The sequence below is a fragment of the Tiliqua scincoides genome, chromosome 10, assembly GCF_035046505.1.
Source record: "Tiliqua scincoides isolate rTilSci1 chromosome 10, rTilSci1.hap2, whole genome shotgun sequence".
Taxonomy (NCBI): domain Eukaryota; kingdom Metazoa; phylum Chordata; class Lepidosauria; order Squamata; family Scincidae; genus Tiliqua; species Tiliqua scincoides.
In genome coordinates, this window is record NC_089830.1 from 494,318 (window position 1) to 775,156 (window position 280,839).

Below are 280,839 nucleotides of genomic sequence, written 5' to 3' on the forward strand. Positions count from 1 at the left end.
CTCCAAACTTGTGAGACCTTAAAATATCTGTCCTCTGTACACAGGCTAAAGACCCTGAATGGCTGAGGCTCTGATGAAATGTAGCCATGTATATAATATGCTAACATGTATTAGCTAAGAAAATTATTAAATACCACTCTATAATATGGGGAGGGGGAAGATTGTTGATGTACTTTACAGGGAGCGTAAAGTACATGCCACACTGAGCTCTCCACCTTACAAAGAAGTGGAACAAGTGCAAAAGAATTGGAAAATCTGCTGGACTTTATGAAAGTGTAAAAGGATGAACACACCGGACCCATTCACTTTAACTATTATTTCACAAAGGCGAACAGTAGTACTGAGCATGTGACAATGAAAAGCCCCCCCTACAGTTTGTCCCATTGTCGGTCTAATGCTTCTGCTAAATGCCACATGTGCCTTCCAGGGATATGTGCCTTCCAGTACACAGGTTGTGTGTGCTTGCACGTCTCACACGGCGGCAACACTTTTTGAAGGTTGGGAAGCTCTGCCTCACCTACCTCCCCACCCTCTGCACGTCCCGGGTGCCCTCAGTTGGAGTGAGGGGCCACCATCACAAGGCAGATTTCATGTCCTATGTCTGAGACTAAGAAAGCAGAGGCGAAAAGTGTAGGCCTGGCATGCTGGAATATGGGTGCATTCCAGTTTCCTGTTGGTTTCAGCAGAACCTTATTTTGATCCACCCGAGTGCCAGCGGGGAGGTGCGCAGGCATCAGCCCCTTCCTGAAGGCCAGAGGTGCAGAACGTGGAGCTTCACCGCGCAGCCCCAGAGGCGACAGGTGTGACACCGACAGCCGTGCCAGCAAAACGCTGCTGGGTGCGCCTCCGAAGAGGGTTTCTTTTCGCCTGCGGACTTGGCGGGCGCAGCTGGAGAAGACCAGACTTTTTGGGCAGGGGCTCCGCGTTCAAAAGGGCACACCTGGCAGGGCTGCGGGAAAAGACCCTCATCCAGCACCCTGGCAAACCGCCAACACGGCCGCCTGGCCTCGGCCTAGATCCGCCACGTGCTGCCGGTGGGTCCCGGTGGCCACTCTCTGGGCCTGCAGGGACGCACCAGCGGTGCGGGCGGCCTACTCGACGAGGCCGGGCTCGGCTCCGGCGCCGCTGGGCCAGCAGCGCTTCCAGAGCCCGGCTGGCTGCCCGGCCTGTGGCCAGGAGCACTGCCGGAGGGGCCCAGGCAGGGCAGGTTCTGCAGGGCGCCTCGCTGTGGCGTGCGCGGCCCAGAAGGGCTCCGGGGGGAGCGGGAGCGGCCTCTGCCGGCGGCGGAGCTCCGCCGCGCCCCGCCCCGCCTCGCCGCCCCTCCAGCGACGCCACCGCCAGACGGCGCGCGGCCGCCCCTCCCCCACTCCGCTCCCCCGGTGGGCGGGGCGGGCGCGTCACGCCGCCTCCCTCCAGAGCGGCGCCAGGGGGCGCCAGAGAGCGGCTGCAGGCCGCGCCTCGAGCCTCGCCCTTCGACGGGAGGGGGCGGGGCGGGGCGGGGCGCTGGGGCCTCTGAGGCGCCTCCCCGCGCCCGGGAAGCCGCGCGGCGCAGTGCGCGGGAGCCCTCGGCCGAGGCGCTGCCCCCCCCGGCGTCCCGGGCGCGGGTGAAGGCGCGGAGGCCGCCCGAGGGAAAGCGGTTCCGGCCGCAGTGCGGGGCGGGGCTCCGGCGCGCGCGGCTCCGCCCCCTCCGCTCGCCTCGGCCCAGGGAGACCCGCGAAGCAGCTCCGCCCGGCCTCCGAGGCTCTTCGGGAAGCGCTGCTCCCTGCGAGGCGCGTCCCCGGGAAGGGAGTCGGCTCCCTCGACGGGCCGCATCGCCTGCTCCGTGGCTGAGGAGCTCGCAGTGCGCGGCCTCCGTGACCCCACGCCGAGCACCGCCCTGTGCGGCTCCGGAAGGCGGGCGCGGCCTGGCCGGGGGCGCAGCGCACTGAGCGGCCTGCGGGGCCACCGCCCCCCACAGCCTCCGTCCTGCACCCTCGCGCTCTGCACCCTCCGGCCGTGCCGGCCTCGCGCCGCTTTCCCCGCCGTCCACCCGCCCAGGCTCCCAGAACCTGCCTCTTCTCCCCAGGCGCGCACCCGCCTGCATGCAGAGACCCGCGGCCGGCCTCGTGGGGCAGGCCGCTCGCTCCCTCTGCGGGAGACAAGCGGGGCCTGCCTGCACCGGGTGCCCACGCGCGGCCCTCGGGGAGTCCCTGTCTCCACTGAGCCTCTGGCCCTCCGGAGACTTGCTGCAGCCCATCTGGCGCCAGGGCTGTGGGAGGAGGGCTCCCCCCCTGCAGCAGCAAAGGAAAGGCCGGCCTCGCCTTGTGCAAGGCCTCGAGCTACTGCAAGGCCTGCGTTCGTTCATACAAGTTCCATCTCCAGTATATTCATTTATGTAAACGTACTCAAATTTTAAATGTAAATTTTGGCATTTTCCTCCAGCCAGAAAAGATTTTCCTCCAGCCCCCGACACAGTGTCAGAGAGTCAATGTCGCCCTCCTGCCAAAAACTTTGGACACCCCTGCACTAGACCAAAGGAGAGATGCAATATTTTTATTAATAATAATAGAGGTCCTGAGGCTGCTGGAGGCCCTGCAAAGGGTACATGTGTATAAACACTTGCCAGACTAGAAATGGAGTTTAAGGACTGCTCCCCCAGACCTTTGCTGTCACCTCAGGGAACCCAGAAGGCTGAGCTAGAGACCCAGATGTGCAGCTAGAGTCTTCCAGGCCAGACAAAAGGCTGAACCTGAGTTCACATCTCTGGCACACCAATTACTAGAGAAATGGGAAAATGTGACATCTTAATGTGGGGGTATAAAGATTACCTCACCCCACAGGTTAGCATTCCAGCTAATGATTTCTGCAAGAAGTACTAGGCAAGGGTGCTTGCAAAGTTGTTGGTTTTTTAAATGTTTGAACAATTTTTTGTGACCCATCAAAAATTGACTCATGACCCACTGGTGGGTCCCCCAACCCGCAGTTTGGGAAGCACTGGCTTATATTTTGGTTATGTCAATTACCAGGCATCAGCAAGTCTTCCATTTTATTTAACATATGTTTTTGTGTTTGTTTAAATAGGCTTTGGTGTGTATCGCTCCTAAAATACACAGTTATGGTCCCTTCAGAAAAGTTAAATCTTTGTATGTAATCATCTTTGTAATTTCTTCTGGATTGCAAAATGTCTGTTCAACCCCTTTGGTTTTGAAATAATGAGTCGGTTTAGAAATAGCAAATGGTTTTTTGTTTCTTAATGCGCACGCATTATATTTTAATTATTTTTTTCTCCACATCTATCTGGAAGTATAGAAGAAGAGTATTTCACCACTCATTAAAATCATATTTGAATGAATGAAATCCTTGCAGGTTATGCCTGTGTAGCCAGAGAATGTTTAACCAGTTTTCTTTTCTCTCAACAAACCTAACATCACCTAGTAATGCTGAAGCAAGAGGCTCCAATCATGGCTCCATCAGGGCTCATGTATACAAGTAAATGCCACCAGGGTGATTTTTTTTCCACTGGTTATTAAACACTCCTTATAAACATGCACACTAATATAATCCTGTATTAGAATACAACTAATTGCAATCCTAATCATGTCTGCTCAGAAGTAAGTCTCACTGAGTCCAATGGACTTACTCCCAGGTAAGTGGGTGTGTAGTACTGCAGTCAAAATAAGTTGAAATGGTGAACAAGATACACTATTACCCCTGCAATTCTTTTTACATTGATGTTTGCCTGAGTTCCCAGACTCTGAACATCTCCAAGGCCAGTGAGACAAAAGTGAGGTGTGTTGTGGGATACATGCATAATGTATCATTTTTGGGTGTAACCACTACAGCCTTCAGTTCATTACCCACTTGATGTGTGTGGGAGGGAGCATGTGTGTTACGCAGACATCCCTTACTAATGTGTCCTCTGTGATCCATATATCTGTGTGTTTTCCTCCAACTCACCTGTACAGAGTGAAAGTATGTCAGCATAAGGGGATATGTTGTTAGGAAAGAACCGATCCTTCCCAGAATCCTCCAGCTACTTTTGTTAGGGAGTTACATAAGAACAGCCCCACTGGATCAGGCCATAGGCCCATCTAGTCCAGCTTCCTGTATCTCACAGTGGCCCACCAAACGCCCCAGGGAGCACACCAGATAACAAGAGACCTGCATCCTGATGCCCTCCCTTGCATCTGACATAGCCCATTTCTAAAACCAGGAGGTTGCACATACACATCATGGCTTGTAACCCACAATGGATTTTTCCTCCAGAAACTTGTCCAATCACCTTTTAACGGCGTCTAGGGTAGACGCCAGCACCACATCCTATGGCAAGGAGTTCCACAGACCGACCACATGCTGAGTAAAGAAATATTTTCTTTTGTCTGTCCTAACCCGCTCAACACTCAATTTTAGTGGATGTCCCCTGGTTCTGGTATTATGTGAGAGTGTAAAGAGCATCTCCCTATCCGCTCTGTCCATCCCCTGCATAATTTTGTATGTCTCAATCATGTCCCCCCTCGGGCGTCTCTTTTCTAGGCTGAAGAGGCCCAAACGCGGTAGCCTTTCCTCATAAGGAAGGTGCCCCAGCCCCGTAATCATCTTAGTCGCTCTCTTTTGCACCTTTTCCATTTCCACTATGTCTTTTTTGAGATGCGGCAACCAGAACTGGACACAATACTCCAGGTGTGACCTTAACATCGATTTGTACAACGGCATTATAATACTAGCCGTTTTGTTCTCAATACCCTTCCTAATGATCCCAAGCATAGAATTGGCCTTCTTCACTGCTGCCGCACATTGGGTCGACACTTTCATCGACCTGTCCACCACCACCCCAAGATCTCTCTCCTGATCTGTCACAGACAGCTCAGAACCCATCAGCCTCTATCTAAAGTTTTGATTTTTTGCCCCAATATGCATGACTTTACACTTACTGACACTGAAGCGCATCTGCCATTTTGCTGCCCATTCTGCCAGTTTGGAGAGATCCTTCTGGAGCTCCTCACAAACACTTCTGATCTTTACCACTCGGAAAAGTTTGGTGTCATCTGCAAACTTAGCCACTTCACTGCTCACCCCTGTCTCCAGGTCATTTATGAAGAGGTTGAAAAGCACTGGTCCCAGGACAGATCCTTGGGGCACACCGCTTTTCACCTCTCTCCATTGTGAAAATTGCCCATTGACACCCACTCTCTGCTTCCTGGCCTCCAACCAGTTCTCAATCCATGAGAGGACCTGTCCTCTAATTCCCTGACTGTGGAGTTTTTTCAGTAGCCTTTGGGGAGGGACCGTGTCAAATCCACGGGTTCTCCCAAATCCACATGCCTACTGACCTTTTCAAAGAATTCTATAAGGTTCGTGAGGCAAGACTTACCCTTACAGAAGCCATGCTGACTCTCCCTCAGCAAGGCCTGTTCATCTATGTGTTTTGAGATCCTATCTTTGATGAGGCATTCCACCATCTTACCCGGTATGGATGTTAGGCTGTCCGGCCTATAGTTTCCCGGGTCCCCCCCTCTTTCCCTTTTTAAAAATAGGCGTGACATTTGCTATCCTCCAATCTTCTGGCACCATGGCCGTTTTGAGGGACAAGTTGCATACCTTAGTCAAGAGATCAGCAACTTCATTCTTCAATTCCTTAATAACTCTAGGGTGGATGCCATCAGGGCCCGGTGACTTATTGATCTTTAATTTATCAATGAGGTCTGAAACATCTTCTCTTTTAACCTCTGACTTAACTCCTCGGTCAGGAGGGGCCGTTCGGGCAGCGGTATCTGCCCGAGGTCTTCTGCCGTGAAGACAGATGCAAAGAACTCATTTAATTTCTCTGCCATCTCTAAGTCTCCTTTTAGCTCCCCTTTCCCTCCCTCACCATCCAGAGGGCCAACCGCTTCTCTGGCGGGTTTCCTGCTTCTAACATATTTGAAGAAGCTTTTATTATTCCCCTTAATGTTGCTGGCCATGCGTTCCTCATAGTCTCGCTTGGCCTCCCATATCACCTTCTTACATTTCTTTTGCCACAGTTTATGTTCCTTTTTATTCTCCTCATTAGGGCAAGACTTCCATTTACGGAAGGAAGATTCCTTGCCCTTCACAGCCTCTCTAACTTGGCTGGTTAGCCATGCGGGCACTCTCCTGGATTTAGTGGAACCCTTCTTTCTTTGCGGTATACACCTCTGCTGGGCCTCTATTACTGTTGTTTTAAGCAGCCTCCATGCACTCTGGAGAGAGTGGACTCTTTTTACCCTCCCTTTCAACCTCCTTCTAACCAGCCTCCTCATTTGGGGGAAGTCTGCCCATCGGAAGTCAAGGGTTTTTGTTAGAGATTTGCCTGGTATTCTTCCCCCAACGTGCATGTCAAAACGGATCGCAACATGATCACTGTTCCCCAATGGCTCAGTAACGTTTACATCTCTAACCAGGTCCTGCATACCGCACAATATTAAATCCAGAGTCACCTGCCCTCTGGTGGGCTCCGTGACTAGCTGCTCTAAGCCACAGTCATTTAGCACGTCAAGAAATCCGGTTTCCTTATCGTGACCAGAACACAGCACAGAGATCTATTTATTCATTTTAATATATTAATAAACACATTTTCATGGTTACATCTGCCAAAGAGAATACCCTTCCTCCAAAGCAACAGCTGTATGCATGCAGGATCTGATTAAAATCCATTATTTAAATTGCTTTGATGCAAATTAATTCACCCAGTACCAAACCAGTAATATGAAACATCATCACAAAGATCAAGGAAGACTGCAAAAATAATAGTATCATGTGTTTCTCTCAGTAAAATCCAGCCAGGTCACAAGAGGGCAAAGAAGCATAAAATGCACCAAGTGTGTAGTAGCTAGGCTGACCTGGCCCTCAGAATGCAAGCATGCTCAGCAAATTCCCTGTGTCAGACAGTACTTGGCAGGGCCAAGCAGTGAATCTGAGCCTAAACGATCCCCAAGGCATATTGCAAACTCTTCAAGCACCTAAAATTCAGTGTAACAGTGGTCACTGTGACTATTCTTTTCTCTGCGTATTTGCTTTTCTTTCTGTACAGTTGTATGAAGAAAATGAGCTAGTACTTATTCTGCACGGGCGTTTGGTCATTCATTTTGACAGCCATTTTTGCAGCTTCAGTTCCATTCAGGCCAAAATGCAAGTTTTGTCAAATCTGCACTAGTACCTTTTCTCCCACAGGGTCATATTTGACTGTTGAAGGACAGCACAGACCATGTGAGAGAGGCATCGAGAATGGAGACTGAGGGCCTTGATCAGGTGTGCAAAGAGCCTAAGCAGCCTCCTCAGACATGGCCAGGGAGGGGGTTAAATCACCCAACTTTCTCTTCCTATCTTCTCCTTCCAGGGATCACAGGCAGCCACCCTCACAGGGCAGATGCCTTCCCTTTCCTGAGCTCCTCATCAGCTGCTGCTGAATCTTTATATACAGACACCTCTGGTCACTCCACCCCTTCCTGCCCTTGCCCTGTAGTAAGTGTTGCTCCCTTCACAGGCCCTGATCCTGAAGGGAATCCGCCCTGCCTTGTCCTGCAAGTTTTGCTGGCAGGTCGCTGAGGATGAGTGACCACATTGTCAGCCTGTTATCTGGAAGGAGTGGTGCTGTTTGTGAGCCAGGTACTTCACAGTGAGTCTGAGGGTAGCTGCTGCATTTGGCACCAACTGCGTTAACCGGTTGGGCCTGCCCCAGCCGGACCAGCAGTGACTGTGTTGCTGTGCCAGGGGGATGTTGTGCCCAGGCCACCTGGCAATAGGCCCAGTCAGGCTGTGGCAAAGACCACCAACTGTCAGAGGCTCCATGGAACAGTGGTGAGGACACCCCCCCCCCCAGACAAAGGGAAAGCATTCAAGAACCAAGAGTTATTTATGAGGACAGCCATTCCCTGTCACGCAAGCCAGATTTAAGTATAAGGTGGCATATTGTCTCCAGCTATCAGTAACTGTCTTCCACTAATTTGTCTAATATTTTTAACCTTTAAAAATGCACAACATGGTTTGTGCATTTACTGACAAGATTCATTTCGTTAAAGCACAGGAGGGAATTGCCCTGCATCCTCCAGCAGAAAAAACCACCACATGGCTTTGTTACCACATCAAGTTTGTGCCAGTGTTCTCAACAGCCAGTATACATTTGCATGTATATATAGCCAAGAATACCACTTTTTTGCTGTCTTGCATCACCTCTTTCATTGCTGATTGTCCCTCACATGGACAGGTGAAGCCTTCATTTGCTGTTTCTAGACTGTATTCCTTTTTCTGAACTACACATTTTATATCAAAATATAAACCAGCACCTTATTAAATTCTCAATCCTTAAACCAAACAGTCTTTTGATTTCCTGTTTATTTCTTATGTTCCTTTAAATGCATCTGGTACTGAGTTTTGGAGTTTCCAAGTGAAATCTCTTAACCTCTGTCAGTTATTTCTGTAGGATTGCTTAGTATTAGACAGTACAATACAGGATTGGATCAAGACATCAGATCTAGTAAAAAAAAATCTCTAATTTGCCTCGGGGTTTACCCACACAATTAATGGGTGTGTGACTTACTTGTGTTTCAGCCTTGGTGCACAAAAATCTCACGTCCCATTCAAAACCATAGTGATATCCAAACAATGCAGGGGAGATACAATGGCCACTTTGCTATTGATCCCCTAAAAAAAGAATCAAGTAGATGCATGGTTCAGAGTCAGAAAGGCAAAATGTACAGCCCTGAATAAAATAAAAACAAAATGAAAGGGCATCACTGCAGAGAAAGGTGCTGCCATGCTAGTGCTTGCCATTTTTCAAAGGCAGCTGGATGAGTGCATTTGTGCCACAATAATACAAAATACAGTGCATTTGTACCACAATAAATAGTAATAATATTAATAAACTAAGCCTTTAAAGAATCAGTGAAGAAATGTTTGATGGCCCAATCCTATCCAACTTTCTAGAGCCGATGCAGCTGCGATGCAGCCCCAAGGTAAGGAATGACCATCGCTTTATCTTGAGGAGGACTCTGAGTACCCCCCAGTATGCAGCGCGCACCCTGTTGGCATGGCTGCATTAGTGCTAGAAAGCTGGATAGGATTTGGCCTCAAGTCTTAAAAAGACATTGTGTGAGAGTTGAACTACAGTTAAAAACCTATACACCCATTATACATATATGCACATCTTATATAATTCTGTCGGAGCTTAGAAAAATAAAACTTTCCTTTTCCTACTTTTTTCTTTAGTTTTGTCCTGATCGATTCTACTGGTTCTTAATTTGATTTGCTCTTATTTTTTGGTTTCTGCTTATGGTTCTTTACTACTTTTGCTTTCTGTTTGGAGTTCAGAGCTTTGTCTTTCACCCAGACACACACACACACACACACACACACTCTTGCTTTTGCTCCTCCACGTCCTGCTGATTTTTCAAAACAATAGTTGACCTGTCTCTTCCTAAGCTTACCTTCAGCTGAACACTGCTCCTATCCACTCCTCATCCCACAGGAGGATACAGTAATCCTTAGGCTTCAACCTACTGATGGACAGTCCATCCACTCCAAATGAATAAAAGCCCCCTTCTCCCTTTTTCATGGCAGGTTTCTGAAAATTTTCAGGGGTTAAATTCTATTTTAATTTTATATTTTTTTAAAGATTCAATACCCAGCCTTCCAATCCTGGCAAAAGAAACTCAAGTCAGGTTAAAGCACAACATAAACACCAATAATAACAAAACAAAATTAAACAATAAAAACCACCATATGGTAATAAAAGAAAAAGCAAGAAGGGGACAAATTAACCCAATGCAAGTCTAAACAAAGAAAGTCTTAACCCCCCCCCCCCCCCGAACTTAAATCAGGTATGAATTTACAGGGCCTAGCAGGGAAAGAAAAGGAAACCAGACGGGCATTGTGTTAATTGGGTGGGCTGGGGGTGCAACCACCTGGGGAATTGTATTTGGGGTTGGATCCTATGCACACTGACCTGGAAGCAAGACCTGCTCTAGACAAGAGGCTTAATGTGGGATAATTTATCTATTCATGTGAGGTGTGCAACGGTTTGTGAATGGAATCTGGAGCGGTCTCCTTGCCATTCCACATCAACGTGATTAATCATTGTGATTAAACTGTAGCATTACATTAATATTGTGTAGACCTGATCCAAGTCACATGCAATTAAGTGTACCTTATATCTGAGTAACCCCACATAGAAGGTTACATATCCTAGTCGAAGGTTTTCTTCTTCAAATACCTTGATGACTTCATTGCATGGAACACTGCCGTGGATGACAGAGTTTTAGTTTCATTTTCAAAGTATGCACGTTGGGGGAAGAATACTGGGCAAATCTCTCACAAAAACCCTTGACTTCCGACAGGCGGACTTCCCTCAAATGAGGAGGCTGGTTAGAAGGAGGTTGAAAGGGAAGGTAAAAAGAGTCCAATCTCTCCAGAGTGCATGGAGGCTGCTTAAAACAACAGTAATAGAGGCCCAGCAGAGGTGTATACCACAAAGAAAGACGGGTTCCACTAAATCCAGGAGGGTGCCCACATGGCTAACAAGCCAAGTTAGAGAGGTTGTAAAGGGCAAGGAAGCTTCCTTCCATAAATGGAAGTCTTCATAAATCATAAATGGAAGTCATAAATGAGGAGAATAAAAAGGAACATAAACTGTGGCAAAAGAAATGTGAGAAGGTAATACGGGAGGCCAAGCGAGACTGAGGAACGCATGGCCAGCAACATTAAGGGGAATAATAAAAGCTTCTTCAAATATGTTAGAAGCAGGAAACCCGCCAGAGAAGCGGTTGGCCCTCTGGATGGTGAGGGAGGGAAAGGGGAGCTAAAAGGAGACTTAGAGATGGCAGAGAAATTGAATGAGTTCTTTGCATCTGTCTTCATGGCAAAAGACATTGGGCAGATACCGCTGCCTGAACGGCCCCTCTTGACCAAGGAATTAAATCAGATAGAAGTTAAAAGAGAAGATGTTTCAGACCTCATTGATAAATTAAAGATCAATAAGTCACCGGGCCCTGATGGCATCCTCCCAAGAGTTATTAAGAAACTGAAGAATGAAGTTGCAGATCTCTTAACTAAAATATGCAACTTGTCCCTCAAAACAAATCAGAATGCCAGATGCAAGGGAGGGCACCAGGATGAGGTCTCTTGTTATCTGGTGTGCTCCCTGGGGCATTTGGTGGGCCGCTGTGAGATACAGGAAGCTGGACTAGATGGGCCTATGGCCTGATCCAGTGGGGCTGTTCTTATGTTCTTAACGGCCACAGTGCCAGAGGATTGGAGGATAGCAAATGTCACGCCGATCTTTAAAAAGGGAAAGGGGGGACCCGGGAAACTATAGGCCGGTCAGCCTAACATCCATACCGGGTAAGATGGTGGAATGCCTCATCAAAGATAGGATCTCAAAACACATAGACGAACAGGCCTTGCTGAGGGAGAGTCAGCATGGCTTCTGTAAGGGTAAGTCTTGCCTCACGAACCTTATAGAATTCTTTGAAAAGGTCAACAGGCATGTGGATGCGGGAGAACCCGTAGACCAGGGGTGCTCACACTTTTTTGGCTCGAGAGCTACTTTGAAACCCAGTAAGGCCCAGAGATCTACCAGAGTTTTTTTTTTACAATGTTCGCGCCATCATAACATATAACATTTATGTGTACAATGTATGTTGGTGTACCTTGAGCCCCACTGAGTATAACAGGACTTACTCCTGAGTAGACATGCCTAGGATTAGACTGTGAGGCTGCAATCCTAGCCACACTTACCTGGGAGTAAGCCCCATTGAGTACAATGGGCCTAACTCCCGGTGTTTCCTCCCAGAGGCACCTGAAGGGGGGGGTCGGCACTCCATGACCTACTCATTTTGCCTCGCGATCTACCGGTAGATCGCGATCCACCTATTGAGCACTCCTGCCGTAGACATTACATATCTGGACTTTCAGAAGGTGGTCAACACGGTCCCTCACCAAAGGCTACTGAAAAAACTCCACAGTCAGGGAATTAGAGGACAGGTCCTCTCGTGGACTGAGAGCTGGTTGGAGGCCAGGAAGCAGAGAGTGGGTGTCAATGGGCAATTTTCACAATGGAGAGAGGTGAAAAGCGGTGTGCCCCAAGGATCTGTCCTGGGACCGGTGCTTTTCAACCTCTTCATAAATGTCCTGGAGACAGGGTTGAGCAGTGAAGTGGCTAAGTTTGCAGACGACACCAAACTTTTCCGATGGGTGAAGACCAGAAGTGATTGTGAGGAGCTCCAGAAGGATCTCTCCAGACTGGCAGAATGGGCAGCAAAATGGCAGATGCGCTTCAATGTCAGTATGTGTAAGGTCATGCACATTGGGGCAAAAAATCAAAACTTCACATATAGGCTGATGGGTTCTGAGCTGTCTGTGACAGATCAGGAGAGAGATCTCGGGGTGGTGGTGGACAGGTCGATGAAAGTGTCGACCCAATGTGCGGCAGCAGCGAAGAAGGCCAATTCTATGCTTGGGATCATTAGAAAAGGTGTTGAAAACAAAACAGTTAATATTATAATGCTCTTGTACAAATCTATGGTAAGGCCACACCTGGAGTATTGCATCCAGTTCTGGTCACCACATCTCAAAAAGGACATAATGGAAATGGAAAAGGTGCAAAAGAGAGCGACTAAGATGATTACTGGGCTGGGGCACCTTCCTTATGAGGAAAGGCTACGGCGTTTGGGCCTCTTCAGCCTAGAAAAGAGACGCCTGAGGGGGGACATGATTGAGACATACAAAATTATGCAGGGGATGGACAGAGTGGATAGAGAGATGCTCTTTACACTCTCACATAACACCAGAACCAGGGGACATCCACTAAAATTGAGTGTTGGGAGAGTTAGGACAGACAAAAGAAAATATTTCTTAGCATGTGGTTGGTCTGTGGAACTCCTTGCCACAGGATATGGTGATGGCATCTGGCCTGGACACCTTTAAAAGGTGATTGGACAAGTTTCTGGAGGAAAAATCCATTGCGGGGTACAAGCCATGATGTGTATGTGCAACCTCCTGATTTTAGAAATAGGCTGTCAGATGCAAGGGAGGGCACCAGGATGAGGTCTCTTGTTATCTGGTGTGCTCCCTGGGGCATTTGGTGGGCCACTGTGAGATACAGGAAGCTGGACTAGATGGGCCTATGGCCTGATCCAGTGGGGCTGTTCTGATGTACCTTCCCAGTGTCTGTGCAATCATAATGTAGCCCCAAGGTAACATTCCCTTACCTCAAGGAGGCCTCTGTGACTGCCCCTCCACCACAGGATGCAGCACATGCCCCACTGGCATGGCTGCAGGAGTGCTAGGACGTTGGACAGGACTGGGCCTTAATTTTGATTAAGGTTGCCAGGCCTAACAGCCCAATCCTATGCATGTCTACTCAGAAGTAAGTCCCATTTGAGTCAATGGGGCTTACTCCCAGGAAAGTGTGGATAGGATTGGGCTGTAAGTCAGCATGTAAGCCACATACCTCACTTGTGCAGTAGTACAGGGAAAAGTCTGCCAGACCTAAGCTGGCATGTAGCTGTTCTGCTAGATTCCATATCCAAGCTCTGCCTGGAGAACCTATGTCCACTTTTAGCTAATTAGCTCCCTTTTTTACCCAACAATGACTCTAGTTTGCCTTGCAGTCTTGCTGGACCCCACCACCAGGATAGCTTGCCTGTGCAATCTGCAGAGGTCCTCTCTCCTGCCAGCAGCCTCCCATCACTACAGCAGCCCCTTGGTCCTCAGCAGGTCTTGTGCAAGGCAGCCACACACCAACCTCCAGTGTTTCCAAAGTCCATTCACACATCAGTCCCTCAGCAGCTCCACTAGGCCATTGGTTCCTCAGTCCATCAGTCCAGTCTCCAGTCTCACTTCATCAGGTGCTTTTATGCATGAGGGCCTATTGCCTTCAAGTGCTTGCAGCTGTGCAGCACACCCTCTGCTGGGTGCCCAGGCCTGACCCTTAAAGGGGCCACTGCTGACACTGCATCCTACTTCCTCGCCCAGATCTTCCGTGATTCCAGTACAGTAGTCCTCAGGCTTCCCTCATGCAGTAGGATAGGGAAAGAAAAACATAAAAATAAAAAGACGTACCAAGAGTGAAGGATGTTCTCCCAGAACAGGAGCTCTTGGGTAAGAAATTCCATATCCAGAAATTAAGCCTGATGTTACTGAGCAAATAACTGTGAAATTCTTTGACATATATAAAACTTTTCCATAGCAATGGGACCCTCAGGAATTTAAAATCCACTTAAAGTCTGGGAAAACAGAACAGTGTTTATTTACTGTTCAAAATCAATCAGACTTGATGTTAGGTGAACAGATACAAGGAGGAGTTTCCACAGCTGTGGTGCCACAACCGAGAAGTCCCCACAAAACGTTTGACCACCCAAAGCCAAACCATCAGTTATGGTCTTAGCACCTAAGCATGTTTTGATACCCGGGTCCTATGCATTTCAGAGCTCTAAAAAATTTGGAAATAAGGAACTATAAAATAAACTGAGATCAGTCCCACACTAATCATGGTTCGAGGCTGCTTGGATGATTCTCCAAACCACACTCTCAAACTTGTGGGGAAGGACTGTGAATGTGCTCCCCCCCCTAATCACTATGCCGTATCACTGTTGCATAATTGTACAGAGGTGGTGGTGGTTTATAACCAATTGCATGATCAGGCAACTGCAGGATGCTCGGTGAAATGGGGGAAAGGACTTTTGAGAGGGCAATTCAGAGTATTTCCCAAACCAGCTTTCATATGTTCAGGAATTATGATTCCAAATCCCAGTATCAGTGAACCTTTGTTTTCAGACACCTAAGTTTTCTCACAAGATCAAAATTTTGAATAGTCACAACCTATTTGTCATATTTATGTTATCTTGGTAACATGATGTACACATAAAACATTTTAATAATTTATCACAACCATGTAGTCAAATTCTGGGTGCATTTACCTAGAAGTATCTCAAGGCCCACTCCTCTCCAACTCTCTAGCACTGATGAAGCTGTGCGAATAGGGTGTGTGCTGCATTCTGTAGTGGGGGGACAATCACTGAGGCTTTCTCAAGGTAAGGGAACCTTTCTTTGCTTACCATGGGGCTGCATCAGCACTGGAAATTAGGATAGGATTGGGCCCTCAGTGATACAGCCCCTTCTTTGCATGCAGAACATTCCAGGTTCAGTCTTTGGCAACATCTCTAGGTAGGGTAGAAAAAACTCTGTCTGAAACCCTGGAAAGATCCCACCATCAGTCAGTGCTGACAGTCTTGAGCTAGATGGGCCCATTGTGGTCTGTCTCAGTACAGAACAGCTTCCTGTGTTCCAAAGTGCACGTTGGATTATAAGCCTTAGAAGACTTTCTGTTCTTGTTAAAATAAGATGATGTCAGGTCTAAGCAGTGTTTGTGGACAAACTGTGGGGTACAAAACAGATTCTAAAGCAGGCAGATATATAGTCAGATCAGGCAGAAGGGCAGATTCCACAAGATGGTGGGGTGGGAGAGCCAGTCTGAGTTGTCCAGACCAAGGGACCAAGCTAGAAGCAACACTTATACAGGGCCTGCTGGCCCCTTTTGGGCCCACAGGTCACCTGGCCTAGGTGGGTTAATGAACATCAACCCTCTTTCTGACGATTGCTGGGGACACTATTATTGGCAACCTTCAGTCTCGAAAGACTATGGTATCGCGCTCTGAAAGGTGGTTCTGGCACAGCGTCTAGTGTGGCTGAAAAGGCCAATCCGGGAGTGACAATCCCTTCCACACTGGGAGCAAGTGCAGTCTGTCCCTGGTCTGTCTCCCTGGCTATGGGCCTTCCTTCTTTGCCTCTTAGCCTCAGACTGTTGGCAAAGTGTCTCTTCAAACTGGGAAAGGCCATGCTGCACAGCCTGCCTCCAAGCGGGCCGCTCAGAGGCCAGGGTTTCCCACTTGTTGAGGTCCATCCCTAAGGCCTTCAGATCCCTCTTGCAGATGTCCTTGTATCGCAGCTGTGGTCTACCTGTAGGGCGCTTTCCTTGCACGAGTTCTCCATAGAGGAGATCCTTTGGGATCCGGCCATCATCCATTCTCACGACATGACCGAGCCAACGCAGGTGTCTCTGTTTCAGCAGTGAATACATGCTAGGGATTCCAGCACGTTCCAGGACTGTGTTGTTTGGAACTTTGTCCTGCCAGGTGATGCCGAGGATGCGTCGGAGGCAGCGCATGTGGAAAGCGCTCAGTTTCCTCTCCTGTTGTGAGCGAAGAGTCCATGACTCGCTGCAGTACAGAAGTGTACTCAGGACGCAAGCTCTGTAGACCTGGATCTTGGTATGTTCCGTCAGCTTCTTGTTGGACCAGACTCTCTTTGTGAGTCTGGAAACGTGGTAGCTGCTTTACCGATGCGCTTGTTTAGCTCGGTATCGAGAGAAAGAGTGTCGGAGATCGTTGAGCCAAGGTACACAAAGTCATGGACAACCTCCAGTTCATGCTCAGAGATTGTAATGCAGGGAGGTGAGTCCACATCCTGAACCATGACCTGTGTTTTCTTCAGGCTGATTGTCAGTCCAAAATCTTGGCAGGCCTTGCTAAAACGATCCATGAGCTGCTGGAGATCTTTGGCAGAGTGGGTAGTGACAGCTGCATCGTCGGCAAAGAGGAAGTCACGCAGACATTTCAGCTGGACTTTGGATTTTGCTCTCAGTCTGGAGAGGTTGAAGAGCTTTCCGTCTGATCTGGTCCGGAGATAGATGCCTTCTGTTGCAGTTCCAAAGGCCTGCTTCAGCAGGACAGCGAAGAAAATCCCAAACAAGGTTGGTGCAAGAACACAGCCCTGCTTCACTCTGCTTCGGATGTCAAAAGGGTCTGATGTGGAGCCATCGAAGACAACAGTGCCCTTCATGTCTTTGTGGAAAGATCTGATGATGCTGAGGAGCCTGGGTGGACATCCAATCTTGGGGAGAATCTTGAAGAGGCCGTCTCTGCTGACCAGGTCGAAAGCCTTTGTGAGATCTATGAAGGCTATAAAGAGTGGCTGTCGTTGTTCCCTGCATTTCTCCTGCAGTTGTCTAAGGGAGAATACCATATCAGTGGTGGACCTGTTGGCTCGGAATCCACACTGCGATTCTGGATAGACGCTCTCTGCAAGTACCTGGAGCCTCTTTAGTACAACTCGGGCAAACAGCTTTCCTACAACGCTAAGGAGAGAGATGCCGCGGTAGTTGTTGCAGTCACCCCTGTCACCTTTGTTCTTGTACAGCGTGATGATGTTTGCATCCCTCATGTCTTGAGGTACTCCACCTTCTCTCCAGCAGAGACAGAGGATTTCATGCAGCTCAGTGACGATGATCTCTTTGCAGCATTTTAGGACTTCAGCAGGGATGCTGTCTTTTCCAGGTTTCCTTACTGTCTGTCTTTTCCAGGTTTCCTTACACTACAGGGTAGCAAAGATTAAGGGCCCAATTCTATCCAATTTTCCAGTGCTGGTACAGTCGTGCCAATGGAGTATACACTGCATCCTGAGGTGAGAAGGTAGTCACAGAGGCCTCCTCAAGTTATGGGAACTGTTGTTCCCTTACCTTGGGGCTGCATTGTGGCTGCATTGGTGCTGGAAAGTTGGGTAGGATTGGGCCCTATGCCAATAAAGTCCTCTATCTGAGAGCTGCCCCACTGGTAAAGGGCATGGAGCCTTCACCTCAACCTGGTGCCTTAAAAACAGCGGTAAGCCGTTTTTGTCCAACATTGCATATACGCAACACATAACAAATGAGCAGAAATGGGCTAATTTAATTTAAACTTTAAATGGTTGGTTGGCAACCTTCGGTCTCGAAAGACTATGGTATAAGCCTACAGCACCCAGTATTCCCAGGCGGTCTCCCATCCAAGTACTAACCAGGCCTGACCCTGCTTAGCTTCCGAGATCGGGCATGTGCAGGGTAACAGAAACTTTAAATATCATTGAGTAATGATCCCACCACAGCTCAGATGAGCTACCCCATTGTTGCATCTCTCTTTTCCCCCAAGGTCTGTCTAAAATATCTTCAATTGCATTTGAACTAAATTGTTCAAAAGTGACTAAACTTACTGCTGTTCCATATATTCTTTGAAACCTCAAGGCTCTGGTTGCTTCCATACGAATTCTTTTTAATGCTGTGGAGGCATTGCTTTCTCATAATTAGCTGGAAGTGGAGTTGAAATGGAGGTTTCACAGAGCACTTAATATTCAAATAGTCCCCAACTTAAGAACGTCTAACTTGTGGACAGCTATGTTGGCACTTTCATGCAGGTGTGGTCTGTCTGGCCTTGTGCTTTTGCACATGTACAGTTGCACTGTGCTGTCTTCGGTTGGTTCTGACTTCCAGAGAAATGTCCAGAATAGAACCTGTATATAAGGTGGGATCTACATGTATTTATTTACAGTTTGACCGCTGTATTTGCGAGAGATCCATTCCTGAGTCCCCACGGATACTGAAACCTGTGGGTAAGTGAATCCACAGGTCAGGTTCAATAGCGCCTCTGGATGTTCTCCAGTTGTGTCCAGAGGTGCATGGCCTCTCTGGGCATCAGAAAGGCTTCTGAAGGTGTCAAAAAGGCACTTTTTGTAAAAACTTGTAAAAGCCCATTTGAAAATGGCTTTTGGTCAGCCTGCCTATGTAAATCGCCTTTTGTGAGCCAAATTTTGGGGCCAAGAGGCCCAAACAAGGAGGTTATGTACTGGACCCGTTTGACTGATGACTAGGCTTGGCAAGAACAATCACCAGAAAGACTCGAGGACAAAGGTTCTATCAAAGAAGAAAAGGATTTTATTAAGGTGTCAAAGAAAGGTAACAAAGCAAGAATCAAGGACTGAGGTCAAGGGAAGGGGGGCTAGCAACCTCGAGGCCTCCAGGCTGGAAACCCAAGTCTCAGTGGCCTCAGGGTACCGAGAGCAGAAGGAAAAAGAGAGTGGGTCTGGTGGAACTAACCCACAAGATGCTAGTGCCCTGGTTGGCATCACACTAGCCCAGTGCAAACACCTTCTTTTGACAGCAGGAGGCGAGAGCACTGACCACGCTTGCTGTGCCCTTTTATACTCTGGTCTCTTAGAATTTTCAACTGAATAGCCAATCAGGTCTTTTGCCACCTCCTGAGGTGGCACAAGTCTGAGGAGAGCGGAGCGGCTTCAAGCTGCTCCAAGCTCCCCAGGAATGGGGGTTGGGATCCGGCATAACTGCCAGCTGCCCCCAGAGCCGCCCACCGCCTGCCCTCCACCTGCCCCAGAATGCCTCCCATCTCCTCCCAGCCCACCCCAGAGCCTTGTGTCAGCCCAGCTCACAAGGCTCAGTGCCTCCGTCAGCGTGGAGGCTTATGTCAGCCTACGCAGGCCGGTGCACCTCTGCACGCTGGCCTAGCCAACTCATGAGGAGGCCCTCCTAGGCTGGCGCAAGGGACTTGCGCCAGCCTAAGTCATTCTTAGGATTGCGTTGTAAAGTCTTCAACCCTACTTTAATAAATAAATAAATTTGCATAAAGATTACAACTGATCTGTTTGTTTCTCCTTGAATTCAAGTTCTCCTTCCTACTTTTTAGTGCGAAACATGTTTACTCATAAGTAAATCTGCTGAGTTCAGTGTCGTTTACCACACATCCTAGTAAATATGTTTAGGATAGCAGCCTTGGTGTAATGAAGTAGGATTTCTCATCGTAGTAATACTCCATTCCTATTAACTCCTTGTCCATATTTTCGGTCTGCTTCATTTTGTTTGGAAAATGGCAGGGTAGAATATGTTTGGTGTAACCTTAATCCTGACCAGCATCTGGGCTCTGTTTTTAAAAGAAAGAAAGGGGGAAAAATGAAGCAGAGGCTTCTGTCTATGTAGAGGCATATCACAAGCAGAAAACATTTTAAGCTCCAAAATAAAATATGTGATAGTTATTCTGTAATCAAACAAATAATATATCTAGATTTGCATATTTTATTTATTTATTTAAAAGGATTTATGATTTGCCTTTCCAAATCCTAAGATGGCTAACAAAAAAATAAATTACAGTTCAGTAAATCATAAAATTCATGATAGTAAAATTCAAACAATAAAGTTCAAAATCATCAGTGCATAAACCCCATTGATCCCATAGTAGCACACAGCAAATTATAAAAGCAACAAGATAAACTATTAAAAACAAACATCCAAGGTAGCCACGCTAGAACAGCAGCATTAAAAACAAGGAATAAAAAAGCAGCTCCCCTTCCCAACTCCCTACCCCCCCTCAAAACACCCATTGAAATAAAAATGTCTTGAACCCCCATCAGCAACCTAAAATGCAATGGTTCTCATACCTTTCAGTACTGGAACCCACTTTTTAAAATGACAGTGTGTCGGGACCCACCGGAAGCGATGTCATTAACCTGGAAGTGATGCCATAGCCAGAAGTAACGTCATCAGTGTAGGCTTTAAACCAAGCCGCAATCAGCTAACGGTCCCATTGCACTGCAGGCTCATGCTATTATTTTGCATAGCTTGGAATTCAAACATTCCAGCTTGGAAGTCAAAGCAGAAGGCAGGCTTGGATCATTGGATGTATATCCATAAGAGAAAAATGTACAGGAAAACTAATTTTAAAGATTTTCTCTAAGTATAGAGCTGCAGTTAATTGATCATTTTCAGGTAAAAGGTACCAATGAAACTGTGATAGAGAATGAAAGTTCCTATTTCATGCTTCACAGGCTTTTCCTATCAAGTTTGCTACATTGCTTTTCAAAGTCCTCCCCAATGGTTACATCTTCAGTAAATATCACTGACTAAAGTAGTGAAGACAGCATCCTGGGATACTCAGACCTTTCCTGGCTGAGCTAAGAACAAGAAAGGCCCTGCTCCAAATTTTTCTTCTGCCATGAACTTACTAGGTGGCCTTTGCCACTTCTGCCTGATGTTGCATATACTCAACAGAGATCAAATGTGTACACCTGTGGGCTGGGGAGAACTGGGTTAAGAGAGCCCCCTTTGACTTACCCCCAGATCTTGCCATATGGGGATGAAAGTACTCTAAACACTTTTAAAGTTCTGTGCCCATCATTCCTTATTATGATTTCCAGGCTTATCAGTTCAGAATGCAATGAACACGCAGTTATTCTTTGTTTATTGCATGGCATTCAGCCATATTTTGCAAAGAAATGCTAATGTTTTCTTGCTGTGAAAATGCAGCACTTTCCTCACCAACCAAAGATCTAGTTCTCTAGTGATTAGCAATGCTGCCTGCAATGTGCTTGTGCAAGTGTTACAGGCGGTTTTGTATATAATATCCCTGCCAACACTGATGATGAGTGTAAGCGTTCCTCACCCATGCCACAGTGTGGCTGTAAAAACAGATAGCAAAAGCAGGATCTCGCAGGGATGCTGAAACAGACCAATCTGAAGTGAAAGTGTAGAGAAGCCCCTTGTCCTTTGCACCCAGTGCCAGGCTATTTTGCGCCCTTGGCAAGGCTAACTAGTGGCACTCCCCACATTTTTTTTTCTCATTAGACTTTATACATAATTATATTCCATAGGACTGCTGTGCTATCCTCTGGTAGGGAAAGGGGGCATTCTGAGACCCTTTGGGATTAGCCTCTCCCACTACCAGGAGGCAGGGTCAGTGAAATTGTAGTCTCCTTGGACAGGGCTTCCCACTTGCTCCAGACCGGCCCTGCCTCTATAGGACAAGGCCACGTTTTTGCCCAACAAAGTTTTGATAATGTCTGAAGGCCTTTTCTTCTCCTTCTAACCTTTGTTCTCCATACCCTCATCTGTTTCTTCTTATCTTTTCTGTTTCTGACCTCCTTCCCCCCTGCAGTCACTTAGGGCTTGGACCCCTCAAAGGAAACGTGGAACTCAGCCCACCTGGGACCGCAGCCCACCTGGGTCTCCTCAGACAGCAGTGGGCTGATTTTTTCGCATGTAAAGAGGGCTTTAATTCTTTAATTCCTTGTTGGTCCCAAGGCCAACAGGGAGCATCAGAAGCTTTGTTCCTGTGGCGCCGGGCAAGCTGGTTTCCTCTCAGCATGCCGTTTTGTGTGGCATCTTCAGCAGCGTTGCTGGGACGAGCCTCGTTCCTGAGGCGTCGGACAAGGGGTTTTCCTCTCAGCGCATGGCCATCTGTAAAAGGCCGCTGTGTGCTGCCTACAAGCTCTTTTTGTGCCAGAGCGCTTCTGAGGAGAGTGCCAGTGCCCAGCCGCCATTTTGTGTGGCATCTTCAGCAGCGGTGATGGGACGAGCCTCGTTCCTGAGGCGTCGAACAAGGGGTTTTCCTCTCAGCGCATGGCCATCTGTAAAAGGCCGCTGTGTGCTGCCTACAAGCTCTTTTTGTGCCAGAGCGCTTCTGAGGAGAGTGCCAGTGCCCAGCCGCCATTTTGTGTGGCATCTTCAGCAGCGGTGATGGGATGAACCTTGTTCCTGAGGCATCAGGCGAGCAGATTTCCTCTCAGCCTGCCGTGACCTGTAGAAGGTCTCTCTGTGCTGCCAACATATTTGCCCCAGAGCGCTTCTGAGGAGAGAACCGGTGCCCATCCGCCATTTTGTGTTGCATTTCCAGCAGCGGTACTGGGACCATCTCATTCCTGAGGCGTCAGGCAAGTGGGCTTCCTCTCAGCGCACCGCCACCTGCAAAAGACCACTGTGTTATGCTGACAGGTTTTCCTGCCAGAGCGCTTCTGAGGAGAGCACCGGTGCGCAGCCGCCATTTTGTGTGGCATCTTCAGCAGCAGTTCTGGGACAAGCCTTGCTCCTGAGGCGACAGGCAAGCGGGTTTCCTCTCAGTAGAGCGTCGCCTATAAAAGGCCTGCTGTTCTGCTGACAAGTCCTTGCACCAGAGCGCTTCTGAGGAGAGTGCTGCTGCCCTGCCGCCATTTTGTGCAGCATCTTCAGCAGCAGCGCCAGGACGAGTGGGCCTCCTCTGAGCACTGCTGTCCAGCCAGACACAGACGTAAGCCTGAGGAGGCCCCTTTGGCTTGCTCTGGGTGGAGAATAATGCCTGGAAGAGAGCAGCTGGGCGACCTCCGTGGTAGCAGGTAAGTGGGTCCGTTCGGGCCGCTCTGCTACTTCCTGTCGCTTCAATAAGTACCAGAGCCCACTGTTCGCTCCACCAGCAAGGGCTTCTAGGTGTGATTGGACGCTCATTAGAGCACGTTGCTTTGCAGTGGGCACCGAAAGACAGAGTTGGTCAAGCTCCGCTGCCTTGGGTCTCCCTGCTCCCTGAGAGGGCGCATGCCAAGCACCACCAGGCACACATCTCAAAGTCATGGTCTTCAGGCTCTGTCATTTCCAGTGCTGAGCCTAAGCAACAAGAGGGGCAGAACCAATTCTTCCCCCAAAGTCAAGCCCAGTTCACCTGCCAGGAGAAGGGACAAAAGGGTAAGTAAACAAAAGACAAAATACAAAGTCGTGAACCTCACTGGTAGTTCCAGTTCTCAGGTCGGTTCTGCATCACATTCCTCTTTGGAAGATTCTGAGGGAGTGCTGGATACGACCGACAGACTTTTCCAGCTGACCTTTTTCCTAAGCTGCTAGGAAAGGTGACAGAGGCGTCAACTTTTCCGAGGGGTGAAGACCAGAAGTGATTGTGAGGAGCGCCAGAAGGATCTCTCCAAACTGGCAGAATGGGCAGCAAAATGGCAGATGCGCTTCAATGTCAGTAAGTGTAAAGTCATGCACATTGGGGCAAAAAATCAAAACTTTAGATATAGGCTGATGGGTTCTGAGCTGTCTGTGACAGATCAGGAGAGAGATCTTGGGGTGGTGGTGGACAGGTCGATGAAAGTGTCGACCCAATGTGCGGCGGCAGTGAAGAAGGCCAATTCTGTGCTTGGGATCATTAGAAAAGGTATTGAGAACAAAATGGCTAATATTATAATGCCGTTGTACAAATCTATGGTAAGGCCACACCTGGAGTATTGTGTCCAGTTCTGGTCACCACATCTCAAAAAAGACATCGTGGAAATGGAAAAGGTGCAAAAGAGAGCGACTAAGATGATTACAGGGCTGGGGCACCTTCCCTATTAGAAGGAAAGGCTACGGCGTTTGGGCCTCTTCAGCCTAGAAAAGAGGTGCCTGAGGGGGGACATGATTGAGACATACAAAATTATGCAGGGGATGGACAGAGTGGATAGGGAGATGCTCTTTACACTCTCACATAATACCAGAACCAGGGGACATCCACTAAAATTGAGTGTTGGGAGAGTTACGACAAACAAAAGAAAATATTTCTTTACTCAGCGTGTGGTTGGTCTGTGGAACTCCTTGCCACAGGATGTGGTGATGGCGTCTGACCTGGACGCCTTTAAAAGGGGATTGGACAGGTTTCTGGAGGAAAAATCCATTACGGGTTACAAGCCATGATGTGTATGTGCAACCTCCTGATTTTAGAAATGGGCTATGTCAGATGCAGGGGAGGGCACCAGGATGAGGTCTCTTGATATCTGGTGTGCTCCCTGGGGCATTTGGTGGGCCGCTGTGAGATACAGGAAGCTGGACTAGATGGGCCTATGCCCTATGGCCTGATCCAGTGGGGCTGTTCTTATGTTCTTAACTACAGTTCCCAGGAGGCCTTGCAGGTCTCTTGTTATCTGGTGTGCTCCCTGGGGCATTTGGTGGGCCGCTGTGAGATACAGGAAGCTGGACTAGATGGGCCTATGGCCTGATCCAGTGGGGCTGTTCTTATGTTCTTAGAGGCCCTCAGACTGTCTTCAGAGTCAGGAAAGTTGCCTGATTCCTCTACTAATTGAACATCATTCTCTAGTCCAGTGGTTCTCAAACTTTTTAGCACTCAGACTCTCTTTTTAAAATGACAGTCTGTCCAGGACCCACTAGAAGTGATGCCATGGCCAGCAGTGACATCATCAAGCAAATTAAAATAAATAATTATAAATAATTAAAGTAAAACAAATAATTAAAAAAGGGGAAATGAGATGGGGAATCCTGCCCTGTTCCACCAAGTAAATTTGCTCTGTTAGGGCACAGTCCTAACCCACTTTCCAGCACCAACATATCCTACATAAGGCCAATGCAGCTCCAGAGGTAAGGTAAGAAACATTAGTCTTAGGGGGCCTCCATGAGTGCCCCCCAACTGTAGGATGCAACACACGTCCCATTGGCACAGCTATGCCAGTGCTGGAAAGTGGGTTGGGATTTGGGCCTAAGCTGCCTGCAATACCCATTAAGATTTTCAGCCCTACTCAGTACCCTTCAATTTAAGTTCTTCTATTTAAGGTCTTCAGTTTTAAGTTTTTATATTTAAATCAGTTCAGTGTGATTTGGGATGAAGTCAGTTTTAAATCCAACATGTTTTTTGTTTGGGCTAGATTGAGATTCAAAGCTTCGTTCTAAACAGCATTAAAACCCAAGAGTGATGAGAGTAAATGAGGCTCCATGGGGAGGGGGGGGGAGGAGTCTGGAACAGACAAGAACCTTTTCCAATAAAGCAATGGTTCCATCCCAAACTTATCAGCACTAGAACCCCCTGTTAATAATGACGCACTATCAGGACCCACCTAGCTTTACAAATCTAAAAAAGAAAAATAATTCACCTGACCAGCTCTAGCTTCTGTTTTTATCCTTTTTAGTGGTGGGGAGGCTGCCTTCTGGAGCACTTTTTGAGCTCCATCAGATTGAAACCATTCTGGTAGTCTTGCATTCCTCTTCACCAGACCTTCAACAGGAGCCAAGGCATGCTTGCTTACTCACATGAAAACATGAACTTGTAGCTTGGTTTCCCTTTCCATAGGGCTCAATACATTTGTCAAATTGGAGGGAGGGGCTGCATTCATCGGATTGGGACTATTCTGGTGGCATTGGATTCCTCATGGCCTGCCCTTTGCAGTGGACCAAGGCAAGTTCACCTACTCATGAGTAAGTGTGCGATGTGGCTTGGTTTCACTTTTCATAGGTCTCCATGCATTTTTCTTCTTAGCTGTCAGTTTCAGCGTCACTACCTACCAACAATCAGGTCATGACCCACCAAGTAGGTCGCGACCCATAGTTTGAGAAACACTGTTCTAAACTATTACTTCTGCAGGGTCCTGCAAAGCTGATAGTCATCCCCTTCCCTGATTCATTTCAACGGATTGTGGACACAGACTGGAGCAATCCAATTCAAGTGCACGTACAGATAGTGGGTAAGCTCTGTTCCCTCCCAGAGGGCATAATATCTTCTAAAGTGCCAGGTATAGATGTGCCTTTTGCAACTTTCTCTTCCATGGCTATCATTCCATCTGAGGGTGAAGGGGGCTGAATGACCTATGTGATAATAAGGTGGAGGTAGCGCTAAAAAAAAAAAAAGGAACTTTGAGCATATGACCTATGCCTTTAGGGCCTCAGCAGCAACATCTGTTATGTCAAGGGCAGCCCTCTTGGGGGTGGAAGAGGTAGCCACCTCATGTGCAGCCCTGCCCAGAGAAGTGAGAAAGGCCTTAAGTAAGATATCCCTAGCTGTGGCTTTCGCAGCTAATGCTTCCCTAGGCTTGGTTCAGTTCACCTTCAGAGCCATGGCCTCCAGCATAGTGGCTCGCCAAAACATTTGGATCCATCACTGGGATGTAGACTCTGTGTCTCAGAGCCGTTTGGTAGGGGTTCTCTTTGCTGGGTCAAAAGTATTTGGCCAGGCATTGGATTCTGTAGTAGTGGAAAATAAAGATAAATGAAAGGTCCTCCCAATGGCAAGGTGTGAGGGTCAAAAGAGTAAGCAATTCTTCTCCTTTTGGGAGCCTTGTGCCTTCTTTTTATCCCAGAGAACAGCCCAGACAGTGCTCTAAATGGAACAAGGTTCACTTTTCCCCTAAGAATAAGCAGGCTGCGGGGACCTCCTCAAACTCCTCATCAAAAGATTAGCGCAATGCCCAAGACCAGGCCTGTGGGAGACCACCAAAGGTGCTGGTCACACTGTTGGCTGGTCTCAGGCTATAGGGAATGTTTGTCCATCCTCACCTCAACAACATCCTTGGCAGGTCCCATTCAAAGCTGCAGGCCACCAGGGACATCCAACTAACCTTGTCATGTCTGCTTCAGCTGGGTTTTGTCATCAACACCCAGAAGACTGTTCTGATCCCAACACAGGCTTCAGAACACCTTGGCCTTCAGTTAGACACAGAAGTCTTCCAGATATCGCTCTTCATGGAGCAGCAAGACAAGCTCCGGAAAATGTTAGATGTGCTGCAAACAGTGGACCACCTAGATGTCATGATCTTAGCTGTGAGGTTTTTTCCCTAGATACCAGAAGTAGGAGCAGAAGGAGTCGATGCTCTGCAGACCCCCTGGCCAAGCAGCCTGCTCTATGCCTGTCCACCAGTGGGATTACTCCTGCTTGTACTCCACAGGATAAAGCAGCTTAGAGCTCAAAGCTCAACAGCTTTGACTGCACCCAGATGATCCAGTAGGCCATGGTTTGCACTGGCACTGTGCAAGAATAGGATTGGGCCGATAGTATCAAGAATTAGGTAGGATAGTTTTGCCATTCTCTCACTTTGCTAATGTGAGAATGTCCCTTGAGCGTGTGCAGAGTGCTTTATTTTTTACGAACTACAGGCAGTTCCTCAATACACTGGGATTAGGAAGGAGGGCTTGTAAGATAGTCTGACTTCAAACAGGCTTCAACCAAAGCACTCATCTTAATGAATTAGTACTGGTTCTCCTCAGTGTGTATTCGTTATTCACATAAGCAACTATTATCTTTCTACAGGTTGAACTTTTTTGATGTTGTGTTATTTGTGTGCATTTATATAGTCTTGCATATGAAAAACGTCTGCGCAATGAAATACAATCAGTGTTGTTTATGAGAACACAGTATGGGTTGGGCTTTTTCCTCATTGTCTTCTGTTCTGCTGTTTAAATGGATGTGTGCTTTAAAAGCAATGTTGAAGAAGGACGGATCAGGTATTGTTGGCAATAAGTGTTGGAGGAGAAAGAATGATGTGATACTATAACTTCTCTTATAATTTGTTAGTAGTTTAGTAGTTTCCACTCCCCACTGCTGAGTGGTAGGTCTTAGGGCACACAATCTCTCTCTGCCTTAGAACACCTCCCACACGCAACCCAAAATTGCCAACACAAAGCAGAAGGGACTTCTGATTGTGTCTAAGGAGATCTTCTGAGGAGGCTGGTGCGACCTCCAGAGGGCCTGGCCTGACTGCCAGGTAAGTTATTGCAGCACTGCAACCTTGGTCACCCACAGAGTTAAGTATCTGTGAATTTTGATATCCATCAGGGGGTTGTAGAACTGATCCTTTGCAGATTCTGAATGCCCACTGTATAGTATTTAAGCACAACCTCCATTACGTCTGTTCTTAGCTTTTTCTTCTCATTGATCTGAGTTTTGTCAAAAACAAAAACACATAAACAAATACCTTCATTCCAGAACTGTTGTGTTCTTTGAAATGCCTTGCTTGTACTATTGTCTGGCCCCCTCACTGCACACAAGCAGTCTATGAGTTCCTAAACCAGTGATTTTCAACCTTTTTTTGTCTCAAGGCACACTGACAAAGTACTAAAATGGTCAAGGCACACCATCAGTTTTTTGTCAATTGACAAGGCACACCATGCTGCTGGTGGGGGGCTCACATCCCCATTGGCCCTATTCACAAATGACCCTCCCCCAAACTCTCACAGCACATCTGCAGACCATTCATAAGAACATAAGAACAGCCCCACTGGATCAGGCCATAGGCCCATCTAGTCCAGCTTCCTGTATCTCACAGCGGCCCACCAAATGCCCCAGGGAGCACACCAGATAACAAGAGACCTCATCCTGGTGCCCTCCCCTACATCTGGCATTCTGACTTAACCCATTTCTAAAATCAGGAGGTTGCGCATACACATCATGGCTTGTACCCCATAATGGATTTTTCCTCCAGAAACTCGTCCAATCCCCTTTTAAAGGCGTCTAGGCTAGACGCCAGCACCACATCCTGTGGCAAGGAGTTCCACAGACCAACCACACGATGAGTAAAGAAATATTTTCTTTTGTCTGTCCTAACTCTCCCAACACTCAATTTTAGTGGATGTCCCCTGGTTCTGGTATTATGTGAGAGCGTAAAGAGCATCTCCCTATCCATCCCCTGCATAATTTTGTATGTCTCAATCATGTCCCCCCTCAGGCGTCTCTTTTCTAGGCTGAAGAGGCCCAAACGCCGTAGCCTTTCCTCATAAGGAAGGTGCCCCAGCCCCGTAATCATCTTAGTCGCTCTCTTTTGCACCTTTTCCATTTCCACTATGTCTTTTTTGAGATGCGGCAACCAGAACTGGACACAATACTCCAGGTGTGGCCTTACCATCGATTTGTACAACGGCATTATAATACTAGCTGTTTTGTTCTCAATACCCTTCCTAATGATCCCAAGCATAGAATTGGCCTTCTTCACTGCCGCCGCACATTGGGTCGACACTTTCATCGACCTGTCCACCACCACCCCAAGATCTCTCTCCTGATCTGTCACAGACAGCTCAGAACCCATCAGCCTATATCTAAAGTTTTGATTTTTTGCCCCAATGTGCATGACTTTACACTTACTGACATTGAAGCGCATCTGCCATTTTGCTGCCCATTCTGCCAGTCTGGAGAGATCCTTCTGGAGCTCCTCACAATCACTTCTGGTCTTCACCACTCGGAAAAGTTTGGTGTCGTCTGCAAACTTAGCCACTTCACTGCTCAACCCTGTCTCCAGGTCATTTATGAAGAGGTTGAAAAGCACCGGTCCCAGGACAGATCCTTGGGGCACACCGCTTTTCACCTCTCTCCATTGTGAAAATTGCCCATTGACACCCACTCTCTGCTTCCTGGCCTCCAACCAGTTCTCAATCCACGAGAGGACCTGTCCTCTAATTCCCTGACTGTGGAGTTTTTTCAGTAGCCTTTGGTGAGGGACAGTGTCAAACGCCTTCTGAAAGTCCAGATATATAATGTCCACGGGTTCTCCCGCATCCACATGCCTGTTGACCTTTTCAAAGAATTCTATAAGGTTCGTGAGGCAAGACTTACCCTTACAGAAGCCATGCTGACTCTCCCTCAGCAAGGCCTGTTCGTCTATGTGTTTTGAGATCCTATCTTTGATGAGGCATTCCACCATCTTACCCCGTATGGATGTTAGGCTGACCGGCCTATAGTTTCCCGGGTCCCTCCTCTTTCCCTTTTTAAAAATAGGCGTGACATTTGCTATCCTCCAATCTTCTGGCACCGTGGCAGTTTTGAGGGACAAGTTGCATACCTTAGTCAAGAGATCTGCAACTTCATTCTTTAATTCCTTAATAACCCTTGGGTGGATGCCATCAGGGCCCGGTGACTTATTGATCTTTAATTTATCAATTAGGTCTGAAACATCTTCTCTTTTAACCTCTATCTGACTTAACTCCTCGGTTAGGAGGGGCCGTTCGGGCAGCGGTATCTGCCCGAGGTCTTCTGCCGTGAAGACAGATGCAAAGAACTCATTTAATTTCTCTGCCATCTCTAAGTCTCCTTTTATCTCCCCTTTCCCTCCCTCACCATCCAGAGGGCCAACCGCTTCTCTGGCGGGTTTCCTGCTTCTAACATATTTGAAGAAGCTTTTATTATTCCCCTTAATGTTGCTGGCCATGCGTTCCTCATAGTCTCGCTTGGCCTCCCATATCACCTTCTTACATTTCTTTTGCCACAGTTTATGTTCCTTTTTATTCTCCTCATTAGGGCAAGACTTCCATTTACGGAAGGAAGCTTCCTTGCCCTTCACAGCCTCTCTAACTTGGCTGGTTAGCCATGCGGGCACCCTCCTGGATTTAGTGGAACCCTTCTTTCTTTGCGGTATACACCTCTGCTGGGCCTCTATTACTGTTGTTTTAAGCAGCCTCCATGCACTCTGGAGAGATTGGACTCTTTTTATCCTCCCTTTCAACCTCCTTCTAACCAGCCTCCTCATTTGAGGGAAGTCTGCCCGTCGGAAGTCAAGGGTTTTTGTTAGAGATTTGCCTGGTATTCTTCCCCCAGCGTGCACGTCAAAACGGATCGCAGCATGATCACTGTTCCCCAATGGCTCAGTAACGTTTACATCTCTAACCAGGTCCTGCGTACCGCACAAAATTAAATCCAGAGTCACCTGTCCTCTGGTGGGCTCCGTGACTAGCTGATCTAAGCCACAGTCATTTAGCACGTCAAGAAATCCGGTTTCCTTATCGTGACCATTCGCGGCACACCAGTGTGTCACGGCACAGTGGTTGAAAATGGCTGTCCTAAACAGTGGTTGTGTGAATAGGATTTCCATTCTGGTATAAAAGATAGGATGTCAGCAGTGGTGAGAAGAAACACCAATGGATTGAAAGCTAGAGGTCTTCTGCATAAAGGCCCTTGGAGCATGTATTTGTGGATGACGTTGTACCACTTTGTAAGAACTTGAACTGCAGGGGCAGCTGTACTTTGCAGAGGAAGTCATGGATCCCAAGAAGCTGTTTCAAGAGTCCAGGTGTAAAAAGAAACTTTTTATAGCATTGACAGATTTTTGAATGAGTACAGATAAGAGCCTGTTTATCTGGGAATTTTATATCCATGGAACTGGCTCAGCAAGGGTTCCCCAAACCTGTGTTAAGCCAGACTTGGCCTAGCACAGCTCCCATTGCCTCCAGAGGGTTTTCTGAAACTCACAGAGGCCTTGTGTCCTCCCCGGGCCCCAGAAAGGCATAAAACCATTACTTCCTGTCTCCCGAGGGAAACCAGAAGCAGAACTTTTTAGCGCTACAAGACCATTCTGAAGCTGCAGAGGCCGCAGGCAGATGCACCAGAAAGCCCACCGGAGGTGACTGGAGCACAGTTCTCAAGGTGAGGAGTCCCGTTAGGGAGAAGGGCGGGATAAAAATAAAGTTTTATTATTATTATTATTATTATTATTATTATTATTATTATTATTATTATTATTATTATTATTATTATTATTATTTGTTCCCTTGCCTTGGGGCTCCGTTGCAGCTGCATCAGCTCTGGAAGGTTGGATAGGATTGGGCCCTCAGTCAGCTATTAACTACATGGCTTCTTAAAATTCAAAGTACGGTATTTTGAATAACATTCAAATAACAAAATTATTCAAAAAAGTAATAATTTTGAATAAAATTCAAAACATACGTTTACATCTCATGTTGTTCTCATTGACTTTGCCATGAATGACAGAGTTGTCTCTTGTCTCCATCTCTAATTGGGGACCCCTGCTAATTGGGTAAGAGGCACTTTTTCAAGTGGGTGCTCCTTTTTTAGCAGGGGGAGAGTAACTGGCCCACCTCACCCCAGCACTGTCTGTTTTAGTGGCTGTCTGCTGGTATTCTTTTGCCTCTTTTTAGATTGTGAGCCCTTTTGGGACAGGGAGCCATTTAGTTATTTGATTTTTCTCTGTAAACCGCTTTGTGAACTTTTAGTTGAAAAGCGGTATATAAATACTGTTAATAATAATAATAATCATCATCATCATCATCATCATCATCTCATTGGCACCAGATGTAGGTGTTGAACTGCCACTCGCACACTTTTGCTTTTATGACATTATTCTCACAAAATAAACTTATTGAAAGACCCAGAGCTGACTTGCCTCTTCGGCATGACACCAGGCTGTTCCAGCTCCTTCAGTTCCTGCTCCCCCTCCGAGCCTCAGCAGATCAAGAATTATATTACAGGAACTGAATGTGCCACCAACTCCGTTCCGTCTGAATGTACTGAGATCCAGTCCATATATTGCAGTCCACGACTGGGGCTGGTAAAATAATAGATTTCCTTTACACAGACTTGAGTCCACTTTCTTGCCTTTAATATGCAGCCCAAAGTTTTGGAACTCCCTGTGAAATCGAAGTCAAATGTTAACTCAGGAGTTAGCAGCCTGCCGGGATCCTTCACTGGTTACATTTCCTCGGCTCAGGTCTTTAACTCTGAGGAATGAATCACACAGCTAAAATCCATGCCACTCCTTGAGCATTGCAGCTTATGCTCAGTAAATGGATAGCTACCTTGTGCCTTATGCTCAAACTCCACATTGGTTTTCACTGTAACGATTTCTCACCATGGCTCCCCCCTGCCATTGTGTCAGCGCTGGGAGTGGGGGAGAGGAGGAAGGCTGAGAGAGCCTGGTAGTGCTCCTTAGAAACAATGTCAGCACAATGTCAGCTGCTTTTGTCCAGCAGTGCTCAACGCGCTCAACACGGCCTGGGATTTATTCCAGCACTTTGCAAAGCGGTAATGAGCACACTGGCCAGGGATTCTGCTCTGTGCCTCAGACAGTGGGGAGAGGCTGTGTGAAGCAGAGAGTGATGCGTGTCAGGGGCATCCATTTCACATCAGGAATGTGCATATGCCCTTTTTCAACCACAAGGAAAGTTCACACAGCAGCATTCAGTAAACTGTGCAGTCCCCAAAGGCTGCACAGTCGGAAGAGAACGGCTGTTGGAAAACTCCATTCCACGTTTTGCAGCTCACTCTATTAATTATAAATAATAGATGGGTCTCCTGTTCTTGCTCCTGTGGTAGCTCAGAATGTTGTGTGCCTGCCTTGAAAAAACTAGTCGCCTTCTCTTTCCCCAGGATGCCTTCCCCACCCTGCCGCCTGCTCCTGCTCTCACCCTTGGAAGCACTTCTTGCTGAAATACTATCCTGTTCCTGAAACTAGTTCCATGCCATGTTTGCAGGCTGCTTAAGGGACCAGAGATAATGATAATGTGTGTGTGTATGTGTGCGCACATGCGTGTGCGCGCGCGCGCACACACACACTGCGTGAGAGAGAGTGTCCCAATCCTGTTTCCATGTCAACGATTCAGTCCACATTTGCCATCGCACAGTTGGCAGAACCTGTTTTATGAGAGGAACCCTCTTCCCCTCAAAGGCCCTGATCTGCACCAGGTTTCCCAAACAGCCGTTTGCTCTGGCTAATGGCAGGACCACTTTTCATGAAACTCCACTTAATAGGAGCCAGCCTGGTGGCGGTGGCCGCACTGCCATCTGGGAGACTTAAGTTAGTTGGACCACAGCATCCAGGCGCCTGGAGCTGGCAGGGCTGCACAGGCCATGTGCTCCTCGACTCAGAGAACAGAGGGGTGAAAAGGGCACCACGGTTCTTATGAACTGCCTTCTAACCAAGGCTCCCTATGGCTACCTGACAGCCCAATCCTCTGCATGTCTACTCAGAAGGAAGTCCCATTAGAGTCAATGGGGCTTACTCCCAGGAAAGTGTGGAGAGGGTTGGGCTGTGCAGCTCCTCACCTGCTAAGTTTTCCCACCCCAACTGTGAGCCACCTCACACCCCCACAGGGCTTTTTATTTATTTAATTGGCTAATATTCCACTCAGCCTCTGCAGAGCTCTGCAGTATCTGGCATTGAATGGGCCAAGTCAACATTTGGGAGTAACAGGAATAACTTTAGTATTAATCTTGGTAGGACAACTTCTTAGGAATTGGGCAAAGATTTGGATTGAAGAACATTATTTAATATGACTATTTATATTGTTGGTTTCCAAATCCATTCATTTGGGTTTAATAGAAAGCCCGAGTATTTCTTAAAAAGTTACTATACTTGGAAGGCCAAATATTTCCCAGATATATTTTGGCTTCTCCCATTCTGTCTGTTCCGTTCTTCATAGCTCAATCAGGAATACTGTACTCTCCTTAGTCTTCCTCTCTCAAGTATACACTCAAATATAAGGAAGATCTATAGCACAATCCTGTGCAGATTTACTCAGAAGTAAGCCCTAGTGAGTTAAACAGACAAGCACGTATAGGGATTGTAGCTCTGCTCTAGAATCCACCTGCTTATGGAACGATCTGTTTTACAAATGCATGGTGGATTCTTCAAACCATACACATCCCGCTTTATGATTCTGGAGACCCCATCGTATTGTGGAAATATTGACGTGTGAACCCAATAATGCACTGTGTTTTGATCATTCATTCTAAGACCTTGGAAGTTGAGTTTTCCACCATAGAACACACAGCCAATCCTCCCCCCCCCAGCAGTGCAGCTGTGCTAAAATGGCTACCACTGCATCCTGTGGTGGTGGTGAGTGGGGCAGTCCAGGAGGTTTCCTCTAGCTTAGGGAACAATTGTTCCCTTACCCAGGAGCAAATCTCCATGGTGCATTGGGAATGTCTACTCAGACCTGCACTAGCTAAATAGTTGGGGCAGGTCCACATGGACCCACACCATGGGATCAGGTCCAGGAAGGGGGTTAAGCTTTGGTGGCCACTGCTGTTGCTGAGCGTGCCCCTTCTTGAACCCAATCTGCCCATCCCTTGTCCCCTTCTTGGACCCAATCTGCCCATCCCTAACCCCATGACTGCCCTGTTCCATCCTCCCCCCCACCCTATCACTGCTTCATTTTACCCTCCTGTGCCCTGTTCTACTTCTGTTGGTTCAGGGCTGGTGGAACAAGCATGTGCAATGTTGCAAATGTGCTGTAAGGCACATTGCAACAGCATGGAGGCTTGTGACACTGGCAGAAAGGCCTGCACTGGCCAGCTGGAGCCAGTCGAATGCCTACACCTGCCAGAGCAGGTAGGCACTCAGCAGGCTGGCGGAGTGGGGGGGGGAAGGCAGAACAGAGACAGGGAGGGGGTGTAACATGGTGAGGGAGGGCAGTGAGTGGGCAGTTCAGGCCTGGAAGGGGGGGCAGGAACAGTGGTAGCGGCTACCACCATATCCTATCTCCCTTCCCAGGCCTGATTTCCCAACATGGAGCTGCTCAGACTTGCACCAGTGATTTTGCTACCGAAAGCCCTAGTCCCATAGGTGGCAGAGTCCCTAGGTGGCATATCCCATAGCCTCACAGCAGCCTCTGTTCCAGTGCTGATACAGTGGAGGCTGTTTCGGTACCAATGCATTACATGGGAATCTTGATAGGATTGTGTAGTAAGAATGTTTCACTGTTCTAATAAAGGATTCTGTTGCGTTTTCATAGATGGTATAGAACTTAATGTAGTTCGGTGCCTGATTTTAACTGGCACCTTTAGAGTCATGAGCACAAATGCTTGAACATGACCATCATTTTTGTTTTCTCATTCCACTTCAATAAAATACTCTTTTGTAAAGTCTGTCTTGCGTAGGAAAATGCCTTCTATGTCCAGGAGCTTGCAATGTAGTTTGTTGTTTAGGTATGCAGTAAGAATCATTACCTGTTGATCTTTGCTGAGTTACATTCCAGCTTTCTGTTTTAGACAAAACTCTCTATGGGATCTATTCTAACATGTCCAGTGTACTATGCATTTTTTCAATGTTTGTTCTAAATTTCAGTTTTGTATTTCTCTTGGTGTGAAATATGAAACATGTCATAAATGTAGCAGGAATCTTTTTGCTCTTCTGCTAAGTGCTCTAAAAGGTTCTCAACCAGTGGTACTTGTACCATTGGTGGTATTTGAGGAGGTACCAGTGATACATGCAGGACCCCCAGGACCCCACTGCCTGGCAGTGAGACCAGCAACGCAATATGACAAGCAGCAGTAGGAGGCTTGGCTTAGTGGGCAGATCTCCAGCATGCACTTTTCGCATGCTAGAAAAAGCCCTACCTCCCGCCCTCAGCCTCTTACTGGTGTTTGTTGCATCACATCTGGCCTCCCAATCTGGAAATAACTGGTAGTGACATCATTGCTAATTACTTCTGGTGGTACTTCCAAGAGGTGGACCATGCCAAATAGTACAGCAGGGGAAAAACATAGAGAAACCTGCTTTAAAATATCGTGTATTTATAAGTTTTATTATTTATTATATTTATACGCTGCTTTTCAGCCAGGATGGACTCTAAAAGCATCTCACAGCAATTTAAATCAGTCACAGAGATATCAGATATTAGAGATATATAGATCTCTTCTGAGTTTTGATTTATGCTTCCTATACTTCCGCCTGCTCAGCAGCCACTGCATAAGCCTAGAGTGTCTTGAATGTGCCCAAAAGCACATTTGCAACTACTCTAGTGCAAGATGTACTGGTGGAAAGCACTGGCCAGCTAGTGCTGCATCCCCATTGCTGGTCACTGGTGGAGGTGAGCATTAAGTTGCAGGGGGATGGGTGTGATGTGGGGTTCAGAGGGGTTTGGGGGTGGGGAGGTGGTGTTTCAGGTTTGGGAAGTGAGAAGGGATGGTGGAGCAGCCCTCTGCCACATTCTAACCCCAGTCCTGGACTTGAAAGACCTATGTAGGACTGCTTGAATTTTTGCCAGCAATCTAGCTGGTGCAGATCTGAGTAGCCCCACTGGGCAGGCTAGAGTAAGGGGGAAAACAATGACTTTTGTCTTCTAATTACTGGCTTAGTATCTGACCTCTCCATTATCTGCGTTTCAATAGGACTGCAACCTTTAATCAATTACTTTAATCAATTAAAAACCTTTTGATTGACTAAAAAAGCAACCCCTAATTAATCAGGGAACATGTATTAAACATAACAATCTCCAGCCTCCAATCTCACTTCCCATGCAGGATGTTGGAAGCAATATGGTGGGCATTGGCCACGACTACTGCCATATACACCAGGCCCAGGACTACATACATTCCTTAACAGTGTCGCATCAGGGAGGAAACTGACCTGCTACAGCAGCTCTTTGGTTTGTTGATTTGCTAACCATGAAGGAGTGTATAGGAGCTCAGTGACACAGCTGCAGGACTGTAGCTACTGCAGAAGTCAGTTTTGGTGTACACAGGACACTTTCCATTCTAGTGTGAGCATAAATACAATGATACTCATCTCCTGCAATGATTTTCTATATATGAAAGATTTTAGAGAGACTTAGGAGTATGTCTGGTTTTCCGTATTACTGTATCTACCTGCCAACAACCTGGGCAGGCAGGTAGACCTCAGCACTGCATTGGGAAGACTGGTAGACTTGGACTCCAAAGACTATTCCAGTTGGTGCCACTTTCCCCCTACCTGTTTTGCCCCCGTTGCCACCCCCATTCTGTTTCACCCCTCCCTCTTTGGGAAGGGGCCCAAAAGAAACTCTGTACCCTGATAAAATTCCTCTCCGAGGCCCTATGCTTCGTAGTGTGACATTCTTGAAGTCACTAAGAAAGCAAAAATAAATAATTCAGTTGGTTCAAATTTAGGGCACAAGAACATAAGAACATAAGAACAGCCTCACTGGATCAGGCCATAGGCCCATCTAGTCCAGCTTCCTGTATCTCACAGCTGCCCACCAAATGCCCCAGGGAGCACACCAGATAACAAGAGACCTCATCCTGGTGCCCTCCCCTGCATCTGGCATTCTGACTTAACCCATTTCTAAAATCAGGAGATTGCGCATACACATCATGGCTTGTACCCCATAATGGATTTTTCCTCCAGAAACTTGTCCAATCCCCTTTTAAAGGTGTCCAGGCTAGACGCCATCACCACATCCTGTGGCAAGGAGTTCCACATACCAACCACACGATGAGTAAAGAAATATTTTCTTTTGTCTGTTCTAACTCTCCCAACACTCAATTTTAGTGGATGTCCCCTGGTTCTGGTGTTATGTGAGAGTGTAAAGAGCATCTCCCTATCCACTCTGTCCATCCCCTGCATAATTTTGTATGTCTCAATCATGTCCCCCCTCAGGCGTCTCTTTTCTAGGCTGAAGAGGCCCAAACGCCATAGCCTTTCCTTCTAATAGGGAAGGTGCCCCAGCCCCGTAATCATCTTAGTCACTCTCTTTTGCACCTTTTCCATTTCCACTATGTCTTTTTTGAGATGCGGCGACCAGAACTGGACACAATACTCCAGGTGTGGCCTTACCATCGATTTGTACAACGGCATTATAATATTAGCTGTTTTGTTCTCAATACCCTTCCTAATGATCCCAAGCATAGAATTGGCCTTCTTCACTGCCGCTGCACATTGGGTCGACACTTTCATCGACCTGTCCACCACCACCCCCAGATCTCTCTCCCGATCTGTCACAGACAGCTCAGAACCCATCAGCCTATATCTAAAGTTTTGATTTTTTGCCCCACTGTGCATGATTTTACACTTACTGACATTTATGCGCATCTGCCATTTTGCTGCCCATTCTGCCAGTCTGGGGGAAGGCCAGGGGCCTCATCTTTCCCAACTTTCCAGCATTGATGCAGCTGCAATGCAGCCCCAAGGTAAAGGAAGAAATGTTCCTTTACCTTGAGGAGGCCTCCTCCACTGCAGGTTGCAGCATAGGCCCCATTGACACAGCTGCATCAGCACTGGAAAGTTGGATAGGATCGGGCCCTTGGGTAGAAAGACTTGTAGCTGCTAAATAAATGAGAGAAATTTGGGAATAGAGTAGATGTCGTGAAGCCTCAGTTATGGGATTGCAGGAACTTATGGGAATGAAAAATGGAATAAATGGAATTTTTCATTGGCATAGAGCACCACCAGGTAAAAGGGGACGTAGGCATGCCCTTTCAAGTTCCAGGAGATTATGTCCTAGTCCTGCTCAGGTTCTTAGCATTTGTGCAAAAACAACTTTCACTGGTGCCAGGCTTCATGGTAACGTTTTCTGATCTGTTGAATAAGAATACTTGGTTACAGTGCTGGGAGGCATAATGGGGGTGTGAAGTGGGTGGCAGTAGGGCAAGGGTCGGCAGATAAGGTCCCAGGAGGGGAGTGGGATCGGCAGTGGGTCCCCAGTATCATACTTTATCTGCAGGGAGGCGTATCCACGGATACTATATTCATGGATTCACTTATCTGTGGATTGGGTCAGGACCCCCCCCCCGGTGCGCGTCCCCTCCAGAGGTGAGGGGAGCAGAGCTCCCCCCGCCTCTGGACAGTCATCTGAGCACAGCAGAGGCCGCAGATGTCCAGGGCTTCCCGGGCCTCCCAATGCCTTATAAGGCATTAAAAACATCACTTCTGGTTTTACGGAGAAACCTGAAGTGTCTCGGTCTGAGCCAAGCAGAGGCTGAAGATGGACATCTGTGGTCTCTACTGGGCTTAGAAGACCCTCCAGAGGCGAGGGGAAGGTGTTTGCCCATATCCATGGTTTCACTTAACCGCAGGGGTTTCCAGAACAGAACCCCCTTGGATATGGAGGCACGCCTGTATTTATTAGGGTTGTGGCACAAAAAAGGTTGAAGACCATTGGAATAGATCCCAGCAATATGAAAATTTGGTGGCATATTTTATTTAATGAAATAATCAGACTGTACATAGTGGCCTTATAGGAGCACTGAAAGTGATGATTGTAGATCTCACTTGTGAAATCTTTGCCTGCCAATCAACTGATGAGATATGGAAATTAACTTTATGATGATGTGTGGTACATATTGACTGAAAAGCATCAATGACCATTGCTGAATGGCACTAAAACCCAGAGTTGCTGATAAAGTGTATTCATCACATGTCAAGTCTTTCCCAGGTTCTGTTGAAGATTTAGTAGAAGTGATGTTTTCATGACAGCAAAGTGTTTGTTCTTAAGATGTAATCCCTTTGCAGTAGTTCAGTAGTTGTGGAAGATCTAACTCAACTCTTTCAGGCTAATGATTTTTTTCTACAACAGTATTTGTTGACTGTTGGGAAAATGTGACCCCTTTCTGCCCAAGCTAGCAAATCTGTGGAATAGTTATGTACACATTGGCTAGTGTCTATGAAGTAATTGGTTAAGTGCAACAAAATTCCTACTCCCATCCCTGTGGATGTGATATTTTGTGATCTGAGTATAATATTTGAATTTGTCACTTCTATAGATGATGATCACTCCTGTGCTGTACCACTCAAGCATCACAGTGAGCCACCAGGCCCAGCACTGGCAGGAAGAAAATGTGCTGCCACTAGGGGTAAGTGCAACCACCAGGCTGCAGTGTGGCCTCAGGGGGCAGGATGAGGGAGGGGGGGCAGGGTGGGAGGGGAACAGGAGTGGCAGAGTTCCATGTTGAGCTGGAAAGCGTGACATGGAGTCTCTAAAGTCTGCTGGTGCAGACTTGAGAAGCCCCATTGCATGGCTTGGGGCTTTCCCCAGGGGAAGAGGATGAAAGTCCCCTTCCCCTGAGGAGATCTCTGGCTGCTTCCCAGTGCCTACTGGATACAATGGGCTGGATACAGTGGGCCACTTTGGTGCCACTGCTCCAGTGGGCATTGGGAGCTCAGGACTGGGCTGTGAGGCTACAATCCTATTCACTTTCCTGGGAGTCAGCCCTCTTGACTTTCTTCTGAGTAGACATGCAAAGGATTGGGCTGTGAGACTACTGTAATGTGACCAGAACATGTGAAATCCAGATTTAGGTGCATGTTTAGAGAAGACCTTGTTAGTATTGTGTCCTCTTCTGAACTACCAAAACTGAACCAATGAAGAAAAACTATTATCTACTTTAGACCCTAAAAAGGGACATGAAGAAATGTATGTGAGGAGGTATGTTTCACTGTTTTAATGTGAGTTTTTAATTGTGTTTTGAAGATCTTCCAGGGTCAATCATGGGATTTTTAAAAATTTTGATTGATTACATATATGAAAGATGTTGTACTCTGGGACCTCAAATGGCTTACTGTAGTTACTCCTCTGAAGGCAGACCTGGAGGAGGCCATTAGAAGAGTGGATTTGCAGAAAGCATTGTATTGGGGAGACTGGTGGATGGAGTCTGCTTTCATGTGAGCTTTTATTGCAGCCCCTGAAATGAGGAAGCGGTTTCGTCCCAGGCCATTCTGTCTAGTCACCCTGTTGTGCTGTGTGCTGGCCTTTTGTTGTACTGCACGCCCGCGCTTGGTCTGAGCCATGGGAATTATGTCCAACCAAAACACCTTGCTGTGTGTGCAGCTTGCTCCTGCTGTGTGCCCTGTATAACCTGGGTGGTGGAGTCAGTAGGCTTTTGAGTGCTGCCTCTGTGCCTGAGCTTCTGCGACTGCATGTTGTCTAAGCCGTGCACCCCACAGACCCTGGCAACATTGCAGGAGACTCTGGGCTCCTGTGCTGTTCTGAAGCTGCGCCCCAGAATTCCCTGTGGCCCCCGAACAGCTGTCTGAACAGGAAGTGGATTCACTTGCATGCGCCAACTGATGGTTGTAGGATGGCTCACTGGTAGAAGGCTGGACAGGCCCACAGTGCAGGGTATCCCTCGCAGTACAGCTGTGCCCCTTTGATTGAATTCAGAGGAACTCACCCCTTAGGAAGCCTGCTTGGACTGCAGGCTTCAGGAATCGCGTGACTCCTTGAAACAGTTGCATGAAATAAAGCAGCTGCCTGCCAGGGACCTGCCATGGGGGGAGGCAGGTGAGGCCCAGCGTCATGTCATGTGGTGGGGATGTGTGGTAGGTAGAGAGGCTTTGGTGAGGCAGAGCCTCCCCACCAGAGTCCTCTGCCCCACAACCCATGTGCGGAGCGGGACCCCAGACCCCCAGCACTCAGTGGTGCTTTCCAAAGGACTCCAGTGGGGAGGCTCTGCCTCCCCGGCCTCCCCACCCAGGGCACGTCCCTGCCTGCCAGGAATGGTGGTGATCCGAGGGCCGAGTGTGGCTGCCCTCCCAGGAGCCTGCCCGAAGTAGGGCACCCTGAACGGGCCGGGCCTCCTCCCAGCACGGGCCGCGCGCCCTTCACCTGCGGCTGCCGCCCGCCTCTGCTTCTCAGCAGCAGCAGCAGCCTCCTTTTGTGGCGGGGCGCGGACTGCGGCTCCGGCTCCGGCGATCCGGGCCGGGGCTTGCGGGCGCCCGCGCCGCGTAGCGCCGAGCTCCAGCCTGGCGGAGCCGACAGCGTCCCTGGCCCGGCAGCTCCTCCTTTGGCGGGGGAGGGGCGGGAGGGAGCTCCAGGCCGGCCCGGGCCGGATTCCAGTCCGGGTTTGGCAGGCTGCCGCGGCGCTGGGTAAAATGGCAGTGCTGAGCCTCGTGTCGGAGTGAGCAGGACTCGGCGGACGAGAGTCGGGAGCCAGCGCCGCCCGCGCCCGCGCCCCGCTCGGCCCGCCTCGCCCTCGGCCGCAGCCCGGCTCCGGAGGGGCCGCGCCCGCCCGCTCGCCCGCCCGCACCCCCTCCCCGCCTCCCGCACCGGGAGCCCCGTCCTGCCCGCCCGCCCGCCTGCCCCCTCCCCCTCGCTCCCTCCGCCTCCTCCCTTTCTCCGCCGGCTGCAACTGAGCGAGAGCGGAGCGGAGCGGAGGCCAGGCCCGCACACCCCCTCGCCGCCGCCGCCGCGCGCAGGAATGAGAGCCCCCGGTCCCGAGGAGCGCGCCGCCGCCTGAGCGCGCAGGAGGAGGCGGAGAGCAGCGGTGAGGCGAGGCGAGGCCTGGTGCCGGCCGGCCGGCCGGGCGGGCGAGGGAGTCGGGAGAGGCGGCGAGGAGGGCTGGCCGCGCGGGGAGGGCGCATCATGGCCGCGCAGGTGGCCCCCGCCGCCGGCAGCCTGGGCGCCCCGGCCCCAGCCGAGCTGAAGAAGGCGGAGGCGCAGCAGCAGCAGCAGCAGCGGGACGGTCCCTCGGAGGAGGCGGGGGGCGAGGCGGCGTCGGCGGAGCGCGCAGAGAAGCAGGCGGAGAGCGAAGGTCCCCCGGGGAAGGAGCTGCAGGACGGGGCCGAGAGCAACGGCGGGGGCGCGGGAGCCGAGCCCGACCTGAAGAGCCCCAACGGGAACCCGGGCCCCAGGCCCGTCGCCGCGCTGAACAATAACCTCGCGGAGCCGCCCGGCGGCGGCGGCGACGGGGTGGGGACGCCGCCGCAGCAGCAGCAGCAGCAACCGCCACCCCCCGCGCACCCGGCCGCCCTGGCCCCGCCAGCCTACGGCTTCGGGCCGCCCTACAGCCGAGGCGCGCAGGCTGCGGCGGTGGCCGCGGCCGCTGCCTTCCACCAACATGGCGGACAACAAAGCCCTGGCATGGCAGCGCTGCAGAGCGGGGGCCTGGAGCAGCCGTTCCCGGGGCCCGCGGGGGCCCTCTCGGCGGGGCCGCCCCCTCCCCAGAACTCGCACGGCGGCGGCGCGGGCAGCGGCGGCGGCGGGCCCGGCTCGGAGCACGGCTTCCCCAACCACCAGTACAACTCCTACTACCCGGCGGCCGGGCGCAGCGCCGGCGCCTACCCGCCGCCCCCCCAGGCCTACGCCCTGAGCTCCCCCCGGGGCAGCGCGCAGAGCCCCGCGCAGGCCGGCGCCGCCAAGCCCCCGGCCTCGGCCTTCCAGCAGCAGCAGCAGCGCTTCGGGGCCATGGGGCCGGCGGCGGCGGGGGGCGGCGGCGGCGCCACCCCGCAGCCCACCGCCACCCCCACCCTCAACCAGCTGCTCACCTCCCCCAGCTCGGCCAGGGGCTACCAGAGCTACGCGGGCGCCGACTACGCGGCCGGGCCGCAGGACGGGGGCGCGGCGGCGGCCAAGGCCCCGGCGGCGGACATGGCTGGCCAGTACGGCGCGGGCAGCGGCGGCCAGGGCTGGGCGGCGGCGGCGGCGGCCGGAGGAGGAGGCCCGCAGCGGAGCCACCACGCGCCCATGAGTCCCGGCAGCGGCGGCGGCGGCGCTGGAGGCGGGCAGCCGCTGGGCAGGACGCAGCAGGTACGGGGCGGGCGGCACAGTGCACGTGGGTCGGGGGCGAGGGCGCCCCGGCGGCGGGAGGGCGAGGGCCGGGCGGGCGGCTCGGGGCGGCGCGCGGTCTCCCTCCGGGCCGCGTTCCTGGGGAGCTGCCATTGTCTGCCTCTCCCTCCTCAGCCTCTAAAATGGCTGCCTCGCCGCCTTCCCTTCCTCCCTCCGCAGGCTCTTCCCGGCCCGGGCCGCCCCGCCGCTTCCCCAGCAAGGGTCCCGAGGGAGGGAGGGCTGGGGCGGCCCGGGTGGCCCCCTGCCGCCGGTTGGCCGAGGGAGGGGTCCCCGGCGGCAGGTGGCTGCCCCGGGTCGCCCCCGGCTGGCCCGAGCCCCTCTCCGGGGGGCTCCCGGGGCGAGGAGACGCCCCAGGCCGGGCTGGTCCGCGCCGGAGCCCCCTGCCCGGAGGAGGTGCCGCTCCACGCTCGGCGCAGATCGCTCTGGTTTGGGATTTGAATTATGGAGGTAAAATCCTCTGTCAGAGCAGGAGACAGTTGGTCTTAGGTTGACATCCCATCTGTGATCTGATTGGCTCCCATCTCCTGCTCCTGGCCATTTATAATTGCCTCTGATGTAATGGCACCGCCGTCCCGTGATGAGCGCATAAACTTTCACACTGGAGCATCCTGCTGCTTCTCAGGTGCCTGCCTGCGGAGGAAGGGCTGGCTGTGACCTTGAGGGCTGCGGGGCTTCTGTGGGTGGTTCATCCCAGTGCAGTCGCCGCGGGTGCTGCTCCTTCTCCCGAGCCAGCTGCTCTCCTGGTGTCCAAATTAGGCTTCTGATCCCAGCAGGAAGGGACTCTTTTCGGGCAAGGATGTGTGATGGGTGTGGAGGCCGGTGAGGCAGAGCCTCCCCACCAGAGACCTTTGAAAAGCGCCACTGACATGCAAGGCGCCAAGCACCCATGGCCCACAGCAGCGGCGCTTTTCAAAGGATTCTGGTGCGGAGGCTCTGCCTCACCTGCCTCCCCACCCAAGGCACATTCCTGTTTTTGTCTGTGCCTCCACTTAAATATTTGCTGCTGCAGCGCCAGAACTAGTCACAATGTGTCTGCTGCTTCCTGAAGACCTCATTTTTTATTCTAGGAAGACCTTTTCATAGAGGGGAAGATTTGAATCTCTTCTTTCAGTGTAGGAGCAGTGGCTTGAAAAGAAGACACACCTGCTGTACCACTGAGAGGATGGGAGTAGAACTGCCTGATGGGCACATGCTGAAAATGTACTGGGTCAGCAAATGCACTTAGTGTCTATGTCTGGTACACTTGGATGTATGAACTGGCTTCCATTACTCTGCGTCAGTCCTGTTACTTTTTCTCTTTGGCTCTGATGTTGTAGTGATTTTATTGGATTGAGAAGTGACTGATACCCTCTTGTGATCTCCCTGCCCATCTACTGGACAACTCCTGGTTGTGGGTTCTAGATCACGAGCTGTGATGCTCTCCTACTCCATGACTTGTGGAAGTCTTCTCAGTTTTGCCTTAAAAAAAGATTTGGTTTGTGTTTGTAGTAAGGTCTGCCTTGAGCAAGCTTTAACTTTTACAAAAATATGTACATATGCCCAATTTTTCCTTATATTTTCCGTTATGTGACTACTTCAGCTTATTGTTGTGGTTTGTGCCCCTGTAGAGTCACTAGAAGGTTCCAGGTCCCGGTTCCTTGGAGTCTGCAGTCTGAAACTTAACATGGGCAAAGGCTGAATTAGGTTTTTTATCATCTCCTTTGTGCAGGGGCACAGTGCCTTTGGGGACATGCTCCTTAAGGCTCTTTAGTGACTGGGGTCAGTTACTGTTTTTGTTCCTAGCCTATCTCACAAGATAAAGTGCTGTCCTGACCACCTTGTAGGAGGATAGGAGTATGTTCTACCTACACGCTTACTATTGAGTGTGTGCTCAGTGAGGGCTGTGGCTGCTTGACAAAGTGTACCTGAATGATGCATGTTGAGTTCATTTGTACTCCTAACACTGAAATCCGCTGAGGCCCTTGGTATCAGCAGAACAAGACCTATTTGCACTGAATTGGTTACTGTGACATTCAAACTCTTCCATCTCAAACTGATTGTGCCGATTTAATTTTCTTCATGTAATGCATGAATATGTGAAATTAAGATGACAAAGAATCTTGTAGTGCCTTAAAGATAAGCGAGCTTGCCTGAGTTGCAGTCCACTTCATCAGAGGCAATGCTTGAGGTGCTACAAGACTCTGGGTTTTGTGCACCAGACTGACATGGCTACCCCATGAAATTGTCAAAAGTACTTGAGCAGTGAGTGTATGTAGAAGTAAAGGTTGCTCTGTCTCGCAAGTGAAGTCCTTGTTCACATGTGTGATGACAGAGGAGAGGGATGCATCTCCAAACAGCATCGTCTTTCCAGCTCCTAAATTCAATCTAGAACTAGGGAATAGTTTCTGATGCCGTTCTGTGGATGGCTTTGAAAAGTTGTGCAAGTTTGTAAGGTTTGTGGTCAATGTTGGTCTGTGAAACCTTTATGCGGATCTGTGTTCCAGTGGTTAAGTGTCTGGGGTAAGCGATGGTGGTGGTGGGGAGAATGTGGGAACGATGGGGCAGAAATGAACTAGCAGATTCCTGTTTTCTTCTGAAACTCAGTTGCCTGTTTTGGTTTACTATTGCTGCATCTGATTTAGGGCCCAATGCTATCCAACCTTCCAGCACTGATGTAGTCCCACCATAAGGGAACATGTGTTCCCTTATTTTGAGGAGGCCTTTGTGACTGTCTGTCCACCACAGGATGCAGCAAGCTCCCCGTTGGCATGGCTGCGTTGGAGCTGGAAAGTTCACTTGTCTTGTCCCTTGAATGTAGATATCACAATACTTCACAGTTATGTGCTGAACTTCCCTGGAAATTAGAATAGATTGATTTTAACTTGACAAAACCTGAACCTGTAACCTGTTAAGCTGAATGAAGGCCACCCCATAGGCAGGTGATTTAGACTTTCTCATGAACAGGAGTATGCTGTGTGTGGGATGGGTGCCGGCACTCTGCATCATGACATTTCTGACCTGGAAATATCAAAGTGAGCAAGAAGTATCGAGTGGATATCTGAAGAGCTCCTGATCCATTCTGCGTGGTTGGCACAGGCTACAGGATTTCCTAAGAAACGGAAGAACTTGGGAAAGATTGCCTGGTGTGGAGTGTAACAGCCATAGACCCAGCCTAAACCACCTTCCCTTAAACCAGTGGTTCTCAAACTTTCAGTACCGGGACCCAATTTTTAGAATGAGAATCTGTCAGGATCCACTGTCAGAACCCACAGAAGTGACATTATCAAGTATGAAAATTTTTAACAATCCCATGCTACAATCCTATCCATACTTAACCAGGACTAAGCCCCATTGACTGTCATTGTTAAAAGCACATACATAGTAGCCCGTTAAAAGTACAGGTGTGTAACACTTCCCCAGATGCAGTCACATACCATGGTAGATTCAAGTCTAATATATTGAAATGAAAGGGGACCCACTTGAACTGGCTTGCGACCCACCTAGTGGGTTCCGACCCACAGTTTGAGAAACACTGCCTTAAACTACCTTTAAATGGAGGAGGACAAATTCTTATGATCCTGTCAAAGCTTCATCTAATTCAGTGTTTCTCAGACTGTAGGTCGGGACCCACTAGGTGGGTCGCAAGCCAATTTCAGGTGGGTCTCCATTCATTTCAATATTTTACTTTTAATATATTGGACTCGATGCCATCATGGTATGTGACTGTATTTGGGGAAATGTTACAGACCTGTACTTTTAACAAGCTACTATGTATATTCTTTTAATGAGAGTAAATGGGACTTACTCCTGGGTAAGTGTGGGTCGGATTACAGCCCAGGATTGCTAAAAATGCTCCTGCTTGATGATGTCACTTCCAGTCATGGCTTCATTTCCAGTAGGTTCTGACAGATTCGCATTCTAAAAAGAGGGTCCTGGTGCTAAACGTGTGAGAACCACTGATCTAATTAACAGAGTAGTTGGTCTTTTGGAAAATTATTTCAGAAATTTTTGGAAAACCTGATCTTGTCAAGCAAGTGTTTTTTTCTGTCGATCTTTTTGAACTGTTTTTAAAATGATACACTATCAAGAGAGACATTTTAGTCTCTGCCTTTAGATTCGGCTTTTGCCTCTAATAATGCTAGTCAGGTGTTAACTGTAGTGAACACACAACAAGTGTAGAATGGAAATGTCAGAATGTGGTTTTGGGGTGGAATTGTCATTGTTTCTGTGCTTTCAGTGAGCTGTGATACTTGGGAATAGGAACTGGTGTACTAACTGCTAGTCTTTTCCTTGTAGTTCTTCTTTTTCCCATTATTCATTATGTTGGGTTTTGGTCTTGTGCTGTGAGAAAGGTGGTATAAATATTTGATTTAGATAACTCAGGAGAGGCCTTGTGCGCCTATAACTTTCATAGTTTATGCACATAGTTTTAGAGAGTTGTGTTCCTCAGGTAGATTGTCTTAAGCCAGTCTAAGAGTTCAAAGACACTTCCTTGCATGCTTTTCTTATGGTAAAGAGCAGCCATGTGGGATCTTAATCTGAATTGTGACTGGGGGGGAAGATTCTTGTCCCCACTGTAGACCCACTTCAGATTTCTCCCTCCCTGGCATCTCCTGTTTGCCCCAGAAGGGAAGGTCCCCTAGGACTGTGGTGAGGGCTGAAGATTCAAGCCCCCTTTCCTCTTGTTTCCCATACTGGATTGGGCTGCTATTTATGGGTGTGTATTTAAAAAGCAGCATAGACACAGCAAACCTGTACTTCTCATTGCAGGTAGCTTGACCTTAGCGCATGAGGAGCTAGTCCTACTTTGCATTTGAAGAGTGCACATTCTTGAGCGTCTTTGTTTCCATTAGGTCTTATCTTGTAAAAATAAGATGCATGTTTTGTTTAAGTTGGGGTTTGGTGTATACCTGGTTGTGTAACTTAAACTTAACTTAAACTTATACACAACTAGTGTATAAAAATGGGAGGCCCTTAAGTGGAAATAGAAGAGAAACTGCACAATAGGAAAGTACTGGGAACTGGTGGTCTTGTGCCTCTAGGAATACTGCAACATGGTACGTTAGGAATTCCTGTTAATTCTGGGTTATGGTTTCCAATCTGGATGGAATGTAAGGAAAATTATTTGAAAATGCCCGCTGCAAAGATTAGGCCTTTTGGGTACTGGGTATTAGCTGTGAGAAATTTCTGGATATACAGGTTTCCCAGAATGCCCACAGATACCAAAATCTGCAGATGATTGAATCTGCAGATTTTGGGCCCTAAGACTTTCTGAACCCAACTGGAGCTGAGTCCAGAGGACTTTGTGGAAGGCCAAAAACTGCCACTGCTGGTTTTCAGCCTTCAGGAGGCCTCGGAAGATCTTCCAGACCCAACCAGAGCACAGCTTCAGTAGCCTCTGGAGGATACAGGCTGGACCTACCCACAGATGATCAAATCTGCATGTACTGAATCTGAGGGTAATGTGGGTTGCCTGTATTTAAAGTCCTAACAATGTATGCCAAATTGTCCAGAGCAACTTATTTTTGACCTTGAACTAATTGTTCAGTGTGGGATGATGGGAGGTTAGACATGCAATCCTCTCTCTGAACTTGGTTTGCAGTCCTGCCACATGACTCTGTGCAGATGTGGGCAATCCAGTCAGCATCTGGAGCAGTGGTTTTCAGTGTTTTTCTTCTCACGGTGCACTGACTTTGATGGTCTTTGCCTCTTTTAATGTCACTTGTGGCTTTCAGGAGACTCTTCCAGGTTCTGCAGCTTTGTTTTCAGGCAGAGGAACAGGGACAGACAACTTGTTGTTACAGACAGTTGCTCTAAAAACAGGGCTGTGAAACTTGGAAGAGTTTTTCAGCTATTTTCAACCACTGCACCAAACTCCCGTGGCACACTTGTGAACCTTTTGTGGCATACTGGTTGAAAATCGCTGATCTAGAGCTACACTGGAAACATAGGACCAATTTTCCTGAATCAGACCAAAGGTCCACCTAGTTTTGCATCCTTTTTTCACACTGAATGACAGGATGCCTCTGGGAAGCCCAGAAGTGTGAAGCAGATAGCCCTCTTTTACCCCCTGCTCCACTTCCCAGCAGCTGAAATTCAGGTGCACATATCCCAAACTTGGGGCAAGCATGTATCCATTGGTAGCCCTGTCCTTCATCAATTGACCTAATCCCTCTTAGAGCTATCCAGGCTAGTAGATTTAGTGCAGTGTTTCTCAGTGTTTGTCCCCCACCATGTCACTTCCCATGCTTCATCTATGTGAAGTACCACTATAAGTAACTGGCAATGACATCATTGGGAGACCAGATGTGATGCAACAAACACAGTACGAGGCTAGGGTGGACGGAAGGGCTTTTTTGAGTGCAGAAGAGCATGTTTTGGAGCTCTGCCTGCTAAGCTGATCCTCCTACCGCTGTTTATTGTGTCATGTTCCTGATCTTGCTGCCGGGCAGCAGGTGTCCAGGGGTTCCGCGTGTACCATCAGATACCACCTCAAGTACCACTGGTTGAGAAACACTGCATTAGTGCTTTGTAGCAAGGAGTTCCAAGTGTTGCTTTGTGAAGATGTACTTTGCTTGCTGACCTGTGTCTTTTCCCAGTCAGTTTCATGGTACCCTGAGAGAGGAAAAACTGTCTGTGCACAGCAGGGTGAAAATGAATGATCTTAGTGAGTCCGTCATGTTTTTCCCTCCTGCCTCTTTCTTTGTACCTGTTCCAGCTCTACAATATTTTTTAGATATGAAGACCAGAAACATATAGAGTATTCCAGGTGTAGCCACACTGTAGATGTAAAAATTACCCACTTCAGCCTCGAGGCCTCTCTCTTAGTTACCAGCAACTTGGGTGCCATCAGTGTGCACGTGAAATAGCAGTTCTTTTGTCCTCAAACCACATCTTCCATTTTGTTGCCCAGTCACCCAGTGCAGAGATTGTTTTTGGATTGTTCAGTCTCTTTTTGTTTTTACAACCCTGAATAATTTAGTGTTGCTCACAAAGTTGACCATAGTACCGCTCTCTTGAACTCCAGACAAGTGAGGAACAGGTTTAAAACACCAATCCTAGTACAGATCTTTAACGGCATCTGCTTCTTGTTTGTTCCCTCCATTGTGAATATGGTCTCCTTATTCCCATTTTGATTCCTGGTTTTACTTTTTTAACTAGTGTCTCCTTATTCAATCACTGCTAAGTTTCTTCTGTTTGGTAAGGTACTCTGTTGATTTCTGCTCGAAGGCCTAAGTGTACAGTGTCTTCCAGATCTCTGCACCCACAAGCTCAATGACAGCTGGGAAGGCCTCTTAACTGGTGTATGAGGCAAGCCTTCCCTCCTCAAAAGCCATGCTGCTTCTTTTTCAGCAATGCTTGTTCTTCTGTACATTACTTGAGTGATCTCTTTGTTTAATGCTTTCCACCAACTTACTTGGGAATAGGTGTTACTGAAGCGACCTGCAAGTTTCTGTACTGTTCCTTCCCCCCTTTAAGAACTGGTGTTGCATTGCTTGCTTTCTAGTCTAGTGCACAGTCTGATTTTTGCAGCCATTTTTCAAGTAATAGGTTGGGCATTTCACATTTGCATTCATTAAGAGCTGTTGGGCAAATGCCATTTGCACCTTAAGTTTTGATTTGTTGGCACTCCCTAGAACTTCATTTCTTGTTGCTTATATTCGGTTTAGTTCTTCAGTCTTTTTTTTTTTTTTTTTAGAAGATCAGGTCAGATACAAATATCTTGCCCTACATCATCTGCAGTGAAGACGCACAAAAGAATTCATTCAGCTTCTCTATCTCTCTGTGCCTCTTTGTCACACTTTGTTGTCTAGTGCAGCTGCCCCTGTGGCTGTTTTCTGCTTCTGATGTATTCGGTCTTAATATTTTTTTTAACAATATGCTCCTTGAATTTTTTCCCATGTTCCTTATTATCTTCAGGGGGGTTTTTTTGCCAGTTTGTTCTGCTTGTTGGGCAAGGCTTTAAATTTCCGGGGGGGGGGGATGGGGACGGGCGACTCTTTTGACTGTGCTGGTTAACTGCTGGCATCCTCTGAGACTAACTGGTACTCATATACTTGATGGCAGCCATTTTCAACCACTGTGCTGTGGCACATTGGTATGCCGTGAATGGTCTGCAGGTGTGCCATGGGAATTTGGGAAAGGGTCATTTATTAGTGGTGCCATTGGGGGAATGTGAGCCCCCCAACTGGCAGCATGGTGTGTCTTGTCAATGGTAAAAAACTGATAGTATCCCTTGACAATTTTAGCATCTCTTTAGCATGAGATGGAAAAGGTTATAAATCACTGTTCTATGGTATATGTTGGGCATTCTTTCTTCTTGATAAGTACTGTCACTATACAGATTTCCACTTATACATACTGTGCATATTAAGACCATCCCTCTTTATCCATATCAAAATTTTTGATATAAGGTCTGGGAATGGTGTGAGGAGTATCTTGCAGAGGCATGTCTACCTCCCTTTTTACCCAGTGGATCCTCTGTTTCTTTTCGGAAACAAAGAAGAGGAAAAACTTGCCTCGTGGGCCCAAGGAGGAGGTTGAATTGAATTTTGGATTCTCCCCCCCCCCAGTTGGACAGAGGTCCAGAAGTGCCCCCTTCAGGACCCTCAGAGAATGGAGTGTGGCCTCCTGAAAAGGCGGCCTCCTTTGCCTGATGGGTAATACGTCTTCACACTTTTAAAGCGTATGCATTACAGACTCTAAAAGAGTGAATCTGTGTTTGTGTGGAATTTCTACAATTACTGTGAACCTAAAGAAAGGAAGATGAACTACATTATGGGGAGAATGGAAATGCTCATGGAAAGTTAGAGAGTTGCTTGTAGTTTGCAACTAAAGCTTGAGGTGCTAAACCTCCTTATGTGAAGCTAGAACTTCTGAAACATTTTCATCATCTACTTTGACACTTTATTGATGCTGCATAATGTTATTGTTTGCTCTGTTTTTCTGTGTCCCAGTTTTTTTATTATGCTGTTAGGCATTTAGAATGCACTTGGAATGGTTTTGGAATGAGTTAGAATTTTTCCCATTGAAATTAACACAATAATTGTATTTGTTATGCAGAATTTCATGATAAGGGCTATTTTCAACAATGAATTAGGTACTTATAAAGAGGGAAAGGTGTAGCTGGATGTCTGTTGTGATTGTAAATAACCCCAAGCTTTCTGATGTGACTTGGCTCTCTGGCCTTTCCTTTTCGGTTTCTTTTTTATTAGTCTCCTCATCTCTGTGAAGTGTCCTTTTTTGAAGTCAAATGTGATTCTATGGAATTGTTTGTATTTTTTCACTTGCATATACAGTGGGCGCTTGTTCATGGGGATTCCGTTCCTGGAACCCCCATGGATACCGAAATCCATGAATGATCAAATCAGCAGACTAGGGCATCAAAAACTCTCTGAACGCAACCAGAGCTGTGCTGTGTGTGCTGTGCTGAATGCAACCTGGAGTGTGTTCTGAAGGCTGGGAGGCTGCATGCAGCTTCCCCAACTTGCAGAATGCCTGTTTTGGGCAAAACAACTCAACTTCCATTTTCTCAGGGCAAACTGGAAGTGACGTTTTTATGCCCTTATGAGGCATTCCAAGGCCAGGGGAAGCTATGCAGGGCCTTTATTTTTATTTTTTTTGCCCAAAACAGGCATTCTGAGGGTCAGGGAAGCCACATGTGGTCTCCTGGCCCTCAGAACACCCTCCAGACCTGACCGCAGCACAGCTCTGATTGCATTCGGAGGGTCCAGGTTGTGCCACCCTTTGAGTTCAGAACCCATCATTTGGTCATCATTCGTGGATGATCAAATTGCAGTTACAGAACCTGCAGATAAAAAAGACCTGCCTGTGTGTTCATTGGAACAGTATAAGGGTTGCTGTTCCCAGTCCATACAACTGCACCTACTGTTGTACTGGCCTCTGAATGCAGTTTAGGATTCAGCCCAGGGTTTCCTTCCCACTGGTTGACTCTGTGATTCTAAGGCACAGCCACCTGGGGCTTTGAAAAATGTGGTTTGGCGTGACCAGAATATGCATTTATTGTTTTGTTGTGTTTTCACATTTTTATACCACCCTTCTGCCAGGGAGCTCAGGGTGGTGTACATCAGTGGTTCTCACACAGTTAGCACCAGGACCCACTTTTTAGAATGAGAATCTGTCAGAACTCACTGGAAGTGATGTCATGACCAGAAGTGACATCATCAAGCAGGAACATTTTTAACAATCCTAGGCCTCAATCCTACCCACGCTTATGCAGGAGTAAGTCCCATTTACTATCATTGTTAAAAGAATAGACATAGTAGCTTGTTAAAAGTACAGGTCTGTAACGTTTCCCCAAATGCAGTCACATACCATGGGAGCATCAAGTCTAATATATTAAAAATAAAATATTGAAATGAATGGCGACCCACCTGAAATTGGCTTGCAACCCACCTAGTGGATCCTGACCCACAGTTTGAGAAACACTGGTGTACCTGGTTCCAGTAGTTTTCAAATTTTTTAGCACTGGTACCTACTTTTTAAATTTGTGTTCTGTTGGGACTCACCTAGATTTTCAACTAAATCTAGCTTTCCAGCTTCTCAATCCTCTGTTTTTATCCTTTTTACTATGGTGGGGGCAACCTTCTGGTACATTTATTGAGCTCCACTTTCACAGGCTTAGGAACTCTGGTGGCCTTGAGTTCCTCTCTGCCTTCCCTTCAAAATGGACTGCCTGAGTGTGGCTCAGTTTAGCTTTCCATAGGGCTCAATACACTTTCCTCTTCAGCAATCAGCTGGTCAGTTTTATGACCCACCAACAATCAGGTCGCAACCCTCTAGTGTAGCCCTTCTTAAACTTCTTCAGCTGGCTGCTCCCTTGACCTACTGGGCCATTGGCCATGACTTTCCACTAGGGCTGCAATCCTATACATTGTATAGGTTGATGGGCTTTTTGCGAGGATTCTGTGGCTTCCCTAACTGGTTTTTGCAGCTACTCAGGGAGCCATGGCTCAGTTTGGGAACCGCTGCACTAGTGGGTTGTGACCCTCAGTTTGGGAAATACTGACTTATTCAGTCAGTGGGAACTCTGGTGACCCTTGCATAATGTCAGAGTTTGTTTCTTTAGCTGCCTTCTTGATTCCCCCTCCCAAAGTCAAGATCCTTCTTTGCCTTTTGTTTAGTGGGTGATAGTGTGTCCCGGTGGTAAATTTACTTTTGGGAGGGCCCTGATATTATCCCTCACAGCAGTTAAGTGGAGGAGTCTGCCCCTTTACAGTTTTCTAGCTTGTTGGATTCTGACATGACTCTCCTTCCGCATGCCCTCCCTGCTGCCTCTGTAGTCTTGTATCTGGGCATAACCAAATCCCACTGGTTCTCTTCATTCTTCTGGATTGCTGTCATGCTTCTTCTTTTTCTGCTGTACAGTATCACAGTAAATCTGGACAGTTGCATCAAGGGTACATAAATGCAGAAAAATAATCTTGCGTGTATCACTTTCATTAGCATGTTGACTGCCAGTCCAGGACATGTTCAGAATCTCATAGTGCCGAGGTTATGAATTTGTTCACAGATAGAAAGTTGTGGTCTCTATTCTAAAATGTGCTTATATTTAAAGTAATGGAGATCATAATGTAATTGAACAACTTTTCAGCTGCCGTTTTTGAGTCTTGCTGTTGCTTTTGCATATATCTGCAGTCATGAGGGCCAGATGCTTTGTATTTGAGGGTTCATTTCTTGGAATCTGGAGAAGTGGCATGTTGCCTACCCCTGAACGAAACCTGGAAAGTCAAAGTTAGTCAAATAGGGGAGTGCTGTCCTGTAGGCACTGGATTAACTTCCCGAGGTAGGGCTGTCGCCTCCCTTTTTTTGCTCATTTATACAGCAGCTTTTATCGTAGCCGTGTTTTGCCAGGGCTGTTAATTGAGTTGTGTACTGAGGAGCCAAAGGGACTCTTGCTTTATGAGCCATTTCTGTTCAGAATCTCCTGCCAATTTTCTGGACTAATCTCTTTCCTCTATCAGTTTGTCTTTTAATTTTTTTTTTAAATTTTGTCCTCCCCTTAATGTTCGCTGGTAGTATTGATGCAGTTCATTCACAAATCGTTCGCTGTAAGGAGAGCCCTCTCTGGCACCAGAAGCCCTCAATGTGGCAGCTAAGAGGACCGGCTGACATGCTAAGCGGTTGTAGTTCAAATCAAAAGACGAATCTGGCTGCAGCTTTCGGGGCTTGCAGTCGTGAGTGAAGAGACCCCTGTCTGAAATAAAGTGTATTTCCTCAAGTTTTTTATTGGTGTTCAAAAACGCTAACCCCGAGGAGGACACCTGAAGTGAGAGGGCTGGTTTGGGTGATACTCTGATGTGTGGGTGGGGGAGGAGCATGGGTGCACATGTCTTCTTCCCTGCCCTGCATGTGCTGCTGTCGAAGACTCCTCCAAACTGCCCCTCTAGCATGTAGTTGAAAGGCTGCTTTGAAGTAAGCTTTAATCTGCATGTAGAGGGGCAGTTCAGATTAACCTCCCCCATACATTTAGGTGACGGTGTGGCAGAAGCATGTGCCCATAATGCTCCCCACAGATGCAATATGTCTTCCTCACACTTTGTGCACTATGTGCTGATTAGAGTATTGTCCAAACTGGCCAAGAGTTGACCCTAGTGACCTCTTCAAGTTCTATTACCGAAATCACTCACTGTAGCATTCTGAGTGCAGTTACAGGTGTCCTTGTTGTGCACAGTGGCGCTGGCACTTTCGCACAGGCACAATAGCACCGGGCCGGCAAGAGCTGCATGTTCTGAGTTACGGACGGATCTCTGGAACTGAACTGGTACATATGTAGGGGGTGGGGGCCCGATCCTGTGGAGCCATTGCACTGCTGGAATACACGTTATAGCTGAGCAGTGTGCTTTATGGCGGTTACAAAATGTGACCTGCAGTTCTGTGCAGCCAGGTCACATCCCACAGCCTCTAGAGAAGCTTTGGTGTAGGGGGTGAGAGGAATGGGGAGGGGAGGAACAGGGCGGAGAGAGGATTGTCCGGACCAGGAAGTAGGCAGTGTTGGCAGTAGCAGCTCTGCTGATATCCGATCCTCTTTCCCAGTGTCAGTCCACCTATCTAGGTCCCCTTGGACTTGTGCCGGCAAATTTTCTGGCACAGGTTGAAGTAGAGCCAGTAGTTCAGCAAAGGCTTACCCTGGGGCCAGGGAACAAATGTTCCTTACCTCAAAGTGTCTGTCAGGTCTAGGTGAGGGAGAATAGCAATGAGTAAAACTACAAAAGGAGCTTCAGGCTGAACCTTTTAATAATTTGGATTTGAAACCCATGGATTTGACTGGGTCCACCTAAACCCTCCAAACCTGTGCTGTGCTCCAGTCAAGTCTGGAGTATGCCCTGAGGGTTCGGTTTGGGCAAAAAAATGACTTCCAGTTTTTATGCTCTTATAAGGCATTCTGAGGCCCCGGGAAGCACCCGGCATGAGTAGCTATGGGGTAGCAAGCTTTCTGAAAGGTTATTGGTATGACTGAGTAAAAAATATCCTGTGCCACCCTTGTAAAATTCCTCTCTCCCCCCCACGCCCCAAACTGTAATGACTCAAAGAGGCTTTGAGATGGGAAGTTATTCCTGTGTGAGGGACTGAAATTACTCTTGAGTTCAGTTGGACCAGACTGACACACAGATACTCAAATGGGACCACAAATCTGACCCTCTCACTGTTGTGCTCTGACAGATGCACTTCCTCAAGGATCCTCCCAGTTTATTCCTTGGCCTTGGGCTTGCAGTCTTGTTTCATGTGGAGCAACAGCAGGCATTGTGCTTTCATAGTTTTTCTTTATATGCTGCTTTTATGTACAGAGTAACCTACCACCATGCAAGAATAAGTCACAAGAACATAATAAAACAGGAAAATCAACATGAAACAAAAGAGCAGTAGAGTCCTTTTAATGCAAAGAAGTAATTTACACAATGGCTTTGCTGTTTTGGAAGAAATTGTTTTATTCTGAGTCTAAAACTGATCTGAGTTGGTGCTAAGCAGGGGTGTTGAACATAAGGCTTATGGGCCAGATACAACCCTCAGAAGCTCTTTATCTGGCTGTTGGGCTCTCCCAGCACCACCACTGGCTGCTCTCAGCTGCTGAGCTGTTCTGAGGTGTCACTGCTAAAAAGTCAGCCCACATGATAAATGGGCTCTCCCATATCTTGAAAATATCAAGATTTGCATATTTTCTCTTGTCATGTGTTCTTAAGTAAGAAAAATTGCTTATTTCTGGTCATGATCTGCTTAATGACATCACTTCCTGCTTTGTGATATCACTTCTGGCCCTTAGTAGGCGCCACAAATGGTATCCAGCCTGCTGTATGAAATGAGTTTGACACCCCTGTGCTAAATGAACCTCTCTGGGAAGTGTCTTCCTAACAGGCATTGCTGCAAAAGAGGACCTGCAAAAGAGGACCCTTGCTCCTTCTACCATTCCTTCCCCTCTGAAGATGATTGTGGGCAGGTGCAATGGGAAGAGGTGTTCCATTTTAGATACCAGTGTCCTAAGCAGAATAGAACTTGACTGGATAAGACCAGAACTTTGAGTTGTAAGCAGAAGTGCACCAAGAACCAAGAGGGGCTCCATGTGGCTAGATGGTTTTAAAATGGTACAAATGCATCTGTGTTTTGGTTTAAAACAGCGGTTTTCAAACTCTCTAGGAGAGTTTGAACCACAGTAAGTTCTTTCGGGGACAGGGGGGAGGCAGCGACACAATCCCCAGGATCGCGTCACTAAGGATCACGTCACCAGGGGGCTGCAGGGACTGGGATGCACTCACCAGTCCCTGCAGCACCCGGTTGGGGGTGCAGGGAGCCCTGCGCGACCTTCTGCAGGGCTCCCCTCTGCTTCAAAAGTGAAAGTGGAGCGATTGCACTCCACTTCTGCAAAACCGGAAGTGGAGCGTGATCACTGAGCTTTCACTTTTTAAACTGCTGGAAGTCTGGCAGACACTTGTGCAGGGCTCCTCACACCCCCAACCGGGTGCTGCAGGGACTGGTGCGTGCATCCCACTTCCTGCAGCCCCCTTAGTGATGCAATCCTGGGGATTGCGTCGCTGCCTCCCCACTGCCCCCAGCCCTTAAGGGGAAAGTGGCCAGGGCTCTCTGGCTGGGGTGTCGCGATGCCCCAGTTTGAACATTCCTGGTTTAAAACATTTCTCTCCCACTCTTCCAAAGCCAGATATCCAAATTCAAGGTGGCTTACAAAAAATAATGGTCATAAAAATGATAGCAGCAGTAAATCGGAACAACAAGGCAATCTGCAGCAAGCTGAGACCCAGTGGAGGAAGAAGAAAATTGGCTGGACAAAACAGAGCGCTTTTCCCTCCCCTCCAAAATACGAGCAGGTTCAGCAGTTCCACCTGTACCCAGTAAGGGCCCAGTGACACAGATCATTGGCCTGTTGAGTCTTCTGCGTTGGAGGCAGAGCTGCATTCCGCTTTGATGGGAGTAGTGGTGCTGGGGGATTAATCCTGCCTCTTGCAGTTGTTACCCTCTCAACCCCTCTCCTCCCATCTCTGAGCCCCTGTGTTCCACTGGGGAAAACCTAGTTCCATGCTGAGAAAAGGCTTCTGGCACAGCTACACTATTGCGTTTGTGACAAGCCCGACTGTTTTCTCTGATCTTGGATGAGATCGGGGGAAGTTCTTCGGGATAAACGTGGAACTGTTTGGCAGAAGGCTCTCTGACCCATGGGGATTAAGAGAAGAAAAAAGACCATCTTGTGGCCTCCCAGGTTTTCATCTGTGGCACGTGAGGGAGAGGTGACCCAGAAAAGGCGTGCCTGTGGACCTGGCTGGATTGACCACCGCTTGGCTCCTCCCTTTCCGCAGTGGCCATTAGTACCTGTATATCTGGTTGTGCAATTCCAGTGTGAAGAAGTTGGTATTTGAATTTTTTCCTTTTGTATGAAGATTTTAGATTGTAATTCATTGCGTTAGTTTGTATGTTACCTCAAGCACTTTGGCAGAAAGGTGGGGTATAGAAGTAGCTAGTACACCAATTATGGATCACTGGGAGAGGGGAAGTATGGCTATTCCAGGTTAAAATGGAGTTGGAAGGCATCTTTGCGTGACCAAAGGAGGATGAGAAGCTGTTTCAAAATAAAACTCTTCCCTCCACCGATTAATGCTGTAAATGGCCTAAGGTAGAGATTCCCAAACTTTCCTGGGTCACGCACCCACGCAGCTCACCTGGGTGCTACCATCTGGAATCTAGGAAAATCTTGTGTTATACAAGATGGTGGCACCCAAATCTTTTGAGATTTCATGAGATCAAAAATAGTGGCACCCAGAAGAACATGTAGGTGGGGCTACCAGCGGCATCCCACAGTGTCCCTGTGAGCGATGCCCTGAGGCATTGTGACGCATACTTTGGGAACCCCCGGCCTAAGGGGAGTAAAGATATGGAAACCAAGCAGCTTGCCTGGCAGTTGTGTAAACTGAAGAAGTAGAGATCAGTAGAAGTTGTGGTATGGGAAAGAAGCCTCACAGTTCATAATGCTCCATGAAATTAGTGGAGTTCATTCTGTTGGTGCCCCATCCCCCCCCCACGACCAAACTCTCAGCAGTGCATTTGAAGCTCCCGGATAGTCTCCTGGCCAGACTCAAACTGCTTGCTTCTGTGAGGCTACTGCATCCTGTACCCCAGACGGCACTCTGGGTGGCCCTTCACTTATGCAGTGTTGACTTCTGTCTAGCCATCTGCTTGGTTCTGACTGATTGCAGAATCAGGTTGAAACTTTTAAATGCTTTGTACATGGGTTGTGGGGCAACAGCAGAGAGAGCCAAGGTATTTTGGGCAGGCTTGCAGTGCAGTCTTAATCGCGTGACTTTGGAGTCCCCGTGGGTTCAGTGATCTTGCTTCCACCAGTGTTTTTGGATGGCAGCCTGAGTTGCATCACTCTCTTCCCATTTGCTTTTAGGAAAGTTCAACCAAACCTAACCTTAGTGTTATCAAGCTGAATTTGTAGAGAGAATTTGGTTAGTGGCTCTGACTGTGGGAACTTACTCTGGAATAGTAGAGAGCGCGTGCTTGTGTGTGAATGTGTGCAGAATTTTCATTTTTACCTACACCTACATAAAGGGAAACTGGCAATCCAGAAGTGTTGACTTGCCCCTGGTGGCAGTGCAAGTATGTACAATGGCTGAGAATAGAGGCTGGGCCTTTGGCTCCTATACCTGAACTCCAGGTCATGCCTCTGCCTCCTCCTGCTGCTCTGTGTTTAGAGTGCCCAGACTTGTCTTTTGAGGTAAGCAGAAGGGAGGACTAGGCACCAGCGACGCTGGAGCAGGAAGAACCGCTTCTCTTGAGATTAATGCAGTGCTTGCTTCCAAGAGGTGTGGTGAGCTGCCCGTGTTCTCTCCTTAGGTACGGGTTGGGAGTCATAGTTTTCCATGCATCTGGGCTTGCAGGTCTCGGGCATTGCTCAGCAGTTGAATGATGTGTCTCTAGAAATGAAAGCCTTGCTTCGAGAGAGGGACTGAGTCAAGTTGCCTACAGTGAAATACAAAACGGGCAGCATATTGGTATGAATAATAAACTCCCCACCTCCTAGCACAGCGATTTTCCATTTTTGTCATCTCATGGCACACTGACAAGCAGTGGCAGACCCAGGGTGGGCAGGGGGTGCAAACGCCCCAAGCACCAGAAATTTAGGCGCCAGGAGGGGTGGCACCATGACGCCACCCCCTGCCACCGGCTTTTAAGGCAGTCGGGAACTGCACCTAGAGTGGCTGTGCTCCTGCAGTCATTCTCAGTGCAGTTCCCAGCTGTGTCTGAGGGCTATCTGCCTGCTCTTTAAAGAAAGGGGAGGGGAGAAGGGTGGCCTTCAGGATGGCCAAGAAGCTAGCCTGGTCGGAAGCAGTACATGTCTCCTCCGAATTCAGAGGAGGTGCCTGTTGCTTAAAGCTCCAAAGGAGCTATTTGTGCTGCCGGAGCTGCTCAGAAAGTGAGCAGTCTCCTGGGCGCTTTCCAGTTGCATGAAAAAGCTCTGCTGGAGTCTTGCATGCCACTAGAAGTGGCGCAAATGACTCCTTCAGAGTCTGAGATGCCTCCCCACTTCCCCCTTTCTTTCAAAGGGGGAAGGGAGGAGGCGGTGCACTGGAGGTAATTACGGGTATGATGACATCACTGCAGTTACTTCTGGTCGGGGCTGGTGGTGGGCAGGATGGTGGCCCCTGGTGGGAAAACTGCCAGGACCGCCACTGCTGACAAGGTGGTAAAATTGTCGAGGCACACCATCAGTTTTTTGAGGGCACACTATGTAGCTGATGGGGGGGGGGGGTTCACAAACCCCAATTGCCTTATTTGTGAATGACCCTCTCTCAAACTCCTGTGGCACACCTGTGGACCATTCATGGCACACTAATGTGCCGCGGCACACTGGTTGAAAATTTATGTCTGAGCATTTTAAGAAGGTATTTGACTCAAGCTGTATGACTGATATTTACCCTTTTAATGGCCGTGCACGTTGGAGCCCCAATTCCCCCAGGCAGGGAGCTGAAGACACACATGCTAAGACCTGCCTTCTTGGAACTGAATTGGAGCCCTGTGATGCTCTTTGGATCAGTGTGGTTTGAGGGCCCAATCCTAACTTTTCAGTACTGCTGCAGCCACAATGCAGTCCCGAGGTAAAGGAACAAACATTCCCTTACTTTGAGCAAGCCTCCGTGACTGCTTCCCTACTGTGAGATGCAGCACACGCCCCATTGATGCAGCTGCATCAGTGCTAGAAAGTTGGGTAGGATTGGGCCCTGAGCACGTTGCAGGCATCCTGCTCTGTAAATTTTGATGACTCGTGATGTGAAGGTTCTAACCAGTGCTCAGAAGAGCCAAAGTACTAGTGAAATCTAATTAGCCAGGAAGTTTTACAGTTGGTAATCTATATAGAGTTTGGTGCTATGAATGTTAGTGAGATGAGTCTCTTGTCAGTATTGGGTGGACCCTATCCTCCGTCCTATCCATCCTAACCTTGGATGTTCAGTGATCTCCGAGTTGGATGCTGTCTCTTAATCGCTTCAGTGTGTTGGGATATTTGGCAGTATTGCTCCTTGCCTCATTTGAGCCTGGCATCCTTATCTTTGTAGAGATTACCTGAGTTTCAAGGAACTTTTTAAGTTTCTTAAAACACTGAGGGCCCAATCCTATTCAACTTTCCAGCGCTGATGCAGCCCTGAGGTAAGGGAACATGTGTTCCCTTTCCTTGAAGAAACCTCCATGACTGCCCCCCCCCCACTACAGGATGCAGCACATTCCCTGTTGGTACAGCTGCATCAGTGCTGGAAAGTTGGATAGGATTGGACCCTGGGGATTACATTCAAAGAAAGTTAGTCATGATTAAGTTGTCTTGTTGGTTTCGGTGGTGCTTAATCATGATTAATTTTCTGTGACTGCTGTTTTGATCCTTCTCAGAGATCCCTGGAGTGGAAGAAATGAACAGGAGTTGAAAAATGTTCTGTATGACTATTAGGGAGTGAGTAACTTGAAGATGCTTCAGAATTTCCACGTGGTGAAAGTAGACCAGTCTCTTTCCTCTCAGGGTGGACTGTGTTTAAATCTAGGTGACTTGTATTCTCAAGAGAAGATAGGCTTGTATTGAGATTCCCATCAGAACTTCAGATACTTGGTTACCAGAAGTGCAGGTTGATTGATAGAAACATCAAAACATGGTGCTTTACAAATAAGTAGAATCTGCATGCCTCATAAAAGTGCACTGTTTAATATATGGAATTTATTGAATCAAAGTAGTGTTGCCTTACAGAAACTAGAGAGATTGCTTAAGTTTTCTTCATGATTTGCGTCAAACTACGTAAACCAGAACACCCAGTTTTTTCTTGCAAAGCATGGATTTCTGTTGGAATCTCTGTGTTCGTGCTAAAGTAACACACTGTGCAAGATGGTTTGTTTTTGGATGAAGGCTCAGTTTTGAGTCTGCTTGCTTGGCTTTGATTTGTGCCTCTCCTTTGTTTCTCATATTCAGTCTGTTGCCAAATTTGGTGGTTCTCCCTTCACAGTATTGCAAGCCCTCCCTCTCTGTCCCCTTGACAAAAATGCCAGTTTATGCTGTGGTTGTCACTTGCAACCTTCTCCTTGCTGATCTTACCTTGGCTCATCCTGATCCTCTCACCAGAATCCAACACTGCTGTTAAAATCTTTCATCTTGCTTGTTGATGATGCCACATCTGTAAATAAATACCAGGAAGTAAATCTCACTGTTTTCAGCAGAGTTTAGTTGCAAGTAGATATGCTAAGATTGGGTGCAGGTACCTCAAACTTTCTGAAGAGGTGCTGCTTACTGGTAGAACAGGGTTTCCTTCTAGGAACACACATTACTCCTTGGGGGAGTCAGCATTCATATTTGCTAGACCCATAAATATTCATATTTTGACAACTGAGCTAATTGTAGAGCTTGGGCAGAGGGAGCTCTAATAGATAACGATCACAAGCTCAGTGGAGTATCCCAGGGAGATTCAGAATGGCCTTTCCTGTATCTAGTAGCAGGACCTCTGTTTCAGTAATACGTTGACCCCACTATTTGAAGGCATTGAGTATATGTTGTGTCATGTTGTAATGCTTCACCTAAAAGGGCAAATGTTTGCTCGCCACTGACTTGGTGTGGAATGGAAATAACTTGTAAAGTGTTTGTCTGAGGCATTTGGCAGTAGACTGTAGAAAACCAAGGCAGAACACATCCTCTGCATGCCTGCGCTCGCACATTACACTAGCTGGAAGTCCTAGTTGCAGGTATTTTGGGCTTTGTTCTTGCTAATGCAGGCTGAGTTCAGTGGCATCTCTTTAAATACCAGCACTTTGAGAAATGAGCTTTGTGGGCAAGAGTCTCCATCAGATGAACGAAGTGCTGGAGATACCCACAACACAAGAGCCATTTGGTTGAAGCCTTTAAGTGCCCAGGGCAACTAGGCACTAAAGACACCCAGCACTGTAACTGAAAAAATTTGCTGCCTTCCTAACTACTTGGTCAAGTTGCATGGCAGAAAGTTCAAGCCATATGCAGTGATTCCTTCCTGCATAGTTGTTTTGTGCAATATGAATGATGGTTGACAAATGTAAGCCTGAAGGACTAACTTTAAGATAAATTTTAACTGGGTGTAAATACACTTGGTAGCCCATTTAAGCCATTTCTTTCCAACGTTGCATATACGCAACAGGGATCAATGTGTACACCTGTGGGCTGGGCAGAAATGGGTTAGCAGTGGTCTTTCATGATTTACTGTAGAATTCCTTGGAGGCTTGTCTTTCCTTAGACTATGCTGACTGTGGTGCTTCTAAGTTGGTCAGTGGTGAATATTTCTACAGATCTCAAGGTGTTGAGTAACTGGTGTCTGGAGGACTTGGTGAACCGCCTGAAGTTTGCAATTCTATGCACACTTACCTGGGAGTGTGTCCCACTGAACTCGGGCTTGTTTTCGAGTAGGCATGCCTAAGACCACATTGCAAGAGCTGCAGAGTGCTTTAAAGTGTCTCTCTGTATTGCCCTTACAACTGATACATGACTTGCTGTTTTCCTTCTAAGGATGAGTTCATAACTATGTGGCCCTTGATCTGGGGTGCATGTGAGAGATGCAGGTTCTTGGCTCTTTGACTGGGACATGCTGGTGCAGGCAGCAGTTTAAGGCCTATTTCAGAAAGCTCACAATTTGCCTGGTGATTCCCATAGGGAATCAGTTTCCCCAAAGCTCTTGTGTAGTTGGTGCCTGTGCAACACGGTGTCTCTCTGGCAGTAACCTAGGATGAGCATGAGATCACCACCTCCTCTTTCAACACAGCTGGGTGCTGGGAAGTACCACTGATTACTTGCAAGCATCAGTCTTGACTTCTGCCTCTTTGGTTCGAGTGTGCTTGATTACTTGGTGCTTAGATAAGATTTGATTTTTTTTTTTTTAAATTCTCAAGTTGAAAAGATTCCTCGGTTCAGACCTGCTGAATCAGCTCTAGGAAAGTTCAGGTTTTGTAGAGGCTGACTGTGACTGTTCTAGTTCTTCAGAGCTGTGAAAACCAGTTGCTGCTTTTTGGATGACTGACATAATTGTGTGTGTGGAATATAACTATAAAGCATGTATGCTGAAGTTGCCTTGAGGTTTAATGTACATGAAATTCAGGCATAGTGTCGAGGCTGGATAGAAAGGTTTTTTCCCCCTTCTGATAACACTAGAATCGAGTTATCTTGTGAAACTGTTTGGGGGGGGGGGGAGAATACAGGCCAGGCAAAAGGAGGTGATACTTTGCTCAGCACATCATTAGGGTATGGAATTTATAACCGCAAGATATCGCAGTGGCCACTAACAGTGGCTTGAGGAGGAGAGAGTGGTCTGTGGCTACTGTCAGGGTGGCTGTGCACTCCCCTCCAGGTTCGGCAGCAATCTGCCTCTTGAGGGCTGTTGCAGGGAGCAGGTATTCCTTTGTCTCTTGCTGTATGTTCGTCAGAGTCAGATGGTGGCCATTGTGGGAGCAGGATGCCAGACTAGATGGGTCCCCTTTGGCCTGATCTAGCAGGGCTTCTCTTGCATTCCAACTCAAGAGGAACCCTGAAGGATCAGACCAAAGATCCACCTATGCTCCTAGAAAACTCTGTTGCTTTCCAATAAGTAGCACTGCAAGGCCCGCTGCCTGTGAATCAGAAGTTCCCACGTAGCCATCTCTGTCAGCCTGATTGTTGTGGAGCTCCAGGCACTTGGTCTAATCCTCTTTGTGAAGTCATCCAAGTTAGTGATCATTGCTGCATCTCATAGTGATGGACTGTGTAAAGTGCATGTTGTTGGATGTACTTTTCTGCGCCTGACTTTTGCAGAAAAGGATTTTCCTTTCTTTCTTGTCTCATGCATGGCTTCATAAATCTCTAGCATGTTCCTTTTGTCTCCCTCACCAGCTTAGTTGCCTTTTTTCTTAAATCCCAAATACTGTCCATTCCTTGTAGAGACAGTACTTCAACTCTCTCCAGTCGGATGGTGGGAAATAAATAAAAATGTTAGTGCTCTGGTCGCATCTCTCAAAGAAAATAATGGTTCAAACCAAACATAGCTGGGAATTGCCTCATAGAGCTCACAGTTAGGGGTACTTTCTAAGATGGTCCGGATGTGAGCGCAACCATCTGTAATAGCAGTGGGCTGGTCAGGCAGGGTAAGTACTGTCCAAATCATGAACTTAAATCTATGCAAGAGCTGGAGCAGGAGTTAGGAACTGAACTCAGGGGTTGGTGTAAATTTGAACGGAGGGCCTACAGTTCCTAACTCCTGATCCAGCTCTTGCACAGATTTAAATTTCTCTTCCGAAGTGTTCCTGCTCTACTTGTTCTTAAGCTGCTGGAATGCTTGGAGGATTGGCTGTTCCTCCTCTCCCGCCAGCACTGGTGTAATAGGAATTTCAAGATCTGTGCATCTGCAGCAAGGAATCTCTTCAGGGTCTTTTCCTGCTGAACGACTCCTGGTGTTGCTAGTGCTGCTTTTGTAAGTTGTCCAATTAATCCATCGGAGCTGCCACACAGGTGGCTGGGGCAGGTTTCTTGCCACAGGTGCAAGCCTTTGCTGCAGTGTGCTGGTTTGGAGGACATGGAGGTGGAGGTCTTCCCCTCTGTCCTTGCCAGTCACTGTGAGAATTTGTCTCATGTGGCGCTTTCCAAGAGTAGCATATCCTGAGCTGTGAGAGATTGGAGTTGAAGCAGCTCTGAGTTGACTCCACTTGACATCCTTGCAGGCCAGTTGGAGAGTTTCGGTTCTGGAGCTGGTGGTGGTATGCTACCAAAAATCCCAAAGCACGAATTTTGGGTTGTCTCCTGTAAATAGTGAGGACTGCAGCAAGACAGCCTTTCCATTCCAAGGCTTTTGATCGATTCCTCTCCCAACACGTGTCCTAGCTAAACTGCTGGTGGTGGTGGTGATGTCGCATCTAGATGGGCTCCCCACCTCGATTGTTCTCAGTCAGCCAAGCCTTGTAACTGCTGCCTGAGGAGGTGGGGTCTCTCCCTTGCTGGCTGAATAGCAGTGACTTAAGAGTTACTGGTATTGCTTGATTCACTGTGTTGGATGGTAGTCTGAGCAGCCGGGGTGGGGGTGGGAGCAGGATACACCTGACAATGCTGGGTCCTTGCCTGCTCTCTTAGGAGTATGCAGATTGAAGGGCTGCAATGAATATGTGACCTGTGCAGAGATCAGAAGAAAATGAGCTTGAAAGTGTCTGTTTCAAATGCTTGCTCTAAGGTAGGAGGGGAAAGATGTCTTTTAGTTGTGATGCTGGCAAGTCTGCCAGAGTCTCTCCCGGTTCCACACTATGAAAACAAGCCTTGCCCCTGAAGCTGTTGCCCTCCATTGGCTTCTCGCTCTTACTGAAACCTCATCCTCTTTCCCCTCTGCCCCCTTCCTGTCATTCTTCTTGCCTCCAAACTGAGAGGGCTTCTACTTTTACACACATTTCCCCCAAAACCATAGTGAAAATGTTGATCCAACCAAGTGCCCAATCCTTGCTTGTCCACCCTTCCACTGTACCGCAATCACCTATGCTCGTTTTGAGTGTTACGAGTCCTCTCTGCGCTATATTGTCTCCCTTGCTCCTTTTCCACCTTCACATCAGGCCTCAGTGCTTAATTCGGCACCTTTACAATCTCTTCCTTGGTGATCTGAAGCAGTTTGTTGTAGGAGCGTCTCTCTTGAATTGCCATCTGCCATTTCTCTGATCTCCCCCTTTTTTGTCTTTCATCTTTTGGACTGAGTCTCAGTTGCTGCCCTAGATCTCCAAGAACTGCTTGTCTCTGGCCATCGCACCTGTTGTGTGCTCACACTTATCTTCCCCCTGTTCTGTGACCCACGGTCAAGGCTGCAACTTTCTTAGAAAATTGTCTTGTACTTTCATCTGATACTTGTGTGACTAAGCCCTGCCCCTGCCTTTGGCTTCCGCCTGTTCCTCAGCCTCTTGCCCTGCTCATCTGCTGGAGGCCTCTCAAAGGAATGGCCAGCCAGGTCCCTCAGTTAGATATGCTCTTTTTCTGGCCAGGGAACCAGCTACATTACTGTGATCCTTGGGCAGTGTACTAGTCCTTGGCGCTTGTTAGAGGTGATGTGCTTAAAGGCCCCTCCATGCCTACCTCTTTCCTCCTAGAGTGATTAAATTGAAGCTGCAAGCTGCATCCTCTCTTTTTCCTGATCTACTTTGCATTTTTGCATTTGAAGAACTGATGTAGGTGCATATCCATTGGCTGCATGGGATGGTGCTCTTGGAACTTGAGGCCAAGGTGAAGGGTTAGGTGATAGTGAAGGAAGATGTGATAGTAGGGTTAGGGTTGTGCCCTGTGAGTGGTGAGTTGCCATACTGCTTTCCAGTTCTGAGACCTGGTGGATGTTCAACTGTAGCTATTTGAAGGGCCCTCTTTTCATAGTGGTATATCTAGATAGCCATCCCAGACTAGTTTAAATTCTTCAGACAAGGCAAGGCAATCCTGTTTGCTCCGTCAGCTGGCTGGAAGGGTATAGGTCAAACTCAGGTCTTTGTTGCTTACTTCCTTTCTTATTCTTGTTTTATGTAAACTCTTGTTGTGTTATATACAACCCAGGTTAGATAGTAACCAAGCTGCTGTGTGTAATGAATGAGAGTCTCTTGCTACCAGTAAACAAATACTGGCTCTGGCAAATACATTGGTGTGATGAGACTACGAGTACTAGCACCTGTCAAGGAATACATTTGCAGTCAGTTACTTTCATTTCTCAGTGTGGGCAACCTTGCTTCTCTGTTCATGTTCTTCCAGAAGAGGAAACCAGTGAAGGAAAAGCACCCTCAGTGCCTTCTTTGCCATCAGAACTATCTTTGAGTTTAGTTTCTTGGTTTAACTGAATCCTCTCTTGAATGTAGATTGAGGGCCCAGTCCTACCCAGCTTTCCAACTCCGGTGTAGCCACAATGCATCCCCTTGGTAAGAGAACACATCTTCCCATACTTTGAGAAGGCCCCAGTGACTGATCTCCACCACAGGGTGCAGTGCACACCCCATTGGCACAACTACACTAGCACAGGAAAATTGGATAGGATTGGGCCCTAATACAGGTATTTGTAAAAGCCACAAATAGCATGTACCATTTTGGAAGAAGCATTCCCTTCGGTGGGGGGGGGGGATGTCTATTCTAAGGTGGTATCTTCTGCAATATGTGCCCAGACCACTTAAAAATTGCATGTTCCTTATGTTTATGGAGGACCCTCTGCATCCATGGATTCCATATCCATGGATTTAACCATCTGTGGATACAGACAATCCACATTGGTGCCTATGGAGGCTCCCCTCAGTTACTCACCTGGAACTTCTGGGGGGCTCTCCTGAATTGCACCAGGCCAGTGACCCTCTCTATTGGCCTCAGAATGGCCTGCAGAAGCCTCCAGAAGATACTTCCAGTTTTCGGAGGCAACTTCTGGTTTGCCAGCTCTTCCCAGCAGTCACTTGTTTTGCATTCATAACCTACACGCAGTGTGGTAGACTGATGGTGTTTGGGAGCCTTGACACAACCACGGTGGGAAGAACACTCCCCCGTCCCCAGACTTTTCAGTATAGCACAGTTTTGGGCTTGGGGAGACCTGCTACCAAGCATACCAAGGCATGCTTGGATGAGCTAATTGTTGTGTCCCTGAAGGAGTTGGAAGAGGCTGTTGTGGCCCCTTTAACCCAGAGTGCCTTGTCAGTTGTGCCTGGACAATAGAATGCAAAACACGGCTTGAATAAATCCAACACTTGAGCAAAAATTTTCAAAATAACAGCTTTATTAGAAGCACATTCTCTTAATATTTATAAACACAGTTTATTGATTTATTTTACTGTGTTCATCAATATTCTTGGTGATATTTCAGCCAGTAAGTTGAAGTCTTGAAACCCGTGGTGCCAAGAGCAAGCATGTAACAGCTTTTTGTGTAGAGGCCATCATCTTATATTCTCCTATTTTCATATAAAGTCTGGCAAAGTGAACCTGAAAGGTGTCTGTGTCATTGCTCAGGGAACCCAGATCAGAGCCTGCAGCAGTAGCTCGTAGCGCAGGGTAGATGGCACTTTTCTAAAGAGCAGTCTGATCTCTTTCTTTCATCTGTTCCCCAGTCCCATCTGGGTTCAGCAGTGGGGAGCTGATGGAGGCGGCATCTGTGCATTTGCCAAGCTGTATGACATTTGTGTGATGGTGGTGGTGAGCGCTTACCCCTGCTTGGTGGCTTCCAGGTCCCAGGGGCTGAGCTGTCCCTGTCCCCAACCGGCTTGAGTGTGGCAGTCTCTGGTAGCAGCTGCTGTGGTTTCTCCCCGAACTGCATCTTGAGGCGGCCTTGCTGTCTTTGTACAGGAGCCCAGACGCCAGACAATAGTTTGCGCTTTCCAGGCCATGTGGGGAGTCACGTGACCTGGGGCTGTTTGCTGCTGGGGGTCCTTCCCCATCTGTTCGCTCTGCTCTTTATGGGTTATTGGGCGCAGGTCCAGCTCCTCCGGCCACCTGATCTGCAATTCCGAGCGCTGACCTTCCTGGCAGGGGTGGTGTGGCTTTGCTTGTATGCAGATGAGCGGTGCATGCGTTTCACTCAAAGGCCTGCAGAGGAAAAGGCGCTTCCTGTGTTGAACTCTCAGTGGGTGGTTCCTGGCTTGGCTGTGAAGGGCCTGTGTGGGGCTGGGGCCTGTGAACTGAGAGCGCTGGCTGGGCAAGGGATTACAGTGCAGGCCCCCCTTCCCTTTCCACCTCCTCAGGCTGCAACGTCATCACAACACAACCACTCGTGCTCTCATAGTGTTGGTGTCATTCATTCAGTGCCAAGATTGCTTTAAAAAATTCCCTTGGCCCCAGTTCAAACAGGAGTACAGCTGGGATGTGTTAGATTTTAGGCAGTCTGCCCTCAATTTGAGATGAGTTATAAATAGCTGCGCTGACTTCCTTAACTAGCACACTCTGAGGTAAAATGCAGGTTAATTACTGTGGGAATCAATTAGGGCTCCTCTCTGTTAAAGAGCCAGCAAGGCTCCTTCCTTTGCTGTAATAAATCGGATGACAAATCTGGTCAGGAATAAATTCCAGACCTAAGGTGAGGTTTTCACTTTCTCTGTCAGCCGACGGAAGGGATTCTGCTGCCACTGCCTGAACACACGGTTGCTCTCCAGGGTTCTTGTCCTTGTCCAGCGTGACATACAGATTTGCACAATAAGTTAGCCAATACTTGTCTGAAATGGGAACCACAACACGGATGCAGCAGGCTTCTTCTGGAAATGGGGAGGCCTGTGAGCCGCAGTGCTGTGACTTCTTGGTGTCGTTTCTGTGGCCAGAATGTGTGTTCCTTAGGGTTCCTCTAAAACGTTCCTCTAAAACACTTAGGCCTGAGTGCAAAGCTTGCATTTTGCAGGTGACTTTTGTCATTGCTTTTGGTAGACCTGCTTGTCTTGGACCTCAGCAGCATCACTGTGGATGAAACCTTGGTACAGGCTTTGTCCTATTTGGCCAGGTGAGCTTAGCAACTGTCTTCAGAATACCCACTGAAAATCAAGAAGTGCGTATACCAGAGTTGTAATCTGTAAAATGACAAGTTGCACCTGCTGAAATTCCCTCTTTTGCACCATTGTTAAGGTCCAGGAGCCGTAAAGTTGAAAGGTTGGCCACCCCTGGTGCAGAGGAACTCTAAAGAAAATGGCTTTGTGGTGGTCTGATAGGTTTTGGAAGGTGCTGTGAAAGTGCTGGCAATCCTGATGTGTTCATTTCTCTAAGCAAGTTGTAAGCAGGGGGTCGGGGTTCTGGTGATCAGGGAGCAGTGCTCTCCTCTGTTATGTGTGTCTGTGAAAGGGCATTCAGCTTCTGAAGTGCAATTGTGGTAAATCTACTCCCGTGGTTTCCTTTTGAAAGGTTTTCCCCAGTATCAAGCTAGAAAAGAGGCTTCAGTTCTTCTGCAGCCACGGGTTTGCCTTATTTTTTGGGAAGTGTCCTTGCAAATGAGCTTGTATTTCTCCCCCCTCCATCATTTTTATAATAACTGAGGCATCTAGAGTCAATTCTCTGGCAGCTGCTCGTCATTTCAGCGTATAGCGATTGCATTTTCAAATTTAGAAGTAATTACCCTATATTCTAAAATGTGCAACTGCCAATGCAATTGGATGATGGGCAGTAATAGAAGATTTGGTGAAGGGGCAACCCACTTTGTGCATGATTGTCTTGAGCATTTTTATTTGGGGTCTTTTAGGTCCCAGTTCCTGTTCTCATTCAGGACCACTGAATTTGCATCATCAGCTTCAATTTCTCTGCTTGGTATACAGTACTTAAAAACCATTTAGGCTGATTTTTAGACTTTCGCCACAACTTGCTGGTATATGTGTATTCCATATTAATAGTGCCTGCAAGTATCTCTTTAGGTTACACGACAAGATGTGTTGGCCAAGGGCTGCCCCGAACCTCATTAATATGTATTGTAAGCCCCTTGGGGCAGATGCTTGTCTGTTTTCTGAGAAAGCCTGACATCAGTGGCATTATTTATATAATGCCAGCATTTTGCTCGCTGCTTAACTGACCAAGCATTAGGTTTTCATCTGAATTATGTTTTCCTGCCTGCTTATACCCCAGTTTGAGAGAGCTAATGTGTGTTGATCTGTTGCACCAGAAGCTACACAGAGCAGTCTTAGAACAAACCTTGTTTCTAAGTTCAGGGATCTCAAAGGCAAATTACCTTTTAATTAAATAGAAAAGCTGTTCTGTTTGTCTTTGATAAGCTGCTGTGTGCATTAGTGAACTGTAACCCCAGTACTGTTCTTGAAAACTATGGAATGCTTAGGCTGCAATCCTACACACACTTTCTTGGAAGTAAGCCCCGTTAAACACAGTGGAACTTACCACTGAGGAGACATGCTTAGGATTTAACTTGTAGACATGTGGATACTAGAAAATCTGAGATGGAAACTTTGTGACTCATAGGAAAACCGCCTTGTTAGCCGCCTTGGGTGCCTTTCGGGGAGAAAGGCAGAATACAAATCTAATAAATAAATAAATAAATAAATAGAGTTGAACGGGAAAGTTTCCCTGGAAGTCTGGCGAAGGGGCAGCTTCAGTGTCCGCAGTGACTAGATGGTGGTGGTGGTGCCCCTTTCCCCCTGTAGCTCTCTTGAGAGTGTTGCACTGTAGGTTTATAAACACTGGGATGATAAAGTTGCACTCTTTCCTTGTGGCTCTGCTGGATTTGCGGTCCTGGGAGTTTGTAACCTTTCAGGTGCTAAAAAGGGGAAAATACATCCTGCCTTTTGTTTAAAAGAATGAAATATTAAAGCCTGAACGTTTAGCCACATTTTGGTCCTAGAGCAGCTTCCCCTAGAGGAGCACTGTCTCTCCCCCCCCCCCCAGCACAAAGGTGATTTCTGCTCTGAGTCCTCTGCCTCGAATGAGGCACTCTCCTTCTGCCACTCCCATTGACTGGCAGCTCCTTGGATGGGAAAGTGGCTTGAGCCTCCTCCCCGTGGGTTTTGTTTTGCATTTTACTGTTGAGCTAGTACTTCGCGAGTGTGTTGTTTGAGTATTTTATGGAGCAATTGTACATTTTTTTTGACATATGTTGCACTCTTGTTTCATAGCCATCCAGCCCGATGGATCAGATGGGGAAGATGAGACCTCAGCCTTATGGAGGAAGCAACCCCTACTCACAGCAACAGGGACCTCAGACGGGGCAGCAGCAGGGCCATGGATATCCCGGGCAACCGTATGGGCCACAGACACCTCAGAGATATCCCATGGGAGCGCTCAGCAGGGCACAGAGTGCCATGGGCACCGTTTCTTACGCACAGCAGGTAAAGAGAAGTTGGTAACCTCTGAAAGCTTTTGTGGACCTTGAAAGCCAGTTGCCATTTGTAGCTAAGTGGGCAGGGATGTGCGATGAAGTGGAGGCACTATGTCAAGAATGAAGTTGAGTGCTGCTGTGGTTCCTCCAGCAGTGGTGCGGTCGCTTCCACAGAACGACTTCTGCTTTGAAGGTATCTAAGGTCTGCCTGATGGTAATTGGTCAGCCCCATCCTGACTGTTGTTGTTGTCTGTCTCTCTGTCTCTCTCCCCCTCCCTTGTCTAGATTCCTCCATATGGGCAGCAGGGACCCGGTGGATATGGGCAGCAGAGCCAGGCTCCCTATTACAACCAGCAGAGCCCTCACCCCCCACAGCAGCAGCAGCAGCAGCAGCAGTCTTCGTACGCTCAGCAGCCCCCCTCTCAGACCCCCCACGCCCAGCCGCCTTATCAGCAACCACAGCAACAAACGCCACCTCAGTCCTCCCAGTCCCCCTACACCCAGCAGCAGCCTCAGGCGCCGCATCAGCAGCCTCCTTCCCCCTACCCCCAGCAGTCGGCCGCTGCCCAGCAGCACCCACAGAGTCAGCCTGCATACGCGCAGCAGCAGCAGGCTCAGTCCCCCTACCAGCAGCAGCAGCAGCAGCAGCAAGCTCAGCAGGCTGCCGCCTCGGCACTTTCGCAGCAGTCAGCGTCTTACCCTCAGCCGCAGTCGCAGCAGCAGTCGGCATATTCTCAGCAGCGCTTCCCGCCTCCGCAGGTAGGAGGGCGTCAGAGGGAGGGTTTGAACCAAGTAGTGCTGTCTTTCAGCTCTCTGCAGAGACACTGGCCGAGTGGACCCTGCCGAGAAGGGCAAGGGGGACAGGTGACCCGTCTGCCTGCACAACTGGGCACTAATACAGGGGGGGCCCCATATCTGTGGCTCGGGTCCTCTCTCATGCCCCCTCTGCTCCCCTCGCCTCCAGAGAGAAGTCTGAGCTCAGCAGAGGCTGAGGGTGTCTGTCCCTGGCATCTGTCAACTTCAGGCTGAGCTTTACAGCTCAAAACACGTGACTTCCGGTTTCTCTGTGAGCCCGGCAGAGGCCAGGGGCAAACGTCCTCGGCCTCTGCTGCTCTCAGACTCCTCTCTGGAGGTGAGGGCAGCCCCCCTGGACCACAAGGATGTATCTGCCGTTTCAGCTATCTGCAGGGGGTTCTGGAATTGACCCCTCCCCCCTGTGGACAAGGGGGCAGACTTGTATACTCAATTGGAGGGATGATAGGTAAAGACTAGACCCTGTAGTGTCTTAAGAGAAGGGAGGGAAATGAGAAGCACATTTGCCTTTGTCAAATGTAGAACTCTACTGAAGAAATGGAAGTTGGATGCTAGAGGTCTGATCCTGTCTTCCTCTGGAATTACCTTCCCACCCATATGTATGCATCTTTCGTCATCCCCCTTTGGCCCTGTACTGTTTCTGTATGGTGCAGCATTGAGACCAAAAAGCTGAGAGGGAAAGCTGAGCAGGACTGAGGGAGGCAATTCAGCCACTTGAGTATCTGCCGCGTTTCCAAGTTGCTGAAAGTGTCGAAGCATGCATGCGGGTCAGCCACACTGTGTGGCCAGCTGCAGCTCAGTAGCTCGACCTTTAGGCAGTTTTCAAACCTAAACTGCAGCAGTCGCAGCACAAGAAACCCAGGAAGTTGTGAAGGAACTTGTGTAGGATCATTGTTTCAAGGCATAAGTATGCTTTAATATGTGTTCAACAGAGATTTGAGTGCAAGATTCATTCCAAGCTGACACTTACTGGTAGTTGAAACTACAGCCGCCAATTGAGTAGAGCCAAATATATAGATAAAGCAGCTAATCACTTGTTAACGGTCATTTGCTGCAAGCCCTTTTGAAAATAAGTTTCTCCTTGGCAGGTTGTCCCCGTTTTCTTTTCATGGGTTTTGCTGTCTTACATTTCAGGAGTTATCGCAAGACTCCTTTGGGTCCCAAGCATCTTCTGCTGCCTCAATGACTTCCAGTAAAGGGCAAGAAGATGTGAATTTGAGTCTTCAGTCAAGACCCTCTAGCTTGCCGGTGAGTTGAGAAGTTTGGGATAAGATATTGAAAGTAAAGTTGGATACTCCATGTACCTATCTAGACCTGTGTATTTTCAGCCAGTAATATAAATGTCATTGGTGGTACTTCACAGTCTTGGTCCCCACTGGAAATGGAGTGGCTGCACAGCTGCCTTACTCTTCTAAAGCAGTATGATTTAGGGAAGGAGGGTGCAGAGTGGAGCCCTAAATGTGGGACAAGCCACTCGCTCAGTCACAGTTGCCCTCTCTGGTGGCAACAGTGCCAAAGGTGGTACGTACAATGAAAGGAGAGGTTGCAAAGCCCTGCTGTTGAGCCCGCAGAATTTGGGCATCCATGGGGAAAGAGAGTGCATTGTGTCCTGGATCCATTTCCTTCCAGATCAAGCCCTGTCTGTTCCTTTTACCCATCAGGCCCCAGGATTAAGTTTGCCTCTTGCAAGTTATATGTGGCGAGATTCCCTGACTCGCTCGTGCTTGTAATAAACTCTGTCAACCAAGATTTTATTTGAGTAGAACTTGCCACTGATTTTGACATATTCAGATGTTACTGAAATGAACCATTTGCTGAAGACAGCAAGGCTTTTCCTATTTCTAGAGATGAGGAGATTCATCACATTCGAACATTAATCAGATATACCTTTGAGCCCTTGGTGTTCTCCCCCATTTTTAGACCCTTCCCAAACTTGTTTTACTTTGACACAAGTTTTAAATGCATGGCGGCTGTGGGAGTCCTATAAATTTTTCTGTGGTGGTCCTAATTTGTGGGGCTATTTGGTATGCAGTAGCTGGTGATGTGATGGAACAAATGAACAGCTGCCTTTTGGTATCCTTTCCTATCTCTTGTTTGTCTTGTGAGTAGTAGGCTACTACAGTTAGTAGGCTAATAGTACATGTGGCTTTTCTCTGATGCTGAAAGGACAGCCTTTTTGTAGTTTGTGTGGGTAAGCTGCTAGTGGCACAGTCCTCTGCATGTTTTTTTGAAAGGGAGTCTTGTATTCAGTAGGGCCACCTTGCAGATCAGTTCCGGTGCCAAGCCTCCCCAAGTGACTGTCTCCTGCTGGCTCCAGGGAAATTGGACTGCTGACCTAGTAGTCGTTACTTCCACTTGAGACTGCTGAAGCATTCTTCAGTACAGCAAAGTGAGGCTTCCCAGGTTGCAGTTGCATGAGTAAAATGTTAAGGGGCTCAGTGTATGGTAAAAGCTGCATTTCCATATTTGCTTATAAGAGTATGAAGAGAGCAGGTCAACATGCAGCAGTTCAGTAAGAGCAGTTAATAATGCTCTTATAAGCATAAGCATATAATAAGCCAGGAGGTCTGGTCTGGGCAGGAGGTCTGGTCTAGAGGGTAGAGCCTCCGTTTGCCTGAAGATAACACCCGCAGGTCGCCAGTTCGAGGCCACCAGCACCGTGCGACCTTGAAGCAGCTGACAAGCTGAGCCGAGTTATTCCATCTGCTCTGAGCATGGGAGAATGGAGGCCAGAATGTTGCGACCAGATCAGAAAGAAACATCTGAATGTTGTGGTTTCTTGAAAGATAGAACCTTCTTTCAAATTGTAAAAATACCTACGGGGATTTAATTAGCCTGCCTATGTAAACTGCCTTGAATAAAGTCCGAGGAGAAATCTGAGGACCAAGAAAGGCAGTATAGAAATACCTGTGTTGTTGTTGTTATTAATAACAACAACAACAACAACAGAAGCGCAAACAAATGCAGTCTGGAAGTATTGCCACTTGCTGAAATGTAAACAACCCCTCTGTTCAGTGTCTCTTTGAGCCCTGCACTGACACCTTCTCAGACCTTTGTTGCAGAAAGTCTTAGTTTTTTTCCTGGCCTGAGCCATGTCCCTTCACAATTCTTGCATTCACTTTCAGTTGTCCAGACTTCAGGGCTTTTACTTTCTTTTACATAAACTTCATGTATATGCTAAAGGGGTTCTGGAGTGTCTGCAACAGCTCAGGAGTGAGATCTTAGGGTGCAGTTCCATCCCTAACATGGAATTGGCCTTCTTCACTGCCAGTGCACGTTGGGTCAACACTTTCATCGAGCTGAAAGTGTTAGCCCAATGTGCAGTGGCAGTGAAGAAGGCCAATTTCATGTTAGGGATCATTAAAAAGGGGATTGAGATTAAAACAGCTAATATTGTAATGCCACTGTACAAATCGATGGTACAGCTGCACCTGGAGTATTGTATTCAGTTCTGGTCACCACATCTTAAAAAGGACATAGTGAAAAGGTGCAGAAGAGAGCAACCGAAATGATTAATGGGTTGGAGCACCTTCCTTATGAGGAAAGACTACAGTGTTTGCGACTCTTCAGTCTAGAAAAGAGGCACCTGAGGGAGGACATGACTATGCAGGGGATGCGTAGAGTGGATAGAGGGATGCTCTTTTCCCTCTCGCACAACATCAGAACATCCACTAAAATTGAGGGTCATCCACTCATCCAAAACTAGGGGACATCCACTAAAATTGAGGGTCAGGAGAGTTAGAACAGACAAAGAAAATATTTCTTTACCCAGCATGTAAAGTCTGTGGAACTCTTTGCCACAAGACATGGTGATGGCTTCTGGCCTAGCTGCCTTTAAAAGGGGATTTGACATATTTCTTCATCACAGGTTACAAGCTATGATGGGTATGTATAGTCTGATATTAGCTGGTCGCTCATCATGAGAGCTGGGTAGGAATGTTTTTCTATCATCTGAATTGGCCATGGATGGCAGTTTTTTTTGTCTACCCCAGATTGGTGAGGGAGGGAAAGTGTGTTCAGTAGGTTTCATGTGTTAAAAATTGGTTACTTGTGTTTAATAAAGTGTCCCGTTAAACCCAAGTGCAGTCTGGTGTCTTCACTGGGGGTTGCAAGGGTAAATAGAATGCCAGATGCAAGGGACTGACAGAGAGATGCAAGTAGCTTGTGGCCTCATGCTCTCTGAGGCACCTGGTGGGCTACTGTGAGATACAGGAAGCTGGACTAGATGGGCCCTGAGCCTGATCCAGCAAGGTTTATGTTCTTTTGGTCAGTGGTTCCCAAGCTTACTGGTCCGTGGTACCTTTCACATGCACAGGTTTGTGCCATGCAGCTTCTTCCTGGCTTGCCAAGCTGAAATAGCGCGAGATCTTGCAAGAATAGCCCGGCAAACCAGGAAGAGGACATGCTGTGTCCCTTCAAGTGTGCTGTGGCACACACTTTGGAAACTTCTGCTTTGGGTTTTAATAAATGGTTCTGATCTGATCTAGGATGGCAACACAACAATGCCGTCTCCACAGATGCTTTCAGTCAGCGTCAGTGGTTGGAATTAGCTGTTCTTCAGCAGTGATTCTTGCTCTGGAGCAAAGTAAGATTCTTGAGATCTCTGAATCAGTTGTGCTTGTCTGCCCAATCTACCAAGCACCTCATTTAAGGAGGAGGCCTGCATCTGTGTAACAAGTCTTGGAAAAGTGGCAACCTTTAGATGTGCAAAATGTTTGTTCATCTGGGCTCAATGTGTGTATTTTGTCTGTCATGATGACTGCTCTGTCTTTTTGGAAGCTTAGACTAGTTCTACTACTTAATGGGTTCTGGACTGACTTGCCTGACTAAACCTGGCAGCCTCTTATGATTCTAACTCTGTAGTCTTCAGACCCCCAGAGACTCACACAAGACTCACTTTTGCCTGTTTTTTTCAAAGTGGCCAATGTGTTCCTTTTCTTAAAAGTACACCAAGACCACCGGTGTTCATGACATGACCTATATGTAGGTCATGGCCCACTAATTGAAGGTCCCTGCATTATGTTGACCACCTCATTTCCTGGGGCTGCCATTTAGCCCAGAAATTGTTTGTAATGGTCAGATCCACATTGATAGCGTTAATACAGGTCCAGCCCTTTTTATCTGTGAATTTGGGACCCATAGATTCAACTAACCACAGGTTCCAAACCCACAGTGGAGGGTCAGACCTGAGCTCCCATATGCAACTGGAGGTGTTCTCCATTTGCGTCCAAGAGCCTTTCTGAGACCAACAGAGGCAACCTTTGGACTGTAACCAGAGAATGTATCCTATCGCATCTGGAGATCCTGTGGACTGAACCAGCAGATTTACTTATTCGTACGTTTCATTATCCACAGGGGGTCCGGGAACAGACCTCTGCGGTCCAACAGTATGTGAAGAACCTTTCTTACTTTCCCTCCGTCCTCATTCACATCTTTCTGCTGGTATAAGTGGAGCCTGCAGCATTTTGGAGCTCTCTCCAGCTAGCCAGAAACAGCAGCTTTGTTGTACTGTTGAGCCTGAGGATGCAGAGGGGAAGACAGCACCCTTCTCCTTTCTCATTGAGGTCTTCTGCTGGGTGTTCTAATACTAGGAGATCAGCTGCTTTTTGCAATATTTATAACCACGTTTAGCTGGGAGGGAGGAAATGTTTCTGGAGAGTAAGAATGGATCCTTTTTCCTCCTCTAATGTCCCCAAATCATCAAGAAAAGGGGGAGAGGCCATATATTCCCAACCCCTCCCCTTCTAGTTGTGGCTAGGGCTTCCACCGGCCAATTCCCCCTCTCCTCTTCCACTCTCTTTAGAGCAATGTTCCAGCTTAAGGACCCAGAACATTATGTGGTTTGCAGGAGCATTTGGGGGAGAAGGGTGGAAAACTGCTGAATGATTAAGAAGTCACCTGTATATGAAGAAGCAGGTCACATTTGCACTCGCATGCCAAGGATAATCACCCTTTCTGAAAGAGAAGCTCAGATGGTCAAGACTGAAAGTGAAATGGGGCACCCAGAATTGAGAGTAGTGTGGGTCTCTCCCCCTCCCCCAGATTTAGACACCATCACAATGGGCATCTTAGGATTTCTGGAACTCAGGAGTGCATTTCCAATTCAGACTTCTTAAAAGCGAGTGTTTGGTGGTTGTTTGTGCCCTTGTCAAAGCAGCGTCCATCTAACTTCTAGTTGCAATTTTAGCCCATGAAATTGCTTTTAATGCTGCTTCCACCACATTTGGAAGTGAGCCTCTGCAACTGTGAATACCAGTGGCACAAAGTACTTGGGTGAGGTGACCTCTGCCACTGCCGCCAGCTCAAGGATGCACAGTGGTGAGAAGCCTGGCGGCCAGCAGGAGTATGGCTGATACTGTGCTGCAGTCTCTTGGTATCATGAAGAGGGTGTCCCAACTAAGTCAGCTTGCAAATAAGTCTAGAAATGTTCCTGACCTGCCTACCTGTGCGCATTTATGTTGACCATTTGTAACCCACTAGTGGCCTTAAAGGAAAGAAAATACCCTTTCCTTGTTCAGCTCTTCTGCCTGTCTGCTTCCCGGAGTTAATTCATATTTACCACAGATGTGCACACAAGCCCTACAGAAGGCAAGTTGTAAGAGTCTGGTCAGAGTATCAGGTTGTGAAAGACACAGAGAGAAGCATTTTTGGTGCCATCCCACCACCACCACCCCAACTGAGGTACTCCCTTTGCAGTGCTCTGAATTAAGCATGAGCACTTTTGGGGAAGCATTCCAAGTGGGTTTTTTAAAAAGCCATTTCTGCCCAGTGTTGCATATATGCAACAGGGACCAAATGCGTACCCCTGTGGGCCAGGCAAAAATGGGTTAAACTTTGGAGTTTGGTGAAGCTGGAAAAAGGTGGGTGAACATTAACGTAAGTTCTCTCCCTGTGTCCCCCCCATTACCATTGTTAATGGTTTCTGAGCCTTCAGAATGGGGAGTTAAATAGGCAGGGATAGATTGCACTTAAGCTACTTTTGCTGGAATTTGGCACACTGCAACACTTAGCTTTCAGTGCTTCAGGAGAACATAAAAAAAACCCCACTGGATCAGGCCAAAGGTCCATTTTGTCCAGCTTCCTGTGTCTCACAGTTGCCCACCAAGTGCTTCAGGGAGCACACAAGACAACAACCTGCATTCTGGTGCCCTCCTTTGCATCTGGCACTCCTAGGTAGTCTACTTCTAAAATCAGGAGGTTGCACGTACCTATCATGACTTGTAACCTGTGATGAACTTTTTCTCCAGAAATTTGTCTAATCCCCTCTTAAAGGCATCTAGGCGAGATGCCATCTCCGCATCCTATGGCAAGGAGTTCCACAGACTAATTACACGCTGGGTAAAAAAATATTTTCTTTTGTCCTCACTCTCCCAACACTCGGTTTTAGTGGATGTCCCCTGATTCTGGTGTTGTGTGAGAGAAAAGAGCACCTCTCTCTATAGGGTAAACCAACTTTGGAAGAAAATGCGCCTTGTTCCTTGCAGATGAGGCTCTGTGCCCTTTTTGCAAGCATTTCTACTATGACCATTCAGTGGGCCTGATTTGCTCATGATTTTCACCTAAGTCTTTCTAATGGGATGGCAGATCCTGCTCTGATAGCATAGTGCTGCCCAGATGGTGCTTGCCTAAAATTTGGACAAAACTATTGTCAGTACAGCTTTAGCAGCAGTGTAAAGAACCCATATTGGACAAGGGGACACAAGCTAAATGCTGAGGCACTTTTGAATTGGCTTTGGGGAGATTTGACATCAGCGATTCAAGACAGTTCTGGATTGAGACTGAAATTTGTTGTTAGAATTAATTTGGGTAAGGCAAAAAATTCCAATTTCCCACCTTTCTTGATGGGGTCTGAGCTGTTGGTGACAAATGAGCAAGGAGATCTTAGTCATGGTCAATGAAAGTTCAGGGAAAAGATTGACCTGACATGCCACAGTAGTGAAGGAAGCAAACTTCATGCTGGGGTCAGACGAAAGAGAGGAAGAAGAAGGTTTTTTAATATTGTTTTGCCTCTTTATAAATCTATGGAGTGGCCACACTTGAACTACTGTGTCTAGTTTTGCTCACCACACCTCAAGAAGAGCTTTTGCAGAGCTGGAAAGGCACTAAAGAGGGCAACTAATATGGTCAGAGGGCTGGTGCACCTTCTGTCTGAGGTAAGGATACAGAGCTATTTGGCTCCAAAAAAAGGCAGCTAGGGGAGATGTATAACAGTTTGCATGTTATGGAATGAGTGGGTAGAGGGAAGCTTTCTACCCTCTCATAATTCTAGAACCTGGAGTCATTCATGGAACCTGACCGACAGATGGTTTGAGGACAGACAAGTGGATGTACAGTCAGCCCACATCTTTTATGGACTGTACTTGCACAAATTCAGTCGTGTGTGCTTGGCAAACAAACAAACCAAATAAAAGAGAAAAGTACAATTTAAGTAGTGCAGGCAGTTCTTCCCACCGTTTCACTTAATAAATACATGCCCCAGAGTGAGCCCAAGATCAGAGAATGAAGCTGCTGTTCCCTCAGTTGGTCTCAGTTCCTGTCATAGGTTTTATAGATTATGTATTTTTTGGCTGTAAGGGATTAAGATAATTCTGAACATTCACTGTTTTGCTTTCGGTGCTTACTCTGGAATGTAACCCTCACGCAAGATGCAAGCTGACTGTACTAAAGCACGTAATTAGTCTGTGGAATTCTTTGCCACGAGATATGGTTATGGCCACTAGCTTGCATGGCTTTAAAGGAAGGTTAGATGACTTTGTGGCAGAGGAGAGTCCTCACAGTGGCTCCTGGTCGTGATGGCTGTGTGCTACCTCCAGAACTAGCAGGAAAGTATCCCTGAATTACCAATAGTGTGCCTCTCTGGAAGCAGCTGGTGGGCGCCTGAGGGGAAACAGGGTGCTGGCCAACACTGGCCTCCAGGCCGTTCTCGCAGGGCTCTTCTTGAGCGTGTTGGGCATATATTAAAATTTAAAACCTGTATCAGATTTCCTTTGTTTTATATGTTTTGGTTCTCGTTTAATATCTTCTTTTTTAATATCTTTAATATTCTCTTTGGCCTACTCAGTTACTGGTATTTATATCCCTAGTGAGTTTGGCCCTGGTAGTGGAGTGGGCTTTGCTTCCTGCAGGTGCCTGCAACCTTCTGGTTGCTCAGGTGCCACCCTTCCATCTCTCTTATGGGGTGCCTTTTCCAAGGGCTAGATTTGGCCCAAGGGTCCCGACACCAAACTCAAGAACATACCTTATTTTGCTGGTGGTGGTCAGTCTTCCAGACTTGGTTTTAACTCTTTTGGCTTGAGATACAATTTGGGAGCAATATATTAGTAATAGGGGACTGAGGGGCAAAAGAAAAATAGGGTCATGGCAGTGGTTCCCAAACTTTTTTTGGCAGCTCCCTTGACCTCCTGGGCCATTGGCCTTGGCTCCCCACTAGGGCTACAGTCCTATTATACATCATAAGGGTGGCAAGTTTTTTTGTAATGATTCCGTGGCTCCCCAGGCTGGTTTCTGCAGGGCTCTGAGGAGCCACAGCTCACAGTTTGGGAACAATTGGATCGTGCTGTTGCTTGAAAGGGAACCATTTTGCCACAGTTGAAAATGTGCTAGAAATGTTTTACAGTGTGATGTTGAGAGAAATGGTCTGAGATGGTTTGGTTATGGCAAGAGGCGCACAATGGTGTAGCACATCTGCCTGTGTTTTTGTGGCCTGATCTGTGGCTCCTCTCCTTCAAGGGATGGTCCCGCAGCTGATTGTCCTGATAAGTCACTTGGCTTTTATAGTAGAGCAGAATGTGAATGGCAGCCTGATGAATGCTTTGTGGGTATGCAGAAGGGTTGAAGGTCAAATACTATAACAGCAGACCACTTCTGAGTGAGCGCTGTCAGTGCATGAGGGGCAGATAGATCACTTCAGGAAACATACTTTGCAAAAATGGGAACATCCTGGTGGTGGCCACGTCTCAGTCATGATGTTTCACACAAGTCAAGAGCCTTGTTAATTTTTTCTCCAAGTTATTGAACTTGGTGGATTGTGTGCTTTTGGCTGTCAGGCAGCATTCCTTGGGAGTCAGAAAAAGCCTGGATTCCTGGAAAGGCTCCCAAGTGCATTCATTTCCTGCCCAGAAATGGGATGAGGTAAGGCAGGAGGACCAGACTCTGGGAGTTTGAGTAGTCTTCATGAGTAGCCCTGCGCAGAGCGTCTGACACTGGTGGCCTCACAGTTGTCTGTGTGATGCACGTGATGGGACGTGGGGCAAGTTGTGGCCTCTGAGGGCCTAACAGAAAACTAAAATGGAAGGAGAGCCCATTCCTATCTGCCGAGAGGACTAGAGTTCTCCTATTAGGCTTGGTCAGTCTGTCCATGAAGTGCCTTCCATAATTGTAACCCAACTTGCTCTCTGGTACTGTCGGAATTGGGAGCCGCACAGCATGCGTTCACCCCATCATGTCTGGAATGTGTTCTATGAGTGACTCACCTCTTCAGTGTTGCTGTGCAGATTTTATTCAATTTAATTCTGGAGCAGGAATGGAAGGGTGCATGGCCACTAAGCAGTGGGCAGGTGGGCCACCCCACTCCTTCTCTTTCTGCTCTTGATTAAGAAAGGGAAGCCAGGTAGGGAGGAGTTGTTCTTGATGGGTGGCCACAACTTTGCAGCAAAGGCCAAGCCAAAACTGTCAACCATCGGCAGTCTGATGACACCGTGACAGAATAAAAGTTAAGCTACTCCTGCACGAGGTTACCTTTGGCTTCACAGAACACTAGATTACCATCAAATTGGAGGTCTCTGGGCCTGTTACCCTGTTCCACACCTAATCCAAATGCACCTTGTCCCATGTGGAAAATATTCCAGAAAAAAGGCCAATGAATGTGTCAATACTGTAATACATAGGAAGGCCACTGGTCGCCTGTTCTGTACAGGTTTTTGATTGTGCTGGTAGCCTTGTAAGTTGCTGTGAGTAAATAATAAATTGGAAGCAGATGGTATTGCTGTACTTACAGATGGGGGCGGATTGTGACTGGCCTGCAGCTACACAGTCAGTTCTTAGCTTAGGTGAGAATGGAACCAGGCACTTCATGTTTGACTCGTTCTGACATTGTGTGGAGCAAGAAGCTAACCCATGGCGATGATTGTGTGCTTTTCTCTCCCATTATTTGAGGTGCTTATACGTTTTCAGTACAAGGATGATAGTTTGTTGAGATTAGGGCCAACTCTCTATTTACTGCACAGATGACTTCTGCTTTGCTAATGATTTTGATGCTTGAGGCTATTGGAAGAGTGAATGTGATTTCCCCAAACTACCAGTACCCTTTTAGTTAATGTCACGGAAACAAGTCTTAAATTTCATCTTAAACTTGATGAAAGTATCCTAGCAGACCAGCACAGTCTGTTCCCAAGGCATTGGAAGTATCTGCATTGGGACCCTTCTCCAGATGATCTGGTGGCTCTACCGGCCCGGAAGGCATAACAAAGTATACGAATGACTGGCAGGTTCAGCACTTGCCTACATTTCTGCGGATCAGGACCCTGAACTGAAGGCCGACTGCAAATTCTCACTGCCCTCTCAAGTTAGTTACACTCTAAAACACCTGTGCAACAGCAGTCTGACATGCCAAGATGTAGAGCTGCTGTGCTCCCTGGTATAAATTATGCAAGCCAGGCAATGTGTTCAAACAAATTAACAAAATGCTGGAACTTTTTGTAAGCCAGCAAATTCTGTGGAGGAGCAAAAAGCTGATACAGGGCCCTGGAGATCCGTTCCCAACCACTGTATTATTTCAGACTCCCTTCTAGCTTCTCCAGATGCCCCCAGTATTGCATTTTCAATCTGTGTGCTCTGCAAGTGTGACTGATACAGTGACCTCCTCAAGTTCAGTGTGACTGATTCAGTGCTCTTATCAAGTGGTCCTCAAACCAGAAATATTCCCCCCCCCAAAAAAAAACCTGGCAGAAATGCTAATTGAGAAAACTGGGTGCATCCCTAGCCATACAGGCCTAGAGCTTTCCTTTCTATGCGCAGCATGTCTCAAGAATCTGCTTCTGCAAGCAGTATTGCATCACATGCTCTGTATGTGTTTTCACGGCATCGGATTATGCACAACCCATCATACACTCCCAGCCTGATATTTATGAATTTTGGTTCACCAGCAGTGACTTCAATAGGTGACCTCCAGACTGACTAACCTGTAGATACAAAGAATAATTATGTTATCTGAACATAGTTCCATCCTGTCCCATTACCCCTCCAGCCCAGTGAACACTGATTGCTTGAACCCTATTTCTTGTGATTTGTACTAACCCTTTTAATGCAGTATGTTTCACTTTCCGTAGAAAGATTTATTTGGTGAAATTGTTTTGGTCCCAGTTTTCAGGCTTGCTGCTCTTCAAGGGAAGGTAATTCTTGAAGGCTAACAGGAAGAAAGTGCACACTGTATTGATGTGGGTTTTACTAAATGAAAACTGTGCAAATATGCTAGGTCAGACTTAAAAACAGACCTGCGTTCTATGAATTGGAGCTATCAGATTTTGCTGATGAAATTTCCTGACGTGGACTGAATGAGCCTGTATAATTGTGGTAGAGAGAGGCAGAACCCCAGAAATGTCAAGCTACATGGAAACTCAGAAGCTGAAATGTGAAATTTCTATATGTGCAGTTACATATACAGCTTATGGAATGGGATCCATTGGATAAACCTCGTATATAGTAGCGGGATGGGGTGATATTGGGGTGGCTTCATTTACTTATATTTTTGCTAAGCTTGGAGCCATTAATTCCAGTTCTGGAGCGCTTGCTCAGTGTGCTCTGTTGGAACCAGTTTGGACAATGCTCTTACTATCTGCCTGGCCCATGTAATAAGAAGTGCTCACCCTTGGCCAATGCCTTTTGTTTCACTGGCAAAAGTTTCTAATGGAAGGGGGTGTGGATGAACCCTACTTTAAAAGTAGGTTTAGCGCTCTCGCTCTGCGTGTGTGTGTGTGTGTGTGTGTGAGAGAGAGAGAGAGAGAGAGCGAGAGAGCTGTTGGATGACACCCCCCATAGGAATATTTCCCAGGAAGCAAGGAGATTGGCCAGGGGGAGCATGTGCCATGAATGTGCATGTCTTAATTTGTGAGGTCCAGTTAGGTTTCAGGAGATGTTGTCCAAACCAGCGCTTCATCTGTCTTAATTTGTGACCCGTTTTTGTCAATTCATGGTATGGAACCATGTCAAACAAAGAGTGAATTAACTGGAAATAAATATTTGTGTGCTGATTCTAATTTGCCTAAGCTTTGTGAAGATTGTCCCAGAGCCCCTTGTGCTGGAGATCCATATGGCATTTGAAGGATCAGTGGCTCCTAAATTGTTTGGGCAGAAAGGTTCTCGAAGTCTATCTTTTGAATAGCTTGGCTTATTTGCCTGTAGCAAGTAAGTGCAAAACACGGGCCAAGGCGTACCACTGCCTGTCTGCGTTTTGTTTTTATTTATCTGGCTCCCCAAACAATCTGTGTGTGTCTTTTCATTTCCCCTCCAGCAGGTCTCTTGCAGGGAATCTTCACGTCATCCCAGTGTCATGCTTCTTGGAACAGCTCTGCTATTTGTCCATGTGGCACTCCCCTGGCTCTCCCTTCTGAGCGAAGCAAGTCCGACCTGGTGCTTAGGAGGAAATTCCCCACCCCCCACTGCTGTGTCAGTCATGGCTGTTCTGAGCAGCCCGGAATGCTGTGCGCTCGCCTCTCGCTGGAAGAGCAGCCAATCAGCTCCTTCCTTGTAAATCATGCTGCTCTGAGCCTCCGATGCAGCCTGCCGCCCTGTGCTTCGTGCAGCAGATCGCGCTGTGCTCGATCCAGGGCCTGTTTCCTGTTTCTATTCTAGTCAGTGGTGGCTCAGCACTGCTTCCTGCCTGTGTACGTTACAGATTCCCCTGATGGGAGCTCTTGTTTTCTCAGGAGCAGTTTTGGTTAGAAAATTAACTGAAATATGAAGCCAGCTGCGACTTGGAAGGGAGCAGATTAGATGGCAGGCACGTGGCTCTAAACAGAACTGCTGTTTCTTTCTCAGTCTCCTTTGAACTCTGCTCTTGTGGGCTGGGCAGGCCCATATTCAATCCGAAAACAGCTAGAGGATCCCCATTCTGTTCTTGGGTTCCCAGGACTGGCAGTTTCTTAATCTTGTATAATCGCTGCATTGGAAGATCCAAAAACGGCATTGTTGCCTGTCTCATATAAATCACTGCCTCGTGATCAAAGATTTGCTAGAACACAAGAACAGCCAGGGCGAGAGGAGGAGAAATGCACAGATAGAACTTGGTTTTAAAATGGGCTTTAATATTTCCAAGGTAACTGAAGGAAGTTCTCATGTAACCAGCCAGGTTCATCTAGTTGCAATAATACTTACAGCAGTGCTTCTACTTAAACCATCTGTCTTGTGTCCAGCACATCGTCCACCGTTGAACACAAGCAGAAGCCGATTTTTCTGTTGAAGAATTGGGAAAATATATCAACCAGGTTTTGGATTTATTTTTAAAGTCTTAAAACTGATAAATCCCATTGGGTTTTGAGACCAGCTCTTGCCGCCTATGAGAAACTGCTCTGTATCTGCAGGAAGTTGAATTTGAGCCCACCTGCATGTCCTCAGAGTTTTGTTTTCTATTTGTAGTTTGCTTAGAGTTGCAGCTTTCACATAGTCATAATTTGACTAACTCCCCACCCTATGGAAGAACAGTATTCTGTTCAGTAACTGCCACCTCTTTGTTCCTGGGGTGTTCAGGGCACCGTAGATTGGCTCGCACTTGAAGGCGGACCTTTGCTGAGTGCTTTGAGGCCCTAGACGTTTACTAGTAATACTATTGAGTGTGACTGTTACAAAGACTGTTACCACAGACCCATGGTGCACAAAGTGAAATACAAAGGTCTGTATGACCAGGTATGTCTGGGGGCAGGCTGTACACTGTAGCGGCTGTGGCTTCATGTATGTTGAGGGTGATAGTATTCCTGCAGTGCCTCTGGGGAGCAGTTACCCTGAGCGCAGCAGCAGACCTTGGGTGTTGCATGTGGCCCACCTCTCAGGCATCCAGTGAATGGTCTTGCTCAAATAGCAGGCATCTGGTTGAATTAAAACTTGTAATGTTTGGACAATTGGATTCCAATCTGATATCTTGTGCAGCTTGGTCCAAATTGTGAGGGAAGAGTTCAGTGCATTAGAACTAAATATGTATACAGCTTGATTACCCCTTATCCAGACATCCAAAATCCAGACATTTTGGAGGCCATAATTTTTTAAAAACTTTGCCCGTGCCAGTCCGACAGCACCGCTACTCACCCAGCAGAGGAAGCCAGCAGGGCAGTGCATTGCAGACTACAGAAGGAGCACTTGAGAAGGGTCTAACCACAGTGTGAACACAAGGAGCACTTGTGAAGTATTCTCTGTAGTGTGAACACACTTGGGGTCCCATCCCCAAGATACATACTTTTGCAAATATTCCAAACCCAGACCACTTCCCATCCCAAGCAGTCTGGATAAGGGATACTCAACCTGTGTCATTTATGGAACTTTTCCATACTGACTTAGGCTGCAGTCGCATAGGCACTTTTCTGGGGAGTAGGCCCCACTGGACCCAAATGGAACTTCTAAGTAGACATGCAGAGGATTGTGCTGTTAGAATCCTAGAAAGACTTTCAGGGTCATCTAGTCCAGTCCCCTGCTTTAAGCAGGTAAGTTCTCTCTAGAGCAGCCTTTTTCAGCTCATGGCACATTGTGACAAGGCACTAAAATTGTCAAGGCACATTACCAGTTTTTTACTTACACTAAATTACTACATTACAATTTTTAATTAATACAATTAATACAATTAAATCATTACATGACGAAGGGCACAATCCTAACCAGCTCTACTCAGAAGTATGTCCTATTTTGTTCAGTGGGACTTACTCTCAGGAAAGCGTGGTTAGGATTGCAGCCAAAGACTCACAAGAAGTTTGGAGAGTATGAAGTCTGGAGTATATGTGATTCTGGAAAGGAGGAAAAATGTTGTTGTTAAAGTGTAATGCCAGAAAGTGCTGGCAGAGAGAGGTCAGACTGAGCACACAGTGGGGGGAGGGGCAATGAAGGCACATGATTGCAAGAAGTGCAGGATTCAGCTGGAGTGGGGGGGAAATGTGAGGAAAGTGATTGTGGACCTTTGAAAGGTGCAGAGGAGCGAAGGGAGGGACAGTAAGAGAGGTGCTGACTGCCATTATGAGATTTGGGGGGGATGTGCCTGTGGGAGGGAGCGAGGTGGGGAGAAGTGCCAATTGCCTGCTCCTGTATTTAAGAAAAAAGACTGCGACCAAAAACCCAATCCTAGGCAATATGTCTACTCAGAAGTAAGCCCCACTATAGTCAGTGGGGCTTACTCCCAGGTAAGTGTGGCTAGGATTGTGGCCCAACGCCCTTCCCCTAACAGGCGAAAGACAAGGCAGGGAGGGTGGCTTTGGGGAGCTGCAGGCAACTGGGGCTCCAGGACCCTTTTAGCCAGCCAGTTCTTGGGCTGGTGGCCTCAGCAAACTCGCTCACTTCCTACCTGCTTGCCTGCTCCTGCCTCCCTCCTTCTCACTCCAGACCTCTCTGCCTGGACTTGATACCCAGTCCTAGACGTGTCTACTCAGAAGTAAGCCCCATAATAGTCAACAGGGCTTACTCCCAGGTAAGTGTGGATAGGATTTTGGCACAAAGCCCTTCCTCTGATTGGTGAGAGACAAGGTGGGGAGGGTTGCCTTGGGCAGTTGCAGGCAACTGTGGCAGGAAAAGGACCCTTCGTCAGGCCAGCCAGTTCTTGGGCTGGTGGCCTCAGCAGACGCGCTCCCTTCCAACCTGCTTGCCTGCTCCTGCCTCCCTCCTTCTAACTCACTCTGCAGCCTTCTCTAGCTGCCCAATCAGCACGCGGGGCGGACTTGATACCCAATCCTAGGCGTGTCTACTCAGAAGTAAGCCCCATAATAGTCAATGGGACTTACTCCCAGGTAAATGAGGATCCTCTCATTTGTAGCCTTCCTCTTGCTCAGCAGCAGGAGATGCAAAGCAGCCGCAGCTGCTCCTTTTTTGCCAGCTGCAGCGTGAGGGTCAAAGCAGCCGCTTCTTCCCCCGCACGTGTGTGCGGCTGCTCCCTCCTTCCTTCCCTCCCTCCCTCCTCTGGCCCCACGGCACACCTGAGGCTGCCTCGTGGCACACCAGTGTACCACAGCACAGCGGTTGAAAACCACTGCTCCAGAGGTACCTGAGGAACCTCTGCTTGAAGACCTCCAGGATGGGAGGACCCACTTGTTCCCTAGGCAATTGAACCTGCATACGTCTGCCACTGTGTCAGATTCTAGGGGAGTGTATCTGGAGTGCATGATTCACATATGCTTCACTGTTGCCCTGTGTGAACCAGCAGTGTGCCTTAGAACATATGCTGCCCTTTCTCAGCAGCTGCATGTTGCATGGAAAGATACCTAGTAATGGATAACTTATCTTTCCATTGAATTTTGAGAGGTCAGTAATGGGAGACCTTGAGGAACCTCAGAACCATCCAAGAAAATACCCTCTGTTCTCTAGGGAGCAGTTTGAAGATTACTGTGTTCAAGCATTTGATCTTCAGCAGGGAGAGTTGGGAGCCCCAAGTGGGCTGTGTCACTTTTGCACACGTGTGAAGAGAAGAAGAAAGAGAGCAGGTGGTGGAAAAACAAAGAGGAGGGGAAATGGGAGCCATTGATAGTGGTGAAAGATCAAAGGTAGATGCTATGCTGCAGGTTGGAATTAAGATTGGTCCCTGGTCTGAAGTGCCTGTCAGCTGGTGCTCTTGAAGAGGCTCTCTTCCTTCAATGGGCATTCTCATTCACTAGAGAGACATGCCCTGGGACTGACTGGCTCTTGGAGCAAGGACTTTTGTGTAAAGTGGTTTTTCAGCAACTGAAGACTCGTGTGGAAGATGAGGAACTTGGTATGGACTTAACTCCATCTTCTGTGAAGACCTGCTGGCAGAATCTGACTGTCTTGTCCAGGAGTGAAAGATGCCCTTAAAATTTGGCATGGAAATTGTAAAAAGTGACATTACTTCACCTGAGTTCTGTGGATGTTAATTAGGTTGATGTATCATGACATGAGCTGCAGGCTGGTTAACACGGTCGCACCAAGTAGGGCAGCAGCTGCCTCTCAACCAAGCTTGCTTCATCAGGAGCCGGTGTTTAAATGCAAGGTTTTCAGGTGTGTAGCCAGAGAAGAGCCAGTCAGTACCAAGCGGAGAGGTGGGGTCCTCCAGGATCTGAGTGCATTTTTCTACTCCTCTGCATTCCTGGCGGACCATGTCACGAATCATCTTGAACACAATGGGCCCCAAGCATAGAGGAGGATCAATTTGACCAAGGCAGAATCTAAGAGAGACAGAACACTTCTCTCAGGGAATGTATCATGACCAGGAGGGCTGCATAAAGAAGGGCCTTCTGTTCTGTGCAGTGCCTGCTGTCATTCTCTGAGGTTGCGGGCAAACAATGGGTTGGTACTTTTGAATGTTTCCGGCTCTTAATCCTGTACAGTTCTGTGATCTGACTGAACCCCTTCCACTATGCGCATCATAGTATCCTAACCTCACTCGATGGGAACTCAGTCTCTCCCTGCATTAGCAGAGTTCTTGGGTACTAGCACGTGGAGGTAGGGACAGTGCAGGCCTTTCCTTTTCCTCTTCTCAGGGCAGTTTGCCAGCCACGGCTCCTTTTGCAGTTGGAAGGACCACAGGGTGGTGGAGGAAGAGAAACTGGACTTGAGGAAAGCGTGTCTGCTAGTGCCATGCGCCTACCCCAGTGTGTTGCACTACAAGGGGAATGGCTTCTTTTTGAGCCCAATTTCTGCTCCCTTTAAATTTTCATAGGGTCTAAATTATACCGTAGAAGTCAAATAAGAGCTGTAATATATATAAACAGTGGCAGAAGTCCAAGGCAACCACCGTGGAACTTTTTTGCAGGTCCCTGTCTGTTTTGAAAGAACTGCGAAGACAGCAATAGCTAGTGCCATAGCAACTGCACACACCCCAGTCGTTCTTTTTATTTATGATGTCTTTCTAACAAACCACTCAAGCTGGTCCTTTTTGAAATTGCCATAAAGTCATCCAGAACTCTGAGAAACAGCAGTGTGAAACACAGGGTCAGTCAAGCCTGGGGACCCCGCAAATGTTGTCTTTTCACCTGGTAGTGGAAACTACCCAAGCAGGGGAGCAGGGCTCACCAGGCGAGAGTTCTGTAGGGTGCTTCACACAACAGAGGAGTCTGTGCCCCAGGCCCTCTCTGTTCTGACTAGTGTAGAAGAGGGTGATGAAACAAGCACCTGTCAGATGACCTTGTGAAGGAGATGCTTATGGGCAAATACACACTTGTGAAGTGTGCAGACCCCTAAGTCACTAAGGGCATTGCTGTTAAAACCAGCACCTTGAGTTGGAAGCAAACAGCCCCCCCGCCCCCCGCCTACAGCGCATCTAGTCTGGGGAAGGAGCAATACAGTCGCATCCCTAAACACCTGTCGAAATTCAAACCACAAAGTCCTGTTCAGTTTGGATCTTGCAGACCACTTTCAGGGACACCCTGTTGTAGAGTATTGCAGCAATCAAGCAAAAGTGCCCTGCTGTGTAGCTAACAGAAGTGCCAGCCTGATCAGAGAGGAGGAGCTGTCTTCAGTGCCATCCGAAGGCATTCCTTGATGCATCGTGCTGGTTAGCAATGCTGTGTTGTGGATAAACCCCTGAAGTCTCACTTCCTCTTTCAGCGGGAGGGTGGCCTGATCCAGAACAGACAATGTCACCCCAAATACCCTTGTCATCTGACCAGCCCCATGTTAGGGGTTATGTAGTCTTACTTTGTTAGCGTTCATCTAGTTCAGAAACCTGTCCAAGCGCTTGTTAAGGAACGGACTGTCTCTCTTTCTGCTGCAAATGGATGTCAGTGGCGTCCTCCAAGCAGGGAGAGTCTTCCACAGTGGCACTGGGGACGTGATGGAACCTGCCTCTCCCTGTGAGGTGAAATCTTCAGGGCAAAGTAGCAGGTCCCCAGTATGCCTCTGGCACCATCTGGTTAGGCAGGAGCAGAACCACTAAGGCTCAGGGGCCCTAGCCACTCCCCACCCCGCTGCAGCTCGTCTAGCACAGCATTTCTCAGTGTTTGTCCCCTGCTGGACCCTTTGCATGGTCCGCCTCTTGGAAGTACCACCTGAAGTAACTGGCAATGATATCTCGCCATTTATTTTCAGGTTGGGAGGCCAGACACAACACCACAAACCCTGGGAAGAGGCTCAGGGCAGACAGGAGAGCTTTTTCAAGCATGTAAAATGCACACAGGAGCTCTACCCACCAAGTCAGGCCTCCTGTTGCTGCTTGTCACATTGTATTGCTGGTCTTGCTGCCAGGCGTCAGGAGCCTGAGGGTCCTTTATGTATCACTGCACACCACCCCAAGCACCACCGGTGGTACAAGTGCAACTGGCTGAGAAATGCTGGTCTACAAGGATTTGATGACGAACAGTGTTGAGCACTGCTGAAGGTACACTGATTAGATCAAGGGTGGGCAGATCAGGTCCCGGGAGGGAGGCGGGATTGGTGGTCAGTCCCCAGTCTCGTACTTTATCTATTTATTGGGGTTGTGGCACAAAAAAGGTTGAAGAGCACTGCATCAAATGGTTTTGTTATGTTCTAGTGCTATGTGCTTCTGCTGATTTCGCCATGGTGGCCATGATCTGAGTGGCCTTCTTTCCCTCTTCTCTGAACAATGGTCACCAAGATTGTAGGACTCGGGTGCAGCAGTCTTGCTCTCTGACCACCTCCTCTTTGGTGTTCAAGTCCAGTGGGCAGAGGGAGCTGGGAGGCCCCTTACATCCAAGCCCTAAGCCATTTCTCCTCTTATTCTTCACTGCCAGCATTGGTCTGGAATCCTGGTTTTCGGTACAGGAGGCAGCAAGCACAGGCGTTCTGTGGAGCCATCGAGGCAGGAGTGGTCGTTGCCTTGGATCCTGTGCATTTTGCAAGCAGCGCTTTGAGGGGCAGTGTTCCCCTGAGTCTTGCCCACCCTGGCCTTCCATTTGGCTTGACGTATATACTTGAAATGCGTTGCACTTGGAAGGCTGCTGCTCTTACCTGTTTTGTGAATGGTGGTGATGGGGAGCTGCTTAGAACCTCTCTGGAGATTGGGGGGGGTTGTATGTGCGTTCATGGAAAAACATTTTGGTGATCCTAGTTTTAAAATAACATGCGATTTTTGACACGTTGCTGACTTCTTCTGCGCTCCTGAATCCTCTTGGGAAAGAGAAGCGTGTGGTGGTTTCAGTTTGTACCAAAACGGCAGTGTTTGGTTTTCCCTGCAGCCTGACTGCACCAGGGGCGGTTTAAGAGCAAGGGAGGAGGCTAACTTTCTGTTGCTTGTGGCAGGTGGCCTGGAGGGTCAGCCATGCATGGTCTTTGAGCGGGCTTGGGAGAATGTTCTTAGGGTTCACCTGCCAGTTTCTTTTTCCTCTTCTCTCCTTGTGCCCCTGCTCAGCAAAACAAGGCGCTGCCCTGATTGAGTGTTGCTCTGCTGCTGTCTTGAGGAAATGACCTGCTTACTCTGGGGCAGGCAGTTGAGAAGCCTCAGGCAGGGTCCCTGTATCTGTCTCACCTTGCACTGGGCTTACCTGCAACTTTAGAAATGGGGGTGGTGCCTTCAATTGGAATGGTGCCAGGCTTCTGGGCTGTAGGTGAATCTAGGCGGTGGCTGGCTCGTTGAGGACCAGAACATACCCTGTATGGCTGAGCACATCAGAGGGAGGGGGTTGCGTCTGTGTTTTTTTCTCAGTCATCAGAGTGGGACCGAGCAAGAAGACTGGCATCTTCTGTGCTGATTGGTGGAGCTTGTTCAAGAGTCGTAATGTTGCTGACTGTATCAGTTGTAGCATCCCAAGGTGGAATGCACTGGTGAAGTGATGGTGAAAGAGCCTGGTGAGCTGTTGGGTTAGGTACTGGCAGGCAGGTAACTTGGACATGGATCAGAGACTTGATGGTGCAGCTGCCTGTGGGCTTGGTGGAAGGAGCAAGCAGCCTTTGGCCTCTTTCAGTCCCAAGGAAGCAAACCATGTTTGAGTTTGGGGGATGGAGGTGCTTGGTGCAGTAGACCCTGCGCCGGCCTCCATTCTTCCTGGCAGGCTGAGCCAGGACCTTAGTTCCTTGGTGGTGGGGGCTGGCGGCCCTTCTGCAAAGAAGAAGGCCAAGCCAGTCCTTCTGTAATGGCCAGACCATCCATACAGCTGGCAAGGCAGTCAGAAGCACCAAGAGTTTCCATCCTGGCTGCAACTGACACGCCCGACCTCGGACCTGTGTTTGCCAAATGGAGGGCCCCTTGGAAGGGATGAATGGGCAGCCCACTTATGCAGGGGAGAGCCCTACTGAGGCTTCCCCAGGCAGAGAGAAGGACGGCTCCCCTGCACGGTGGGTTTTTCTTCAGCGACATCTTGAGGCTTTTCCCTCTGCCTCTGTTCCCTGTCAAGGAGAGGGAAGGACGGGAGGCATAGCAGTGCCTGCTTGTGCTCAGAATGTGTCTTTAATAGGTATTTCTTTTGAAAGAAGGGTGGGGGGAGGAGGGGAGGGGGAGAGGAGGTGGTGGTGTTGAGCAGAATCCGTGGATGTGATTAACGTGCCTGCTGAGCAGGGCTGTGGGAGTGGAGTATCGACCTCTGAAAAATCAATGGCTGCTGCAGGAGGTAGTGCCGGCTCTTGTCCTCCCCCGTCCCCCCCCCCAAGGTCTTCAGGAGAGAGAGTGTGGCACAACCAGCAGCTCTTCTCCCTTCCCCTTCCTGTCCCCGGTTTCACCAAAACTGCGCGATTCCCTCTTCCCTCCCTTCTCCCTCCAATAACTTGCTGAGACGGGTTATTTTTTGCAATTAGAGTGAAATTTCTCATGTGACCTGCCAGGCTCCTCCTCCGCTGAGCCTGCTTTCCAAGCCCTTCTTTCCCTGCACTGCAGATATGGCAAGCAGCTTCTACCAGTTTTGTCTAAACCCTGACTGGAAGAAGGAGCTTTTGCTTCTTTTTTATAAGCAAGGAAAATCCTCTGCCTGAAGCAATCAATGGCAGGATATATACACAGTAGAGAGGCTGAATCTCCAAGGTGGGGGGGAGGGGGGCTCTCCCAAATTCAAACGCCTTAGTCGGAGTTCCTTGCTTCCCTTGTACACCTTTTTAAAAAAGGAATTAAGGGATGTATGCACATGCGTGCAAACTGTGTGTGTGGTGTATATATATATAATATTAAGAAAGACTAGTAGGGATTGTGTTCTTTCCCCTGAAATCCTTTTTGTTGCCTCCCCAAAAAGCTGCGTGCCCTTGCTTGCACACGGTCTTGTTCCCGATCAGGGTTGACAGAACTTCAGATTACTTTAACGTCACCTTTTGGGAAACTGAAAATGCGATTGTCAGTACTATACAAAGAGACTTGGGGAACTTTTGCAAAGAGATCCAGTACAGAGTGCAGGGAAAGTATAAATTAAGCCTTTGAGACGGGCATTTCGTGGTGTGGTTGTAGTAAGCGTCTTGTCCAGCCCAAGGGGATACTTGCAGTGTGGGGCCACCACCATTGTTCCCATTTGGAACCCTGCATAACTACAAGTGTGCATATTACTTTCATTAATATGGTATTGACACACTAAACTTGTTAGATGTGCTCCCTTGCCTTGATGTGAAGTTTCTGTACAGTGAGCCCTCAGTTTACCAGACTAATAAGCTTGTCTGTCAATGCTAAAAGCCTGCTGAATCTGGACACTCCTTCCTCCTACCTGAGAGAGCCCCCTTGGAGCTGCTGCTTCATGCTCCACCAGGGTGCTTTAGGAATGGAAGAACATCTCCATTCCTAGAGTGGCTGAAGAAGAAAAGTCTCTATTTCTAGAGCACCCAGGTCAAGTGGCAGTGAAATGTACCAGAGCCAAGGGATTCCTGGAAGGAAGGGAAGCTTGCTCTGAGCCCCTTCCAGTGTTTACCTGCCTTACAGAGTTCCCCCATCTGAAGTAAGGTGATATATTCACTGGACCTCTGTGAACAGCGGTCAGCAGTGTCATTTCTGAAGTCCATTGAATTAAGGTCTGTTTGAGGGATAAACAGGGTTCAGGGGTAGCCCTTGAGAATAATCTGGATACATGGGCTTGAAAAGGAACCTGGAAAAGCTCATGTAAGTGTCTTTCTCTGTTCTGCACCATCTCTCATAATTGAATGGGGTGTCCTCAGCCACAAAGACTGGAGATCTTAACTGGAGTTAGTGATAAAATTCTCAGCCCCATGGCACCCTGCCTGCACAAGTGGTTGTCTTTGAAAATGGAAAGGTGGATTATAAAGATAGCCCTTCCTAAATGCTTTTAGTTTTCCTGATTAAAGCTGTGGAAAGCTGTTTGCTTTGTTTTTATGAACTTCACAAAAGTTTGAAGAAGTCAGTTTGAAAAGACGGAATTTTGGATGTCACCTTCCAGCAGAAATCAGCACATTGGTTGTTTGTGCATGTTCTAAGAGCGCCTTTCCAGCATGTAGCAAAATGGCTTCTGTGGGGTCCTCTGGGAGGACCCATGTGCACTCGCACTGGTCTGAAAGAGTTGGATTCCTTGACTGCCTTCTGTGAAGCACAGGCAAGCACCAGAGGAGGAAAAAATACTTTTTGTTCATCTGGGTGTCTTGTGGTTGTAGTTCCTGAAAAGGTGGCTCTGGTGGCTGAAGCAGCAGTCCAGAGTGGGACTCTGTGTAGCCTGTATTTGCAAGCAAGACCTTGCCGTGTGTGAGAGTGAGACTTGCACTTTCTTTGCCGGCTGCACTAGAAATCCCAGTGTTGACTTCCCCTCCCTTTGGGGGGCTGTTTGATTCCAGACACGGTGTGAGGAGGTGGTGTTAGCGGTAGCAGTTTCCCTGTTTGCCAGCGGCACGAACAAACTCCTGCTGGCACAAGGCTGTATTGGGCAACCAGTCGCAGCTGGAACAGTTCTAGTTTCGGAGTCCCTGTGGGCTTCCGCTATCAGGTCACATCCCAAAATAACACTGGGCACTTTTTCAAGGGAAGAAAGGGAGGCTTTGGGGCTGCAGCCAGCCGGGAGTGTGAGATTTCTGTGCGAAAGACTTGGAATCCTGCCAACGTTTTTGATCTGCATGGCAGATGAGCAGTAAAATGCATAAAAAGCACATTGGAAACACGTGAGGAAATTCTCCAGACCAAGACGCTTCCTTCATGCTGGCAGGCTTGCTGCTGTTGATCTGCACCTTCTGTTTTCTCTTGCCTTATTGGCTGTATTCAGAGGAGGAGGGCAGAGCGCGGTGGTTAGCATGGATGCTGTGCATTTCTGGCCTGCTCTGTACAAAGAGACCCTCACTGGCTTAATCCCCTGGCATTTCAAATCTGGATCTTTTGAGGCACTTGGTGTTCAGCTTCATCGTCTTGCATGTGTGCCTTACTAGTTGTGGTGCACATTGACAGTTTGGTTTTGAACTGCTGTGTGACTTTTCTGCCTTAACCCATTTTTGCCCGACAGGTGTACGCATGTGGTCCCTGTATATGCAACGTTGGGCAGAAATGGTTTCAAGTACTTCCAGGGCTTCTACAGGTTAACACTTCCTAGCTTTAGTGATTGCAGCCCTTCCAACTTGAAAAGATGAACTTTAAGTCAATGGCATTGCAAAGATGCTTTATTAGAAATGTCCCTGAGACCCAAATTTGGGCAACAGGGCCCTGCTGGAGTATGTACTTGGTACCTATATTGTTGAAAACTGAGCATTATTCAGGTTTCCAATTTTTTGGCTGATTTCATGAGCCATACCTGTAGCATAACCATAACAGGGATCCTTGGACACGTGGGTACCACTCTGTGGAGGTACCCCGTGGTATGGGGTGACTGTAGGTCTGCCAGAGAAGCCTTGACAACGCCTACCACATGTTTAGTTGCAGTCAGCTTGAACCATTTCGTTCAGTGTCTAGTGGGCCCTCCTTATCCACGGATCTGAATATAAGTGGACGCCGAGCTCACGAGTGGAAGGCCTCGGAGAACCTCCTGGACATGATTGAAAGTGCCTTCCAGTTGCTTCTGGGAGGTCTTCTGAGGCACAGGGAGGTTGCACGCGTTCTAATCTCCGGTTCAGCTCCAGTCATCACTGCCTGACTGAGAGCAGCCTTAGGCACCCAAGGGCATAACCACAGCTTTAGAAAGTTCTTAATTGCTCAGAACAATCAATACAATAACTTTCTATCCTGGATGAGAAGGTTTTTGTCAATCCTCTTTCCAGAACTTGAAACATTGTCCCAACCCATGGAACCTTCTTATGGAAAAGGTGAATCCCACACAGCCAGCGTAACATTTTACCCCAGGTCCTCCTTAGCAGTGCCACTGCAGCTCTGCTCCCCTGCAGTTGAGGTTGAGGCAAAGGTGTCACCAGCAGAGCATGTCTCCTTTGTTCATACCCAGCTTTTATAGGGACAAGGGATCCGGCTGGGATTTGACACTGGCAATAATTTACCAGTTTGGCTTACTGCAAGACTGAAGTCCTGGCAGATCTTTTTAAATGTAGTTCAACCAAAAAAGGGGGGGAATAGGACAAGGATTGCAGAATGAGCCCAGAATACTGAAGCGTGTCGTAGAATTCTGGTCAACCTGTACACTGGTTTTGAAAAGAAAGATCCCAAAGAATCTAGGAAATTCACAGTTCTCATGTACAACTTTGGGAGCAATCCTAGAATGCACTTGGTCCAACACAAGTCCCTTGGCCCTGCCTGGAAGTGTTGCTAAAGTGCCGTAAAGCACTTTTGAGCCACTCCTTGGGGAGATAGCCTGGCACAGGGACACGTGCTGGCCTCCCCACACCGCCACGGGCCCCAGGAAGAAGGTGAGTTGCATCGACCAACACAGGGTTCTGGGGGCCATGAGGAGGGTGGGGAGGAGGTAGCGGTGAGGTGTTTTGGGGTGGGGGGATCATGGGGGGGAAGCTGGAGACAGGGCCAGAATCCACCGGTTATGCCGGATCCTGACCCTGTTCCCAGGCTGCCTAGAGCAGTCCCAGGCTGTTTTAATTTTCACCACCTCATCAGGTAGCCAGCTCGAATAGACCCATTGGGGCACACTGTAGCACAACACAGCCCAGTTGCCTTGGGCGGCACTGCTTTTGGCCCCACACTTGGCTGCATGCAGTGCTGAGCCGCTGGCCTGCCTATTTCCAGCGCAAGTTAGGATTGCGCTCTTTGTGTGTCGGTCAAGGCAGGCCATCACAACAGGCATAGTATATCACATTGAAAGACAAGTGGGGTTGTCATGGTGTGCTTTGCAGAAGGGCTCCTGGAGGACAAAGAACAGGCTAGAGCTATACAAGGGAGTGGTTGTTGCTGTGTGGCGGGAGGCAGAAACAGGGAGCTCTGCACAGGCCCCTGAGTGGGGGGGGTGACATCTTGCAGAACTGAGTATGTAGCATGTGAGGCTGTCAAACAAATGTTGTAACAGTCATAAGCAGGTTTGTAGGAGATCCTCAGTGGCCGTTAGGAAACGGGACCAGGCAGTGCTCCCTTATTCTTTGGATGTTTCAGGCCTCTGTCACTGTGAGGTGTGAGGCAGATATGGGAAGATGCTCTAGTTAGTCTGTGGCTTCCTTTCTGCATGTCTGACAGTCGACCAGATGTACAGAGATACAGGCTAAGAAGAACTGGTGATTGTTCCTTTGAAAGGAAGGGTATAAATGTTCCAAACAAATAAATGGATTTGCTCCCATGTAAGTCACACTGACAGTCATAGCTTCATTTAAAGAATGGTTTTAGTTTTGTTTTCAAAGTTCTCAGCTAGGGAAAAATGAGGCTGTTTTGTCACTTGCCAGCTGTTTGGGACCCTACTGAGAGCCCCAGGTCTCATTTCTGGTTCTTTAGAATCCTTTGGTGATGGCCTAAGGAAAGTGGATGGGTGTCTTCCCCTGGAATGGTTGACAGCAGTGCAGATTGGTCTAAATACTGGTGAGGAACAACGTGCTGTACTATGGAACTGTTAATCTTGAGACTGAATCAGAGGTTGCCTGTTAGTATACGGTAGTCTCTATCGGCAGAAGTGTGTTTGCAACCCAGGAGCAGATAATCAACTTTCTGTGCAGTACTGCTTTATCCGACATATAATTGTTTTGTGAAAATTCCTATTTTGATGTTTATGGCGAGAGCAAAACAACAAATTCAACAAGGAAGAAGTTTTTGTTCTTGATATATGGTGTGATAGACTTTTTCTTTTCCTTGCTATGACCGGCTTGTCTGTGTCTCTGTAGGATCTCTCTGGTTCAATAGATGACCTACCTATGGGTACCGAAGGAGCACTGAGTCCTGGCGTAAGCACATCAGGGATTTCCAGCAGCCAAGGGGAGCAGAGTAATCCTGCTCAGTCTCCCTTCTCTCCACATACCTCTCCTCACCTGCCAGGCATCCGAGGACCTTCCCCTTCACCTGTGGGATCTCCTGCTAGTGTTGCTCAGTCTCGATCTGGCCCACTCTCTCCTGCTGCAGTACCAGGTAGTAAAAATGTGCATACTGTATATGCAGATAACTCCTCCTTGGTTGACACTTGGGTGTCATTGTCCCCCATTTTGAGGGAGCCATTGAAGCCTGCTGGATTCCCCAGAGGCCAGTGACCTAGGTTCAGATCCTGTTTCTGTCATTTATTTTAGGGGTTCCCAAAGTGTGCGTCACAGCACACTCATAGGGGCACCGTGGTATGTCCCCGCTGGCCCCTCTTACCTTTTCCCCTGGGCACCGCCATCTTGGATCTCACGAAATCCCACAAGATCCAAGATGGTGGTGCCTGGCTGAACCGGGAAGAAGAGGCTGTGGGGCATTGTGACAGGTAAGTTTGGGAACCACTGACTCATTGGGTGGCCTTAGTTAGTTGCGGTTTTGCCAGTTGGTTGTAAATGGGCATAATAATGCCTTATGAATAAATGAGAATTTGTTGTTGTTTGTTGCCCTTGGGGATAAAACGGGCTATAAATCTAAACAGCAGTCCTCTTATCATTTTACTGCAGTACATGTCAATTTTCTTAGTTTCCTCAGTCGGGGGAGGGCAGGACATGCCAGATTCTTTATAGCTTGGAGTTGAACTTTCTTAATGGCTAATTCATTTCTCTTTGTGATGCAGGCAACCAGATGCCTCCTCGACCCCCCAGTGGTCAGTCAGACAGCATCTTGCATCCCTCCATGAATCAGTCAACTATTGCCCCAGACAGAGGTGTGTACACAATAAAACATATGCCACTTGGTGGGTGTTCTTGTATTAAAAGTATATGTGATGTACCAGGTCCTAAAGCCAGGTGTTCTGCTCTGATTTGATTCTGTCCAAGCATTACAAATCTGAGTAGAACATTGGGGCAGCTGTTGTCTGTCTCCAAATTATGCAAGGTGTAATCACCAGGGTGGGATCTGCTTCCTGTGAGCATTTTGTTTTCCTGCACTGACCTACCTCAGACTGTTGTGTACAGGTAGGCATGAAGATGTCTAGCAGTGCACTCAGGTTGCCTCTTAACATGAGCAGCTTTGTACAGTTGTCTGCCAGGCAGTTGCCTTTCTGTTGTTCACTGTGTATGAGATGAAACTGTTCGGGCAGAACACATCCAGTGCTTCCAAGAACACCCTTTGAGTATAGGTTACATTTCAAAACATTCTTAAGAAGCAGACAAGGACCTTCTCTCTGAAGTCAGGCTGAACTAGTGGGAGGAAGCAATGTACTTCTTACTTCTTGAATGTGTATATGCCACTTCAGCAAAAAAAGTTCAAAAGTGGTATAAGCAGCAAAGATGTATAGTGATGATTCCTTGCTCCAGAGCTGTTCATGATATAAAGCAGTGGTTCCCAAGCTGGGATATCCGTACCCCCGTGCTAGGATCTTTAGGGGAACTTGAGAAAGGTTGGTAGGGACTGTTGCATTCTCTCTCTGAATAGAAATAGAACTCTTCAAAGGTGCCTCTTGCTCAGTTAGCAGGACCCCGTATGAGGTCTGTCTCTAGCCTCTCTCTGCTCTAGCCGACCCCCTTCTGCTGTCACCATTCTCTGTGAAGACAGATGAATATACACAAAGTACCAAAGTTGGCCACAAATAACTCCTGATAATGACAGCCAGCAGATACAGTTGTGCTGTGCCAGTTTTCAGAGGGGTAGCATGTCGGAGTCATTGGATTTTGAAAGCTACTCCCATGGCTGGTACTGAATCAGGCACTGACCAAGGTCCAGCTCCCCTCAGTATCACCCAACACCTGCATGCACAGAGTGAAGGATTGTTGGGGGAGCACTGTTGGCAAGCAGAAGAAGGGAGTGTAGTGTTTGTTCCAGGGCATTTAGCAACCTGTGGGCTGCAACTGTGAACACTTTATTGAGAGTATCACTGAGATTTTTGTGTAGATGGGCTTGCACACACGTGTTATTTCTGATCATTACTTGCTTTCTAAATCCTATTGGTTGAAATGTCTTATTTCATTAGGTTACATACAGAGAAATCCACAGATGCCCCAGTATAATTCCCCTCAGCCTGGGTCCGCCTTATCTCCACGTCAGTCTTCTGGAGGACAGATGCATGCTGGAATGGGACCTTACCAGCAAAATTCTATGGGCAGCTACGGGCCTCAGGGTCAGTATGGGCCTCAAGGTGAGGGCATTCAGCGTCTGTAACTCTTGAGCCTTCTTATTTGCTAGAGCAACTGCTTAGAATGTGAAACCTTTGTCACCTGACCAGTGATTTTGCTGATGATTTCAGATTTTAACCTATCACTTGCTGGCAAAGTGGTGGGGGGATCCCAGAGTCACTGAAGCTGGAAAGGAGAGAACCCAGACTGCTTCAAAAAAAGAGAGAGAGAGAAAGAAGCTTCCAAAATGTATACAGAAGTGCAGTAGACCCTCTGTGTCCATGGGCAGGGGAATCCATTTCAGGATGTGGGTGTGCGCGCGCACACACACACACCCCGTGGGTACAGAATTTCACGAATAATGAACTCCAAGGGGGGGGTGCCATGTGGCACCACAATTACATTCAGCCTACAGGCTGCCCTCTGCCCTCTGGAAGTTGTGTGTGACCTCCTGGCCTACTCAGAAGCCTCCCAGGCACTCCTGGAAGGCACTTCCAGTTTTTCAGCAAACTGGATGTGCCTTTTGGGAACATTGGGAGGCCTTGTGTTGCATGGGGGGATTGCATATGACCTGCCTGTGCCTCAGAAGACTTCCTGGACACTCCTGGAAGGCACTTCTGGTCGTATACGGGAGGTCCTCTGAGGCTCTCTAGCTGTGGGCTTGGCGTCTGCGTACATTCAAATCTGCCCACTGCTTCTGTTAACCATCCTCTGGTTCCCACATCTCTAAGTGGGGCCTTGTGTCTTGTGCTGCTCAGTAGGCCTCTTCAGAGCCATTGGTTGCTGCCTTCTTGCCTGACTGGTGTGGCTAGTTTCAGTGACGAATAATTTTGTGTTTTATTGCTTCTGATTAACTCTGTCATTAGATTTCTGATGGACTGAGGAATGGAGAGAAGTAGTGCCTTGAGGGTGACATGAATTTGATTTTCAGTAGGGAGAATTCGTGTGTACCATATTGAATATTCGGATGCTCTGTTTGGGGACTCAAGATTCTTCTTCACCTCCCTGTCTAATGCGTATGATGAACTATGCTGACCATTCGCTCCTGTCTCTCCTCTGTAGGTGGTTATCCCAGGCAGCCCAACTACAATGCTATGCCCAATGCAAATTACCCCAGCCCGGGAATGGGAGGAAGCATGAATCCCATGGGAGCAGGGAGTCAGCTCCATGGGCAGACGGGCGTGCCACCATATCCTGGGCTTCCTCCGGGAAGAATGAGCCATGCCACCATGGGGAACAGGCCATATGGACCCAACATGGCAAACATGCCTCCCCAGGTGGGCACTGGGATGTGTCCTCCGCCAGGTGGCAGGAAAGCACAAGAAGCTGCCGCCGCCGCCATGCACGCTGCTGCCGTCAACTCGATTCAGAACAGGTAAGCAGTGGGAACCTGCAAACCCCCGGAGTTTGCTCTTTGAGACGTTGGCCCCTGAAGTGGGAGCCATCTCCTAATCTGGGGGCAAACTGATCTTGGCTCCTCCACTTGAAGACGTTGGCAGGCAGAAGTCCAGAGACTCTCTCTGCTTCCTGAGACGGCCACTTTGGTCGATGTTCTGTCAGTCCTCTAAGATGCGTTTGTCCCTTGAAAAATGCATGCAAAGCCAGGAACCCAAGACTGTGTGGACTGCAATGCTTCCTTTTGCTGCGGAACCTCTGTGCGGTTGCTCCTACTGCATGCTCAGTGCGCTCTTGACCCTGTGTTCGGAAGCTTGGGAAATGACGTGTGCCAATGGAAGACTCCTCAGGGCTTGAGGTCTCTGGCTGTCAAGAGCTGTGCCTGCCGCATGAGCCCAGATGTCAGCATCTCTTTTCAACCCACGTAATTGGATGGCACATCTGAGAGAGCAAGAAGTAAAGTCCGTCTTGGAGAAGAGTTTCTCTCAACTTTGTGTTTTCGGCAGAACATTGAGTGCCTAAACTTGCTTTTATTAGCATGCACAGTCAAGTGCTTGATATTAACTGAGATTTATTTGATCAAAGAGGCCCCTCTTCAAAGGATGTGCCTCTTATTAGTGGGGGGATGGGGACAATTGTACCTTTTCAGCCCAGCACAGCATCTTTTCTAGTGGCTGAATGCTAGTGTTTCTTCTTCATCCGTTTTGGGATTATGGGTCCTTTTAGGACAGGGAACCATTTATTGGGCTGTGACTCTGAACTGCTTTGTGAACTTTTTTGTGAAAAGCAATATATAATTGATAATAATAAAAGTTAGAGCAGTTTTGTTATTGTTCGTTTACAGGCCATCTGGTTACCCCAATATGAACCAAGGAGGAATGATGGGAACTGGGCCTCCCTATGGCCAAGGAATTAACAGCATGGCTGGCATGCTAAATCCACAAGGCCCCCCCTATCCAATGGGTGGGAATATGGCCAACAACTCTGCAGGTAAATCAAAGGGCACACAGCCCCCCACCCCTTCATTCTCCTTGGGTTTTGAGATGGAACACTGGAAAACATTGCCCTGTTGGTATCTGCTTCTCTAGGGATGGCTGCAAGCCCCGAGATGATGGGACTCGGAGATGTCAAGTTAACACCTGCAGCAAAGATGAATAATAAGGCAGATGGAACGCCCAAGTCGGAATCGAAGTCAAAGGTGAAAGCTCTTTGTTTCCGTAGATGCCAAAGGAAGAGATGCTAATGCACTAGTGCAGTGGCAGTACTGCAGCGGTTCTCAGACTTTTAGCACTGGGACCTACTTTTTAGAATGTGAATCTGTCAGCGCCCACTGGAATAGCATATACGTAGTAGCCCGTTAAATGTACAGATAAATAACATTTCCCCAGATGCAGTCACATACCATGGGAGCATCACGTCTAATGTATTAAAATATTGAAATGGATGGCGGCCCACCTGAAATTTGGTCACAACCCACCTGGTAGGTCCCGACTCACCGTTTGAGAAACAGCACTAGTGTTTAAATAATTGTGAGCCTGAATAGTCTTTCATATTTCTTCCATACTCCTTGTTTTACCACACCCACTGTTAATGTAGAAAATATTTTCTCCTTATAAAGAGCTGCACAGTCAGCTGTATTTATTACTCAGTGAGGTGTTCATATGCACTACTTAGAAATACAGCAACACTATTTTATGGGAAGCTTTGAGGTTGATGTGCTTTGAAATGGCATTTACATGTGGGATCCCAAAGTGGGGGTTCCCCATCTGGGCTAACCAAAAATTAAAAATAGTACAAAAAAAAGTGAACAGCAAAATAACTTTAAAAAAAAAAAAAAGGCAGCACAGGAGAGAAAAATATCCTTCATATCAGAGAGGCTGAAAATGACCAAGTGGGCCAGATGTCTCCCAAACAAAGATGTTGCAACTCAGATGGCAGAAAGCAAACTTTGGAGGGTGGGTCTGTTCATGATCTGGGCAGTGGGATGGAAATGGCCCTTTCCTTCTAAGCACCCTCACCTCAGATAAAGGAGCGTCTAGCTGACTGCAGGGCTGGCTGGCTGGTGGTGTTGGGCAGTTTCATGCAATTCTGACTATGCTGGGAACATTTTGGAGTCTGTAGCTGTGGACATTTTCCCTTATTACTTCCTTTAAGTTGTACATTTTGCTTGGCATTGGCCTCCAATAAACCAGCTGCTATACAGGTACACAAAGCAGTTCACTCCAAGGCACTCCAAGATGACACCTCTTACTTGGTTTCTGTAGAACAGGGGAGATTTCCTGTGAAAGTGAAAGTCTTCCTAGATGGAGACCTGTGTCCCAGTGGCGTGTCTTGCATGTTCCATCTGGACTTATGATGTGTAGAACAGCCAGGCATGTGCCAGCTTATTCAGAATTGGCTTTCAGAGGTGCACAGGAATCTCTGCAGTGAGGGGAGTCAGCTGAGTCCTCCCTGTGAGCGCTTTATAGTCTCCTCCAAGAAGACTGATCTCATTGTAGACCAAGATGCCATGTGGGGGGGGGGGCACCCAAGGACTTCTGCATCCTTTGAAGTTTGAATCCCAGGAATTGTGATCCTGGCCCCTTTGCCCCCTGGGGTCAGGACTTCAAAATGCCCCCAGGCCTGAAAACACCCGATTTTGGAGAACACCAGTAGAGGCCATCTTAGGGCCTCCCTGGCCCCCAGTAGGTCTTCTGAGGCCTTCAGAAGGCCTAAAAAGGTCACTTCCAGTTTTCACCAAAAACCAGAAGTGTGTACCTCCTTTCCTCTGGCTTGTCAAGTAGAGGAACCGAGAAGCGTTGAGTGGTTGTGTCTGATTCGTGAGCAGCACCAATTTCAATTAATCGATATACACCAGTCGAGAAGCACCAAAATAATCAAGAAGCACCAATTTCGATATACTTGCATGTAGCCTGTTCACTACGCAGGGCGTGACATGAGAGTCTTCCAATCTAATGGAAGTAAACGATTCAGGAAGTCTCAGTATTACCTGAGAGGTGTAGGTGGCCTCCTGTTTTTTGTTCTAATGTAGTAGACATTAGAATCAGAATCATGTTTGTTGCAGGTGCTGGGTGAGTCTGTGCCGAGGGACTTCTTATTTTAGCATTTCTGCTCTCTCCCCCCCCCTTTTGTAAAGGGAAACCCAATGGCAGTGACTAAGAAACAAAAACAAATTCCTCTTGTGGAGAGCAGGCAGAATCAGTTCCCCAGATGGTGCCCTTGGTGGTGATAGCAAAATAAGGGATCCCAGCTCCATTGGTCACTTGTCAAAGTATGTGGTAGCCAGGAGGTCCTAATTCTAGCGTTGTCGTGTTTTGTGTTACTGGTGAGTGTTTTATTAAAAGCAACACAGTAGAGGAATGGTGGAGCAGTTCACTGAAAGCAGATAGAAATCCTTCTCTGGTGGTGCTGCTGTGCTGGAGCCTCCTGGCCTTGGAGAACTCTGCTTCAGAGATATCTTCCCACTGCCCTTCCAGTTTCCTTGTCAGGTCTTTGGTCTGTGCTAGGCAAAAGAGGGCTGGCTTTCAGCCTTATTGCAGATCAGCTTGATCCCCTCAAGTTCCAGAATAGCCTTAGTCTGGCACCTCCAAATCCTTTTTGCCAGGAGACTGACAGGTAACCGTGAGATGGGTGGTGTCTTTTAAAGAGATGTTTTCTAGATGGTATTTAACTCCAGAGAAATTAGCAAAAATGTATTCTGGGTCATCAAATAAATGTTGGAAATGTAAAGATGCTGATGGAACTTTTTATCATATGTGGTGGACATGCGAAAAAGCAAAGAAATATTGGAAAATGATACATAAATTGTTGCAAGAGATATTGATTTGTGTATTACCATTCAAACCAGAAATATTCCTCCTAAATGTGACATCAGAAATTAAAGACCAATATAAGAATTATCTTACTGTACATATTGCCACAGAGGCAGGAATATTGTATGTGCAAAAGTGGAAATCTACAGATGTTCCAATTAGAGAAAATTTAATAGATAAAATTTATGAAATAGCAGAAATGGAAGTTTTAACAGAAAGAATGAAAGAGAGATTTAGGTAGAGTAAGAAGATATTGGAAGCCTTTTTATGACTGGATAGATAATTTTAGTTAAACAATATTAATTGTTTAGATAAATCCAAATTTTTATATTGATAAAATATGATGGCTTTTGTATTGATGACAATTTTTCTTTTCAGTCGTTTTGGTTGCTTTTTTTGGAACAATGTATGTTGTAAGCTATGGCCGATACCCTATGTGTAACCTGTGTAGTCCGAGTCCCATGTCTAACCCTTTTTCCCCACCTGTATCTGTAATAAATAAATAAAATAATAATTTTTAAAAAAAGATAATGGTGAGATGGAAAGACTGTGGTCAATATTTGCAGCATGCAGAAGCATGTTTACCTCCATTTTCTCTGTACCTAATGGCCAAACAGACATGACTTTGCCTTGAAGAACATATCTTCATCATCTCGTCTCCCTTTGGGAATGTTGGCTCAGACAGCTAAGTCCAATGGAAAATTGTTCCTCTTGGTCGCTGGGCTAAGTGGGCTTCCTTTAAAGAAGACGCTTTCTTTTGAAATAATTTCTTTGGAGCAGTTTGGCCTGAATGTCACTGGCTTTTCCTCTGCAGTACAATCTCCCTGGAGTCAGGAAGGTGCCTTACTGTTATCTGTTGTTCTAAAACTGTCAGCCATAGAGGTTCGATTTGCGGGATCTCAGGAGCCCATGAAGAGCACGATTACGGTGGATGGCCAACATTGTGCTTTGATCACAGAACTTGCTAAAGGAATCCTTGAGCAGTAAAGCAGCTGGAGCCTCTGGCTGGCCTGCAGCTATGAAGTTAGGTCTAGAATGGTCTTCCGCTGCCGCCAAGGAAAGTATCTGCCTTGTTTGGTGAACTGCCTTTGCTGGTGTGTGGGGAGGGGCATGTGACGAGTCGCTCTTTTCCCAAACCAGCCTCCTGCTTCTATTCCAAACTTACACAGTGAAGAGCCAGTTCTGTTCCTTGTGTGGGATGGTGCATCTCGCAGCTTGAAGGCTGAGCAGGCTCCATGTCTCACTCCTGCCATGACATTCTGCATATTGTTTCCTCCTTCCAAGAGGAGTTGACAGGATAAGGAGAGCATCATCTGGATGTCTGCCTTGCTGGGGTCTCTTGCATCTCGCAGCAGCAAGGCAGTTTCTCGCTCTGTGTTGGGCCCCCCCCACTCCCTCAGACCGGGGTCATTGGCAGGAGGTTCAGTGATATCTGTTTCTTCTCATATTCCAGCCGCATCCACTCTTTTGCCAAGACCTGCCGTCTTTCTGAACTCTCCACCCTACTTGAAGGACACACATCTTTTCCTTGACCTGTCTCTTGATTGCTGGGTGCAACTTCCACCTCTCTGGCCTGTTCTTACATTGCCTCTCACTTCTGTAGGTTCTGCCGTGCCTGCTAAACTCCTCCCTTCCCTTGCCAGCCAGTTCTTCCTCTTGTTGCAAGATGTTTTTTCTAGCCAGGTTCCCATTCAGGATGACTAATACAGCCAGATGTGTCAGTGAGATGAACTTTATTGATAGCTGACCTTCTCTTTCCTCCCATCATTGATCCTCTGCTCAGATCTCTGGGTTCTTCAGGTGTTGTTGCTCAAGCCTTGTGGTTTGCAGATTAGACTGGCACCCATTGTGGCAAGGCTTTGCTGCTGGGAGGAGCTGAGATAGTCCGTTCTCCAGAGCAAGTTGCTTGGAAAGATCCCTTTGTTGCTATAAGGACTGAGGTTTGTGAGATGTTAAAATGCCAGGGCCTGTTTCTGCATGACCATGGATGCAGTTTCTAGTATAGCTGGCTGCATTCGTGGGCATCTGCACCACTTCTCTCCGCCGTGTCTCTTGGTTCTCACGTTGCCGAAGATTATGCCTAGGCCCTTGGCTGCTTGCTCTTCTTGGTGCCTGCTTGGGATTAGGCAGAGCGTTTATTCAGATTGCTTGGTGGGTCTGGTGGTTGCCTGAAGAGCAACCTGATGTGCACTTGACCTCTCAGCCCTACCCGGCACAATTCACTGGCCGCGCCAGGCTCTTTTCTGCAAGGACGAAACGGCACTACGGCATTTTCCAAGTTCTCTGAAATTTTATTTCCATTTTGACTTTTAACACCTGCAAAGGTGGTGACTGAAATTATTTTTTCTTTCCTACTTCTTGTTGCATAATACCTGTAACCAACAGGTATCTAAACAATTATGCTTAATTATATGGCACTTTGCCCCGGAATAAGGGTTATTTATGTTAGGGCTGTTGCCTCAAATATATTGCCTTTTCATCTTCTTCATTTGTAATGCTGTATTGTTTGAATGTAGTCTCTAGGGTAGGGTTTTAGTTTAGATCTGTTTCCAATGTAGCTATGTAAGTTCAAGCTTATACATTTACAAACATTGTTTTCAAATGTATGCCAAGGAGACTTTATGCCATCTTTCTACCAAAAATGGTATTCATGGCAGCTGATGAAAATAACCAAAACGGCAAATCCACCAGTATGCCACATCATTAAGCAGGGCATAAAGCACCAATACAAACGGCATCCACACATTAAACCAGCAGAGTAAAAACAAATTCAGAACGTTTTTGGCAGCCATCAACTTCGCAGAAAACAAACTCAAAGCTCAACAGGAATGCAGTGGTACAACCACAATAATGAACACAAAACCAGTTCATTCTGAACAGCCAGAGTCTTGCTAGGTGCTTCAGTGAAGAGGACAGGCATGGCCTGGCAGTGCCAGGGAGTCTCCCTCAGAGTCTAAGAAAGTGCTTGTCCAGTAGCAGCCACATGCATGGAGGTCGGGGCACCCAGAGTGGGGCCTCCGATGACTCAGCCACCAAGCAAGCGCAGGGGGAGGTGAGCCTTGTAACATTGTGGCCCCAAACATTCTAGGGCTTCATAGATCAAAACCAGCATTGTGAATTGTGCCCAAAAACAAACATCCCAGCAACTCCCAGTATAAGTGTAGACATAATATGTTAGTAATCTGGCCCCGGCATCTGAACCAGCTGCAGTTTCTGAAAACTTTTCAGAAGCAGCTCCTGTACAGTAACCAAGACTGGCTACCCATGGAGGGAGCACCCTTTCTAGAAGATGATCCGATCTGTAAGGACTCTTTAAAACATCCCCATTTTATTTTCACAGAATTTTTTTAAACCTAAGTGGGGACTGTGTGTGTGTGTGTGTACACATTAGGCTAATGTAAGGTATTGCTGATATACCTTTATCAGGATAGTAAAATGTGGCCTCTCTCATGAGATGACCACAGAATATGTTCTCAAGCTGTGCTTAAAGACTAGAATTACTGTTCAAATTCTCTAGCCTGCCTTTTCCTCTCTTGCAGAAGTCCAGCTCTTCTACCACGACAAATGAGAAGATTACGAAGCTGTACGAGCTGGGTGGCGAGCCAGAAAGGAAGATGTGGGTAGATCGCTATTTGGCCTTCACGGAGGAGAAAGCCATGGGCATGACCAACCTTCCAGCTGTGGGCCGGAAACCGCTAGACCTTTATCGGCTCTACATCTCGGTGAAGGAGATAGGAGGACTAACACAGGTGAGCGAATAGCAGAAGGGAAAGCGGCTGAGTCAATCTCAGGTTGATGTATGCTCATTCCTTTTCTGTGGCCCACTTGAGATGACAGGCATACTGTTGTAGCTGTTTAAACAGGCTCATTTGTTCAGTACTAAATTTAATACAAATTTGTACATTGTACAAATCTATGGTAAGGCCACACCTGGAGTATTGTGTCCAGTTCTGGTCACCGCATCTCAGAAAAGACATAGTGGAAATGGAAAAGGTGCAAAAGAGAGCGACTAAGATGATTACTGGGCTGGGGCACCTTCCTTATGAGGAAAGGCTACGGCGTTTGGGCCTCTTCAGCCTAGAAAAGAGGCGCCTGAGGGGGGACATGATTGAGACATACAAAATTATGCAGGGGATGGACAGAGTGGATAGGGAGATGCTCTTTACACTCTCATATAACACCAGAACCAGGGGACATCCACTAAAATTGAGTGTTGGGAAAGTTAGAACAGACAAAAGAAAATATTTCTTTACTCAGCGTGTGGTTGGTCTATGGAACTCTTTGCCACAGGGTGTGGTGATGGCAACTGGCCTGGACTCCTTTAAAATGGGATTGGACAAGTTTCTGGAGGAAAAATCCATTGCGGGGTACAAGCCATGATGTGTATGCGCAACCTCCTGATTTTGGAAATGGGCTATGTCAGAATGCCAGATGCAAGGGAGGGCACCAGGATGAGGTCTCCTGTTATCTGGTGTGCTCCCTGGGGCATTTGGTGGGCCGCTGTGAGATACAGGAAGCTGGACTAGATGGGCCTATGGCCTGATCCAGTGGGGCTGTTCTTATGTTCTTAATACATAAATTTCAGTAGCTGAGAGAACCACCGTGAAAGGGTTCAGGCTGAATGTAGATGCTTCTGTTTGTAATGTTGTCAACCAAAATCCAGGTTGTTTCTATCCAGTTCAGCAAAACACTGCTATTTTTTATGCCTGTTTGCCTAACTCTTGCTATTCACGCCTGTGGCTTATTTTGAAGCTGTGAATGTTTTGCTTGCTTATCCCCTGACAAATTGGACATTACTTCTTTTCAGTCTGTTGGCAGAAAAGCGCTTGTGGAAAAAAAAAATACTCAGCCAGAGCTTGAGATGGGAAGCCTGTCATTTTGTGTCTCACCTTGCTGGGAGGAGGGATGTGACAAATTTGAAAGCTGGCCTTCTTCACTGTGCAGGTTAACAAAAACAAGAAGTGGCGTGAGTTAGCAACCAACCTCAATGTGGGCACTTCGAGCAGTGCGGCCAGCTCCCTGAAGAAGCAGTACATCCAGTGTCTCTATGCCTTTGAGTGCAAGATCGAGCGTGGCGAAGACCCTCCCCCAGACATCTTTGCAACCGATTCCAAGAAGTCGCAGCCCAAAATACAACCTCCATCTCCAGGTGAATAGACTTCTGAAATCCACGGGGGTCTCAGTTTGTCCCACAACTTGTCGATCAGTAGCGGGTACATCGCAGCCCTTATAAATGGTTCACGGATGCTCAACAGGACCCTGTGTGCTCCTGCCGTAAATTTAGAACTCTGGCAAAGTCAGATATATCTGAACAGGCATGTGTATAAAATGAATTGCTTTTTAAAATTTTCTTTATTAGTGAAGAGTGAAACAAAACAATAATACAGTTGTTGGAACAAAATATCAAATGTGAAAAAGGGAAAGGAAGAGTGTCCGTAAACTTACAGATTGACATAACCATATATAAGAAAGCATACATACATTTCTAAGAAGGGCATCCAAATATCCAAAAATGTATCCATATGCAGTTGTCTTCTATAAGCCATAAATTCAAACATCGGCAGAGTTAAAAGGTCCTCAGTCCATTAAAAAAATTGCTTTAATTCCTGTGTTTTGCGCACCACAGAATGGCATTTGTGAAAGCGTTAGAATATGGACAAGAGTTTGAAGCCATTTTTGACTATGTTGGGCAGCGTAGCGCTTAAAAGAAGAAAAGGGTGATGCTCTGGAAATTGGTTGCACACAGGTCCTAAATGTGGAGAAGGGTAGCCAGGACACCAGGTGCCTCTTGCTTTTGCGGTCAGCTTCAAGGCAGGAAGACTTCTTGCTGTGTGTGTCTAGATGCTGACATGCTGAGACTTTTGTAGGATGGTGATGGACAGACTTCCACAATTGCACCCTCACTGTGTAAAGAGAGGGGAGCATGGCGGTGGGGTGAAGGCTACTTAATGGAGGTGACTACAGTTAGGATTCAGCAAGCCAAGTTAACCAGAGCTGTGGGGTGGTGGGTTTGGTGCAATTTCTGGCAGATTCATCCCTGGGGGATCTGGTTTGAATTGAAGCCTCTGGTTTAGCTTCCGAAGACACTAACAAGACTTAGTTTTCAACATCTATAGTGTTTTTTTTTTACAAATTAGTATGCCATCCTTACATGGAAGTGGACAATGCAAGCCATACCCTTAGAATAGTGGGAAACCTTTTTCCAAGCATAAAGAATATATTGTCTGTGGTAGCCCTGTATCCTGTAATGTATCAGGAAAAGTCAGCCATGATATCCAATGGTCAGCAGAATGGGCAAAAAGTGGCCCGTGTGCCAGATGTTGGGTCTTACTTTTGCAACCTGCAGAGGTCTGTCTTTGGGTCCCTCAGATCCCATCATACTTCCACAAGTGGGAGCCATATCACTTATTCTCTCTTAGTAGGGTGGAATTCTGGGAGGTTTGAACTAGCTGCAGGTGGTGGGTGAATTGTCGCTCGAAACACTGTGTGTGCACTCGGTGTCCGTGGAGCAGAAAGGAAAGTGGCCTTGACCATTGGCTACATAGGCTGCCAGTCCTAGTGCCAGTGGTCTAGGGAGTCGCACATAGGAAGAGCCCTAAACCACAGGCTTGAATTAGAATAGCTTTGAAATTGGCGCTTGCCCAGAAGGACTCACTCCTGTGTGTTGTTCCTCCTCTCCTGCACGGATGTGCTTTGCTTTTTCTACATTTCTAATGGGGAAATACACTGTGCTGTCACCAAGTGTCTTTGGCTGGTGTTCATCAAGGCCAGTTTATAAGAATTCACACACACACACGCCCCGAGTTCTGCTGCTTCCTCAAGAATGGGCAGCTTGAGGAATCTTGCTGGTGGCTGCATTACTCTCTTGCCTCCCCCGTGACCCAGCTGCCTTGATTCTGGTTTTCTGAGCAGAAGAGAGATGTGACTAGTGCTGGTGTTCCAACGGGCACTGCCTTTTTCCTCACAGTCAGAAGGACTGGTGTGGGGGGAGGGGCATGGAAGGCTTGCAGCAGGGCTGGAGTGACTTTTGGCAAGAGTACGCCGCCATCCGAAAATGGGGGTGAAAGTTCTGTCTTTGGCTAGGTGAGGCAGTTGGGGCTTTGCAGGCGGAGCTCAAATGGCATTCTGTTGTGGCTGGATGAGGTGGGTAGAATTGAAGAAGCCTATTCCAGATTGAAAGTACTGGTGGCTCCTGCTGGGGCCAGAGTGGAAGGACATGCATTGAGGACTTGGGCCAGATACCACCAGTCCAGTACTGAGCCTAAACCAGCCTTTCCCAAAGTGTGTGTCACAAGCCCATGCAAGCTGGGTCATAGGCCAGGCCCTCCCACCTGCCATTAATGGCTCCAAATAGGAGCCATTTTGGACACATTGGGCAGCCCCAGAGGCTTTGACTGGGTCGTGCTTGGCTAGCAACCCACTCTGCTGGCCTCCAAAAGCCACTTCCAGTTTGCTTTAGGTTGGCCTAGATCTCCTGCTATGATCCTTCTCTTGAGAAAACTAGTGGATTTCATTCTGTTCCATCTCTACCATGTGAAACCTTTTCACATTGAAAACGCATGCTTTGCTTGTCTTACTGAGAGTGAATTGAGTAGAGGGCATGGTAACAGCCTTGCTTGAGTCTTCATGCTGCAGCACCTCCTGCCTAGTCAGTGTGCTTGGGAAGAGGCAGGGCGCATAGAAGACCAAATGTCACAGGATCTGTGCCTTCCCCTGCTGGGGCTGCCTCTCTGCAGATGATGGGGTGTGTCGGGTGGGTGTTTTGCTCTTAGCATGCAGTTGTCCTCGCCTTCCCACCACCCCTTTTCAAAGGCAAATGGCTGCCGAGACGGAGCCTGGATGCCTTTTTTAGCAGGCCCCTCTCCGTTCTCAGATGTCCTGCTCTGGTTGAGTTAGTGCTGCTTGTGTGGCAAGTTTGCGGTGCATGGCTAGGAATTGCCATGGTCCTGGTGTTGAGTATGATTGCCCCGTGCACTGGGGGTCGATTGGCAGGAAGTGTGGCCAGCAGGAAAGCTTGGTTGTGGGCAGGTGCCAGCTGCTCTGGAGGATGTTGCCATTAGGAGACCTGCTTCCCTTGGCTGAGCTGCTCTGCAGAAGGTGCCCCCTGAGTTGGGTTAGGCAGCCGAGGGGCTGCCTCCTGGACAGCGCCAGGCAGGCACTCCCTCCTCCTCTCTGGCTTGTGCTTTCTCGGCTGCTTATGAATGGATGGCAGAGGGTGCCCTGGGAAATCCAGCCAGCCACGCTTGAATTCACAGTGCCTGGAGTTGGCGCCCCTCCAGTGAGTTGGGAGGGGCGGCGGGGTGGGGGTGGGGAGGAGCAGCAGTGGCTTGTCTTTCTGCTGATGTCAGTGTGGGAGAATGCAGCGCAGGAGGCCTCGTGAATGAAGCTCCCCACTGGGCCTGCCGCCTTGGGAGGCGTCCCCAGCCTGGGAGGGAGCAGAGGGAGAGGGTGCCAGGAAGGTGGGGCGTAAACAAACATGACCTGCCTGTGACCCCTGCCGGATTTGAATGAATAGCTGAAATGACTCATCAGCTTGCAGGGCTGAGCAGGGGCTGGAGGAAGAGCTGCTCTGGTGCTCCTTGCTGTTGAGAGCCTGCAGCCCTGGAAGGTGGCCTGGACATGGCCCACTCCTATGGGGGAGTTGGGCGGAGTGTCCAGTGACTAGAGCCAACAGATTCCTTCCGGGTGGGGGTGGGGAAAGGAAGAGGGAGGGGTCAGTGGAAATGGTATCCTTTGAGTCCTGTGGACCCCACTGGTGCGTAAGGTGCATCATTACCTGCCGTCAGGTGAATCCTCCTCAGCTTGAATAGAGGGGAGACAGAACAGTGCTGGATTGCTTGCCTGCTGCTTAGACTGTTGCACTCCTCGGACATGCACACTGCACATAGAGCTCCTCTCCTGTGATGCTGGGGCACTTCTGGGCGCCTCGTCAAATAGCAGGAAGAAGAGAGACCATGAGGGCATCCAGCAGGGAATCATTTCCTTGGCCTTGAGGCAACCTGAGGCCCTGTGGCAAGGCTTCCTGGCTGCCTGTCTTGTGCTGTGGTCCTCGAGTGTCCTTGTACAGGCTGCTGATGCTTCTTTCTCCCCTTTCAGCTGGCTCAGGCTCTATGCAGGGTCCTCAGACGCCCCAGTCTACGAGTAGCTCCATGGCAGAAGGAGGAGACCTGAAGCCCCCCACTCCTGCATCCACACCACACAGTCAGATGCCCCCTCTGCCAGGCATCAGGTACTGCACGGTCACATCCTGCTCTTGAGAATGGCTGCTGTGCCTGGTCACAGATGCATCAGTGCACCGCAGGCGATGGCTGGTTAACTGTCTCAGTGCGCAGCTCCAGGTTAACACGTGTCTTCTTCCGCTTGGATCAGGAGTAACTCAGTGGGCCTTCAGGATGCCTTTCCCGATGGCAGTGACCCCACTTTCCAGAAGAGGAACTCCATGACTCCAAACCCAGGGTACCAGCCCAGCATGAACGCCTCTGACATGATGGGCCGCATGTCTTACGAGCCAAATAAGGATCCGTATGGCAGCATGAGAAAAGGTGATGGCACTTTGCATACTCTGGTGCACAGCTTGCAAATCCCTGAAAGTAGGAAGGTGTTCGGTGGTTGCCCCAGAGGCAGTGAGAAGCTCAGGAAGAGCCTCTTCCCTCTTAACGCTTTTTTCCTCCCCTTTCAGGAAGCGACCCCTTTATGTCCTCAGGGCAGGGCCCCAACAGTGGTATGGGGGATCCTTACAACCGTGCTGCAGGTCCAGGGATGAGCAACATGGCCATGGGACAGAGGCAACATTACCCTTACGGTCCTTACGACCGAGTAAGGTGAGTATTTAACGCTGGCTGCACTGCTCTGCCAGGCTGTTCCTTGATGTTGTTAATGTGCTTCCCTTCCTACGTTTTGCTCTGTGCACCTGCATGTTCTGACACTTCCGTTTCTGCACGGCTTGGATGTCTAGGGAGGGTTGTGTTTGCAGAGAGCAAGGTGGTGGCTGGAGGGCTGCGTATGCCTGGAATGGGAGAAGGGAGGACCATAGCTAGCCCCTGCCACTCTGAAGTGGAACTCAAGCCCCGTCTTTCAAGTCTTGAGGACTAGAAAATCCCCTTTTCAAAACCCGTACAGAAGGCCAGATGACACGCAGAACTGCAGAGAGCCCTGCGGTTTCAGCAAGAGTTGTCCTGCCTGTTTCTGGTAACGCAATCCATATTTGTGCCTTTCTACAGGACTGAAGCAGGAATGGGACCGGAAACCAACCTCGGAACTGGAACACCCCAACCCAACCTCATGCCTTCCACTCCTGATTCAGGGATGTACTCTCCGAGTCGCTATCCGCAGCAGCCGCAGCAGCGGTAGGTCACGGGACCACAGTGGATGAGTGTCGTCATGTTCTGGTCTTCTGGGTCGGAAACTAACCGTGTGCTCTCTCTTTGCAGGCATGACTCCTACGGCAATCAGTTTTCCACTCAAGGCACATCCTCGGGAAGCCCCTTTCCTAGCCAACAAGCCACCCTCTATCAGCCCCAGCAGCAGGTGAGCTTCCAGAGAGGCTGGTGGGTGTCGGAGAAAAGTGATAGTGGTGTGGCCTGTGAAAAGGGGGAGGAGAGAGTGCCGCAGCTGTTGGCTTGGCTTTATGCATATGGGGGGGTGGCATTTCTCCAGTACATATCTGAGTTGTATGGAGCACTTCTGTCCTGCTGTGGGTTTTGCAGAGGAAACAAAATACATTTGTGCTGGGCAAAAAGATTTTTCTACTGACAGAGGAAGCAAACCTTCAAAAATAGCATCTGTAGAAATAGGACGTTTTCAGTAGAGCTCCAAGGACATTCTAGTGATGTTCAGAGTACGTTTCCTACTTCTTTGAAAAGCAGCCCTGTAGAGAATTCTGAGGTGGGCTCTGGGAGGGAGGGGGGGAGCATTTTGTCCATCTGTTTTAACTCACCTTCACTATAAATTTACATAGGCATTTCTGTGAAGTCTTGGCAGCATTTTTACCTCTGTCTCAACAAGAGGCAGAATGTATCTCAGTACTTAGAGGTGCAGACATCACCTGTAGCTAGAAATTTGGGACATAGTCATCTATAAAGTTCTATTCTAAGGATATATCATAATGGAAGAATGGTGAAGAGCGAATGGTTGCACATAACGGGCCTTGCTGTCTGCAGCAGAGCCTCCCTTTCATTAGCCATTCTGGAGTCTGCACTTTGTCATGCCAAAGACACCTAACTGCGGAGAGCTTCAGTTGGGAGCTGCTTGGCTGGGATGAAAGGTGGTCAGTTATGGAGCCGAGTGCATGAGGTGGCACACCTTGCCTCCAGCTCCCAGAGTAAACCTCCACCCGTATGGCATTTGGTTCCCCCTCCCCATGCATAAAAAGGTGGCTCTGAAGTGCTGTGAACTAGTCCTGAAAGAGTAAGTGAAGGGCTGTGTCGGCTGGTGTTCCGTGGGTTCTGTGGCAAGCCTCTCCCAGCCTGGGCCGGTCACCTGGCCACAGCTGCACAGCAAGTTCAACTAATTGTTTTGGCCCGCTTAGTGCCAGTGCCCCCCGCAGGCCCTCTCGTTCACCAGGGGGCACTTCAGAAGCAGTGGGGAGCCCTGACACACGGCCACTGTCTTTTTCTTGCAGAATTACAAGCGACCTCTGGAGAGCAACTACGGCCCCCCAGCCAAGCGCCACGAAGGGGAGATGTACAGCGTGCCGTACAGCGCGGGCCAGGGACAAGCGCAGCAGCAGCTTCCTCCGGCACAGGCGCAGCAGCCAAGCCAGCAGCAGCCCGCCCAGCCTTCCCCACAGCAGGAACTGTACAACCAGTATGGAAATGCCTACTCTGCCACCGACCGCCGGCCTCCTGCTGGGCCACAGAGCCAGTTCCCATTCCAGTTTGGCAGGGACCGGGTCTCTGCTCCCCCGGGCTCTGGGACACAGCAAAGCCTGCCTCCTCAGATGATGGGCGGCCCCATCCAGTCCACTCCAGAGGGCCCACAGCAGGGCACCTTATGGCAGGGGCGCAACGAGATGGGCTACAGCTTTCCCAACCGGCAGAGCTCAGGCTCTGCCCCCCAGGGACCTGCATATCACGGAGTGGCTCGAACAGATGAAATGCTGCATCCAGATCAGAGGGTCAATCACGAGGGGCCGTGGCCTTCTCACGGGAACCGCCAGCCTCCTTACGGCCCGTCTGCCCCTGTGCCGCCAATGACGAGGCCACCACAGCCCAGCTACCAGACCCCCCCTAGCATGCAGAATCACATTCCTCAGGTATCTAGTCCAGCACCTCTTCCCAGGCCAGTGGAGAACCGCACCTCTCCGAGCAAATCCCCGTTCTTGCACTCGGGAATGAAGATGCAGAAGGCGGGGCCTCCTGTCCCAGCCTCCCACATAACACCAGCAACTGTGCAGCCTCCCATGATACGACGTGATATCACCTTCCCACCCGGGTCCGTGGAAGCCACACAGCCTGTGCTGAAGCAGCGGCGACGCCTAACCACAAAAGACATTGGTAATTCAGACGTTGGCTCCTCCTGCCCTGGGGGCTGGGGGGTGAACGCCAAGCCGTGGGGAAAAGGCACTCGCACCGCTCCCAACAGCCTGGGCGCTGCTGCTCACTGTGCCCGGTCTCCCTGCGTACGCCAGCAACAGATCTGTCAGGGCTTCCTCCTGCACAAAACCCGTAGGGATGAGCAGAGGCACTGTGGAGTCTGTCCAGGAGATTGAGAGTTTGGGGATTGAGCATGTGCAGGGCTGGGAACTGTGGGAAACGGAGCCAAGGGGAGGTTTTGTCTCTTTCTGGGTGTCACATGTGCTGGTCTATTGCTGCAGGGACTCCAGAGGCTTGGAGGGTGATGATGTCTCTGAAATCTGGGCTGCTGGCTGAAAGTACATGGGCTCTGGACACCATCAACATCCTGCTCTATGATGACAACAGCATCATGACCTTCAACCTCAGCCAGGTGGGTCAGCTCCTCCCTGGTCAGAGGGCTGTGGGCAAAATTGTTAAGGGTGGAGCACGGCTCTGGGCCCGGTCTGTGCACGTGTTCATCTACTGCACAGGGCAGAATTTGATGTTTGAGAGTGAGCACACTTCTCATCTTCATGGCTTGAAATCTCTGGGGCTGACTTCTAGGCACTGAGCCACAGACTGATCCTCCTGGCTCCTTACACATGACCAAAAATATTCTGTGATGTGGATTGGCATGACTAAGGGCCAAATCTCATCCAGTTTTACAGCGCTGGTGCAGCTGTGCCAATGAGGCACGCGCTGCATCCTGTGGTATGGTGGCAGCCACAGAGGCCTCCTCCAGGTGCGGGAACGTTTGTTCCCTTTCCTCAGGGCTGCATTGCTGCTGCACCAGCACTGGAAAGTTGGCTAGGATTGGGCCCTTTTCTGGAATTCTTGGGCTGCTGTATGTTACCCAAGCCGAGGGGAAGAGAGTGAGTATGAACCACAGGATAGTGGAGTTGGAGGTCATCCAGAAGAGTTGGGGTGAGCCGTCAGATGCGCAGCCATCCTGTCTCAGGGTGTTTGTCTCCAGTTCAGTTCCCTGCGATTTCTGGTGTATTAATGGTGGGCTGCAGGGGTTATGATGACCACAGCAGCAGAATAAGGTTAGCTTGCTGCTTGCAGGGGGGAGAACCACTCCCCAAACACTCACCTGCTTTTGGCTGCTTGGTGGCCTCTAGAAACTGGCGCTGTTGAGGTTGTCTTGTGTGTGTGATGTATGCCAAGAGGCCCGTCTCACACTGAGCAGCATTGTGTTAGGACAGGCAGCTCAGGGCTGTAGGTGTGGTTTGGAGAAAAGGCCAGGTGACAGCTTGGTTCGACACCAACAAGTCTGGGGTGCAGCTCAGGCTGTTGCGCTCCCTCTGTCACTCACGGCCTCCTCTCACGGTTGCAGCGAGCGGCAGGCTCTAGCTTGACTGACCCTGCTGTGCAGTCTTGGAAATGGGGGTCTGTCCTGGTCGCAAGCCATAGTTTGCCAGTTCAGCTGTTGAGTAGCAAAATACCCAGAGAAAGAAGGAAGGCTGCTCCTTTCCGAGTGGCTTGCCTGGAACCAGCCTCTAGCTTGTGGCCTCCTCGGGAGCAGGAGTGTTGTGCAGCTACCGCCACCACCCTTCCTTCTGGTCTTGCCTGACTGAGCCTGACTGCTGCCCTGCCTGTCTCAGTCCTCCAAAGTCTGCCACCTGGAATGTTTTTAACTGGTCACAGCGGGGAATAAATGGGCTCCTTCTACATGCAAAACAAGTACTTGACCATTACCTTTTGGGCATCAATTAATAACAACATTAACGGTGGAGGGGGGGGAGAGCTCCTTGGTCTGCAGATCATGTCAGCCAATGCTCTTGTGGTCTCTTTTTTTCACTTGCATCTCTGCACTCTGAGCTGGTTTGCTGTCTAATCGTCTCCCTCTCTCTTTTATCTTGCAGCTGCCAGGATTGTTGGAGCTCCTGGTAGAATATTTCCGGCGTTGCCTGATTGAAATCTTTGGAATCCTGAAGGAGTACGAGGTGGGAGATCCAGGACAAAGAACACTGCTGGATCCAGAGAGGTTCTGCAAGTCTTCAGGCCCTGCTCCTGAAGAGGGGGTGGGACAGGAGCTGTGGAGTCCCAATTGTGAGGAAGAGGAAGGTGAGGAGGAGGCTGCTTTTGCCAACAAAGCGGCAGCACCTCTTGAGAACAGCGAGGAGAAATTAGTCAGCAAGTTTGACAAACTTCCAGTCAAGGTCGTGCAGAAGAATGACCCCTTTGTGGTTGATTATTCTGACAAGCTTGGCCGGGTCCAGGAGTTTGAGAGTGGGCTCTTGCACTGGCGGATCGGTGGGGGAGACACCACCGAACACATCCAGACTCACTTTGAAAGCAAAATGGAGCTGCCCCTGACTCACAAGCGAGCACCCTGCAGCTCCGTTTTGCGAAAACGTGCTGCGGCCGAGAGCAAGCCAGTCACTGGAGAGGGGGGGTCCCCTCCGTCCGACGTGCCCCCAGAGAAAAGGATAACGGCCACGATGGACGACATGCTCTCAGCACGGCCGGGCTCCTTGGCAGAGGAGGAGGAGGTCAGAAATGTGGAGGCCGCCAAGGAAAGCAGCACGTTCCCGTTTGGCATGAGTCCTGCGCAGAGCCACCGAAACATAAAAATCCTGGAGGACGAGCCTCACAGTAAGGATGAGACGCCCCTCTGCACGCTGCTGGACTGGCAGGACTCTCTGTCGAAACGCTGCATCTGTGTCTCCAACATCATCAGGAGCCTGTCGTTTGTGCCAGGCAATGACTTTGAGATGTCCAAGCACCCTGGGCTGCTGCTGATTCTTGGGAAGCTGATTCTCCTGCACCACAAGCACCCCGAGCGCAAACAGGCGCCACTGACGTATGAGAAGGAGGAGGAGCAGGACCAAGGCATGAGCTGCAACAAAGTGGAGTGGTGGTGGGACTGCTTGGAGATGCTGCGCGAAAACACTCTGGTCACGCTGGCCAACATCTCCGGTCAGCTGGACCTCTCGCCGTACCCAGAGAGCATCTGTTTGCCTGTCCTCGACGGACTCCTCCACTGGGCAGTGTGTCCCTCAGCAGAAGCTCAAGATCCTTTTCCAACCCTGGGGCCTAATGCTGTCCTCTCCCCTCAGAGACTGGTTTTGGAAACGCTCAGCAAACTCAGCATCCAGGACAACAATGTGGATTTGATCCTCGCAACGCCACCCTTCAGTCGCTTGGAGAAACTCTATAGCACCATGGTGCGGTTCCTGAGCGACAGGAAGAACCCTGTATGTCGAGAGATGGCTGTGGTGCTTCTGGCCAACTTGGCCCAGGGTGACAGCTTGGCGGCTAGAGCCATTGCGGTGCAGAAAGGCAGCATTGGCAACCTGTTGGGGTTCTTGGAAGACAGCCTGGCAGCCACGCAGTTCCAACAGAGCCAGGCCAGTTTGCTGCACATGCAGAACCCGCCATTTGAGCCAACCAGTGTGGACATGATGCGCCGGGCAGCTCGGGCATTGCTGGCCCTGGCCAAGGTGGACGAGAACCACTCGGAGTTCACGTTATACGAATCTCGGCTGTTGGACATCTCCGTGTCCCCTTTGATGAACTCCTTGGTTTCACAAGTTATTTGTGACGTACTGTTTTTAATTGGCCAGTCATGACAGCCGTGGGATGCCTATAACCCTGTGTGCGTGTGTGTGAGTGGAGGACTTAGAAACTGAGTGTTGCCCTTTATTTATGCAAAACCACCTCAGAATCCACTGTCTGCCCTGCGCTGTCCTGCTTCTACCTTGGGGAAGAGATAGTCCCCCTCCCCCACCTCTGCCCTTCAGATCTTTCCTTAAAACCCCGTTCAAGGAGACAAAGCTCTCCCTACATAAATAAAAAATAGAGACTTTTTTTTATTTTAACCAAAGTTACTGTTGTTTACAGTGAGTTTGGGGAAAAACAACTTTGTCCTGTTACCACATCAACAGGATGCTACTTTCATAACTGTTTTTAATGGTAAAACTCTGAAGGACAAAAAAGTGACCGCTGAACTCTTGTGTGGTTTATCGTTGTACATTCACAATCTTGCAGGAACCAAGAAGCTACCAGTTGTTGACAGACCTTGTCCAATGGAGGCCTGTGCAGTAGAGTGTAGAACTTCATGTACTGTACACCTTAAATTGTAAACATACTGTAATAATGTCTCACGTTGAAGAAGAAGAAGAAGAAGCAGAAGAAGAAGAAGGAAAGAAAAGGCTGGATCAGCAGCAAGCTGTAGTTTTTAAAAATGTTTTTAGTTGATGTTGAGGAGAAAAAAGGCTTTTCCCCCAAAGTATCATGTGTGAACCTACAACACCCTGACCTCTTTCTCTCTTCCTCCTTGATTGTATGAATAACCCTGAGATCACCTCTTAGAACTGGTTTTAACCTTTAGCTGCAGCCTGACTGCTGCCACGTGTGTATATATATATGACGTTGTACATTGCACATGCCCTCCAACTCCTTGCAGTTTTGTTCCCTCCTCCCTGCACCCCCTTTATAGTATGACAAGTTAAAACGAGTTGATGACCTGCAAAAGCGAGACACCAATTATTTAATCTCTTGCCAGACCCCCCTCTCTCTCTATCTCTCTCTCTCTCTCTCTCACTTCTCTCTTTTTCTCTCTCTCTGGAGGAAGCTGTACAGGTCTCTGTGTATAAAGAAGTCATTGCTGTCTCAGCAGCCAATCAACTTATAGTTTTATTTTTCCTGGGGTTTTTTGTTTTTGTTTTTCTTTCTAATCGAGGTGTGAAAAAGTTCTAGGTTCAGTTGAAGTTCCTGATGAAGAAACACAATGGAGATTTTTTCAGTGATGAATTCTGCATATTTGTATTTCAGACGATGTAGCTAAAAAAAACTTGATGTAAATTCCTCCCTTTTTTCCTTTTTTGGCTTAATGAATATCATTTATTCAGTATGAAATCTTTATACTATATGTTCCACGTGTTAAGAATAAATGTACATTAAATCTTGGTAAGATGTTTGTGAGGGTTTTCATTTTGCCCTGAACTGCTTGGCCCCTCTGCCCTTTGGGGGTTGGTTATCTTCTCCTTATCAGCTACAGTCATTACAGCTGATTTCATATGTAAATTGGTGCTTCTGTGTAAAGTGGATCTCAGCAATGATGAGTAAAGTGATGTTTAGGAGCAAGGTAGTATCCTGCCTCAAAGGGCAATATTTTTACTTTGTAAATCAGACGGTTTTTTATGTAAGAAAAGGACTTGCAACTTGAATGTGTAATCAAAGTGGGTCTGATCCAGGCCAGCATTATGATTCCTGCAGTGGTCAGCAGATATCCTAGTGGGGGTCCAGAAGGAGGAGATGAAAGCAAATGGTCCTTCTTGATGTTGCACAAGGTCCCCATGACCACCATGACTGACAACCAGTGGCAGACCTGCTCTGCGTGAACTTGTCCCTTTTGAAGGTGCCAAAGCCAATGGCCATCCACATCCTCTGGCAGTGAATTCTATGAGTTCTGCAGGTTGGAGGAAAAAAATCAATCCTGAATCTCCTGCCAATCAATGTCACTGACTGTAAGTCTTTCTCCAAAGAAGGAAAAACCTCCCACTCACTCTCTACATCATAAATCTCCACCATGTCTCCATTTAGTTACCTTTTTCCCCAAAAAGCTTCAAATGTTTCCCTCACTGGGAAGGTGTTCCTACCCCCTGACCATTTAGAGATTTCTTTGCACCTTTTCCAGCTCTAAAGTGCAGTTTTTGAGATACAGCAATGAGAATTGTATGCAGTTATTCCGATTGATCCTTTGAGCCTTTCCAGCCTATTCATTATCCTGAATAACTGGGCAACGTTACTGCTCACTCCAGTTATGAACAAGGCAGAAACCACCAGTTCTGAGATAAATCCTTGTGGGGATATATGTCTTCCCTCCACTGTGAACATGGTCTCCTTATTCCCACTTTGACTCCTGGTCAGCCTTTTTAACCAGCTTCCTCTTATCCAATGACTGCTAAGTCTCTCCTGTTTGGTAAACACTCTGTGAGTTTCTGCTTGAAGGTCCAAGTATACAATGTCTTCCAAATCTCCCCACCCATGAGCTTGTAGACAACTGGGAAGACTTCTTAACCAGTGTGTGAGGCAGGCCTTCCATCCTCTGAAGCCGTGCTGCTTCTTCCTCAACAATGCTTGTTCTTTTGTACATTGCTTGAGTGATCTTATTGTTTAATGCTTTCCACCAAGTTTCTGGATTTTTCTCTGTCTTCTGCATTGGCTACTTTTCTAGTCCTGTGGTATTGTATTGGCAACCTTCAGTCTCGAAAGACTATGGTATCGTGCTCTGAAAGGTGGTTCTGGCACAGCGTCTAGTGTGGCTGAAAAGGCCAATCCGGGAGTGACAATCCCTTCCACACCGGGAGCAAGTGCAGTCTGTCCCTGGTCTGTCTCCCTGGCTATGGGCCTTCCTTCTTTGCCTCTTAGCCTCAGACTGTTGGCAAAGTGTCTCTTCAAACTGGGAAAGACCATGCTAGTCATGTGGTACAGAGGTTCATTTACAGACATTTTGTTTTTGGTCAAGGGGTCAAACCCAGATGGGTGCCATTTGGGTCCAGCTGATCTGTTAGTGTTTAATTTGCTGCTAAGTTTAGAACTTCTTCTCTGTCTGTAATTGGATTCTTCAGCTACCTTCCCTGGAAGTGTTCATCCAGGCACCTGCCCTAAAGTTCGTGTATCATACAGGCCACTCTGATTGGTGTGTTCAGAGTCCTGCCTCAGCAGGGGAGGCTGACTCAGCACATGCCTTTTTGTCTGTTTTAGGCCTGTGAAATGGTCGGTTTTTGTCCCAGTAGGAAACTGGCAGTGATCTTCTTTGATGCATCAGTGAGGACTACATCAGTGAACTTTTTACAATGAATTGGGAGGGGCGCTATGAACAGATGCCCAGGGGGGTTCAGCCTCAGCGTGTGGAAAGCAAGGTAGCCGGCAGTGTGCCATGATCTGAGAACACCCTCACACTCACCTGGCCTGTTGAGCAGACAACAGTCTCTGCACGGCTCTAGCCAAGCTGCAGGCAGTGGCAGCCGTCCCACTCTATGGATCATTTCCTCTGCTTCCTTCCCTCTCCCCATCTTAGCTAGGGCCATGGGAAGAGAAGCCTCCTGGTTGCGTTTTAGGGGTTTCTCCACTGGAACAGCTCAGAGCAGCTCTTGTGCCTTCCCTGAGGCAAATCTGGGAAAGGACAAAGAGGAACACTGTGCTAGACTTGGGTTTGCCCTCTTCAGCATAATGCCACAAGACTACTGCCCGTGCTCATGGGGGCTCACTGTGACTGTTGTCAGCGCATGGGAAAGTTGGGCATCGAACTGATGGGTCCTCAAGACAGATGGGGACATGCCTGGCACTTCTAATGAACCCCAGGCTCAGGTTGGTAGACTCTTGCAGGGCAGGATGTGACTAATGATCATTTTGATCTTGGAGCCATCAAATACATTCCTCCTGTTCAGATGGTCTGTGGGGTTTACTCCCACTTCATCATCCCAAAGAAAAATGGGGACATTGGTTCAACCATCTGATGAAAAAATTGGTTCTTGATGGGGACTCTAGTTGGTCCTTGTAGTGCTCAGGTAGGATGGCTTCCTGATGGCAGTAGATCTTTCTGAAGCCCACCTCTAGATCTGTTTCAGACCTTCCCACAGGTGTTTCTTCATTTTTGTGTAGGTGGAACACCACTTCCAGGATTATTATTATTAATTATTAACAGTATTTATATACCGCTTTTCAACAAAAAGTTCACAAAGCGGTTTACAGAGAAAAATCAAATAACTAATGGCTCCCTGTTCCAATAGGGCTCACAATCTAAAAATTGGGTGTAGTTTGGCCTTCATTGGGCCCCCAGGGTCTTCTCCAAAAGTTTTAGGGGCTCTGGTGCCTCAGCTAGGTGTCCAAAGGATCACAGTACAGGGGGTCCCATTTATAAGTCCAAGATAGGGGCTGGAAAACTTGGACGTTATAGTGAAATGACTTATCAAGGGGATTAATTCCACTTTAAAAATCATAAGGGGTTGTAAATGGGGGTTACTAGCAATTAGCAGCAAAGACAGTGTCTGTGCAGCAAATCCAAATATCCAAGGAGGGCAAGATCTGAAGGTTGCAATCATACGCTCACCTGGGAGTAAGTACTCTTGAATTCAGTAGTGCTTCTGAGTAGACATGCAAAGATTACACTGAAAGACACATTCCCTGTTAGTTAAATTAATGGTGACACACAACAGAACAAATGCCAAAAGTGACATTTGTGTGCTGTAATACTGCAAGTAATGATGTTCTTTTAAGAGCTCAGAGAGTGGGGGAAGGAGAAAGGAGCGCACACAGGCATAGCAAAATGCAGACATGCTGTCCCTTGCAAAGCATGGAACAGCTTGCAGGCACAGCAAGGGTGAAATCCAGGGGCTGCCCCTCTGAAAGCTCCCAGGATAAATAAGAGCCTGCAAGAGGCAAATGGCACAAGTGTGGGCAATCTTAACATACAGGCCCTCAAAAAGTGGAGAACTTAAATGTGGGGAAATAGGAACAGGGACCGCTTTTATTCCTGTGCCAGGCTGACATTGTGACTTGCTCTAGCAGACATCAACACCGGATCCAGGATATTCAGTGGACTTTACCTTCAGCAGCACAGCTTTGTACTCAAGTCTCTCCAAGAGCATTTAAGCACCCAGCTGGAGGAAGGAACACCTTGGAGTGATCTCAAACAACAAGGACCAAAAAGTTATTTCTCTTTCTCTGGAATGGTGTCCCAAGATCATCAGCATTACCATGCTTCAGAAGGCTCTTAAGATGGATGTCCTTGTTCTAGTGCAACTCCTGGGAATGCTAAGCTACTGCCAAGAAGTGACTTTGTTGGCGAGGTTTCAAGCAAGGTTCTTACAAACCCATCACCTCCAGCAAGACACGTCGGTTGATGCAGATCTCCCAAGCAGTCTGGTATGATTGGCTGTGGTGGCTCTCAGACAACCGTCTGAACTCTGGGTCTCCCTATCCAGGATCCTCCAAAGATTATAATCTTCCCAGATTGCCAGGGTTGGGAAGCTCATTTCCAGGACTTCACAGCACAAAGCCACTGGTCAGCTTCCAAGACACTGAGAAGCATCCATTTCTTAGACCTCGGTGCCATCTTCTGAGTTTGGCCTAAGCCGTTGTGAACAGGCTGGCTGGGAGCAGAGGAGACAAGATCTTTTGCCGGGCAGAAAGACATCTTTGTTCCATTAGAGCAGAACACATCCTGCATGAGACCAACACAACAGTGGACTGGCTTAGCAGGCAAGTTCTCAAATAGAGTGAGTTCTGAATCCAGAGGTGTTTTAGCTGATTGTTGGATGCTTTGGGAAGATGAGAATAGATTCTGTTTGCGTTGCCAGCCAACCACCCAGTTGAAAAATTCTTCTCCAAGGGCAGAGCAGCTCAATCAGCAGGCATTGGGCTTTACCAAACATGACCACTGGGATCTCTGTACATCTTCCCTTCCCTTCTGTTTGATTCTCCCTTGAAAGTTGAGAGAGAGGAGGTGATCAGCAGGCAGTCTGTTGACTGGCAAAGAGGGCCTCCCCAGCCTTGCTTGGAAATACTACAGGGGACTGAAGCTGGAACACTGGCAAAGTACGTACCTTGCCCCTGGTCTGACCCCATGTAAAGCAGCGTCTTTGATCAGCATGTTGATATGGTTCTTCAAGTAAATAAGAAAAATAAATCTCTGCAGAAGGCTTGGAGGGTCTTGCAGCACACAGACCACTGTTCTGACCAGGCTTGAGCCTTGTGAGAGCCGAATCTGTTGTCTGCCACATTGCAATGAGATGCAAAGTAGATGCCTGCAGTTTCTCAGAGCAGCAAAACTATTTATCCCATGTTGTTGTGATAAGCAAGCTGTAAAATGGCAAAATTAGGGCTTTTCAGCAGGAGATGTGAAATAACTGAGACGAGGAACACTTTTCATGCTGGCTTGTCTTCCCTAAGGGGGGGGGGAGAGACTCTTGTGAGTTTGTTCCCCAGTTGCTGCTTTCACAAAATATGTGATGTGCACTCATTGCATGGGGTGCCAGGTCTGCCCTTCATGAATTGCCTTGGGATACTCTTACGATGAGTTGGCCTAGATGCCTTGAAAAGGGGATTGGACACTGACAGAGGAAAAGACCATCACAGGTAGTCATGATGACTGTTTGCAACCTCCTGGTTTTAGAAGTAGGCTGTTGCAGAAAGCCAGGTGCAAAGGAAAGGCAACAGGATGCTGTTCTCTTGTGTGCTCCCTGAAGCATCTGGTGGGCCGCTGTGAGATACAGGAAGCTGGACTAGATGGGCCCCGGGCCTGATCCAGTGGAGCTGTTCTTATGCTCAACGTCCCATTGCAGCTAGACACTGTATGGCAGTGGTTCCCAAACTCACCCAGCCTGCAATGCCCTCGTTGAGCTCTGGACCCAAGTAAGTGCCAATGACATGCAACATGATGACACTTCCACATTGCGTCACCAAAAAGTGCCTCACAAATAGTGCGAAATGGTGCAGGGACAGAATGGACCCTTTTCCAGCTCCACAAAGAGCACAGCCTGCCACTTCAGACCTCCAGGCGGCACTCAGGCGCATTGCGTTGCACTCATGTTGCTGAGTGGCTTGGCCTGCAATGCCCCCAGAGATGCATTGCACCAGTTTGGGAACCTCTGCTGTAAGGGAACATGGGGGGGGGGGAGCGGTTTCTGGCTGTTTCTCTGCCATTCAGGAACCCAAGTGAGCTTAGGAGGAACACTTGAGGATCGGTATGGGCAGTCAGCTAGAGAATGCTGCTGTGCAGCAAAAAACTTTCATATGAAATTGGGGGGGCGGTTCAAGTTGCAGTGATCACAGGCAGCATGTGAACTCCAGAGCCGGCCTAAATTGCTCCCTCCAGTTCTGGTTCTGGGCCCAAAGTGGGGAAAGCTTCTGCAATCAAGCAGAAACCTGACTGACGAACAGCAGGAGGCTCCCTCATGTCTTGAAAAGACAAACAAGATTTGCACATTTTTTCTTCTGTCATTCGCATTTAATGCGTTTCTATGTGTGAACAAACTGCTTATTTCTGGCCATCAATGGTGTCATTTTCTGCTTAATGATGTCACTTCCAACCCTTAAGAGGCAGCATGAATGCTAACGGGCTCTCTGTATGAAACAAGCTTGACACCCCTGCTCTAGGTAGCTTCTCTTCCCCTCATGCTACTGCTTCTCCACAGCAAGAGTGGCAGCATCCACGGAGGCCTGCATGCCTCCTCATCTCCACCTGACCCCAGCACATAATGTATCTGCATCAGACACCACTTCTGCCAGGTTGCTTCCTACCCCTTTGTCTTTACAAAATGTTCTGCCACCTGGTCTTACAGGAATATCCAAGCAAACGTAGATGGCTCTCAAGGCTCCATCCCAACAGAACCTCATGGGCTGTGTCCAACCTCCTCCCTTCCTCAGCCAAGCATGACAACCATGAAAAATCTGATCTCACACGAGGAACAGTCAAAACTTCTGTCCCACAGCTTGGAAAGTCTGACCAGTTCCAAAATTTGCAACGAAGCAAGCCAAGGGTTGCTATCCACAACACCTTTACGTTGTGAAATGGGCCCAGTTTTATTTTTGCCTCTGAGAATGGCACAGAATCATGCTCAGAACCAGGGCCCGATACTGTCCAACTTTCCTGCGCCCAGCCCCAACATAAGGGAACAAACACCCTACCACAGGATGCAGCATGTGCCCCACTGGAACAGCAATGGAATTTGGATAGGATTGGGCCCTCAATCTGTCACATACTGGATTACTGAGAACACAACCATATGCATTACTCAGAAGTAAGTCCCATTGTGTTCAATGACACTTCCAGGAGAGTGTATATAGGATTATTCCCAGATGGCTACTCTCTCAGCCTTCTGTGACACAATACACAGGAAGGCAGGGTTGTGTTTTTTTAACACCACCGGTAAAGCTGTTTTTCAAGAAGTTCTGAAATCCGTTCCTGCTCCTTTGTGCCAGAGTGAGGCTTGTCTTGCAGGCCCTTCAACTTGATGGCCTCATGTGACATTTGCTTCCCTACCATCAGCAAAACATTCCTCTGCAATGGCCCCAAGGATAAATGACCCATGTGCCCTATACTGTTGTATCTCCCTGCCCTCCATTCTGAAGTCTTCTTTGTAATGGTGCATGTTTGACTCTTGCAAGCTGGGAATTCACAGAGGTAGGGGAGTTAGTTCTATACTGGCAAGAACCAGTCATGGTGGGTGGAAGTACACAATACACAGGTGGGCTGTATCAGCTCCCAGTAATAAGAGAAGCTTTGAGAACAGTTACATCTTTGGTTTCCTGTTCTCTCCAGTACCATTTCAGTCCCCCAGGGAAGAGACAAGTGGAATGGATACGTTCAGAGTAATGTTTTATTATCCCATTGGCTTACCTTTAGTAAAATGATCCAAGTGTACCTATGTGGGCTATTTTTGCAAGAGCCTATTCTTGAAGAGGCTGATGGATCCTGCTGGCAGTTCTAGCTGTATGTGAATAATTCTGCCCTCCTGCCTTTATCTTTGTGTGCTGCAGCATTCAGAGTGCTGAATGTTTTCCAAGGCAGGCTCCACTCAGGTTGTACAAGAGCAAAGCTCACAAGGACTGGTGCCCCCTGCTGTACCATGAGGTGCTTCTGAATCAGACGCACCCCGTGTCTTTGGCAGACAAACGGCCTTGTAGCAAGTTCTTTAGGTGCAAGAAGGACGTCTCCTCAAAATGGAGATTTCTTGTGGTTTTTAAAGGGATAAGTGGACAGTGTACAATCTTGACTAGGTCTGTTTTTTTCTCAACCAGTGGTACTTGAGGTGGTGTTTGAACGCACGCTGTGCAATCACAGCACAAGTGTGCTGCATGATGGGACCTTTAGCTCCAGCCATTTCTGTCCAATGCTGCATATATGCAACAGGGATCAATCGTGTACACGTATGGGCTGGGCAGAAATGGGTCACATCTGAAGCCTAAACTGATGGTGTCACTTCTGGCCGTGACGTCCCTTCCAGGTTGACGACATCCACTTCCAGTGGGTCCTGACAGGCGGTCATTCTAAAAAGCGGGTCCCAGTGCTTAAACGTTTGAGAACTGCTGGGTTGGACAGTTCCAAAGAAGCCAGTCGCTGCCTTTATCAGTGTCCTTGCAGGACCCCCTCCAAGGAGCCCAGGGAAGCAGCCCAGGGGGTCTTGCATCTTCAGCATCTGGAAAGGTGACTGGTGACGTGTGGTGGGTGGAGGCAGGTGAGGCAGAGCCTCCCCACCGGAGACCTTTGAGAAGCGCCGCCACCTTGGGAGGCACCCACCCCCACGCACATGGCCTTCCCCCTCACCACATGTTGCGTGTGGGGGGTGGGTGCCTCCCAAGGTGGCGGCGCTTCTCAAAGGTCTCCGGTGGGGAGGCTCTGCCTCACCTGCCTCCTCACATCCCTGGGGGTGACAACAGCAGCCCCCACCCCAGCCTGGCTGTGGGTGGCAGGCAGGCAGGCAGGCCTGAGAGGGCCCCCAAACAGCAGCTCCAGCCACCGCCAGGCCAGGCCCCCCCAGGGGGCTGCTTCAGAGGTGAGGGAGGCCCCAGCAGCCTCTCCTGGGCCTCCCCAGCCAGGCCTCCTCCCCCCCAGGAGGCTGAAGGGTCAGCAGATACGTGTCTGGCGTTCACACGTGCAGGCTCTCCCCAGGGCGGGGCAGCTCCCCCTGCCCTGCTGGAGCGCTGCGTGAGCAGGAGGGGGAGACGCGTGACGCGGGAGGGCGGGGCCTCCTGGCCGCCATCTTTCCCACCCAGGCGGCACAAGACCATAGAGTGGGGGAGCTACGCAGAGGGTCGGCAGAAGCGCTTCCGGTTTGGACTTCCGCGAGAGGGTCGTGGCCATAGAGGTAGGAAGCCTAGAGCGTCCCTTCCTTCCTAACCGTTGTGTTTGTCGGGTTGCGCAAGCGCCGGGTTCGGGGGAGGGGCTTACGATCCATGAAACCGGAAGGGGGAGCTGGGGGGGTCGTCCGCACCGGAAGCGGTGTCGCGGTGCTGAGGTGGGAGGGCCCGACGCTGAGGGCGACCACCTGGGACGCCCCTGGTCTCCTCGGGGCCCCTTCCCAGAGGGGCAGGCGGGGGGCGCGGGCTGAGCAGCTTCCCGCCGTGGGGCGGAGGGTGTTCTCTGCAGGCGGCCTTTCCTGCGAAGGGGGGGAGGCGGGGGCGCTGCGGCCCACACGCACTGCTGCCGCGGGGCTGGCTGGCTGGCTGGCTGGCTGGCGGCTGCTCGGTGGGGGCAGCACCGCGGCGAGGTCCCTGCCCCGTCAGCCACTCCGTGTGCGGAGTGAAAGGTGCGCGCTGTGCGGGCGCTGTGACCGCCAGAGCCCTCCGCCAGGTGTCTCTGAGCGGCCCTCGCCTGAGCCCCACAGCCCTGCTTGTCATCACGGTGTCCCTGCAGAGTCGGGCCAGAGCCCCGCGCTTTTTGTGAGCCCGGACGAGCCCCTTCCAGTGCCTCCGTTGGGCGAGAGAGACCTGCCCTCCTGCGGCCCAATGAAGCGCCTTCCGCCCCAGGAGGACAAGCGAGGCAGGGTCCTCTGCCGGGAAGAGAGCGACAAGGCGGCTGTGACCAGCGCTGTGCAGTGATGCTTGCGCTCCGGCCGTTCACGCACGTTCAGGCTGCCGCTACACTGGCAGCTTTGCCAGCAGCCGGTGAGCTTAGATCAGGGTGTCACATCTGTTTCATACAACGGGCCGAATAGCATTCAGATGCCTGCTGACGCTCGGAAGTGAGGTCTTTAAGCAGGACGTATCCAGAAGTAAGCACTTTTCCCCCCTCAGGAACCCATTAGCTGCAAATGGCAGAAGAGAACGTGTGCAAATCTTGATTATATCTTCAAGATGTGGGAGAGTCCAAAAGGCCACCCTTTCAGCAGTGACGCCTCAGCAGAACTCCACAGCTGACAGTGGTGCTGAGAGAGCCCGACACCCCTGGCCTAGATCATCGACGGCATCCGTGTTCAGCATCCAGTTCTCCAATCAGATGGATGTCACCAAAAGGGTTGCCCAGCAGTGTTTGGCCTGCTCCAAATGTGAGACTTCTCTGAAGTCACATTTCATATAGCAGCATTCCGAGCAGAGGTGCTCATTTTGCTAGCTGCCCAGCAGCTCCCTTCTGAAGGTGGTGCCACCCTGCCATCCCGCACACGTGTTGGTCCCAGCGCAGCTCAGTATTCTCATAGCTGCTGCATTAGGTCCTTAACCAGCTGGCCCTGGAGCTCTCCCAGCCAAACTTGATTAAATCCAGAGGACTGGATGTTGTCCTCACACTTTGCCCTGCCCCTGCTCTTTGCAAATGTACTTCCCTGTTATTTCCATCACTTCACAAGAGGGTGCTATCCTCCTTGCTCCTGTCGGGTCCTGCTGGCATTCGGTGCAAGGGAGGACTGGCCCCAGATCATGCATGAAGTGCCTTGGAGTTTGCTGGTGTCGATGGGGGTTAGAGTCACTATAGCCTGTCTCCTCCCCCACCCACAGATGGCCTTCCCAGGGGAAGCAACCTTTTCAGGGAGGGCTGGCTGAAACCCTCAGCTGTTGCCCACCAGCCCTCCTCGGCTGTTGCTTGGTTTGGAGATTGCTGGCTGAAGACCATGAGGGGTCTGTTGGCTGCTGCCTCTGCCCCGGGCCTGTATCCAGCACCTCCATTTCCTTGACAGTGGAGGCTCTGACTGCCTCCACGTGCTGCCTCTGTTTCTGTCACCTCTGGCTGCAAACGGAGTGGTCAGAGTTGGGGTTTCCCCACTGGGCCAGCACTTTCCGATAATGTGAACCCTAAAGATCGATTGTCACAGAAACACAAAGCAACTCTCTTGCTCTGCGTGATCCACCTTTGCTGCCGCCGCCTACTATTTCTTAGTGCCATGAGCTCTACTCAGAGAACTTAGGATTTGGTGTGATGCTCACAGGAGATGAAGGGGGGATTAACGAATGAATATTTTGTTAAAAATATTTTGAAGCAGTACATGTATGATTACACACACACACACACACACACACACACACACACACAGTATCTGTATGTATCCTTAAAAATAATTGTACGTGTTTAAAGTCACATGCAAAACTGCTCCTAGGAGTTGTGTTGGCTGGGTCTGGGGATGGCATAGGCTCTAGCCCAGGGCTTTTCAAACTGGGGCGTCATGATGCCCCAGCCTGCGGGCCCTGACCCCTGCCCCCTTAAGGGGCGGGGGCAGCCTGAAGGCAGGGAGGGGGGGCTGCAGGGGCTTGGGTACACGTTCTCCAGGGGGCAGCCTCCCGGGGGTGCGGGGAGCCCGGCACGACCTGCAGCAGGGCTCCCCGCAGCAGTGAAAGTAGATGCGGAGTGATTGCATCCTGGGGATCGCGCCGCTGCCTCCCCCCTCCTGCCCACGCAAGAACTTAGTGGCCCTGAACCACTGCTCTAGCCAATAGGTGCCTCCTTCCACAGTTCATTATTTCCCCCCGCAAATTTGCTCCTGAACAAAAAAATGTCAGTTGCTTTGGAGGGAAGCAATGATCATAACAAAGCACTTTCACCATTCTTAAAATGTCACTGTCGACTGCATTCTCAGAATTTATAAAACAGGTTAAGATTAGATAAGTGAGGCTCAAGGTGGAGTTTGCTGAAGAACTGTGCTTTCAGGAAACTTGAAGTTGATGCAAAGAGTGGCATGAAGCCTGAAAATGAGCTAAGGTGTGGTGGAGAGAGTGAGAGAGGCCAAGCTCTCTGCTATTGTTTGCTGGCCAGTGCAGCCTTCCTTCCCTGCCCTTTCCATGTTGTCCTCACCCTTTAGTTTCAATAATTTTTGTGTTTCCATTTCAGGCTTCCATACTTGAGCAACAAGAGATTATTTAGAGGTGACGCATCTGTCTTGTGTCTGTGTGTTGTGCCTGGAGCCTGGGTGGCTCAAGGATTTGGGACATCCCACCACCCAAGACCCCTGGCGAGCCACTAACAACCAATGTGAGCAGAGCTAGAGCCTGCACTGTGGTGGCAGCAGGTAAGTGCCCCCTGATGTGGGGCTATAAAAGCGCAATCTGGTCATCTGACTTGGGAAGAGGTGAGAGGACGCGCAAGCGTTGCTTTGCTTGCAGAAGCTCCCAGCTTCAGCCTGGCAGCAGCCGCAGCAACATCCCCTGGTAGGCTGGGGAAGAGAGGCTCTGCTGTGCCTTGATGGTGCTGAGTTGGGTGGTCCAGCAGCCTGACTTGGTATAAGGCAGCTTCCCATGTGTATTCTTTGGCCCAAGAGAATTGGATGTCTTTAGCCCAAGAAGGGCGGAAGAGCCAGTCTCTTTGCACTGCCTTTTAAGGAACCTGCATTCCACAGTACAGCAAAGTGATCCCTGTTGAGCAAGGCATTCATGAGGAGCCTCTTGGATCTGCAGTTGCCACTGGCCCTCTGGACAGACTAGTGGGAGCTGCATTCACATGTTCAGTTGCAGTTCCTGGACTCTCATTTTATGTGAGTGTGGGAAATGCTAGGCGCAAGAAGAGCCCCGCTGGGTCATGCCCAAGGGGGCCCAGCACCCTGTTCCCACAGTAGCCCACAGGCTGCCCAGCGAAGATGCCCACAAGGAGGAGAAAAAAGCATCTTCTTCCTGCTGCGGCTCCCTGTAGCGCTACTTGGAAGCAGAATGCTGCTGGATCTGGAGGTGGTGCCCTGCCTTTACGGCGGGAGCTGCTGAGCCAGCACCACATCTCATGGGAGGGAATTCCCAAACACATTTTGCATTACATGGTGAAGGATCTTCACTTTTGTCTGCCCTAAAGCTCCCACCCGGCAGTTTCAATGGATGACCTGCTCCTGGTCTTGTGGGAGAGGGAGGAGAGTGTCTGCCTGCCTGTTGTTTCTACACCAGGTGTATTTTGATAGGTCTCAATCACATTTCCCTTGAATTGCCTATTTTCCAAGCTAAAAAGCCCCACCTCTCATCAGGAAGGGGCTCCAGCCCTCTGATCGCGTTGGGTGCTCTGCTCTCTCCTGCATTTTTCCAGCTCTGTCGTATCCTCCTGGAGAGGTGGTGACGGCAGCTGAACACAGGACTCCACATGTGGCCATGCTGTTGTTTGACTCGGGGCAGCGTCATATTCTCTCTTAAAGCCATTTCTGCCCAATGGTGCATATACAAAACAGGGATCAAATGTGTACACCTATGGGCTGGACAGAAATGGGTTAATGACCCCAGCATGGCCTTTGCTTCCTGCACTGCTGCTGCAAGCTGGGTCCACACCATCTACCACAACAGGTGGACAGGATGGAACTGAACCCCAGAGCCTGGAGGAGAAGTAAGTTGTACCTCCCCATCTCATGCTTGTTAACTCTCCCTGTGGTGTTTTGGTTTTACAAACCTTCACCTATGAGCAGCACAACAGGATCAGTAGCTTCCGTACAAACACCCAGTGTGCATTTGAATGGCAGAGGCTGGATCCAGAAGAGCGCGGGAGAGAGGGAACGTGGCTGGAAGCAGAGGGGGAACAGCGACATTTCTCTGAAGCCAAGGGGGGCACGGGGGAACCAGAGGAGAGAGAGGAATCCACAGGAGTCTCACTGCCTTCCACTGCACAGATGTCCATAGGGTCTTGAATTCAGGGTCCTGTGGCTAGGGTCAGAGTATGCACTGCTCAGGGCTTAATTCAGGCATCCTCGATGACACCAGAGCCATCACTGGAGGGTCGCAGCACTGCCTGGGGAGAGGCACCACCAGAGTTGGGGGCTGCTGCCCTCTGGTGGCAGCTAGCCTGCAGTGAGGCTTTAGAGCAGTACCTTATTTCCAAAGGATTTTGTTTCACATCAGCCTTACGTAGCCGTGCATGTTATCCTTGATGGCTGGGAAAAACCAGGGATAGCAAGAGCAGAAGCAGCTTGTTCTCGAGACCAGTCAGCTGTGAGAATCGGGAAGCAGGGCTTGGCCAGCTCAACAGCCAAGGTCAGGCTTCTGTCTCTTTGGAGCAGTGGTTCCCAACCTTTACAAGCCCACAGGCCACTGAGGCAAAAATTGGAATCATTGTCGTCCAAAGCAGTCCGCATCCCCTGCACACAAAAAATACAATCCAGAGAAGATTTATTGGAGATTTATGAGATGTTTTATTTACGGAGAAGTTTTGTGGGTTGCTGCTTTTGTTGCCGGCTGTGGCTGCACGCTGTTCATTCTCCATCCTCTCCGGTGGCCCGGGGGAAGCTCTCGCTCGGCGAGATGCTGGAAGTGATTGAAGACAATCTTTTTTTTCCTCTGAGATCTTGCAGACCGCTTCTCAGGGTCTCATGGACCACCTGTTGGGACCACAGGTTGGGAACCAGTGCTTGGGAGGGACTGACCCTGTTGGTGTGCTGGGCTGTGTTTGCAGCTCAGAGGCAGGTGGTGGCGGCAGGAGGTGACTGCTTGGGAAGTGCCTGCCTCCTGCTGAAGGCGCACGTGCCTCAGGGTTGCCTGTGTGGGCTCTGGCTCTTGGCATCCTGCACGCGCATGTGGAGCAGCGTCCTCCCCTCTTCCCATCCTGGCCTGGAGTTCTGTGGGGGAGGGTGATTTTCCTGTGTTGCTCAGTCAAGCTTTTTTGAGTATCTCCCCTCCACAGAGGAGAGCAACTGTTCCAGTAGGAAGAGTCGAGGAGCGGCTGCAGGGACAGCGCTACCCCAGCCTGTTCCCATTTCCTCAGCCCCTCACTAACGTCCCCACACTAGGCTCTGTTTCTGGGTCGCACTAGAGCAGGGCTTTTCCATGTTTCTTTGGTAAGTGCCGCTTGCGATGCTGCAGCTATGCAGAATGCTCTCCACAGTTCGCGCTGTGTCGTCTCTCCCTGCACCGTGCATCTTGCTCATTGAGGCACCATCACTACTCCCAGCGGGGTCCGCCCAGGCTGGGCTACAGGGCTTAGTGCCACCTGCATCCCAGGAAGTACCCTTGGCCAAAAAGCCCTGGGCTAGAGAGTGACTGAACGTTGGGAACGGGCTGATAAGTTATTATGGCAGGCAGCGTGTGGGCTTGCATGTTGCACAGTCCTGGGGTGCGGCCTCCCAGGTGAGAGCTGGGCCACCCTCTGATTTGCAGAGGGCCACTTTTGGCCCTCATCCCAACAGCGCCCCTGCCCGCTTCACCAGGGGAATGGATTGCAACCATCGTTCACTGGCAGGAGAGAAAGTTATGGAGGAAGAGGTGCTGGCCCCTCAGGAAACAAAGAAGCATCCCTGCCTCGGATTCTTGGTCATTCTGCACCGTGTGACAGAGAATGAGAAGCGGCTTGTGCAGCGTCATCAATGTGAGGCACTGTCTCAGTTTGGATGTCTTGTGACAAAGAGGGATTGTCTCGCGTGTGCATTACGCAGATTCAGTGTCAGCCAGGGAGGGCGGGACACGCCTGGGTCTCCCTTGGGATCAGTGGGGTTTATTGACTTGGGTTGATTGCATCGTGCTTTGTGTGTCTGCAGATCGAGACCCAGAGTGGCAAAATGGCTGCCTTGTGCCAGGCAGTGAGGATGGGGACTCAGGCTGTGTGTCCTTGGCCTTGTGCTCTTCTTTAGGTTTTGAACGCTGTTGGTGGAGCTTCTTGCGTGGGTGACCCACTGGACTACCTCTGAGGTCAGCATGCGGCTGGTGTGTAGGAAGGACCCTTCTCGCCGAGAGCTGTTTCGGTTTGCAGTGCTTTGCAGAGGCATCACACTCCTGCTCCAGGCAAGTCCCCAGTAGCAGGCCCTGGCAGTTGTAACGTGATGGAAACATAACCCATCTGTGAACAGAGCGGGGCAGTCCATCATCTGCATCGGAAGAGCCATTTCAGTTCAGTTTGTATGTTTTGGTCATTAGCCGTGGCAGAGTCCATATGTTGTGTCCAGTCATTTAAGCTGTTTACAAACTAAAATGTTCATTTGTCTGGACATTAGCCCCAAACCTGAAATGTAAGCGAGGTTTCTTCCTTGCTAGAGCCAGAATGCTGCTCTCTGAGTAACTGCCATACCCCTGCTGGCAAGAGGGAAGTCAGGTGTTTGTAGATTCAGCCAGTTTTCCTAATTAAAAAAACAAATTATCCTAGTGGATAATTTTGACCCTGAGCAGCAGCTCATGCAAGAGGGTGAGCAGGTCTGCTGCAGCTCTGGATGTTCCAGCTGCACCCAACAAAGAGACAGGGCAGAGTTACCCATCCCTACATGGAGGCTGACTGGAAGGAGGCAACACTAGATCGGTAACGCAGGCAGAGATGCAGCAGGTAGCCTCCTTTGTGGATGAGTAGCTTGGAGAGGCAGAAAAATTGCTCCATGTCTTGGATTTGGCTGGAGATGATGAAGAAAACTGGTACACACTCTGGGATGCAGAGGAACACAAAGCCAACTGCACAAGCGGTGACAGGACATCGACACATTGATGTTTAAATGCCACATATTTGCTGCTGCAACCAGGGAGCCCTGAAAAGGGTGCCTCCTAAGCATCTTGTGAAGGTTCTGCACCAGCATCTCCTCATAAACTCCAGCCACACTCAAGTCCTGAGCCTGGACTGGCGCTCTGAGGCCTGAGGGAATGTCACTTCCAGTTGTTCTTCCACGGAGGCAACAGGACAGCCGGCTAGCAAGGAGCAGTGGGAGATGAATTGACAGTCTCCAGACCCAGCCTGGCGCTGACCAGCACCAAGGATAAAATAGAGTCCCGGCCTGGGGGAGGGCTGGGCAGTCTTGTATCAGGACATCACCCTCGTGAGCCTGGGTCAGAGCGAAAAGGGAATGAGACAGGGCATAAGACCCAGTGCAAGGCCAGCTGCAGAAGTGTGGGCTGTGGCACTGGGTCTTCTCAGAGGCACACTGAGGAGCCTGGCAGCAGCTGCTGCTAAATCCAGCCAAGCCGGGACCCCTTAACCAGCAGCTGCTTCCGAGCTTGCTGCCCCAGGTGTGAAGGCCACAGCTCACTCCCTCGCTGCCTGGGGTCCTGTGGCACACTGCTGTGGAGCATGGAACCTGTGTCTTCGCAGGTTATGGTGCTCTCAGAAAGGGAGAAAGAAACACCTCGATCCTTGTATAAACCCCTCTCGTGCCCCCTCATCCTTTAGGATTGCTCCAGGGCTTTGCGAAGCCCAGGGTGCTGTTACTGAGCATGTAGACTAGCTCAGGAGCACCCCTGGCTGAGTGAGTCAGCAGCCACAAGGGACCCTGCCTCGGATCCCTGATGGAGGGCCACAGGTTAGACAGGCAGGATCTAGCACTGGAAAGTGTGCTGAATAAATGGTGGTGTTCATCCCCAGGCAGATTGCCAGCCACAGATGCCCCTTTTGGTCCCTCGCAATTTGGGCTGGATATATGCCAGCCTCTTCCAGACCAGAGGGGCTGTGTCCTCCAGCCCACAATGGTGGACACATTTTGTTACAAAAAGTATTTCTTGAATTTAATGTCCTTAGATGCAGTGGCTCTATCCTTTGTATTCTGGTGGCCGCACATCATCAGTTTGATGGCGCCAAGGAAACCCCGCATGTGTTGACGTTGGAAGTTCTTCAGTCTTTTCGGCCAGTGCAGTGATTTTCACTTGGTAGATAATCCTGAAGTGCATTTTTCTGCCAGCTGATTGATAAGCTGTCCACAGCAGACCGCCTGTGAGCACTGCTGGGCTGGCTTCTCTGGCACTCCTGGGCTTCAGCATACATGAGAGCAGCTGTATGAAGTGGCTACAAGAGGGAGCTTTTCACTGGGAAAGTGGCAGAAACCTGCCGTGACTGACGAGCTGGTATTTTCCTGCTGGTTCTCTACAGTTCCACCTGGCTTCCCTTATGCCTGCTATACCTAAATTCTGATTTGTGACCCAGCATTTGCCCCCAAAAAATCTGTATATTTTATCCTTTTGAATGATGTTTGCCTGTGTCTTTTTCTCCACAGCCTTTTACTCTCTTTGACCTGCTGTCACTCATTTCCCAATTGCACCCTTCTTCCTTCTAAATGACCCATAACATTTCCACCCTAATCTCCAAGGGATGCTTTGGCCCCAACCAGCTCCTGCTCAGCTCGTCAGCTTTCCCCCCAGGTGTCAGTTTAAAAGCTGCTCTGCCACTTCTTTGATCTTTCTGGAAGGGGGGGGGGGCTTCTTCACACAGCATACAATTAGCCTGTGAAATGAGCTGCCACGAGATGTGATGATGCCCCCTCTAGTTTAGATGGCTGGGCAAGGGGAGTAGACACAGTCACGGTGTGGAAGCCACATGCAATGGCCAGCTTTGGGCACGGATGCCAGGTGCAAGGAAGCAGGTGTGTCCTGATTCTGATGTTTCCAGAGGCCTTGGGTGGCCACTGTGGGAGGCCTGGGCTTTGGGCCTGATCCAGAAGACTGGCTGTCCCCTCCTCCTGCTGTTGTTGTGACACTTGTTGAGTTGCCATTTCCTCCTTTTTCAGGCCCTTTTCAACCTCCTGGTCCCAGATCATGCTGCAGATGCTTTCTCCCCACCCCGGCTGTCTGAGGCCGGCTTCTGTGATGCGATCCTGGAAAGGCTCCTGGGAGGCCTGTCGCGGTGGGATGCAGAACACTTCCTGTTCATAGCCGAGCACGGATATGTGTACGAGCACAACTGGGCCTTTTTCCCACTGTTCCCCCTGAGCCTGAGAGCAGCGGCAGACACAGTGCTGTGGCCCTTGCAAGGCCTCCTGTGTCTCCGGAGTCGCCTGCTCCTTTCCGCGGCTCTGCTGAACACCTTGTTCTCTGTCCTGGCGACTGGGGCTCTCTACGAGCTCAGCTGCGCAGTCTTGCGGTGCGGTAGGCGGGCCTTCCTCGCAGCCCTCCTTTTCTGCCTCACCCCTGCCAACGTCTTCATGGCAGCTGCTTATTCAGAAAGCATGTTTGCCCTTTTAGTGTTTGGTGCCCTCTGGCAGCTGGAGAAGGGGCGGTGCTGGACCAGCAGCCTTCTGTTCTCCACTGCCACTGGTGTGCGTTCCAATGGGCTGATCAATTCTGGCTTCCTCATCTATTCCCAGACAAAACACTTTGCTTCCCAACTCCAGGCAGAGGCAGGCACTGGGGCAAAGCCTCGCCACACTGCGTGGCAGACTCTCGGCTTGGCGGCTTCCCTGCTGGTGATGTCCTCCTCTGTCTTCCTGCCTTTCGCTTTGTTTCAGTTCTGGGCCTACCTCAGGTTCTGCAGCCCAAGTGGCAGCCCTGTTGTGCCAGGGCCACTGTTGCAGCTGGCTGTGCGTAAAGGATATCGTGTCACAGCTTTGGAAGGCGTGGAGCCACCGTGGTGCTCCTGGAACTTTCCTGTGGTCTACACCTATATTCAAGATGTATACTGGAATGTAGGCTTCCTCAGATACTTCACACTCAAACAGATACCCAACTTCCTACTAGCTGCACCTGTGATCATGCTGAGCTCTTGGGCAGCCGGATGGTACATCCGTGCAAATGCCTGGCACTGCCTGACACTCGGCCTGGTGAGAAGGAAGACTACAGGAGCCAAGGGAGAAGCCTCTGGCAAGCCAGTCGCCGGGTTTTGCTCTCCTGACGTGTTTGTTTACGTTGTCCATGCCACAGCCCTCTTGGTGTTTGGGACCTTCTGCATGCATGTACAGGTGAGTCTTGTGGAAAGGGCTGTCATGAGGTGGCAGCTTGAAGGTGTGTGAAGAGGGGAAAGGGCTCTTCTGTCAGAGCACAGGTGCATCTTGCCCAGTGTGCCAGTCCTGCTAAGCTGCCAGTTCTGAACCCAGCTTCCAAGAGCTGCTCCACACACTAGACAGCTCTTTCAGAAGGAAGCACCCTACTGAGGGTGTGATTAGGATCTGTGACTCCATATTAACAAGTTGACTTAGGGCTCAATCCTATCTGACTTTCCAGCACCGGTGCAGCTGCAGTGCAGCCCTGAGGCAAGGGAGCCTTGTGGAGGCCTCCATAACTACCCTCCCACCACAAGATTGGCGCACACCCCATTGGCACGACTACACCAGGGCTGGGAAGTTGGATAGGATTTGGCCCTTAGTAAGCACCTAGTAAGTACTGTAGCACCCAGCAGGGAGTGGCAAACTGGCACATGACAACTACTTGTAATCTGGGTGGAATGGAAAACCCACACTCTGGCTGACTATGTTCCAAGTGTGCTTCCAGACGTCACATTCTTTTTTGAAGGGTCTCGTTGTGGGCTGCTCAATAATGTTCATTTTCTTCTTCTTAAAAAAAACAAAAAACAGGTTCTTACAAGACTGCTGAGTTCCTCCTCCCCAGCCCTTTATTGGTTCTTTGCTGAGCTGCTTCACGACCACGAGCCTCTCCTGCAGAACAGGGGCCTATCTATGTGGGATGGGGCACCCCACTCTGCGGAGCCCTCCTTGGGCAACTGCAGAAGTAGAAACCCGGTGCTGCTGCTCCTGGGTCACTGGCAAGAGACTGGGACCCTCACCAAGTGCATCCTGGGATATGTTCTCTCCTATTGGCTGCTGGGACTGGTCCTTCATTGTAATTTCTTCCCTTGGACATGAGTGTTTCTGAGAAGCTCTGTGAGTTGCTCGTCTTTCTAATGGGAACAAAATGGCCAACCGTCTTGCAGCTTGACACTGTTCTGGAGCCAAGCAGTTCCCGAGGCCTTCTGTGAATGCGTGGAGCAGACATGGACTGGGTATGGATGGTTGCTACCGATGCTTCCTGTGTTGTGGGAAAGCATGACGTTAAGACCTGTCACCATCAAAAAATGCAAAAAACACGTGAAAAGCCAAAGCAACTTGGTCGAATATATTAAAAAGGCAGTTTGTGTTGTCCACCTGTCCATCTTGCTCTGTTACGACTGAGAAACAGGACTCGGGGCTATGCCATGGAGGCAAAGAGCTGGGGCTGTGCAGGGAGGATCAGACTTCCAAGGAGCGGGATCCTGGGCAAGGAGCAGGCTGGGTCCCTCCCTGAGTGGTGTTCCAGTGGGCACTTTCTTCTGCCCCAGGACCAGAACAGATGCTCACTTGGGATTTGTCCCAGGGTGGTTTTCCCACTGAAAACACAAACATTCAGAGTAGGGAGTTCTCCAGCTGAGGGGAGTCCCTGTCCAGCCCCACTCTTGCCTGTGTCACCTGCGGTGTGGAGATGCACGTCTGCTATAGAGAACCCAATGAACTCCTGTCCAGCATTACTTGAACCAGATGGGAAAGACGAGTCGCAGTACTTGTAGGGTGATGGGCTGAGTGGAGCAAACAAGTTGAACTTTGAACAAGGCAGAGCTGCTGCTGGCTGGGAGACCTGAGGCCCAGGCCATAGAGTGCCAGCCCCTGTTGCAGGGAGTGGCATCCCGCTTGAGGGAGCTGCTTCACTGCACGGGAGTGCTCTGGGACCTTCCTGTGCACCGGAGTGCCCCAGGTTTGCTGTGGCCAGGGTGCTTTTGCCCAGCTTAGCCTGGTGTGCCAGCTGTCCTCTTTCCGAGTCAGTAAGACCTGGCCGGCTCATGTGCAGAATGGTGCAGGTGTGTATGTTGGCATGCAGTTGGCGTGCTTGTGTAAATAGATGGTTGCTCAAGGGTCTTTTTTCCAGGGAGGTGCAGTAGTTGGGGGGCAGGTGAGGCACAGCCTCCCCACTGGAGTCCCTCGGAAAGCACCGCCACCATGGGAGGAGCCCAAGGGTTGAGAGTGCTTGCGCTCCTCCCACAGTGGCGGCGCTTTCGAGGGACTCAGTGGGGAGGCTCTGCCTCACCTGCCCCACCCACCGCACCTCCCTGCCTTTTATCTGCTTATGATTACTCATGAGCAGGCAGGTGACAGTATTTCTTCCCGGACCTCCCTTTGGGAAGGCCGCTGAGCCCGGGTGGGTCGCGTAAGGCAGCGGGTCCTGGTGCGGGCACGGGGAGGGGCGTGGCTGCGCCCAGGGGAGGCAGGGCCGGCGCTGCCTCCGCCCCGCGGTCTCCTCCCCGCCCTCGGAGGCGGCGGCGCCCGGAGCGGAGGCCATGAAGGAGCGCGAGTACCGGCAGCTGCCCCCGGGCACGCCGGCCGCCCCTCCGCCCGCGCCCGCCGCCTCCTCCCCGCCCGGGCGCCCGCGGCGCAAGTGGGAGGCCTTCCCGGGCAGGAACCGCTTCTTCTGCGGGGGGCGCCTGATGCTGGCCGGGCAGAGCGGCGTCTTCCTGCTCACGCTCGGCCTCATCCTGGCCACCAGCGGCCTCTTCTTCGCCTTCGAGTGAGTCGCGGGCGGGCGGGGGCGGCGTGGGGAGCGCGGCACCCCCAGCCTGCACGTCTACTCGGAAGCAAGTCCCGCGGGAGCCGAGGGGCTTGCTCCCAGGAAAGCGGGCAGCCCGAGAGCCTGATCCAGGCGCATCTGCTCGGGAGCCAGAGCCACTGCCCCCAGTGGGGCTTCTCCGCCCGGCCGGCCGGCTGGTGGCCGGGCCGGGCCCTCGCAGGGAGCAGAAGGGCTTTTGTGCCTGGGATCCGTCGCTGCAGTGGCGTAGCGGAGGGGGGCAGAGTGCTAAGTTTTGCAGGGAGCCTCACCACCGTGTGCAGGGACCCCTCCCCCAGAGCCATTCTGGGCATACGCCCTTCTGCTCCCACTGCCCCAGGTGGCTCCAAAGGGCTGCCCACACGCTGCGGTGACGCTCCCTGCAAGACTTAGTCCTTTGACCCCCTCTTAGCTACGCTGCCGCCTTGTGTGCAAGACCCCGTCCAGCCTCCCACTTCTGGGAGGCTGGAAACTCTCCTCCCTGCCAGAGCAGCTTTCAGCCTCCATCCGCCAACCTTGGCTAAGACTTAAAGGGCACAATCCTGGGTGTGTCTACTCAGAAGTAAGTCCCATTGCATTCAGTGGGATTGCAGCCTTCCTCTGAGGCAGGTTAGGGGCACATCCTTCTGCCCTTGTCAAAGGAAAAGCCAGGGACTGCTGGAGGAGCTGGTGCTGGTGCTGATCTGCTTGGGGTTTCACACCTGAATGGGGGAGACTCGCCAGGTGCCTCTCCATCCTCTCTTAAGTAGTTATTGGGGAGTATCTGGGCAGTTCCCTTGTCTGAGTTGGAGCCCGTGTGGATATCAAGAGTCAAATCCTTGGTAAACAACTGCATTTCCCAGCAGCCCAGGCCCACCAAAGCCTCTGGCCAGTGTGTCTGGCTCAACTTGGCTTTGGTGGCTATTGAACCTTGGCTTTTTAGCAGCCTGGCCATCGGGTGCAGGGCTGGCCATTTCTGAGCTCAGACCTAGAAAGGAGCAGCACCTGCCCGTCATTCAGTGTTGGAGTGGGCATTTCATCATCTGCTGTAAATCAAGGCTCTAGATATGTTTGAACTGCTGGCCCACTTTATCCTGCACCACTCCATGGCCAGCGTGGGACATGCAAAGCCAGCTGGCCACCATACTCTGGTTGCTTGCCATTGATGTTCAGCTGCTTGCAGAAGCAGGTATTGCATACCCTCAGCCTTGCAGTCTTCTCAGACACTGGTGGCGTCAGGGGGCTTGGGGGTGTTTTGTCTCCTTCTGCCTGACTCCAAGAAGCCCTGTGTTGGCTTTGTTGCTGGGTGTTTTGTCCGCAGCCAGGGAGAACGACCAAGGGCTCTGTTGGCAGGGCTTCCTTTCAGGTAAGTGTACAGTAGGCCTTCTAGGAGAGAGCAGAGTTTACACTGAGCTTCTCGTCTCCCCCTTGCCTCCCCCCCAGTATCTAGGGTTGGCACCTTTTCAGCTGGCCTCTGTAGCTGTGCCACGATGTGGAGACACCAACAAGCAAGAGGATTTCTCTCCATGCCGTTTGACACTTTATCTCATGATTTCTGCCGACGAAGGCACAAAGAGTAGCCCTAGCTGTTTGTTCATGGTTGGTTGGCAGTCCTGCTGGGGCTCCTGTCACAAACTGCCTTGGTGCCAGCTCATTCCCTGCACCTCCCACAGCTTCTCCACCAGATGGTACCATCCCTTGCGAATCTCTCTTTCTGAACCGAAATAGTTCCGCTTCCCTGGCTCCCACTCCTTTGCTGAAATCGCTTCCCTGCCCACCCTTCTCCTTTCAACAAAGAAATCCATGGCAACATGCTAAGTTCTTCTGAGACAGCTACCCCCTCCCCCAGAGATGTGGCTCTCACCTTGAGCCCTGAATCAGGCTTAAAATACAGGTGGCCCTTCTGGATCCAGATGGAACTCCTGTTCTTCTGAAAATCTGATTTGGACACTTTCAGCTGTCATAGCATCGTAGAGCTGGAAAGGACCTTCAAGGCCATCAGGTCACCCCCTCCCCCCATAAGCAGGAAAATTCTCTTTTGAGCATCTCCCAAAAGTGACGAAGAGCTCGAGGGAGGGATGTCTTACCACTTCCCGGGCAGTCACTTTCATTGTTGAACTGCTCTTATCTTTAAAAATGTCTTTCTGCTATCCAGCCAGAATCTTCTCTCTTGCTGCATCACACTGCTGTCTCATGTTCACCTTGTGATCCACTGCAACACCAGGATCCTTTTCACATGTTGTACTGCCGAGCCCCTTCTGCACCTATGCCTTTGATTTGATTTACCTAAGTGCAAGACTTTGTCCCTGTGGAACTTCAATGGGTTTGTTTCAACCCTGTATTCTATTCTGTCAGGATCTTCCTGAGAGCTTCTGCTATCTTCTGCAGTGTTAGCTATTCCTCCCAGTTTAGTGTCATCTGCAAATGCGATAAGGATTGCTTTTATCTCTTCATTCAAGTAATTGATAAAGTTGTTGGAGAACCGTATCCAAGACAGAGACCTTGAACCAGAGGGGTACTCCACTCGAAGCTGTTCTCCAGGTTGATGAGGAGTCCTTGATTACCACTCCTTGTGTACAGTTATCCAACAAATTGTGCATCCATCTAGAAGTTGCATTGTCTAGCTCAGGGCTTCCCAATGTGTGGGTCACAACCCACTGGTGGGTCACGACCCCATGCGTCGTGGGTCATCAGTTGGGCCCTCCTACCTGCTTGCTTCTGGTTGGCTCCCAATCGGAGCCACTCCAGAAACATTGGGAGGGCCTGGAGATCTGTCCCAGTCACACATGGGCAGTGACCCACTGTATTGGCATCCACAAGACTCTAAATGGAAGCATCTGGAAGTGACTTCCAGCTTCTGGGTGCAACTTCCATGTAAATTCTTTCATTGCACAGGTCTCTTCCTGTCATGGCTTCTAGACAAGTTCTAGCTGTGTCCTCTTTATGAACTCACCTGTTTCCTTAGTGCGGCAAAGTGTGAAAACCTGCACCTCCAGCCCTCTGACTGTCTTATCCAATTGGGCAACCAGCTTGCACTTGTTATGTGTTTTATCCTCAATACCTGCAGGCAAGAAAGAAAACATTGCATACACTTTGTGTGTTACCATTGTGGAAGCCTCCCCATCCATCTGCCAGGCTTCTGATATAGCCTCAAACCTGGACACAGCCACGGTCTCAGTAGTAGTTTATCTCCCAGCAGTTCACTGATGACCTCTGTGAGGGTGACGAGCTGCCGGAGCCCCTTCTTGTTCAGAGTGAGCTCTTCAGTCTTAACAATTCCTGCCTTCAGCAGGCCTGCTGGGAGATATGCAAATCAACTGCTCCTCTCCCAGACATTGCTGGTGCATGCTGACTTTCATGTTCCACCATCTAGCTCGAAGCAGTGCGTGGAAGCTAAGGGTTATACGTGCAAGGGTTATATTCAGCGTGGAAGCTGAAGCCTTCAAGGGTGAGTTGCAGAGCAAAGGGAAAACTGCTATGTAATTTCTGGGGAGGGGCATCAGGCCAGGCTAGCTCCAACCGAGCAACCAGCTGGGTCTTCCAAGTCTCGGTGGCCTGGTCTGATGGACAGGTCTCGACTGTGCCCACCCTGCCTGGGTGGCCTTTGACAAGCAGCTGCTCCTCATCTCATTTCTCTGGCAGCGCCACTGAATCATCACGCCCAACTTCGCAAGCCCTACAAGGATGTGCCTGATAGTCTTCTGTTAGTTTAAAATGCTGTGTAGGATTTTAGTAGAACAGATATTTAATAGAATAGAAATAGAAGGTGGCTGTCTCTGTATCACCAAAGCACCTGTGCAGAAAGGGAGTGCGAGGGTGGCTGTTGTTGCTCTCGGGGCCAAGGTGGAGTGTCTGGAAAATGTGCTGCTTCCTGGGCAAATGGGGGCTTTTTTTAAAGCGTGCGGTTTTTCTGTCTGTCTTTCCAGCTGCCCCTTCCTGGCTCACAACCTGACCCTGGCCATCCCTGTCATTGCGGGCGTCCTCTTCTTCTTTGTCATCAGCTCTCTGCTGCAGACAAGCTTCAGGGACCCTGGGATCCTGCCGAGAGCCACTCCCAGTGAAGCTGCAGACCTGGAGAAGTGGATTGGTGAGCCTCCTTGTCTCTGGCAAATGGTTACTCTGGTTTATCTGATGTCGTCCTAACTCTTTGCTTGGGCCTCTCTGCTTCTGGGATTGTAGTGACTTAGAGAGAAGTCAGGCAGGGCTGCTCCCAGGTCTGAGCCAGGAGATTCCCCTGGTGGAGCCCCATTTTGTCATTGAGCCACAGGGCCACCCTTTGGGCGATGGCGCCCACTGTTCTCTGCCTGTCAGAGCTGGATCGCCACTTACTGGCATAAACAGGAGAGGGGTGGCACCTGTTCAGGCTGTGGCAGCCTCCTGGCAGGGATCAGGAACCTGACTGTTCCCTTGGCACAGGGGCCTTTTCTACCCCAAAGCTCTTTCTCAAGCCTGGACTCTAGCAAGATTTCTTTGGCACGAGGAGTCAGTGGAAGACCTAAAGTCTTGCAAAGACAGAGGGACTTGGGGAGGGTGGATTTGTCACCCAAGAAGCTGAGCCCTGAAATGGTCAAGCCGTCTTCCCCGTGTGCTCTCCTGACATTCCTGGTTTCCTGTGGGTCACATGACAGCTCCTGGCTTCCTGTTGATAACTCAGGTTTGCTCAACAAGAGACCGTTTTTGGTTCTGTTCCTCAACAGTGTTGCAAAAGCCGGGCTGCTCTTGTTGCGGCTTCTGCAAATCAAGTCGCTTTTGGTTTGTAGTTGTGGTTCTGTTATCAGATGCCCAGGTCTGAGCTGAGCAGGGGAGGGTGCGATGGATTAAGCAAGAGGAGAAATGTAAGTCTCTGGTTCAAGCATTTCCCTGCACTTCTGCAGAGCAGGTTAGAGCAGAGTCTGGTCCAGTCTGTGTGTTGAACAGGGAACTTCTCCTTTAGGTTGGCCTTGATATCAGGAACTGCTTCAGGTGGACAATGGATCTTCCATTCTTCAGGGACTGCTTGCAGGGATCATGAAATTATCTTCCAAAAGGCTAGTTAGATGTTCTCTCCCTTCTTTGTTCAGCACCCAGGGAGGAGGCAGCGCCTAGCAACAGGCCTCAAAATCAGGGCTTGCAAATAACCACCAACTTTTCACTTCTGGCAAGTAGGAATCACCTTTGGGTGACTAGGAAGAGAAAACTTTGTCCTTCTGGGGTTTTTTTGCCAGGCGGGACTAACTCTTGATATATGTGAGCAGACTGATGGTTGTGAGTTTCTTAGGAGATCAGAATGATTGTGAACACTTGTGAGGCTCTCACACTTGAAGGCCCTCAGGGGAGCAAGATTCTGTTGTTTGTGCTTCTGGTCTCCACTGTTGCCTTGAATGTTTTTTCCCCAGGAATGCTTAGAAGTTGGAGATAAGGAATAGCTTATGCAGACGTTTGTGGGGGCTGAAATGTGGCTTCTTTGTCAACCTACTTGGTTCTCTTTCTGCTACTGAGCCTTTGTGACCAAAGCTGCACATTCCTCCTGCCTTCCATCCACTGATTCTGCACCTGCTTTTGCAGGAAGCCTAAATGGCTCTCCGACAGACCACAGTTGACTTTTGTGCACTAAGGCCTGAGACAGTCTGTTCTGCACATAGTTGGCTGCCTGCATGTCTGCTTCTCAAATTGAACTGGACTGTGGCTTAAAGGATGCTTTGGGGCTATCTAGAGCAGGAGTGTCAAATGTATAAGTCCCGCAGGCCAGGTTCAGCCCCTGGAAGCCCTTTATTCGGCCTGCTGGCTCTCCCAGCACCACCGTCAGCTTCTCTCAGCTGCTGAGCTGTGTTGAGGTGTCACTGCTGAAAGGGAAGCCCACATGATAATTGGGCTTTCCCTTATCTTGAAAATATGATTAGGAGTTGCATATTTTCTGTCATTTGCAGCTGGTGAATTCCTAACTGAGGGGGGAAAAGAGCTTAATTCTGGTCATGGCCTGCTTAATGACATCACTTCCTGCTTGATGATGTCATTTTTGGCTCTCAGCAGGCATCATTATTGCTATTGTATGAAATAGATTTGACACCCTGGATGTAGAGAAGGGAAAGGAGAAGAAGAGGAAGGAAACAAACACATTGGACAAAACTGTCATTTGGTAGCATTTGGGAGGTTGGATGCTGCTTGAAGTCTGAGCCCACCAGCTCAAGTGTGTTGTACGTGGTGCCTGGTGATACGTGCCCTCTCTTTTTGGCCCATTTTTCCTTGTACCTCCAGCAAGGGAGAACCACTGCACGAGGCTGGCTGTGCCAGGGCCAGGCAGTCAGCAAGTGCTTCCTCGTGTCTGGTCTAATTGACTGATCCGTAGTGTCAACCCATTGGCTCTGGTCCTGCCCTCAGGAACCACAGAGAGCAGATCCACCCCTTCTTCTGCATCCCTGCCCTTTGGCTACTTGGTGGTCAGATTGTCAGGTTCCTTCCATTGGAACATCCTCCTGACTTTTGGGATGACTTTGCCTTTGCAGACAGCCTTGGCACCTCCACTTATCGCCCGCCTGCCCGCACTATGGAAGTGGTGATCAACAACTACACGGTGAAGCTGAAATACTGCTACACTTGCAAAATGTTCCGCCCTCCAAGGACATCCCACTGCAGCGTCTGCGACAACTGTGTAGGTGAGTTCCAGGGGCGCACCCCCTGCCCACTTGGGCCTATGGGGTGGGGGTGGAGGGGGACAAGCTCTCAGAGGGCTCCTGGGAGAATCCCCTTGAGTGCCAGAAGACTTGGGGCAGCCTCCGTGTTCTCTGTGAGGCTCCAGGTGTTGATCAGCAAGCCTCAAGGCCACTGCAGTCCCACAGCAGCCCATGCTGGGATGGAGGGTGGTCAGCTGGGAGGGTGTCATGGGTCCCCATTATCTGGCCTGGTGGGTTCCCCCTCTGAGGTTGTCCTCCCCTCCTGCCCATGGTATGCAAGTAGGGTTGCTTAAAGTTATACCACAAAATAGGGGGCTGTGCCCCAATGCCAGAAACGGAGATCTGGTTTCCACTGCACATGTTTTATCTGTCTTGCTTGAGCACCTTCTCACATAGACAGCCATGGTGCAGGGCCCAAATTAATGCTGATTCATCCAGTGGATGTGCAGCTGACCTTTGAAATGTCTGGGGGAGACGTCAGTGAGGACATGGCAGGGAACCCGCCTTTAGTGCCCCCCCACATCGAAATGCACTGGGGCAAAGCTGTTGCTCAGTGTGATATGGCTCAGAGATCTGGGGCAGGGGGAACTCCGCAGTGTGGGTGATTCTCCAGAAGAAATTGCAAAGAGGGTGGTTCCCCCACCATCGCAGACAGCCGGCTGCGCGCATGGAGCAGAGGCTGGATTCCTGCCTGTCGGTGTCAAGATCCATAAGTCTTTGTTTCTGTTTTGGAAGAGACGTTGGGATCCCACCAGCGATGGTGCTGGTGCCTTTTTTCCAGAGGTGATACAGGGTTTCACGGCCAGTGTGGCAGTGCCGAGGCCTGAAGTTCCCCCTCGCTCTCTGTCTCCCAGCAGCTCATTCTGCAGGAGTCTCAGCTGCACCTCCATCACCTTTTATGCGGTCAGGGTGCTGATGCAGTTAATGGATCTGATTGGGGTGCCACATTTTTCTGTTCGAGATGGCTCATTTGGAAAAGGGCTGCAGTGGGCCTTGGTGTTTGTGGGAACTTGTATCTTCCCCCAGACGGGCTTCTGCAAAACTCAGGTACTGGATGGAAGCTACTGTCAATTCACGCGGGCCACTCTGGTAATTGTGGCATCAGCCAGGTTGTTGTCGTGTGCCATGTGTTGCAGGGCTAAAAGGAAGTCCCTCCCCCCCATGTAGGATCAGCTGATCTGACCAGGATTGTACCCAAGCTCCCCATACTGTCTTGGTATGTGAAGATTTATATACACTTGGACCTCAGTATCCATGGGGATCTGTTCCTGGATCCCCCACAGATACTGAAACCCACAGATAAACAAATCCGTGGGTCCAGGCCATAGGACCTCTGGATGTGACCAGAGATGTTCTAAGGCCTGCAGAGGCCTCTGTGGGCCTCAGAAAGGCTCCCAAACATGACTGGAGAACATCTCTGGTCACGTCTGGAAACTCGCATCTGGTCCCACTGAGGTTCAGAACCTGCAGTTAGTTAAAACCACAGGTCCCAAGTCCACGGGTAAGAAGGCAGGACCTGTCGTCAGTAAATATAATAAAAATAAAAATCAGGCAAATGTTTAGAATGAGGTGACTGTTAATTATGTGGGTGATTTCTTGGGCCAGTGTTGCACTTTGTGCCGTATTGAGGGTTCCCCCCACCCTAAGTAGAAGGGTCGGGGTCTTGCTCCTGTTGGTGCTTATTTAGATAGTGCCACCAGTGCATCTTTGCAGCAGATGAGGGGCAGTGCTTGCCCTGAGTCTGACAAGAGGCCCTGGGGGTGACAGAGGAAGGGGAGGGGAGTGATGGTTTATGGGTCCCTGGGGAAGAACAGCAGGTCATTTCATGGACACGTTCTTGGGCTCCGTTGCAGCAGAGTGAAGGGCCGAGGGGGTCCTGCTGAAGGCTCCCTGGAAGAGGCAGGATTTGAGGAGGCGTCCCGCAGGCGATCTGGGAGGGAATTGCAGGCGTAAGGGGCAGCAGGGGAGGGAGGGTGGAGCCGTCTGAGGGGGCAGGTGTGGAAAGTGCAGTAGGTGGAAGAGGCAGCTCAGTGGCAGGAGTCTTTCCGCTCTGGGGAGCTTCTGTTCCTAATGGGGTTTGTGAGGTTCTGCTGCAGCCAGTCAGAGGCTGAAGTGGACTTTGGAGAGCATATCCAGACCCGAACAGCAGCTGCAGGCACGCCCAAGCCCCCCTTTCCCTCCAGGATGTGCAGAGGCCTTGGGGAGACATTCCTGCAGTGGAGTCCTGGTGCTTGAGTTTTTCCTTCCCTGAGGCTGGCTGTCTGGTGGGGGGGGGGGGGGGCAGGATGTCTGAGCTTAGCTGAAAGGCACTTCTAGTGAGTAACCCTTCAAGAATCCAGCCTGAGCACAGATTTTCTTTCTGGGCCCGTAACGTGTAGAGTCCTGCAGGTGATGGAGAGCGCAGTCTCCATTATGCTCTGTTGCTAGACAGCAAAGGCGTTTCAGTCAGAATGGGGTGGTACCAGAGTGAGTCCTTCCTTCCTCAGCAGTCTGCTGCCACGTTTAGCATGATTGTGCACAGGAAGAGAGGATTGGGGTCAGGTGTGGGTCTGGGTGGCTGGTCTGTGTCCTCCGATTGGCCACTGTGGGCGCAGGGCACGGATCCAGCGGGGCTTTTCTTGCGTTTCAGAATGGTTGGCACACACCCCTCCCCCGCGGATAGTGCTGTCCTTGTGTGTTGAGGCCTGGTCCTGACTGTTCTCCTTCTCCTTCTCTTCCAGAGCGGTTTGACCACCACTGCCCCTGGGTGGGCAACTGTGTGGGGAAGCGTAACTACCGCTACTTCTATGCCTTCATCCTCTCGCTCTCCTTCCTGACTGCCTTCATCTTTGCCTGCGTCATCACCCATCTTGTCCTGCGTAAGTAGCATGCTTGTTTCTGGGGTCAGGAGGTCTCTGGCTGCTTCTGCAGGAGCTTGAGTGAGCATTTTCCAAAGACCAGGTGCTTCTTGGAGCCGTATGCCCCACCACCGCTTCTCAAGAGGAGCGTGTGTGTGGAGGGCCACAGCAAGGCCCTAGGCTTCGCTGCTTGTCACGAGGAAATCCCTGGTGCAGCCGGCAAACAGCCTGCGTTGGCTCAACAACTTTTTACTCTTTGCCTTGCAGTCTCCCAGGGAAGTGACTTCCTCACTGCTTTGAAGACCACACCAGCAAGATATCCTTTCAGTACCTTGGCTCTCTCCCCCTCTGCCCTCCCATTTTTTTCATTGAAAAAGACCCAGGCTGGCATTACAGATTCTAGCATCCCCCACGAGGTGCATTCTGGATGCAAGGAATATCCGAGTCTCTGGACCACTCCTGCAGGGGAGGTAGATGGTGCCCCGCCCAGGGAGACCCCTCTGCTGCAAGCCATTCTTCCAAGAATGGTGTGTGTCCTTTCAGTTTTTGTTTGGTTCTGCTCAAGGCCTGTGATTAGTTCCAAGCCTTAAACTAACAGGTCAGGATGGCCCCATCTAATCTGCACAGGGCCACGGAACAAAGGCAGTGGCTGTCCTCAGCCCAGGTCTCTCTGGAGGGGTTGAATCCATAGATTCTTTCAGTGAAGACCATTTGCTTGCATGCATTTCCAAGGTGTGGCAGACTGAGAGAAGGGGGGTCTTGGTCTCTGGGAACTTGGGGAGAGGGTTTCCCTGCAGGCACGTGTTCATTTCCTTCCTTGACTCACTGCTCACCGTGCTGGAGCTGGTGATCTGCTTCTTCTCAGTCTGGTCTATTTTTGGCCTCTCAGGGTTTCACACTTACTTAGTTGCCTCCAACCTGACCACCAATGAAGATGTGAGTATGGACTTTTTCAGCTCCTTCCATGCAGTAGAAACTGGGAAGTCGAAGCAAAGACCGTTTCTGAGACTGGCCAGGGATAACCTTGGCAAGTTCCCCACCTCAGGTAGGGGTGGTCACTTCTTGGTTTGCCACCCTAGACAGAGGAACCAAAAGATTGGTACCCCCAGTTGATGACTCAACTTCTGACCACTGTGTCTGCAAGCCAGGAAAGAAATCCTAATGCATTTGATTGCACTGACCTGGATTAAAGTGGCATAAATGTGTTTTTTAAAAGCACAGTCATCCTGAAGAAAAAAGCCTGTGTTTTGTGGCAAGATGAGCCTTGCGGTTATGGCTTCCATTGCCCCATGAGAAGAGGCCTTCCTCCTGTGAGGGAGTGAAGGAGGCATGCTTCTTCTCATCCACTGTTTTATATTTATATTTAGCTTTTTAAAATTAAAAATCTGCTGCCCAATTAACTGGGGTGCGTGGCTGTGCAACTCTTATGATCAGAATATTTTAATTGATCCAGTTTGTTCAATGGAATGTTAAGGAGCTGGTGTTCGATCGTGACACTCCCTGAGTTTGCATGAGCTAAGCACCTTTGGCTGCTTCTAAAGGCTTGCTTTATACCTGGTAGGTGGTTATTAGACGGCTTTTCTGTTAGGAAGCATTCAAACCAACTTGCAGCTAAGGAACACACGCACCAGAGCAGCACTCAGTGCACAATCTTAAATCAGGAAATGAGCCTGTGAGCCCCCAGGGCAGCACCTGAAAACAGTGGGGCCTCCTGCCAGGAATTGATTGGTTGGGCCCCTAAGCAGAGAGGCCTTGCTCTGCACCCCAGATGTGTTGCCTGTTGGTAAGAGAACTACAGAGCTGCTGCAGCAGGCATCCAGGCGGAAGTCAGTGCCCCATAGAAAGAGGGCACGTCAGCCCAGGCCCTTGTTCTCCTGCTTGGCTTTGGCACGGGTCCTCTTTTCGTCCAGTGATCCGTGTTCCAGACAAGTCAGTCGCTTCCCCCTACTTGGGGTTGGTCAGGTCGGGCACTGGTCAAGGATCTATCAGAAGGCCCACCTGACCCTGAACCTGCAGAAAGTGTCTAACTTGTCCTGAGCCCCCCAGCCCCGTGGGAATGGTTGTTGCAAGAAAGCCCCAGGATAGCAAGAGGCCAGGCAGGAAATGCATCTGTGGCCAAGCTCTCTGGCCCAGGGATGCACAGAATCCGCTTCCACTCATTTTCTGAACTGCACGTGCAGTCCCTTCTCCCACTCAGCAGCTGGGCTTCTGTTTTAGAAGTGGAGTTTTAAAAGTTCGTGTTTTGAAGCTGAGCTGTTCAAGAGGGGAGAGTAGTGGTGGCTTCAGCCTTTCAAATAGCTCATGATGGACCCTTTTGTAAGGGGCCTCGTGTGCCCTCCTTTGGAGTGGGGTGATGAAGTTTCCATGAGCTGCTAAAGTATCCAGGTATTTGTATTGAACAAAGCAGGCAAAATAAGTGAGATGTGCTTGAAGCCTCATTCCAGTGTCTTCCTGAAAGTCAGTGTTTGCTTGAGTTACTTCCGAAGCAAGTGTGTGCTGAGCTGGAATCAGGCCTGCGCACAGCCTGAGATAGTTCTAGACCAAGGGTGCCCAAACCCCGGCCCTGGGGCCACTTGTGGCCCTTGAGGACTCCCAGTGCGGCCCTCAGGGAGCCCCCAGTCTCCAATGAGCCTCTGGCCCTCCAGAGATGTGCTGGAGCCCACACTGGCCCTACACAACTGCTCTCAGCATGAGGGTGACTGCTTGATCTCTTGCATGAGCTGTGGGATGAGGGCTCCCTCCACTGCTTGCTGTTTCACATCTGTGATGCAGTAGCGGCAGCAAAGGCAAGGCCAGTCTTGCTTTGTGCAAGGCCTTTAATAGGCCTTGAGCTATTGCTATACCTTCATTCATTCATATAAGTTCATCTTTAATATACACATGTATATAAATTTATTCAAATTTTAAATATAAATACTTTTTTCCCCGGCCCCCGACCCAGTGTCAGAGAGATGATGTGGCCCTCCTGCCACAAACTTTGGACACCCCTGTTCTAGACTGGCACAGCTGATATTATGGAGCACATCTTAGCCAACAGCAAGGCCTCTGTGGCTGGCTCTTGAAGTGAGGCTGGAGTTTAGCACCAGTCAACTCACGGCAAGTGTGAATTGTTTTGTGTCCAACCCCAGAATTATATTTCATCTGTTGGGATCCAGAGTTGGTAGAACCACGTGAGTGAGTGGGATTTCTATTGTGCACAGACAGGGGCCTGGGAAGACATGCAAGAAAAAGTGTGCTAGAGGAAGCGGGGGGGGGGGCGTTGCTTTCAGCTCAAATGACCACAGCCTTGGCCATTGTGTGTTGTTTTGCCCCAGGGCTTTTGCTGCAGGAGCCTTTCCCTGCTAGCTCTCTTGTGATTTACTGACTGCCAGGTATTCCGGGCCTGGCCTGCTGAGTCCAAACCAACAGAGGGTTGTCCTAACTGCCCCCCCCCTCTTTTTGGGATTGTAGCTCAAAGGGGCCTGGTCCAGTAAAAGAGGATCTGAGTTTGCCAATCCCTACAGCCATCGAAGCATCCTCACCAACTGTTGTGCAGTGCTCTGCGGGCCCTTTTATCCCAGGTAAGGACACGTTCCTCGGGTGTGCTTGATGTTTGCCCAGGATCTTGCTCAGGTCAGGGAAGGAGGTTGTGTAGCCATATCAGACCTGCTGGCAGAAACCACCTTGTGGATGATACTTGTTTTGTGCAGATGGGGGCCCCATAAGAGGGGGAAATTTGCCTCGTTCACTGCAAAGCAGGCCTGAATCCTGAGGCTGAAATGGTGTTGCCTCTTTTCTGCCAGGGCTGCCTCCCACTGCATGCTGATGTTCGCCAGGAAGAGCCAAACAGAGGAGTAACTCAGTGCTTCAGAAGTGCCCCTGCTCCCCCATAGGTGGCTGTTATTCACAGAAAGTGTCCCTGTGGCTCCAGATCAGGGAGGTTTCCTCTGTCTCCTGGGGAGGCATTGCAGCTTGGAAAGGCAAGAGGCAGTAGAAGTGACACAGGAGAGGGGAGGAGAGCTAAACTGGAGGGGGAATGGCAGAGCGAGAAATTAGGTGCTGAAGGTCTGATCTTCTAGTGCTTGAGGCAGCAAATCTCAGTCCCCGTCACCCCAAGGCATTAGCCGCCCTCTGCTGGATGCAGAATCTGCAGTCCAAGGCAGGCCGGGCTGCTCAGTGGGGGGGTCCCCAGTGCCGGGGCCTACAGTCACCCTGTATTAGCCAGGCTGAACCTCCCCTCCTCACTAATAATTGCATCGTCACTGTCTTCATTTAGCCACATGGGGGCAGAGTTAGACAGAATTTAGAGCACTTCCAATCATTAGCATTGGTGTTGAGGAGATAACACCTGGATGGGGACAAGCTGCCATCAAGGCATTAACCCAGCAGTTCCCAAACCGTGTGCCGTGACGGTGCTTGAGGGCACTGCAGTGACACTCACAGTGCTCTCACAGGGGAACCACAAAACGTGTCCTGTGGCCCCTTCTTCCTGGCTATCCTGGGTCTTTCAAGGTGGAGAACCAGAAAGATGGGCGCTACCATCTTGGATCACTCTTCTCTGGGATCGTGATCCAAGATGGCAGAACCCGGGAGAGGGGCCGGGAAGAAGAGGTCATCGGGAAAGAAAGGCACTGTGACCAGAGTCACAAGGGAGCCGCTGCATTAACCACTTCATATTCCTGGGATGATCTTTCATACAGAATCTTAGATTTCAGTTGGGTCCTGTTCACAGAACAGCCCTATAGCCGTTTGTTTCAGCTACAGTTTTTGCACAAAAAAAAAAAAAATCCCCCCGTGACTGATGAATGTTCCAGCTTGACTGGGTTGTTTTTTAAACACCAGTAAACGTTCTTATGGTTTTTCGTGCATGTGTTACACATGTAGCATTCTCTGACAGCTGCCTCTCTCAACTAGAATGGGGAGTGAGCTGCGATTTCTGCTGGGAATCTGCCCCGCCTGACACTTAGACTGTGGTCTAAAAGGAACTCCAGTGAAGCTGGACTCCCAGCTTCCACACGTGGCAAAAGAGGCAGTGGAGCCGTGTTGTGGCTGGGGGTGGTACCCTGGTTCCTGCGGTGAAGAGCTGGGGATGCTGCTGACACTCGATCCCTCCCTGGTCTGGCTTGTTCTGCAGTGTTCACAAAGGCTTTGTATTCCTTGACTCTGGAACCAAGAATATCCCCCCCCCCCATTGCAGGTTTGTGTTTAAGAGTTCCCAGCTCAGCCCAAAATGTGCTCCAAGAGACCAACGACGGGAGGGTTGCTGTTGCCCTGCTTCAGCACCGGCCATTCTCCTGCTCACCCCTTGTTTCTTCTCTCCCCCCCCCCAGTTTAATAGACAGAAGAGGATTTATCCAGGCAGATGCTGGGACCCCGTCCACTCCGAAGCGCGACATCCCTTCCTTTGGAACCAAGTCGGATGCCAGCATGGTATGAGCCAATGCTTAGCACTGCGCTGACACCCAGTCCTGGGCCTCTCTCCTTGTGGTGCCACCGACCAGGTCCTGGGCTCAGACAGGACAGCTTGTGGCGCAGGGTGCCGTTCTCCTGCTCAGACTGCACGTGGCCTTTCCTGGACACTGTGGGACCCTGGAGGCAAACCTCCTGGCAGGCCTTGCTGTCGAGGTTTTGAAACTGCTTAAGGCAGAGAGAGTTGCAGGTTGGGAGAGACCCGCATCTCGAGAGCCAGCTGTTCCCAGTGGGTCTGCTCCAGCTCCCTCTTGATCTGCCTCCAGACAGTGGTCGGTAAGGGCACAGGAATTTGCTCACAGACATAGACCAAAGCGATCGCCTTGTCAGTGGCGCTCAGGATTTGTCGCTGCTCATTTCTCTGCAGCAAAAGTGGGTGGCCTGAAGTTAGCCTCTTTGTGAGGGATTCTTGGTGCTCTTGCCTCAACCGTAAGGAGGAGAAGGGAACTGTTGGAGGATGCGGCACTGCGTGACCGAGCAGCACGTGCTGTTTGCTGCACTGCAGCTTGCTGGCCTGCGTGCTCTCCCGTATCACGGAGCCAGTCCATTGACCCAGGGTTCCCTTCCTTGTTTCAGTCAGTCAGGGCTCTGGGAACAGTCTGGACACAGCTCAGTGAGGTTCTTGTTGAAGATTTAGAAGCAAGTTAAACAGCCAATTCATGAGTCTTCGGGGGTGTGAATGGAGGTGGGTTATAGTTGTCCATCGTGACTGAGGATCGCAGCACTGTATTTTGTGAGGGTGGGAGGTCTGTCAAGGCCAAAGGCTGTTTAAGGAGGAATCCAGAGAGACTCCTTTCTGCCCACATTGTGCTGTCCCAGAATGGGGAGCGGAGTCCTTCGCCTGGATTCTTAATCGGTCCTTAAAAGAGGAGCAGATCCCATTTTGCCAATTTGGAGCCTCTTTTGCAGCACTTCCCGCCCTGATGTAAGTAGGAGAGGCAAAGGCATGTGAAAAAAAAATACTTGAATTGTGTTCAGTAAAAGCTGCTGGGTGTTTTTGCACACATTTTGTAGATTTTTCTAAAAACATTAAAATATATGTATATATATTTTGCTGTAGATAAGCCTGTGACACAGGTTTAAGGCTAGATTATTTTATATCATTGCAATTTGGGTATCAAGCAATTGCATACACAAAGTTCAATTTTCTGGTTTTCACTGGCAAAAGATGGGCGACGAGAACATGAGCAGGATGGTGGTGAGGGGGTGAGAGCTTCCTTTGCTGCCCCACCAGTCTGATGAAGCCAGCAGTAAGATTTGGGTCTCAAAGGGATAAATCTCTGGCTCTCTCCGCCCTGCTCCTGCCAAGGATTAGAAAAACACAAACCAGTTACAAGCAGGTTAGAGTCACTGAGGTTGCATCTCAGGGACCTCCTAAAAGCTGGCAGCGCAGGGTGGGGCCACGGGCACTGGGCCCTTCTCCTTCAGCTTATTCACGCCCACTCCTCAGGGCTACGTGCCGTGTCCATCCACAGCCCTCCCCCTTCTGAGTGTCACGTGCAGTGGGCTAGCGACAGGCAGGTTCCATTGGTCATATGCCACTGATTGCTTTGTGGGCAGTTGCTCCAAGGTGGGCTGGTGAGCTGAGCTGAAGGGGGTCCTCACTCCTGTGTTTTCAGCTGCATGTTCCTTGTGAGTAAGAAAGAGCTTGCCTGTGCTTCTCCGCTAGTGGCAGGACTACTGCTGGCCTCTTCTTGGCCCTGCTCCTGCAGGGGACCAGGTGGCCCGTCGACGTCCCGGGATTCCTTTTTTTCATCGTTGGCTCTTGCTGGCTGCACTGCCAGCTTGCCTGAGGAAGAGGGATGAACCAGCCCTCCTTTCCAGAACCTGGAGCTGGGCTTGGGCAGATGGAGGTGTGTGCCAAAGGCAAGTCTGGAACACTCTGATGAGGCCTGGAAATATGCAGGGCAGAGCAGCTTTCTGCAGTTGGATGTTGTGTCTGGAACACGTGATGTGCAACCAGTTCCGTCCTGCAGAGTTGCTGGATTTGGGGCACGTCATTCTTTTGAGCAGAATTTGGCTCATTCTTAGTGCCGAATTGTACGTTTTGGTGACCAAGTGTTACACACTCGGCACCCTCACACGGGAGAGGAGCCCTTCGTGCCAGGGCTGCACACAGTGAGGTCTTGGGGTTCTCCTCACCTGCTCGACTCGGGACGCCCTACCCTAAGCGCTGTGGATTCCTGAGCTGGCTGCACCTCTGTTGTCTGGGTCGTTGTGACACAAGCAACCTCAAGCTGGCGGATCCTCAGAATGGGGGGGGGCATGTTGAGATCAGTGCCAAACCCCCAGGCAGAGCCTTGGTGTTGAAGTTACGGGCATGCTTCTGCCCTGAAGGCTCCCCCCTCTTGGGCACTCCTGAGCAGCTCCTGCCCCCAAGGACTGCAGAGCCGGCCTCCCCCCTGGGATGGGGCATTCCCAGAGGCAGCCCATTGGTGAAGCCACTGTGTGGCCTCTGTGGCAGGACCAGGGAACCCAAACAGCCGCTGCCTGCTTTGCTTTCTTGTACCTTGGCCCAGGATTGGAATAGGGGGGCAGACAGCAGGCCTCAGAGCTAGCCCTCTCTGCAGTCCTTCCCAAACCGCCCTCTTGTGCCCAGAGTGCTGGGCAGGCAGGCAGCAGTCCTTGCTGGGGCCATCTTTCTACATGTGTCTGTGTTCTGGAAGGGTCTCTTGGGGGGGGAAGGGGATCAAATGGACAATAGCAGTATTACTTTGCGGGGGGGGGGAGGGACACCTGTTTGCTTTTGTAATAAAATGTTGTTTTTACCCAGCCCACTGCATCCTTTTGGTTTTATGTTTGCTTTCCTGATTCCGGCTTTCAGATGCTCAGCCTTTGACCCTTGTGTGGGTATAAGCTGGGCAGGGGGCAGCTTCAGACCTACCTGGATGGGTGTTAGAATCCAGCGCTCTCCCTGGGATGGGAGGAGCATAAGGCATGGGGGAATCTGTACTCTCTTAGTGGAAATGGTTTTGCAGATTGGCCTTTCCAAGCAGCCGTAGTTCAAGCCAGCCTCTCCCAGGCTGCAAGGGCATTGAGCAGCTGGTAGGCAGCCCTCTCTCTTCCTCCCCTTCTGCTTCCCCAGCCCCAAGCCTGCGCGGCGCTTAATCTCTGGTGTCTTCTCCAGGAGGATGCCTGCCAGGACTTTGCCATATCTTGCACTGCCTGATGGGGTAGCCCACAGGACGGGTTAGCACTGCTCTCTGAGGGTTGGCTGGTAAGAACTCATTCTTCTCTTTTCACCCTCATCCAGTGACTCATCTCATTCCTGCCGCATGAGTTGCTTCAAGCCTGGAATCGCCTCCTCCGCACAGTCTGTCCTCATTTGTTGTGTGCCCTGTTGCCATCCCACTACCAACAGAAGTCTTGGGAAGGGCTGTGGTGGGGTCTCTGTGGTGCAGCGGGGCTGGTGCCTGCAGCCCTCGCAGGGCAGCTGGGAAGGGGTCATGGGTAGCCCCTGGTAATAGGAGACGGGGAAAGGACTCGCCTCAAGGCTCACCCCCCACCCCGTGGCATTCTCTTCAGTGTAGGGGACCTCCCCCAGTGCATTTTGGGCAATGGTGTTGTCACTTCCGGCAAATCTCTCCACCTCTGCACAGCTGGTTGGAGGCTTTACAGTGGGAACATCTGGGACGTGAGTGTTTGCAAGAAAGCTCAGCTGCGTAGACGGGGTGGTCACGGCTGGGCTAAGGGGGGCACCTGAAGCCCATTCATTGCTCCTCGTGTCTTCACCTTCATTAATCCGGAACATTCCTTACAGGGGTCGTGTAAGGTGGATCAGCGGTGTTGGGTATGTATTGCAGGGAGGGAGGCTGAGGCCACAAGCAAGCGACTGGCCACAAGTGGCTCTCCTGGCTGAGAGGCCTGGGCCAGCCACCACGTGGGGCCTTCCTGGTTCACCACTCAGTCTCTGCCATTCCGATGAAACCCCAGCTGATGTGTTGGGTGTCGGTGCCCAAACTGTATGCCGTACGGGGCTCAGAAGTTGCTGCCCAGGCTCTGTAGTTGGTGCCTGCTGGCCCTGTCCTCTCGGCTGGTCCACCTGCTTCCCTTGTTGCCCCCAAAGGAGAGGTGTTCCTTTTTCATAACACGTGTGGCCACCACTGATGTGTACTCATTGCAGCTGCTTTATCTGTTGGCTTTATCTGTTGGCTACTCAACAGTGTTGAGTTGGCTGTGCGGGTGTCGAAGCAACTAACTGTTGTCAGCACTGCCCACTTTGCTTCCCTTTGTGTCGGGATTCAGCCTGGATTGCGAGTTCCAGAACGGAATGCTGGCTGTGGAGATTCTGTGGCTGTCACGGGAAGCCAGACCGTTCTCCATTCTGCAGTGTTGGTGGGAGACAGATGTTCTCTTCCCCCGAGATTGTGAGACGGGGAAATGTGCTCGTGTTCTGGAATGGGAGGCAGCCAAGCACCTGCGGACAGAGCCGTGCGTGGCTCCCTTCCAGTCTTTGGGGGGGGGGCTTGATGGGGCTGCTTCCTGCCAGGCTTTCCAGCCACCTGCGTCTCCAGTGGTGGGAAAAAAGGGGGCCAGACAGGAAGCAGGCTGCAGCTGGAGTCCGTGTGTGCCCCCTTGGCCCAGGGACTCAGCAAGCCAGCGGAGCTTATGTTTCTCATGCCACTTCATGTGCTGGACTGGCTGATGGGGCAGTGGTCTGGTGCGGGTCCGGGCCGGTCCGCAGCGTGTGTGCGCGTGGCTCAGCCTGCCCTTTGCCATCTGCCGCGTCCAGCACTGAGCTTTGGGTTGCCACGTCCTGCTTCTCTGGTGGCAATGGGAGTAGTCGGGCAGCAGGACTGCCGCTGGGTGCAGAGGGAGTGTGGAGCCGCCTGCGTTGCAGCTGGTGTGGCTCGGCACGCGTGGCCGGTGCTTGCGCCGAGAGTGCGAGTGCCTCCTCTCTCTCCGGGCCTGCCCTGCTCTTTCTCTTGCATGCCTGTGTGACACTCCTGGGGAAACGCCCTCTCTCTTCCTCCCCTCCCTCCTCAGGGCTGGTTTGCAGTTTCTCTGTGTTGGTTGGATGTGCGCGAGATGCGTCCCTCTCCTGGCGCCTCGCCCCAGTCGTGCTGATGGTGCTCTTTGCCAGCACAGTCCTGGCTCTGGGTTTTCCCCAGTGGCACTAACGTCTCCTGTGGACTGTTCCTTCCTCTCGTCTAGCTGCCTCCAGGCGCTGTTCCTGTGACCCTCCTTTTCCTGCTTCTGGGGTTTCCTGTACTAACCCTCTTTTCTCTTCTCCCTTTTCTCTTTTCCTGCACTGCTTGGGAACCTCCAGTGTGTCCGGGGCACTAAAGCGCTTCTGAGGACCCTCTGCGCCTCGTGGCAAAACCCACGGCAACCCCAGGAGGCCCTGGCCCATATCTGAGCACACAGCCTTTGCCCACCACCTGTGCCTCCACCTGTCCGGGGCTCTCTCATGCTTAGATTGCTGCGCATCTTTCCTTTAAGCAGCAAGGACAGGGCGGATCCACCATGCACAAGGAAAAGCAGCTTGAAAGCCTTGATGCCTGGAGTTGAGGTGCTCCTGCTGTCTGGAAGGCTTGAAGCTCAAAGCCATACAACCACCTCCTGCGAGTGCAATAACAGGGGCTCCTGTCCATAGGGGAAATGGGCTCCGGGGTCTAAGCACATCAAAGCCATGGGAGGATTTCTGCATCTAGCCTTATTCTGCAGTAGAGAAGTCTCCTGCTTCCCAGGTTCCTGGAAATGGCTTTTAATCATCCAGGTGATAGGATGTACCGATCCAAGACACCCCCCTTCCTCTCCACCCTGACCCCCATGGCCATATGTGTGGTCAAGATTCAGTGTTCGTGGCTGTAGCTGCTGTGGAGCAAGCTGTGTTTCGCACTAGTGTTTAACATACGCCCCATTGGAACACTTGGTTAAAATTTGCACCTGTTAGAGTACGGTGTGAAGACATAGCTTGTGTGTGTGCAGGCTGGAATTCCGCAAGACTACAAGAAATAACACCAAATGTGACCATGGGTGTGGAGTCCAGCTTCCTCAGAAACAAAGCTTCCCTTGTAGTAGTAGTGGTAGTTTTTAAAAGAAAAGTCTCTAGCCCTTATGGTTGCAAAGACCAGTGTGCAGGTATATGTGTGGCAACGTAAGCCAGCAGGGTGCTAGATTAAGGGGGGCTGATGGCGCTTCAGTGCTTTGCGTAGCTTTTCAGCCCTCCCCATCACTGGGAAAAATCAGAATTATGCAAAATAGTAACAACTATGAAATAATGTAAAATAAGTCAACTAGCAAAGTTTAGCTTTTCTTGATGCAGGGTGTGTGTGTGTGTGTGTGTGTGTGTGTGTGTGTGTGTGTGTGAATATATAAAGCACAGAGTGTCCGCAGCATGGAAGAGCAGCCCTGGGGCGCCCTGGGAGGGTGCCCCCCTCACAGGCAGCTTCACCACTGACATGCACGTGTGATTGTGCAGAAGCTGTGGATAAAATTATGAGCAGCTTTTGCTAACCAGGTAAGGCCAGGGGAAGGCGTGGCAGTTAGTGCGGAGTGGCTGGCCTCTTCAGCGCTCCGCTTGCCATACGAGTTAACTTACTGTTGGGACTGCTTCCTATCTTCCCCCTCCCCCAGAAACTGACAGCAGTATTTTATAGCGCTTTGATGGCGTTCCTGTCCTCTGCCTGTGCCTCACTAACTGCAAATAATGTTTGGAAGAGGGCTGAGGGTGGGGCAGAGCAGAGAACAGGGAGGTTGTCGGAAAGCCCTGTGCAAGAACGCAACCAGGCCCCGCTGGCTCTGAGTGTACGTCCGTAGGGTTTGAAATCCAGTTCGGCCTTTCACTTTTGTAACAATAAAAGTCCTTGTTCCTACTTCATGGTTGTCTGGTGTCTGTATTGCAGGGTGGGAGTGTCATCCTTGTGCTGGCCTGGTGCCTGTTTCCCCTTCCACGGTTGGAGTAGAAGACGTGTATTACGCCCTGCTTTTTCACCAGGATTAGCTCCCAGAACAGCTTGTAGTTGAAACTTGGGTGCGTGAGAAGGGTCGCTTCGTGTGTAGCCCCTGCTAGTGCTGCAGAGCGGCACTTGGGAGCACGAGTGTGGTCGTGTTCTGCGCTCTCCCAGGAGTCCAGTTCAGCAACAGGCTGGATTGCCTCGGTCCAAGCAAACAGGACTCTGTCCAGTGACTTGCCTGGGGCTCTCCACAGGGATGGATAGCAACCTCACGAAAAGCAGGAGGCAATGCCAGTCCAGTTACTGCTGGCGTTGCAGTACATCCACATTCTCCCAAATGTGGGGAGGAAGGTGGCTGTTGTCTGCAGGTAGTGCAGCCAAAGTGCAGACGTGCCTGAGAAGAGCTCAACTAGCCTCTTAGCAGGTGCCTCCGGCCAAGGCTCAGCTGGCGGTTGGGGTGCTGATGCCCTTCTTCAAGGCTTTGCACATCTTTGTATTCACTGGCTGGATCTTAACCCTGCTATCAATGTGCACAGAAGCAGGAGATTGGAGGCTGGGCCCAAAGAGCCAGGAGAGGTCTTTCCTTGCAGGCCTTCCAGGGGCAGCTGAAGGGCCACTCTTGGAAAAGCAGTACTGAGATGGACTCGGCCTGAGCGAGGAATGGTCCTCTTGCCGGGGCTGTGAATAGTTCGCAGTGGTGTCGCCACAAGCATGCCCGCAGGTGATGGGCGAAGGGCTCTTAATGGCCGGCGTTCTTAGTGGGTGTTTGGGACGAGTGCCACAGTCTTCTGAGAGTCCTCTCCACCTTGGCACTTTGCCACATCTGTGCTGCTGGGCCCCAAGTGTCTTTTGCCGCTGTAGCTCCTAGCCCCAGCCACAGTGGAGTTGCTTCAAAGCTCAGCCACCCCAAACAAATATGGTGTGTGTGTGTGTTCAGAGGTGGATAGAGCACAGCAACCATCTATGTCATTTGCAAGAAATGCTGGCAAGAACTGGTGCCCATCAAGCATGCACTCGCCACACCAAAGGCTGGCTCGGAGCAGAATCCAATGTCTGTTCTTAACTTGCAAGGACATTTTGCTACTTTAAAAAAAAATGCCAGCAAGACATGTAGAAAGCCAGCTTGTAACTCTGGTGGTTGGGAAGGAAGATCTGAAACCAGGTGAGGCCAGAAATCAAGCTCCTGGGACTCTCTGCGTCTGTTTTATGAAGACAGAGTTTCTAGGCTGAGATGGACATGAAAGTGAGTGACGGGTAGCTGGCTACACGCAAGGTGTTCCAGCACCAGGTGGGGCTGGAATGCCAATGTCATGGCCAGGCTGCTTTCCGACGATGCAAATAAACTATGCAAGCATCTCAATTTGCATCAGCATCAGCAAATATTGCACGGAGCATAATTTATACAGACCATGACTTTCAGATTTCCTCTGCATGCAATTTGATTTTTTTTCCCACGGAGAGAGCGATGCGTTCAGGCAGCCCCAGCTACGCTTCGCTTCCAGACAGGCAGAGCAAGCCTTGCTAGGCCCCTTCTTTCCACGCACTCTTGTGATGCCCCCTCCTCTGCCCCCTGGCTGTGCTCCTGGCTTTGACAGGTCCTCATGACCGGCCTCTTCCTCTGAACTGGAAACAGCAACTGTGCAATGTTCCTACCAGGCAAAGCCTGTTTTGTGCAGCAAAGGCAGTCGTTCCACACTGTTTTGTAGCTGCCTGGAAGCATGTGGCCTGCTGCCCCCTGGCTGGAGCAGAGCAGGTCTCGGTTGGCCCCGTGTCCAGCTGGGGGCTGCCTTGAACCTCTGGGCTGCCTGTGTAATCTCCTCCTTGCAGTGGGGATGTGGCGGGGCCGCGGAGGAGTGGCATCACTTCTCATGCGCAGCACCTCTGCTAACAGTGAAAGAGCTGCTCTCGCACAGTGGCCTGAGTTATAACCTGGTTGTTTCACTCTTGCCTCTGCCATGCATTCTCCATCACCGACCTTGGGCAAGCTGCTCCTTTCCAGCCTCAGCTGCGATATGGGGGCTAATGATATAAAACTCGGGCTAGAGGGTAATGGCAAGGAATGGCTGACAGAGGGCAGCAGCCTCGTCCCATTTGCCCTCGGCCTGCCATTCCGTGGTACCCTGGCTTTGAATATAGCACTGCATCCAGCCACTTTGGGGCAGCAGCCAGAGGTTGTTCCTCCAGGAGGCTCCTGAAGCTGCCTCCCAGGCCAGCCAAACTCACAGGCACCAAAACCTGTCAGTCAGCTGCAGGATTGTGTGCCTGTCCTGAATTTTCTGCCAATCGGTGCCTGGAAAAGTACACCAGAGCCCAGTCTGGTGTGACTCAGGGAGTTGGCCATGCCCTCTGTGACGTGGTGCCTCTGGCAAGACCCTGAGAGGTGCCTGGGCATGCCTGGGTGCTCCTGGCTCCTTCCTCACAGCACCATAGGCCCCCCCCCCGTCTCTTGCTAAGAAGAAGATTGGAGGATAGCAAATGTCACCCCGATCTTTAAAAAGGGAAAGAGGGGGGGGGACCCGGGAAACTATAGGCCGGTCAGCCTAGCATCCATACCGGGTAAGATGGTGGAATGCCTCATCAAAGATAGGATCTCAAAACACATAGACGAACAGGCCTTGCTGAGGGAGAATCAGCATGGCTTCTGTAAGGGTAAGTCTTGCCTCACGAACCTTATAGAATTCTTTGAAAAGGTCAACAGGCATGTGGATGCGGGAGAACCCATAGACATTATATATCTGGACTTTCAGAAGGCGTTCGACACGGTTCCTCACCAAAGGCTACTGAAAAAACTCCACAGTCAGGGAATTAGAGGACAGGTCCTCTTGTGGATTGAGAACTGGTTGGAGGCCAGGAAGCAGAGAGTGGGTGTCAATGGGCAATTTTCACAATGGAGAGAGGTGAAAAGCGGTGTGCCCCAAGGATCTGTCCTGGGACCAGTGCTTTTCAACCTCTTCATAAATGACCTGGAGACAGGGTTGAGCAGTGAAGTGGCTAAGTTTGCAGACGACACCAAACTTTTCCGAGTGGTGAAGACCAGAAGTGATTGTGAGGAGCTCCAGAAGGATCTCTCCAGACTGGCAGAATGGGCAGCAAAATGGCAGATAAGTTTCAATGTCAGTAAGCGTAAAGTCATGCACATTGGGGCAAAAAATCAAAACTTCACATATAGGCTGATGGGTTCTGAGCTGTCTGTGACAGATCTTGGGGTGGTGGTGGACAGGTCGATGAAAGTGTCGGCCCAATGTGCGGCGGCCGTGAAGAAGGCCAATTCTATGCTTGGGATCATTAGAAAAGGTATTGAGAACAAAACGGTTAGTATTATAATGCCGTTGTACAAATTGATGGTAAGGCCACACCTGGAGTATTGCGTCCATTTCTAGTCACTGCATCTCAAAAAAGACATAGTGGAAATGGAAAAGGTGCAAAAGAGAGCGACTAAGATGATTGCTGGGCTGGGGCACCTTCCTTATGAGGAAAGGCTACGGTGTTTGGGCCTCTTCAGCCTAGAAAAGAGGCGCCTGAGGGGGGACATGATTGAGACATACAAAATTATGCAGGGGATGGACAGAGTGGATAGGGAGATGCTCTTTACACTCTCACATAATACCAGAACCAGGGGACATCCACTAAAATTGAGTGTTGGGAGAGTTATGACAAACAAAAGAAAATATTTCTTTACTCAGCGTGTGGTCGGTCTGTGGAACTCCTTGCCACAGGATGTGGTGATGGCATCTAACCTGGACCCCTTTAAAAGGGGATTGGACAAGTTTCTGGCGGAAAAATTCATTATGGGGTACAAGCCGTGATGTACATGTGCAACCTCCTGATTTTAGAAATGGGCTATGTCAGAATGCCAGATGCAAGGGAGGGCACCAGGATGCAGTTCTCTTGTTATCTGGTGCACTCCCTGGGGCATTTGGTGGGCCGCTGTGAGATACAGGAAGCTGGACTAGGTGGGCCTATGGCCTGATCCAGTGGGGCTGTTCTGATGTTCTTAACTACAATTCCCAGGAAGCCTTGCAGTTCTCTTGTTATCTGGTGTGCTCCCTGGGGCATTTGGTGGGCTGCTGTGAGATACAGGAAGCTGGACTAGATGGGCCTCTGGCCTGATCCAGTGGGGCTGTTCTGATGATCTTAACTACAATTCCCAGGAAGCCTTGCAGGTCTCTTGTTATCTGGTGTGCTCCCTGGGGCATTTGGTGGGCCGCTGTGAGATACAGGAAGCTGGATTAGATGGGCCCATGGCCTGATCCAGTGGGGCTGTTCTTACGTTCTTAAACTACAATTCCCAGGAGGCCTTGCAGGTTTCTTGTTATTTGGTGTGCTCCCTGGGGCATTTGGTGGGCCGCTGTGAGATACAGGAAGCTGGACTAGATGGGCCTATGGCCTGATCCAGTGGGGCTGTTCTTATGTTCTTAAGAAGGGCTCCCAGTGCCACTGTGGGATAGGAGATGCTACCCAGGCAGTTTGCCCACCGCCCCGCTGCCGCACTCAGTGAGTCACCCGGTGGATCAATTCCGCTGAGTGAGCAGCCCCACCCGTCCCCTCCCAGTGCTGGCCTGGCATGTCTCACCCGCTGCGCTCTTCAGAGCAAGCGTTTGTCAGAAAGGCTTTTCCCTCCCTTCCCGGTGTTGGAAGAAAGGAGACATCTCTTGGCAAGTGGCAACAGGTTTTCTGCTGAGAGTGAAACTTTGGCGTAACTCTCCAGGCTGGCAGCCCACAAGCACATATAGATCGTGTTTGTTAAGGCCTCTTTGTGGCCATTTTGTCTCTACATAGAAAGCAGGATTCAGGGGAGACTTTGCTGGTTGACCCAGGACTGTGCCAGAGTATTGATGGGAGGAAAGGCAGCCATTGGTGGTTCTGTGACACCCGTGATGCATTCCGGTGCGATGTCCTCTCCTGAAGCCACTTCAAGAGATCAGATTGCCGCTCTGTCTGGTCCACTGAACGCTGTACTCTGACCAGCTTTGGCTTTCCAGGACTACTTGCAGGGCCGTTCCCACCAGCCCAGGGCTCAGCTCTGGGGCCCGTCTACCTTGGCTGCCTTTCAATCCAGAAGGACCACCCCCTTTCCCACGAAGGGTCAAGTTCTGCAGCAGCAGAGGAGGAATGGGAAGTGCCCCCTGATGTAACTGAAGACAGGAAGTGACCTTATAGAGAGGAATGACACTTGTCTATCTGTCTTCCTTCTCCGCTACCAGGGACCAGTTCTTACGGGGGGCCTTGAACCATCTGCCATGCTATGTGAGCACTAACTGCACCAGCTGCTCCTCAAAGGCCCTTTCACATGTATGCACCATGACCTCTTGAAGGAGGGAGGTCTGCTCCTCCCAGCCAGACATATGTTGTAGGTCAATTTTGGAGGCATTTCCAGCCAACAAGTGCAGCAGCCTAGAGTAGTGGTCCCATTAACCACATGGCCCTGGATCACAGCAACCACAATCCACCACACCTAAACAGGTGTGCTTACACTTGTGTATCCAGAAACCTGATTGGCTGCTGAATCAAAGGTGAAGGGCTAGGAATAGTATCCCTAGGTTCTAAAAGTGGAGGGTGAGGTGCACAAAACACCGCAGGTGTGTTCTGAGCTGGGCTCAGGAGTGGTCCACTGGTTTCTGGTACACAAGCAGCAGCTGGTGCCCTCCCTCTCTCTCTGTGGAGTTCATTGCCTTAAGATGAAGTTATGGCCTCATCGTAGTTGGCCTTTGAAGTGGACTCATCTATGGACAATGGTTCTATCAGCGGTTGTTAGCCACAGCTGGCAAAGCAACGTCTCTTTGTCTGGAGGTGCTGTGAAGCTCTGAATTGTAAATCCTGGGGACAAACCACAAGAGAGGAGTGTGGCTTTCATGCCCTTTTAGCTGGCTTCCCATTTCGGTATCCGTTTGGACACAGAATTTAGGGTTTGATGAGCCTATTCAGGTCTAACCTAGTAGGGATCTGGGAGGAAGATGCTCATTTGGTGATGGAGAACGTTTCTTGATGACACATTTGTTTTCTGGGCACATGCTGGGGGGGGGGGGTTCTCCTTCCTTTTTCAGGCTGAGATGTGAACTGTGCAAAACCCCTCCAGGGTGCCTTCTAGAAAAAGCTGTATTTCTTGATTCAGCTGATTGTGTCCTATAAATTAAGCCTGTGTGGAGAAGAGGGGCTCAACTTCAAAACCAGGGTGGGTAAATAATGCTGGCCAGATCATGCTGAGGGATGGACAAGTGTTCTTCAGCAAGCAGGACCCGGGTCTCCTGGGTAAGTTCGATGTTGGCGCATTGCCCTATGGAGGGGAAGGCAACTCAATGCTCAGCTCCTGCTCTGGGTTCATCTTCTTGCATATGCCTCTGTGGGGTAGGGACCTTTTGTCTCAGAGTGGGCTGCATTTCTGCACCCTTAGCAGGTAGGCATTCAGTCATGCTCTCTGGCTCCCAGGTGAATCACTGCAGCTTTCCTTTTAAGGAGAGACTGCGCGAAAGGAAGTGGGGGAAGGGCCCATTGAAAGCCTCCTCACCACGCCTTGTTCTTGCTCCAGGCTGAGACGCCAAGCCAAAAGCCGATCCCAGCAGCTGAACTCAGCAGAGACTCTGACAGCTCTCCAAGCAGCTGCCTGATCCTCTCAACGTCCACCTCGTTGCCCAGCGCTCCTTCCTGCGGCCTCCACGATGGCGAGGAACCACCAGGTGCAGAAAGCCAAGCTCGCTGAACAGGCTGAGCGCTACGAGGACATGGCCGACTTCATGAAGGCTGTGGTGGAGGATGGCGCGGAACTCTCCAATGAGGAGCGCAACCTCCTCTCTGTGGCCTACAAAAACGTGGTCGGCTGCCAGAGGTCTGCTTGGAGGGTTGTCTCCAGCATCGAGCACAAGACTGAGGAGGGGGATGACAAGGCCCAGCTGGTCAATGAGTACCGGGAGAAGATCGAGAAAGAGCTCAAGAACGTCTGCAACGTAGTGCTGGGGCTGCTGGACACACATCTCATCAAGAAGGCCAGCGACCCCGAGAGCAAGGTTTTCTACCTGAAGATGAAAGGCGACTACTACCGCTACCTGGCTGAGGTGGCCGCCGGCGACGACCGCAAGCAGATCATCGACAATGCACGGAAAGCGTACCAAGAGGCCATGGACATCAGCAAGAAGGAGATGCAGCCCACCAACCCCATCCGCCTGGGCCTCGCACTCAATTTCTCCGTGTTCCACTACGAGATTGCCAACGCCCCAGAAGAGGCCATTAAGCTGGCCAAGACCACCTTCGATGAGGCCATGGGTGACCTCCACACACTCAGCGAAGACTCCTACAAAGACAGCACCCTCATCATGCAGCTTCTCAGGGACAACCTCACGTTATGGACGGCAGAGTGCGCGGGAGAAGATGGGGGTGAGGCTGGCGAAGAGCCAAAGAACTGAACTCTGCTGTCCCCAGAATGGCGGTAACTCCCCATCTCCCTCCCTCCATTTTTGTCATTTTCCAATTCATTCTGTTTTTATAAGATACGTCCAGCTCCTGGAAATTCCAAGCTGGACTTCCAAAGCAAAAGGGGACTAATTGACATGCACCTGGGACTCGATCATTTACCAGACCCTCCCCCTCATGTGGCTGCTCTGGGGCCGCCCTGGCCCTGGGTCTGTCCACCCCCTATGGCAATCCTGAGCTCCATGATCTCTTGTGGCTGGCCCAGCACCCGGTTAACACAAGGGTCTTCCTGGACTGCCGTGGAGAACTGAGACCTCTACAAGGAGTCGAATGGCACAAAGGGGGGACAAGCCCAGGAAACGAAATGTTTTGCATGGCAGATGTATCGAGTAGTAGTTGACCGGAATTGTCAGACAGCCAGTCTCCTTTGCTTCCTACAGCGAGTTTATTCTGCAAGGTTTTCTCACTTAGGTGTCCTGTGGGGCGTCAGGCAGTGGGGGTGGTGGGCCTTCGGGGACTCTTCAGGACGGGCTCGGAACAGGAGCCCTGCCCTTGACGGTGTTACTGAGGTGGTGTGCTGCAGTCTCTTCCCCAATAAAACTTCACTTCCATCTTGTGCTTCTGGTTTTCCGTCTATCACCGCACAGGAGGGCGGGGGGGGGGATGCAGTGGGGGGGGGGGAGGAGATCTGGAACGCACAAGCCCAAGCAAGGAGCACAGAGAGCAGGTTGCTGCATGCAGGATGCAATCCTCTTCTGCAATCCAAGGTGCTCCTGCCAGCTTCTGAGGAAACGGTTCTGCCCAGAGCTACCTGAAAACGTGACCGGGCCTCACCTGTGAGTGAAAGTGGCAAGGGCAGAGTAGCCGAGCCTCCCTGGGGACAGTCACAGAGAAGGTTTCGGTCTGGGTGGAAGAGGGAGGGTGCCCCTTACACAGGACCGAAGGCACCTGAATGCACACCTAGTGCTCATAGTAGGGCCTCCCTGGCTCAAAAGCACCATCAGGCTGGGCGAGAAGCACTCCGGAGCGGCTCCCGCCCGCATTGGCAACTGTCCCTTGCTGTGGTGGCTCAGAGATGGCCCTGATGGGCAGGGCTGGTGGTCTTCAGGGACACCACACACAAGTGACTTGCCAGCTGAAAAATCTCGTTGCACTGCAGAACATTAGGGGTGCGTGTCCTGGGGTGCCTCTTTGCGTGATGCAGGGCCCTGGCCAGGCCTCTTGACTGGTGTCAAAAAGAACTGAAAGGGTGGCCAAGAGTGTGACCAGTTATCTTCTGCAGCTGTGTGTGGCAAGGGACGGGACGGGGCGGTGGGTGGGCAACTCCGTTTGCTGGTCCCGCTGCCTGCCTCACTGAGGGGTCCTGCAAACACTTCCAGAGGCCGGGGACACGGCAAGCCTCCCACTCTCTCTGATGCGGCAGGACTTGTTCCCGACATCCAGGGCGTTCCCAGAGACGGGAGCGACTCCATTTCCATTTTCTTGGTAAAGAACCATTTTCTGGGGTTTCCACAGCGACTCTGAACGCCCCACCTGCGAAAATATGCTGGGAGTTTCTGTTTGTGGCCAAACTGCCGAGGGTGCGGCTGAGCCCTCTGGGTGCCATTTCCCCCTTGGCATCGCTTTGGCTGATACTTGCACAGCTCCCGTGGCAAGCAAGCAAGGCCTGGTAAGGCAGCTTCTTCTGTTGCTGCTGCTGAGGGAGAAGCCCTGGACTAGACTGGCAGCATCCTGGCCCGTAGCCCTGCCTGATAGCCCCGGTGGATGCTGGGGCACTGCTGGCACTGACAGGGGTCCCATCCTGGCCGCTGGGGCTTCTCGCAGCACGAGGCAGCATGGGAGGGTGGGCTGTTCTCGCACTGCTGGCAGATCACAGTGTTTTGCTGCCAGCAGCAGTCACTACACCCCCCACCCCTGTCCCTTCCTTCCTTCCTTCCTTTTCTGTTAGGAAGGGAGGGGGAAAGCTGGATGCGAGCATCTGTTCCCCCTCCCCCAAAGTGTCACTCCAGAAGTGACCTGCCTCACCGCAGGGCCAGGGGAGCGTTCCTTCTTTTCCCCCTGACACACCAATTCCTTGTCTCCTTTTTCATCACTCCTGGACACCCCACACCCTCCCCCAGTGATGCAGAGCCATGTTTGCAGGAGCCCGTGTGGCGTCTGGTTGAGCCCTTGAGAGTCTTTGTGTTCTGAAAAGGGCTACTACATTTGCAGGATTTGGGGGGCTGCGAAATCTTCAGTGCAGGATTGTAGCTTGTCCCTCATCACCGCAAATGCAAAACACGGCTGAAGCCACACACCCCTGCCCCTTTCCGAGCATAATTCACTGAGAAGGACTCCTGCTGGGTTCAAAGAGAGCTGACACGTCCTGGTGGATTGGGCCCCATGTCTGTTTTGTAATTTTGACACCAGACGAGTGATCTTGGACCACTCCCTCAGTCGCACAGAAGGGAAGACACGTATGTGTGGATGCACTGCCCTCTCAGGGGCAACTGCTCCAGAAGTGGCCTTCCCGAAGGCTATGCCACGCATTGGAGGTCCCCACTCAGGGAGCACTCTTTGGTGTGAGGCATTGCAATGACACCCAAGAGGTCCTGCAGAGGCCAGCTGAGCTCTCCAGCCTGCCTGTCCACAGCCAGCTGCTTCTGTATTCTGAGGACTTCCTCAAGAACTGAAAATAGCCATTGCAGGGACTGTCCTGCCGTTCCTGCCGTACAAACTCCACTCATCCTGCAAACCGTCTGCCCTCTCACTGCTGCCATCCTCCTAGCCCTGCCCCCGTTGAGTCAGTCGCAGAATGGACATGCTCATCAAACACTCCTCATTCCCCAGGGGAGGAAACGAAGTCACTGAGTCAACGAGTGACAATGCGGGCCCGGAGAGACTGCAGAGCAAGGGTCAGGGCGCTCTCCCTGTGGACTGGAGGGAGTCCCAGGGGAAGTGAATGGCCACTGGTCCAGCCCTTGAGCTGGTAGGAATAAAGCTTCTGGGTCCCCAAGGAACTGTTGGCAGAGCCTTGGCTCCTGGAATGTGTCAAGCATTTACTCATTCATTAGAAAATTCTCCCGGAGGCTCTGGGTGGGTTGGCCGCCATCTTTCCTCATTCAACCCCGGCCACCACCCAATGAGGTTGGTCCCTGTTACACACCATCACGCAGCTGGGAACAGAGGTGGGGAATGTGGAAAGAGCAGCTCCTCCGGAGGCAGCTCAGCAGATGGGATCTCAGTGCTCGTTTCCCACGCGGTCCGTCGAGTGCTGGAACCAGAGTTCCAAGCTGGGTTTTGCCAGCCCTGCCCCTGTGCACTTCATACAACTGCCTGATGTTCAGAACAGCCCTTCCCACCCCCAGTTCCAGTGACAAGGAGGAGATGCTTGATGTCAAAGCCCAGTCGGAGTCCACAGGCCAAGTGGTGCCCACACATGACCTCCCTGTGCTTCAGAAGCCTGCTGGAACCTTCTAAAACACACCTCTAATTTTTCACTAAATCTGAAGTGAGTCTCATAAGACTGGCACGTCTTCTGAGGCACGGGGAGGTCATGCACAACCTCCCTGCGTCTGCTTCCTGGCAGACTCTTCTGCTCGCATCTGGGAGGTACATTGAGGCCCTCCTAACCCACACTGGGTCAAATCTGTAGGTCCCAAACCTGCAGACCAAGAGGTCTGATCTGTATACCCATCATGGCTTGCAACCTGTGATGGACTTTCCCTTCATAAATCTGTCCAATCCCCTTTGAAAGACATCTAGGCCAGAAACCATCACCATATCCGGTGGCAAGGAGTTCCACAGACTTACATGCTGGGTAAAGAAATATTTTCTTTTGTCCATTCCAACTCTCCTGACACTCAGTTTTAGTGGCTGTTCCCTGGTTCTCCCAAGCCTCTTTGGGTTTAAGCCTATAAAGGACTGGACTGGAGTGAAATCTCTTTGGGGTGCAGAATGTGTGATGCTGCATTTCCGAACCAATCCGCAAGTGTGTAATGTGTGAAGGCACCTCCTCTTTTGCCAGCAGTGTAGCACACAGCCCTTCTGGGTCTGCGAGGGTTAATGCTTCAGGACTCAGCCCAGCCTGGCTTCTTTATCTGGGACCAGTTTTAAATTTTAATTAGAGAAAAAAAAATAGAAGAAATAACAAGTCTTCGAAGCTTTGAGCCAAAGAAGTGGGTCCCCTCAAAGTCACGTGCACCTCATTTAGGTTTTCAGAACTGACCCTCTGCCTTTGAGCAGCTGCCTGATGTGCAGAAATTGGGCTGGTGATGCTTCTGGCTGCCAGTGGCATAGCTAGAGAGGGTGCAAAGCACTACGTTTTGCAGGGAGCCTTACCATAGCGTACAAGTGGCCCCTCCCCCTCCCATATGGAGCATTTGCCTCCCACCACCCAGAATGGCTCGGAAGGGGAGGGGCTGCTTGCGTGCTGTGGTGAGGCTCCCTGCAAAACTTAGTGCTTTGCACCCCCTCTAGCTACGCCACTGCCTCCACTTGCTATCTCTGTGCTTCATTTGTTCAACATGTCTGGCAGGTTGATGTGAATCTAAAAAAGAGAACGTCTTATTCTTCAGATTGAGTCACCCAGAAATATGGCACTCCAAATGAGCTGTTTTCACACAGTCCTTTGCCAGCAGGTATGCCTTGAGCTGCGGCCTGTCACAGGGCAAAACTGCAGCAGGTGAACCTTCCCCAGGACGGGGCTGTGCACCTGAGCAGTCTTGGAGCCAGAATTCCATGCTGAGAAACCCTGGCAAAGCAGCCAGGGCAGCAACACGCAGGGAGCCAAATGTGTCCAATAAAATCTTCCAGGGCCCTCCGCCGCTGGGGGTCTTCTTAGGTCTCATTCTCGGTCTGGTATCTGTTCACAGACCTTATTTACCAAATATTTACGCCAAATAAAGGTTGAACGAACGAATGAACCTGGGGGTCTTCCTGCAGACATGGCTTGGGAATGGCTGCTTCACAGGTCAAAGGGTCAGAGACTCCTTAAAAAATGAAATCGGATTCATGGAAAACATCCTCCATCGGGGCCAGGGTCCCCCATATTTTCCCTCTGTGGGGCTACAGTCCTGCACCTGTCCTTCAGCATTCCTTCCAGCCCACGAGCCTTCACCAGGAACAAAAGCTGGCAGCCCCTGTAAACGTGCCTTGTTCTGATGGCCAGTGCTGGTTGGGTTGTGGCACTCTAGGGAAAAACTGCAGCTTTCTCAGCAGAAGCCAGGAGCTCCCAGCGAAGCATTTCAGTGCATTCCAGAAGCTGCCATACCCACCTCCTCTGGGAATCAGGAAACTGAGTGGCAGTGTGACAGGCCCTCCCTTCCCCCTGCTGCAAGCTGGGTGTATCTCCACAATCTCAGCTGCGCTGGGGTTTCTCACTAGTTTCAACTTGACCGATTAATTGCAGCGAGATCCAGTCATGCCACCTTGGCTGATGGACTCGCCTGAGCCAGCAAAATGGGGCCCATGTGTGTGCCAAGACAAGGAGGAGCACCAGGCAGCTGTGGTGCAATAGGGTGGAGTCTGCCAAGCTGATGTCATGGAGGTTTTGCGCTGGCCATCTCTGATCCCCCGGAGGTCTCTTCTCTTGCTGGCCTCCAGCCTGCCATCTCTTTCTCCCCTCTTCAGGCCATTCACAGTGTTGGGTGTTCTTTCATTTCCTCTTGCTTGGCTCGCTGGCTCAGTGGTCCATGTGGTGTTGGCAAGAGCTCCTCACAATACTCTCCCCCCCCCATGCATGCCCCGTGAAGTCTGTAACCCCAAAAATCAACTTCAAATGCCTTCATTAGAACACCACTTTTTTCCACTTTGCACGTTATCAGTAATGTGCAGACATTTGTAAATTTACCTTCAATATCAACTGCATTTGCTGGTGTATCCAAGATTTTTTTGCTTTTGTACAAGTCCACCACATGGGATAGAACGTTCCTTCTTGTCTTTTACACTTCCAACATCTGTTCAGTACATTTTCATACATTTTTGCCAATCCACCTGGAGTCAAATACCATCTATACATCATCTTATAAAAGTTCTCTTTAAGTTTTACATTCAAAGTAAATTTCAATCTTTTAATCCACAAGCTCCATGGATATCTCATGACCAACATTTCTTGCCCATTGTATCATATACCCCTTAACCTGTTCCTCTTCTGTCTCATATTTTAACAATCTTATACATTTTAGTAATGACGTGTTCTTCTACCAGACATAATTGACTCTCCAATAGAGACATACAATCTTCAAAACCATACATTTTCTTATCCACTCTGAATCTTTCCAAAAGCTGTACATACTGAAACCATTGACAACTAAATCCCTCTCCTAAAAGCTCCTCTCTTGTCTTCATTCTATATTCAGTTTGTGTAAAAATTGTTAAATTTCTATATGATATCCAAGTTTCTGTAGAACCTATATGACGACCAAAAAAAGCTTCTTGCGGAGAGATCCATAATGGTATTTTTGTATAAAATCTATTTTTGTATTTACTCCATACTCTCAACAAAGCATGTCTAACACATTGATTTTTAAATTCTTGATTTGCTTTTAATTTATCATTTCATAAAAATCCATGCCATCCAAATCTTATATCTGAACCTTCTAAAGCCAACAATCTCTTATTTCGTACCAACCACCATTCTTTTAACCGAACAAAGACACATGCTGCATATTAAGTTTTCAGATCAGGCAAGGCTAATCCTACTCTCTCCTTCGCATCTTGCAAAATCTTAAATTTGATTTTCATCCCACCATCTTGCAGGAGGTTGCAATAGTTTTAAAACAACTAAGATGATTACTGGGCTGGGGCACCTTCCTTATGAGGAAAGGCTACGGCGTTTGGGCCTCTTCAGCCTAGAAAAGAGACGCCTGAGGGGGGACATGATTGAGACATACAAAATTATGCAGGGGATGGACAGAGTGGATAGGGAGATGCTCTTTACACTCTCACATAATACCAGAACCAGGGGACATCCACTAAAATTGAGTGTTGGGCGGGTTAGGACAGACAAAAGAAAATATTTCTTTACTCAGCGCGTGGTCGGTCTGTGGAACTCCTTGCCACAGGATGTGGTGCTGGCGTCTAGCCTAGACGCCTTTAAAAGGGGATTGGACGAGTTTCTGGAGGAAAAATCCATTATGGGGTACAAGCCATGATGTGTATGTGCAACCTCCTGATTTTAGGAATGGGTTAAGTCAGAATGCCAGATGCAAGGGAGGGCACCAGGATGAGGTCTCTTGTTATCTGGTGTGCTCCCTGGGGCATTTGGTGGGCCGCTGTGAGATACAGGAAGCTGGACTAGATGGGCCTATGGCCTGATCCAGTGGGGCTGTTCTTATGTTCTTATGTTCTTATAACTGTCTAAAAATTGAAAAATAAAAATTGAATTTTTAAAAACCAGATAAATATAAAAGGCGTAGTGGAATCTTAGCCTACTTTCCCTAAGTGATATGCGCAAGTGCTCAGACCGCTTCTCTTCCTGTCATGTGGCATCACCTAATTGTCGAGTTGCCAAGCTCTGGGCTGCAAGGAGCTTGGCTTTGAGCTATGAGGTTGTGTGGTTGGCCATGCAGCTTAGGAAGAACCCTGGTGCTCACACTCCCACCGTGTTCAATGGCATGTTATCCCAGGTAAATTGGCATAGGACTGTAGCCTTAAAGTGACATGAACTACCTTCTGTCTCTCAGGCAGCCTTTGGGGAAGGCAGTGGACACCCCAGCCATTAACAATGTCCCTTGGCAAGTGTCTCAGTTTGCCTGCTGCCGGGCCTAATCCTCATGTTGGCTAAGGTCCTTTGGAAACATGTTTCAAAGGCAGCACTTCTGCTAATGACATCATCACTCCTGCTGTAGGAGAAGGCCTGGACCTCTGTTCCCCTTGGCTAGGAACGGGTAGGTGAAAAAGGGCATCAACGTCCTGTGGGAAGAAGTGCAACTTCTGTGCAAAGAAGACATGAATCGTGTGGCAAGTGCAAGCTACGCACCTTGGATGTGCCTCCTTGCTTTGCATAACTTGTTCTGCAGACACTTTCCATAATTCTGCTCCTGTAATAAAGGGAGGGGCTGTGTGGGAACCTCGGTCACAAGAAAGCTTCTGCAGTCGCTCCTCAGATTCGGCTGAGATGTCAGTGGCACAAACCAAAGGCTATCAAGCATCTCTTAGGCACCTGAAGGACAAGACACATGTTTTGTTTTTGTTTTAAAAGGAAAACTGCAATGTCCAGGAAGCTCAGTTGTGCTTTTTCATGTGATTATTGCCATAGAGTACATCCCTGGCTATGATATTATCTCTCTCCAGTCTTTCTGTCATTTTCAGCTACAACTGACATAGCTATTGAATCATTGAATGTAAGGGTTGGAAGAGACCTTGGAGATCATCTAGCCCAACCCCCTGCAAAGGGCAGGTAACTACAGCACCCATGACAGACAGCCATCCAGCTTCTATTTGAAAACCCCCAATGAAGGACAGCCCATGACTGCCCCAGGTCAATTGTTCCAGTGTTCAACAGGCCGTGCAGTTAGGAAGGACTTCCTCATGGCAAACCTCAATTTACTTCCCTGTAGGTTCAACCCAGGTTGTACTCCTGCCCTGAGGAACCAGAGAGAGCCAGCCTTCCCCTTTTTCTGTGTGGTGGCCCTTCAGAGACTTGAAGATGGCCGTCTTATCCCCCTTTAGTCTTCTCTGCTCCAGGCTGAACATGCCCAGCAGTTTTAACTGTTCCTGAAAGGACTTGGTCTCCAGACCAGACCCAGACCCCATTTGCGTTACTCTCCTTTGAATCTGCTCCAGCTTATCAGTGTCCTCCTTAAATGTGCGGGGCCCAAAACAGGACTTGAGTGGAAGCATGTCTCCTTGTGATGTGGCTTCTATGCCTTTCTTAGTGCAGCCAAATATTGGGGACAGGGAGCCATTTAGTTATTTGATTTTTCTCTGTAAACTGCTTTGTGAACTTTTAGTTGAAAAGTGGTATATAAATACTGTTAATAATAATTAATAAATAATAATAATGAGCTGGTTTTTAAAGCCACATCACGCTGCTAGGTCCTGTTCAACTTCTGGTCACTAACAGACCAATCCTATCACCTGAATTATGGCAGAGGGACACTGATGCGCTGCCATAAATTGGCTGTTACTGATGTGCCAAGCACATTGTTAGTGGCCATTTTCAAGCCTCCACCACAAAACTCTGGCAGCATTAGCAGCCCACTGCCGTAGCAGGAGACCTACTCTGGTGCAGGTAAGGTGGTGCGTAGCAAGAGGGGGAATAAGGCCAGGAATAAGGAACGGGGAGGGCAAATGCCTCTGTTTTGCTCCCACCGCCCGGAATGGCTCCAAAGGGGAGGGGCTGCTTGCACAGCGTGTTCAGGTGCCTGTTAAACTTAGTCCTCTGCACCCCCTCTAGCTATGCCATGGATGCTTAGCTTAGATTTTTAAAATTGGGTTGTGCCCTGCAGTTTCCTTCCTCCTGCGAAAGGACTCCTTGCAGATGTGACCCATAATTACGACCACAAATCTTTATGAGAGCTGCAGGTGTCCCTGCCGCAGCAGAAGAGGCCTCCATCCTCCTTGTTTCCCACCCACAGGTGGGAATTTCCCTTCTAAGGTGTGTGCATTATTTATCACCTCGAACAGAGGGAGGATGTGTTTTGCCCTGGAACTCTTATACACGTGCATAGGATGTGTTGTCAGCGGCATGTCTGATGTGGCCCTGCATGGGCACAGCACCCTCTAGATTGGGGTGGGGTGGGGCGGGGCTGATAGGATATAGGCCAGGGTGGCACCCTGATCCACGGGGAGTGACTAGTGTGTTGCTCCCTTTGTGCTTTTATGGGGAGTGGTGCAATTCAGTGACACTAAGCAGGGAGGGGAGGGTGTGATTGTGTGCCTGGGAGGTCACCATGTTTTCCATGATGGTCCAGATAGGTTTGCTAGGAAATCCTTCAGGAGGTCTCCACATGCTCCATCCTTGATTCCAGTACAGACCTACGAGTTTGCAGTTCCTGGATGGCGATGGATACGAACCAGGCAGCAAATGCTGTTAATGCAGCCCAGTCTGCAAAAGGGCGTTCCTTCCCATACTTCTGGATGACCACAGGGTCAAGAAATAGGTCCTGTCGGGGAGACAGCCTTGAAACAGACATTGGAATGAGGGTTGTGTCTCCAGGGAGGTTCCTAAGAAGGATCAGTCTAGCGGTTGCATAAAGAGGGAAAGAAACAGGATCTCCCCTTTCCCATCCAGAAACTACAGGGAGCAGATCAAACTGTATTGGGCTCCATGACTGACAGCCTGACTCTCTTCAGTGACCTGTCCTACATTTTGGTTCGTATGTCAGGGGGGTTCTTGGTTCCTGCTCTCCATTCTGCAGGCTGTCCTTCTGAGGCTCTTGAGCCGCCTGACACCTGCAGCCCTTCTCCTAGGGGTGCCTCCTTCCTAGCATCCTGCACTGTACAGTCGGTGTGGCTCTGTTGATCTGCTTCTCTGAGCCGTGGGCACCAGCTGGACAGTCTGCCAGGGGCTTCAATCGGCGTTCCACTGCCAAGCTGTCATTTGCACCCAACTAGGGATCTACAAATGGCCTTTACGGGGTTCCCAGCTCAGGAACGGACTTTAAGCCAGTTGGACCAATTGCTCCCTTTGCCTGAGGGCCCCTAACACTAGTCTTGTATGCAGTTCTGTATTCAAATGTGCTCAGATCCGTTTGGTCCATTCACTCAGCTCTTGTAACAGCGCAAAGAGATGCATCAACTCGGAGACAAGCACAGAGCAGTTTCCCTGACAGTGTCGAAACCACAAATGCAAAACTGCCACAGCGACTGTTTCTGCGAAGCGCAGCCCTGCGTCACGCTTGACAACGGCTTGTGCCATCATCACCTTGCTGTGGGGAAACTCTCTGGGGCAAGGCTTGGGATCTACTTCCACCCTCACCCTCCGCACAGGAGGACACTTTGGTCCTCTTCGCCTCATGGGAACCACCCGAGTACTTGTGCACAGACAATTGTGCCATTGCTTGCCGACCAGCCACGAGACAGTCACACCCTTGCCTGGAGCTCAACCCACATGCCTTGCTCCTGTTTGCTGAGATGTCTCTTTGGTAATGTCCCTACAGATGTGTCCTCACGGTTTATGCCCTCTCTCTCTCTCCCTCCCTCCCTCCTGCCTGATGTAATGCCATGGGTGGTAGGTTGGGCTCCGTAAGCACAAACCTGTTCACCTTGCTTGCGACACCCAAGGACAGCTCTGCCAGATCTTCCCCCTGGAGGTGTCACAGGGACCTCAGACTCACCCATTAACCCTTGTCATGCTCTACTTTCCCAGCTGATGCAACCACAATGCCCCACCCTCCAGGGTCTGTGCTGTGACGATAGATGGGGGCCCCAGGAGGGTCCTGCCCCATCTCCCTCTAGTAGGAATGCTGTGAGCCTGTCCTTGCTGCTCTGCTTTGGCCCCTATTATTCAGGCCGCCAATCACGAGGTCAGACCCTTGCGAGGCAAACTGGGCCACGGCATTCTTTGGTGAAGCGTCACAGGCCGTAGCCAGTGGAAAACTGCAACAGCTTCTTCTCCTGCCAGGGCAAGCCTTTGGCAATCAGGGCTCCCCCAGCTGAGCAATGAGTCAGTTATCTGCATGAAACATTTTGGTTGAAGGAAAGAGTGCTCCAGCTTAAGCCATTTCTGCCCTACGTTGCATTTACGCAACAGGGATCAAATGTGCACACCTGTGGGCTGGGCAGAAATGGGTTAACGGGATGTGCATAACACCTGCAGGTGGCAATTGCTGCCTTGAAAGAGGCAGCCATTCCTGTAGGAGAGAAAACAACCTTCCTCCGCAGGCACACATTCACTAGTGTAGCTAAGGGAGGGCGGGGGGGCACAGGGCCCTGGATGGCACACCTGGGGGTGTGTGTGTGTCATCAACTGCCCCCCACGACTCATTCTACATATAAGAATGTCCTCATAATGAAGTTCAATATTACTCCTTTATTTTAAATAAATTTGTTAAACTCATTCGCATTGTGGTTTTGTTACTTACTTAATTAAATCTGATTTTGTCATATGGGGTGGGGGTGCCAAAACAGAAGAGATAGTGGCAGTGGTGACCCCAGTGAACTCTCACATCCATCTTCTTTCACATCCATCCTCTGTCTGCTTATCTCTCCCAGTTGGGTGTCTTCAGTGGTGCCTAAGCAGGAAAGCCAACTGAGGACTGGACCCAGCAGGCAGGCAGGCAAGAGCCTCCGTCATTGCCGCCACATCTGTCTTAGAATCTTAGAGTTGGAAGGGACCCCCAAGGTCATCTAGTCCAACCCCCTGCCTGTACTAGGAAATCCTGCTAGAGCATCTCCAGCTGGTACCCGCTGAGTCCCTGCTTGAACATCGCTAGTGAAGATCACTACCTCCCTTGGCAGCATGTCCCACTGCTGAACTGCCCGAACCATCCTGAATTTCTTCCTGATGAACAACCAGAATCTCTACTCTTGTAGTTTGTGCCCATTGGATCTATTTCTTTATTTCTGTTTGCTCTAGCTCTCAGCACTATATGTGCTTGTCCGTGTCTGTAGGGAGGTACTAGTTGTGCATGCACTTTCCAAAGCATGGGAGGGCAAGCCACTGGGCTTCCTTACAGTGCCCAAGGGTGATCGAAAAGCTCGATCCTCCATTGTCAAGTATGCCCTCATGAGCACAAAGACAAGCTCGCAGAATGTGTCAGGTCTTGCCTTGTGACTTCCTAGACACCGAAGGGGGAGACGGAGCAGAGGACAATTTCCAATGCCTGAAGGAGAAGAGGAGTGCACAGTTCCCAGGGCTTGATCAGGAGGCCTTTACTCATCAAGGTTTGATGGAGCTCATCAACCACTCCTGGTGGCAGCAGCGCCCCCCCCCCCCCGCTCTGGAAGGCCCTCCCTGCAACAGTTGAACCACAATTGCAGGCAGTTATTTTGTGAAAGTGATCTGAGGATGATTTTTTAACCTTCTATGCTGACTTTTCCATGGGAGGGCACAAAAAGAGCAAATTTGGACAACTAGATCGTTAACGGGATTTTAAACCTTGTAATCACAAAATCTAAGCCAGGGCAGGGTTTCAAACTTGTTTCATATGGTGGGCCGAATGACATTCATGGCGCCTGCTGAGGACCGGAATTGACATCATTAAGCAGGAACTGAAGTCATCAAGCAGGTAACAACCAGAAATAAGCACTTATTTTCTCACACAGAAACTCATTAGCTGCAAATGACTGAAGAGAAAATGTGCAAATCTTGCACATAATTTCAGTATATGAGACAGCCCAATTATCAGGCTGGGAGAGCCCAATTTTTGAGGGGGGACAGAGAAATTGCTTCTGGGGGGCATATTGGTTCCGCAGGCTGTTCTGCCAGATTGCAAGGCCAAGCACCACCTAGTCCTAGAGAACTATGCCCACTTTCAGCTAATTAGCTCCCCTTCTTTCCCCAAAAGTGACCCTCATTCGGCCCTGCAGCACTGCTGGACCCCACCACCAGGGTAGCTCACCTGTTCAACCTGCAGAGGTCCTCCTTCCTCCCTCTCCTGCCAGCAGCTCCTCAGCAGGTCTTGAGCATGGCAAGCAAACACCAATCTCAGTGTCTCCAGCAGTTTCTGCTCCAGCAGCCTCCAAAGTCCATTCACCCATCAGTCCATTAGCCATCAATCCAGTCTCACACTTTCCTCCTTCTACTGCCCACCCCAAACACCCCCTTCATCAGGTGCTTTTATGTCTGAGGGCCCTCTTGCCCTCAAGTGGCTGCAGCTGTGCAGCACACCCTCTGCTGAATGCCCAGGCCTGACCCTTAAACGGGCCACTGCTGACTCCTCATCCTATCTCCTTGAGGTATCTTGCACATTTCCATTACACAGGCCTTACTGTGGACTTCCCTGATCCAAGCCTAAGGGAACGAGGTAGAACCATTTCTTTGAGGTGGTTGTCTTGCTGCTGATGGCAGGTGGCAGGGCTGGGTTGGGGTGGAAACACAGGCAGCCTCTGCAGTGTGTCTTCATGGGTGTGTTGGTACTCTGTGCCTATACAGACCTGCACTGAATCTCACCGAAAGGGCTAAAAGGGGGACACCCAGCCAGAGATCTGCTCCCTCTGCGGGTTGTGCCTTCACAATGCTGCTGTCTGTGAGCAACTTGCATGAATCAGATGGCTGAGGTGGCGGGGCTGCTGGAATCTATGCTCCTTGCCAACAGTGCTCCTTCTGATCCACCACTTGCTGCACATGAGTATGACTGGGTCAGAACCAGCAGCCGTATAGACCACATCAGATGAAAGATCCTTTTTAATAGATGCCCCCCCCCCAGCCTAGCTCTTGCAGAACCCCGAGAATCCAAATTTCATACAACTGATAATAAAAAAGGCAGTAAGAATAGTGACAGGGCTCTAGACTTGCAAGTATTATGTATTTTAGTCTCTAAACTACACCATTCGAAGGGAAGCCAACAAATGTAAAGGAAAAAATACCTGCATGAGAAGGGGAACTCTCAATTTCAGTGTTGTAAAAAGAAAATAAAAAGCATATATGAAGATAAAATGGCATTATTCTTTTTATTTAAAAATTAATATTCCACTTCTCTAGCCCAGTAATGGGACAGCCGCCCATATCTTTTACCTTACATAAGAACATAAGAACAGCCCCACTGGATCAGGCCATAGGCCCATCTAGTCCAGCTTCCTGTATCTCACAGCGGCCCACCAAATGCCCCAGGGAACCTTACACACTCAAAAAAAGGATTCCTTACTGTGGCTTTCAGGAAATGCTTAGACTCAGAGGCTGATGAATTTCTAGTGTACAGGAGTTCCACAGCTATGAAAGAACACTTTGTTGCATGACCTCACTGTCTCCACTTGGTGCCTGGACGTGGTCATCAAGAAAGAAGGAGATGCAGGTTGGGCACCTGGAGGGTGATGGAAGAGCATTATGGGAGGAGGCAAATATTCCTGGAATATATGGGGGGGGGGGTGCAGAAATATTTCTGAAAAGGATGAGGGACTGGGAAACAGCAGCAGAACCCAAAACCTTCAGCGCTGGCAACTTGAAACGCTGTCTCTTGCCCATCAAAGAAGCTGGAAACCAAGACCTTGCATGGAAAGAGCATCTTAATGTTAATTACATGCAACTTCAACAGGCAAATAAAGTGTGACCCTGTAGGTGCACTTGTGGGTTGAGGATGCTGGCCCAGACTGGCCTGCTTTCCTCTGAGGAGCGCTCTTCATCCCTGCTGCTCCAACAGCCCCAAAGTCCCAGAGCAGCCCCTGGAAATCGCTCCCCTGTAGCTGGAACTGTGGTCATCTGCCAGGACTTTGCTTTCTCCAGGGACACTCTGAGCCTGAAGGGGAACAGGTGCACCTGCTTTCTAGGTGCTTGAGAACACACAGGCACCAGGCAGTGCCCAGGCTACCCTTTCCCCCACAGCAACTGCTGAGCTGCATTTGGAGCTGGGGATAACTCCTGACAGGCAATTAGGGTTTGCAAGAAGGTCTTTGAGCAACAGACTGAATGCTTCCTCCGCTTGTCAAGCAATGGAGCCCCAGGCTGGTGCCAAAGGGAGATGGAGAGCAGGCACCGTATTCTTGTTACTGGGCAGTTTCAAGCCTGGTCCCATGTTCGTCTGTGAGAAGTCAGAGCCTGAGCATGTTGCTTTCTCCCTACACAGCCAGGAGGCCCAGAATCCAACCCTCTCCAGGGGTTAACAGGGAGCAGCTTGGAGCCGATCTGCCCAAAGACGGGGAGCCAAAATGATGGAATTGGCTCAGGGAGTCAAGCCTTCAAGCCGGTTGAACGGCTTCTCTAGACTCGCTCAGGAGGCCCATGGGGGGCCTCGGGCGTGCCAGCAAAGCTGCTCCTGCACAGTTTAGGCAAGGTGGAGGAACGGCCACCACCTCGGCACACAAGGCACCCAGCTGGGGCAGTGGCGCTCCTGCAGCTGTTTCTGCTGATGGGGTCGCTTGGGTGGGTGGGGAGGATGCAGGGGGAGAACCGGAGCTGAGAGCAGGTGTGACCGGACCAGGTGTTCATGGCTTGGTTCAAAGAAGGCACCAGCTGTGGGGCCAGGCAAGCTCCGCCTCTTGGAAACATCCAGCCTCGCTCTCTGACATTCCCAACCTCCCAGCATGCGCAGTCCACTTTCCACACCCCAGTGCAGCAGTCAAGTGGAACTGGAGCTTGCTGACCTCCAGGGCGGGAGACACCCTGGGCCAGCACTAATTGGGCTCGGCTCCTCGGAGGCTGCAAAGCTTTTGTTCCCACACGGAAGTGCACAGAAGCACGTCGTTTACTGAGCAGGGGCCAGTATTGCTCCCTTGCCTGTGTTGTAACATACACGTGTGTTAGTGGAGTGGCAGTGTGAGGACGACCCTGGTGGGAGCCTCTAGCAGAACAGTGGAAGGCAATCCGGGACCCTGACAGGGACATGCAGTTGGGGGGGGAGGCAGGTGAAGCAGTGCCTCCCCAGCTGAGTCCTTTGCAAAGCACTGCTGCTATGTGAGGCGCCCAAGCACCCACATCCCACACGTAGAGTGCTTTCTGAAAGAATTCGGTGGGGAGGCTCTGCCTCACCTGTCTCCCCACCCACTGCACGTCCTGTGCTCATGGGTGTGGCAAACCAGGCTTGGGTGCCTCAGCCTTCATCTCCTTATACTCTCTGGGGTGGGTGGTCTTTTTTTTTTTTTTTTTGCCTGAAGAGGCAGGAGGGCTCATTCCCGACTGCTACAATATTAGGCAGGCCATCTCTTGAGTTCTCACCTCCCCTCAACATTTTGAGATACAGCATGGCCTCTTGTGGGGGGGGGGGGTATCACCATCTGCTGCTGAACCCGGCACATTCCCTCCAGGGCTCACTGGAACATGAAGGGAAAGCCGGCGCCCCAAAGCCTGAGGCCTGCTGAGGCCCAGCCACGCCTGACCGCCTGCTCAACCGGTGAAACTGCCGTGGAGTTGCTGAGTCTGACAGGATGCCGCTCTCAGAGGCACCTGCCTGGCAGGCAGGCAGAGATGAAAGGTGCTTGGTGAGGCAATCCATGTGCCAGGGAAGGCTGTGCTGCAACACCTGGCCAGCGAGCAGGAGCAGGCAGGCAGCTGCTCTCTCCTGGCCACCACCACAGCAGACGCCCCAGCATGGGGCCAGGGTCCTGACGCTGCTTGTCCTGTGGAGCAGGGACAATTTTCCACGTGAGCTGAAGGTGCCACAAGGCCATGCAATATGTCACTTGCAGTGGCACTGCTGAGGGGCTCAATGTGGCACCACAGAGCCTCAACATTCACACCTTGGTGGGGCAGGGAGGGAAGCACACCAGCCGGGCCTCCTCCTGAACGCCTGCGCAGCTGCTGACAGGGACGGAAGGCTTTCCTGTTCTTGGCTCCCACAAGCGCCCCTCAACCATTCCCACACCACCAGCGGCCCTGCCTAGAATCCACGCAGCCTGGGCTGGGAAGAGAGCTCTCATCCGACCACACCCCCACTGCATGGTGCTGCTGCTACCACCAGAGCCCTGGGGAGATGCAGGAATGTCCCGCATGCCTCCTGTCTGGGGCAATAACAGTGAGGAAAACACACCCTGCCCAGCACATAATCGCCCCCCCCCCACACACACAAGCAGCCCAGAAGGCTCCTAGATGTGCACACAAAGCAGCTCAGGCAGCCTACGGGGGCTCTTCATATAGGAGTGGCCTGGGGTGCCGGCTGGCTCAGAGATTCTTGGGTAGCGGAGGGAACGCAGCACCTGCGTCACTGGGCAAGGCACGAGTGACAGCAACAACAGCAGGAATGGGGGAAACACAGATAACAGGAGGCGGCTGTGCCCCAGCTCTCTTTCCCTCGGGAAACGGGCTACTGTGGGGTGAGCACATCAAGGATCCCTGGCGTGAGAGGAGAGCTTGTGGAGAGCATGGCAGAGGCTCCTTGCTTGCCCAGGGGGCTGCGCCTTGACCTCTGCACCGCTCTAGATGGAATGCACAGTGTGGGGTGTGTACCCCACCCAGGTGGGAGGCATCTCTTCTGTACCACAAACTCCTCTTGCTAACTCAGGAGTCAGGAAGCTCCTGGGAGGTGGCTTTTCTGCAAGTCTCAGTCTGCCAAGCAAAGTATGGATGCTCACGGAGTTCCCAAAGAGAAAGGCAAGGCTTTTCCTGTGCCAGCCAGCAGGGGGTGGGAGGGATGCTCTGCAGAATCAAAGTCTGGCCTTTCCCAAAGGCCTGTGGAATCTGATGCTTCCTTGCCATCGGCCGGAGACTGACCTGGGTCATGTTTGCCAGGTGTGCACCCAGCACCACACACGTGTGCCAACATAAAATGCATCAGGCAAGAGGAAGGCTCCCCGTTCCCTATCGCCAGCTCTGCACTGCCTCCATCAATGCTCACCCCCTCTACCTTGTGCCCTTCTCTGTCCCAAAGGCCTAATTCTGAGCCTATGTGGGTTGTGATGCACTCACACTCTGGTGAGGTGTCTTGTGGCAAGACACCTTATGCGGCAAGAGCCCCACCCCCCCAGCCCCTGCCATCCTTGCACAGTAGTAGTGAGTTCAGGCACCTGAGGGTCAGGCAGCCAGAACTCTCTTGAGGAGCAAAGTCAAAATGAGATTTTGCATCACTCTCATTAAATCTGGCTGGCAGCAGCCGTGGCAAAAGGCTACTTCAGGACGCGACATGGGAAGATGTAAATCACCAGCTGTCTAGCTGCTTTATGGCACTGAGACCAATTACCTGCAAAATTTACAGCAAAAAGGGGCACCTGCAACCCAGGAGAAGAACCAGGGACTGACAGCGGCAGGGAGCAGAGTGGAAAGCAGCCCCTCCTTTCCTCCCAGCGGCCAGCAGCCTCTGGCTCACACTCCCCACAGTCAGCTGCTGCACCGCTTTGGGAATGAAAAGGGCTGCAGGTGTCGGTCTTGGTGGATTGGCCTGTGGCCCCTGCTATGACTCAAGTCCAGCAGGCGCTCTGTCTCTGTGTGCGCTTGCGCACTTCCCAACATCAGGCTGCCCTGGAGGCTTTTTCGGTGGGAATCCCCACTGAAGATGACGCATCAGGACACAGCCCATGAGAACAAGCCACTGGCCGCCTTTGTTCAATACCAGGCACACCTACGGCCTTCCTGGTCCTCGTGTCAACAGCAGCCCCTCGTGGTGAAGCTGAAGCACCGCCACATGGAAGCGCACAAGCAGCTGGCACTGAAGTGGTCACATGGCGGTGGAGACTGGCGGAAATGATGCCAGCTGCTCCTCCTGCCTGCCGTTCGCCCCTTGTGGATGTTGCTCGGTGGCCACAGTCTCAAAGCCCCACAGATTCCTTTGCACCCCACCCAGGAATGTTGCCAGAAGGGCCCACAGACCTGAAAAGCGACTCTCCAGGTTGAAACCCAGCCTCTGTTTCCTGGCAACAGAACATAAAAAGAGCTCAGGCCAAAGGCCCATCTAGTTCAGCTTTGTGTATCTCATTAGCCCATCAGATGCCTCAGGGAGCACTCAAGACAACAAAATACTTCTCAGAGCTCTGATGCCAGCTATTTGAAACTTTTTTGTTACTCATTGGGTCCTTTGGAGGGGGGCAGCCAGGATCAGGAGAGGCTCTGCTTTCCCTGCCTCTAATGACCACACATCTCTGCCCACCAGATGCCTCAGGGAGCACCCAAGACAACAAGATGCCTTATCCTGGTGCCCTCCCTTGCATCTGGCATTCTGACATAACCCATTTCTAAAATCAGGAGGTTGCGCATACACATCATGGCTTGTACCCCGTAATGGATTTTTCCTCCAGAAACTTGTCCAATCCCCTTTTAAAGGCGTCCAGGCCAGATGCCGTCACCACATCCTGTGGCAAGGAGTTCCACAGACCAACCGCACGCTGAGTAAAGAAATATTTTCTTTTGTCTGTCCTAACCCTCCCAACGCTCAATTTTAGTGGATGTCCCCTGGTTCTGGTGTTATGTGAGAGTGTAAAGAGCATCTCTCTATCCACTCTGTCCTTCCCATGCGTATGAGGAAAAGTGTATGGCCAAGGACTTCCTATCCAAAACAACAACATGCAGGACGTTCTGGCTTCTTCAGCAACAGCTTGCTCTCAAAACTGGTGGCACCCTGGTGTGTGGGTGTGTAGAGGACAGAGACCTGCTTGGCCCAGCAGAGCAACCACTTCTTCAGGTGAGATTCTGCACCCTCTCACATATTATCATTGGGCAAGGAGCCCCTTCCCTTGTTTCTTCCAATGTGGAGGGCCCCACAGGAACAAGCCCACTGCCAGTGCTGATTCCCACTCCTCAAGCTGCACTCAGGGCTACTTTGGAGGCCTGCCGTAGACTCTTCCAGCTTAGATGTTAAACCCCAACTGCTTTTTCCTCCTCATCATGCCCTTAATATTTCAGACACAGCCATTTACCAGGCACTAAATTACTTGGGCCAGGCAGATTTTCTGTATTGTCTTGCCCCTCTACCGCTTCCCCAGCTTCCTGCACAAGTGTGGATTTGTGATAAAAATTCTCTTCACCATTAGTATGGCCTAGTAGAGACTACCACCTTCCCAAACAGGGCACTGTGCCATCTCAGTCGGGTAAGCTGGCAGGATGCTGTTCTCCATACCACGCGACTCCCACACCATTTCCTGCCAGACACAGGCCTGAAGAGCCCCAGTCAGAAAAAGTGCTGAATGAACACATCTGCCTCTGCACTGCGAGCTGGCTGTCTCCATCAGCTGCTGGTCTTTGAAACAGACACTGGAGCAAGGAAGAAAGAGGCGCAGCTAGGAATGCAAGACCAAAACACCACCTGAACCCTGGGAAAGTCCACTCACTGGAAGCAGTCACACTGTAAACATTTGGGCTCTTGCACCTTTAAGAACTGCCCAGAAGCTTTTCATGTCACAGTGCTGCAAGAGTGAGAAGCTGTACCTCCTGGAATTTCCTCCTCTACAATAACTGAACACACACTGCAGTGCAAATATTGAAAAGATGCTCACTCCTACAGTACATTAAACACACCCACACACAAAAGCAAACTCAAAGTTAGAGCAGAGGACATGGAATTGCCTTTATTTGGCCGTCTTCTGAGCAGAAGGCAACCCTGCTCTGCTCTGCACATAAACAGGAAGCCCAAGGGATGCTCCCCTCTCCATCTCAGGGTGTCACTGCCTTTTACCAACTTCACACTCGAAAGGCCAGAGGGAGACAGGATGATACTGGCACAGAGAGAGAACCAAGTCCTTGTGCAATGCATAAAAGGAAGAGAGAGGCAGATCCCTTTGGCCGCTGGATCTCTCCACAGAGCAATGGCAGAGACGTCCCGGCAGAAGCCCCCAGAAAGAATGTCCTGCACGGCAACCCCTCCATCACTTTCACTGGAGTTGGGATCTTTCTGGACCAGGCTCATCAGCAACTTTTCCTTGGCTGCCCTACAAACCATGCAGGGTTCCCCCTGCCACTGAGAGGAACACGTGGGTAAAATGAAGCTCCATGCTATGCCAAAAAAAGTTCTTGCCCAAAAGGAGCCTACAAGGCACAAGCTGCATCCAAACACGCTGACGGTCTGTTTGGCAGGCCCAAGGCAGCTCCCCACAGCCCAAGGGGTTGGGTGAGTTAGCATCCCTCTGGGATCAGCGATGGCTGCAGAAAGGTCATACGTCCATGGCTTCCTCTTCCACTGTCTTCTCCTCAGCCTGCACGTACTTCTCCTGGACTGCAAGAGTGCTGATTATTTGAGAGTCAAGGAGAAGCAGAGTGTTCTCTGAGTGCAAGGGAGCGGCCTGACTGGCCAGCCTTTGTCTCTGCTAGCTCTGACAGTACAAGCAATACAAGGACAGTCTACTCAAGGTACAAAAGAGACTGAGCTACCTGGGACAAAACAACACTAGAAATGCTTTGTCTCGCTCAGAGGCAGTTCACTAACAGCCCTAGGCCAGGCCAGGCCCCCAGCAGTCCTCACACTTTTGTCAAGGACCTAACAGGTGAAATTGCACCCAAGGCCATTTGTCAGCAGCAGCTGCAGCAGAGAGACGCTCCCACAGTTCAGCATGATGAGCCTTCGGGTTTCGGCCTTTCTTCTGGACCAAAGGGCTGGAAACTTACCTCTAAAACCAGAGTCTGCTTTCTTGTCAATCTCCACTGCAGCCTGCAAGATCTGCACCAATAAGCCAGGTTTTATGGGTCAGTGTGCCTTAGCTTTGGTAATCTTACTTACAGGATATAGGTGTGCATGCCCCATACTGGAGTGCGCACACATTGCCCGCTCTACTTTCTGCAGCAAAGTGAGCATTTGGGGTCATTGAGATTGGCCTCATCTCAGGCACTCCCTCCCTTCACCCATCCACCAGGAAAGACACACAGCTCCCCTTCCCATTTGGCTTTTAACAAAGTTTGGTGTGCATTCCTGAAGCAAACTGAATGGCTGCATTTATCTGTTAATATTGTATTGATATCTTCTGTGTCATTGCTATGAGCTGCCTGATGACTGAAAGGTGACTCAAACATTTGAAAATAGAAGACATAACCCAGACACTGCATGGCAGGAACTGGACATGCACACAATCGCCAGACACCCCAGCAGTGGCTTCTTTCCTCACAGTCCCCTGAAACGGGTGCAACTGCGGGAATATGTGGTGCCCGTTCTTGCAGTTCAAACAAACCATGAGGACCTCTGTGGGATCAGCCCTCCTCGCCCCTATCCGTACCAGCAGAAATTGGCAGCATTGTTATGGGCCTGCAGGTGTTTCAGTCCCCCTGAGTGATTAATTCCTGTGCGGATCAAAAGGCTGAACACCTGAATGGGAGCAGGGGTACGGTGGGACCGAGAGGGAAGGAAAGGATACGACGTGAAATGGAAATCGGCTCCCACAGCTGCAGACATCAGAGCCGCAAGGCTCCTGCACTCCCTGTCGCCAAAGGAGTAGCCGTTGGCTTTGTCCACCGCCTGCATCACTCGCTGCATGCTCTCCTTGTCCTGGAGAGAGGGATAGTTAGACACATCAGCTCTCCCAAATATCACACTGCTGATTCACACATGGCATGCACCAAATCTCTCGTGCTGATAACTCACAGCATGCACCATCACCTGTGAATCGACACCACTGCAGAAACGGGAGTGTATTTGAGGGACAGGCTCTCTGTGGAACTAAATCTGCAGTGGCTCATCGGTGGAACAGGCCCCCATTCCTAAGCTGTTATGGTGGACTTCAGCAGTCCCCACAGTGCTCCATGTTGTTATTTTCTCCCCCAATTTCTAACTCTGCTTGCTCCCTTCTGTAGCACTTTCTGAACAGAATATGCAAGTGACCTGTCAGTGAAGACCACCACCCATTTCCTTACTTTCAGGACTGAACTGATTGACTCTCTGACTCATTGACTCTTAAACTGACATCATTTCCAGGGCACGATATGAAACTGCACTGCAGCCACTTTGAAGAAGGAGGTCTGGTCAGTGCTTGGGTGAGAGCCCCCACGGATGCCACTGAGCTTCACAGCAGAAACATGGGAAGCAAATGCCAATGCCCATGTTCACACTTGGCAAACAGAATCCCTGGAGTAGCTCCAAGTACTTTCTTCACAGTCTCTCCAGAACACAGGAAGTGTCTTTACAAAGAGGCAGACCCGGGGCCACTCACGCTGACCAGCAGTGCTGCCCCATGCTTCAGACACAGAGGGGTCACTCCGAACCCTATCTGGAGAGGGCAGGGATGAAACGAAGGACCCTCTGCAGGCAAAAGCAAGTGCCATTAAACAGAGCTACAGCCCCTGAACCTTTAAAATAACCCTGGAAGACAGGTTGGGATGGTTTGGTATTATTTCCAGGCAGCAGATGGGAGACAGTGGCTTACATAAGGCAGCTTGTGAGCTCAAGGAAGAGGACTGGGGACTTCCTGTTCTACAGATCCATCTCTTACAGCACAATCCTAGGCACAGCGACTCATAAATAAGTCTCACAACATTCCAGGGAAGAGTGCATAGGGTGGTAACTTTAGTTGCTATACTACACTGCAGGCATGCCCCCATAAATGCATACGGGGGCACCTGCATTAATAGTACCCCTGCATTCCCATTAGAGTTGTTCAAATGCTTACTGTATCTTGCTTTAACAGGTTGTTATAACTATTCAAGCAAGTTGCTGGCAACCTGAATGCTTGAAAAGAAAACAAAAACAACTAGATTGCCGCTAACAGGAAGCAGTTAACTTTTTTCAAATGAATCAGCTGATACAGATCCACAGCTACGGGGGCCCACCTGTGTATGATTATATAGTGAAATTGCAAACAGTTACAGCCTAAGCCCCAAATGGAAAACTGTATACAATCTGGAGCAGGGACATGTCCAAATGTAATGCATTCATTCTCCTCTGGGCAAAGAAAGTGTCATAGTCGGTCATGACACAGCCTAAGTGCAACTGGACATCCAGCAAATGCTGTGCATGGGAGCTGCTGAAGCTGAGCAGACACAGTCCTGATCAGTCCATTGGACAGGAGGTCACTGCAAGCCACACATAAGGGCATCAGTACAACAAGGACTTTAAAAAAAAAAAAAAAACACAGCTCAAGGGCTTTAAGAAGCTGGATGTGAGCTCCCCAAAACCTCAACTCATCATGTCTCACTGCTTGGTTTTATTCACCTGGACATTGAGAGGAATGAAGGAGACCAGGCTGTAATCTTCAATCACTTCCACAAGCTTCTTGTTCAGGCGACAGTAATTCTTGAAGAAAGGGTCTGAAGCCAGGTGATCTACCAGGTAAGACAGATCCAGGACCTCTGTGTAATAATCAAGATTGAAGGCTGCAAGGAAAGTAGCGAAAAACACTTTCAGGACCTGTCGCTGGCTCACCTTTGGGACAGAGGCCAAATCATACCCACAGTGCTGAGTGCTGCTTCTGGACTGGCCTTCTGCCTTTCATGCACCTGTCTAAGGCACAGACCTGTAGCAACAGAAGCCCCCGCCCCCTGTGACATTTCAGCCTCTTACACAGCCTCCCAAAGCCAATGAAGATGCTGGGAGCTCTCAGACCACTTCCTCTGGTCTCCTTTTGAAGCCTGGACTACTTCTCAGAGGGAGAAGGGGCTTCCTGATACCGAACCAGACTGGCAGCCCACCTAGCCCAGGGCAGACTAGGAGCTGTGCTTTGGGGACCCAAGCAACAGGACTTCTGAATCTGAGCCTGCTCACTGAGCCCGCTCACTGCTGCTTCCAAAGAGCCTACATTTACCTGCTCCCCAGTCATTCAAGAACCTTCCACTCAGAGCTCTCACCTAGTTTTCCGTATTGTTCAATTAGGTCCATTTTGGAGAGGATGTTGACGTGGGGCAGCTCTACATGCAACATGGTGGAGAGAGAAGTACAAAGAACTGAGATGAACTTGCCAGGGTCTGTACAATAGTGGGAATCCACCAAGTGGACTGCAGTCAGCTGCAAACAAGAATTGGAGGATGGAATGAAAATCAGTGCCCTGAAGCCCAGTCAGGATCGGAAACTGACCAAGCAGTCAACACACTCCCATTCCTTAACTCAGTCAGCCAAGAGCTCTCAGTGACCTCAAAGCACACGCCTCAAGTCTAATTCTTCAAGGCCAGATCTTTCTGACAAATATGAGTCTACCTTAAACAATGAGTGGCTCAACCCATATTGTAGAGAATGCACCTTAGACATATTGTCTAAGCCTGGGATCAGTGGTCAAACAGTTGCTCCTCCAAGCATGCTAAAGTAGTGTGCATTCTTATGCTCCCATCAAGACAATGGCTCCCCCTCCATGTCAGGCTCACTTTCAGTTATTTACCACTCTCTGTGCAGAAGGCTTCCTTCTGGGCAAGCAGGAGCAAGCCACCTGGTATGCACAGGACCCCACGTATTCTGGCTAGCAAGAGCTGCGAAGTCCTTTCCTGGCAGGTGGTGTCACTGCACTTTTAAAAGGTGTCCAAACATGAGGCAACTTTGAGTTCACATGTTATTGGGTTTTTACTCAGGAAAAAGTAATAGCCCAGGACTGGATGTTTATTTCCAAGATCTGTTTTTGAGTCTTGCCTGCGTGGGGAAGATTGCGGACTGAGCAATTGCTTCAAGTACACCAGGAAAACAGCACCAACTATCTGGAACACTAACTCACTTGCCTTTTTGCCCGAGGTATGACACTGAAACCATGCTGTGGCTGTGATTATAATCTACATGCAGGCTATGACAAGAGCCAACTGCATCCTACTGAAGATATTAGCTTGTGATACAATCTTTGATTACTGTCTTAAGAACATAAGAAGAGCCTTGCTGGATCAGGCCAAAGGCCCATCCAGTCCAGCTTCCTGTATCTCTCAGTGCCCCCCAAATGTTTCAGGGAGCACAAAAGTCTTCCACATGGTGCCACAAGTGCTGTGCCAAGGAGTTACACAGATTAATTACCCACTAGATAAAGAAATACTTTCTTTTGTCTGTTCTAATTCTCCTGATACTAAATTTTAGTGGATGTCCTGTGACAAGAGAGCCTGTCGCCATCTTGGGGCAGATCATTAACCACCTTGCAGTACTTGGTGAGAATTAACAAAGGAACATAGGAAGAGGCTTGCTGGATTTGGCCAAAGAGGACCCGTTTAGTCCAGCTTCCTATATCTCAGTGGCCTACCAGATGCCTCAGGAAGCACAGAGACCACAAGAGACCTGCCTCCTGGTAGCTGGCATTCTGAGGTAGCCTATTTCTAAAACCAGGTTGCACATATTATTTATTTATTTATTTATCACATTTTAATATCACCCTTCCTCTAAAGAGCTCAGGGTGGTGTACACAGCTGCTCCCCTCCTTTTTTCCGCACAACGACCCTGTGAGGTAGGTGAGGTTGAGAGAAGGTGACTGGCCCAAGGTCACCCAGGAAGCTTCGTGGCTGAGGGGGGATTTGAACCTGGATCTTCCAGGTCTGAGTCCACCTCCCAAACCACTACACCAGCCTGGCTCTCTACTACGAACATACCCATCATGGTTTGTAACCTGTGAAGAACTTTTCCTCCAGAAAACTGTTCAATTCTTTTTTAAAGGCATCTAGGTCAGACACCATCACCACATCTTGGGGCAAGGAGTTCCATGGACTAATTACATAGAAACATAAGAAGAGCCCTGCTGGATCAGGCCCAGGGCCCATCTAGTCCAACTTCCTGTATCTCACAGTGACCCACAGGTGCCTTGGGGAGCACACAAGAGACCTGCATCTCACTGCCTCTCCCTTGCAACTGGGTTTCCAGCAGTGCCCTCCCTTCTCAGGCAGCCACCCTGCCCATCAGGCTTGACCAGCTGGCTGTAGTTCTCTGCCCGCAACACGCACCCTGAAGTTCCACTTGGCCAGCTGGGCAAACACATTCTTCAGCGAGCTGTGGTGGGTGCAGAGCTCCACCTGGCCCGGGCAGTCGAAGAGGAAGTAGTGACCCTTTAAGGGGGCCAGCTTCTCACGCAGCCAGTCGCAGTTGGCCTCCAGGTACTCCATGCAGTAGACCAGGCCCCCGTTGGGCCCCAGCCGCAGGCTCTCCATCACGTCCTCCAGGGTGACCAGCTCGGAGATGTCAGCGGCACACGGGTAGGGGAGCCGCTCGTTGGCCGGGTCCAGGTTCACCACGGCCACACGGCGCCCAAGGGCAGAGAGGAAGTCCCGCATGCCCAGGCAGTAGGTGGTCTTGCCGGAGCCAGGGGGCCCGATCACCACCTGGCCGAAGGCCACTGGGGGCTGCGCGGGGCTCCCAGACATGCTGCCCCCTTTGGCAGCACGTGGGTCAGGCAGGCGGGCCGGTCAGGCCAGGAGAAGGCAGGCGCCCCGAGAGCCACAGCCAGCCAGGCAGGCCCCCCGGGAGCTACAGCCAAGGCGAGGGGCGTCCACAGGCCTCAGCCACCAGCGTGGACCAGACGACCCCCCCTCAGGGGACCCCTTCAGGGGCGCGGCCGCCTCTCCCCAGCCAGGCTCGCCCACAAGCTCCGGGCCCCAGCCAGAGCAACTTCCCTCACAACCAGCCGCAGCACGGGCCCCTTTCCGCGACGCACCACATGCCGGAAGCTCACTTCCGGCTAGAGTCCCACCCTTATTTCTTTCCGGGTGGGAAAAAAGCATCTGCAAAAAGGGTTCCGCCGAGCCGGCTGTTGAAACGCTAACGTCATCACTTAGGAAGCGAGCGCCCCCTGCAGGGCTGAAGTGGGAGCGACTGGACGGCGTTTCATGCGCCCTCTCGAGGCCGCGGGCGGAACGGCAGCGCCTGCAGTAAAGAGCCTGCGCTTTCTGAACTGCTCAGCTACTGGGCTGTGCTGTGGGTGGGGAGGCAGGTGAGGCAGAGCATCCGCACCAGAGTCCTTCCAAAAGCACCGCCACCATGGGAGGCAGCCGGGCACCCACAACCCATGGACAATGCTCTGGACAAATGGCGATGACCACCCTTAGAACTTCTGGGCAACTCAAATCTGGGGGCGGAGACCACCGGCGTAGCTAGGGGGGGGTGTTTTGCAGGGAGCCTCCCTGCACCATTCAAGCAGCTCCTCCCCACCCTTGAGAGCCATTCACCTCCATTTTTCTCCCCCCCCCCACATGGCTCCAAAGGGTTGGGAAGGGGCCACTTGCAAGCTGCAGGGGGCTCCCTGCAAAACTAAGTGTGCCGCCGCCCCCACATATGTCAGTGGTGGAAACCCAGGACTTGAGGACGGGATTGGCACATCCCTGCAAGCCTTGTGCTAAAATTAAAAGCGCTACAAGAGACCCCTGCTGGAATGAAAGCCACCTGCAAGGATGCTGGAAAATCATAGCAGGGGGATGAGATCTCCAGGCATAGGGAGCTCTGTAGCTCTCTCTGATGTCACAGGCTAGGAATGGACCTCCCTCCTGTTTATGGAGGGAAGGGCAAATGGTACCCAAGACAGATTCATTGCTGACCTACTGCAGCGCACCCTGGTGAACCCAGCCAAGCCCACCGCAATCAAAGGGAAGCTCCAGCAATAACCCTTCAATTCATCTGAACTGAAAAGCTTTAAGAGGCATTCGCTTGTCCAGGCTTTTATTAAAAACAATTCCTGTGATACTGGTCTTGAAGACACTAACCCATTTTCTGATGAAAAAGTGAAGATGCACCAATAAATAAACAGTCCTTTTGTCATTATAAAAGTCAGCACAGTCCCAGAGCAGGTCACCATGGCCCTCACGAGGAGCCAGTGCTGTGGTGTACACTGGGTGCATTTTGCCGGAACTTCATGCTGGTTGGCAGCTGGCGCCGGAGCAGATGCTGCCCTGCATCCACAGGGTGGGGGTCATCATAGATGGTGGAGATGAGCCTATGATCATCCCTGGGAGGTTTCCTGGACTTGGTGAAAGTCTGGAGCTTCTCGCCATGGTAGCTGGAGAAGAGAGATGGCAGCGTCACACCCAGGTAGCACAAGGGGAAGTTCAATCTAGCCCAACACCCACCTGGTCCACAATGTGGATTGTACAAGGGTTGTTTAGAGCAGCTCAGGCACTGAAGGGCCCCTTTCCTGTTCCCTTTTCACAAAGTGTGCAGGGCCATCATTTTGGCATTCTGCAAGAAGAGCTGCAGGCCTGACCTATTAACCCAGAACTTCAATTTCTGAAAAACAGGCATTGCCCCACAGGGTTGTGGAAACAGATGTGAAAACACAGAGGTTATGTCTGCCCAAAGCTCCAGCTGGCATGGGGAAGGGGGAGTCACAAGAAATGGTTGGTGGTGGTGGGTCCTTCCTGTTCCAACCAGTTTCTGACCCTGCTCCATTTCGCTGCTAACACATTCCACACTTTCCAACACCACTGCTTGTTAGAACGATTCAAAATTTTGCAAAGTCTCAATTACTGGATTAAGAATAACACATGCAAACAAAATCTACTTACAAAGATGTGCAGCTATCCCCCCCCCCCCACTCTGTAGTCAACATGCAATTAGAGGCTTTGAGGCAGCCAGAGTGGATTCTGAATCACCAAGCAGAACGGATTTGGGGTATAAAGGCCACTCTTTATACAAAGGCCTTCCAGGCACCTTGGACAGGCCTGTGCTGACGCTTGAAGCAATAAGCCAATTCCAAACACAGAGGTGGATGCTGAGAAGATCAATAACACTCCACTGCAGCTTTGGAGACCCAACACCCCTGCCGTGTCAGGGTCCCATTACTTACCCCAACCCTCTCTTGCAGTGTGGGTTCTGGCCCTCGTTGTCCAGTGCTTCAGCGATGCCTGAATTACTGCTCCCCAAGCCGAGGCCCTCAGCCCAACCCTGCCTCTCCATCACTTTCCTGCCAATGCCCTGCAAGAAAAGAACAAAGAACTCTCCAAGTGAAGAGGCTCTGAATTCCAGGATGGGAAGAAGGAATTTAGTCACTCAGCAGAGTCATTAGGTTGCCTTGATTGCAGACCAGTCCATGAATGGGGGACTTCACACAACACAACACCCAGTCAGCCCTCTGAACTGCTGGCATATATTCAGCTCAGACCTCACCCAGGTCCTCCTCTGATTTTAGAGTCAGTTCAGCTGGGGGGAGGCTCTTTAAAATCTATTCTCTTCTACCACCGGCACCCCAACTTCTAAGAACATAAGAGCACTGCTGGACCACTGCTGGCCCATCTAATCTCGCTTCCTGCATCTCAGTGGCCCATCAGATGCCTCAGGGAATAAGCAAGGCAACAGCTTGTTGCCACTCCCTTGCATCTGGCATTCAGAGATAGCCTACTGCTGAAACCCAAGCGGTTGCACACAGTCAACATGACTTGTAGCCTGTGATGCGTTTCCTCCATCAATATGACCAATTCCCTTTTAAAAGCATACAAGCCAGGTGCCAACACAACTTCCTGTGGTAAGGCGTTCCAAAGATGGATTACTAACTGGCTAACGAAATATTTCTTTTTCTCTGTTCCAATTCTCCTGGCAGTCAATTTTGGTGGCTGTCCCCTGGTTCTGATGTGTGAGAGGGAAAGAACTTCCCCCTATCCACTCTCCCCACACCATGCTTAATTATGTGCCTCAATCATGCCCCCCTTGGGCACCTTCTTTCCGGACTGAAGAACCCCAACTCTTCAGTTCTACTCTTACCTTGGTGTATTTTTCAAAGCTTCCAATGTGCTCGCTCTGAACAGACCCATCTTCCAAGCCATCCCGCAGCCTCTGTTCAAACCGCATCCTGACCAAGTCTCGAGCATCCTTGTCGCCTCCATCTAGAATAAATGGAAACCCCATCTTGTTTTCTACCCTCAGGAAACCAGCAGCAGGGCAAGTTGCTCATAACTCAGTGGCGCACAAGAAGAAGCTCCCTAGCACCTCTGCTTCAAATGCTCACAGGCAGAGGTGCTGGGAAGAGCCCCCTCCACTTGGGGTCCTGGAGCGCTGCCAGCAGGCGGGCCCAGGTGAGCTGGAAAAGGCTCTCTGTTTGCAAGAGCTTCACGGGTGTTCAAGCCCTGAGCTTCAGAGAGGCTCGAAACGGAGAGCCCTGACTGATGGAGCACCCGTCATCTCTGGCTCTTGCTTTGGCAGCTGCTTCCGCTTTGCTGTGCTGCTGAGACTACAGCAGCCTGGAGCCTGGAAAGGCAACAGGACATTGGCATGATCACAAACACAAGGTGTCTTGCTAAGGGCCTGCGGGCAACCTTGCCTCACCTTGATTCAGGGGCACAAGCCACCTGCTCGGCTGTTCCAACCGCTCGGGGACTCAAGCCCAGAAGGGAAGGCAGAGGCAGCCAAAGCCACCTGCCAGACAACCAAGGACTAAAGGCCTGTGGGTGTTTGCACTGTACTGCATTGAGAACAGTCTAAGCAAAAGGAAGGGGGTTCAGTCTTTTAAAGAAGCGAATCTGCTGGGCCCAGGCTACTTGCAGGCTGGCAGACATCACTGGGGAAGCATTTCATTTGCTTAGGGGACAGTGAGCTGGGAGTCAGAACTACTAATTTCAGAAAGCAGAGATAATGATGAAGTGATTTGCCCTGGCAGGGTCAGAAAGCGGTGGGAACAGAGAGAGGCAAAGCAGGGTAGAGGTTCGCAGACAGTGTGAGCTGGCAGGGCAGGAGGCAAGTCCACTTGGATTTCAGGACATGCTGTATCCTGTCCATGAGCCACCAAACATCAGAAGGGTTTCTGTGAAATCCTGCCACACCACTTTGCGCACTAGGATGCAGGATTCACTCACAAATGTGCATAAAACAGAAGCCTTGAATTGTGCCTGGAAGACTTTCAGGATAGTAAGGAGAGGGCAACCCAAGTTCCTGCTGCAGCTGAAGCTTCACAGCGATCATTGAGACAACAACCCCAAGCCAGGCGTGTTGCACTAGCTGAACCTCTGCCCAATCTGGGCATCACACAGCAACGGCCAAGAGCTCTGGTACCCTTGTCATAGTAGATGCTCATGTCCACGTCCCAGTCGTCTGCCGTCTCTTCGTCGAAATCTGCCAAAGAGATGGAGAGTGTCAAGCAGCAGTACAATTCAGCCTCCGGAGCTTCAAGAGAGGTCCTGCCATTCCTCAACATGCCTGTATTCTGGTCAAGTACTAAAAAGGGATGCAGAAGTCAGGAGCCTAAAAGGCTGCTCCATTTACACTAAGAGGGGCTTCTAGCACTCATGGACCAAGTATCAGAACCCTCCTTCTCCAGGGCACAACTCCCCATACACCAAGAGTCCCCCGAGACCCTGCTTCAGGTGAAAGGCTACTAGCTACCAGGGATAAGGGATTTTCCCTGGTCCCAGTCCACTCACGGATTTGCCTGGCAAATTTCAGCTCTCAGAGCTGCCTAATGAATTAGGAAACTTCCCAAAACTAAAGTAGTGCAGTGGGAGAAACTAAAAGCCCCAGTGCACCACAGGCCCCATCAATGACCTTTGCCCAGATCATCAATAGAGGGATTGGCTCTGCTGCGTGTGCCACTTGGAAAGTGCCCATGTGCCACTAGTGGCACACATGCCATGGTTTGGTCACCCCTGCCCCAGGCAAAGCCAGCCAGCTGTCTGGGATAATACTCAGCGGAGTGCAGCAGTCAGGAAGAAGGTCTCCTTGCCAGTGGCATCCTGGAACATGTGTGCCATCTCAAAAACACCAAGAGCAAGGAATGGGCCTGGTCTGCAAGACAGGCAAGAAAGGAAAGGGAGGAGCCCAGTGGATCAGGACCCTGGGAGACCAGTATTCAAAGACAACAAAGAAAAGAGACAGGCTGGGAAATGGTGTGAAGCTGGACTGCCATGCTGGCACCACACAGGCTCCACGACAACTCCAAGAAATCCCCCGATGAGTGACCAGTGCAAGGTGACTGGTGGGACAAGGTTGCTGCAAGACCCCACTGAGGCAGCCTCCCCCCAACAACTGGCAAGCTCAAGTCTCGCTGGGGGTTACCTCCTCCTCCATCTTGCTCTTGCCAGTACTGAGCATCCGTGTAGAAAACCAGCCCCGAGCCGCCTTTCTCCCACTTCAGCTCAATCTCCTCCTCAAACAGACGCTCCTTTGTGCGCTCCTGGCTGGTGACGTCCTCGTGCAGAGCCTCGTGGCGCTCCCACTCTTCACATCTGTCATCATCCTGAAGCAGAAAGACCAGGGTGGGGGAAGAGAACGGAGAAGCAGACGAGTCACACAGCAAAGATCTGGCCCAGTCGCCGCCTCAACTTCTTCTGTCTCAACTAGTCGGCAGAGAGACCGCTTTCTACTGGCAGTGGTTCTCAAACTTTCCTGCCCTGTGACCCACCTACAGCATGGAGCTTGGCAACCCAGAAGTTTTGGCAGTGGCGTGATGATGTCATCATGTCACCACCAAAACTTCTGGGTTGCCAAGCTTGTGCGTGTGTGTGTGTGTTTTTTTTTTTTTAACAAATAGCCAACTGCTGGAGCCTCTCTGTGGCAGTCTTTGGCCCATTCCGGGCCTCATCTTGTCATGTACTTGCTGACAAGTGCTTTTGTCAGAGAGAACATGATTTGACAAGGCCTGAAGCAGGTTGAAGGCCACCGTACACATTAAAAAAGCGATACATGGTGTTTGCTTAACGTAGCTGAATCTTAGAGTTATGTTAACATTACTGATTACAAGTGTCTTTTTGCTCAGGACCTTTTTGTTGGATTATTTACAATCACGCATTTCTTTAAACAATGCAAGCTCTATGTTTCTTACGTCGTCCGCATGAGCTTCTTCCGTCAGCTCCTTCTCTGAATCTTCTTGGTCTCTCTCTTCCTTGGTATCATCCTCATCAGGCCTCTCCACTCTTGGCAAGGTCCCCCCTTCCATTAACTCCTCTCCGGTAGCTGTGTAAACTCCCCCTTCTGTCACAGTGGTCTCCGTGCCCTCGTATGTAAACGGCACGTTTCCATATCTGCGGGAGGAGCCTGTCTTGGGGAACTGCAGTTGCAGCTTCTTGATGGCCCGGGCAGGCATCCGGCAGGCTCTGATGAGATCCAGGAAGACTCGGAGAGGAGTTCCCACATTCCCATAAGGCATGAAGGCAGGAGGGTTCAACTCTGGTAGCCGTTTTAAATCAGCCTGGGTGAATGTTTCCTTGGAAGCTTTCTCCTGGAGCTCCTTCTTGGTCTTATAAGGGAATGAGCCAACATCTACAAGAAAACAAATACAATGGCTAAGGGAATCCCTGCAGACAAGGCTTTTGCAGTCAACATCACATGAGACACTGACCATTTGCTAACCGATGGCTGAGATACTGATGAAAAAAGAAGCTCAGGCAGGACTGTCAAACTCATTTCATACAGAGGGCCAAAGTCAGCACTCATGGTGCCTGATGAGGGCAGGAAGTGACATCTTTAAACAGATGATGGCCAGAAATAAGCACTTATTTTCTCACATAGAAACTCATTATCTGCATACGACAGAAGAGAAAATATGCAGATCCGGTTCATATTTTCAAAGTATGAGAGTGCCCAATTATAACAGGGGCCAGATAAATTGCTTCCGGGGACTGCACTCAGTCCGTGGGCCTTATGTTTGACTCCCTTGAGCTAGGGCATTATCATGCCTACTGCATTTCAGCATGCCAACTACTATCACATCTGCACTGAGCTCTTGCTTCCCGTCAGTTATCCAGTTCAGTGAAACACTATTGGGAATAAACTGAAAACTGTCTGCTCACACTCTGTTCACTGTTCATTCTGAAGCACTGTGAGCAGCACCTCACCCCACCATTGTGGTTGCACCAGTCCTGGAAAGTTGGATAGGATTGGGCCTTGTGTTGTCCATTAGAAGACTAATCCCCAAATCCAAAGTCTGTTAAAGCCTTGCTTGGAACCAAACAAGAAAATGAAGGTGTCAAACAGCTTTTGAAGCCTACTGTAGGATTCTTCATATGGCTATATGGTAACCGCAATATATCAATTATCAAGGGTGGGGAGAGAAGGGAAGAATAGTGGGAATATTTTGCATGTTCCCACAACAGCCTGCATTTTGTAAATGCAAAAGATGGACCTTAGGAGGCTTTCAGACAGACCTCAAGTTGCCTCTGAAGGGTGTGAGACAATTTCAGTACATACACATGACTGTAAGACAAAAGAAGAGAGCAAAAAACGGCTGAACTCCTCCATGCTCTGTCAGTTAACTGAGGCCAGACTCCAGCACCAACTTGATAACAGGTTCCTTCTGAGACAGCGATCGGGTCTCTTAAGTCATAAAGAAACAGGAGTCCAATTCAGGGAGAACTGGCAGGGGCTAAGGTCTGGGCACATGAGGAAGCAACAGGAGAGAAAAGGTCCATTCTAGAGTTCTCTCTCACAGACAAGCCCTCTTTCATCCATTTGAAGGATCAGTTCTGCACCTCAGAGCTGTCACGTGGCTTGCCATCGTGTTTGTTACCTGCTCATCTATGAAAGCATTTCACCCAGGTCCACTCGTAGGAACACACTTGCCACATGATGTGTGAAACCAAGAGACCAGCAATTTGTGGGCCGGATGACTGTGCCAGCGGGCAATGGAGTAACTGACATGGTAAATGCCTTTGACGACCTGTGTGAGGAATGCTCCCAGGCAAGCACTTCTAGGCTTCAGCACACCCGTTTTCAAGCCCCATTTTACTCCCTTCCCAGAAGACAAAACCTTTCCTGAAGAGGCAGCTCAGTTAATCCACTACGGCAAAAGCACCCAACAGCTTCCTGTGGTATCTTAAGAGACCAGGATTGTGACATCTCCTGTGATGGAAGAGCAGCCTTAGTGGGCAAAGGACATGCATAACTTATTCAAAAGACCCTGTTCCATTTTGTTTTATTCTTATTTTCTAGGCTTTGGTCTGAAAACACCACAGAAGAAGCGCAGCAGAACAGGCCAGAGGCCTTGCAAGATAATAAGGTCTCTGTGTCCTGTTGCCCACCTCCCCTGCTACATCCTGAGGCAGCTACGTCCAAAACCAGGAGACTGCATATGGCCATCATGGCCTGTAACCTGTGATGGGCTTTTCTTCCAGAAATCTGTCCAAAGCCTTTTTAAGGACATCCAGGCCAGACACCATCACCACATCCTGTGGCAAGGAGTTCCACAGACTAACAACACGCTGGGTAAAGAAACATGTTCTTTGGTCAGTTCTAACTCTCCCAGCACTCATTGTAGTGGCTGTCCCTGGTTCTGGTGTTGTGCGAGAGACCTTTCCATCCACTCTCTCCATCACGGTGTCCTGTGGCAAGGAGTTCCACAGGTTTATTACAGGCTGGATGAAGCAAGGTGCCCTCTTGTCTGCCTGACTCCTTCCTCCAGCCTCTCTGTGTCGCCGTGTGCTGTGGCAGGGAGTTCCACAGATGCTCCGCTGCAGCAGCTGTCCCTGGTTCTGGTGTTGTGCGAGAAGGAAAAGAGACCTTTCCATGCACTCTCTCCATCACCGTGTCCTGTGGCAAGGAGTTCCACAGGCTTATTACGGCCTGGATGAAGCAAGGTGCCCTCTTGCCTGCCTGACTCCTTCCTCCAGCCTCTCTGGGTCGCTGTGCCCTGTGGCAAGGAGTTCCACAGGCTTATTACCGGCTTGATGAAGCAAAGCGCCCTCTTGCCTGCCTGACTCCTTCCTCCAGCCTCTCTGGGTCGCCGTATCCTGTGGCAAGGAGTTCCACCAACTTATTACGGCCTGGATGAAGCAAGGCGCCCTCTTGCCTGCCTGACTCCTTCCTCCAGCCTCTCTGGGTCGCCGTGTCCTGTGGCAAGGAGTTCCACCGACTTATTACGGCCTGGATGAAGCAAGGTGCCCTCTTGCCTGCCTGACTCCTTCCTCCAGCCTCTCTGGGTCGCTGTGCCCTGTGGCAAGGAGTTCCACAGGCTTATTACTGGCTTGATGAAGCAAGGTGCCCTCTTGCCTGCCTGACTCCTTCCTCCAGCCTCTCTGGGTCGCTGTGCCCTGTGGCAAGGCGTTCCACAGGCTTATTACTGGCTTGATGAAGCAAGGTGCCCTCTTGCCTGCCTGACTCCTTCCTCCAGCCTCTCTGGGTCGCTGTGCCCTGTGGCAAGGAGTTCCACAGGCTTATTACTGGCTTGATGAAGCAAGGTGCCCTCTTGCCTGCCTGACTCCTTCCTCCAGCCTCTCTGGGTCGCCGTATCCTGTGGCAAGGAGTTCCACCGACTTATTACGGCCTGGATGAAGCAAGGTGCCCTCTTGCCTGCCTGACTCCTTCCTCCAGCCCCTCTGGGTCGCCGTGTGCTGTGGCAGGGAGTTCCACAGACGCTCCGCTGCAGCGGCTGCCCCCGGTCCTGGTGCCAGGACCCCCGCCCCCCGCGGCGGCGCAGCCCCTCACCGTGCTCCGGGGCGAGGCGCACCCTGCGGACGAGGCAGCGGCCGGGCAGCGCGTCCCCCCCGGCGCCGGCCCAGCCCTTGCCCGAGTACGTGCGGACCAGGCGGCGGGCCCAGCCGGGCCGCACCGCCGCCAGGCAGCAGCAGGAGGCCGGGGCCGCGGCGGGGCCGCCCGCCGGGCGCTCGGGGCGGTGCCGGTAGTGGAAGCAGAGGAAGGCGCCCGCCTCCACCGCCTGGCCGAAGAAGCAGCGCAGGTCGGCCGAGCGCAGCCGCGCCGGGACGCCGCTCACCAGGCAGTAGCCGCCGCCGCGCGCCGCCATCCCGAGTGCCGAAGGACTGCGCCTGCGCAGCCCCGCCGCGTCGCGTCGCGTCGCTTCCCCGGGAGGGGCCGCAGACCGACGGGGCTCGCTTCTGCGCAGGCGCGCGCAGGGCGGGCCGGCAGTCCCCGCCCCGCCCCGCCGCAGACCCGCCCCCTGCAGCCCGCTCGCGCTCGCCTGCGACGGAGCCCCGTGGACGCTCGGGGAGCTGCGGAGGAGCGGGCGGGCGGGCGGGCGCCAGGGGAGTCTCGGGCCCGGGGCCGCCCAGCCAGACTCCCTCCCGGGGCCGGCCACGTCCCGCTCTCCAGCACGGAGCGAAGGGGACAGGCGTTTCCTTCCGAAGGGCGCGGCTTTGGCGCGGCTGCGCTGGCCCCGCAGACTGGACGGGACGGGCCCGAGTCTCTCCAAAATCCTTTCAGTGCGGAAGGTTCAGTGGGAACCCAAAGAAGGGAAGCCGGACAAGGGAGATTTCCTAGAAGCTCAGCCGGCCCGGTGGAAAGTGGAAGACGGAGGCCCGCCAAGCAGGAAGCCGGGTCTCGGGGGGGGGGGGCGGCCTTTCTCCCCCCGCCCACCTCCGCACCCTGTTTTGCCCCTTTCCCTGCCTCCCAAAGAAACTCAACCCCCGGATAAAATTCCGCTCAGAAGACCCGGCCAGTCCATCCATGAGGGGATCAGAGCAGAAAAGGGAGGAGAGTGTCAGACCAGAACATCTCTCTCCTCCACCCTTCCTCTCCAGTTCCACTTCCCTATTGTTTTCAAACCAGGAGTGAGAGGAGTTGAGGGAGGCATCACCAGGTTGGGGGGGGGGAAGCAAGCATTTGAGGGGGTCTTGGACCAGCCCTGCCAACCGGGAAAGGGCCTGCAGTGCCTGCTGCAGTATCTGCTGCCTTCCATTGATAAGCCCAGCTCCCTCCTGCCTGCACAATGACAGGAGCAAACTGCAAAAACATTTTATTTAAAAATAAAATAACTTAGCACACTTATTAGAACATACGAATTACAAGAAAGCACCCACTCACAAAATACTGACAGCAGAAGTCAGTATAAAGATGTCCAGAACGTACTGTGGACAGGGGGAGCCACCCCACTGGGCAACACCCATCAAGTCAGGTGAGAGCTTGGAAAGGTTTGGGTGATGAACAGCAGATAAAAGGGATTAAGGGGCCCAGCCCCAGCAGCTCAGTGTTACTACAGACACCTGCTGATCATTCTGAATATAAGACAGACCCCCCTAGGTAGAGGAAGCCTTCACTGGTTGGAGCACAGCAAGCTGAAGCCTTCACTGGCTCATAGTCATTCACTTTGGCTGATGTACGGTAGGAAACCAGTCTTGTGCTTGGAGCACAAGGGCCATAAACCCTCTCTCCGGCCGTGGGTCCAGAGTGAATGCCGCCTCCCTGCTGGTGATGGAAACACAGCCTTGGTGGGTGCCAGAGGCTCACAGGCACTTTTTGGCTTGCAAGAGCATAGAACGAGTCCGGCAAATGTACAGGACATTCAGTCCTTTTAGTCTTCGAGACACAATTCAGCTGCTTCCCACATTCCACACCAGCTCACATCAAACCCTTTTCAGAACTGGACTTTGGGAGGGACAGAGTATCTGCAGCCTGAAGACTGGGAGACATGGCTGCCTCAATGTGCATACGTTTGGGCTTCAGTCCCTCCTACTTCTTTGGAGGAGAATGCCTCCACTGAATCATCCCTGGGCCTCAGAGGTTTCAAGAGATAGCCACACCCTGCAGAGAGTTCCCCTGGCTCCTCATCAGGAACTGATCAATATCCTCCCCATGCCCAGGATTCGTTGGCCAGTTCACCTGGCATGTGCACATATGGGGAGATGCTGCAAGAGATGGGGAGATGCTCTGACATCAAGCAGCGATGTCTGGCACAGCACGCTGGCCCGGCTCACATTGCCAATCACAGAAGGCGATACGGCTCCAGTATGGGGGGAGGGGGTCATCCTGCATCCTGAACAGCTGAGCACCACTTCCTAGGACTGGGCTGTCAGTTGTCCATGCCCTGAGGAACTGGCACGCAAGCCCCTGCAAGCCTGACTGAGCAGAGTGATTCTCAGCAGCCCTTCTCTCCCACTACACTGCACAGATTGCCTCGGGCAACTGAGCACCAAACCAAAAGGGTTGTGGGTGACCCAGCATCAGTCCCACCCAGGGCACTGCAGCCAATGGAGCTATTTCATGACCAGCATTTCCATGAGCAGCTCCAGAATGTCTGTGTCGCCAATGACCGGCTGGAAGAAGAGATCAGCAACAAGGGCCGGCGGGATGGACTTCAGGGAGGAGGACATCAGCAGGATGCGGGCAAAGCGGCCCTGGTCCTCCAGGTGAAGAAGCGCCAGGACTTCTTGGAGGGCTCTCTGGGCCTCTTGCTGGAGGCTCTCAATATACGAAGAGGCCTTCAGGCCAGGCACACCTGGGGGAGGAGAGGAGATGAAATCTCAATCAGCCACAAACTGAACTGAAATGACAAATTTTTTAAACTTCTGATGCAAATAGAATGATGCAAAACTCCACTGAACGTGGTCAAGTACTCAATGCCATCTTTATTCAGAGCCCAGTATCTGCCCTAAGAGGATCTGAAGCTGACATTTCCTGGGAGGTCTCTTCTTCACACTGTATAATCTCACCCTACCAGCCCTCAGCAAAGACAAGGCAACACATCTTTGGGTCAAGATCAAAGCGGATGTGATGCAAGAGGTTTGCAGTCAGATCCCTTGGTTTTTCTTAACATTAAAGATGGGGGGGGGGGGAATAGGCATGCTTCAATTTTGCACTGGGTGGCATCACACCAGAGGTCTTCACCCCCACACACTTTTTGCCATGCCATTTCCAGGCCCTAAATCCCCTCAGTCACATCTCTTGCAGCAAGTGCTGTAGCACAGAGTAGAAGACAGTTGTGCAGTCAACCCTGCGCTAGACGAAGCTCCTTTGCTAGTATGTTTCCCAAGTGGGCCTAATAGCAGCTTCAGCGTGACCGGGGTCTGCCTTCCTGTCAGCCTATGAAAGAAAACATCCGTCAGTGAGCAATGCCTGATCCTTGTGTCAGAGTGCCACTGATGTCTGGCTACAGGGCCAGCCCTAGGAAGGGGCATAAGGTAGGGCAGCCCCCACAGGCAAGGGCTGTGGGGGCCCCCAGGAGGAGTACTCCCCCATTACTTTCCATATGAATATTGGGCTGCTTCTTTTAGCTGGGTGGGCTGATTTGCTATTTGGTGTGTAAAGGCATCTCAGCATGGCCCTAGCTGACCTTTACTCGCTCACCCTAAACAGACATTTAAGTAGTGGTAGTGGCTTTTGGGTAACTTCTCTACCTGCTAGTCCACCACCACGAGCCCAGTTTGCAACCTTGGGAGATGCAAGCAGTCAAGCCAAAAGGCAGCTCTCTCTCCAGGCTGTTCCCACTGCCACAGGATGCTTTTCTGTTCCGTGGGTCCTCCCCCCCCCCCCACCTCCAGAGCCTCTGTCTCACCCAAAGCAGGCATGGGACATGCTAACCAAAAAGACTGCCTCCCCATGGAGCAGAGCGAGGGGCCCAGACGTACCAGGGTTGAAGAGGATGGCGCCCTTCAAGTAGGCGTACTCCTTGGGGCGGAGGGCCAGGCTCCAGAAGGAGGTCAAGCAGCACTGCAGGTGTTGGACACTGGCCAGGCTGGGCTGTGCTCTTCGTGGCTCCTGCCTCTTGCCCCCGCCATCCAGCAGGATCCTCTCCAGCAGGCTGGGGGCCGGGGTCTCCATCACCTCAAAGGTCACCATCTCCTGAGCCAGGCCCAGGAGGAAGAGGGGGGCCCAGCAGCTGTCTAGCAGCAGGAGCTGGTCTCCCCAGGGCAGGAGCTGGAAGGAAGGCAGGTTCTTCATGAAGCTTATGGTCTTCACCAGCACCTCCGAAGCTGCTCGGCAGGTGACCTGCGGGGTCTGCAGGCACACAGCGCGGCGCTTAGCGCACAGGCAGCGCTGCTGGGATGGGCTGTGGCTACCCCGCTGGGGGCTGAGCAAAGCATATAGGATGGCATTCTCCTTCTCCTCGTGTCGGTGACGGCAGCAGCACTTTTCGTACTCCATGGCCCGGCAGGGCAGGGGCTCTCCCGTGCACCTGGTCTTTGCAATACCCTCCCCGCATACAGACCTTTGCCTCCCTTCAGGGCCCCTCCTGCTGCCTCTAGCTATCTCTCAGTTCTGCTTATAAGCCCTGGGGGGGGGGATGAAGCCAACCCCTCCGGCAGCCTTGACCTCTCTTTGACTAGCAACCAGTAATTGAAAAACAAGTCAGGCTGGAGGCGATTGGCTGCAGGAAGCAGGGTCCTCCACGTGGCACAGAGAGGTTTTCTCAATGAAGGTGCCAGCCAGAGCCAGGAGGCCGCCTTATCTGGATTGCCCTTATCAGTATAAACAAAGTCATTAACCCAGCCTGTACCAAGGCACCAAGGCTTCAGGTGCGTAATCAGGTTCACTGGATGGCAGTGGGGTCACTGCCAAGGAGTTCGCATGTGCTCTCTCACACAGAGCAGCCCAGTGGCGGAACAGCTCATAAAGTTCTAGCCTTGGAAATGGCAACCTGGAAGTCAATTTATCAGCAGAGTGTTTGTCTAACTCGAGACAGTTGCTCTTTGCTGATAATGAACAGGAGAGGCAAAGGGGCAAGTCAATGAGCTCACAATGAAGGGCACCCAACAGGTCAAGTCTGGGTCCCCTTGAAAGTTGCTGGCTCAGGCTACTTTGCTGCCTCAAGCATGACCTCACCTGCAGCTTAGTGACTTGGGAGGCGGGAGAGTGATCCTGCTTCTTCCACTGCTTCCACCATTGCAGCTCCTTCTTCCTGTCCTGGAAACAAACCTCTCAGAAGACTTTTCACATCATTCACTTGTAAGGCATGAGTGTGGCAAATCCTGTGTAAGGCCCTCTATCTGCCAGAATTACCTGGTTTGCAAGGATCAGGTCCATTGTGCATGCAGCCCACAACAGAAGAAAATCTTCTGGGGTGCTGGTCAGCAAAGTGGGCAATTAGGATCATTGCTAGTGGTTTGAGGATGATGCAGCAGCACCACTGTGCAGAGGTCTGTGTTGCAGCTGCCTCCTGGGGGAAGGGCATAAGGCACAGATGGTTGGGATCACTGGCCTGCAGTGGGCATCCTGAGAGCTTCCAGGTACAGTGCTGGGCATGTATGTCCTTCTCAATGCTATAATTGCCTTTGCCTGGGACATGTGAAGAGACACCACCCCCTCCCCTCTGGAGCAGAACAGGCCAAAAACCCTCCAATCACATTTGAACAGGAGCGTCAAACTTGTTTCACGTAGCAGGCGGAATAGCACTCATGTCTGCTGAAGGTTGGAAGTGATGTTATTAAGCAGGAAGTGATGTCATTAAGTAGGTCATGACAAGAAATTAGCATTTTTCTCAGCTAGAAATTCATGAGCTGCAAATGACAGAAGACACACAAATCTTGATCATATTTTCAAGGTATGGCCAAATTATCACATAGGCCACCTTTTCAGCAGTGACAAATCAGCACAGCTGAGCAACTAAAAGCAACTGATGATGGTGGGAAAGCACAAGGGCTGGATAAAGAGCTTCCGAGAGCCGCATCCAGCCTGCAGGCCCTGTGTTTGACGCTCCTGCTCTGGAATTGCTAGTTAAACCAGAAGCCAATACAAGAGTGTTTAGGAACAGAGACAGACAGACAGACGATGTGGCCCACATGAAAACATCCTTTTATTTGCATGCAGAATATAAGCTTTCAGCAACCACCACCAAGAAGAGAAAGGCGCTGCTTGGCTGCCGCATCCAGCAGTGAGAAGGAAGGGAAGGGATGTGAAACAACTCTGATCAGGTGGACGGCAGGAAGCCCATCAGGCATGGGATCTGGCAGGCATCCCACATGCCCCTGTTGAGATCACCCAACCTCTGCCATGTACAGCAAGATATCAGAACAGTCTGGAGGGATCCCTTTATCTCAAGCACTTCAAGAGCAGACACAACCAACCCCCTTGACATAGGCAGCCATTTATCAGATCACCCTACACCTGGGTTTTATGGAGCCCTAACACCAGCATTGCATCAGCAGAAGAGTAAAGAAGGTGTGCTGAATCACAGCAGAGCAAGATGCTCCAGTGCTTGGGGCAGATCCTCTATCACTGTAGCTCCAAGATTATTACTAACAGCTAAGGGATAAATCCATGTGCAGAAAGAGGGCACAGTCAATAAACCATTTTCCGATGCACTGGTCTAATGGGTAAATAGCTCCACACTCGCCCCGTCAACCAAATGGGAGTCCATCCTCTACCCTCCAGCAAGCGATGCCGTGCCTGCAAGGCACACATGGAAAAGTTGCAAGCTGAACACCCACCAGCTCTGCATCAGTGCTTCTGGGGCAGCACAGCAGAAGGGCAGAGTAATAGGGCTGTGCTTCTCCTCAGACTGCTCTCTGCAGTAGTTGCTGCCCTCAAGTCAGCACTCTGCAGGGGCTACTCTGGGCCATCAAAGAAATACTAGAGGAAGTGAGAGCTGGAGGTTCAGAGGACACTCCTGCTACTTAAAAAACCATATTTAAATGTTAGCTTGCCAGAGCTCAGAACTCAACATGAAGCAGAGCGCAAGCGACAGTCTAGGAGATCCTTCATAAAAACCCGGCCTCTCCCTCAAATGTTCTTCTCTCCATGAAGGTTAAATCGATGGCTGGCAGAAAACCAGAAGCCTATGCAATACAATGTTTTTTGTTTTCCCACAGAAAGCTCATTAGGAGGCAATGCAAAGATTCATAGCAACCCAAGGTGTGTGGAGGGTGGGAGGAGGTACATCCTCTCCTGCTTGGGTTGTTTTATTATTTAAAAATCAAAAACAGAACACACACAACCATTGGTGTAAGGGGGGGGGGAGAAGAAAAGGAGACAAATCTCAGTTGAACTTTGCTTTTGAAAAATCCATTTCTGGATGCTGTTCCATGAACCTGGAAAAAGAACAGAAGACACAAGATGAGAGAGCTGCAGATGACACTGGCAGCGCAATGGAAGGCTGAAGGACCATGGGCTGGGCATCAACTATGCAGCTGAAAACCACACAATCACACACTGATCCCAGCCTGACTGGGCCACGATCCTGTCATGTAGTATGGCAATGGGAAGCGGATCACTTCCTGCCTGCAACTTTAAGAATCACATTTAGGCACTTGTGCTCAAGTAAAAGCTGGAATTTCTACCTTAGCCTTTTTAACACAAAGAGCAGGCAACAAGTTACCACCCACCAGAGTCAATGGCATCCCCATTCACTGCTCCTAGACAAACTGTGTCTCCCCCAAATCCGCTCCCAATATCAACATAGGTTCATTTTAATACACAACCTTGTTTGGGAGGACAGAGCAGCACCAACACTGAACTCCCAGAAAGCTGCTCTTGAAAGAGGCAGTACTGGTCACATGCAGCTACTGCAGCAGCTGAGTCTGGTCCTTCCACATTTTAAGATGAGCTCTTCTGGATGTTATCCATCACGCTATGTCCAAGCACAACATGAAAGGCCCTTGGTAATTGATGGTGCCCACTTCTTCATCACAGAGCCCAAGCACCTTGCAGGAGGGGGGGTGCACCAGACCACTGCTTAGAGAGTCAAGCAGACCCCCAAAATGCAGATGGTATTCTAGGACAACCAAATCACTGCAGCAGAACCACCTCTTTCTCCCTTCCCCTCATTTTGCAGCCCACAGCTCTCTCTACTCTCAAGCGTGGCTCTGCAGAGATCAGAGCCAAAGCTGCCACATCAACTCTCCCATTAATAGTATCAGTAAAATTGCCTCATTACTATGCTCCAGCTGTAAATGAGCAACAGCAAATTAATCCAACATGCCCTTGGGAACAGTGAGCTCCAGGTCAGACACGTAGCACCTGCTTTAGAGAAAGGGGAGGTCCAGTCTATGCAAACACCTTTTGTTTGTGCAGCAAGATGACGACAACAAACTGGGGAACTTCAGAAAGACCCTGCTAAGTTGGCCTCAGACCCATCTGCTCCCCATCACCAAAACCAGGCCTGGACTCCTGTTTCACAGAACTCAATCATTTATCTGGCATTTTTAGTTTGGCCTTGAAGCTCCACCTTGTTTGTCCTTGCAGCAAGTCTGCAAGTGGGATCACAATATTTCCTTTTTTGTACAACAAGGCTTATGTCTTTGTCCCAAGGCTACTCCACTCCAAGCATACCGAGAGTTTCGCAGGATGGGCAGGCAACTGAGGTATCCAGAGATTGAGGGTCTCCAAACTGAAAAGCAGAACTTTGTTGGCCACTCAAGGTCAATGGCATGTCAGTTGGATGAGCCTGAACGATGACCCCATTCTCTTCCAACTGGAAGCACACATTTAATGGGACTGCGTTGCAGTTTTAAGGGTACTGTGCTATTCACTGCATTTTTGCTTAATAGTGTTTTTCCTGTTTTGGGGTGCGTTTAGTGCATGTCCAACAAAGGTTGTGCCTTCAACATGTAGCCTTATCCAGAGTGGACCACCACAGAATAACTGCATGCAAACCAGCAGGTCAAGTCCAATTCTGAAGAACTGTGTCCAAGAGAGGGCCGGATGCAAAGAACCAGGAAGCAAAAGGAAAATAACCTGCTAGCCCTGCTCCACAAAGGCTGGCACCAGAGTTCATGCAATGCTGCAACAGGCAGATTCTATGGCAATTCCACTAGCACAGAGATCCCACAAATGAAAGGGCATGTTTCAGTTTTGTTTCCCTTTTCTCGGGTGACATTCTAGTAGGAGGTGCAAAGTCAGTGTCTGTGAGCAACACATACTCATAGATCCAACCCAGCTTTATTGGTAATGTTAGTTACCAGAGTGGCTGGATGGTGCTCTCATGAAAATTCAATCCTAGGCATGTCGACTCAATGTCACAATGACTCATGTCAATGTGTTCAATGAGATCTACTGTATGTTATGTATAGGATTGCAGCCTGAATGACCTCTGATGTGAAACACGTACCCATCAAAACTGCCCACCTGCCATATCAACCCTCTTTTTCTGTTCACAGTGGGAGCAAGCTCCAGTGCCCTGCAGTTACCCCACTCAACCCTGAGAGCAGGGAGCATCACTTGGGATGGTCTTAGCAGAGCAATTACTCACAGAAGCTTCTAGGCACACCTCCGCCAAACAGGATAATAAAGACATAAAAGATATGACTGTCTAGCGATCCTGGAAAATCTGACTTTGAGGCAGGTGCAGATTAAACAAAAGCCATCCGTGTTCAAGAAGAGAGGCCTGAGCCCAAGTGGCACCCTCACAGGTTGAACTCCCAACAGCAGAACCATTCCTCAGCTTGTACATTCACTGCCCAGCAAGGCGTGTACTCTTTGGGGGTCACCTGAAGAGGGTCTTGCACATGCCCAGAGGAAGGAATTGGTTCACTTACTTTTTCAGTATGTCTTGCTTCTTCTGCTCATCAGACGTGGGGAGCCCCATTGATTTCTGCCGTTGATCATACATCATTTTCTCCACCATGCTGCGTGTTTCGCTGTCCAGGTCTGACAACTTTAACATTCAAAGAGATACCATTCTAGTTAACAAAGGTACATTACCTAGACATCTGACTTGACAGCTCCAAGAGACTTACAAAAACTTTCACTATCACAATAAAGACTAGCATCAGGAACAGAAACATTTTGCCCTCACCCTTCCCTGATCACCCCGCTTTGGTCATTGTCCACCGGGCGGCAGCAGCTTTCAAGCACCACAGAGGCAAGGAGAGGAGCAGGATTACTGGACCTCACCAAGTCCTTCCTAGCAGTTGCAAGACAGCAGCATATCAAGAGGAAACTGGACCCCCCCCCCACCCTGGTGGAAGTATGTCTCAGACTCCCGAGAGTTACAAGACAAGAACGAACTCTGCATTCTCCGAGTTCCCTAGTCAAGGTGTGGCCAAAGACTCTGAATCAAGGCCCCCTGGAAATCCATAGGACTGTGCCAAGTGCCAGCACTTCAGTATAGCTTGAGATGAAAAGGACACATGGTTGTGAAGAGCGAAGAAGTTTTCCCCAACCCTTTTAGAGCAAGACCTGAGGACAGCGCTCACTTTTGAGTTCTCTGGGTTAATCTTCTTGGTGTTGATCTCTGGGTCTGTTTGCACTAGCTTGTTCCACCATTCCATCTTGTTGATCTAAAGAGAGGGTCAGCACATGTCACAACAACACACATCACAACTCAAGCATCTTCTCTGAATGAGACAAATGTTTCTTGAGAGCTGGCATTTCTGAATAAAGAATGCCCAAGAAACATTCAGCTCTTGAGTCATTCATTGAATTTAGAGGTTTAGCCAATTGTGCACCTAAAGGAGTCCAAGAATTTAAGCTCTTTTCTCCAAGCTCCTCAACAGAAAGAGCCCAGCCAAAGACTCACAAAACTGTAGCAACACTAGCCACAAATTTAAAATGTTAAAAAATCCCTTACCTTCTCCAAGTGCACAGTGACAATTTTCCCATCCTCAATCAGCCAAGAGCTTTCCTCCACCTTAACTTCATTGTACAAATCTCCTGCAATCACAGGGGGGTGGCCCTTCAGTCCCACCTTCAGGTGCCGTCTCTGGATGTCGACCAGCACATCCTTTCCCTTCAGCCTGAAGTTCACTTTGAATGGAATGGCCAACTAGACAGGAGAGGCAGGGCAGCAAAGGAGAGAATCAAGATCTCATCTAAATTACATCCTCCTTTTAGACTCTGGCTAGAAATTATGTGCTACAGAAGAAAGGGCCAGCTCACCGGAGGCTGAGCACTCAGCCAGTCAAGTTTTACAAGAATGAATTGGCTGCAACAGTTCACAGTCAAAAACATCCAGTTACCATTTGAATTTGGAGCACTCAACCAACAAAAACCCTTAACCTGACCTGCATTTCCGCTTTTCATTATTTGTAACTTAGCTGCTGCTGCTGTAAGTTTTATTCCCTCTTACGGCAAGAATTTTTTGCCATCAACAGTCCTTCAAAATTTGGGGATAAGTGCCCCCAACTTTTTTTTTTTTTTGAAGGGGGGGACAATCTAAGGTTTCCTCTCAGATTCATACATTGAAATGAAACCAGAGTCTGCCTGAAGTGATTATTTCCCTGACTTCAGAGAACAAAACTTCAGCTTTGCAGGACATCTCCTGAGTGCCAGCATTCTGAAATGATGGCCCCTTTGCAGCATGCTGAGCAACCCCCCTTAAATTCTGGTGGTTTTTCCACTACCAACAGACTATCCAATGCAGGTTTACCTGAGAGTAAGTCCCACTGAATGCTAAAGTTGGGCCAACTTTAACCTTCCAAATCTGCATACGAACAGATGAGGCCCCCGGGGACAGGGCCCACCACCTCAGTAACTACTACCCACCCGGAACCTTTGGGCTAGAAGTCTATTAAAAGTGTAATGCTGAAATTGTTGCAAGATCTGTGAGAAGTTTTTCTGCATTCAGAAAATGGCCTGACGGCAATTTGCTGCTCCCTCCCTGTAAGCATCAATCGGGCTTCAGCCTGGCCAGTCACCTCATAAGTGGCTCTGTCTCCCAGAGCAAACCCCTTGTGCCCCGACAAAGACAGCACTCACGTCCAGCTCAGAGAGAGTCTGTGTCCACCTGTAATTCGGAAGGTCCGCCCCATTTCCAGAGTTTGGCTTAAGCTTGCCTTTATCTTTCTCATCTTCTTCCTCGTCTTCTGTATCCTAGTTAGACACAAAAGAGGGGAAATCAGCACGTTTACAAAGCCCACATGGAACTTTTCTGTCCACTGTGTCATCTGTATAACTAGTGATCTATGTTCAAATTCTCTACATGAACACAGGTCACCTTCTTAAAGGTCAAGCCTGCTTATGGATCTCCTTTTGTAAGAGTTCTCAAGTTTCATAGAGTGTGCTATACAGGCAGCCCATGTGAGAAGATCCTAGAGTTTGTTTTCATGTGCTCTGGTAAGCACACCCACACAAGAACCAACATCTGTTCAGAGATGCAAAAGCCTCTGAGAACTCATTACCTGCTTGCTGGACTCTGAAGTTTCCACTGGATTCTCAGAGGACTCTACAGAGACATCCTGGGCTTTGGCTTCTTTCTTCTCTTTTTTCTGTTTGGAAAGAACCCCACAACACATTCACCATTCTAGCTGAAATCTATGAAGCTCTTTAAGTGTTATTCACTACAGCCAGCAGTAGGGGGCCCTCTTAGAACAAAGCAGGTGCTAGCAGTGACTCAACCACACAGAATGTCAAAAAAGCAGGGACTTTCCAGACCCAGGGTGCATGAAGGTCTGGGAAGCACCTCATCCATTCTGGTCTGGGAAGTCGCTCACCCATTCCATCAAAAACAGTTAAGCTGTGCTCTGCAGTAAACTAAAGTAGGGGTCTCTAAACTTTTCAGCCAGAGGGCCACATCAAATATCTGGCATGCTGTTGAGGGCCAGAAATATAAATTTTAAATATAAACTTTTAGTTCATAAATTAGAAAGCTTCAGAAAACCCAGGGTCTTCAGACAGCCCAAAAACATCACTTCTGGTTTTCCAGGAATACCAGGATTGATGCTTTTAGGCCTTTCGAAGGCATTCTGAGGGGAGGCGCATGGACTCCAGAACACCCTTCAGATGCGACTGGAGCACAGCTCTGGTCACATTCGGATGAGCTGCCAGAGCCTTGCAGGGGACCAGAGGTTTGCCATGGGCTGGACAGAGGCTTGCCGCGGGCCACATCTGATTCCTGGGCCAGGGTTTGGAATCCCCTGAACTACAGTATGGGAATTGCAACAAGGCCATCTCAGAATTATGGGGACTGAAGCAAAGGTGGTTCTTGGAAAGCAATCCTCAATCAAGGAGAAGCCACTGGTGATGGAGGAAGCCAAATCAGTTTCTTATTCTTCTAGCAGGAGTGCCACCATGTCCCCAGCTGGCAGCAACAACGAACCGAACCCATACCTGGTCGATCTCCAGCTGTAGCCGTTCAGCCTCTTCGTCGGTGAGCTCCTTAATTCTCGGCTCGCTGTCTTGCTGATGCGCTTCTTTGGCAAGTTTAGCAGCACGCTCTGCTTTCTGCCGCTGCTCTGCCTCTTGACGAGCTCTCTTCTCTTTCTGGGCTTTCTGAGCAAGCTTGTTATGGCGGCTGAAGGTCTCTGTGATTAGCTGAAACAAGGTTCCGGGAGAGACCACTTATGAGTTAGCATTCTCTGGTATCGAATCTGACTCTTCCTCTCGTACCTGAGGAGCAGCAGCAACAGCAGGACGAGCATCAGCATCACTTTTAATCCTGGATTTGACTCAGTTGGGGAGAAGTGGTGATCGAACTTGGGAGGAAAAGTGATGCGGAGCATCACCCTGAAAGAAGAATCAGCTGCTCTTCAACTACTGCTGAGGTACCAGAGGAGGACAAAGCCATGTCAGCTACTAGAGGGCATCACTGTTCCCAAATACCACCAACCACCAAGAAGCTACCCACAGAGAACCAAGTGAATGTCAAGGGGTTATGCACGAATCTTTGCTTTTCCACAATCAGGATTCTGACCGGGGCACCTAACTACTGGAGGTTTCAAATAGCAACCAGAAGTTATTTGAAATTACTTATCTGCCCTCTGCAAGGGTCCAGAGTACAAATGAGGGCTACCTTTGTCCGCAATTCAGAAGGAAGGCCTGGGGGTCAAGGCTCTGACCCACTTGGGACAAGAGAGGATGCCGTCATCTGATTTCAAGGGTTTCCACTGCTGGATGACCTTCACAGCTGCTGCAACCACCAATGACCATGAACAGGAGCACTGAAATGTGATCTCGTATGCCCTTTGGACAGTGACATGCTGGAGTCTTGTGCTCACAAAAGACAAAGCCCAGTGACCTTGTCTGCTATCTCAAATTTAATGTTATTTGGGACATGATCTAGCAATCTCTGGAGTTCCTTCAAATAAAATATCTTCAGGTTATTTAGCACAAAATCAAGTGGTCATCTTAGAATCCCGAGATCCTAAGCATCCACTATAGGGAAAAAAAGAAGCAAGCTTGCAACTTTCACTGTAAAGTATCTACACAGACATGAAGCATGAAAGGGGCTATACTCTGCCTTTCTTCTGGGGCATGAAATTCTGTCTTTGTGTATTAGTTTCCAGCATTCAAAGATTTTGCCAGAAAAAAATTAAGCTTTGCAAGCTTTGAATATTTAGAACTTACTCCTACCTTATTCCACAGGCTCAAGGTGCCTTAGAGACTCATGTCATCTGGAGCCAGACTTTGGTGGATTTTCAAGGGAAGGAGTGCAACAGGCACAGCCCAAGTCTTGAAAATGCCTCTGAGAATGGTGGCAAGAGCCCATCCAGGGGATGTTGGGACACAGGGAGGAAGTCAGGTGGGGTCCAGTTCAGTAGTTAAAAAAACAGACACACACCCCACCCCATCATGCAAATATGTGCCCCCCAATAGTAAATCAACCTGATATGTTTTTCTCGAAAGACTGTAGTTGGCAGAACTAAAAGAGTTTTTTTTCTAGTACAAAACACTTAAAAACCACCAAAATATGCTGTCTGTTACAGATGGACAAGACCCACCCCTAATGGCTTGGAAAAGGCACAGATGCCTCAAGCTCCTTACAGCCACAGTCAAATTTAAAAACCATTTAAACTCTAAATATGTCAGTCCCACCCAGCAATTAACAAACTGTGAGGCTCTTCATCAGCATTCCTCACCTTCAGGATAGGCAAACTCAGCTATTTGGCCACCACTACAGAAATGGACTTAGTGCTTTTCTCGGAGTGAACAAACAAGAGTAAGTTGGAGTTATTGATTCCGTCCAGTTAAATCAGTGTGTGTTTTGGCATGCTTGCTTGTTCCAACTAGCCTTTGGTCAAAGCAGGACAAAAACAACAAACAACTCCCCCCCCCCCAACTCTGACCTGAACTAGCTCACACACCATTTAATGCAACTTCTTTGGCAATTTTCAGTTTCAGTCATGAACAATCTGTTATGAAGTCAAGAGAGATTTCAGAAACATATTGCATTGTGGGAAACAGTTCAAGCTGCCAGAAAGGTACCATCTCTTCAAAGGACAAATCAGATACCTTCTCCGCAGCATCTTCTTCTCCCCCCACAAAGAAATCTGTTTTGCGCCTCAAGAAGCTGAAAAAGGTGTTCACAAGCTGCAAAAAAAAAAAAAAAAAAAAAGGTTTGCAGGGGGTCAGAAATGCCTGTTCTAAGTTAAACAATGCAAGCTACCCAACACCACATGATAACCCCTCTAATTCTGGCAGCCCGTCCTATTTATGGCTTGATCTTGTGTCATCATCCACATCCACTCCTAAAGAAGAGGACGACAGAATGCCATATTGGTCAGACCAATGGCTCTTCCATTCCAGAATTCCATCTCCAATCAAGAGCTCCACAAGAAAGCTAGTAGGAAAAAGGAATTCTTCCATTCACAGCTTATCACAGCAATCAGCAAACAAAGGTTTATAGAAGGTTTATGCAAGTTGCACTCCACTACCAATCTCAATCAGGGATGGCCCACTTAACAAAGATCAAGTTTTAACTCAGTTCCATCAACAAATTGAACACTTCCACCAGTGCCAATCCAGTATCACCACCAACAGGACAAAAACTGAAGCACCCCTTGAGGTAAGACTAGGACATGGCTCTACAAGTGTGGCAAATGCATGAGAAGGATCAAAAGGCCTTTAAAAGAAAGCAGTGTGTCATGAGTTCAAGCCAGAGCTGATATTTTGCTTTCCGAGTCTCAATAAGGCAATGAAGGTTGCATCACATGTGGATCCGACAGGCCACCTGGTCCCATTTCAACTTGCCTTGACTTTGAGATTGACCACTAAAGGCCCTGTTCTCTGGCCTCCAGCTGGCACAGCACCAGTGGATCTCCCTCCCCACAGAGGTCTGACAACAGGACTGGGGCACCACCAGGTAAAGGGGAGGCATCTAGTATACTCCTTCAGATACCAGGAGATGCCCCAGACCTGCTCAGGTACTTAGCTACTGTGCTGAATAGCTTTCACCAGAGTCAGGTTTCAGGGTCACTTTTTCTGCTCTCTCTATTCTTATTCAAATAGTCTTATTTGGTTACAGCAAACAGGGCTGGGAGGGCATTATGGGGGCAGGGAGTAGGTGGTGATGGGAATGCATAGGTGGATAGGGTCCTGGGAGGGAGGTGGGATCCCTGGGATCTCATACTTATATAGGGGTTGTGGAACAAAAAAGGTTGAAGACCACTGGACTAGAGGCCCACCAGGCCAAGGGGGAGGCATCTGGTGCACCCCTTCAGGTCCCAGGAGATGGTGTCCTGGTCCTGCTCAGTTCTTAGCAATTGTGCACAAACAGCTTTTACTAGTGCTTTCAGAGTCACTTTTTCTGTTCTCTCCAGTAAGAAGATTTTGTTACAGCAAACAGTGCTGGGAGGGCATTACAGGGCTGGGAAATGGGTGGTGATGGGAATGGTCCGATAATGTCCGGGAAGGGGGTCAACAGGGTTCTCCAGTCTAATTTTTTATTTACTTGGGTCATGGCTTGAGAAAGGTTGAAGAACACTAGACTGGAGCTCCACCAGGCCAAGGGGGAGGTGCCTGGTGTAGACCTTCAGATACCAGGAGGCTGTTTCCCAGTCCTGCTCAGGTGCTTAGCAATTGTGCTGAAAGAGCTTTCAGTCTCTGCTGTCATAAGAATACTTGGCTCCAGCCAACAGTGCAGGGAGGGCGTTCTGGGGGCAGGGAGTGGGCGGTGTGGCTGGCGAGGGTCCCGGGAGGGGCCCCACTCCCATCTTCACTTACAGGGGTCTTGGCACAAGAAAGGCTGAAGACCTGCTCTGCTAGAACCCCCCAGAGTCACCACCCAAAACTGATGAGCAGGAGCCCCAGCAGGGGCGGAAGGAAGCATCTCCTCCACGTGGTGTCCTGCCTGAGCCAGCGGAACTCCCTGCCACCAGACTCCAAGGAGGGGCGGAATTGAGCGCTCTCCTCCAGACGGCGCAGTCGGAGCCGACGGAGATCCCCGCCACCAGCTGTGGCAGCGGCCACCGGCTCAGGCAGCGAACAGTGCAGGCGGGTTCCGGGGCGGGCCGGCCTGGGCAAGGCTGGGCCGCTGACTCAAGGGTCCCTCTCTGCAGGGGGCGGGCCAAGCCAGCCTGCTGGCGCCGCACACGCGTCTCCGCCTGCCCACGTGCACGGGATGGCCTGACCGCAGCGGGCGCGGAGGAGGAGGCGGGCCTGGCTGGGCGCGGGGCCCGCGGAGGCCTCACCTCCCTGACGCCGCCCTGGTGCTGCTGCGCCATGGCCAGCAACATGCCGTCGAAGCGCTCCTCGCTCTCGGCCGCGTCCTCCCCGCTCGCCCCCATCGCGCTGTCCGCAGCCCCCTCACGCGCCCGGCAGGCCAGCCTGGAAATGGAAGTTGGGGAGCGCAGCCCCGCCCCTTCCGGTAAGACTACTGGCCAATCGCCCGGCTCGCTCCGTCCACTGGCACCCGGTCCGACCAATCGCGCCTCAAAGTGGGCGTTCCGACGGGCGGCTGGGCGCGCGACCGCGCTTGGCGTCCGTTGCCGTGGTTACCGCGGCCTCCCACACGACCTGCGCCCGGAAAAGGAAGCTGAAGGCGGCCCCGCCCCTTCCTGTAAGTCTTCTGGCTAATCGCCTGGCTTGCTCCGTCCACTGGCACCCGGCTCCACCAATCCCGTTTGAAAGTGGGCGCTGCACGCGCGAGAGCGCGCTTGGCGTCCGTGGCCGTGGTTACCGGCTCCTCAGGGCGCATCCGGGCCTTGCGCAGGAGGGGGAAATGAAGCTCCGCCCCCAGGCTCCTCCCTCAGTGCTCTCAAGGACCTAACAGCAGTGACGTCATTGACCTGGAAGTGACGTCATGTCCAGGAGTGACTCCGTCAACCAGGAGCATTTTTGACATCCCCAAATGACAAAATCAAATCTTTAAATGTGAATTTGCTTACCTGTGAGGACATCGTGATGTCATTGACCCGGAAGTGATGTCATCAACATGGAAGTGATGTCATGACCAGGAGTGATGTCATCAAGCAAGAACATTTTTAACACCCCCATATGGCCAAATCAGATCACTCTGTTCTCTTTATATGCGAATGTGCTTACCTGTGAGGACATCATGATGTCATTGACCTGAAGTGATGTCATCAATCTGGATGTGATGTCATCAAGCTAGCAGTGACGTCATCAAGCATGATCATTTTTAACACCCCTCCCCCGTACAACAAAATCAAATCAGTTAAAAGTTTGCATAAGTTTAAAAATTTACTTAAAATAAAATTAAAATAAAGAAGAAGAGTGTTGGTCTAAGAGGATTTCCTGCCTAAGGCAGAGGGTTGGACTGGATGACCTATAAGACCCCTTCCAACTATGTGATTCGAAGAACCCTCCAAACCCTCCCAAGCAGTTGCTGATCTGTTTTTCAAAAATTCCCCCAAATCCCAAAGGCTGCAGTCCCTTCCACACTCACCTGGGAGCAGGTTCCACCAACTGTCACTGCTAAAAGCATATACAGTCTCTTCTCTAGAATTCTCTGATCTGCGAATGGCAGAATTGCCCCCTTTTTGTCACTGACTCTGTTCTTGTCTCCGCAAATACTGTGCTGGTGCAGGCTGAGAGGTGTCTTGACTGGGTCGTTTTTCCACATCAAGAGGCACTGGTAGGGTCTATGGAGGATTGACGGGCACATTTGTTTCCTTTCCAGACTTTCCCCATTTTGGGCATCATTTCAGGAGCTCCAGCTAAACCTTCCCAATCCTGGCAATGATGAGAGGCTGATGATGAGAGGTCTCTGGAAGGCCACCTGCGCTGAGACTGGGGTAAGCCAAGGGAAGGAGCCAAGAGTCAGGTGGAAGAGGAAGAGGACAGGTGAAGCAACCCTCTCCTGCTGCTGAACTATGAGACCTCACTGTTGGGCCAGCAACCTCAGCAAGTTGGGACGACCAGCATGGAGAAATCACCATCACCACAACATTCAACACATTGAATGATATCCAGCATGGAGGAGAAAGCATCAGATGTTGGAGACGTTGATGAGTCCTCACTAGCACCCAGTTCCATAGACTTCAGGTAAAGATTCAGACTCATAAAGTGCATAGAGTGTATGGTGAAGAAGGTCCCCTGGAACCTAACCCCATTTTCCTCATAGGCTCAGTGATTCAGTATCTGCCAATTCAGCCTCACTAGGTTTTCCAGGAACATAACCCTTGTGGATAACAAGAACTGGCTGTGTAAACAACATCAAACAAATCCCCTCTAGCTAAAGCCCCAGATGGCCTTGGTTTGTCCCTGGTGCGGCAAAATAAAAAAGGTTTGAAGTTTAGAATGCTTCCAAGTTTATTCTGTAGAAGAAAGACAAAGCTTGCACAATGGGCAAGCGAGTCACTATCCCATTCCCCCCTCCCCCCCTTCAGTATTTATACACAGACATCCATGTTACTTGGTGCTCGTGCTCCAGCTTCAAGCTTCTGGTGTCTTGTGTTTCAGCCATGTATATTTTTCCTTCCAATATGACCCTGGCAATTCTGCTCAGACCCTCCCCTGCCTTGTCTGCCCCCATGGAAGATGTTGCTCATGTCCCCTGCTTGCATTCATTGTTACCTACAAGTGCAGCACAGAACGTGCAGGGAGGGAACTGAACTTCCAAGGAATTCCAGGACTCCCTGGAAATGTTCTGCTGCAGGGCACTTCCTGTGCTGTGAGGTGAACTCAGGTAGCTCATGTATAGAAGTGTTTAGATGATGTGGAATCTGTTCATGTTGGGTAAAAGCTTTAACAGCTCTTTTTTTGTTGCCCATTTCTACAATCCCTTCTAGCATTGCATCCTTGACTGCTCTGAAATGGAGGCTGCCTCTTGGAGCCTCTGAAATGATTCAGCAGTTAGGCGTGTGGGTGCTGCCACCCTCTGGGAGGAAGGGGGTGGAGTGTTGTGTGGCTGTGTTCCAGCTGAGCTGCCCGCTGTTTCTCATTATGAGCAGAATCAGTGACGTATTGTGATGAGGTCTGTCTGCTGGTGATGAGAGAGAAGCAGCCAACCCTGGCACTTTGGTCCTGAATTACCTCGCATTGGATCAAGACAGGCCTGATCCTGTCAAGCAGGCACTATTCTCTCAGGGTGGAGTTTGGAAGTGAGATGGTGGAGGAAAGACTGAAGTCCTTTACTGACTGTACTGTTCGTCATTACAGTTATGGAACTGCAGCCTGTATATATGTACCTTAATAGTCAGCCCCACTACGTCCCATGGGACTTACTCCCAAATAAGCGTGCATGTTCTTGAAGCTGTATGCAAATACAGGTGGAAATATAGCTTCTTGATTTCAACATAGTTTATTTGTAGGTTGAATGTGGTTAGGTGAATCTTCCAGGTGTGCAGTTCTTCCTAAATGATGTTGTTTGTCAAAGGGATGAGCAGGCTGACCTTTGCAAGAGCTGAAATGCTAAATGAAAGCCATTTCCAGGGAGAACAGTGCTGTGCAATTTAACAGATTACCAGACTCTCATCCTCAAAGATGTCACTTGTGTCCAGGTGTACTTGCCCTATTCAGAAACTGAAAGGACAACTGCATTATTATTACATGAACTACCTGCAGTGCAGTGACACAGGGATCAGGCCTCATCCTCTCCCTGAAAGGCCTTTTAAGCCTTAACATAAGGAAATGTGAAGTGCGCTAAAGTGCCTGCTTGCAACAAGTTGTTGAAATGTGATCTGACTGAAGCTTAATATTCAGTGTTGTTCAATTGACTTCTGAGCAGGAAAAATCTGCAGTGGGTTGGATTCTAGATGGCATTGGGAAGCATTAGACTTTATATGTGGCAAATGGCTAACAGGGAAGTGGGAAAGGTCCAGATCTCTGCTTGGCCACACGCTGAGTAGGGCCCAGTTTAGACACCTGTTTCACAACCCTGGTTTACAGGAAATGGTCTGACCTCAGTTTCCCATTCTGGATGCCACAGCAAACTGTGGTTTTACAAACCAGGAAGTCTTCCCTGAAGCTGAGTTCACAGAGGGAGGAGGGAGAGCCCAGAGTTGCCCTTAAGCCACCAAACCATGGTATGCTGGACCAGAAATGTTACACGGTCCTTCGTAAGCTAGAAAACTCAGTGTTCTCTCAGTCTCAGCCCTCCACCTGCAAGTTAGGGATCACAATGGCGAACCTTTCAGATTCATGACTGGATGACCCACATAATGCCTCTGAACATTTTAAAAGCCCCATAGAAACCTGAAGCATTATTCTTGCCAAATGCTAACAACCAGCTGTTTGTGCCATGGATCCCAGCATTTCCACTCCAGAACACAACCCTTTTTGAGTGAGGGAGGGTCTGTTGAAGGGGGAAAAAACAGAAATTTCCCATTTATCTAAAGCGGACTGAAAATTGGCCTGGGGCTGAAACACTGGAATCCGTTCCACGAGCAGCTTGTTGCGCGACTCAGAAGATGGTGAGTGTTTGAGAAAGGGCCCTGTGGTGCTCTGAATTCATGGCAATGCTTCTTTGGATGCTGATCCATCCACCACAAAACTAAAACTAAAACATAAGAATAAATGGACCCCAATTAAACACTTAAAATTGTTATAAAATGGAGAGTGGCTTCACGCAACTCTGTTAGAACAATCACATATTAAGAGTTCGGCAGCATCTTCTTTGTGACAGACTCTCTCATGGAGATACCCAGTGTGTTATCCTTGATTGGCAGCTCCCTGTGTCTCTCCAGATGGGTACAGAGGACAAGGGTCTACACAACACGTCCAAAAGGCCATCAAAAGCAAGAGGTGCAGGCTCAGGAGTGAGCGCAAAGCTCCAAGAGAAGCAGGCTGACCAACCTTTCTCAGGGGTGGTAAATGGATATAACATCGGCTCTGTCTGCCTAGAGCAGCGGTGACCAAACTGTGGTTCATGAGCCACAAGCTGCTCTTTGACATATAATATGCGACTCTCAGAAATCTGTTGGCTGAGCTCCTTTTTGCATCACAATATTAAAAAGGAAATAAGAAGTTTTCAAGTTTTATAATTTACCAGGTATAACCTGAGAATCCACTGGATTAAAGCGTAAGTTTAATGTTCATGGTGAGCAAATATATTTGAGAATTTTAAATGCCTCTCAAATATTGTAGCTCTCAAACATCTCTCTTGTGGCTCTCCAACTTCTGAAGCTTATTGCACATGGATCTTATGGTAAGCAATTTTGGCCGCTCCTGGCCTAGAGAATTGCCTGCTTTAGTGGAGGAACAACTTTGCTTTCCCAGCCCCAAAGATCTTCCAGTGAAGGTTGGAGAAGCACAAGAGAATCTCTCTCCAGAGGGCGAGGAGGGCAACAGAAGCGCTTCTTTCTTTGACAAGGGGGAGAACTGGTCCTGCCTGTCCAGCAAATTCTAACCTTTGGGTTCCCAGTGTTGCAGGTTCAGGCAAAGATGGAAGCGGACACCAGGAGGTTTCAAGGAAAACAAGTTTTTATTCTCAGCCAGCTGCTGGTCACAGGAGAATAGCTTCCAAAGTCTGTGACACTGATTCTCTTGGGGTGTGAGCTGAAATACAAACTTATACTGTAAAGCATTGGCTGGACTTCTGATTGGCAAAATGCAAATTGCAGAGCCTTGGATACATTCTTGATTGGCAAACAGCATACCACATGAGGCTTTTGTCTCTGCCTATAATACACGGTAAGCCTGGTAGTTATGCTATAGGCATCATGTTGGCAACCTTCAGTCTCGAAAGACTCTGGTATCACGCTCTGAAAGGTGGTTCTGGAACAGCATCTAGTGTGGCTGAAAAGGCCAATTCGGGAGTGACAATTCCTTCCACACTGGGAGCAAGTGCAGTCTGTCCCTGGTCTGTCTCCCTGGCTATGGGCCTTCCTTCTTTGCCTCAGTCTGTTGGCCAAGTGTCTCTTCAAACTGGGAGAGGCCATGTTGCACAGCCTGCCTCCAAGCGGGCTGCTCAGAGGCCAGGGTTTCCCACTTGTTGAGGTCCACTCCTAAGGCCTTCAGATCCCTCTTGCAGATGTCCTTGTATCGCAGCTGTGGTCTACCTGTAGGGCGCTTTCCTCGCACGAGTTCTCCAAAGAGGAGATCCTTTGGGACTAGTGCCTTTGTTCAAATGTAACAGGCTTCCTTTGCAACTTCTCAGAAGAAGAAAAAAAATGGATTTGTGCTTTTAAAATCGGTCTGTCTTGCCTTTTTAACACACAGGCTCCGTATCATTGCTTTAAGCTCAGAGACTTCATATATAGGCTTTAGAAGGAAGGCCCATAGCCAGGGAGACAGACCAGGGACAGACTGCACTTGCTCCCGTTGTGGAAGGGTTTGTCACTCCCGAATTGGCCTTTTCAGCCACACTAGACAATGTTCCAAAACCACCTTTCAGAGCGCGATACCAGAGTCTCTCGAGACTGAAGGTTGCCAACAGTCAGTCAGGCTGCACACATGCTAGAAAGCAAATATTTATACCAGATCTCATATAGAAGGACACTAGTCAGCTTAGCTCTCTTTATATTTTTGTTCTTCATTTTAAAACCAGTTTGGTTGCATACACAAGTGTAACTAACAATATAACACATTATTTTCAATAAGTTTTGGTAGTCTAACAGCATTAAAGGGTTTAAGACAACATATCAAAGTTATTTTCCAGTTCACAGCAAAGTCATTTCCGGTTAACATTACAAAGGTCAAGTTCCCAGAGAAAAGCCTGAAGTAGCAGTTTTTGTTTTTAGCAGAGCTGGCAACCTCTTCAGCAGCAAGTATGTTGCATTTTGAAGGCCAAAAGTAAGTCATTATGAGGTGTCACTTTTGAGCAAAATTGAAGTGCAGTACCATTTACTGACTGTATGATGGATGTATGGAATTGCGTAATCTGAAACAACTGGTGATTTGTAACCCACCAACGATGTGTTTCAAGGAGGGAACCCCAGATTGTAATAAAAGCGAGCTGGAGAGAGCGCTCGGTGTGCGACTTCACTCTCACTTCTGACTCTCAACCTTTGGAACCTTTGGCTTTACAATAAATGCTTGGATTTGATCACCACTGCCTTCTGAGTTTGCTTTGGAATCTTGGGATCTCTTGCAACACCTGGGATTACCTTGCAACATCTGGGATTACCCTGCAACACCTACACATTCCACTACTCAAATTCCGCGCTGCATGCTCTACCATATATGGCACTTTAAATATGTGAAATCTTTCTAGCTGCAAAAGTCCTCCAACCTCCTGCCCATTTGCAGTGAAACTGGCTGTTTCCTATTTTTGAGGTACTAGCTGCAACACAACTTGCAAAACAACTTCTTGTGGTCAAAGCTTGTGTCTGCAACACCACTTCCTTTTTAACACAGACACAAAGAGGCATTCAAGGGGCATCTTCTAAAATGTCCTGTTGACCCAAGCAGCTAAGTGTAGGGCCTACTTTGGCCAAAGCACTCTGCTTATGCTCACAGCAAGGCCCAAACAGGGCTCTGAATGGGTTCAAACACTCTCAATTCTGGGGGGTTTCCTCACACGAGAAGGAAGCTGTTCTGCAAAGGAGGGGAAGACTTTGTTCAGCAAGCAGGCATTCCAATCCAGCCACAGCATCTTGCTGAAGGACACACACCCCTCTATATGGGTTCCAGGCTGTTTGTTTTTTTGCACAGACCCAGCATGGCCCTTGCTTGCTTCCATTGTTCAGCGTAAACAAGCCCCTTGGTCAAACAGAAACCCAACCGACCAACAAGCAGCAGCTCCTATCAAACCCAGCTAAGGGAGGGGGGCAGGGTCTCGGCAGCCACAAACACTGATTGGCTTCCATAATTTGTGAGCTCTTGAGGACCAGTTACATGGATTATGCAAGAAAACCTGCATATAATTGGCTGCTTGGTTTGCGTAATTTCTCCTGTTTCCATCAGCCGTAAAGGAACAAGCTATGTTGCCACTGCAGGGCAGATTCTGAGGGGTCTAGGGGTCTCAGAAGGGCCCACTGCGGACACCAGAGACTAGCTCTGTACCAGCAGGGCCCGTGGTGTGGTGTCAGCGAAGCAAGTCTCTCAGGACCCACCCATCCTTGTGGAGGGTCCCCTGAATCACGGAACCAGCCCTAGATAGGGAAGTAGAGTTCCACTCACCACCGCTGCCTAAAAGGCCATCACTCTCTCTGGCCACACGCTTTCAAGGCTACCTTCGCAGCTTTCAGGACAAGGTGTTTGGAGGTCACGTGTGAGGTCTTTCAACAGAAACATGAGATTCTGGCAGGGGGCAAGTCAACTTCCCAGATCAGACTCTTGGTGTGAAATTTATAGTCTTGCCCATGATTGTCCTTCCCAGGTGTTCCCAAAGCAACAGCGACCTGGTGAGGAGGGTGAGCCTTGGCCCACAAACAGCTCCAGAGGACACCTGTATGTTTCAGATATTAAATTTTATTTCAAAGTGGAGCCAGAAACAACCATCAGAGCACAATGCAAAAGTCACATCCATATTTACAGAAGCAGAAACGTAATGCTTGCAGAGGCACTATTGTTATACTTTAGAACAGATCAGCTCCTTTGAACATGGGGAAAGACTTTTTTTTAAAGAGGCAGACTTCTAAGAAGGTCAATCAGCTTTTAAAACAGAAACAAGAAGTCAATGCACAACAGGAATCAAAGCTATTCGTGATTCAGTAATGCCCCTTCCCACCCGCTCCCTCCCCACATTTCCAAACCATCTCTCCAGGCAGGCCTTCGTATGTGCCCAGGAGGATTGGTGTGCCATCAACATCTGGGCAACATGTTAGTTACTGTTAAGGATGCAAACTTAAGGAGGAAAAACAGATTATACGCCAGACAGTGATCAGGTTTGAGCGTGAGAAGAGAAATGAATGGTTAGTCATCAGGAAGCTCTCAACTGTATGAAGGAAAAGGTGGAGAATTTCCCCACTGCCTCAGGAGGGGAAAACTCTCTCAAGGGTGAAGAGAAGTGCAGGCAGCTGTGCTGGTCCTTTGTCTTGGAAGAAAAGGAGGATGGCCCGCCCTTTTCCTCCCAACACCCTTCCAGGAGTCCCCCTGAGGTGTCGAATTGCAGGGCTCTGAATGTAGCTCCTTATTGCTAACAGCCAGTAACAAGAAGGCAGACCTAGGAAAGCAGGATCTCGCAAAGTCGCACTGCCCTGGCAAGACCTGCTGCGCTTTGGGAGGAGGCTGATGGGCGGCAGCTACACAGTCTTATTACACAGCCATAGTTAGAGTAGCCCCCCCCCCCCGCAGGTGCTTAGCTGGCATGCAGAGGACCTCTCTTGGACTGGGTCTGTGTGTGCTCTATGACAAAATAAAACCAGCATCAGATTCACAGTATCTTGTTTTGTTGGCAATATCCACACCTGGCCTCTGAAGAGTGATTTCTAGTATTGCCACATACCTAGCAGGCTGGGGCAGGTCTGGTGCCCAAGCAATACTGAGAGAGACCAGCTTGAGGGGCAGGCACAGGTCATCCCCCAGGGCAGCAGTGGGTGACATCTATGCCAGTCACAAAATGTGCCCTGTGCACCTTCATCCTCCTGCCACTTTAAAGCCAAAACAAAAAGTTGTCGAGAGACAAAGCTAAGTGTTCAGCTCTCACAATGATGCAACTTGGTCACCATAGATCAGGAGCTCACTGGAATATCTACACCACAGATTTAAATTACACTAAAAATGGCTTCCAACAAGTTCTATGAAGGGTGTCAAAGAATCTCCAGCACCCACATAAGAACTAGGAAAGTGGGTTCCCTGGAGCCAATCTGAAGCCGAACAGGAGGTGTGACCTGTGAGACATGCTGCAAATTCTGCTCCGGAGAAGGGGACATTTACAAGGAGAATTTTCAAAGCAGCATTCTGGAGCCTGACGATAATAATATGATCAGACAACTTTAGAAACCAGTGGACTGTGCACCAGTATCTTCTCTTATCTTCTAAGACAACCTCAGGACTTTGGTAATGTATGGAAGGGGAAGATCAGAGAGAAGAAGGCACAGTTACACCTGAGGCAATGTCCTAAAGTTTTCTGCTGCAACCCACAATTTTCTCACCTTTGATGAGCCCCCCACTTGGCAATGGCGCCACTCCAGAATCAGTTGTTTGTGCGCTGGGACCCCGATGCCTCCTTTCTGGCCACTAGATGGCTGTCAGATGAGTGAAAAAAAGTCCTCCGGCAAAGGTTAATCGATTCACAGGGAGATGCATCTTGGCCAAAGCGGCTGCAGTCAACGCTGCCTGGCTTGGGGTAACTCCATGGGGGCAGCCTCTGGAAGGCAGCCTGAGATGCCACTTTGATGCTGCCTTTGCACTCTAGAGGCAAGCCCCACACAGCACAGGGAAGGCACTCTTGACAAGCTGCAAACTGCAGCGGGGCACACAGCCTTTACTGCGCCATGGCAGATTTCAGTCAACCGCAGGAGTTTTTCTTGATACCTTTGGCATTTCCCCCCACTGCTTACAGAAAGGCACATGCAAAAAAAAAAAAAAAAGCTGTTGCTATAGAACAGTCAGTTAATATCTCTAGGGCTGTGGACGGGCAGTGAGTGATCCAGACAGAATCAAGGGGCACCAGCCAGTCTTCTGAAGACACATTTGTAGCAGGAGGCCACTGCAAGGGAATCAGAAATTCCTGGGAGGGTGCAAGTCACTGCTGGTCGGAGGGTCCTTTGCCTGCTGTCTTGCTTCTGGGCTGATCCTTTAAGATGCAAGTTGAGCTTGAAGATCTGCACACAAGATACAGCCGTGCTGGGCAGGTCACTTGCAGAAGGGGAACCTGCTTGGAGGCAGACTGAATGGCCCTCTTGGCCACCACAACACCCTCTGGGGTCTATTTTCTCAGCAATACACTCTAAGAAGAGGGGCCCCAGAGGAGTCAGTCTCTGTGTCCTGGAAAGAAGAGCTGCCGCTCAGTGGGGAGCCTGGGGAAAGAGAGGGAATGGTTTTTCAAGTAAGGCTCATACCAAATGGCAAGCACAAGACACTGAGAACAAGAGCCTGGAAAATGCACCCCCAAAGTACCAGGTGGGCCGTCCGACTATAACCAGGGCTGACTCCAAGCTGCACCAACCTGCCCGGGAATTCTGTGCAGCCAGAGGCCAATTTGGGACAACTAATTATTCTGATTTGCAATTGCAGAAATCCTCATCCAATCAACTCTGTTGTGGTTGCTCCTTTGAAGACAGTGGCATGAAAGTGTCCATGACTCTCAGCAGTTTTGGAGGGGAACAGAGCAGCCACTGAGTGTTAGTGGTGCCCGCCAGCCCTGCAGGGCCCAGTCTTAGGAGAAGCAGGCCCCTCCCCTCATGGAAGTGCAAAGGGGGCACCTCTCCTAAGAGGCACCTGCAGTCTCTTCCTTTATTCTGCCATGTAAAGTTCTGACAAGTGGAATATTATTTTTCCTCCTCGTCTGTAGCAGTTGCATTCAAAAGTCATTCAGGATTTTTAAGAAAACGCCTGCCCTGTTCTGTCTGGGAAGCCTGTTTGGCCAGTTCAAGAGTTTGCTAATTGGATGACCGACAAAAGGCTGCAGCCCCTGCTGCTTTGGTCTCCATTCCTGCTTGCCACCGGTGGGGGAGGGGCAGAACTGAAGCTCAGCCTTCTGCTGACTTCTCGGATTTCACCAAACGTGGTCAGTGTCAGAAACTCCCTTAGAAAAAACTCAGCTGAAAGCCAAAGTTCTCAGCCACATCTCAGACCTGCACAGCGCAGAGTGGATGCCTGGAAGATTCACAGCCCTGTTTATAACTAACGCAAGGCCCTGAGTCAGCCCAATGAACCACAGCCAGCCATTCTGGCCTCAAGGCAAGAGGCAGCAACGAGCTACACCAGGGTGCTCTTTGGATGGATCACTGTTGGAATCCCTCAAGCATTGCGAAGGCAAGACGAGGACATAGCATGTGGCAGTCTCTGTGATGCGACAGGCAGGTGGGAAGAGGAACCACACACAGGACTGGGAGCATTGCAAGGGTCAGGAAAGGGGAAGGGAAAACACAAACAGAAAGGAATGGAGGGATGTGGGAGCCTCCTTGGATCCTACACAAGCAGCAGACCCCTCTCAAAGTTGCTACCCAAGAGGGTCATTTGGGTTTTGTAAATACCCTGTAAGAAGCAATACCACTGAAACCTGAGATTCTTTGTAAACTGATTAAGCTGGTGAATACCCCCTTGGATGTCACAGATAGGCAGATTTTGGGAGCCTGGGGGCATTTTGTGCTTGTGCAGAAATGGGCACTGCAGGCAAAAGTCAGCAGATGAGAATCTCAGCTTTCATTGAAAAGCGAGAGCAAATGCCCTGCAGGCCGTGCAAAGAGGCTTGGTGAAATCTTGGAAGCAGCAGAGAAGGACTGCCTGTGGTCGGAGAGGAGGGCTTCAGTACCTCGCATAGTTCCTTGCCTCTCTCCCTGCGGCTAGTAGAAAAAGAACACAGGGTGAATGCACACATCCGTCAGACAAGGCAGCAAGTGGCAGCCAGGTGCCCTCTTGTCAAAGGGCTGGACGGGCCCCAGGTGCAGAAAGGCACATGGAAATCAGCGCAGGGGCAGAACAATCCCAAACCCAGCGTCCTGAGCAGCTGATTTAATCACAACTGGGGTGGGGATTCAAAGGTCTCCTTCAGTCCCTGTAGGAAGGAAGCCTTCCCCTACCACCCAATTATTCTCTCACTTTGATGAAATGAACACCCACTGCGATCAGACAACTGTTCAACCATCAAGCAAAGCTGAGTCCCCATGTGAAGATGCTTAGAACAGCTTCCCCATCGCACCTTTCCCCTTCACCGTCAGTGTGCAATCAAGACAGAGGCCCTGGTGAGGGTGCCAAAGCAGCCAAAGTCTCATTGGGTGTCTCAGTGGGGACAAGGAGGAGGGAGCAGGTGGCTTCTGATCCAGTTCAAGGAAGCGGGCTGTCTCCCCTTGCAGTGGAACATTCCAGGCAGCACAGCCCTGGGCCAATGGTGAGGGCTGGGCCTCGCTCATGCTGCCTTCTACCCTCCCCCACAGCTTCCACCCCACCTCTGTGCAGTCCCAGCATCCCACATTACTGGGATGACTGGTAGGCAGACTGGTCTGCAACTGCTCTGGCTCCCAGGTCGTCATCCCGTCCCCCCCGAGTGATGCAACAAAGGGGAGCTGTCTGAGAGCTTGATTAGGTGGGGGCCGGAGTGGGTAGCAGCGAGCAGAATGGGTGTGATCCCTGCTGCCCTCCCAGCCTGGCCACACAGCACCAGCCAAACAGGCCTTGGAGTTCATGCTGCAAAGCAAGGGCAGGCCGGTGCCAGCTCCAAGCAGCTGCCAAAGGCCCAGCACCCTGGGCCACTCGCCCTGGACCTAGGCAGCCCCCTGCTGCCCCTGACCACGGCTGCCATTGTGGGTCCCTTTCATTCTTGGCGGGCCAGCAGAAGCAACAACTGCCTGTCACGTTCCCCCTACCCCCCCCCCCCCACGGTGCATAATGCTGGCTGCCAGAGTGAGGGAAGACTGCCTTGCTGAGGACCCCCCTTCAGAAATGGATCTGGCCCCAAGAGACCACCCAGAGCTCCACCTGTAGCTGAGTTCCCAGGTCACTTGTTGGCATGGACCATGCCAGGATTTCACTGGACAACACCAGAGAAGCCCAGGACTGAGCAATGTCGGTCCCCGGTTTGTCCTGGAACCATCTTTGGGGCCTCCAAGTCCCACTGCGATTCTGCCAAGGCCTCGCAGCCCAGCTGCATCCAATGAGCCAGAGAGAGGCACTTGCCACCAAGGCATGTTACCTGCAGCGCTGTACGCCCCGTGCCTCATGTTCCTGGCCTTCACGTCTGCCGTCGTTTCCACAGAGATCTGAACAGGAAAATCTGGAAAGTGGATGACAAAAAAGCTTGAGACAGGATCTGAGAGAGACTTCACACATATGATGTTACAAAGTTGTGCAGCTACACGCGGACTGTCACATTCACACACGCTTGCACCAGGTGTGCACCACACATGAATGGGCTTGTCTGGGAGCCACAATTGGCTGTGATGCCCTCAAGCGTCCTCTTGGTGTGCCAAGCCAGATTCGTCTCTGCACAGTGCATGAAGCAGCCCAGAGTTTCCCAGCAACTGTGCAACTGCAGCCACCTTACAATCTCCCCATGTGCAAACAGAAAATGCAAAAGAAACACGTACTCCCCAGCCTGTGTACCGATCGTGGCTGGTGCCTAGAGACTGAGCTGGGGATGACAACGCAACGTCAGCTCCCTTTCAATGCACACTACCGCAAGGTGGGGGGCCAGCAAAGGAGAAGGAACAGGGAATGTGAGGCCGTAAAGTCAAGGGTTTTTGCTCCATAGAATCCTAAAGGATTCTTGGTGGGACTGATTCAGTCCAGGGATCCTCTAATTCTGGTTGAGGACACCTGCTGGGTTCTGTCTTTCTTTCCCTGCCCAGCTGAGGGTTCAGTGGCTGGAAGACTGTTGAATCCTTCCTAGATTGGAGCTCAACCATCAAATTGGCAAGGATCACTGGGAGCGTGAAACCTTTCCTTTGTTTTACAAAAGTTCTTTCTCCCAAACTCAGGAGTCCAGGGAGAATTCTGTTCAGAAGAGAAGAAATATATCATTCCAGCAGGATTTGGAGCTGCAGGGCTTTACCTTCACACCTCCCAAAGGGAGACTTCATTTGAATTTAAGGAGCAAACCACCTCCATTCACCAAATAAAACGGTTCTATTTTTTCGCAATTTGGGGTTTTTTTTTTTTTTACAAAAATGCGAAGTGCAGAAAGTGGTGTTATGTGTTTTTATTTTGTTATCACCATTTTCTCCCACCTCTATCAAAGGATCAAATTCGGGGGGGGGGAATTACATGGTTCAATGAAATATGTGAACCTCCTGGCCTGTGAATCTGTGGCCTCCCTCTTGCTGCCCATCCTTTAAATGGCCACACTACTGGTCTGACCCCTTCTCTCCAGGTAGGCACTACCCAGCACTGAGTGCATGTGTTTGGAGTTCTGCCCCCCACACACCTTGAATTAAAAGAAAACAAACGGGAATAAAAGACTGACCACGTAATGCTCCTGTGAGCCCAGCCTGCCACATAGAACCAAACATACAGTCGTCCACTGCATAGCCCTCATTTCCCTTTTCTCTCTAGACTGACCGGATTCAGGAGGGGGCCCTGCAAGATTCGCAGGGTGTAGAAGGTGGTGCTGCAGCAGCAGCAGCTGCTGGCCACACAGAACACACAGAAGCCTGTCCTCCTGGAGAGCCGGTTATTCTGTGTGCCTGTGTTTCAAAATAGCCAATTCCAAAAATAACATGGTAACGGGTGCCAGTGATGCCGTAACCCACCTGCAATCAGGGACACAGCCCACTTGGCAATCAAGAATTGCTGCCCACCCCTAGGGCCGCCATCTGTCCTGCCAAGCAAACACAGACATATGGTCTAAGTGCCCTCCCTCCCTTGTGTGGCTACTGCTCAGTTCTTCAAAGACCACTGAGCCTCTCTGCATGGACCTCCCACAGGCCATGTCTGTTCTGGCCCTCAGGGAGGCCCAGTCTTCCCAGATTCAAGGCCAAGAGAGTCCACTGATGATGCATTTGCAAGAGAATAGCACAAGGGCCATTGCCTGTTGACTTTGGCTTTCAGGTTCTGAATCAAAAGAATGCTTCTTTGAAAACTGTGGTTAGAAAGTCTGCATCTTGAGAGCGAAGACCAGAGGTCCTGCTATGGAAAGCAAAGAGCTCTTAGTTTTGGCCAGGGAGGCAAGTCTCCTTCCTGAGCTGCCCTATTTCAGATCACACGTTTGCCTCCCCCTGAGCAGATATGCTCCCTGGATGACTGCCTCTCTCTCAGGCCCATCCAGCTTCCGCACCTTTCTGAGGGCACACAAAGAAAAGAAAAGCCACAAGTTGCATTTCGCAGCCAGGGACCATCTTTCCTTGTCCACATTCTAGCAGACACAACTTTTCGCTGTGTAAAAAGGTGTTTGTCATACACAGAAACCAATGAGCTCTGAAAGTAAAAAAGGAGACACTTCGGGCCACATCACACACATCCATGGGCACACTTGGCCCACTTGCACCAGGTAAGAAGTGCTACAGGCAGGGCAGAATCTGGTGCGGCAGATTCTTCCCAACCCCACAATCATGTTGGGGAGATGCGCGGGTTGCACCCTGCTCCGGGCCCTCCCAGAAGTCCAGCAAGGCCTGGACCACTTCCAGCTTCTGCAAATTCTAGCCAGCGCCCAAATAAAGCACAGTCTTTTACCCAATCACATCTCTTCTTTGCTTAAATCTGCAGTGCTGACCTGAGAGCGTGTGGCACATTAGCTCACTAAGGGTGCACATAAGCAGAAGTTGGGGGACTTAACGGCCAAAACATTGACAAATGTTTCAACTTGAGGCCCAAGTTAAATAGCCAGTGGAGAGGCCAGGAGGGGGCCATGCAGCAGAGTCCCCTGCACCCCTTCCCAAAGCCATTACTGAGGGTCATGGCATGTATGGTGTTTGCAGCAAGAGGAAAGTTCACAGGATTGGGGGACCACCGAATCTAAACCGGAAAACTAGCATTTCCAGAGCTGGACCATTTTGGCCCTCTTTGCAAACTGTATTGTGCACAGTTCTACTCATCACATCTCAAATAGGATATAAGGGATCTAGAACAGGTGCAAAGGGGAGTGACCAAAATGATTACTGGGATCCTGCACCTCCCTTACGAAGAAAGACTACAGCATTTTGGGCTCTTCAGTCTGGAAAAAAGACACCTGGGTTGGCATGATTGAGACATACAAAATCATGCAGGGGATGGACAGAGTGGATAGAGAGACGCTCTTTTCCCTTTCACACAACACCAGAACCAGGGGACAGCCACGAAACCTGAGTGTTGGGAGAGTTAGAAAAGACAAAAGAATTTTTTTTTTTGACCCATTGTATAATCTGTGGAACTCCTTACTATTGGATGTGGTGATGGCACCTGGCCTGGATGCCTTAAAAAGGGAATTGGACTGATTTCTGGAGGAAAAGCACATCAGGTTCCAAGTCATGTGCAACCTTCTGATTTTCAGCTATCACAGAATCCCAGGTGCCAGGGAGTGGCAACAGGATACAGGTGTCTTGTTGTCTTATGTGCTCCCCGAGGCATCGGGTAGGCCACTGTGAGATACAGGAAGCTGGATGAGAGGGGCCTTTGGCCAGATCCAGCTTCCTGCATCCAAATTCCAAGGCCACATTTGCTTCTGCCACATGGAGTCTGCGCCCAGAGGCCATCTTAAACCAAACACCCGCATAACAGGCGTACGGCTACCCCAGACATAGGCTTAAATTCTATGCACGTTCACCTGGCAGTCAGCTCCACCGATCCCAGTGGGACTTACTTGAGAGCAAAAATGCCTAGGATTGTGCCGCTGTCTGTGGAATGCTTTCCATTTAATGCTTCGGGGGTTTCGCAAGAGCTACTGAGATAAAAGACGCTGCATTTTCCTGTGTTGCAGGTGGGGTGCCGGGGCTGAGTCAGTGGCTGAAGACTTAAAGCTCCCTGATGAGTCCATGGCCAGAGCAAGTCAATCCTGTTTCCACGCTGCTCTTGCAACAGGCTGTCACAATATGCGGACACACATATGACCAGACCGCAAAAGGCAACACATAGTGGAGCGAAGGGGAAATGGTCCACCTTGCCTTTGTCACACACACAGGCATAGCCCCAGGACATGCCACTCAAAAGAACAGCCACCTCCCAGCAGCAGTCAGCCAGAGGCTCTGGGGGCATGAAGGCAGTGCCCTCTAGCTCCTGCCGTCTGGTGGGGGGAGGGGGCCCTTGGAGATAGCATCATTACTTGCTTGCTGCAGGCAGCCCTCTCTCACAGGAAGCAGGCTGCCCTGGAAGCACACCCAACATGCCCTGGGCCTTTCCCCAAGGACTGGGTTCCCAGGAAACCGGCAATGCCAGATTTGCACAGCACAGGTTTGCACAGTCACTCTTTGCATTACTCAGGATTCCAGTTCCCTTCTCCTGCCAGAGCCAATTTCAATGTTAAATGCCAACGCTGAAAAAGGAAACAAAAGGGCTGAACATGCACAGAGAGAGACGTGCTGGAAACAGAGCCTATCCTGAAGCTGAAAAACAAGCACCAGGTCCCCTTGTTTCCTCCACCCGATGCCAGCAGCCTCCTGCACCTCTGGAGGCAGTGAAATCCAGAACTGAATCGTCCGTTGGCTGAAGAAGCACTTTCTTTCGTCCACCCTGAACACAGTGTGCCCCAAACCGGTGCACTGGCAAGCCCAAATCTGATCATGTGGTAGCAGTGGGATGGAAGCAAACGTCTCCTACTCCTCCCCATCCTATATGGCAGTAGTTCTCCAACGTTTTAGCACTGGGACCCACTTTTTAGAATGACAATCTGTTGGGACCCACTGGAAGTGATGTCACAAATCTGGAAATGATGTTATGGCGAGAAGCAGGAAACACCATCAAGCAGGAGAACTTAACACCCCCATACAACAAAATCAAATTAAAATTAAAAGTTTACGGTAAGTTTAAACATTTATTTAAGAACTCTCCTAACCATCCTAAGAAGTTGCTGATCTGTTAAAAAAAAATGTCCCAAACATCCCAAAGTTTGCAGTCCTACCCACACTTACCCAGGAGGAAGCCCAGTTGACTACCATGGTTAAAAGCATATACATAGCAGCCTGTTAAAAGATCTGTAACATTTCCCCAGTTGCAATCACATACGTGGTAGCATCAAGTCTAATATATTAAAAATAAAATACACATTGAAGTGAGTGGGGACCCACCTGAAACTGGTTCACGACCCACCTAGTGGGTCCCAACCCACAGTTTGAGAAACACTGCTTATGAAGACTGGGCTTAAATGGGGAAGGCAGGTCACTGCCACTGCCCAAGGACAGGGAAAAAGCAGGCAAAAGGCGGCTGGCTTGGAAAACTCCCTCTCAGCCCAAATCCCTTAGAAACAAGGCAGTCTGGGGAGACGGGGCCACCAAGCTCTCCCAGGCAGACAGAAATCCGATCAGACAGTAACCATGCAGATGGAAGGTGTACTGAAGTCAGAAAAACACCAGAAGACTAGGGCCAAAGACTAAGGGCAAGTGAAACTCCAGCATGCTGGCTGGCTGCCATTCTGACCCAAACTGCCTGCCCCAGCCCAAGATCTGGGAAAGCAGACAAACCCACTGAGGGCCAGAGCTGCCCGATGGCTGTGTGCCACCTCTGAACACTGAAGGGGATCTATGGAGGGAGAGAAGGATGCCTTCCCCTCCTGCTTCTGGTGGGACACTGGAGGAAGCAGGGCGATGCCAGGCTGGATGGGCCCCCTTGCTTCTACCTATGGCCTTGGAGGTGCATCCAACCCACTGGACAAGATGCAAAGGGGGTGCATCACATGGTTTTTTGGTCTCTGGGGGAGAATCAGGGAGCTCCACCCCATCGTATGAGAAGAGAGGGAGAAACTCCAATACCTTTTTCCCGGCCATCGCCGGCCCTACCAGGCCACCCCGTGGCCGCCCTTCCTGCTGGTCCGGAAGCGGAGACCTGCACGTCACGTACCTTCCTTGCTGGAGAGCACGGACTCCAGCATCGTCTCATTGCCGCTGTCTGGCAGGTTGCCTCGGTTCGCGGACTCCTCTGGGCTCGGGAGGGTGGGGATGGGGACCCGGGGCCGGACCCTGCTCTTGCGCGTGCTGATGCGGATGATGCCCCGCACCAGCCTGCACTCGGCGTCCTGCTCGTCCAGGTGGTAGTCCTGCGTGATGCTGTTGATGAGGTCCGAGATCTTGTTGGTCTTCTCCAGGAAGACCGTGTCCGACGTGCACTTGGCGAGTTCGTCGATCTGGTGGACGCTGAAGAGCTCTGTCAGCTTCCTGAAGATGAGGAAGTCGATCTCCCTGCTGGACATGGAGCCGCTGAGGTCGCCAAACTCCAGGTCCGACTCGTGGAAGGAGTAGTGCTCCTCCGAGCTGCGGTGGCTGCTGGGCAGCGGCTGCTTCTCGATGCTGCTCCGGGAGCTCCTCTCGGGCAGAGGCTCCTTGTAACAGGAATCGGTGTCCACGTGCGAGCCGGGGCTGCGGTTCTGGTAAACCGGGATCCCTTTCAGCTTCAGGTCAGAGTAGCTGAAGCTGCTCCCCACTGTGCCCTTTTTGGTTTGGCTCCAGTTCTTTTCGGTGGGAGAAACCCTGGCAGGGCTGTTGGGCAAGTGCCCGTTGCACTCCTGGCTCTTGCTCTCGTCGGTCAACGGCTCAGTGTACGGGTGCGGGATCCCTGCCTGGCAGTACCTGAAGCAGCCCCCGCAAGTCACGATGCAGCAGAAGACGGCCTTGTAAGCGCTCCAGGCCTGGGAGAGGGTGGGGCAGCAAGGGGGCTGGGCTGGGTCTGCGGTGCCAGCGAGAAAGCTATTTGTTTCGCCGTCCCTCCCGTTGGAGTCTCGGGGGTTGGCTTTGCAGGCTTTCCTATCCCGTGCAGGCTTGCGGGGCTGCTTGAGCTCAGGGGAGCCGTCGCCAAACACCCCAACATCTCCCGCTGCAGGTGAGGGGACCCTGTGCGGCACAGCATCTTGGGAGGGCTGGTAGCTCTTGTGCAGGTTCGAGGGGCGCCCTGATCTTCTTCCAAGCATGACTTGCCTCCCTTTAGACCCCTGATGGGAAAGAGAGAAGACTCCCGTGTCAAACCTCTTGAGCTCCTCCCCTGAGGCCATCTCTCTGCCTTCCTGTCCGTTCCACCTGGAAATCCCTGCATCGGGGAAGCCTCTGGTCTGACTAGAGGCATGCCCAGGGCTATTGGCACCCAGGGAAACACCGTGATGCCACCCAGCATCATGACCTATTTGGGAGTGTAAAGGTACGCTCAGCAGTTGGCCGGGTGATCTCGCCTGATCAGCTGCTGAGACGGCACTTGTGTTCTAATTGCTTTCCGGGACACGTGCCATGTTTTGCCCCGGGGCAGTATGCCACTGAGTCTGACCTCAGGGCACTGCAGGGAAGCCTGCACACTTGCTCCAGCCTTTCTCCACTTCCCTTCCTTGGGCTCCAGCTCAGGCACCCTTTGGGGTAAGACCTGCCTTCTCCCTCTCTGAAGCACCAGACCCATGGGTGATAGCATTATTTCAACACTACTTTTCAACATGCATTCATTAATGTCACAACAGCAAACCCAGAAAACCTGACTAGCAGCCACAGCAGTGCCAGTACTCCTCTGAGCAAAGACATTTCTCCTCTAGCCAAGGGTCTTGTATGCGCAACCACTGAGGCTTGCTGTTGACGTGAAGCCTGTGTGATACAGTGCATGTATGAAAGGTATAGGGATCTAGGACACCATTCCCCAGACAGATTGGCTTGGGAAGGGTCACCAGGACTCAAAGCCATCTTCTGTCACCCTCTCTAATCCGCACACAGGCTACGCCACCCCTTTCCTGCTGGGTTCGCACCTTTGCATTCCAGGAGAAGCCCTGCTCATTGGGACCAGCCAGTGCACTCAAGTCTGCTTCCTCCCCCTCCTGGCCTTGATGCAAAACCATCACAAGGATGTACGACCACCTAAGGCCGCCACGTTTGTGGGGAAGCTCTGCTCAGCAACCCCAGACCCAACTGTCTACTACTGCACCACAAACAAGGGGCAGGTTGCTTGGCAAAGCTCACAAAGAGGGCAGGGTGGGATGCTGCGATTGTGGCTGCTCTTCCTGAGAAGCTGAGCTTTAAAAGGCAATGCTGGACATGCATCTCCACCACCTGAGAAACTGATTTTGAACGTTAAAAATAATGTTTAAGGACAGTTTCTTGGGCAGTGGAGACACCCCCAGACAGCCCCTGCTCAAGCAGAAGTGTTTGCAGCCCCCCTGCGCCACACGGAGCCCTGCCCTGCAGACCCTTCCACCTCTAAGGGGTGACATTTGGGAAGGCATTGCAGTGAGAAGAGGGATGATAAGAACCCTCATTAGAACAGGAGCCCTGCTGGATCAGGCCAAAGACCCATCTAGCCCAGCTTCCTGTATCTCACAGTGGCCCACCAGATGCCTCAGGGAGCACACAAGACAACAAGAGACCTGCATCCTGGTGCCCTCCCTTGCACTGGCATTTTGACAGAGCCCATTTCTGAAATCAGGAGGTTGCACATACACATCATGGCTTGTAACCCGTAATGGATTTTTCCTCCAGAAATGTGCCCAATCCCCTTTCAAAAGCATCTAGGCCAGATGCTGTGGCAAGAGGTTCCATAGACACGCTGTGTAAAGAAATGTTTTCTTTTGTCTGTTTTAACTCTCCCGGCACTCAATTTCAATGTCCCCTGGTTCTGGTGTGGTGTGACAGGGAAGAGAACACCCCTCCAGCTACTCTATCCACCCCCTGCATAATTCTGTACGTCTCAATCATGTCCCCCCCTCAGGCACCTTTTTTCTAGACTGAGCAGCCCCAAACACTATAGCTGTTTCTCATAAGGGAGGTGCCCCAGCCCAGTAATCAGCTTGCTTGCTCTTTTTTGCACCTTTTCCATTGCGTGGCCCTGGGTTCCTGCCCCATCTGTAATGCTGGCTCAAGCCCTGGGGGGGAGGGGTGACTTACAGCAGCTGGGTGTGGAGGGTCTGTCTCCACCAGGGTCTTCTCCTTATATCCAATGACAACGTAATGCAGAACTGGGCAGAAGCAGGTGCTCTGGCCTCAATTCTTCAGGGTTCAACATTTGGCTTTCCTTGGGGGCAAAAAGAGAACCATACGTATTCAGCACAGAGATAGGCAGGCTTGCTGGTCAGCCCCGGTCCTTGCCCCGGTCCAGCTTCCTCTCGTTTGAGACACACCTTTCGTCTTGCCTTCTGTCGGATGAACTGAGGTTCTAGGCATCCACTTGGTCTATTTCAGAGGATCCTGGGCTGACACAGAATTTAACAGCGTAAGATAGTGGATGAGCTCAGAGTAAGCGCAAATTCTAGTTCTTATTTAGACCACTGTTATCAGTGCACAAGGTGCCTTACAGAACTGCATGGCCAAAACACACCGTGAACCCTTGCCCCCAGGGAATTTAAAACCCCAAAGAGACAGTGGGGGAAAGCAACAGAGGGCAAGGGGAGGCTGAGCGGGAACAACTGTCAACTCCATGTATCAGTTTTTGGCGGGTCATGAAACTGACAAGCTGATAACTGCCAAGGAAAATGTATTCAGCCCAATGGAAAGTTAAACTGAGCAGCACGTGCATGTTTACTTGCAAGTAGGCGACTGGGCCCCAGTCCACTTCAAAGGGTAGGCCGAGAAGAATCCCACCAGAATGGTCCTGATCCAGTGAACTCAGGTCCCCAAAGAACTCCCGAAAAGGAAATTCCCCCCCTCAAGCTCACAAGGAAAGTGCATTGAGCCCTATGGAAAGCAAAACTCAGTCATTTACTCATGAGTAAGCAACCATGCCACAGTTCTTATCAAAGGCCAGGTGAAGGGGAATCCCAGGCCACCAGAATGGTCCTGATCTGATGAACATGGAGCTCAACAAATGCATCAGAAGGTGCCACCACACCATAGTAAAACTATGTTAAAGGAGCCCTCACACCAACGGAACGTGGGGTTCTGAAGGCATAGCGTGTGGCTGTGTTGGTGAGGACCTCACATCCACACGACAGGGTGGCAAGGGTATTCCCAGTCAGTGTGATCCAGCAGCAAGAGCATGTTCTGAATTACTTCCAAGGCAAAAGCAGAAATAGTAACACCTCCGATAACGCGCACTGTCATTACAATGCTCTTCCCCCTGTGTTGAACGACCGCGACTGCAGACAATGGCAGCAGTGCATTCTGGTCAATCAGCACCACTGTCCTGGCTTCCTGTCAAGGGTGTCTCCCAGAGCACTTTTTGCACAGCAATTCACTTGAAAGGCAGTATCCCCACTTTATTGGAGCTACTGTGGTATTCGTCTGGCATCTGAGCGATGGGTTGATGCCTGCGCTGTGGCCGTCTGTAATAGCAGTTTGATTCTGCTGCCTCTCACTGGACCAAATAGTCGTCCGTCCCCCCCAGTTTTACTGTAGTTTATTATTTTACTTATTGTTTGTATGCATTGCACATTTTATTACAGAACTTTCTCAGCTGCCTTGGGCATTTGCTTTCGCCTGGGATATAAATTCTTTAAATAAATATATTAAAATATCCTTCTGGTGACAACTGTACATATTTGTAAGCACTGAGAAAGTTATGAGCCTTCCCTTTCAGAGTAAACCGTCTGACAGAGCCAGGCAGAAAAGAGACACACTCCTCAGGCCTATCAACCTTACTGTCACATTCTAAAACCAGGGTAAAACACATCAGGAAGGTGATGGCACTACAATGGTACACTGGAACATCCGTAAAAAAATACAAACTACTTGTGGCCAAAAACATGGTGGGACCACAAAACTGAAAAAGTTGTTCAAACTGAAGATGCAAAAATATTATGGGATTTCCAACTACAAACAGATAAACATTTTTCACACAATACACCAGACATAACTGTAGTGAGAAGAAAAAAAAACAACAAACCAAATAATCAATATAGCAATACCCAGTGACAGCAGAATAGAAGAAAATGAACTGGAAAAAATAGCAAAATACAAAGATTTATAAACAGAAGTTGAAAAGCTGTAGCAGAAGACCACCAGAGTAATCCCAGGTCTATGATGCCTTTGGTGCAATTCCAAGTCATCTGTACAGCATAGGGCCACAGAAATTACCATCCACCAATACAACAGCAGCTTTACTGGGAACAGCTTACATCTTGCGACAACATTTATAACAGCAAAACATGATAGAATTCAGGCATCCCAGGTACTTGGGAAGGACTCAATGTCCGGGTAAATAAACCAGTCGATAACACCTCTCTGTGCAAAAATCAATGGCAACATCTATATAGCATTTTTCAGAGTACCTAAAGTGCTGTGATGGAATCCTTACAAACAATTCAATAAGGTGAGGAAGTAACGCAAACCCCCCTATCACAGGCAGGCAGACTGAGGCTGCTCATGGCAAATTCAAACTAGAGAAGTCCCAGCTCTCAGCCCGTCTCTCAGCCACTGCACCTCACTAGCTCTCATGCACAAGACATGCGCAGGGTCCAATTGGGCAAAAATTGCCCCAATTGCCTAAAAGCCAGGGCCTGGTCAAAATTGCCCACTCTCTGGGGGGGGGGGAATCCCTACTGTAAGCAACAAAACCAGGATGAATTCCACAAAGAGAGCTGCTTCCTTCATAAGAAGAAGCAAGGACTGTTGCTCTGATCAGGCAAAGAAGCAAAACTCTGCTCTCAGTGCCTTGAAGTAACAGGGAACGCTGCAGAGGCTCACAGAAAAGTTGCAAAAGACAAACCGCAACTCTCCAGAGACGACACTAGAACATGTGGCTCCCTTCAGCGTCAGCAATTCACAGAGCTCAAGAGCCTGGTGCCCAAGGCAGGCACCCCCATCCCAACCATTCACAGGGGAAGCCTCCCTGCACAATCCTCACCAAAACGCACGGCGGGTGCATGCAACTTCCTTTAGACTGTGCCCCATGGTCCCGTTTTCTGCCTTCTACTTGGGCAGCCTGAATCTTAGCCTTGCAGCACTGCTTCCTCCATTTCTCCCCAGGGCACCACTTGCATCGCTCCTTCCCGTGTAGGTCATACAGCCCATAGCTGTGTGAAAGGGTGGCAGAAGCCAATTTAGCAGGCACAAAAGGTCAGTCATACCCAGGGTGACCAGATACAATGAGGACACAGTGGCTATAATTTAATCATTGTATAGAAGAGGGATTTTGGCAGGTGCCCCTCCATGTTGAGCTACACCTGCCAAAATTCCCTCTTCTATACAATGATTAAAATTATAGCCACTGTGTCCTCCATTGTATCTGGTCACCCTAGTTATACCCCATCTTTCTGTCACTCAGGTATCCAAGGGAGAACCCAATGGTCCTGGTTCAGGGGCTGAGCTAAATCACAGTTTAGCACAGTGGTTCCAAACTTTTTAGGCATCCAGACCGATCTAAAAAAAGTTTTGCTTTACCAGCCACTCCAGCCTCTGTGGCTATAAATGTTCCACTTTATCCTCCCCACCATCTTTGTGAGGCTGACAACAGCTCCTCAGGTTCCTTCACCATGGCTGAGAAGAGGTCTGAAGCCAGATCTCCCTGGTTCAACCCTGATCCAATCCATGCACCACACAGGTTTATTCAACGCTGGCTCCCCAAACTATAGGCATGTCCCACAGCAGCGTGAGAGAAGCCTTGCAGATGCCATCACCGACCCCAAAGCCCAAAAGAAAGGATGTCTTGAAATGAAGGACGTCAGACCTTTCCAGAACGAGACTGAGTGGTCCGGACCACATGCAGAGGGATGGTTTGGACATCACCCTCCAAGTTGCCTGCTGAACACCAGGGCAGGATCACACATGTCACTAATGGCACCCTGGCACAAATGGTGTCATCCAAGCCATTGAGAGCCAGCTATCTTGGGCTCAACTTGCCATCAGGGCTGCTGGTACTTTGTGCAAAATTCTGTACCAGAGCACTACCACGTCCGCTCTAAGAAAAACAGCATCAGGACTGGCACCAGACTGCCCAGGACCTGGGGCAAGCTCTGCACTGGACCCACACACCCCCCTGCCAGTTCGGGGCCAATGGGCAGTAGGCCCTCAGTCATTGCCCAGCCTGGCTAACCTCTGCGGACAGCACCGGCGTGTAAAATTAAGCAACACACAGTAATCTGCATATAATGACTTCTTTAAAAAAACACAGAAACAAAACAAGTTTCCTGCTTAGTCAAATGCAGGCCAGAGCAACTTTGCAACTCTAGGAAATCCCACCCAGGAATGCACCTTCAAGCACTACAGTCGTGGGGCAGCAGCCAAGCTGTGTGAGAAGCAGAGGACTGGGCTACTTCTGAGTCTTGTTCCTTCACCTGCAATGGCTTTTAAAAGTGCACAGGGGTGGAAGAGCCCTCCCCCCACTGCTCCTTTGCAAGTGCAGCTCTCTGTCCTTTAGCAGGGGGACAGCATCAGTCCCTGCCTCACCCGGGTGCATTTCCTGGGGCTCTTGCCTGTGCCTCCCTTGGAAGCTTCCCTGACACACAAAACCACAACTGTTGCTTGGACTGTGTGGGCAGCTTGGTGAACCCTTTTGCTGAGAATCGGTACCAGAGATTTCAACCTTTACCACCTCACGGCACACCTCAGTTTTTGGACCATTGACAAGGCCCACCATGCTGCCAACCGGAGGCTCCCATCCCCCAATGGTTCTAGCTAATAAATGACTGTCTCCCAAATTTCAGCGGCACACCTGGGGACATTCGCGGCCCACCAATGTGCCACCGGTATAGTGGTTGGAAATAGCTGGTCTACACCCTGCAGATCCAGACTGCTGAGTCTTCGCCTTGCAACCTGTGATGGTCCCGCAAGTGGCTTCTTGGCTTTGACCTCTGTCAACCTGCACGCCTTCCATTCTGTTTTTGGCATCCTAAACCGTTACAAGAGCCAAGGGCCAGGAACAGGAACAGCAGCAGGTGTAACCAGGAGTGCTGTACTTCAGGGACGTGTGGGGGGGGGGAGGCAGATGGGGCAGAGCCTCCCCACCGGAGTCCTTTGAAAAAGTGCTGCCTTGAGGACCACGAGGATGACAAGGGCGGTGAGGACCATGCAGTCTTGGAGCAGCAGGGACGTGCGGTGGGTGGGGAGGCAGGTGAGGCACAGCCTCCCACTGGAGTCCTTCAAAAAGCGCCGCTGCAAGGACACCAGGACGTCGAGGACCTGAGGTCTTTGAGCAGCAGGGATGTGCGGTGGGTGGGGAGGCAGCGCCTCCCCCAGTCCTTTGAAAAGCGCCGCTGTGGGTCGTGGGTGCCTCTGGTGGGGAGGCTCTGCCTCACCTGCCTCCTCAGCCACTGCGTGTGGGGAGGCTCCGCCTCCCCTGCGCCCCCCACCGGGTCTCCGCAGAAGCAGCGCCGGACCACCGACGGGCCAGCCCAGCGCCAACCAGCGGGGCGCAGGCGCCCACTCTGCGGCTGCCCGGACGCCGCCTGCCGGGGAGGGCAGGGCCTCTTCCACGGCGGCCCCGGGCAGCCCAGCGCCGTCCCCGCAGGCAGCTGCCCCCCCCGGAGGGTCCGCCCTCGGGGCCCGCGGCAGGGGGGAGGCAGGCGGCGGCGCCCCGCGGCCTCCGACAGCCGCTGCCGGGCCGGGCCAGCGCCGCCTCCGCCCGCCCCCCGGAGCCAGCGCCAGGGGCCTGCTGGGAGGGGGCGCCGGGCGGAGCCTTCCCGCGAGACCCCGGCCCTGCCCTGCTCCCCCTTCGGGCCCGCTCCCCGCCGCGCTCGGCCTTACCTGTCCGGCCAGGTGAACGGCGTCCGGACCCCGCCCTCACCTGAGCCGAGGTGGAGCCACGTGACGCGCGGGCGGGCGGCCTCCTGGGACGCACTTCCGCACTAGGCAGCAGCGCCGAGGGGGCCGGTCACAGGCACTCTGCACATGCCCAGGGGCACCCTCGACGGGTGGGGCGGGGCTGCCTCAGGGCCTCCCCCGCGCCCCACAGCGGACAGGACCCCGGGCGCGCTAGGAGCCTTGCCTGCGCCGCCTGCACCTGTAGTGGCATCGCGGGGGGGGGGAAGCGCCCGGCTTCGCAGGGGGGCCCCCCTCGGAGCCAGGTGTTCGCCTCCGTCTTGCTCTCCCACCCAGAATGGTTGCGAGGGGAAGGGCCCCATGCACGCCTTGGGGAGACTCCCTGCAAAACTTAGTGCTTTGCCCCCCTTGGCTACGCCACTATTCCATCGCGCCCCCATTCCAGCCCCGCCTTGGCCAATTGCAGTGGCGTAGCTAGAGGGGGGCAAGGGCACTAAGTTTTGCACAGCATGCAGGGGGCCCCTCCTGCTTGGAGCCATTCCAGGCACCTCTGCTTGCTCCCCCTTCCTGGAAGGGCTCCAGAGGATCTGAACTGGTCTTCTCGACTTGTTCCTAAATGGTCTGGAGTTTGGGGTCAGCATCGAGGCAGCCGAGTGTGCAGGTGGCACCAAACTGTTCAGGATGGTCAAAGCCAGAGCAGGTTGTGAAGGGCTCCCAAAGGACCTCTCCAGACTGGGTGAATATTTGGGCACCGGTGGGGTCTTAGCTGTTGATGGACCAAAAAAGGGTTATTGGGGAGAGCTCCATGAAGCTTCAGCCCAATGCATGGCAGCTGTGAAGATGGCCAGTTCCACTCAACCAGAGGCCTTCATGCAGAGGAGTGTGTGCCACCACCAGATGGCAGGCAGGCCGCTTGGGAAAGCAAGTCACTCCTGTTCAGAATGCAGTGAGTCACACATGCACCCAACTGCCCTGAGGTCATAGCTGCTGCAGCATAAGCTTGACATACCCAATCAGCCTACATGGGGCATAGATGGGGGGAGGGTCATGGTACAATGACCCTGGGAAGCGACCACTGGACCACTGTTGGCTTCCACACTTCCGCCAGCTGGACATATGATGCTACCTTCACCTATGTGCAGCCACGCACCCTTCCAAGTGCAGCGCCACTGAGCACACTTCTGAGACAGAACCACCTGCAACTGTAGTTCAGCAGGGCCTGGGGTGGAGGGGGGAGGCGGACCTTTTCCCAAGGCAGTGCAAGGAAACTGCACCACCCCACTCTTGGCTGAACCCCTTAAGCGTCTCCTTGGCTCAACGATCTCCGACACTCTTTCTCTCGATACGAGCTAAACAAGCGCATCGGTAAAGCAGCTACCAGGTTTTCCAGACTCACAAAGAGAGTCTGGTCCAACAAGAAGCTGACGGAACATACCAAGATCCAGGCTACAGAGCTTTCGTCCTGAGTACACTTCTGTACTGCAGCGAGTCATGGACTCTCCGCTCACAACAGGAGAGGAAACTGAACGCTTTCCACATGCGCTGCCTCCGGCGCATTCTCGGCATCACCTGGCAGGACAAAGCTCCTAACAACACAGTTCTGGAACGTGCTGGAATCCCTAGCATGTATGCACTGCTGAAACAGAGATGCCTGCGTTGGCTCGGTCATGTCGTGAGAATGGATGATGGCCGGATCCCAAAGGATCTCCTCTTTGGAGAACTCGTGCAAGGAAAGCGCCCTACAGGTAGACCACAGCTGCGATACAAGGACATCTGCAAGAGGGATCTGAAGGCCTTAGGAGTGGACCTCAACAAGTGGGAAACCCTGGCCTCTGGGCGGCCCGCTTGGAGGCAGGCTGTGCAGCATGGCCTTTCCCAGTTTGAAGAGGCACTTTGCCAGCAGTATGAGGCAAAGAGGGAAGGCCCATAGCCAGGGAGACAGACCAGGGACAGACTGCACTTGCTCCCGGTGTGGAAGGGATTGTCCTGGTGTGGAAGGGATTGGCCTTTTCAGCATGCTAGACACTGTTCCAGAACCACCTTTCAGAGCGCGATACCATAGTCTTTCGAGACTGAAGGTTTCCAATACAATACAAGCTGCAAGAAACACAGAAGCCATTTGAGATGCCTCCACAGGTGCTACCAGCAGAGCTGGATGGCTGTGAATGGCACAGGGGCCTCTGTCTGGGAGGCAAGTGGTAACTCCGTTATGATCATGGAGGACTGGAAGTGGAAAACCCTCCATGGCTCTGGCAACTTGGCAGAGCAACCCCTCACAGATATTTGCAAAGGAGGGCAAAGTCAAGGTCTGCAAGGGAAGCAAGTCAATATCTAACTCGCTTGTCCCTCGCTTCAGCCCTGTCCCTGGCTGAAGACCTACACAAGTGTGTCTGATGTGTCCTCCAGGGTGCAGTGGAGGCAAGTGGGTGAGTGGAGGTGGGCACCCTCACACCATCTGGTGCCCCAGGCAACCATTTCAGTCAGCTTCATGGATGGGCCAATCCTTCCTCTAGCCTAGTGTCATCTGTACTCGAAGGGTCTCAGAGGGTTTAGTGGTGTCACAGGCCTTGTCTCTGCAGAGGTTCTGCCCGACCAGAATGCTAATCTGGAATGATGAATGTGACAAGAGAGAGTCATAGGTAGGAGATGCACCGGCTGCTTGAGCAGGTACTTCATCCCACAGCAAGAAGCGGCTGCAGCAGAAGATAAAGCTGGGGAGCCAACAGTGGTTGCCAACATTCAGGCTGCCAGGATGTGGGGAGGTGCTGCTGAGCTCCCAGGAAGAGAAGACCCTGGCAGATGCTTGGCAAAATCTTCAGCAGCAGCTGGGCTTGCCTCCTGCTGAGCGAAGCTGTCCCAGGACACCAGGCAGGGTAGTGAGGTCGTCCTGCTGCAACTAGAGATGTGTTTTTATAAGTGCAGCTTTGCAGTCAGACCCAGTACAAGACATCCTGGTGTCTGGGGAGGAGAATCCAACAGGGCCTCCCCCTGGCTACGGATGAACACATTCCTGTGCAAGCTGCACTGAACCTTCCATGCATTTCATTGGCACTTCTGCAGAACTTCCCAGCAACCCTTCGTGGCACAGAATGCATGACCTGAGATGGCTGCTTGCTTTGCCATAACCAGGGTTGGGCCAAGACCTGCTGGTGCCTGAGGTAGTGCACCAAATGCCCCCATTCCTGCTGATGCATCTCTCCTCCACCGGCTCTCTGGATTGGAAGAGGGGGACAAAGTGGAAGAGGAAGTGTGGAGGAGAGAAGTTGGCCTAGCCTACAACTCTCCTCCACACTTCCTCTGCTGCTCTATCTCCCTCTTTCCAGTCCAGGCAGTGGGAGGAGGAGCAGTAGAGGCAAGTCACCAATTGGCTGCCTCCGGCAAGCACCTCTGTAGGTCCTAGGGGAGGTGCTGGACCTAACACCTCAGGGCAAGCAGCAGCCACTGCAGGGCTCCCTTCAGCCTTCCAGGGTCGTTTCCCACACACAACTGCTGTGTACTGGGAATGCATTTGGCATGACCGGGAATGTGTTTGGCACCCTGGCATGACCAGCACTCACAGTTCTGGAGCACTGCAGCTCTTCTTGCCCTCAATTCGGGATGATGCAATGCTCTGGCCAGTCTATGGTGCAGTGGTCCAGTGTGCATTGCACCTGGATTTCCACAAAGACACAACTGGCCAATCTGGGGACAAGAAAAGATGCAGCACTCTGGGACGGTGAGTGCTGGTTACAGGAAGGAAGGATTAGGCCAAACCCCGGATCTGGCCCTTGGGCCGGGGTTCTAGTAACCCTGCTTTAAATGCTAATTTGACCACTGGGGTTATTCCTTCCTTCCTTCCTTCCTTCCAGCATGACTCATCTTTAATATGTTGAAAAACAGCCCTGGGAAGATGGGGGAGCAGATTCATGACATCACCAGTTCCAGCCAGTCAGCACTGTGCAGAGTCAGCTTCCGCTGCAAAGAAGCACAGCCGGTTTTCCCCTGAGCTCAGTTCTGTTGAGAATGTTGTGCAGAGAGCACAGTGTCTCAGCAACTCCACCACTCACGTGCGTTAGCAAGATCTGTGAGCGTCTCCTCTCTGTTCCTAGCCTGTGGATATATTTCTCTGCCCATGTTTCGTCCTGCAGTCTTCTCCCCACCAAAGACCAAGAGGGCCTGACTCAAGCAGGCTCTGTCTGAAGCCTGGTTCCGCTGTACCAGCTCACAAGAGTTACCAGGTGTGCTTTAAAACTTGCATTCATATCAGCACATGGGGGGATCTCCCTTGTGCGCCAGGACCCAGTAGTGGCCCAGAGGCATCACAAGGATTTGTGTCATCCAGCGCGAAAGCCCGTTGCATCATCCCATGATGGACCTCCTCCCCCGCCAAATTACAAGATCATATACACAGTCTAAATGCAGTAGCATCACTAGGGTTGGTGTCACCCCATTCACTTTTCATTCATTCATTCTGATATAGAACAGTACAGGTCACCCAACTACCTAGTAACCAACAAAAAACTGGTGGCCAACTTCATGACACACAACTGAATAAGCATGATACATGTATGAGCTCTGATACATGAAAATGAGAGCTGACTGATGCAAACACCTGATTGGTTCCCTCCTGTGTCCTCATAACACCTCATTGACTCTCAGAACCATCAGTCTCAGTCAGTTTTGAGTTAAAGAAACCCACTTTTTCTTATAAAGATAAGAAATTCTTCCCAGACCACAGCCATCCAGCCCAATCAGTTCTTACTGCAACACTAATAGTACCAGCCAGGAAAGCCTGAGATTATACATCAAAGGTGGGACTACTGTACATAATCCTGTCAGGACACACAAAGAGCTGTGTGCTGGCAGTCCTTCTTTGGGGAAGGGAATGAGACGCTGCAGGAACAGACGTGTGCAAACTCCACAGAACAAATTATTGGGAAAAGAAATCTTAGGAGAAAACAAAATGCTTAACAGATGAGCCTCAGCAGGTTCACCCTGTCGGGGTGGGTGGCCTTTTCTAAATAGAGGGGTGATGGTAAAAACACGGGGGGGGGGAATAGTGGTTAAAGAGCTGCAGAGCAGGTGGGACGCACTGATGAGATCAGAGAGAGGGGATGCAGTCATGGAAGGGGAGAGATTAGGAAGGGACCCCTAGGCAGAACAAGAAGGGGAGGGGGAAACTGTCTCTGGCCGCAGGGGGTTGCGAAGGAAGGCAGAGCATGGTGCACACAGCATGGGGAGCAGGGAATCCGGAAGTCTTCAACGAATGCAAGACACCAGTGTAAAATTTTGGAACGTCACTTTATTTACAGCTGGGGTATTGGGGGGGTAACTTGATTGCATCTGGTTTCTTGGGGGGGATGTTGCTGGTCTGGGATGTTGTTTCTTCTTGCCTGGGGAAAGAGGGGAGTGAGTTTAAGAACATAAGAACAGCCCCACTGGATCAGGCCAGAGGCCCATCTAGTCCAGCTTCCTGTATCTCACAGCAGCCCACTAAATGCCCCAGGGAGCACACCAGACAACAAGAGACCTGCAAGGCTTTCTGGGAATTGTAGTTAAGAACATAAGAACAGCCCCACTGGATCAGGCCATAGGCCCATCTAGTCCAGCTTCCTGTATCTCACAGCGGCCCACCAAATGCCCCAGGGAGCACACTAGATAACAAGAGACCTCATCCTGGTGCCCTCCCTTGCATCTGACCTTCTGACATAACCCATTTCTAAAATCAGGAGGTTGCGCATACACATCATGGCTTGTACCCCGTAATGGATTTTTCCTCCAGAAACTTGTCCAATCCCCTTTTAAAGGCGTCCAGGCCAGATGCCGTCACCACATCCTGTGGCAAGGAGTTCCACAGACCAACCACACGCTGAGTAAAGAAATATTTTCTTTTGTCTGTCCTAACCCGCCCAACACTCAATTTGAGTGGATGTCCCCTGGTTCTGGTATTATGTGAGAGTGTAAAGAGCATCTCCCTATCCACTCTGTCCATTCCCTGCATAATTTTGTATGTCTCAATCATGTCCCCCCTCAAGCGTCTCTTTTCTAGGCTGAAGAGGCCCAAACGCCGTAGCCTTTCCTCATAAGGAAGGTGCCCCAGCCAAGTAATCATCTTAGTCGCTCTCTTTTGCACCTTTTCCATTTCCACTATGTCCTTTTTGAGATGTGGTGACCAGAACTGGATGCAATACTCCAGGTGTGGCCTTACCATAGATTTGTACAAGAGCATTATAATATTAACTGTTTTGTTTTCAATACCTTTTCTAATGATCCCAAGCATAGAATTGGCCTTCTTCACTGCTGCCGCACATTGGGTCGACACTTTCATCGACCTGTCCACCACCACCCCAAGATCTCTCTCCTGATCTGTCACAGACAGTTCAGAACCCATCAGCCTATATGTGAAGTTTTGATTTTTTGCCCCAATGTGCATGACCTTACACTTACTGACATTGAAGCACATCTGCCATTTTGCTGCCCATTCTGCCAGTCTGGAGAGATCCTTCTGGAGCTCCTCACAATCACTTCTGGTCTTCACCACTCGGAAAAGTTTGGTGTCGTCTGCAAACTTAGCCACTTCACTGCTCAACCCTGTCTCCAGGACATTTATGAAGAGGTTGAAAAGCACCGGTCCCAGGACAGATCCTTGGGGCACACCGCTTTTCACCTCTCTCCATTGTGAAAATTGCCCATTGACACCCACTCTCTGCTTCCTGGCCTCCAACCAGTTCTCAATCCATGAGAGGACCTGTCCTCTAATTCCCTGACTGTGGAGCTTTCTCAGCAGCCTTTGGTGAGGGACTGTGTCGAACACCTCCTTAAAGTCCAGATATATAATGTCCACGGGTTCTCCCACATCCACATGCCTGTTGACCTTTTCAAAGAATTCTAAAAGGTTTGTGAGGCAAGACTTACCCTTACAGAAGCCATGCTGATTCTCCCTCGGCAAGGCCTGTTCATCTATGTGTTTTGAGATGCTATCTTTGATGAGGCATTCCACCATTTTACCTGGTATGGATGTTAGGCTGACCGGCCTTTAGTTTCCCGGGTCCCTCCTCTTTCCCTTTTAGTTAACTAATTAATGGGTTTGAATTATAGGGAAGTAGAGTTTGGCAATAGGAAGAATGTCCTGACTGTAAGAGCTGTCTGGCTCTGGAACTCAGCCTCATGCCATAATAGGTTCTCCCTTGTTGGAGGTTTTCAAGCAGAGGCTGGATAGACACTTGTCAAGAATGCTGTAGGAATTACCTCCACTGAACTAAAACGGGTTGGATTAGATGACCTCTAGGATACCTTCCAGTTTTCTGATACTTGATTCCAATTGTGGTCACCTGGGCGCTTATGCAGACGTGATAAGTGAAGTGCCTGGCACTTGAGCAGTTTGCTCCATGCAGTTGCGGACTCTCCTGCATTGGGGCTTTTCAAGCACAGACCGGATGGCCATCTGTCAGAGATGCTGTAGTCCCCTGCATTGAGCAGGGGATCTCTAAGTTCCCTTCCAATACTAGCATTCTGTGATTCTATGAAAATGTAACTGCCAAAATTCTCCCTTCTGTGCAATTGTCAAAACAGTGCTGAACTAGAGAGACAGTCAACCTTAATCTTAAATCTTAGAAATGTTCTTATCTCTCTCCCCCGCAACCTCTTCCATGAATTTGTCTAACAGCCCAATCCTAACTAACTTACCAGCGCCAATGTGGCCATGCTGTGCTGCATCCTGTGGTGGTGCTCAGGCCTCCTCAGAGTAACAGAACATTTGTTAGGATGGAACATTTGTCAGTGCTGGGGAGTTGGTTAGGGTTGGGCTGTAAAACTTCTCCAAAGTTATCTGAGCTAGTGGCCATCATCACATCTTGTGGCAATGAGTTCCATAAGTTAATGATGTGTTTAACACTGTTCTTTTTGAAGAGAAGACTTCTGTATTAGTACTATGCGGGAACGACCCACCCTCTTGCCCGTCTCTCTTCTAACATTTTCCAATCTCTTCCATGTTTTTAATGGTTGAACTTTCAAGGAGCCATGTTGGATAGTATTTCAAATAAAAGCGACCAGACCCCAAACAAACAGTGCCGTTTCTGAACTCCTCTGAAAAGTTCTCGGTCCGTCCACCCGCCCCCAAAGCACCACCGGCTGCAGCCGGTACACCAGGCAGCCGTCTCGGGACCGAGGTCAGCTAAGCCTGCAGGATGTTGCTCTTTTCAGCTCTTGGCCTCCGTGCCCAAATTTAGGTGGAGCCGCTTCCCTACTGTCCGTTTTAGCAAGCAAAACAGCTGGGAGCACATGGGAGAGCGGAGTGGGCGCTCGGGAAGGCAGCTGGGCAGCCTGGTTCCCTTTTGGAGACGGCATAATTGCTAACTGGTGGCCTTCCCCTCCGCTTCACCAGCAGTTGGTTTTTGTCTTCCTTTTGCACACAAGGCAGCTGAAGAAACACCCAGTGCAAGTGTTAGAAAGTTCTCGTTGTGCTCATGCAGTCCGGGAAAGCCTCGCTCTTCGCAGAGCAGGGAAGCTTTGCCCATATTTTTCTTCACCCAAAGGTAGATAGGCAAATATTTCCCACTTGATACTCATTCCTGAATCTCTTCTGAGCCAAGTCCTGAAGGAAGCTGAGAAAATATTTTGGTTCCATGTGGCCACAACATTGCATTTTTAGGAGCTGGAGGTTCAGATGCTTGGGATTTTCCCAGCCGCAAATATAGCATGCCTGACTGGACAGGGTGGTGTTAATAATGTAGTGCATCTGTTGTAGCGAGGCTGCTGCCAGAAGGATGCAGACCTTGCAGAATGTGTCGCTGGCTGCAGGATTCAGCTTCCAAAGTGCACTGCATTTAGGCATGCTCAATTAACTGCACACTGTCACCTTAAACACAGACAGCCACTTTCTGTTGATGCATCTACCCGAGCATTATGTTCTACACTGAATGACAGCAGCTAACCAGGGTTTCAGGCAGGTCTTTCTGAGGCTGATCGCAAGATGCTCCTGGGGAAAGAACTTGCAAAGCTTCAGTCCCTGCTTAGATACAGCCCACCCTTAGAGTAGGAGAAACCCTACAGCTGGCCAGGGTTAGAAGTCCCACCAGGAAGCTGTATACAGAGTCATCTTTAAGCCAATTGGACCAGTTGCTCCCAAGTGGGCTCTGTGCCCAATTTTACCCACTAGGGTGAAAATAAAAAATAAAATTATTATTTTTACTAAATCGTTTCACAGTCACTGAAACAAGTGGCTTTGTAACTATTTTTCAAAGGTCCCTATTCTACATCAGGGATGTGTGGTCAGAAGCAGATGCGATCTTGGAGATGTTTTCTAGATGCATCTGGGAGCCTTTCTGAGGCCGGCAGAAGCCATGCACATGCACATGAGGTTCCAGTCACATTCAGAGGTCTGGTGACCCAGAAGTGTTACATCACTTCCACGTCACTGGATGTTGTGACATTCTGTGCCTTACCAGCGCAGAACATCACCGTATGTCCCTGATCTACACACTTTGTTCGTTTACTTATAGGCTTACACATATGCAATTTTATATGAAAATGTGCTTAAATCCATTGGGTCCATTAACTCACACGCACTTTTTCAGCACATGTTTAATTGTATTCCATTCTATCATATAGATATAAAGTCAAGAATAAATTTTATTAATACCTCTAAGATTCTACAGACTTTGGCTGTGAACTTGGAGCCCCCCAAAAATGTTTCCAGTTGGACCCAGCAGCTCTGGCTGTATAGAACGGTTTAAATCGATCATTTAAGTTAACAACATTGGTGTGGAGTCTGAATCCACCAGTCGAGGTTTAACAGACTCCACAGTAAGAATTTTTCTTTTTCATTCCTTTTCCTTCTCTGAGAGGAAGTTTGTAGCCCTTGGGCATACAATAATATTCTTGAAAGCGTGTGGGAAATGCCTAGCAAAAAAAATGTCAGACACTAGAAGCTTTACTAAATAAAGATTCTTCTGGTTAGATGCTGGGGCTTTGGTGACCTGAGGCTGCATCAGCCTATGTCTAGCAGGGGCACCAGAAAAGAACTAAAAACTTGGACTTGCGCAAAATCAGTTGTGGAAATGTGCATCATGTACGCTAGTTGCAGAGTTCCATTAGGTTGGTGCAGAGTTTGCTGCCTTCTTTTGGGGCAGAGTTCACACAGTTGTACTATTCTCTATGCACCCACCCAGAAAGCCTCTAGTAAGTAGCACAGCAATTGAAATGTGGAAGTATTTTAAATTAAGAGACTGGAAAGCAGAAAAGCCTGCTGTGGAATAATGCATTATTATCTAAGACGCATTCCTACTTAGAATATAGATTTTTTTTAGATTTAGAGTCCTTTATTGGCATTAACTCGTCTGTTCCAACAAAGAAGAGCCCAATCCTGAGCTCCGTGCCGCAGCTCCATGCTGCGGCGGACTGTCGCAAACGTGCCATAAGGCATGTTTGCTAGCCTCATCGCTGGGCTCCCGCCCATGCCAGCCCAGCGCTGGCTGGTGCTGGGCTATCACAGGGTGGTCGCCCAGCTTCCGCGGCTTGACGGTCTCCCGTCAAGACAAAGCTGTGGCATGGTAAGAGGTGGGGAGGAGGCGTTCCGGGGAGGGGGAGGCTGGCAGGAGGTGGAGAGAGGGTGGGGGAAGGTGTGACACGGAGGTGTGATGTGGGGAGGGAGGCAGGCTGGAGGTGTGCTGGGTTCCAAGGCACTTGTGGAGGGCTCGGCGCCCTACACAAGCACCTTTACCGCCAACCTTTTGGTCGGCGGCAGGGCTTTTTTTCTAATAGAACGCACTGCAACGGTGTTCCTGCACCTTTTTTCTGCAGAGAAGCCCCCCCCCCCTGTCCTCTGTACGGTGATGAGGCATGCAGGTTCCCAGCAAAACAGAAGGTGCGAGCGGGACCAACTCTCAGTCCCTCCCCGGCTGCCACCAATGGGGTGACCAACACTCAGGGATGGGAAGAAAGGTGGGAGGAGCCGGGATTGCCACCTTCTCCTCCCCAGCCAGCAACACAGCTGCCCAGCCCAGCCCAGCCCTGCCGCGAGGAACACACAAAGCACACGGCTGGCTGGCTGACCTCGGGGCGCGTGCGGGTCCCTCAGCAGGGCTCCCTGGGCAGGGCGAGTCGGGAGAGGGAGGAGGCAGGCTGGCAGCAGCACCTTCTGGGCTGGGAGCTGAGCGCTGCCCACCCCCACCCCCGGTATTCGAGGCGGGCAAGGAGGTGGGCAGCTCCTTTGTTGCTGGGGGGGTTGGACTGCTCTCCACACTTACCTGGGAGTAAGCCCCACTGCCTATAGTGGGACTTGCTCCTGAGTAGACATGCCTAGGCTGGGGCTCTTGGTCTGCATTTGTCCAGTGTTCTTCTCCCCCGCCATGCACTTTTCTTCTGCAGCATCCAGGCTGATCTGCTTGTCTTCTTTATCCCAGTCTGTGTCTACAGCACATGCTGGCCTGGCAAGCCGGGCTCTAACCAACTTTCCCGCACCCATCCAGCCACCATCAGCCCAATCCTGTCCACACTTTCCTGGGAGTAAGCCCCACTGACTCTAATGGGACTGACTTCTGAGTAGACATGCCTAGGATTGGTCATCACCACATCTTGTGGCTGCAAATTCTATACATGTGTGTAGAAGAACTTGCTTTGGACTGTTCTGAATCTGTTGCCCTCAATTCAGTGGCTGAGTTTTAGGGGTTGGAACACTAAGTGTCTGTGGAGCTCCTTGCCTCAGGACATGGTGATAAATACAGTGAATAGGGGGATGCTCTTTTCCCTCTCGCACAACACCAGAACCACAAATATACACACACATACACACACAGTATATATATATATATAATATTTTATTTTAAATAAATTTAAAAATAAATAAATAAAAGATTAACAAGTTGTGAGTTCCTGCCCCCCCCCTTTTAATTTTTTTATTTTTATTTTTTTACAAAAAAGCACTGCATAGGGCAGTTGTATTTTTCTGGCAATTTGGCTATAACTTTTGATAGCATACAGATATTTCAACACAGTTTTTGTTCATTGCCTTCTGCATTAAATTATCCATTGAATGATAAATAATATGATACCAAGTTTTTTACCATTTTGACCTGTAGTGGTGTCACCCCCCCCCGGGTGTCACCAGGTGTGGTCCGCACCCCCCTAGTGCTGCCGCTGCAGTGGCCAATGGGACAGCTCAGTGGTTCACCGAGGAAGGAAGAGGGAGGTGAAGGCAGAGGTGCAAGTTTGGGCCCAGTTTTGCAAATGTAGAAAAGTGGAATCCCAATGACAGCAATTCAGTGTTTCTTGGACTTTCGCGTAGCGCGGTCTTAATTAGAAGTGCTTGCTACATACAGGGGAAACAAAGAAAGATAAAATCCTTAACAGTGAAAGGGGCATGAGATGGTGCAGACATGCTCTCCTGGCAGAGAGCCACATATGCATACATGTGTCAGGGCCTCACGTTCAAATGAAAAGATGTAAGGATGCTTGACAGGCGGTTCCTGCCTGCAACACATTCTTCAGGTCACTGTGCTTGCAGAATGGTGGGTGCAGCAGGCGCTCTGCCAAGTGGCAGAGTCTAGGCAAGGCTGAAGGAGCCAGGTGGGCACGACTCTGCAAGCACCTGCTGCCACACCACGGGATGATCTGCTGAGTCCCTTGATGTGCCAGGGTCCGTCAGTGGCTGCTCCCTGAGTTAGACCGTTGGGCTCCATCTGGCACAGAACTGTCGACTGACAGCAGCTCTGCTGGGTCTCAGCAGCAGAGAAGGGTCTTTCCCAGCTCTGCCCACAGACACTGCTCCCAGCGCCTGTCTTCCATGGGCAGAACAAGGGTGGCTCTGCCACTGAGCTGCCATGGCTCACATAGCAGCAGCTTTATTAGGACATCGAAAACCTTCTGAGTCTTTATATACTTATTCAAACAGAAGTGCAGTACATTTAATTTGCACATACGCAAAGTCTGAGCTTCCCGGGCAAAAAGGCCTCTCCCACCAAAAGAGTGACTGGCAGGCTCACATGAGCTTTATCTAGACCTCTCAGCGCAACACTCTCTCTTGGCTGTCAGGACTCTTCCACTGGATTCAGGGACAAGCAGTGGATCCGGTTCTGGAGCAGGCAGGCAGCATCCAGAAGGGAGGCAGTTCCACCCCTCCTTCATTAGGCAAAGGAGTTCAAACCGAGCCAAGCGCAGGGATGTTCTCTATGGGACTGAGAGAGGCCCCCTTGGTTCCCCAGACCATTGTTCTGTCCCTTCTGGCCACAGTCACGGAGGCAGGGAAGGGGGCCGTGTAGCAGCCAGGCTCAGATCACGCAGCCCCTCTCCTGCCAGGTCGCCCGAAGCCCCCCGCTCCTCGCCTCTCTTCTTTTTTAAGCCCAGCAAAGGCAGGAGGAGGGTGGCGGTGCTGGTGTCCTCCAAGCGACTGACTCAGTTCCTTGCACGATGGAGCTGGACCCCAGCAGACTCCTAGCAGTGGTGGTGGCTCCTGTTCATTTTCCACATGGGATGCTTTCCAGCTCAGTCTGAAGGCAGATTTATTCTGAACAGCTTGTCCCCTCGGCATTGAGCAAGAACACTTTTAAGCTGCTTTCGGCACTACATGATCTCGCGGCAGCCCAGCTGTCCTCTTCCCACTCCTCAACTGGGATCCTTTTCCTGATGCCCCGCTTCCTTTGCCGGGCATTGCAGTCTCCCCCCCCCCCCCGAACCCTACCCAGCCCTTTTTGCTCCCAGGGTTCAAGTCACAGTGAACTCCTCCATGCCTGAGAGCACCATCTACAGCCGGCACTGCCAAATGCTGCACTCATGTGGCACAACTGCAGAACCGAGCACAGTGCCACTTTGCAGGGAAAAGCAAGGACAAGCCCTGAGTCATTTCTCCAGTCCCACCCTGCCTTTCTCTTTTGTCTGCAGGTCTCTGCTTGAGAAAAGGAGTTGAGATGCAGGTATTTAAGGTGACTCACCCTCCAAGCCTTGCCTGGCCAATGGCATAAAGGAGCCTTTTTCTTCTCTGGCAGCTTTGGGGTGAGGCACAGAGAGCTGCTTTGAGTGCCACAGAGGGAGGGAGACTGGACAGAATGGGTGCGAGGAGAGTCTGAGCAAAGAGACGAAGCACTCAAGGATGCAAGATGTGGCTTTCTGCAGATCAGAGAAGGAACCTGTTTCTCCTGGCAAGGTGTGCACTGCTATGGACTTTCCTTCTGTGTTCAAATGCTACATTTGTCAATCAAGCACTTGTTGCAGACATAGCCCAGGGCTCTTTCCTTCAAAGGAGGCCAGTCTCCATCATGGGCACTGTCCTTGGGACTTCCTACTGCCTGAAGAAATTAATTTGTTTGTTTAAAAGATGCATATCCCATCTTATGTCTTGCCCAGAGGCAGCAGATTTGCTCTTTCAGCATATGCACACCCAGGGAAATGGAAAAACCCTCGGAGCCAAGGCCGCCCACCAGAGCACCTGGCTCTGAAGAAACATCCTTCTTGCTGGTTTTGAGATGGAAGTGGCAGGGGAGGTGTGGAGGAGAGGATAGGGGTGGGCTGTGTGGTTCAACTGCTAGACTCACCAAGTCCCATTTGCCGACTGGCGGTATTTGTGTGCCAGACTTTAGACACCCTTCTCTGCTGTGGGCTGCCTGAGCACTTTTGACAGCCCTGCACGTGGCTCTTCTATCGTCCAGGTCCAAACCAGGCCCCTCTGCAGCTGCTGTTTGCAGCTGCTTTGCACACAAAGAGAGTGGCTGGGGGTCCCTGGCCCAGGTGCCAGGCTGCAGGAAGATGCAGATGTTTAATCTTTCTCAAGAAGAAAACTCATTTCTTTCAACTTATTTTTAAATTGTTTGTTGGTATAATTATATACATGGAGATAGTTATATATAGATATACAGATATAAACTTATAAGGTTAGTGTGTGTGTGTGTGTGTGTGTTTATCTACACACACGATTCACTATTTGTGCTTTTTCTCTAGCCATTATTATTATTAATTCCATGTCATGATTATTACTGCAAATAATCTTGTCACGGCCCCACGTGCCACATGACCTTGGTATGCCACTGCCCTGGGGAAAGCTCTTGGGTCCACAGTGCTACGGAGAGGAAGCTGCAATTCCCAGGCAGTCCTCCGGTGCGGCACGCAAGTCTGTTTTGCAGCACTGTTTTTCCTCCTCTCCAGCCCAGGTACTTTGGAACCCTCTTGTTTTGTGTGGCTTTTGCAAGCTGCCCTTGGAACAGCTGAAGACTCCCTGGGGCTAGGGAGGCTTGCTGTTTCTTCCCCAACCTCCTGAGGCAAACTAGCTTTCTGGCAACAGCACTGATGACAGTACTGCGCTGAGATCCCGAGACACCCTGATTAGAGACACCCTCTCCTCGCCTCTGTGTCTCACTGCTGCTATTGTTGGGCTTGGCAGCCAGTTCCGCTGAGGCCCCTGATGCAACCTGTGTCTCCACAGGCACCGATCATGTTCCTTCCTTTGGGCAATGCTGCATCCAATTCTATCTTCTCTCTCTCCCAGAAGAGTTTTGTGTTGAGTTCAACATCAGGGATCTCAAGATGAGATTGAGATACTGGAGATACCAGCATAAAAACATCAGGCCAAAGGCGGCCCGTTCACAGCCCACTCTTAAGCTTCCTGGCACCCACTGAAGCACTGGCCCCAAAATGGCTATTGCTGCATCCAGCAGGCGCTGGGAAGCAGCCGGAAGTCTCTTCAGGGGAAGCCCCAAGCCCCACAACAGGGCTTCTCAAGTCTGTGCCAGCAATTTTCCAGTACAGACTCAAGACTCCATGTTGGGCCAGAAGGCCAGACATGGAGTTCTGGTGGAGAAGAGCTCTTTTCCCTTACAAGGAACAGCTACAGCATTTGGGGCTCTTCAGTCCAGAACAGGCGTGCCCAAGCCTCGGCCCTGGGGCCACTTGCGGCCCTTGAGGACTCCCAATGCGGCCCTCAGGAAGCCCCTCAGGAAGCCCCTCAGGAGCCTATTGCCCTCTGGAGACTTGCTGGAGCCCACACTGGCCCGACACAACTGCTTTCAGCATGAGGGTGACTGTTTGACCTCTTGCGTGAGCTGTGGGATGAGGGCTCCCTCCACTGCTTGCTGTTTCACTGCTCCACTGCTTGTCTGTGATGCAATAGCGGCAGCAAAGGAAAGGCCAGCCTTGCTTTGTGCAAGGCCTTTTATAGGCCTTGAGCTATTGCAAGACCTGCATTTATTCATATAAGTTCATCTTTAATATATTCATTTATGTAAACTTCTGTAAATTTATTCAAATTTTAAAATGTAAATTAATTCTTTTTTCCCCTGGCCCCCGACACAGTGTCAGAGAGATGATGTGGCCCTCCTGCCAAAAACTTTGGACACCCCTGGTCTAGAAAAAAGTTGCCTGAGGAGGTCATGTTACCAAAAGGGCTGTTTTGTTTACTGCCCTTATTGGAACCTTAGGATCGCAGGCTGGATAACAAGATGGCGTTATGCAGAGAAATTCCCTTTTGCTTAAAGAGGGGACTGAGAGAAAGATAAAACTATAATCTTTTATTAAAAGTTATTACAAAAGCACAAAGGTAAACATAATGCACATGGAGAAATGATAAGTGTATGTTTCTTGGTCCTAATACTTGAATCCAGTGTACCTAGCTTTCATGGTGGTTGCGTGTGGAGAGTATTTGGTGCATCCAAAGAAACTGGAAAAAGGAAAGGTTGTAGGGAAGGATTTTAGGGGTCCCTGGTCTGCCAAACCCAGTTACTGACTAAAGATGGGGAGAGAAGGGGAGAAAAAAGGGGGGGGGAAAGAAGGGAAAAAGTTCCAGACGCAAGATAGTTACCTGTCCTGTAGAGCAGTTGGATTGGGGGGGGGGGAGAGTCCTGTGTGGAGGACCCTCTGACACAACACAGATGTGTTGGTCCTTGGAGAGCGAGCCAGAGAGAGCATGTGGGGTGGAAGCCCTCTCTTAAAAAGGGTTTTCAGACCCTGCTGAGCTGGATGGTAGCTTGCTTACTACCACACAGCAAGGTACTTGGAGTATGTAAAACACTGAAAGGATCATCAGCAAAATTCAGTGGGGTCAAATGGCTGGCTTCCTAGCTGGGGGAACTTAAACAATACAATGAATAAGGCAGTTCAAGTTTGCATAAACAGTGATTGGATTAGGAGACACTTTTGCATACAGTTCTTAAACAGTGATTGGGTTAAAACAATACAATGAATACAGTAATGTAGGAGACACTTAAACAATGATTTACTA

General features: G+C 50.2%; 9 protein-coding genes across 19 annotated transcripts; 4 read left to right on the forward strand and 5 right to left on the reverse strand.

Moving 5' to 3' along the window:
- The first annotated feature begins 42,891 nt into the window (after positions 1 to 42,891).
- On the forward strand, positions 42,892 to 129,134 carry ARID1A (AT-rich interaction domain 1A). 2 transcript variants are annotated; one of them, XM_066638334.1, is made up of 20 exons: positions 42,892 to 44,302; positions 74,873 to 75,085; positions 75,361 to 75,834; positions 77,023 to 77,136; positions 104,137 to 104,377; positions 105,000 to 105,089; positions 106,335 to 106,499; positions 107,539 to 107,851; positions 108,716 to 108,861; positions 108,960 to 109,069; positions 115,223 to 115,432; positions 116,628 to 116,832; positions 120,780 to 120,912; positions 121,053 to 121,225; positions 121,363 to 121,504; positions 121,904 to 122,029; positions 122,114 to 122,210; positions 123,304 to 124,177; positions 124,498 to 124,628; positions 126,103 to 129,134. In XM_066638334.1, the coding sequence occupies exons 1-20, from the start codon at positions 43,139 to 43,141 to the stop codon at positions 127,810 to 127,812; spliced, it is 6,831 nt and encodes a 2,276-aa protein (XP_066494431.1). In that variant the 5' UTR covers positions 42,892 to 43,138; the 3' UTR covers positions 127,813 to 129,134. The 2 variants fall into 2 exon arrangements, with proteins under 2 accessions (XP_066494431.1, XP_066494432.1); XM_066638335.1 differs by having other exon boundaries at positions 44,079 to 44,302; positions 106,335 to 106,481.
- An 8,836-nt stretch (positions 129,135 to 137,970) lies between these two features.
- PIGV (phosphatidylinositol glycan anchor biosynthesis class V) lies at positions 137,971 to 149,883 on the forward strand. 8 transcript variants are annotated; one of them, XM_066638847.1, is made up of 6 exons: positions 138,153 to 138,207; positions 138,986 to 139,236; positions 141,006 to 142,469; positions 144,700 to 144,850; positions 147,541 to 148,707; positions 149,320 to 149,883. In XM_066638847.1, exons 4-6 carry the CDS (start codon positions 144,764 to 144,766, stop codon positions 149,605 to 149,607), a joined length of 1,542 nt encoding a protein of 513 aa, XP_066494944.1. In that variant the 5' UTR covers positions 138,153 to 138,207; positions 138,986 to 139,236; positions 141,006 to 142,469; positions 144,700 to 144,763; the 3' UTR covers positions 149,608 to 149,883. The 8 variants fall into 8 exon arrangements, with proteins under 8 accessions (XP_066494946.1, XP_066494944.1, XP_066494947.1 ...); XM_066638845.1 differs by lacking the exon at positions 138,153 to 138,207 and having other exon boundaries at positions 138,431 to 139,236; positions 141,006 to 141,183; positions 142,179 to 142,469; XM_066638849.1 differs by lacking the exons at positions 138,153 to 138,207; positions 138,986 to 139,236 and adding an exon at positions 137,971 to 138,057.
- Positions 149,884 to 151,049: 1,166 nt separating this feature from the next.
- ZDHHC18 (zinc finger DHHC-type palmitoyltransferase 18) lies at positions 151,050 to 179,822 on the forward strand. Of its 3 annotated transcripts, XM_066638854.1 has the most exons (10): positions 151,123 to 151,276; positions 155,218 to 155,378; positions 157,774 to 157,923; positions 160,662 to 160,799; positions 161,046 to 161,094; positions 161,612 to 161,714; positions 164,229 to 164,338; positions 166,088 to 166,187; positions 169,354 to 169,443; positions 171,496 to 171,573. In XM_066638854.1, exons 1-9 carry the CDS (start codon positions 151,197 to 151,199, stop codon positions 169,393 to 169,395), a joined length of 933 nt encoding a protein of 310 aa, XP_066494951.1. In that variant the 5' UTR covers positions 151,123 to 151,196; the 3' UTR covers positions 169,396 to 169,443; positions 171,496 to 171,573. The 3 variants fall into 3 exon arrangements, with proteins under 3 accessions (XP_066494949.1, XP_066494951.1, XP_066494950.1); XM_066638852.1 differs by lacking the exon at positions 169,354 to 169,443 and having other exon boundaries at positions 151,050 to 151,276; positions 171,496 to 173,002; XM_066638853.1 differs by lacking the exons at positions 169,354 to 169,443; positions 171,496 to 171,573 and adding an exon at positions 179,652 to 179,822.
- Positions 179,782 to 181,029, forward strand: SFN (stratifin). Its single transcript, XM_066638856.1, has one exon. It carries the CDS (start codon positions 179,782 to 179,784, stop codon positions 180,520 to 180,522), a length of 741 nt encoding a protein of 246 aa, XP_066494953.1. The 3' UTR covers positions 180,523 to 181,029.
- Positions 181,030 to 201,524: 20,495 nt separating this feature from the next.
- On the reverse strand, positions 201,525 to 208,287 carry GPN2 (GPN-loop GTPase 2). The gene is made up of 5 exons (XM_066638791.1): positions 207,783 to 208,287; positions 205,734 to 205,890; positions 205,102 to 205,262; positions 203,312 to 203,442; positions 201,525 to 202,193 (listed from the first exon to the last, which is right to left on the reverse strand). The coding sequence occupies exons 1-5, from the start codon at positions 208,197 to 208,199 to the stop codon at positions 202,121 to 202,123; spliced, it is 939 nt and encodes a 312-aa protein (XP_066494888.1). The 5' UTR covers positions 208,200 to 208,287; the 3' UTR covers positions 201,525 to 202,120.
- Positions 208,288 to 209,476: 1,189 nt separating this feature from the next.
- On the reverse strand, positions 209,477 to 218,484 carry GPATCH3 (G-patch domain containing 3). Its single transcript, XM_066638790.1, has 7 exons — positions 218,167 to 218,484; positions 214,571 to 215,007; positions 213,805 to 213,985; positions 212,806 to 212,865; positions 211,522 to 211,643; positions 210,611 to 210,738; positions 209,477 to 209,824 (listed from the first exon to the last, which is right to left on the reverse strand). The coding sequence occupies exons 1-7, from the start codon at positions 218,480 to 218,482 to the stop codon at positions 209,629 to 209,631; spliced, it is 1,440 nt and encodes a 479-aa protein (XP_066494887.1). The 5' UTR covers positions 218,483 to 218,484; the 3' UTR covers positions 209,477 to 209,628.
- Positions 218,485 to 220,667: 2,183 nt separating this feature from the next.
- On the reverse strand, positions 220,668 to 222,555 carry NR0B2 (nuclear receptor subfamily 0 group B member 2). Its single transcript, XM_066639069.1, has 2 exons — positions 222,039 to 222,555; positions 220,668 to 220,909 (listed from the first exon to the last, which is right to left on the reverse strand). Exons 1-2 carry the CDS (start codon positions 222,553 to 222,555, stop codon positions 220,668 to 220,670), a joined length of 759 nt encoding a protein of 252 aa, XP_066495166.1.
- A 1,624-nt stretch (positions 222,556 to 224,179) lies between these two features.
- On the reverse strand, positions 224,180 to 235,846 carry NUDC (nuclear distribution C, dynein complex regulator). Its single transcript, XM_066638455.1, has 9 exons — positions 235,692 to 235,846; positions 233,515 to 233,592; positions 231,394 to 231,597; positions 230,466 to 230,552; positions 230,044 to 230,157; positions 228,917 to 229,111; positions 228,543 to 228,626; positions 227,883 to 228,001; positions 224,180 to 225,437 (listed from the first exon to the last, which is right to left on the reverse strand). The coding sequence occupies exons 1-9, from the start codon at positions 235,785 to 235,787 to the stop codon at positions 225,386 to 225,388; spliced, it is 1,029 nt and encodes a 342-aa protein (XP_066494552.1). The 5' UTR covers positions 235,788 to 235,846; the 3' UTR covers positions 224,180 to 225,385.
- A 10,379-nt stretch (positions 235,847 to 246,225) lies between these two features.
- Positions 246,226 to 255,973, reverse strand: KDF1 (keratinocyte differentiation factor 1). The gene is made up of 3 exons (XM_066639063.1): positions 254,911 to 255,973; positions 249,143 to 249,223; positions 246,226 to 246,308 (listed from the first exon to the last, which is right to left on the reverse strand). Exons 1-3 carry the CDS (start codon positions 255,971 to 255,973, stop codon positions 246,226 to 246,228), a joined length of 1,227 nt encoding a protein of 408 aa, XP_066495160.1.
- Between the last annotated feature and the right edge of the window lie 24,866 nt (positions 255,974 to 280,839).

What these genes read in the sequence shown, in the direction of transcription:
- ARID1A (XM_066638334.1), top strand. Translation starts at nt 43,139, where the DNA reads ATGGCCGCGCAGGTGGCCCCCGCCGCCGGCAGCCTGGGCGCCCCGGCC. An exon ending in GGGTCAGTATGGGCCTCAAG is followed by an intron (nt 106,500 to 107,538) that starts GTGAGGGCATTC and finishes TCTCCTCTGTAG; the next exon opens with GTGGTTATCCCAGGCAGCCC. An exon ending in CCTAACCACAAAAGACATTG is followed by an intron (nt 124,178 to 124,497) that starts GTAATTCAGACG and finishes CTATTGCTGCAG; the next exon opens with GGACTCCAGAGGCTTGGAGG.
- PIGV (XM_066638849.1), top strand. Translation starts at nt 144,764, where the DNA reads ATGCGGCTGGTGTGTAGGAAGGACCCTTCTCGCCGAGAGCTGTTTCGG. An exon ending in GCATCACACTCCTGCTCCAG is followed by an intron (nt 144,851 to 147,540) that starts GCAAGTCCCCAG and finishes CTCCTTTTTCAG; the next exon opens with GCCCTTTTCAACCTCCTGGT. An exon ending in CCTTCTGCATGCATGTACAG is followed by an intron (nt 148,708 to 149,319) that starts GTGAGTCTTGTG and finishes AACAAAAAACAG; the next exon opens with GTTCTTACAAGACTGCTGAG.
- ZDHHC18 (XM_066638852.1), top strand. Translation starts at nt 151,050, where the DNA reads ATGAAGGAGCGCGAGTACCGGCAGCTGCCCCCGGGCACGCCGGCCGCC. An exon ending in GGCCTCTTCTTCGCCTTCGA is followed by an intron (nt 151,277 to 155,217) that starts GTGAGTCGCGGG and finishes CTGTCTTTCCAG; the next exon opens with CTGCCCCTTCCTGGCTCACA. An exon ending in TGCGGGCCCTTTTATCCCAG is followed by an intron (nt 164,339 to 166,087) that starts GTAAGGACACGT and finishes CCCCCCCCCCAG; the next exon opens with TTTAATAGACAGAAGAGGAT.
- SFN (XM_066638856.1), top strand. Translation starts at nt 179,782, where the DNA reads ATGGCGAGGAACCACCAGGTGCAGAAAGCCAAGCTCGCTGAACAGGCT.
- GPN2 (XM_066638791.1), bottom strand. Translation starts at nt 208,199, where the DNA reads ATGTCTGGGAGCCCCGCGCAGCCCCCAGTGGCCTTCGGCCAGGTGGTG. An exon ending in TGGCCAAGTGGAACTTCAGG is followed by an intron (nt 205,891 to 207,782) that starts GTGCGTGTTGCG and finishes TCTTGTTTGCAG; the next exon opens with CTGACTGCAGTCCACTTGGT. An exon ending in TCATTCCTCTCAATGTCCAG is followed by an intron (nt 203,443 to 205,101) that starts GTGAATAAAACC and finishes CCCTCTCTCCAG; the next exon opens with GACAAGGAGAGCATGCAGCG.
- GPATCH3 (XM_066638790.1), bottom strand. Translation starts at nt 218,482, where the DNA reads ATGGCGGCGCGCGGCGGCGGCTACTGCCTGGTGAGCGGCGTCCCGGCG. An exon ending in GCGCCTCGCCCCGGAGCACG is followed by an intron (nt 215,008 to 218,166) that starts GTGAGGGGCTGC and finishes GTTTTCTTGTAG; the next exon opens with ATGTTGGCTCATTCCCTTAT. An exon ending in AGAGCAAGATGGAGGAGGAG is followed by an intron (nt 212,866 to 213,804) that starts GTAACCCCCAGC and finishes TCTCTTTGGCAG; the next exon opens with ATTTCGACGAAGAGACGGCA.
- NR0B2 (XM_066639069.1), bottom strand. Translation starts at nt 222,555, where the DNA reads ATGGAGTACGAAAAGTGCTGCTGCCGTCACCGACACGAGGAGAAGGAG. An exon ending in CGCCATCCTCTTCAACCCTG is followed by an intron (nt 220,910 to 222,038) that starts GTACGTCTGGGC and finishes CTCCTCCCCCAG; the next exon opens with GTGTGCCTGGCCTGAAGGCC.
- NUDC (XM_066638455.1), bottom strand. Translation starts at nt 235,787, where the DNA reads ATGGGGGCGAGCGGGGAGGACGCGGCCGAGAGCGAGGAGCGCTTCGAC. An exon ending in TACAGCTGGAGATCGACCAG is followed by an intron (nt 230,553 to 231,393) that starts GTATGGGTTCGG and finishes CTTTCCAAACAG; the next exon opens with AAAAAAGAGAAGAAAGAAGC. An exon ending in AAGCAAGACATACTGAAAAA is followed by an intron (nt 225,438 to 227,882) that starts GTAAGTGAACCA and finishes TTCTTTTTCCAG; the next exon opens with GTTCATGGAACAGCATCCAG.
- KDF1 (XM_066639063.1), bottom strand. Translation starts at nt 255,973, where the DNA reads ATGCTTGGAAGAAGATCAGGGCGCCCCTCGAACCTGCACAAGAGCTAC. An exon ending in CGTGCTCTCCAGCAAGGAAG is followed by an intron (nt 249,224 to 254,910) that starts GTACGTGACGTG and finishes TCCACTTTCCAG; the next exon opens with ATTTTCCTGTTCAGATCTCT. An exon ending in CGGGGCGTACAGCGCTGCAG is followed by an intron (nt 246,309 to 249,142) that starts GTAACATGCCTT and finishes CTCTTTCCCCAG; the next exon opens with GCTCCCCACTGAGCGGCAGC.